Consider the following 287131-nt stretch of genomic DNA (forward strand, 5'->3'; position numbering starts at 1 on the left):
TTTAAGATGTCTCAGTGAATATTGTGTACCCAGGTGTATCATGGGATGTCAATAAAGACATCAGCGAGGCAGACATTAGGAGGATTTCTTCTTCTTATTATTATTATTATACTGTATCACAGGTTACAGAACAAGGAGCTGCTGGTAAGGCTGGATATCTGTGCACAGGTGCGTGCTTTGCCTTACAAAGGCAAAATTTGCCTTTGAAGCAACTTAATCCTATTGCCCCAAATTTTTCCTTTTCCTCAAGCACTATTTGCATTAAGCGTTGTTGGGCTTAGCTGACATCACACTTTGTCAAAAACGCAGAGTTATGAACACCAGAGCCTGTGCTTGAGGAGATTAGGCCGAGGTGCAGAGATTTAGCATTTCTACACAGTGGTGATGAGCAGACCAGCGTCCAGAGAGTTTACAATTACAATTTCCTCTCTGCTTTTCAGCTGTGGTGAAATGATAGTATTCTAACGCTCTTAACCTCGTGATTTGAGGGATTATGATAGCAAGGCGGCTACGGCATCCAGAGTAGTCAATGCATGGGAATACTTATGAATGGTCGCGTGCAGCAGGAGAAAACGACTGGTTTCCCTTCCGATTTAATTTCCTGCTATGTTTCCAAATAATCCCTCTCTTGACGCAGCTCTGCTTTAGTTTTCTGTCGACCATATGAAATGAGTTTTGATGTCATTGAGTATCTTTGGAACAATATTGCTCATCTTCAACACTTATTCCTGCAGGCGTTTTGCTGAAATCCTTGCATAGATTATTGTGTACTTTTCCCTCTCTTTTTGTGTTTGTTCATTGTGTGATGTGGGAACAAAATGCCTGAAATATTTAATGATATTGTGACCATGTCCCTGTCAGGGTACCACTGGTGATCAGGGACCCAGAGCATTGATTTAGCCCGAGGGAGAGAATCATCCGCTACTTCAGATCCTGAGAAGAAGGTCAGCATACTCTAACACAAAGTGTAATGCGGAAACCACCGAAAAATGGTTTGTAAGCAAGTAGTGGATACGGTACATAAATGCATTGATTACATGACATATACATACATTTACTTGATTTTAGGTATGATAACCAATGTTAAGCGTGCCATCACCGTTTGGAATTCATGTCAAGGAAGAAGGAGGAACATCACCGCTTTCACTCATAGTACTGAAAGTGTGAACGTGTGCTGATGTGATTGGTTGCGGCGGTGCTGAGATCCAACATGTCTGCACTGATTTCCTGTTCCTGTTGGAGCGTGGGTGGACACTGGGGAGCTCTTTAAAGCTTGACATTATTTCCACCTCTGTGTGTGTGACTCAACTAAGTGTCCTTGAGAGCTTCAGTGCAGCTTGACAGTTCTGCTGTATAACAGATAGCTTCTCTGGTACCCCTGTCCTCGCTGCCTATGCCTGTTTGCATCCATCTCTGTCTCTCCCTGCTCTTGCGCTCTCACTGGGGTTTGTTAAGTAGATGTCCTTCACTGCAACTGGTGCTAACAGGACAGAGGCTGCATCATTAGGGCCGCCTGATTATCTATTTATTCACTCTTCATGCTGCCTCTCTCAGGATGCAGATGTGCCGCAGCACAGATGAGTGGATGGTCGGATGGATGATGAACAGATGGCCCATCATCTGTTCATCACGGTTGCATGGATGGATGATGATTGATTCCAGTAGATGGATGGATGGTTGTGTGGATGGATAATCAGGTGGAGGGATGGATGGATTTGATGGATGGATTGCACCATTTCCGCAAAGAAAACAGTGTCTGGATGTGCATTATTTGATCTATACTGGTATTGCGTCACTTTTGAGTCACTTCAAAAAGGGCAGACAGAGAGCTTTGTGTTCAAGTAAACTAAAGTGATGGTGGCAAGTGTCTGTTCTTTGTGTTTAGGGCCGCGCCGAATACATTGTGCATAGCTTCCATGTCACAGACCACAGACAGAAAGCAAGACTTGCTTTAAGATTGAATCAGCAATCAGTAAAAGTTTAAAACGTGTTGCCCCCTTTGAAAGCTTAGAGAAAATAACACAGTGAGTCCATGTAGCAGCAGGAATGACGGGCTGTCAGCTTGCCCCTGAGGTTAAAGATGTGATAATGACTGGCCATTCAAAGAGCAGTTAAAATTGAACGGCGACAATGAAGCGACATGCGTCATAACAGGTTGTTGTGCAGTTCACATAATACGCATCCAAGCTGTAGAATTTATGGGGTCAGGCTTGTGTTGGTGCTGAATATATTTCAGTCCATCTTTGTTCTGGAAGTTTGAGGTCTTAGAAATGCATTCAGGCAGGTTGCAGTCCCCTTCACTTCACAGAACATGCAACACAGTAATCACTATTTGGCTCATGTTTTCTCATGTGTGCGTGTGTTCTCTTGTCATGGTGTCAGTATATGTTGTATGTATAACTGATCATTATGCATGATATTCTTTGATCATGTGTTTTCACGAGTGCATAAAGGGTGCATTCACGTAAATATGTGCAAATATGTGCAAATGCTTGCTTGTTTATACATGAGTGTGTTTGTGTGTGGGTGTGCATGTGCGCGTGCATGCGTGCGTGTGTGTGTGTTTGTTTATTTGTACGTTCTGCGTGTGAGTGCGTGACTGCGAGTCAGTTACATTTGCGGCATAAGAATCAGATACGACCCCCTTGGAATACAAGTGTATTCCACGTGAGGGTGTCCTGGTAGGGCTCCCAATTATTCTGTCAAGAAGAACAGTCCAAGAGTAAGACTGTTCTGGACTCTTCTTCCAAGAGGAAGAAGAGTCCAAATGCAAATCGTCCTCTCCTTTTCCTCGTTACTCTGGGTCTCTAATTGTCTCACTGGCTTAATGGAGATGGACTGCGTGGGAGTGGTCCTTTGTGTTTCGGCTTTCGGCTTTGATGTTTGCCATTTAAAAGCGCTGTCACCGCCTGTAAGGGGAATCGGGGGTTATTGCCGCCGAGGTTAGTCATCACCGGTAAACTACATGTGTCAACCTATGATTTATTCATTTGTATGATAATTCTCGCACACAAAACATAGTGATGGTTTTCCATGAGTAACAATCTGTGGGGGTGTTATGGGGAAATAAATATTGAGTTGTGAGCAGCTACATGGAGTAGTCATGGAGATGGGCGTCAGGATAGACAGAGGATCCATGGAGGTTTGGATGGCTGGCATGAAGAATCGACTGCTATACTTTTTCAATTATGTCTTGATAATAAATAGAAAACGCTATTTTCCATATTTATATTATGTCTGGTATAATATACATAATTATGTCCCCAGGTGGTACCCAGCAATAACCTATTTCGGTACTTGACACTTCACAAAAAAATATAAGTCTAAACTTCTACATTTCATCATTGTTATCAGGACATTTTATACACCACAAATCTTTTATTTATTTATTTTGACCAATCTGATTTGCTCATTCTTTTTTTTTTTTTTGGAGGGGGAATCTGATTTGCTGTGGTTTTTGAGCAATCAGATTGGCTTTTCTGCATTCCTAGCAGAAGCTATTCAATTGATTATTAATCTGCAGAATGGTGTATACATAAGATATAGGTACTACACCTGCATGCAGGAATGATTGCGTGAGGTTTACTTTTTATTTGATGATTTGGAGCTTATTACGATAAACCCTGTCAGTCTAATCCATATCTTCAACAATGTCTTCAAACTATTTTGTGATAATATATTTTGAAATGATCAAATCCATTTTCTTTGTCAAAAGCGATAACGAAAGAAAGCGTTTATATTTTTTTGCTAGAGCCTCTAGCAACATTTGTCATATGAAGGCCTATGACTAGTTAAAGCATAGCAATGTGTCTTAAGTGTAGCGACATAGCTATCTTAGGCGTAGCGATGTGACTATCTTGGACACAGAGACATGGCTATCTTGTGCAAAGTCACAGACTCATAGCAATATTGGGTGTCTCTCCTACCAATACATTGTCCTTCAAATTAAATCAAATAGCCCCTTTTCACAGAGACATCATCATCATCATCATAACACTAACTATGGGTCCGTCTGGTACTTTTATGTACCAGGGCACGGGTAGTATACTAAATAAGTTAAGATAGCACATTGACCATGGACCATGTGCCCTGTTACAAAAAAACAGCAGACCCATTATCAGTGTTATAAGCAACACCTGTGTGTTGCCACCACGGCTGGGTAGTTCTACATCTTGTAATGTCACGCCACGCCTTGACACATCTTAACCCTTTATTTGATCGAAGCAATACCTTTATCCACTATATAGTTAGGTAGCCTATATTTTATCTATATTTTTGTGTATATTTGTTGTATATTGTGCTGTGCTGTGGTTGCATAGTAGTTTATATTCATACTGCAAAATAGAATTAGTTTACACAGCCATTTCACACCACACACAACATTTTTTTTTAAATTATGTTTCTGTGCTCCAGAGAGAGTAATCAGCCCCGAAATCGGAAAGTCCCCTGATCCCTGCGCTCCAAAGCTGAATTATTCTCAAGGGTATTTGCAGACTATTGCAGTGGGCGTGGGGGAGGGACACAAATCGCAAGCAGCCGAACGCCTCGGGGATGTGTTCTCAGATACTCCACAGGGTGGGAGGACGTCGGTTAAAGATGTCTTTTAATCGGCTCCTCCAGCCCGCGTGGTATCTCACTTTAGCCTTGCGGCGTTGTGATTTATGTGTGAATGGCATACATTTATTCATAGGCGTGTAACTTCTTTGCGTGTGAGGTTCAGCCCTGTTGATGTATTTTATGCGTGTATTTTGTTTGTGTACTGTTTGCGATTCTTTCTAGAGGGTGTACTTCTTTGTGTGTGGGGTTTATTATGAACTTGTCAAGGTCTGAGAGACTATTTAAAAAAATGTTTTGACACGCAATAATGCACATTCACGCGTCATCTTGGACACTTGGTTTTAATTTAGCAACTTCCCCACTTCTAACGAGTGTCGAGCTTGGTGTTAATTGAGCACTTCCCCACTTCTATCGAGTGAGTGAGTGAGTGAGTGAGTGAGTGAGTGTGTGTGTGTGTGTGTGTGTGTGTGTGTGTGTGTGTGTGTGTGTGTGTGTGTGTGTGTGTGTGTGTGTGTGTGTGTGTGTGTCTGTGTGTGTCTGTGTGTGTGTGTGTGTGTGTATGTGCATGCGCGTGTGTCTGCCTGCCTGCGTGCATGCGTGCGTGCGTGCGTGCGTGCGTGCGTGTCAGTTGCAAGACAACATTTGCAGACATTGTGATGGATATGCGGTAACAAAAAAAATAGAATACTTCAAATTGATAAAAAAAAAATTTGAAAAGTCAGGCCAACAAAGCTAGTTATCCAGGAGGATTTGTTTTAGATTGCCTGCGAATAAACCAGACCCATGACCAACTTAAGTCTCCCTCACATTCTCCTTCCACGGCCGGCGACTGGAATGGCGTCAGGATTGGAATTTGACTTATTGCGGTGAACAAAGGATCGTATTTTGGGCTCCAATCAATCCCCTTGGCTTGCTCATGCACTTGAGAGCAGGTGGGTTGTTTTCATTTTCAGGAGGCTTGGGTGGAAAATTGTGAAACTCACACTCACAGCCACACCCCCCCCCCCACCCCCCCCCCCCCCCACCCCCCCAAATGGAATGTGAAATGTCGATTGGGTGAAAGGATTTGCTCTAAATCATATGCTGCAAAGATCTAACCCCTCTCAGAATCATTTGAGGGATATTATGGGCATGCCATCATCAACGGACACTTTGATCCCCGATGGATGGTGCAGAAAGAAGAGAATGTTAAGAATCTGTTTGATCCATTAGCCCTGCTGGTTGGTTTGGCTTCGAGTTTCCAACTGTGTGCTTTAATCAGTGCTTCCTGCAGAGGTCGGGATTGCAGAGGCACTCCTTCTCGAGTGTGTACCGATGGCAAACCAACATCCCTGAGAGTGTTGCCCAATGTCCTCTATGCAAATGGATATCATCACAATGGAAAGTGTTGGCAATTCATCAATGGAATGGAAATAAAGAAGACCACGCTATATTTATACTCAAAATGTATTTAAAGTTGACATACATAATGAGAATACTTAGAGGACCGAACTACTTGGGGACTCTTCTGCTCCCTTAGCCACCCTCTCTCTCTCTCTCTCTCTCTCTCTCTCTCTCTCTCTCTCTGTCTCTCTCTCTCTCTCTCTCTCTCTCTCTCTCTCTCTCTCTCTCTCTCTCTCTCTCTCTCTCTCTCTCTCTCTTTCTCTCTCGCTTTTGCATTTCACACTGTCTGTCCTTGGCACAAATTGATGTCCATATATGCCCACAGCCTTACAAGCTTGTGCTATAGTCTAATTGGAGAAATGTATTCTGTAAAGATGTCGGTCATTGTTTTTTGCATTCAGCAGACTGCAGTGCTGCTTGTTCGTCATGAACCATAACTCCCTCCCCAGAACACTGACCTTAAGCCACATACGCAGGTGAAATAAATATATATGGTTTCAGTCGATATTTCCTTACTCAGTGAAATGACCCGGAACTATCTAGTGTAAGTGGCAGCCATGATGAGAGCTGTTTCGGATTCTAATATCTATCTAAATGCTAAGGAAAGGTGCTTCAATGCTTCCTCTCTTATCTCCTTTAGCATAGGGTACACTGAACAATCCTTTCCGAAAGGAAAGGAGATAACGCAAGGTAACACTTTTTGGGAGGCCCACGTCAGACCCTTGCGTGGACGCAAGGACGTAATGGGTCCGTAAAATCCCCATGCTCTGCGTCAACGTGGAGCCATAACTGAGCCTTTAGTCCTTATGGATTCTCCTTAACATCTCTCCTTGACCTCATGAGGATTTACATCGAGGTCAAGGATTTCGTTTTTTTTTCGTACAAACTATAGTAAAGGCGCAACTATTCCACGACAGTGGTCCTTTACGGACTACTACTGCCGGTCGCGTTCCTTGACCCGCAGTCTTTCAAACGTTCCACACGGCACGGGGTCTCACACGACAACAGCCACCATTGTGTGTGCGGGCCCGCGGTGTCCACGTCACCGGCAGGCCGTGCGAATGTTTGCGGTACTGTACTTTGAAGGTGTCAAAAGGGAGGGTGTTAAACATATCACTCAGTCAGCGGTGTTATTTCATTATGTGGCTGTCATCCTTTTAGCGTTCGAGCAATGGTTTCTCCATCTACAAGAGCTCACGCCCCGCGTTCAGTCGGGAGATGGAAACATGTACATAGCTCCCCCCCTCCCATTTAAAAGCCACGACCTTTGCATTGTCGTCCGTCTACCGTCTCATTGGCGGCGTAACGGCGGTGAGATTTAATTCCCGGGGTTGATTCATGAGTTTGATATTTATCCGTATCTCTAGGAAGAGGGCGCTTATTGAGGGAGGCTCGTGTACGTGTAGCGTTATAGGGTCAGCCATGGTGCCTTCGAGACGTTGTCCGTTGTTCAGTGGAACAATGAATGCACATATTCTGTACGCACTTCATGTGTGTGGCACTTCATGTGTGTGGCACTTCATGTGTGTGGCACTTCATGTGTGTGGCACTTCATGTGTGTGGCACTTCATGTACGCACTCATTGTATGTTGTATCCTGGTGCTAAAAATAGTATGTGTAGCGTCTTATCCAAACTATCGGTATAGGTTAACCTAGCAATTGTAAGTGCTTGGCACTTGTTTCTATGAGCATCTTTACCGCACCAACACCTATATATTGTTGTTTCTCCTTCTCCTGACAATTGTACTTATTGCAAGTCACTTTGGATAAATGCGTCCTGAATGTAAATGTAAAGAAACAAAAATGTTCAAAGTCATTTTCTACAAATGTATTGCAGTGTTGAATTGTTTCTGTTTTCCGGGTATGAAAGGGCTATTATTTATTTGAAACGAATATAACCTTAAAGCCTGTGTTTCCTTCACCAGTTACATATGTATTTATGTTGCTTTTTTTTTTTAATTTCCTTGATATCACAGCTCCCACATGGTTGCACCTCGTGGGTAGTGTTGGAATTTGTTTTTAGCTAGCGAGAGTAAATCGTCACAATGGCCATTTGACAGTTAAAAAAAACCAAAGGCAATTATGATAGATCTTTAAGCGCAGGGATAGCAACATTTTTTACATTGTCGGTTTAAGACAATTAACAATTTTCTATGTTTATTGTTCATTAAAACAGCATTCCTCCTTTATTTGTGTATCCCCCTGTCTTCGAAACATAGTGATCAAATACAACAGATACTCTTTTTTAACTATATATATATATATATATTTGTATATATTATATTTGTATTTGATCAATAAGAATACTATATGTCATTAATATAATATTAATATCCACATTAGAATCCCACCACTGTGACCTGACGGCCCAGCCTCTTCATCAGTGTGCCTTGTGGGCTGATACTAATAAGTACAGGAAATCTCCCTCGCCACCCTCTCCCTTCTCCCCGCTAAGCCAACATGCTTGTAAAAATAGAACCACTTTAGCCCAGGAATAAATTTGAATTACTTGTCCTCAGAAGACTCCCCCTCGCCCCCCGCCCCCCCCCCCCCCCCAACGCTCTGAGTATGTCAGGCAGCTCGGTAACCTTGACCAAATAGCAGAGCGAGACGGCTCCGAGCTTCCCACAGATTGTATCAGCGGTAATGAATGTGGAGCGCCCCCCCCCCCCTCCTCTCTACTCCTCCAGCTCAGGACACACAGGGAGATGGCTCATCAACGAGGTGTGGCATTGGAAATGGTACCACCACGTGTTGATTGGGCAGGGTGAAGGATTCAGTGGGAAAAGTGTTGGAGATGCGGTTGCTGTGGTGGCGGCGGAAGACAGGAGGGCAAGCGCTTTGGTTGATGAGTGTTTGACTCTGCTACATTTCTGACAGCCAGTAGCAGTCAACAGCAGTCAATTGTTAAATGGGAAATATATCAGCAGCCGATGTCTGTCGATGTGCTTGTGCTCATTTAGCCCCCCCTGAGCTACGGTGGTCTATTCGTTATGTTCCTTTCAGGCCATATGTTGAAGGTTGACACTGACAGAAGTGCATTTGAATGACGTCAGAGGACATTCGAGGAAGAAGTCCACGAGTTTGGTGCGCCGCGTGCGGTAATGTGTTATTGTGCGTGCAAGAGAAGGTGATGGGTGTGTGTCTGCCTACCAGTGGCGGTGCCGGGGTGGTGCTTGCTGGTGCTATAGCACCATCAGAAATTACAATAGCACCACCATAGCACCACCAAGAAATTAACAAAAATTTGACATACAAATCGTCTGCCTTCCCAGTATAGTCTTCAACAACCCCCCCCCGCAACCCCGTGCCAACCCCCCCGACCCCCCCCCCCCCGTCAACAATCCTCTCAGCACCATCACTGGATAATTCCGACCCACCGTAGCACCAGCAAGAAAAAATCTCTGGTGCCACCACTGCTGCCTACTGATGTGTATTTATGTATTTGTGTGTGTGTGTGTGTGTGTGTGTGTTGTTATGAATGTGTGTGTGTGTGTATGGTTGTGTGTCCGTGTGTTTGACTGTGTGTGAGTGTGTGTGGTTATATATGTGTGTGTGTGTGTGTGTGTGTGTGGCAATACGTGTGCATGGTTGTGTAGGTGTGTGCGCGTGGTTATGTGTGCGTGGCAATGTGTGTGGGCTTGCAGCTGTTATTGATTTTCTATGTGGACCACAGGGCATGTTGCGGGGCTATCAAATGCGTCTCAGGAACTTCTTTTCCATCATGGCCCCTGAGTATATTTGTATCATGATTTTTGAGCAATTTCATCAACAATTCAAGCACTCTTTCTTTGTCCCCCAAACGTGTATTTAAGTCCATCTATTTAGTCGCCGTTGGGGTGAGAGAGTTCTTTGACGGTGCTCTCAATGGAGATTCCTAATGATTTATTAAGTGGATATGAATCGGCCCGGAAGGTTCTTTGTGTGTCTCTCTCTATTTTATAGGGTTGTGTTGCGGTGAATCAGAGGCGCCACTATATAAGACTTTTTTTTCTTTTGTACAGGAGGCAGCGCACTATTAAAGGCGAGGAGTCGAGGGAGTACACCGTGTCTTGCTTCAGCAAGCAGGGAAAATATCACCAGGACGTAACGGGGGCCATTGCAGGTTGTTGTTTCATCTGTGTGTGTCTGAAGGTCATGTCTCCTGCTGCATGACTGGACTTCAGCCACGGCGAAGACCGCGCAAGGCACAGAAAGGTCAGAGAATCTTAAGTCATTTCCTTTAGACACCAGTGGCACCGGGTGTCATCAGAGTCACTAAGTGCCGCGAAGAACACATGCCGTGCAGAGAAAAATCGATGTGTACGAATCAAGGGAACATTTCTTGACAGTTGAGATTCATATTTAATTAATGTGGGGGGAAAGGTCGGTCAATGTGTTTTTTTTTTTTCTTTTTGCCGCATCCATTATATTTATCAAGACGTTGGAAAGCTGTAATCTTCTCTGTCCAGTATGAAAATATAATAACATACTAAGTGAATTGGGAGTACATTAGAATCATATTATAATGTCATTGGCGGAAATCGAAAAACACATCTGATTAGATAATGACAATGTGTGCAGAAAAAAGGGCATTAGTGAATTAAAACCTCACAGATGTCAGAACTAAACTTTGAAGAGCAAATGCAATAAAAACGTACCCTATGAGGCTCAATTCACGTAAAAGCATCCCATAAATCTTTAAGGTTGCTTTCGATCAAAGAGTCTACCTTTTGCGGTGGGAGATTCAGGGGGAGTTTTAGTAGCGGGCAGCCGTGCAAGTCCTTCTCCCCCCGGCTAATGGACCAGTGGCGATGTGCAGTGACATGCCGCAGGTTCAAGCTGACTTCCTCTGTAACAGGTTCAGACAGCCCGAGTACACCTGGGTGTGCCTCTGGGTCGCCACACTCAGACCTACCAGATCCACGTCTCCACGTCTGCCCTGATCGGGAACGTTGTCGGGGGGAAAATCCTCCTAACGACCTGGACGAGACGAGCCATTTGAAGTTTCCCCCCCCGCTTTCTGCGGCTTGCGATTTTCCACGGCCTTCACAACTTTTAGCCCTGCAGGCGGGAAAAAGTAGCTGGTGTTCCACACGGCGGCATGATCAAAGGGCTCATCCTGAACACGGCCGACGCATAATGTGCTCTACTTCCTGTAAATGAGCGTGGTAATCCTGCTGGGAATGGCCAGCGTTTTATTAATAGGACAAAGATACATACGGGAGGTAACACGGGCAGGGCGATGAAAGGCTTTGGAAGGTGTGTGGTGTCCGCTCATACGCATGTGTACACCTGTAAGAAAAAGAACACATTAATGCTACCCCCCCCACACCCCTCCTCCTCCTCCTCCTCCTCCTCCTCATGTGTCTCCTTTGAAAGTGCAGCCCTTTCTATAGCAGAGCATACGATTAGCACTGTCAGGGTCAGGGGCTAAATCCACCCCGGGCACAACTATGCATAATGTGAGAAGCACTCACATTATTATGTGACACACTATGGATGTAAACGCCCACCCAATGTGCATTTTTTTTAAACTCTAATATTCTTTGAAACCAGACTCTGTAGTGGAATGAATCATACTTTGATCCATATCCATTGAATGCCTGTGAGAATACGACATTGGGGCAGTGATGAATACAGTGTCTTATGTGGTGTCAGTGACTTGAAGAGTGACTCATGCCAGCATTTTATTTAGCTATTTGGCACACAGGCAAGTCCATTTTCTCAAATCCATTAAAGTGCTTGGGTCATTGCCTAGATGGATTTGTGTGGATGACACACAATGCTGTGAAACTACTTAAAGATGGTTAAAAGTAGACAGATTAAATTGAAGCACTTGTCCCTTTATTCTAATGGGTTGGAATAGTATTGAATTGAGTATGTCAGGTCAAATTAGGTTATATTTAAAAATGATATCTATATGCATGAGTGGCTAAAAGTGGTTGTAAAATTAAAGATTTGTAGTCATTATTATCATGAACGAATTGTGTGAAGTGTTATAGCATGAAACATTAAAATAAAACATAGCATCACATAACCTTTCAATCTACATGTTATTCATGCGCTTGAGGAAATAACAACATTACCCTAATCTGAAACCTTCCTTTTTTAAATGGTATTTTTCACCACTGGGACCAAGTTTTAAGCCAGCACCATTTTAGCATCGTTAACCTCTCCACGCAGAGGTCAAGGTTCCCCAGAATGGCTGAAAGGCAGAGAACGTGAGGTAACCACACATGCTCACAGTTCTTTTTGCGTAGGAGAGCTTTTTTGGCAGTTTGGTATTTTCAATGCACATTTGGCAGCTCACACTTTCAAAAAACGAATATGTGTGAAAATACAGCCCAGTGAGTCAACATCTGACATGTTTCGGAGGCAAACGCAAGATGCTACGGATAAAACCAATACCATCGAGCAGAAAGATATACGGGGCTTTCTTTGAAGTGTATTTTGGTACGGTGGTGTTGAAGGGGGGGGCTTCATGGACTTCTCTTCTTATCGCAGTGATTTTGAACAGCATGCATTTACCTTTCCACAGAAAGAGTCTAATTACAGTAAGGTGCCTTCAGGAGAAATTAACTATGTATTTTTGATGTCCCTTTGACAGTTTAGAGATAACCTCCTCTGCATGTAACTGCATCTGCAACTCGCCCCTGGCCCGCAGCCTCAGGAAGTGGCACAGACTAATGGTATGTCATTGGCTAGAAGCTGTCCGGGGGAGGAAGGGCTATTTTTGGTTGTGACACATTAATTGGATTAATTTAAAATTGACATACTTTCTGAGGTATGTACTATGTATTTAGCTGATCTTTTTTTTTAGGAAACTAGGAAATGGGGCTTGATTGGTAATGCATTTGATTAAATATTTTTAAAATACATTGGCGCAGTAAGAGCTCATGGATGCATGTGGCATTATATTGACATAACTCGTTGATGTTCTGAGAGAAGACTGAGAGAAAACCAATCGAGCATGAGAAATGTGGACAAGACTTCCACAATTTAAATAACATTTATTTGTCATCATGACAACCCTGAGGCTATACATACATATATATATATATAAAAGGATAATATCGTAATCATTGCACAATCTTTGGTATTGCAGGATAGAGTAAGCACATTACAAATACCAAAATCTAAATACCATTTCTTGTTGTGTCCCATCCATTGCACAGTCTTCTGTACCTGGGAGAGAGGGGATCCAGCGGGCACATCACATCTGATCTGTTCATTACCGGGGGCGCTATCGGCAATAATAGATAAGCTACATAACCTACCATTTTTCTATCCCGCTCCCCAAATGATTATTTGACTCCTCTCTGGAGATCCACAGCGGCCTCCTAACTCTCCTGGAGAGTCTGCCAGCCCACTGTTTTACATTTCCCAACCACAACGTCGACCGCAGTTTTTTTTTTACCAATTCCGCTCAGTGGAATTTTAGTTCCTGCTCGCAATAAATGTTTTTTTTTTTTTTCGTTTTTTTTTGCCGGCCTAGTTTTTCCGCCGAAGTTAACATAAAATGGGTTATTAAAAATTTTTGGATAACCCTTCCAATATGCCACTCCAATCGCTGTCTTTTTTTCAGTTGCTCTTTCTGTAGATTGCGTGCCTTTTTCTCACTCAAAGTAAATGTTATTTGTTTTCATTTGTTTTTTTTGTTTTGGTGGCCTAAATCAATGGGAGTGGGTTATGAAACACACTTAGGTAACCTTTTCCTTATGTCACTTCTTAACAGCTACGGAATCAAATCCCTTCTTTGACATTTCAGATATTCATGTGCTTCTATTGGTGGCCGCGTGTGAGTCAGGCTCAACAGGGTCTTCTTTCCCGCTGATTCTACCAAGTCTGTTCCCTTGACTGTGGTTTCTAAATTTGCCTCAAGTGATGTCCTCGCATTTTATTCTTAATCACAGCCTTGTTTTCTTCGTGTTCCTCTCTGTACAGCTCTTTGGTGCCAACTTTGCTTTTTAAATCAATAAGTTTGAAACAGAATGTAAAGTGTTATCCATAATAATAATAATGATTCATATCAACAACCATAATTGCACAGTACAAGGATTCCTGCAGGGCCACCTCAGTCTGGTTGACATTCAGACAGCTGCCGCTACTTAAGTTTTGAATAAAAGATTTTGCCTTGGAGCAGGCAGGGACTAATACCTATTTTTTGGGTCACCCTGGTGAGGCAAGTTCGTCATTTTCCTTAGCAGTCTCACCAACGGGTTCACCACAGTTGAACCCCGTCACCAGTACTTTCACCACCAGTTTCACCAGACGTTAGCTGCAAAATGGAGAACTGGATGACAGAGGTGAAGTTAATTTAAAAAAACCCGCTGTCCTGCTTTTATCAAATCCATTCAGTGTGTCTTTTATTAATGTTGACAGCCCTAGCCATTCTCCCCCGTTTCAGCAGTATCTTCTGTGATACACTGTGTATTGTAAGAACGACGAGCGGAGGGTCACCTAAGGGGGTGCATTTACTAGGACAGTCCAACGGTAAATCAACTGAGACTCACTCCATTCAGGGAATTATATCTGAATGAGTAAACCCAGCGGATGAGCTACGAGGCAGATAGGCGGTGACACGAAGGACGGGCACATCTTAACCAAGTGTTGTTTTATTTATGACGTGATCCAGGTTGCTTCTGAAGGCCGGTGACAGATTAGTCATAAAATGCAATCACACATTAGATTAGACCTGCCACAATATAACCAACACAGTATTGCGTGCATGAAAACAACGTTATTTACAGGACATATCTCCAATATAAGCGTCCAAAAATTGAGGTAGAAAAAAAGCACATCTTACTCTTGATATTTACAGTTAAGGAGGACCGATGAAGGTCGCAGGACGGTTCCGAGCGGCGCGGTCATGTGACCGTATCCGTTACCTGAACTCGACCGAAGTGACAACCGCTGTTGAGTTGTATGTGTTTCAGTGGTTTCAGCTTTCTTTTGCCATCTTGAGCAAAACAGTGTCAGTGAACAGCTGGCACTGACACTAAACAAATCGCACAATAGCAGACACACAGATAAAAAAAACAAGGTTCTGGGTACAATGTATCTAATATTCCTCCTCATCTGATTCTTACAGTTGTGAATGATTGATGGGCTGAGAGACGGAGCGGAGCCCTGACGGTGCAAAACTATGTCAAACTTATTTTCCATATTTCATATCTCATGATTAATGCATACAACAGCATGTTAGAGAAATGTTTTCCGTGCAGAAATCACCAAAAGGCCCTCCTGAACATGACCAACGTTGACATTCTCCAAATGTACAACAAGGACTATGCATGAAATGGAGTACATTGTTGTTGCTCTTGATTGTATTATGGCCTATGATCTAATTATCAACTGATTGGAGTCAGGTTTTATAAGTGTTGTGTTCAGTGAGACGATCCAATGGATATAATAATTCGAATTTGTTGCTCAAAAATCTCCACCCAGCGTCTCCACCTTCCTTTTTGTGGTTGTTTGCAGTGGAACTACTTACGTTTAGTTGAATATGATTTAGCTTCATGGACAATTTACAACCTCTCCCTGTTTTGGGAGGGATAATATCCTTGACGACCGATCCCTCAATGATTTCTGAAGGATACCTTGAGCGGAGCTACAGAGGATGCTCTTCTCTCTTGCAAAGATGAACTGGTTGGCTCTTCTTTTTGTTAAGGCCATGACCAGAACTATGGCATATGCAGAAAACCAGTGTCACCTTGAATAGCCCATCAAATACGCTCAGTGGGTCTCCTCCTCCAAAGTAGACTGAGTCACACAGACTGCAATGATCTCACTCTCCTCCCTTCCGACTCAGAGTGGCCGGAGCTCCACTGACAGCAACTCCCATTCTGTCACTCTCTGTCCCATTCTGTCTCATCTACAACCAGTGCACAGATCATCAAGGTCCAATTATAAAAAAGCACATAGCCGCCATAACCAGTCCCCTCCCCCCTAGCATCAATCTGAAACGTTAGCATCCGGTGCTAAAAAACGAACAGCGTCCGCGGCTAGGACGATAGCCTCCACCGGCCGTACGCACACGCGCGCGCACGCACGCACAGAGCGCTCCTCAGGCCCTGAGCGCCTCGTGCACCCCCACCGCCGACAGCCGGCGGTTGATGTTGCGGTAGCGGCAGCGCAGCAGGTCGCGGTAGGTGGAGCGCAGGTCGCGGTTGAAGAAGGCGTAGATGAAGGGGTTCATCAGGGAGTTGGCGTAGCCCAGCCACAGCAGCGTGCGCTCCAGCCAAATGGGCACGCAGCTGCACTCCACGCCGCAGATGAACGGCCGGGCCGTGGACAGGATGAAGAAGGGCAGCCAGCACACGGCGAACACGCCCACGATCACCCCCAGCGTGGTCGCCGCCTTCTGCTCCCGCTTGAAGATGGAGATGTTGCGGCGCTCGCGGCTCAGCAGGCGGGACAGCGTGACGCACTCCTCGGCCACGCCCTGCGGCTTCAGGCCGTGCATGCGCAGCGCCTCGCTGGCCACCGTCTCCAGGCACTCGCGCCGCGCAAAGTCCGTGAAGCGGTGCTTGGCGCCGCTCTTGCGGGCCGCCTTGAAGATCTTGTAGTACATGACCAGCATGACCAGCATGGGGATGTAGAAGGCCACGGCCGTGGAGTAGATGGTGTAGCCAAAGTCCTGGCTGATGAGGCACACACCGGCCGTGTGCACGTTCTTGGCCCAGCCGCAGAAGGGCGGCAGGGTGATGGAGGCGGACACCAGCCACACGCCCGCGATCATCTTGGCCGTGAGCTGGCCGTTCTGCCGCGCCGGGTAGGTGAGTGGCCGCGTGATGCCCAGGTACCTGTCGGTAGAGAGAGAGAGAGAGAGAGAGAGAGAGGATTCAGACTTAGTAGAGAGCTGGTGCTTGGGATGCTAGGCATGAGTGGGTCAGCTATCTCCGAAACAGCGGAGAAGGGCCCCTACTTCTGACACACTTTTATATCCAGCGGATGTTCGACAGTTTTGGCCTCAGAGTCATTTTGAAGGGTTTTTCTTTTTTTGTCCAAAGTTTCTGAACACTGCATTGAATTGAACAAGGTAAGGTCACACCGCCCTTCAATCCAAGCACTGTTGCATAAGATGCCTATTCAACTATTACAAAGGGCTCAGCGGTTAAACCATGTGTTGTTTTAATTTCCCTGGTTCCCTGTTAGCCTCTGCATATTCACTGTAGTGAAAGTAATGACCCTAAACACTGTGAAACGTAAATTGGTTTATCATTAAAATGCGGTTGATCTTATCTAAGCTTGCAACAAGCCACAAAACACAAGAAAGCGTTTTTTAATTGCTTTTTGTAATCCCCCCCTTGTTAACCCATCTGGCAAAAAATATTGTGTTATTTGTGCAGTGTCTTTAGGAGCACTGGCTATTTACTGTAAAATATCATTGTTGTTGTTTCTCCTACTGAAACTTCATTAGTATTACCTTGTGCAATACTGTGTGTGGCTCATTCCCCTGTGCTGTCAAAATGTTGACTGTTGTGCTATTCTAAAGCTTGTTCTATATAATTATATAATTATATAATTATATATAATAATTGTGACATGATCAAATTCTAAAACCTGTGTTGATATAATAAAATATTTTTCTTTATGGTGTCTGTTTATATGAAAATCCTATCTTGTTAAAAACATATTTAATTATCCCTCATTTTTTTGTTCATTTGTATGCATTTAAATAACCAACATTGGCAAACCAGACCATTGTCAAGAGAGTTGTATAATATCAGAGTGGTTGAATGACCAATGGTGCATTAATGAGATGGTTATGAATGCTTTCAGCTTTGAACCAAATAAGGTCAGGATAAATTATAGGGTAAGGTTTTTTAGCAATTCAAAACACCAAGCACTGTGTCTTTTTTTATCCCTCTTTAAGAAACCCATTGGGTAAGCCCTGTTATTCTGCTGTGTTATATAAATTTTTGCATGTGTCCAATCCCCAAATACCTATCCTGTCTAGCTTAAGAATTTAGAAGGGCTCACTAAACATGTAATTTGGCTTCATGGATGGGTGGGTGGGCAGAATGCATCCTGAAAGGTAATGTCAGCTGGAGGCATGTGTGATCCCTGGATGGGTGTGTGGACTGCTGTGGAATGCACCTAAATACATGCATCATACATACACAGCAATGCAAAACTGTTCCTCAAATGCATTATTCAAAAGAAGAGGGGGTGGGTTGGAGAGCGAAAAGTTTAGGGGTACAGCTCTCGCCTGTGAGTCATTTTTGGCCTTTTATGAGAGAGTACAAAAGCACTTTTATGCAAAAATCACAAATTCACTTATCTTTGTTTTTGATACTACTGTCAGGTGACAGAGAGAATATGGGGAACCCTTCATCTGCCATTTTTAGGATAAATCATTCTTTAAAAAATGAGAGGGCTATTGATGAGGAAGAAATTATTCTAGACTTCCTTATTATGCAATGATCCCAATGTCCTAATCGTGCCCATAGCTGCATAGTTACAATGAAAAATGTTAGAATAACAATTCCTCTCATACTAACATAGCGCCAGCCCAAAACTGCACATGCAGTTTGTTCAAATGCAAGCGAACCAAAGAAAAGAGATAATCCAGGCCAATGGTAGACAGAGCAAAATGTGAGCAATCCGAACAAGTTCCAAGTATATCCTTATATCCCACAGTTCTATACCCAAGCAAGGGTATACCCACTCTCCCCTGAACTCTGATGACCTCCTGAAACCCCACACTTCACACATTAGTGTCTTTAAGTTCCTGATCACCTGACTTGTTTCACCCAAAACGCACCCTTTGTTTGATTACATACTAGAGCGAGAGTCTAAAGGCTTAGTTATGCTTCCACGTCGACGCAACGCAAGGGGGTGCCCTTGCGGACCCTCCTTGCGTCCACCACGAGGGCCTGACGCGTGCCAAAAAGTGTAACCTTGCGTCGAGGTTGCGACGCAGCAGCAAGGGCTGTGATTGGTCCGCTAACGTATACCTGACGCAGAACCTAAACAGCTTCTGAACTGCGTCGAAGCGTCTGCGTGGTCGTTGTGTTGCGTCGACGTGGAACCACAACGCAGCCTTTAGAAAGAGGCGGAGACAACACACTGAGAGGGAGACACGGACACTAGTGGTGGATTTCATGATTCGTTTGAATGAATCAGTTCGCGTCGGTCAGTTCGCCAAGAAGAGTTCGCATTTCCGGTAGCAGTGAATCATGATTCTCAGTCACTGAGTCGGTCAGACTCGGCTCCTCCCTCGTTCTCATTCAAACGAATTGCGAATGCACAGTTCTCAGCCGAGTCGGTCAGACTCAGCTCCTCCCTCGTTCTCATTCTCAAACTAATCACGATCGTGCAATGGTGCAAACGGTCATCAATCAACACAACACAAGTTCCTTCTAGCTGAGGAATTCTTCATGTTCGGAATCGGGATGTTGTTGCCCGGCTGACTCTCTTGACTTCTCAGTCCTCGAGTCTTCACCGCTAAACACAGTCAGCGAACGAACGGCGACTCGCGAGTCAGCATGACTCAGCGACTAGTGGGCAGAGCTGTGAGTCGAGTCTCGGCGAACGAACGATACGAACGAGACGAACTGAAACGGGGAATCAGGTCGGTGCGTTCATGTTAAAGAGTCGTTCGTACAAACTGATTCGTTCGCGAACGAGCCATCACTAACGGACACCCCGGGGTGCTCTCATGGAAGCGGGGGTGGGGGGGGGCTGGTCATACATGATGTCCAGATGGTTCCTGGTGGCCCTGAGAGGCACGGCGGAGCCACAAACTCTCCTGCTTAATGTGCTTTCCCCCCCCCCACACACACACACACACACACGCCTGCTTAACACGTCCCCCGCTCACACATCCCCGCTCACACGTCCCGGCTCACACGCTCGGACGACTCCGAGAGAGAAATCTGTTGTTTACCGCCCAGAGCGCGGCCCGCCACGGCTCGCCCCAGACGTGTCACTCCTGGCGGCGCGTCCAGCAGGACTGTTGCATGTGACCGCCGAGGGGAAGTGACATCACTCTGCATCCATTTGGAGCACGGTGGTTCGGCACAACTGTTCATAATATTGAAATATTCAAGAACTGGGGGGGGGGGATTTATTTATTTATTAAGTTGGTGTGTGTTCCTCACGTAAGAGACTCTGATTATGAATATTTCACAGAATCACGGGGAGGATGCAAACACAAAGACGCAAATCTAAGCCACTTATGGGATGCACGGTTCTGTGCGTGCGATAGAAGCAGAAAACATACAAATGCATAATATTTATGGTAACACTTCACACAAGGGTACATAAATTTACAATTTTTTAACATTATTAGTTCTCAATTCATCTTCTACTAGCATTCAGCCTTTCTAGGGTCGGCAGAATGGTTGCGTAACTCGGTGGTTAAATCACAGTTTTTGACAATGGTAGCACAACGACGATGACAATTTCACATCTCAGCGTGACTCATCTCATTCAGTAGCACAGTGCTGTTGTTCCCACCTCCAACCAAACGTCAGCAACACAATACCAACCAAACACACAGAACGGCCTGCCTGGGAGCCAGGGGGATTTGATTAATATACATGCACTGTGTATGTCTGTGTTTGGGTTTTTCTATGTAAACACATATTGCTATTTCTATATTCTCCAGAGGATTTTTGAAGCACATCCTCATCTGTACTTGCCCTCGAGGCCCGGGGGAGGGAGGGGTGCCCAGCCCTCAGACAAAACATTGTGAGCTAATGGAGTCTAAAGTCTAAAGACTATTACTTCCACCAGGCTACCAGCAAGGGCACAGGAAAGGGAGCTATTTTTGCAAATGCCAAGGCGGCCTGACGCTGGATTCTTCTCTAGGAACCCCACTCAGATCCTTTTATGTCTCACAGAGAAGATAGTCAGATATACTGTGAAATATTTACCACAATGCCTCGGGGGGAGATGGGGGGGGGGCAGGGGTGGGGGGGGGGGGGGGGCACAGATGGAGTGCTGGTTCCCCCTAAAAGGCCTGAGAAGATGGATGTGGACGGTCTCACGTGACGTAGCTGGTTGAATTTGTTGTAACTTTCTATCCTGCTGGAACCCTTGTGATGTTGGCGGTGAGGAGGGGGAGAGAAGGAAATTGCCTTCCTTTGGATACAGCTCAGTAGCCGTTGTACTCGTACTTCAGGGAGATGAAAGAATGTAAAGAAGAATATATGTAGATATAAAGTTTCAAAGCGTCTTAAATCCAATGGGATTATTGCCTATCATAGAGGGGTCAGCCTTGATCTAGCGTTGTGTGTATCTGCACGACGTGTGTGCCTTTGTCGGTCACGGGGGAGGGGGGGTTGTTTGTGTGTGTGTGTGTGTGTGTGTGTGTGTGTGTGTGTGTGTGTGTGTGTGTGTGTGTGTGTGTGTGTGTGTGTGTGTGTGTGTGTGTGTGTGCGTGCGTGTAAAACCCAGGTAATAGTGCTCTTACATATAACATCTCTCCAAAACTAGATAAAGAACAAATGAAACCCGTCTGTATGTGTCATCCCCCATGAATGACCCCCCCCCCCCATCTCAGCACGACTCCTGCTAAAGCCGCCCTCACCCCAGGAACCCCCCCATCTCCTTTGCCATTGTCGCTGGAAAGATCAAGCGGGAAACCAAGAGGGTGAACGTCGCCCAGAATAGACTCGTCTTCGACCACCATTAGCGAGAAATAGAGAAACATTTCAACTGACTCACCACTTTTCTGACTCACACTTCCAAAGCTGAGATTTGTCCTTTTCTTAACCTTTAACCCCCCCCCCACCCCCTAACCCAGTTCCCCCGTGTTCCTGGCTGAATGTAAAGTACATCGATCGATGTGGAACTCGACCACAGTTCTCTGCTGAGCGCCATATATGGTTTGACTGAAGTTATGACAAGGGATTCAAACGTGAGTCACTTTGTTTCGTTTTGTTTTGTTTGGCTGACAGGGATAGCCGCTTGTCTGTTCGGTTTTGTTTTCGTTTCTACAGTTATACACTCAAACAAGACCATTTCGTAATCTCCACACCATTGGTGGTGAATGTGCAGTCACAACTCCCTGCTGTAGTCGCAATTTAGTGCATACTCATAGAGAGCAATTCCAGAGGGTTTGCTGTTACACTTTATGGTAAAAACAATACAAGGATGCCTGGGGAACTGCCAACAGAAGTTGTCTCGTTGTCTCATGTCTCATGAATGTTTTCTTTTTCCTTATCCAGAATGAAAAGAAGGAAGAAATCCACCAATGAATGTCTACTGCTACGCTGACATTGACTCAGGCAGACGGTAGATTGCAAACCGGATATCATTATCATCATTTATAGCTTTATAGGGCAAACACATGGGACGAGAAGCTATTATCTTTGGATTTCAAAGCCACATGCAGTACTACATAATTACATAGGATAATAGATACAAAACTATTGTATTTTATATATTTGGTACCATTCCTGTTAACAATACAACATCGTCAGAGCAATATATCATCATGTGTGTTTCGTAATGCCATCCTACTATTACATCTGACTGTTTCTTTCGTCATCCGGTGCATCCAGAAGGTGCTGTCCATCTGCAGACTACCGCCTGATTCCATGGGAACGCAGCATAAATCCAGGGGCGGACCGTACTGTTAGGCAAACCAGGCACTTGCCTGGAGCCCCAGGCCCCATAGAAGGCCCCATAGAGGCCTTTTGGGGCCCCCAAAATGCCGTCTTTATATTTTTTCCCCATATCTATTATTGTTTTTATAAAAATCCTGTCATAATAGCAGCGCCAGGATGTCCAATTACTCACGCATTGACAGTCTCCCTGCTAAAGCGCGAAGCAATCATGCAACTTCGCTACGCCAGCCCCCCCCCCCTGTCAACAATCCTGTTCGCCTGCAATCGAACACTCTCCCACCCCCCCCGTCAACAATTCTGGTCACCTTTGCCTGGAGCCCCCAAAGGGCTAAGATCGCCACTGCATGAATCTAAACGCATCCAAATGATTTCACTGTATGATACTACTAGTATCAGTATGAGTCGTGTCAGTCGCTTTTGGGCATAAGCATCAGCTAAATAAATGTAATGTAATGTAATTGGTTGTGCGTATGTGTGTGTGTGTGCGTGCATGTTCGTTTGTGTTTGTGTATACGTGTATGTGTGTTTGTGTGCGTGTTCATTTGCGTTTGCATATGTGTGTGTGTGTGTGTGTGTGTGTGTGTGTGTGTGTGTGTGTGTGTGTGTGTGTGTGTGTGTGTGTGTGTGTGTGTGTGTGTGTGTGTGTGTGTGAAAGCTCACCTGAAGTATGCAGTGTATTGACAGGGACAGACCCCAAGGGGCCCCTGCTGGCCCTGCCCCTGACATAGGTCCTTAAGGGAACATATCTTTATGGAGTCGGCTTCACGGTTCCTTATCATTTTTGTAAAGCACTCTTCCCATACTGCGGTACGACCCAGGCATCACAGCTCAGCACATGTGCCGGGCTGTTTACACCACACTGGCTATCACAGTCAATCGCGATGGAAGCCATTATGGATTAGGGTATACAACAGCGATAGGCCCCCATACAACACAATATACCGCTGCAGCACAGGCTGCGGCACTAGGCAAGAGAGGGAAAATCTGTACATTTGATATATATTTTATAATATATTGATTATTTTTTCCTCTTAAATAGTGTCCCCTCTCTATTCACCAATGTCATTTTTTTATATTGGGAATGTTTGTATGTTTAAGGCAAGATTTTTTTTGTAAACTTTGTTATGCTTTATTATAGAGGGAGATCAAGTGGAAGGTATGGGAGGTATAGAGGGGAGGACATGCAGCAAACGACCACGGGCAGGATTCAAACCTGGGTCGCTGCTTTCAGGACTATGCCTACGCACTTTACCCTGTGAGCCACTGAGGCGACATTTTGCTTGAGTGAACATTGGCAGGTTGAGAAGCTGCCTGAGCTGTATGTCACTATATAGATTCACCCATGATTAGAGCGGCTGGACAGATAGAGACGGGGGACTCAGAGCTGACGTGTGGACAAGTGTGTGATCGATTACGAGCTACTAAGACGGTAAAGATTGATGTTGAGATCCACTCCTTTTCCTCAACATATTCTCTTCATGAATTCTCTTTTCTTATGACCAAAAAACTGTTTCATGGAGGTATATAACGGGTAGGATAGTCTATTAGCCCTACCTTCTCATCAATGACATTGAGTATCTAAAAATATCTACAATTGTAAGGAGCTTTAGATAATAGTGTCTAAGTGACTTAATTTCCAATAGCAGTCAATGTACACCAACAATGATCTGATTCTTTATTTGATCTAAAAACATAAGTCTACTCCTAAAGTTTAGGTGTACGTTAAAACCACAGAATAAGTGTCAGTTAAAGACTGCACCTATTTAACGATGGGACTGCCTTGTATAGATACAACTAAGTAGGGAGTTTATCTATCCATAGCAATTTCCTTGTCTTTGTGTCTGAATGTGTTACAGTGGCTAGCTTACCCAATGGGAAAACAAACATGCTTCTTATCATTATCTGGCTAATGCTAAATATATGCAAAATAAGCCATTCTAATCAACATCAAATAAGAGAGAATAATAAATTCCTAATGTCTTGTATAGAAGATTATTTCTATAAATAGCATGTCTTTGACCAGCGGGGCATTTTGGTCTGTCATGAGAGGGAATCTTCTTCAACTGCTAACAAATTATTCAAGAAACTCATGTTTTAAAATGTAGCTAAGGAACAAGAGATTTCTGACTCCATGCGGTGTTGATAGAAAAGTGGCAATGTCTGATTAAACCAGTTCCTCCCATCATGACTAATAATATTGATACTCTTTGAAACAAAGTTAAAAGATACAACTTCAATGCAGCGATATGCATTCTACACGCCTCCTGGGGTGGCTTTTACTGGGCTCCCCCAGACAAGGACACAGGTTGGGGGTGTTAAAAGCTGGTTCATTGTACGGGTTTGCAGACAATGATGAATGACGCCGGGGCTCCACGTTTTCATGCAGGAGATCTCCTCGAGTGTGTTGTGATAACCGTTAACCTGTGCACATTGATTTCTCTATGCACAACAAGGTGTGCAACCTCAGCCAGCCCCAGAGTCCAATCAGTTCCACTCGGGGACTGATTGGTGAAGCTCCTTAAACCAGCCATCATCCACACACAATGCAAAGTCAGACCATGTAAACTCACTGATGTCAACCACAAGGACAGGAATGCAATGCAATAGTAGTGTTTCAATAGTGTAGACAGAATAAAGAATGTTGTACGCACTTAAATCCAAAGCGACTTTCAGTAAATACAGATACATGTCACAAAGGAGCAAGTAGGGGGTTCTGCATCTTGCTCAAGGATGCCGACAGGTGGTCTGCAGACATCAGGGAATTGTCTGAACACCCTCGTCCTGACACAATCCTGGCCCTCTGATCAAAATGAATTGTAGAAACAAAGACCTAGAGCCCCAAACACGATATAAATCATCTACGACAACAGCCCGCGGCTTTGTTCTATTCCTCCGATGTTTGGGCTCCTCATACACATTTCACACCCGCTCAAGCAGCGATGTCTCCGGAGTCCCCCCCCCCACCCACCCCGCACCCCCCCCTCACCCACCCCCCCACGGATAGTGTCCACTGGGAAGGGCCTCAGTTTAATGGCCAACGCTAGCGGTAGCGTAGCTTATTCCTCTTTCACTATTACTATTCCTACTCATTTGGCAGGAGACTGTATCCATAGCGCCAGGAACAGGTCGTAAATACGCATCTCGCTCAAGGTAGGCCTCAGATATCGTGGCTGGAACCCAGAACATTTTGCGCTACTTGTTGAGTTGTGTGAATTTCATTTGTAGAGCACTTAATCACAGATGCAGTCTGACAGGGCTTATCAGTCCCTATATCGATTACACCCTCTATACCTCGCGCCATAAAGAGCGAGAACAAAAAGGAAGGATCCTTCAGAAGTAGTCATTTTAGTTGTTGCAGAGGACAGTCTAGAAAACTTTCAGGATTTAGTTTAGCTCTTCGGACCAGCAGGAACTCTCCATAGGAAGAGGTTTATTCCATCAATGTGACGGAACACGCCGTGAATTCCATTTCCTCTCTGTGCTGTTGATTGAGATGTAAGAAGAGATGTAGAATGATGATGATGTAGAAGGTATTACTGCAGTTAGCTGTACACAGCTTAAGATGTATTTGGAGTGCTAAGTGAGTGCACACACACTCACAAGCGCACACATACACACACAGACTCCTGTGAGTGTGATTGAGGGTGTGCGGGCATGTGTGTGTGGGCACATGATAGCCGAGGCGAGACAAATAAATATTTATTTTATAGGCCGCTCCCACAGGAACCGGGGGCATCATTGCAGTCTCTCATAGTATATGTTGTTTGAAGACACACACACACACACACACACACACACACACACACACACACACAGTAGTATGTACACAGACCAGACAAACTTATTCCCATGAATATAACCAATATATTTTTGGTATAATTAATATTACCATATGGAAGAACTGTGAATGAGCTGTGTATATCTAGTTAAAATATAAATATTAAATATTAATATTAATATTACATATTAAAAATGTTTTTTTACATGAATTGTTTACGCCTTATGATCATGAAACATGAAACTATGTTATGGTTAATTATGGAAAAGAGAGTAATCTTTACGCAAACAGAAATCTATATTAATTATTACATATTGACCACCACAGGGAAATATGAAATATGTATGCGCTGCATTTTTTTAGTGTGTGTGTGTGGTGAGGGTGCACAAGGTCATGTGCGTGCACATGTTTGAGTGTGTGTGTGTGTGTGTGTCAACGAATGTCTCCACGTTTGTGTGTATGCGTGTGTGCCTGTGTGCATGAATGTGTGCCTGGCTACACACAGGCGGGAGTGTGCAGGCATGAATATGTGTGCATGGGCGTGTGTGTGTGTATTTGTGTGTGTGTCTGCGTTTGTGCCTGTGTGTGTGTGCCTGTGCGGCGGGAGTGTGCAGGCATGAATATGTGTGTGGGCGATGTTTGTGTGGGCATGTGTATGTCTGTGTGCGTATGTGAGAGTGTGCACGGTCATGTGCGTGCCTGTGGCTTCGCGGGCTTATTTCATAGCCAATCTATTATGTGCCTCAGCGACCCGCCTGCATGCAGCTCATTAGAGGTGAATAATGATCTTGACCTGTCATTCCAGACAGACCATGCATTGGTGGCAGCACCTGCATTAAAAACTGAACACCGTGGGCACTTTTGTTCCCCGAGCTGCTCACAGTCCAGCAATGAGCGGGGATTGTCCACATGCTCGTCGCGTGCAGAAGGCAGAGATTACAATCCACCATAAAAAGAGTACTCAGTATTCCAGAAGGGACTCTCCACTACGCCTCTCGCAAACAGACAACCAACACTCAGGTTACTGTAAACCTCTTATGACCCTGCAGGGGTGTGTTAAAAGGTTCATTCGGAAACTTCTCATCAGAAGAATAAGACTACAGCTGTTAAAAGGTTCATTCGGAAACTTCTCATCAGAGGAATAAGACTGCAGCTGTTAGAAGGTTAATTCGGAAGCTTCTCATCAGAGGAATAAGACTGCAGCTATAAGCATAGAGACTTAAGAAGACAAAGAAATGGGGGGCGGCGGAGAAATTGTTGAACCAGGCTGTATTCCAGATAGGACTGTAGAGACAAAGCCTTGGTTTCGAGGCTGCTTTGGAGCCTGCTTTGGAGAATCCCTGTGGGGGAACATGAAGGTTGGTTTCAGGGGCCCTCAGAGTCGTGATTTAGGAGCTGGCATTTTGAAGTCCAATAATGAGCTGCAGTTTGAAACAAATGTTCAGCCACACAATACACAATATTATTCTTCACACGTTCGAGCGTCTTCTTCAAATGGCCGACGGCAACATCGTCAGTTTCTATTTTCAAGCGAAAAAAATAGAAACGTCTGTTATCTGTCCCCCAGGAAACACACCTCAACCGTCACAGGGAAGTGTGTGCGCAAGGCCTGCTTCCGTTGTATCAAAATCAATATATGCTCATGCCAAGCATACAGTTGTGTACTCTATAGGAATACACGTCACAAGATACACTATATGCGCTTTATTTACGAATAAAAAAACGTTTGAGATACACACAAACAGAGAGACATTGTCACTTGGATTCTCTTGACACGCGCTTCAGAATTTCTATTCAGGTCTATCGATGAACTCTGCATGCTGATAACTATTTTAATCCAGCCCTTGCGGCAAGAAGAGGTTTATCCGACGAACCGAATACCTCAAATATGTCAAAAGACCTCGCTCCACCCAAGGTCAAACTTGGACACCCTCGCCTACTTCTAATGACGCGGTTATGAAACAGCGCAGACTCTGGGGGGGGGGGGGGGGGGGTTCTGAGTCACGGTGTCATAAGGTGACAGCACCGCCTGCCAGGGACGGCTCTGCTCTGTGCGCCTCTTTGTAGGCGTCCAAACGAAGACATCTCAAATCTCGCTGGGAGGGATGGAATGACAACGTTCGTTCATTACAAACCTCTGGATGTTTGAACTGTGACCGGGAGCGTGTACAGTGTGGGCTGCGACCTCCCTGCGTCATAGGGGTGCTTCTTCTTCAGCACTGAGCACAGGGAGTACAGTAGAGGCTTTTTCAAAGAGGAAGACGCCTTTTGTTGAGCGTTATACAACCTCTCTCTCTCTCTCTCTCTCTCTCTCTCTCTCTCTCTCTCTCTCTCTTGCTCACTCTCTCTCACTCTCTCTCTCTCTCTCTCTCTCTCTCTCTCGCTCCCCGAAATATTTCACATTGGGATCTCCCGCTGCGACCATGACTGCTGTTTAACTCCACTGGATGAGCAGTAATGGATTTTTCACCGGGAAACACTGCGCTCCTCTTTGAGGATTATCAAGAGTGGCAGTGTATTGAATGAGAAGATACCCTGGCTTACGAGTGAACTATGAATATCCGCGCCCCTCCGGGGTTTGTGAAATCCCTCACAGATATTACACGCCGCGCAACACGTTAACAAAAGGACAAACCGTTGGTCTGTTCTGGCTGTGTGTGTACTTTATTTATTTTTTTGTCGTTCAGATCAGAGCAGAAAGCGTGCGGAGGAGGAGGAGGAGGGGGAGATGGCTGCTCCTCTCTGTGTGCTACAAGGAGGTGGAGAAGCCGGATCGGGGCTCTGAGGTGGAGAGAGAGGGATAGAGAGAGAGAGAGAGAGAGAGAGAGAGAGAGAGAGAGAGAGAAAGAGAGAGAGAGAGAGAGAGAGAGAGAGAGAGAAAGACAGAGGAAATAGATAGCAAAGACGTTTAGAGAACAAGACATCATGAATTGTAGAAAGAGAAAGACAGAGCGGCAGAGTGTGTGTGTGAGAGGGAAAGTGTGTGTAGATAGAGGGAAGAGTGAGTAACAGAGAGAAGAGCGCGGAAATGGAGAGCAAAAGCCTACAGAGATAAGAGAAACAAAAAATGGTAGAAAAGAGGAAGCGAAAGACAGGCAGTGTTTGAGAGGGAAGCTACAAAAGAGGGAGAGATTGGGAGATGTGTAGAAAGAGAGGCAGGGGGAGAATGATGGGAAGAAGTGAGGTAGAGAGAGGCCACGAGAGAGAGAGTGGTTGAGAGAGAGAGAATAGGAAAGAGAGAGACCACAAATGAGATATCCTGAGAGCCATAGAGAGAGAGTGGTGACGAGAGAGAGATCATGAGTGAAAGAGGTGGAGAGAGAGAGTAGTGAAGGGAGAGAGACCCCGAGTTAGAGAGGTGGAGAGAGAGAGAGTAGTGAAGAGAGAGAGACCACAATTGAGAAAGGCAGAGAGAGAGAGTAGTGAAGAGAGAGAGACATCGAGTGAGAGAGGTACAGCGAGAGCGTAGCGAGAGAGTACCCAAAGTGTCACATCGCATTACCTGAGGAAGCCTCAGCTAGGTCGTGTGTGCTGTCTCCAGGGATCCACACATCAGCCATGTTGCCGGCCGGGGTGGCTCCAGTGGCGCACACACACACACACACACACACACACACGCATGCTGCCGTCACCAGCAGGGGCCTCTCTAGCCACGACCCCATGTTGTGGCTGGACCCTCCCCTCCACAACCCCCCCCCACAACCCCCTCCCTCACCCAGTGTCCTTTGGCGATCTACTCTTTTTTTTGTTGCATTTTTTTATGCTTTATTATAGATTGCGATAGAGAGGAAGGTATGGGAGATAGAGGGGGCGGACATGCAGCAAAGGACCACGGACAGGATTCAAACCCGCGTCGCTGCGAATCGGGACTGAGCCTGTACCAGTGCGCGCTCTACCCGGTGAGCCACAAGGGTAGAGCGCCCCCAACGCGATGCACTCTTTGAAAGTGTGACATGAGCAGGATGTTTCCTGTGCGTTTGTCGGAGGTCGGTCGGTCTCTTTCAGGAAAGAGACAGAGAGCTAGCAAGAGCCGAACGTTAGCACTGCCGCTTGATCCTCGTGGCCTATTTCAATCCCAGATAGCGGCGGGAGTTTAGAAGAGCCCACCTTCCCCCCCCCCCCCAACTGTAGACAATCAATAATTTATGCATGGCTCTTGCAAAATTTAAGACGCACTGTACTTGGCCCCAGTCACAGCCTAGGATAGAGTTACTTTTAAGGATAGGGGTTAGAGGTCAGGCAAGCCAGAGAAACCCACTCCAGCCACAAGCCCCTTCCAGAACCTGGGGACACACTGAGGAATGCGCAATCGCCATCTGGTGCCCGATGGCGTCACAAAAGCACTTTAAATCCGCCCTTTTTTTATTCACCTTTTCCTCGTTTCTCTGTTTTCTTTGGGGCGAGCGCGTTAGTTTCATTTTGCAACTGAGTGTGGAAAAGGCAGCTGAGGCTGCTGAAGGTGACAATTGGTTAGCTGTCCGTAAGTGTGTGTCTGGCGCAGCAGCAGAAAGGCGTCTGCGGAGAGCGAATCACGTACAGCGCGAAGCGAGTCGCCCCGAGTGGGAAGTGATGAATTTGCCCTAGCTCAAATGGACAGCTGCTCTTCTCAAAAACATATTGTGAACTACATCTGGGGAAATGTCAGGCCCTTTCGAAACTGTTTGAAAGAATAGTACACATATTTGTTGTTTGATGAGAAAAATTTGCTTTACAAACTATGAAAAACAAAGGTGTTCAAAGCAGAAGGCCAAAGCCACCATTACAATCAAGGTTTTTCCAACATTCAGTCACTTACTATTTATTCAGAAAACGTTCAATATGGCAAGTACTGCCATACTGAACACATCATACAGTATAAACTATACTGTCATCATACAGTATAGCATATATGTGTTCAATATGGGAATATTTTAGTTTTTTTCCTAATAAATTAAAAAAAAATGTTCCTAATAAATAATAATAACAATTGATTGTAATTGTGGGTTTGACCTTCTGCTTTGAAAACCTTTGTTTGACCAGAAGAACATAAAAATTTAACTATGAAAGGAGGGATGTATTTTGCTGAAACGTCCAGACACTGTAAATAAGCTATCAGATAAACCAATCAAAGTCTACATGACAACATATGGGCCGCCGATTTATAAATAAGCGATTACACGTGATAGTACTGAGAGTGGTTTACAACTGATTAGACAGCACTCTAGAAAGGCTTGCTGCACTGCTCAATCACACCACACTATACGATCCCAACACCACTAAGTGTGTTCCCAGCCACTGTGAAGTCTCTGTTGTCACCCTCACCCCCACCCCCTGCCATCTCTCTCCCGCTCCCATTATGCCCCTCTCTATATCTCTCCCATTTTTATCTCCCACTCTCTTGCTTTTTCCTTCCCTCTCTCTAGCATTTCTCCCACCCTCTCTCTTTCACTCTCTCCCTCTGTCCCATTCATCTTTTCTCCCTCCCTCCCCCTCCATCCCACAGGTATACTTTAAAGAGTAGTAAGTTGGTACAGTCCATCATTATTATAGACTAAAAAATCCAAAAGTGATGCCACTAAAAGAAGAAATATGGGCACACAAACCCAAAAATACCAAAGATTATTTCAATGCATATTATATAAGACACGCTTAGGTAGCAGGATCGTAAAGGGGCAAGGATGTAAGGCTGCACGGCGAAAGATACTGGGTCCGATCCCCAGTGTCCAGTCTAGCTGCAGAGGAAGATGCCTAACAACTACCTGCTGCCCAATAAATAACATCTGCTGAATAGTTGGTAGTGCTCATAACAATAGTTCGCAGAATTTACACCCAATAAACTGTCGCCCCACAAAGTCAACTCTGCATCTTCTGAATGTAGCGAGATGAGTTATCATCTCCAGACACTTCTATTCAACTATAGTTCGACTGGGTTCATAAATCTGCTGTACCTTGTCCTCCAGAGTGACCCCCGCTTCTGTGCTGTTGCCCCCCCCCCCCCCCCCCCCGGTGAAACAATGCCCTAAACCCCATGCTTAGTGTCTGTACGTTAAACAAAGGCTCGGCTGCAGCTGCCCCCGCCACTGCCGCTGCCAGCCACATCACACCGGACGCACCGACCTAATGGGCCCGTAGCGCTTCCACAAATGTCACAAAAACAAGAAATATCTAGCCATAAAGTAGAGCACCTGTCATTTGGTGATTCCTGAACCAGTCCTGAAAGAACATTTGATCAATACGTGCCTGTAGGGTATGTCGCTAGCCACAGCAGTAACAAGCACTGGCATTCCCGCTTGTACCCTGTGCCCTTTTTGTGCTTGATTCAATACTTTGAAAATACCCGCTTGAAATCCTTTTGGGCATTATGTATTCAAAAAATGTCAAATTAAGTTTGTCTGTAGGAAAATATGGCACAATTTTTTTTTATCTTTGTACATAGTGACTGAATTCAAATTAGTTCCTTTTCAGTTTGGCTATTGGAGTTGTGTCTTATTTCCAACTCCCAACTCTCCTATCTGACGTTTGAAGTATTGTTTGGTCTGTGCGGTCTGAAGGAACAGTAAAACCTCATCATGTAGTTCAGTGTCAGTCGAACACAACCCAAGATTAGAATCGCTTGCTGATCATCCGTCTTCACCTAGAAACAATATACAGAGTCAGCGCTCGGTCTTACAGTGCTCATACAAGCTTTGTTCTGTCGTGCCCCACCTAAATGGGCAGCTAAGCTCTGGCTTATAGAAGGGTTTCCCGTTTGCAAACATGGTTGGCTGCGTTCACAGCCAGGGGGGCAATAAACCGTTTGTGGCCATAAACTACTGGCCACATTAGCGACTACAGCAGTGCTATCAATGTATGAACGACATCGTACTGCATGTGGTCTTATTAGGCATGATGATGTACATTGCTATACCAGAGGTGAATGTGTTTGTTTGTCTTTCTTTTGCATATTGTTTGTTCATAGCGTCATTCTAATATCATTGACTGGAAGAAATGTGACTGCATAAACAAATAGACACAGTATTGGCCCTCTTCAATTCTGAAATGTTAGAAGGCTTGCTTTAGCTTTTAACTTAGTTACAAAAAACTTGATTTACAAACTTGGTTTTTGTGTTTCAGTTGTTCAATAATGAACCTGCGTGTGACTTATTGTTAAATCTTTTTACCAATTTGAATAATCATTAAAATATTAGCTTAATCTTTAAATTAACGATAATAATCCGAAAGGGAAGGGATGGTATGGGGCAAAGGCAGAGGACGTCACATAAATTGGAAGCATCCATCTACAGCGATTACCGAAAAAACTAATCTCACTAACAGGGATATTATAGCCTACATGGATCTGATGGAAATGCCTGGTGAATCTACGAAAGAAAAGCTACGAGCATACAAATCATAACATTACGACTCAAATCCCACCTTTTAACGACCTATATGGCTTAGATCCATACCTGTCTTATTTCTATTAAAGGGAATGAACCACATGGTGTTTAAGCACTTTTAGAGTTCCTGGCTTTTGGGATTAGCGGCACAATAAATCCTTGCCATCTTGACGCTTGTCTATCTGTTGTCTATGCTTTCTGCCCCCTGGCACCTATCTGCTGTGACACTGCCAAGAAACCTGTCTATCCTAGACGTGACATGTGACGGCTTATCCTGTTAGACCTGATAGTCCCAAACTATGTGTGTGTGTGTGTGTGGGGGGGGGGGAAGAGTTATCCTTACCGCAGATACGATTGATCAATCAAAATGACATGAAACCCCCACTGAGCTGCCACCACACCCTCCGGGAGATGGATCCAATAAGACACCAATCTGAAGTCCATCTCCCGTCGACCCCATTTGTACATTAATGGACTATGGTTGAGTATGTTCCTGTCCCCGAAGTGAATGCTATCTTATCAGCGACCACTACCCCGGCTCCCGCACCACTGATCTGGGAAGCTGTCATTGGCTTGCCCGCAGACCTGCATTTTCCTATTATCTCCAAGGCTCTGGTGACTTATATCCTCCATAATAATGTGCACTGGCATTGATAGGGAGTTCACTGTAGGGCGATCAGTGTATCCACAAATCAACCCATTCCCATTCTTTGTCCTCGCTCTGACATCCAACCTAAAACCCTCAGAGCGCTAGCCCACGCACTTTGACCCCTCACCTCGCCCCTATTACAATTGCAAGTCCCTATTGGTCACAGCTCTACTCTAGGCTCAGATGTGCATGCATGTATGCATATACCGTGTGTACCTTGATTTGACGCCCATCTGTTGTACCAAAAATGCATTTAATGCCCAAAGCGTCAATATCCCAATGTCCCTGTTTCTCGTCATGGAGAAATAAGCTGCCCCTGGGTGGGATTGCGTTTGTTCCAACTGGTCATGGAATGAGTGCCCTAGGGGAAGTCGGACATAATCTGATCATCAATTCCTCACTGAGCTGCTATTTTCACACTGGAATAGAATGACGAGAAGCTGCAACTGGAGGCTAGATTTGGGAAAAATCCAAAGGTATAATCTGTCTCCCAGACAATGATCCTCCTATCGCCTCCTACCTCCTATCCTATCGCTACATTCAAATTTGTATCTTGTAATTATTTAGCTGATTTAGATTCTACTGCTTTCAGAGTGACTGTTGATGGAGGAGTCTTACTCAGTAGCCTCACCGATTACACCGGAAAGGCTAAATAATAGGCGTTAATAGGCTAAATAATTAGCGTTTTCTCTGGTAGCAATAATTCAACTGTTTAATTGTCTATATCAATACACCCTGTCAGATTTAGCTTCATAAAAATTGTTTTGGTTTGTCTATAGGCAAGAGTCTATACATCAGAATCAGATGGATGACTATGAGCTATAGGCTACATCACATCACAGATCAATGTAATGTAATCCCAAGGATTTATGGAATAGATGCATCATATTTTCATTTTAATTTAATTGGTTTTACACATTGTTGTTATTGTTTTCACACTACTCAGCCTTAACTAGTAGGATCATATAAGTATGACGTTATGAATAGTAATAAATAATGTGCTAACTGTAGGACCAGGCCCATGAGCTTTGCATATTAAGTAGCATGCTTTCAATTGAAATTAGATTGTATGGATGAAATCTGTATACATAATGTAATGTAGATAGTACATTGGATTGTAATTAAAATAATGTTAACATTGAAATACAAAGCGCAATTTATTGATAACTTAATCGCAGTCTTTGTTCCTGATAACTGCAGTTTAAGTAATGTAATTTAAGTAATGTAATTTAAGTTCACCGCTGCTTGTTGGTTTTAAACTCAGTTGACATTTGAATTAACCGCACTTAAATGTCCCAAGGGGGCCCCTCGCCTAAATGGCTGTTGGCTCCTGCAGCCCTTCATTCTTGTAGAGTCTCACCGTGCGTAAATTGATTATTTTTTGATTTTGGCTCACGACCCCACAATTGCATTCATTAGTTATAAAAAAAATCAGAACCACAAAAACACAGCAACGCTAAAAAGCTTACACGTTGATGTATTGTAAGTCATATTCGATGGTTGAACATTAAAAACATAGGGCGTAAAAACATGCGTAATTTTGGCGCACAGCGCGTTGACCATTCCGCCAAACGTTGCAACTTACCTGTCGACACTGATGACACAGAGGGTCATGATGGAGGCAGTGCAGCACATTACATCCATCCCAATAAATATATTGCAGAACACTTCTCCAAAAAGCCATTTGCCTCCTGTTAGGTCTGTCACTATTACGAACGGCATTACAACTATTGCCACGGATAGATCCGCGACTGCTAAGGACACTAGAAGGTAGTTTGAAGGTTGTCTTAGTTTCTTTACAACGCACACTGCTATTACCACCAACGTGTTTCCCATCACTGTGATCGCCGTGATGATCGCCAACATCACACCGATAACCATCTTCTCCGGCCGGCCGAAATCCAGCAACTGCTCGCCGCAAGACTCGTTCCACATGGCCGTGGGACTAATAGTGCCAGGGACGTTGTACCAACGCTGCACGGTGCCATTGATAACTTCGGAGATATCCTCTTTATTGTTAAAAGTGAGTTCGATGCCCGACGTATTGAACATCACGCCGATAGTATCCTGATGGTGATGCGCAGTACTCCTCGCCGGTTCATTCCCTTTACGCGCATCGTTTGATCACCGAGGGTCGGATTTGAGGTCCGTTGTGTTGGTCCTGATCCTGGCCGGCTTTTCCTTTGCATTGACGGTCTGTGTCGCTGCGTAAACTCTCACCATCACATCGTTCCGCTCGAGGACTTTAAAGAGATTTATTTTTAGCCCCTGAGATCGTCGACGTCCCACACGGCGGCTCGATCCACGGACCAGAAAGTGTGGTCACAACATTTTAAATCCAATGTCCGAAATCCAATGTTGAAAAGAAGCCTGTATTGTTGTCGATCATGCTGATTTCAATATTTCAAATTTGGTAATGCCACAGGTACGCGCAGTGCTCTGTAGTCCGATAAGCGCCTAACGCACTAACCTACCACGCACAACATAGGAACCAGGAACCGTCCGCGGAATAACTTTCAGATATGTGTGTGTGAGTGTGTGTGTGTGTGTGTGTGTGTGTGTGTGTGTGTGTGTGTGTGTGTGTGTGTGTGTGTGTGTGTGTGTGTGTGTGTGAGGGGGGGGGGGGGGGGGGGGAGTAACGGGGCGGTGGCCATGTGTTTATGGTATGGGAGAAAAGATATCTAATTAGAGATAAACTATTTCCAATTAAGTGTGATAAATTATTGGTTAAAACTTCAATTCGAGATGTAATTCTAATACATCCACTAAATCCAACCAGTTCATCTTACATCTGGCCAATGAGATGATCAGAAGACCAAATAACCAGGGGGCCTAGCAGTCTCTTTTCATTAACTGAAATGGGATTTGAGTTTTATGTTCATTGTGCTGACACAATCGAAATTTTATGTCAGCTGTTTATAAATAGATTCACTTTCAAAAGCTAAAAAGCCACTGAACTGATGACCCATTTACTCGCTGTTATTTGGCAAAGAGCTGCAGCGGTCTCACTCCCCGCCACACAATACTTCAGTATTTTGCTCGGATGCCACTCGATGAATATGGCGCACATCCATTGAGTGGCATCCTGGAGCAATTACATCTATTCAAAAGAGGAGGGTGGGATAAATACGTTCAGTTTAATTTAGAGCAAAGAGGAATAATGAGTGCAGTGCCTATAGGGTGCAGTGTACTTGGACATGGATGATTAGTTGTGTCGTCCTCCTCCTCCTCTTCCTCTTCATCATCTTCATCATCCTCATCGTTATCATCGTCACCACCACCACCACCATCATCATCATCATCATCATCATCATCATCACCACCGTCTTACTCATCAAGGCAGGAACAGCTGGAGCATACCTCCCCTCAAAGGCCATCTCTGTTCGTGAAGCCCTCCCTGGGCTTCACATCACTAAGCCGCCAGTCTCCTTGGCCTTTCCCCCGCCGCCACCGTTACCTGGGACGCCGTCTGTCGCCACTTCCACCCGACTGACAACTGGCTAATGATGACTGTCACATCAGATGTGGCCTGTGGCCGCAGGCTGCCAGCCAGCCTGACAGTGATATTGGTCCTCTCTCCCCCCCCCACCCCCCCCCCCCCCCCCCCCCCACACACACACACACACACACTGTGGAAGTACAGCAGATACATTAGAGAGACATGCAGTCAGGGTGGAGAGAGCTACGTTTCCCCACACCCATCCCCGGTTTCCTGGAGGTCTGATGCAACGGCTCGGGGCTCCTGCCAAACCAAGCAAGGGTCAGCCTGGGCTTTGGGATGCCGTTAACCTGGTGGGGGGGGGGACTACAGTACAACTCTGCTGAGAGAGAGAGAGACTCTTTGAACTGGTGGGGTTGAGATGAAGAAGTCCTGTTGATCTATGGGTGAAGCTCCGGAGACCTGGTTTGATTCCCCACTTGGTAATCCATGTCTTGCATATTTTCATTGTGTTTTTGTGGTATTCATACCGGTAACTATAACTATGGGTTTCTCCAAACCTCCATAAAGACCATCCACCTCCATAATAAACCATTTGAAGACTGTTGAATATACATGTCTCTAATACAGTAACATTGCCATTGAAACACTGATCCATGCGCGTCTCAAAGGAAATGGATAGATCCTATCTGTGTCATTCATGGCTGTGTATCTAGTTTTTTCCTTCTTCTTGGGAAGCCTGAGAGCCATCTGCAGTAAAGGAGACGGATGGTAGTTTACTTTAACATGCCCTGTGAGAGCACGCTAAATCAATTTGTTATCCCACAAGACTAGATGGTCAATAAGACTTTGGAGTCAATTGTAGTACTGATAAATCTGTGTTAGTTTTGTCTCCTTTCCATAACAAGAGTTGTCTGATTGTTCTTCAGCCAGAAGCCATTGTCATTTAGTAATTTATGTCAATTTTATAATTCTGCTTTCTCAAAGATGCAGTGATGTACACATTGTCTGTTGTAATTACCCAGGCGGTTAATGGAGTTTTTTGGAGGTTTTTTTTTGGAGATTGATTAACCAAGCTCGCATAGGAGTAAGGGTGGGTTTTCAATAATGAATAGGATCTACCTGTCACTTGAACATTCAACTTGAGATCCAAAAACACTCTTAATATGTTTTCTTTCAGGAATTTACTAATTTGTACCTTTTTGATAATTTAGTGAAATTATTACATGTATGGGCATCTTTTGCACTTCCCTATTAGTGCAAGCATAGTGAGTTTATATTACAATGAAAACGACCACACTAGTATAGAATCCTGTCATTTACCCAAAGACTTAACCCTTGACTCAAATTACGTATTTTTTCTCCAGGAGTGTCTTCACATTAAACCAGGCAGTAAACCATGGAAAAGCTCTTGTGATTCTCCTTAATACCCCTTAAATCTTGGCCTTGTAAGTCCTTGTCACATGATTTTAAACGTATTACAACGGCAACTAATTTTTTTTTGATATGATTGTGATTCAGCTACAAAGGACGCAGTTATGAGTCATATTTTAAAAACCATACACTGGAAGATCAAAATGCACCAATGTTTTTTTTAAAATAATAAATTACGATAGTATCATTGTTGGAAGCTCTTCAAACACATGAATCCTGGACGATAAGGTGTACCTATAATATATGTGGTCTCGCATATAAAATAAGTTTATAGACTTTTAAATTAAGATTATTTTTTAATAGAAGACATATCATTTGACTTTCTAGAGTAAACAGTAGTAGTTCATCATCTTTATTATGGGCACAGCTGTTTAAACAGTAGGCACCGTATCTAGAGTCCAGTACAAATACTGTGCATTAAACACAAACATTTTGCTGACCTAATGACCTATTCACTCAGGTCACGTCACTTACATTATACACTTCAGGGTGTGTTGGAGATCATAGGAAACACTAATACATGGGTTGGACTTGCCAATAAGTGGATAAAGAAAATACTGTTAACTCATAGACATATTTGTACTTTAAGAGTAGGCGAATCATGGTGGTATTGTTTTATTTAACAAACCATTTTATAGTCGTCATTTGTATTTAAGAGGAGAGACTTTCTTATTGGTACTTATTCTATGAAGAAATGATGAAAGAAAAAAAGCACAATGTGCCAAAATACATTTTGTAGTTAATTGATTGTTCATTGCAACCATGGTTACATCAGCACTGAATGGCAGGGTTTTAATTTGTTCCTCCTTGCTCATTAGTATTATTGATAACTATCAGTAAAACAGGACTGTAGGGTTTCATTTGAAACATAATTTGATGTCTCTAACCTTTTGTGAAAAAACGATTAAATCTTCCGCAATTTGTTGGCTAGGTAGGTACTTTGATTACATTACTGCTCCTTTGTTCTCGAGAAAATGTGCAGGCTGGGAAATGCAGCCAGCTATGATATGACTTGAAGATCATTACTAGAAAATGTGTCTGAAACAGAGAAAAGAGGTTGAGCAAGAGTGGACAAAACGGACACTGAGGAGAAGATAGAAAAAGGCTATTTTCTGGAACACTGACTCAATTACTCTTGTCACAACCAGGTGTAGGGTGAGAATCACCCACCTAATGCTTTTGGGAGTATGTCTGTGATTACTTCGAGGCCTGGAGCCGGTCTAAGGCTAATTGCTAATGTGTAACCAGTGACCTGAAAACCAAAGTTTAGCTTGCCCTTAGATAATAAAAGAACTCTGGAGAACTTTCATTGCTATTTTACACTCTGCATGCTTTATGAAATCGGTTTATAGTAAAGTGCAGTAATTGGCATAGCGTTATCTATAAATAGATACCGAGTGTTGTGGAGCTACGTTGATAAGTAGATAACTGAAATCATTTCAGATGCAGGGCTATTTAAAAAGCAAGGCATTGAAAGGTGAGAACGATGTGTTACGAAGAGTATAACTGTACCTCATCTGGGACTTTTTACCGGACCTCAAAGAGTTAGTGCTCTGTCAACCCCTCATTCGAGTGCGTTTCTATGTTGGAAAAACAATTGCTGCAAGGCAAATCGGTCTTGGATTGGTGTACTTGTTTATCCTGGACCTGGACCATAGTTGTGTTCCACAGCAGCCATGTGGGGCGGAACGAAGCAGTAAATCCGTCAGTGATTAAAGACCACTATAGCTGTCCACACTTTACTGAGGACGGTTGATGCTCTACAATTCAAGGCGCTGAATGGCCCCTGCAAGTATGAGTGTCCAAAAAACGTTATCTGTTGCTGTGTTATCCATTTAATCAGCTGTCCTCATGGATGTATACGATGCAGCCAGATGGTTTAATTTCAAAGTGTGATTCACCATTGTTATTTTCTACCCCCACGGCGGGTTTATACAGAGGCCATTTTTTTATGCTAAATTAAATGTACAATGCGTGAATTAAATGTAAAAGATGCTTGTGGGATGCAAAGCCGCGGCCAAAAAAAGATAATGTCAAAGAGCAGGAGACATTAAGCAAGTGTGAATAATTAAAAGCTTTGGCTTTGACGTGGCTGGCATGTGACATCAGTCATGCAAAATGTAGTTCCTGTCAAGTTCTAAAAGGCTGCACCATATGCTAAAACTATTACTCTATAGTTACTCTATACTGTAATTAAATAAGAGTGCCCTAATACATCTCAACATATTTATGCAGATCTAAACTGTCAATTAGTGACAAGACAAGATGCTTAAGCAACAGTCTTTGGTTGTGGGTCTACTAATCATATGCAGAGGGTATGAACCATGATACATTTTGACAAAAACACATTATTCAAAAGGAGCAACAGCACATCTGAACTCGCCATATAATTCCCTCGATCTCAAACATATACCGAACTATCAAGTATTGATAAACAAAAAAAGTTATAATAATCATGTACATTAAACATACACAGCATAACTCTCAAAGTGACTGGTTTGTGTGTCTGCTTATGCCAACCTTTACCCCCTTAGGTCCTTGCATCCGCTTGAGGTACTTACTTGATGCAATAAAGAGATGTATTGTGATGGATTGTTCCGTTGTGAGAGAGTGAAACACCTGGTGGAGATAAGCCCAGGTCGCGATAAGGCCTGGATTGCCCTGCGTGCCACTTCATTAGCAGTCAGGTGCATGAGGAATGACTGGACACTGGCAGAGTACAGGGATATCCTGCAACAACGGGGCCTCTATTAGTGTGTTCTCTTTTATTTTTCAACAGACAAAATGCTCTATGGGACAAAGGACACACTTCGGCCCTGTCCCATTTCTCCCCCCTTAAAACTTCCACTTGGTTTGGAGTGCCCTCAACAGTAAATCTTCCACTTCGTTTTAAGCCTGCATCGGACCTCACTACGTTTTGAGGGTTGATTATAAGGGCAAAATAGCACTCCCCCCTTTCTCCCTACAGTAATGGGACACCCTACCCCTACACGAGAATGCACAAAATATAGGGTTAGGGCAAAAATCTAGGGTTAGGGGAGGTACTGGGACGGGCCTAATTGTTATGTCAATTTTTTCTCTTCATTTTTGTATTACAATGGGAAGTGTAATGTGTCCCACCATATATGTCCATGGGTTACATGGCTGTGACGTCGTGAGAGGCAGGGTCATTGAGGCTTGCAACGTTCCCTCCTGCGATTCAAGATGGTTCCAATGAAGAAACTACAATCCCAGAAGCAGCCTGATAGGAAGGGTTTGATTAGGATCCAAAAGCCAAGGCTTTGCTTGGGTAGAAGAGAGATGGAAGGATAATGTTGGTTTGAAGGAAGTTATCTTATCAGACTTTTGATGATGGCAACTTTGGTGGTATGAAATAGACCCATAAACTTTGGTTTGGGTTTTTGCGTTTTCTGGTCAACCACATTATAGGACACTAAGATGAGCTACCAGCCTCTCATATCATCATTGTGTTTGACAAAGTGATGATGTGTGATTTGTCTATCTGTCAAGCTATCTATTACTCTATAGCCAGCTATCAATCAAACTATCTTTTAATATTCCTCTCTCTCTATTGATCTATCCAACTCTCTATCCATCTATCTACCTATCCCTCTAGCTATCTATCCACCTGTCTGTCTGTCATTTGTCTATACTGTATCTCTCAAATCACATTTATTTGCATGGTAAAGCAAAGCAAAGCAAGACGTGCTGCTGTCATTGTGCAATCTTGTATTTCTCTCAACCTCAACGGATATGTTATGGCAGATTGTTCATATCTGCTCATCTGCTGACGTTTTAAAGTAATTGCAGGAAATACTTGAGCCACTAGGGGGTGATGTTGTAGTAAAGGCGACTCTTCGCGACGCTTCGCTCATATTAGATTGACAGGTGATAAAACCAATAGGCCTACCTTCCTTCCTAATTTAAAAAAATACCCAATAGTTGAGAAGCAAGGTAACTGTGGCTGAGTGTTTCTTAACAGAACACTAGTGTCGCCACCATCGAGCAAGTGTAATATTTTAATACGATGTATAGTGTACAGCTATACTAATTTTCCTCCAAGCCGAAAGACACATAAGAAGGTGAGTTAAGTCACAAGTTGATAAAGTCGAGTGAGCCTGCTAAGGCTGGTGCATTGGGTCATCATGCCACGTGTTCCAATTCGTTGTTAAACCGGGAAGCTACAACCCAAACAAATAAATAACCTTTATCTTTATATGTTTAATTACTTTAGAGCCATGGAAAAACACGCTCAATATCTAGAGAAGCTCACCGAGTGATCCGCACTGGTCTAATTGACCTTCCGGAAACTGGCGTCGTTAGCGCTACCTTATCATGTCTGGTGTAAGCTTGTTAGCTTTTAGCTGGGTAAAACGTGTCGGTCATCAAATAAAATGCAAACATACAAGCCTTCTGTTTCGAACTAGTTTGTTTTCCTCCCACACAGACAGCGGACATAAACTCCACATCAAATTGACTAAAGAATGGACCCTACCAAGCCGCCTACGCCCGGCTACCCTGGGGAGAAGAGCATGCCCTGGCCGCCGCTGGGACGCGGGCTGAAGCCCGAAGAGCAGGCCGCAGGTCGGGGTAGAGGTCAAACGTTCTCCGCAGGGGGTATTGGTGTAGGAAGAGGTTTCATTACTCCTGGTGGTGCATCGCCTATGCAGTTTGGCCGAGGAACAGCGATGTTCCCCGCCAGTGTGCCCTTGGCTGGATTTGCTAGAGGACTGCCCACAGCTCAGGACCGAGTAGTGTTCAGCCTGGCGAGAGGCATACGGTTCCCTGTAGCTGAACCTAAGGTAGGAACCGCAGCAGAACCGCCCGGTTTGCCAGGCTTGCAGCAACAACCTGGGCACGGACAACCGTCTGAACCTGTGGTGCTTGCTAGAACGGAGAAGAAGCCTGAGAATGTGGCCCAAGCAGAAGTGACAGCCAGAACGGTCAGTACTGAAGTTGTTATTAAGGAAAAATGTACCGGGATGCATGCCTTTCACTGGTTAACATTCCATTCCTGTGTCTTCCCAGTTTGACCTGCCCAGTCATGGCTCCTCTCTGGTGTCCATGTTTCGGGGGATTGGCCTGGAACCCTCCAAAGCATTACGGGCAAGAGGACAACCACCAGTGGGTCGGTATTATAAACTGTAATGTTGTAGTCATTCCAAGTTTGGGCAATTTAGTATTGACTTACCCTATCTAAAATAAAAAAAGTACATTTGTCATTCTAAAGTTGGAGTTGTAAGTGGAGGCCAATACTTATTGGCTTTGGAAGCATGGGTTCAAAGTTTGCTGTCATGAGTAGACTCTTCAAAAAGTAGTATGATTTGCAAAAAGTAACTTAAGTATTCTATGAGACCTTTTTAAAAAATGTTTCTCTAATCTTGCTTGCGGGCGATCATGTCTTAAAACCGGCAACAAGTTACTCTGCAGCCGCATGACATGATCCTCCCCACCACAAAGCATGGTCATAAAACCCTCTCCCGCCATTCAACGTTCGTAGTAAGGCTCCTCGATTATGGAGAAAATCAAAATCATGATTATTTTGGTTATTATTGACATCACGATTATTCAAATGATTATTTTTAAGTTTGAAAACATGATACATTTATTCAGCATTTCTTTTAATGAATAAAATAAATATACTAGTATAATTAAAAAAAAAAAATTTGTTTCAACTCTATTATATTCGTAATTAAATCACAATCTAGATACAAATTTGATTAATTGCACAGCCCTAGTTCGTAGGTTATTATTGGAAACTTGTTGATTTCTCAAACGACTCTTGAAAGAAGGGAGGGGTCGGGTCAAGAGGAGGGATTAAGGAAAACACAGATTATATAATATATATTGTCCATGACACTGAGGTATTTACATTAGGGCTGGGCGGTATATTGATTTTTGAAATATATTGATATTTTTTTCAAATGAGATATGGAACGAGACGCTATCGTCAACATCGATATAGTTAATCTGCGAAGTTGCTGCTTACATTGATTACAAAACACCTAAAGATGACTCTTTTTTTTGTGTTAACATGGCGGGGAGAGGACGGTCATTTTCCAACATTGCTCAGATTGCCAGATTTATCCTCACCATCCCTGCTCAGTGCATCCAGCGCAGCAAGCGAGTGAGATTTCTCCGGTACGATATTCAGGAGCGAAGGAGTCAACTAAAACCGTCCACAGTGGATGATGTGGTTTTTTTGCACAGCAATCTAAAGCACCACGTCAAACACCAGATAGTGTAATTCCCTGGCGTTCCGTCTAATGTGTCTTATTTTCCTTCGGGTGCGTGTCGGCCGTCGGTATCAATTTATAGCGGGTCTTGTCGGGTGCGGAATGTAATTTGAGCTGCTGTTGGAACATGGGTCGGATGTGGTTTTAAGTGTTGCTGGTACGGGCGGGTGCGGGTTTGCAAAATATGACCCATGCAGGACTCTGCTCTGCTTATCTCTCTCCGTCCCACTTTGCCTCTGGCTCACACACACTCTGCCCCGGCCCTGCTCTTCCACTCGCGTCACTTTTTAAAATCCCCTTCAGCGCCAAAGATGTCCGTCAAACGCATTTGCCATACATATAGCTAAACATATATGTTTAGCTACCCTGGCCAAACCCAAATGTAGGATTCAGTTTGCACTCAGCAAGGCAGGTTAACGAGCATAGCGACGCAGGCAGGCTGGAAATGAAAGCACAGAGGTGCCCCCGATGTAGAATGACGTGTTGGAGCGCGGCAACAGCAACTATTGCGTCAACAAATATTGATGTTTATCTTATATCGACATTCTGCTTGAAAATATCGCCCAGCCCTAATTTACGTATATATAGAATTTTTGATCATGGGTCAAAATTACCATGATGTCTGGAATACCGTGAGTCTACGTTACATAAATACAACAAAGATTGAACCGAGAAATGTTGAAACTTAGACTGAGTGACAGACTATAGGCTTGAAGATAAACCATAATCTGTGTCATTATGAAACCATATTTCTCATAGGACGGATGGCGGCTGGAGACGCAACCGCCGAAATGAAGCTGCCATCAGGCAGGCCAGGGACAGATGAGAAACCACAGGACAACACGGGCCCTGTCAGCAGGTAGAACCCCCGGCTGGTGATGGTATAAATGTACACACAGGGCCCATACTTTATACCTGCCACCAGCCAAATTCGTTCTGATTTGACCTTTTGGCAGGCGAAAAGGTTGCATATTCAGCATATGTTGCGTATTTGAGCTGTTGGTTGGTTAGTTTATTTATTTTCATTTTGGTTGATACAAATATGTAGTATTGAAGTTTAATTTCGACAACACGCCCACACAGAAGAAAATAGTAACACAGCCTTGGAGGCATAGGAGTCCAGACCACACATTCTTCTGTTTGTGGTGATGGTGGTAGTGAAGTAATGGTATACAAGTTATTTAAAGGTTTTAATGCCATCCCCTGTGATGACTAATAAAATGAATATTTGGGTTGTAGAACATAAGAAGTTTTTAAACTTGTGTTTAATGGGATTTAATTAATTAACATTACTACATTTGAGCTTTGTTAGAAAAGGTTGGGATGTTAATACCAAGTTTACAGGGCCGATCATACTGCAAAGTGTGATAAGCACACAACGCAGGAACCTATTGCTCCTACTTATCGGCTGTGTAGTGCTTGAGCACACACTGAGCTCCCTATTTACACACCTCATGTTTTACTGCCGGCTTGTGTCAAGTGTCGCACAAAAGTTTCACGCATTTGTTTTATAGACTGAGAGTTCTTTTTGAAAATATGACCAAAGGTCTTTGGGGATAGGGGGGTGGAGGGAGAGCGGGTTGTCTGGCAAACGGAAGGGTGCAGGCTAGGTCCCTGGCTCCTCATAGTGTCGAGTTGTCCCTAAGCTAGACATGCAACCCTAACTGCTCCCGATAAGCTGGCTGTTCCCTTGCATGGTAGACAGCCCAATCAGTGCATGACTGGAGAAAAAAAAGGTTACATGGGGGGGAAAAAAAGGTTATATGGGAATATCCATGCAACTCGAATGTCATGACCTATTTCAGTTTCCTTGGCCGTGGCCTGCCAACCAATACGAGGATGATGGGCATTGGACGGGCTACGATGCCTCACCTGGGCATGGGGAGAGGATCCTCTGTTGCTCCCTCTCGTCCTCAGGGCCCCCTGAGTCCTGCTGCCTCCACCACATTTAGTCTGCCGACACCCCCTCCCAGCCCCACGGCAGGTAGGGAACAGAAATGATCGTTTCACCGTCACATGACGCAACCGAAGCCTTTGTAACTCAGAGTTGTTTGTCACACAGCCCTCTAAAAATTGGTGGAGGCGTTAGATGTTTTGATATTTTCCATTGTTATGCATACAATTTATGTAAATTATTCAATTCACATCGTTATACATCCTTTCATGCTGATAACACATGTAGGACCTTTTTATTATTCATTATTGTGTTTCTAAAATAAAATATGTTCATTTGGTTCTTTGTATACCTTTACATCCCTTAGTTGGTACATTTATGCATTCTTTAATGTGTGATATTGATCACAAAAACGGATATTGTATCATTTATGGTAATAAGGTTGGTTACCATTAGTTATCATTATGCATTTTATGTAGGTTTTTCAACCTGATACAAAATAGTTTCTTCTTTTAACCCATAGACATAGAAACTATACAGGCTCCATCTCCTCAACAATCTCCAGGTCACCCTATTGGCACTCCAACCAAAGTGCCTCTCACCATGGACACAACAAGGTACTAAGAACTTAACTTTCAAGGGTGTTATATGTGGATAGAAGTATAAACACTATATTGCCTTTTTAATTTGGTTTAGAAATGTGTTTCTGGTGGTACCAATCTCTTGGTACTAATGTTTGTTTTATCTGAATGTTCTTTGTGTTGGAATAGGTCTTATCTTGCCAGGTCTTATCTTTGATTTAGTGCTGTTACTCTTCTCCCCAGCAAAGAGGCGCTGAACAAGGCGGGTACCAAAGGACGCCCCCTAACTATAGCGTCAAACCATGTCTCCATTGGCCTCAAGAACGAGGCTGTGTACCAATACCATGTTACATTTGCGTGAGTATATGATATAGCTGATGGAAGTATAAGGAATACAATTCAGTGTTTCTTCAAAATAAAAAATTCCAGCAGCCGTGCCGAGGTGGGTTTGAGGTACACTGTTGATGTGGTTTTGCACGATGCAGATGTGCATGTACACAGTGCTAATGCGCGTGTGCATGGTTCTGATGTACTTGTGCACATTGTGGATGTGTGTGTGAGCAGAATGGTTGTAGTGTGATAACTGAAAAAAAGGGTTCGAAAAAAATGCTCTGGTGCTCCTGTTTCACACTGTCCTAGTGTGGTGGTGGAGGAGGTGGGCGGGGATGAACGACCTGATTTTGGCTCTGATTCATGACAAATGACTCTCCTCTGATTGGCTAACCGCACCGTCCATCAGAGAGAGAGAGAGCGCTCTTTTTGTGGGGTTCTGGTTGATTGAATACAGAAAGAAGAGCCGCCTCGGGGCACCACGGTGCCCCTCTTTCTCTTCTTTCTGGTGCACGTGGGAGTGCACCGCGGGGACCGGCCACCAGGGAACTGCACTCGGAGCTCAGCTCAGAGGCGGCGCTTCTTTCTGTATTCAATCGCCGTGCCTGGGCCGCGTAAATGTTGAAATAGTGGTAATGTCCGATCCAACCATTTCTTCCTCAACTCTTGTTTCTTGGCCAAGAGATGCGATGTTGAATTGTTATAGCCACAAATAGCACAGGAACAAACTCAATGCTGTCTTCCCATGGGCCGTCGCAAGCCAAGGCGGCGAGGCCATGAATACTAATTCACCTTTAAGTACTAAACAGTTTCTCGGGGAATGAGACCTTTAACAATATAACACAACATGAAATGGCATGCGTGTACCAGAGCTCTCGACTCACTTTTTTCACCATCCATCCAGAACGGTCCCCAAATACAATCTCAGCAGTCTTAAAGTCTAAATTCTGCTTTATAAAAAACTTACTTTGCAGGAAAAAGTTGGTGCCGTCTCCTTTTTCGTTATCTGCTAGTCTGTATTTCTGTCCTATTTCTCAGGCCAAACATTGAGTCAATGGCGATGCGGTTTGCCATGATGAAGGCTCACCGCCCTACCACCGGAGAAGTTGTGGCTTTTGATGGCTCGATCCTCTTCCTACCGATCAAGTTGAAGGATGTGAGTGACTACCAAGGAAAGAAGCCATAAATAGCAACAGTCCATCATGAGCTACCTTAAATGTTCTTGCTTTGATTGAAAAGGCAAAGAAAATAAAACATTTTGTGATCTAATCGTCCAAAACATCATTCATGGACCTAATAGGGAATGTTACTTGATGAATGATTCAAAGAGACTCGTTGACTAACAACATGAGTCACTGCCTGACGATGGACTTCTCTGGTCGGTACGTAGGTGGTCTTGCTGAAGAGCGAACGACGGACCGACAACCAGGAAATAGAGATCAAGGTCCAGCTGACCAAGATCCTGCCCCCCAACTCGGATCTCTGCATTGTCTTCTACAACGTGGTGCTGAGGAGGTACCTAAGCAGTGTGGCTCGGCTGATGCGAACAAATATAGGAGCAGTCAAATATAGCTGCAGGAGATTGAGATGCAATATGGTCCTTATCATGTCCCAAACCTTTGATTAGCATATCTGACTTGATTTAAAAGGAAGAAAGAAAATAAGAATTTGTCAGTTTTATCATAAATGTAAGTTCAGGCAGAAAGAGCACCAGTAGCTCAAGAGAGAGCAGGTCTTCTGGCAACCGTGTAGCGGTGAGCAAAAGTTTTTGGATTCAGGAAGTACCCGGTCATCTTTGAGGACAGGATGTTAAATGTGTGTATGCATGGTGATCAACGTGCGACTGAATGGGTTAATGTGTGAATGGTTGCCATGTGAAGGATTCAATACTTTTAAGTGGTCACAGAGGGGATATAAAAAGTAATATAAATGCTGTCCGTTTCTCATGGGTAAGGATGATTAAAAGCTTGGGTTATAGCCAAGATGTGCTGTCATGGTAGACTGCATATTGTTATAGTGGGCAGTTCCCAGACAAGATGACATTTTAAAATATTTTTGGAATCATGTTCGATATCTACTCATAATTCTTAAAAATAGAAAATTACTTGGCAGTTGCTCATTATCTGGGATGGAAGATGGGACCTAACCACAGCCAGTTCAGTTGTTAATTTGACATGTTTGGCTCTGTGTGAATGATTGAGTGTTCTGAGGTTTTAGAACGCTTGCATTGTCGTTCGCTTGTAGTGTATAAACTCATCAATTGATTCCCATCTCCAGGGATCACTCTTTTGTGTGAAATTCTAGGAGCCCGGAAGGTGCGCTAAAGGTCAAACGGGGATCAACTTGTTATAAACATTGTCTTAAACTGCCACAAAGTGCACTCCCTCTGTAGCATCATTTTAAACCAGCGTGGACAGGGCCTTTTAATAATAATTTTTCTCTAAATTAAATAAGCCAAGCACTTAAGGAGGAAATTATTGTCTGCATGTCATATGCCTCCCATCCTGACGAAGACATCCTGACGAACACAACATTCACGTCTTCTTTTCTGCCCACTTGTCTCCAACCGAAGGATCATGAAAATGGTGGGGCTGAAGCTCGTTGGCCGCAATCATTTCGACCCACAAAGTGCCATCATTCTGGGAAAACATCGGTAAGTTGCCAGATCTGGCATTGCTCTCTATTGGCCCAGGAGACAGCCCAGAGCCATTGTCTATAATGTGTGTGTGTGTGTGTGCCTGCAGACTGCAGGTGTGGCCTGGCTACACAACCAGCATCAAGAGAACGGACGGCGGTCTGTTTCTGTCAGTGGACGTGACCCACAAAGTGCTGAGGAACGACTCTGTGCTGCATGCCATGTGAGGTCACTCTACAAAACATCCTGTACACGGCACATGTAGTAACAATGGGTAACCAAACATGGAGTAACAATGGGTAACCAAACATGGAGTAACAATGGGTAACCAAACATGGAGTAACAATGGGTAACCAAACATGGAGTAACAATGGGTAACCAAACATGGAGTAACAATGGGTAACCAAACATGTAGTAACAATGGGTAACCAAACATGGAGTAACAATGGGTAACCAAACATGTAGTAACAATGAGTCACCGTACATAAATTTATTAACGCTAAATAACGGCGCATGTAGTAACTGAGTACCAGCACGTGTAGATGTCAGAATCCCAAGTCAATGCAACACTACCACACCCCAATGTCTAGAAATACAGATGTCGTGTTATCTTTCCTTGTGTTTAGTATGCAACAAATCTGGAATGTATTAGGGCTGACACCTTCTGGTCAGTTGGTCAATGTGCTCTTGCTCGACCAAATTCTCATTGGTCGGACAATCATTGTTGTTACTTTCATAAGGAGAAAAGCACTTCTTAATCCATTATTTTTGGTGGCTGGAGGGACAGATGCAGACCGATGTTTTTTATCTGTGAGAGATAGGCTATATTGTGTTATAACATTGATCCTCATCCGCTTATCCGGGGTCGGGTCGCGGGTGCAGCAGCTCAAGCAGGGGGCCCCAGACTTCCCTTTCCCGGGCCACATTGACCAGCTCTAACAGGGGGCATCCCGAGGCGTTCCCAGGCCAGTGTTGAGATATAATCTCTCCACCTAGTTCTGGGTCTTCCCCGGGGTCTCCTCCCCACTTGTCGTGCCTGGAACGCCTCCCTTGGGAGGCGTCCAGTGGGCATCCGTACCAGATGCCCGAACCACCTCAACTGACTCCTTTCTAAGCAGAGGAGCAGTGGCTCTAATCCGAGTTCCTCCCGTCTTTTCTCTGCATTTGTAGAGCAGGAGGTTCGACCGTGAGGGTCTTTCACACTTATTCACACTTGATGCCCGATATGCAGAGATCGTTGTCGCTCAGTCATCAGTAGAATCTCCGGCTGCTTAAGGGGGGCGGGCTTGCAAGGGGCGGCATATGACGTAGGGTCGAGGTTCGCAAGAGGCGGGATCAGTTTTGTTTTGGTTTGACCGCAGACAGCGCGCAGGCAAAACGGGCAGAACTCATCACGTTCATGTTAAATGTTGCTGCAGCGATGCATATATTCCGTTGCATCCACAACATCCGCATCGATCGATGAAAGATTGGAGCATGAGTTAGACAAATAGAAGAAACGATGAACAAGAAGACCGTCGCGAACGACTGCGTTACCGGAGGAAGAGAGCGTCTTTTTTGGCTTCATTTCAAATCTAACAAACACTGGGACAAATGTAGTTGATTTCTGTGTTTAACTGAGAAAACAGGGAGTGGAAGGGCGGGACCCTGTAATGTTCAGCTAACTGTTGTCAATAATAATTGTTACGAGAGTAGCGCATGTGTGTGCGCGAGAATGGCAGTGTGTGTGAGTGGACGAGCGAGGAGAGCGAGCGGTAGCGTGTGTCAGTTTAGTGAAGTAATGAACGAGTTCGGTTGTGTCTGCAAACGTGTACTGTAAAGTTAGAGAAACTAAGAATAAAGTACACAGCCTGTCAAGAATCGGTGGCCGCATCATTCCGACCATATTCAAACCTTTAAGCAGACCCACTGCCGTTACTCCCGAGAACATCGACCCTGGACGGAACGTCGCTCCTGTGCTCCTCGACTACGGTCTGGGAGCCGACAGCAGGAAAGGTGTAACATAATCAGGGATGCAAACAGCGCGCTTTTCGGCGGCTGCCACTTTTTTCACGGCTGTTTGGGTGACTTGTGTGAATCGTGTAGATCCAATGAGTTTTTTTTTTTTTTTTTGGGCGGGGGGGGGGGGGGGGGGGGGGGGGTCTGGGAGGGTTTGAGGGTCTGATTATAATTTCATCAACAGTAATTCTGTATTGCATCAACGGTAGATACAATACAGAATTACTGTTGATGAAATTATAATCAGACCCTCAGACGCGGCGCCAAACTCCAGGGTCAGATTAAGTGAAAATCCTTGCAGCGTGAGATACTGGTGCGCGCGCCCTGCCGAAACAACTGGCTTCGCGTGCGCAGCGTTCTGATTACTGTTTTCTCATAGACTGTATCTATGCATTTACTTATTTGGTAGATGATCTACCAATCACGGAGGGGGGGGGGGGGGTTTATTATCGATAATAGAAAATGCGGATCATTTTCTTTCTCGACGCAACTGCTTGCAACTCGCGACTCCTTGCGACGAGACGGGCTGAGACGTTCTAAAAACGGGGCAGTTCACACTGCTGCACCGGGCGGCGATTATTTTTATTTTGGTTGAGAGTAGGCTAGAGTTGCTGTGTTTCGCCATTCTCCACTACTTCTGCATTGTAGTAATTCGCTGGAGCTTAGTTTGTTTAGATCCCGCTAGTTGGATACATTGCATTCTTTCGTAGTGGCGACTTCTCTACTGCAAGGGAAGCTCGGCTTCACCTAAAATTTCGAAAATTAAATGGTCAGATATATACTGTTGTGTTAACATTTCATTGATTAAAAATGCGTTAGAACACGTCCATCTCGAAGACGAGTCCGTTCAGAATCAGCTGCTTATCGCAGGTCGACTGACTCGATTTCCTTCTCATATGCTTACGTGTTTAATTTGCGTGTGTTTAGACAGATGGGCGCGCACACACACGCGCACCAAGCATCACCCACATTCATTCATTCTATTAAATACTCACTCGCGGTAAAACTATGTTTTTTCCCACGATCAAATACTCATCAATCCTAAAAGTAATGTGCTTGTACACGATGTCTGGGTCAAGAACATATGTGTTTGCTGTACGGTGTTTGCAGATGCATTGATTTAAAAGTACAACTTACCGCTGTATCAGCTGTTCTTTCCCAAATAACTTGGAACCAATAATAACCAATAACAACCAATCATTTACCCTAAAACTAGATTTTGTTTTGGAAGCCTGGAATATACTTTGCTCGAATGTATTATTGTTATTATTATTATTTTAACGGATGGCATAGCCTACTATACTTCATTCATGTTCATTCATGCAGGGGAAAAAAAATTCCACAATCCACACGCTATTTCTATACAGTTTCACACGTATGAATAATCTTTGACATCATAATATTTAACATGCAAGTGTAGTGGTGCCTGGTTGCTGCGGGGGAAAATCAGCTTTGCGCCGGGTGCAAACTAGCAATGACACATGCGTCGGTGTAGAAAGTCAATTGCGCCGGGCGCAAGATAGGGCCCTTCTTCTGTTTGGCACACATGGCTAATTTGCATACGCGCACAGGACTGTCGAAATGGGAACATGTCGGACTGTCAGCATTACGGGGGCACGATTACGGGCTGGCGGAGTTACATTTAAAAATCGCGTTCAAGTAAAAATAAATAAGAAAAGCGGAATCAATTTGTGGCGCTCGTTGTTCAATATTGGCCTATGTGTGGGAAACACTGGAGTGGGCTTATCTTATCAACAGGCGGCACTGCTTTTTTTAAGGATACTAAAATCATTTAATACATTTTAATTGAGTCAAATAAATTGCTGAAGGTGGCGCAGGGCACATTGAGGAAAGGGGGCTGAGTGAACTACTTTGCTCTCCGTTATGATACAGAAAGTCTAGGGTGATCAGACGTCCCGGTTTCAGACGTCTGGTCGCGTTATGCTACAGTATGGCTAAAATATTCAACTCTTCATTTGCAGAATGAGAGAATTTGATGAGAGTGCGGCACTTACTGTGCAACAAGTGGATAAAGGATGTAAAACCAGTTGGAAGTGGCCTTGGCTAAAAGTTGAAACTGCAATTGAGGTCAAGGCAGTCAACGCAATTTCGAACTATCAGACTTTTTTTTAAAAATGGAAAAAAAACTGGATGTGCTAAATGCACTCTCTGCGTTAAAGAGATAAATTATGGTTCCAGAGGGCTGCATGCCCTGTTGGAACACTGCCAGAGCACAATACACACAGAGTGGCCTCCATCGTATCTACCCAAAGTGTGGCCCAGCTCCTCTGTAAGGACAATCCTTTACCAGCTACCAGCCAGAATCAGGCCTCAGCAGCCGAAAAGATCAGGGAAAGTGTAGTACTCCCGATTCCAATGTGCAATCGGATTGCCAATGGAGAGGTGTGTGTGTGTGTGTGTGTGTGTGTGTGTGTGTGTGTGTGTGTGTGTGTGTGTGTGTGTGTGTGTGTGTGTGTGTGTGTGTGTGTGTGTGTGTGTGTGTGTGTGTGTGTGTGTGTGTGTGTGTGTGTGTGTGTGTGTGTGTGTGTTGAAGACTAGTTAAACAAAATTAACGTTTTGTGGATTTTCATTTTAAGAATTTCAGTTTGCACTTTGTCTGTGTATAGGGTGGGCCGGGGATGGCAGAGGTTGGTGGAAATGTCATTATTTGATATTTGCTGCGGGGGCGCGGGCTTCGAAAATCTCTCTTTTGACCATAGGTCTGTTTGCATCCCTGCATAATAATAAAAATATTTTTTAAACCATTCAGCGAACAAAAGGCAATAGGCTGATTATCGATTAGGGTGCGGGTGCCACTCAATGACATGCAAACGTAGACCGAGGCGTCATCAACACGCCCACTGAACTGGTGTGAGATGCCGACATCTTACTGCTCATTCATATATAAGGTAATTAGCATTTCGGCCGGAGAGAATACTACCTCAGGGGTAGTATTTTTTCAGGAGGTCCAACGTCAGGAAATGTCATTCACATATACGGCACGTCGGTAGAATAGACGGAAAAAAGGACGGTTGTACGTCCATATGTGAAAGCAGCTATAGAGGGCGTGTTAGTCGGATTCAGGAGTTCCTCAAAGTGTTCCTTCCAACGTTCGACTACCTCCTCAGTTGAGATCAACAGTCCCACCCTTACTGTACACAGCTTGGATGTTTCCCCGTTTCCCCCTTCTGAGGTGTCGGATGGTCTTCCAGAAACACTTTGGTGCCGACCGAAACAATAACATTGATTATGAATGCAAATCATATTCAAATATATTTTACCTAATCGTATGGTTTAAAACGCCGGTCCCTAACCTTGGTCGAAACCTTGTCGCTAAGAGCAGAGTGCATTGTGGCTGATTTAGTTTATCTAGTTGACGTGCAAAAAAAGTCACCCATGGGCCAATTTATCAGCCAACCAAGATATGTGACATGTTCTTGCAAGTTTTTACACGGAGCATGTCAATACCAAGTTTTGTATTTCATGAATGAATCACAGATGAATCACAAGCACTAGAAATATAAATGTTTTAAATCCGCTTGTCCTATGAATTCTTTAGTAGAGATATGTAATATACATTACGAAACTTCTCTAAGTCATCCTGGGCTAGGCTTGCAATGGGCAGAGAGCCATCTGCCTTTACCTTTCAGATCACTCTGTGACCTTTTGAGTGCTTGAGGAGAACAGTGCCCGATAATTCACTGAATATTGGGATTTGCTGCTACATGAAGAAAATGGTGGTAGAAGATGGATGGATATGTAGCTCTTATTATCCCCATGGGGAAATGCTTTGTTGCAGCACCACAATAAAGGACAAGACAACAGAAGAGCTATAAGAAGTACAATAAGCGGTTGCATATAATGAAGGTTCAACTTTGGATTAACTGAGGTGCCCCGAGTCTAAATTCCCTGCCTAATTGAGTTAAAACTAAACGTGTCATGACCTCGGTTTGTCCTTCAGGAAAATGATCTATCAGCAGAGCACAGAGAACTTCCAGGATGAGTTTGCCAAGGAGCTGGTCGGTAGCATCGTTATTACGCGCTACAACAACCGCACGTACCGCATCGATGACATCGAGTGGAATAAGGCTCCTAAGGACACCTTCACACTCGCTGATGGCTCCAACACCACCTTCGTAGACTACTACAGGTACCGCCAACCGCCTTTTCATGTCTCATATTACGGCTGTGCAATTAATCAAATTTTCATTGTGATTTCAACTTTTGGGTCAAACAATCTCCAAACTAATATAATCGAGTTTAAACTATTTTATAGTTTAAAGTATATTTATTTTATTCATTAAATGTTTTATAGAAATAGCTGGACAAATGTTTGGATACATAATGGATACATATTTGTACATTATTTTCTATTTGAACAGTTTGTGTATTTTTTTAAGGGGGAGTCTCAGTTACAAAGTGTTTTTTTGGAAATGCTGAATAAATTGCATCATGTTTTCAAACTCCAAAATAATCGTTTGAATAATCGTGAATTCAATATTGACCAAAATAATCGTTACTATGATTCTTTTTCCATAATCGAGCAGCCCTAGCTCAAAGAAATCAAGTGTAATTTCATTGTCCATTTTATTATGAACTCAACTGATGGGCAAAAACATAAAATGTCACCCGAGCCATAAACAATACAAATAACTTAAATGTTACCAAATCAAAAATTACAAATGTAAACAATATAAATAACTTAAATAGGCCTTAAATAACCAAATGAAAAATTATGCGCTGAAAGCAGGCAGGTACCCAGCTATGCTGCTCTTGTTTACACTTGCGTACATGGCAGGGTTTAAAACATTACTGCCAAAGTCATATTAAGTAATTAACGCAGGTGCATTTGAAGCGAATAAGCGACGCAGTTTTAGATTTTTGTTTACTTGGTTTTGAACAAATAGTTTTGGATGCATGCATCGGCTTTGAGTTTGTTACTTTGAAAACACACACACACACACACACACACACACACACACACACACACACACACACACACACACACACACACACACACACACACACACACACACACACACACACACACACACACACACACACAACTAAGTTATCCCGCAGTGAGTTGACAAGTCCATCCCGAGGCGTCTATAGGCTTTATGTTTGAAAGCCGTGACACACTCTTTTACCAGTTGGCCTGAAATACTCCCATACTTTGGAAGCTTTTGGTCTAATTCTTGGACTTGATTCGGAGGACTCACCTGCCTCAGCCATTTTTCATATCAAAGCAGTTAAGGAGGGGGAAGAAAGAGGATAGCGGATTAACCAGCAGGGCGCGCACATATTTGTGTGGAGGTGAATTACAGTGCCGTTTGAGAGGGAGAATAGTAAAACGTCTCGTCGACTAAAGAAATTGCCATTGACTAATTTTCATGTTTGACTAAGTCGACTAATCTCGGCAGCACTACTCATATCTTGTTCAATTGCCTCTTGAACAAGAGGCTCAAGAGGCAATTGAGCCTCTTGTTTTGCTTCAATAGCAAGAAGAATACCTGGCCCTAAAAGTACAACCACAGCTGTTTTAATACTTGACTGCACATGTACTATGTGTGACTATGGCCGAGCAGCAAAAACTATGGGATCACCATCAAGGAGCTGGACCAACCGCTGCTGGTCCATCGACCCAAGGAGAGGTCCAACCCAGGAGGGAAGGTGAACTGAACCCATTACCGTCAACATTCACAAGAAAACACATCCTAGTCCTTCAACAGTGGAACATGGTTTTGTTTGTTTGTTTTGAGGCTCAATTCTTGCGACAGTGTGCCCTCTTGTGGCTAGAACCCACTGTTTTACATTTCTTTCTGTTTGAAGGATATGACAAATGCTGTCACTGATGACATAATGACAAGCCTCAAACTATTATATTATGAATGAGTTTTCAAATCAAACATAATATACCTAATTACAGTTTTTGAACTTGAACTCTGTGGGAAATGTTAAGGGCTATGTGTATAAAGAGTTCTGTCATTTTATATGAATTATGTTTTTGGATACATATTTCCACATTCGATTTCTTAAGCTTACTTTGTGAGCAGCAAGCAAGATGAACAGACGTACTCTGTGTCACGTGTGTGGTTGATGGCTGGTTTAAGCAGCCTTACCTGGCCGGAGTCAAGCTGATAAGACACTGGGGCTGGGTGAGGCTGCACACCTGTGGTGCATTGACAAATGGTAAATGGACTGCATTATACAGCGCTTTTCTGACCTATGGCCACTTAAAGCGCTTTACAATTTGTGCATCAAACCCGCTCATTCACACCTTGACACATGGGTCTACCATGCAAGGCAACAGCCAGCTCGTCAGGAGCAGCTGTGGTTAAGGTCCTGTTCAGGAAGACCTTAACACCTGGCTAAGACTAGCCGGGGTTTCAAACCAGCAATCTTCCAGTTGCCAGACTGCCCAATCTACCTCCTGAGCAACTGTAATCAAGGCACACAGGATAAACCAGCCATCAGCCACACACTCCCCACCCCCCCACCACACACTCCCCACCCCACACTCCCCACCCCAAGCACCACAGCACAATATTTATAATTCTCAGGCACCAAATGTCTGGGTATTTCTACTTAATATCTATCAGCACTGAAATCTTACTGTTTACGTTCTGCAGCAAATGATCACTGGGGAGATTCTCCTGGTACCCGAGCTCTCCTTCATGACGGGGATCCCTGACAAGATGAGGAAGGACTTCCGTGCCATGAAGGTAAAAACCACAGTGGCCTGCTGTGCACGGCTATTGTGGCTCCATAGGGTAGTGTTGACGGTTTTGACGATAATACTAATCCGTAAACCTCTGCATCCACTGTTGAATGTGCCTTATTGATTTTATGTATAGAATCAATGAATAAATGATTGTTGAAAATGGCAATAATTAATAAGTGGATACTGGACGTGTATACACAATGTGTAATGCATTTAATGTACATTTATGTTACAACTATCAAAGCATGCTTTGATAGCCTGGCATAACTTCAACTGTTGCGCTGCATGAGCAAGCTTCTCAACATCTGGAGGTAGAGAATAACTCATCTCTTCAGTTAAACATTGGGTTAGATGACTATCTAGTAGTAGGGGGCTGCTGTCTTGGGCTGGTTAAGAATGACTTGCTGTCTCTTGCAGGACTTGACGATGCACATCAACGTCAGCAGTGAGCAGCACACCAGCTCCATCAACCAGCTCCTATACAAAATAAAGAACACCCCCGAGACGATAAAAGAACTGAAAAATTGGGGACTGGAAGTCAACAGCGAGATTATCACTGTAAGCTCAGCTGCTCCGTCTTTCTAACGGCTGACGGGCATTGGACACAGGCGGCATACGTCACATAGCCGCTGGGTTTTTCACCTGCTACAGTCTCCGTCGCATAGCCGCAGCATGTGGGTGCCTGCTTTGCCCACAAAGATGGTTGTGTTCACTGTGTGCATATTGAGTTTTCCCGTGTGATAATGCAGTTCGTCATGCAGGGTTTGGAAGAGGAGGGTTTATTTACTGGTACTTAATTAATTAACTAGATCATTTTAAGTCCAGGATCATGCATACACATGGATTGGATTTGTTTCAATGTGTAAAAACCCACGTAGTTGGTCTTCTGCCTCGTGGTATTTTCATTATTGTTTTTAAAACTGATTGTACTTGTTCTTTTACACGGTTCTATTACACAGTTTGTACCTCTTGAGGGCTGCGTTGCCGTGCGTACAGAGAAGAAAATAGACAAAAATAAAAATGAGCTGTGCGGGTGAGTGCGGTTCCCATCGTTGGTGTATCCGCTTCAGTTGATTAATAATGGACTGACGGCAGGTGCTTCGTGCCCCGTTCACGTCCCAAGTATTTCGGCCATAGGTCAGTGTCTGAGCATTTACAATATAGTACTAGGTCTCTCAAGTCCTGAATAGTCACTTGGACACCTCAGTCAGACCCCTACTTTTGCTCACTGTCAACATTGGTCGTTTTGTGAAAATGAATGAATTAGTGTATGTTAATTGACTGCGTGACTGCATCTACTATTGATAGTTACTATTAAGTAATCTTGCAGACTTTTTCATTGAAATATATTGAGATCAGTTAGGAGCAGTTGGGGGTCAGGCATATTGACCAAGGATGCCTACAGGAAGACTGTGGAGATTTGGGTCCAAACACACACTCTAAGCACCTGACTATCCTGTTGCTTGTCTTCCTTTCCAGACTCAAGGCCGAATTCTTCCACCGGAGACGATCTGTCTGCAGTCGGCATCTGTTGTCCCTGGTGCTGATATGTCCTGGTCCAAGGAGGTCGTCAGAGACGCTTCCATCCGCTGCGTGAGTCGGGGAGGTGTATCTACCGCCGCTACACCTGAACATTGTGTCTGAACTCGATAAGGAAAGATTGAATAACGGGTCACTTGAAACTGAGGTTTATGCTGCTAGTTGGGTTTTATTGTCTCGTTCCCTATTTCCCCTGCCGGTTGCCGCTATTTGACCCTAGATTGTACATCTTCTCTACCAGCCTGGAGCTAAATAGATGAGCAGGACATTAAAAAAACTGCAGGCCTGAGCCTTAGAGTGGTTACTTTATTATTATTATTATTATTATTGAAGGGTTTTCCTTCTCCTTGCATGTTGCATGTCTTGGCCCGTCAGATCCCCCTACGTGTCTGGGCCATCTTCTACACCCGGCGCTGTGCGGAGCAAGCAGAGGAGCTGCTGTCCACCTTTCAGAAGGTGGCCGGCGCCATGGGAATGTGCCTTGATCGACCAATCAAGGTAGAGCTGCGTGACGACCGCACAGAGAACTACGTGAAGAGTATCCACTCTCAGCTCACCAGCGAGGTATGACGTTGTGACACCTGTCACCAAAAATCCAAGATGGGAAACGTTCAATAACAAACGCAGTTACAGATTCAGAGTAGGTTCTGGTAACGAATAACAAAGGGCTAGTAGATTGATGATCCATGGTAATGAATGAGATGCGGCCCATGTGGTGTCTTGACACCACATAGTGAATATGACAGGGAGTCTATCACACAATAATTCCTAAATAATAAATTGCCTTTAGGTTAAAAATGCTCTCTAACCTAATACAAATGCAGAAGTAAAAATATGTCACTAAGCTCTATATTTATAATATATTTTGGTAATATATTTTAAATTGTCACCCTTTCCCCGTCTTGGTGCAGCCCAACATGCAGATGGTTGTGTGCATCATCCCAGGCAACCGGGACGACCTCTACAGTGCCATCAAGAAGCTGTGCTGTGTCAAGAACCCCATCCCCTCGCAGGTGGGTGACAAGTGATGGTTCACGTCTGCTGACATTTTTCATAGTATGTGGTGAAGAGGAACTGACAGGAACCAGTGTTCCTGTCTGATCTAGTCTGCCAAATAGTCATTTGGCAGACTATTTCATCCAAAGTGACTTGACACTTCAACTCACTTTTTTTGTGATTTAGATGCATAATTTAGATGTTGTTCAAAGGTAGAAGGTAGGAGCTAGGCACCTTGCTCAAGGATGCCTATGGGTGGACTGCAGACATTAAACCTAGCCAGTAATCTTTGACTGGCCGTCCAACACTCAAGCCACTACAGCAGCCTTTCCCAAACTTATTGAAATGTGTCCATTTATTAGGTGATCAATTCTAGGACCATTTCCCAGCCTCTGAAGCTGAGAAGTATTGCACAAAAGATCCTCCTTCAGATAAACTGCAAAGTGGGAGGGGAGCTGTGGACAGTCAACGTCCCTCTGGTGAGCTGATAGTTTGTATAATTTACACAGGAATTCACACAACTGTTACAATTAGTTGGGAAAATTATAACATTCTTTTTGGCCAATCGCCTATGGTTTTGACGCACAAGCAATTTGACCCTTCAACAATAATTATCAATAATATTATGCCAATATCCTTGTGGAATCAATTAACTGAGCTTTTTAAGATGAAGAAGTGGCTGTTCTTCCTGGTTATAGATTATACATTATACACTACAAGGAGGCCTTAATCTTGGTTACTTCCTGCCATGTATAAGGATGTGGTTTGTTCACCAGAAACACCTAATGGTGATCGGAGTTGATGTCCACCATGACCCCAGCAAGCGGAACAGATCGGTCATGGGTTTTGTAGCAAGCATGAATAGGTACTCCAAACCCATTAGCAATGTTTGGTCTTATTTATTTTCTAGAATGCTGTATAATTGTGCGTAATAATGGTTTTGTTGGTAATAAATTGACACCATGGCATGTACCTTGATCAATGTCTATATAAAAAGACAAGCATCTATATTTTTACAAATGTTGACAATTGTTGACAACAATGCTCAATTAACATCTGTGGGTTTTCCCTCCAGCCTGCTAACACAGTGGTACTCCAGAGTAACCTTCCAGTCCCCCCATGAGGAGATCATCAACGGCTTCCAGGTGTGCTTATTGGCTGCTCTGCATAAGTACCACGAGGTAAACAACATAGTTTCGTCCACTCAACTACTGAACATGACAGGCCTGACATTTAACAGGTCTGTCTCTGTATGTGTTGCATTATTATTATTTTTCTTTCCCGCATTCTGCGAAGACGTGCCCTGACTCTACCTCTGATTGCGTCAGACCCTAATATTCGTCTTCACTGAACACGGGTGCACCTGTACTCCAGCTCGAGCAACATCACAACCGACACTAAGAACTATTGATGGTTTTTTCGTCAAGAAAAATGCTTGTGTCCGTTGGGAAAAGTGATTGGGAAAAGTGTCCGTTGGCTGGGGAAAGTGATTTTGCTGTCGGGAGCATCGACGTTTCGAATTGAAACGTTAAAAAAGCACAATGTATCCAACAAACACGTCCTGTTCTGTGACAGGTACACTTCAAATGTATTATTGCAGCGGTAAAAGGCGTGGGGAAAAAATATTGGGTGCAAAATGTAAGTGCCAGTACCAGTGCAAAATGTAAAAGGTTATTCTGGAGCCCTCCACTCTGATACATACGTCTGTTTCCTTAAGGTGAACCACAAACTGCCAGAGAAGATCGTGGTGTACCGGGACGGGGTGTCAGACAGCCAGCTAAATGTGGTGGCCGCCCACGAGGTCCCACAGATGCTCATGTCTTTCGGGACGTTCCCGAGCTATGAGCCAAAGCTGGTGTTCATAGTGGTGCAGAAGAGGATCAACACCACCCTCTACGCCATGGCTGGGGATCGCCTCGTGACCCCTCCACCTGGAACTATTCTGGACCACACCCTGACACAGAGAGAATGGTCGGTTCCCAGTTCATATCTTTGGTAGACTGGTCATAACAAACTTACAGAGCCAATGGCCACACTGAATAAGAATAAGAGCTTTATTGTCCACTAGGTGGAGATTGGCTTTTGGCTCCATAGAGTTTTAAATAAAAAAACATCACATCTGGCCTTTCATTATTCTGCCCTACAATGTTAACCATGATCACAAAAATGTATCACTTCAGGGTGGACTTTTTCCTGATGGCACATTCCATCCGCCAAGGATGTGGCTTCCCTACGCACTACGTCTCAGTCTACAACACTGCCAATCTCGCCCCAGACCACTTGCAACGGTAATGCTAACAAGTTGGTGCCAAGAAGACCTGGAGATTGTCATAATTTTGCTTACGGGCAAATCAAATCAACTTGTCCTAACATGGTAACTTATGTGATTCTAGGCTCACATTCAAGCTGTGCCACCTGTACTGGAACTGGCCCGGAACCATTCGAGTACCAGCACCATGCAAATACGCCCACAAACTGGCCTTTCTTGCGGGAATGTTTCTGCATGCTGAACCAGCATTCCAACTATCGGACCGCTTGTATTTTCTTTAAGTTCTGTGCCTTCACTGTAGGAGTTGTACCTTTTAGTTTGTTTTTACTTGTAGGGTTGCTTTTAGGTTTTCATTTAATTTCTTCACTAGTTTTTATGTAGTTTGTTCAAGTTTTTCATAATACTATAATAATAAAATGTCGGTTGACAAACAAAATTAAACCTATCATTTATGAAGTCTGGCTCATTTTTTTCCATAATCTTGAGTCTTGTGTATTTGACACCGTATACGTATGAACATGTATATTTGCTATTAGGCTTTCCTTAAAATAAACTGCCTTCAACGAGCAATAATATTTTGCATACAAGTATCCCTGGACCACTGCAGGTATCTATCTGTAACCTCATAGAAACAGCTGACGGGTCTTCGTAACCGGAAGCCCGACTACTTTCACAGGAAACGGGGAGGACTATTATTGTTGCCAGAGAGCTGCGATAATGGCGGTGTCTCGTCGCTCCTCGCAGCAGCAGCAAAGTACCATTCAGTCCCCGCCGCGGAACAGCTCTCTCGTAGCCGGCCCGCCGGGCTCTCCGCCGATGGCGCTGTTGACTTCGAGCGCCGTGCCCCCCGAAGGCGAACGGGAATGCAGCGGGGGAATGGAGATAAGTCTGGCCTCTCCGGATCTGCCAGCCGCGGTCCTGGCGAGCAGTGCGAGCTCCACCACAACAACATCGGGTGGCGGCAGCAGCGTCTCGAGTCCGAGCTCCGGCTGTACGAGTCCCACGGACGGCAGCAGTGGCATCGGCGGGGCGTTCAGGGAACTGTTCGAGGCCTGTCGCAATGGGGACGTCTCTCGGGTCAAGAGGCTCGTCGACTCGGTGAACGTGAACGCTAAGGACATGGCCGGGCGAAAATCCACCCCCCTTCATTTCGCTGCGGGTAAGCTGACGCCGTGTCGATTTATTTTTGTCGCTGATCGTGCGATATACGCGACCGCGCTTGCCATCGCCGTGTCACATCCCTTGTGTATTTGCACCCGCTTGCATCGCATGTCGATGCGGTGTCCCCCCCCACACACACCTTTTACCCGGGATGTACCGTGGGTTTTGACGGTATCGTGCGGACTGGGTCCGCGTAGGCCTTGGTTTTAACAACATGCCCCCACCCATCCCTAAACAAAAGCTCCATTGGCTAGAAAATGGCAACTGTATCGTGTTGCCATGTTTCCACGCTGTTCCCGTTGAATGAACCGCATTCGGCAGGAAAACACACATTTCGTCAGTGCTGTAATGCTGTACGAAGCAAAACAATTTCCTTCGCCGATTGCACCGTATTCCTGGTGGGCTGTTTCCAGGTGGTTGTGTCTGTACATAGCACTATAATTAATTGTAGCGGCGTTCGGGTTTATTTACTGTTCTTTAAGTACCGTGACACGCTTTAAAAACGTACCGTGAACCAAATGCCGATGACCATAATGTCAAATGTATACTGGTGCCTGATTGTAGACTCCACTGTACGATGTTATGTCGCTTTAATTTAGCAAACTTTGTCGTCGTCCCCCCCCCCCCCCCCCCCCCTTTTAGACTAATTCGGAGGGGTGGTCTGTGTTCAGCTTTAATTAGGACCCTCAACTCAAACAGGAGACGGCCCGCTGTCACAATGCACTGTCGTTCTGGCTGACATCACGTATTGTTGTCAATAAACGCTAAAGTAGTGAGAATAAACCAGAATAAAAATGATGACGCAATTAAAGGTCTTCTCAGCGTCTCTGTTGTTTTAACACACAGCGAAGCACGTGTGAATAAAATCGATATCCCCTCACGCCCCTAGGTTTTGGCAGAAAAGACGTGGTCGAGCATCTGTTACAGACCGGGGCCAATGTCCATGCCCGGGACGATGGAGGACTCATTCCCTTGCATAACGCCTGCTCGTTTGGCCACGCCGAGGTGGTCAGTCTCCTGTTATGCCAAGGTGCCGACCCCAACGCCCGGGATAACTGGAACTACACACCTTTACACGAGGCTGCAATCAAGGGCAAGATAGATGTGTGCATTGGTGAGTCCTAACGTTTAAGCATTGCCCCCCCCCAAAAAAAAAAAAAAAAAAAAAAAATCAACGAATGCAACTCCTTGTGTTTCTGTCTTTGTTCAAAATAACAATTTGTCTTGTAAAAAATACTGGCTGGTGAATTATGTGTTGTAGGATGGTGAAGCAAAAGGATGCTCTTGGTTAATGTCTGAAACCAGATTAATAATTAGGGTTTTTTATATTTCAATAATGATTATACCACTTAGCCTTTTATATTTGTTTTAGTGACTTAATGGCTCCCTTTTTAGAATGAAAACATCATGTTTCTTCTCACGTTTTGTTGTTGCTTAGTCTTACTGCAGCACGGAGCTGATCCTAATATCCGCAACACAGATGGTAAATCTGCCTTGGATTTGGCTGACCCCTCAGCCAAAGCTGTACTAACCGGTCAGTATCTCAACTCAAATCTTCTCTACTGTCACACTTCCAGATTTATTGTATTTTATGTAAGGTCCTATTTTGTCGTCAGCGCATTAGGTATCCATACAAATTAAGGGTTCAGGACTGGTGTTAATGTTTCTGTTTGGCTATTAGCAGCTAACTTATTAGCCCTGCTTGCTATTATAAATCGTTGTGTATGTTGGCATCAATGTTGTATGCAATATTTCTCTAGCGATACAAGTGTGAACTAGTTACATAATAACCAAACTGACAATAATTTGTGATTGCTGACTTTAATCTCATGGGCAAACATTCAACCTATCAATATGAACAAAATCACCATTCCTGTTAAATGTACACATGTCTTTATTCTGCTCTAGGTGAATACAAGAAGGATGAGCTCCTGGAGGCGGCCAGGTGGGAACATACGATTAGTTTTCTATCACATTGTATTGTTATTATTCACATGCTGAGCCCCACAGAACCATGCTGACCCATTGCTCTGGTTGTGCCCTCAGGAGTGGGAACGAGGAGAAGCTAATGGCTCTGCTTACTCCATTAAATGTCAACTGCCACGCCAGCGACGGTCGCAAGGTAAGACTTTGCCTGCCCCGACACCCACCAAGACACACCTGTATATGTGTATATTAACATGTATAGTGTATATATAACATGTAATATGTGTGTTTGATGGGGGAAAAAAGCACCCTTTGAGTGTGGATGGATCAACAACAGTACTGAAATATGTGAAGTTATGAAGATTTTTTTATCAGGGGATTCCTTACATATAGTAAACTTATGATGTACACGCTTCTAGTCCTGAACCATGTTTTGGTGTTTTATAAGCTATTGAGTCTCAACCAATTTTATACAGCCTGTGGTGTCCACAATAACACTTCTCTTAAACCATTTGCTCTGACGTAGAATTAGTTTTGTCTTTTATCTTACCTGCCTTATCATCGCCACAGCGTAGGCTCAGGTTGTCTCTTTGTGTTTTTCCCTTCTGTTCATAACCTCTTGAATATGGTGTTATGTGCTCAGATCTGTTGGGTTTTCATAACTTGAAGCCCAAAGGGGTCAGTGTCATATGGTCGGCCTAACTTTCCCTTTCGGGATAATGTTGCTTTTGTTAGCAAGGGTACAGCAAAGTACACTGCTTAGTTGATTTTTAAGTGCTGTTGCCACCGTTTTAAAAAGGGCCAGTGTGTTGTTCTTCATCCCTCTGCAGTGATTTTCTCTTCTGCATAAATTTTCACTTTTTCGAACTGATGACTGAGACTATCGTCGAGTGGGGAATAGGAAAAGTTGTTTGGTTTAGTTTTGGCTCTGTGAATTTCCCTTTCGGTGGCTCACGTGACTTGATGGAATAAATAAACCCAGACAAGTTGTTTTACATTTGGCGGATGTCGTGCGATTCCCAAAGTGCTGGCGATGTGCTGATTTGAATAATTTAGGACTAGCTTAAGGATTCATATTACTTCCTTCTATTCAACTAACTTTATTTATCCAGGCGTGTAGACATAATTAATTATTAAAACATGGTCTCATCAACACATATTGCTTGGCAGGAAGAACCCGAAGACGGGTGTTATTTATGTAAATATATAATTAATTGTATATATTTGTATCGTATATGTTAAAATATTCCATATTTGATGAACATGAAAGTTCTTTACTGAATCCCCTTTGTGGCCATTATAAATCCCACTAGCTACCGTACCCTTAATTTCTCTTCCACATTTAGAAAATATTTCTCCCTTTTTGTGTTTAGCTAGTTACATTAACTAAGTCAAACAGTTGGGCTCAGCCTCCCACCCCCCTCGCTGCAGCTCGGGTTCCAATGCAGGTCTGGGTGGAAGTGGACCCAGACCTCCATGAATGACCGACCGTGGGTGGAAGTGGACCCAGAGTGAATCTCTGGGAGCCATGAGCACCCCTGCTTTGTTTTTTTTTGTTTTTTTTAGAGTGCCCAATAATTATTTTTGTAACCCCAAAGCTGTTGTACTCTACTCTGCCCTGCTCTCAATGAAGCCCTAGGCCTATAGACCCAGGCCTATAGCCCTAGGCCTTTAGACCTAGGACTATATACCTAGACCTGTAGACCTAGGCTTGTGTTTCAGGGAGAACTGCTGTGACCAAGATGCTATCCTTTTGTAATTTTTTGTTTCGTTTTGTTTTCCGTGTGACTCTGGCAACATTTGTCGATCAGTCAACATCCCAAAAAATGCTGGTAAGTTGACCTTGATAACAGCCACTTGATTGATGCACTGTTGTGATTTTTATTTATTTTTATTTTTGAGTCTGTTAATCCATTATGATTTGACCAATGAGCTGGCTGTCACACGTTAATTGCACACCACGGACCTTGGTGTATGGGTCACCTTCATCTTTCCCGCCCTAATGCTCGTATGTGTGTGTCTGTGAGTGTGTGTGTCTGTGTGTGTGAGGAAAGAAAGAATGGGCTGTGTGGGAGAGGGGAAGAGTGTGCGTGGGTGGTAGTTGAGCGGACACCCTCCAACCGTGTTCGGCTTGGAGAGGAGCGCCACATTTCTCCATCGCTTGCTCTCTCGATGCTCTCTCTTCACTCTCCTGCACCCAAATGAAATCTCCTACTCACTCACACTCGGTCTTTAGCTACTTGCTCGCAAAAAGCCACGGTGTCTTTTCTTTTATAATCATTTAATTTTATTCATGTACTCTATGATCACTCATGCATGCTCAAAGGCCTGCACCCTGCATTGTGTCAATATGTTTAATACATGTTTATGTGGAATTGTGTGCACCCCCTCCCCCCCCCCCATATTGTAACTGTACTAGTATCTGTAGTGCATATTCTGTACCATTGCCTTTGGTGCTGTGCTGCCCTCAGTAATTTGACTCCCTTTGATCGTTCACATTATCCTAACACTGGATGACGCCACCTTGATTTGGTTGCCTGCTCTTGCCCGACAGACGCTGTCAGTGTGTTGCGGTTGTCTTTACAGTGGGCATTTTGGTTTTGATCTTCAGCCATGTGCATGGGAATTCAAGAGTTTAATGGCCCTCCTCCTCCCCGTTCTGCCCCATCATCCCAACTCTTTCATCGTGGAGTAGACCTGCACTTGATTTGGAGGATTAATTTGTTTGAGGATCTGCTTTGTGGCTTCGCTTTAACTAACATCTTTTTTTTTCTTTTTTTTTTGTCTGCTAGAAACTGCTCTAAAACAGCCTCACTTACCTTATCCTACCTCTTTGCATTCTTAAGCTTTTTTTCTGCTAAGTTTTTGTTTCTTTTTGAAATATCCAATACTGACTAGCCGGGTCACGTCACTTGGGTTTTTTTTTTGGTTTTTTTTTAAAGCCCCAGAGCCCAAAGAAAGTTTGTTTGGCTTCCATAAGGTTCTCCCTCGGTGGGTCAGTGGTAGTAGAGGTTGATGCCCCGCTGCCCGGAGTGGCACAGCGGTTGGGGGGGGGGGGGCAGGGCCTACCCGCAAGAAGCCTCCATCCACCACCACCACCATCGTCATCGTCGTTACCATCCATCCGCAACTTACAACGTGAAGGCTTTGCGCAGCACATTGCTTCCGGCCCTAATCAGCCTCCCCACCTCCCTTGCCCCCCCCCCCCCCCCCGCCCCTTCATGCCTCCGCATCCTTCACGCCCCGACCCCAGACCAAAGGCAGCACCTACCATACACGCCACCTGCCACTGGCGCCCTAACCAGACGAGGTGCATGTCTCCCTCTGTCTCCCACAGTCCACGCCGCTGCACCTGGCCGCCGGCTACAACAGAGTCCGCATCGTCCAGCTCCTCCTGCAGCACGGAGCGGACGTCCACGCCAAGGACAAAGGGTGAGGCGTCGCGTGGGCTCGTTTGCAGCCATGTTTAAAACGATGTATAGATGTTCAAGGTGTTCGGATAAAGCGTGGCTGTTTTCACTGTTTTTACTTGCATTAAGATAATATATTATCACCAATGGAAAACTTTTTCTGTTTATTATCCGACCCTCTGGAAAATATCACACTTGTCACAGTAACAAAACTCTTTTTTGGGGGGAATTCTTGTGGTGTGAAAGGGCTTTGACCTTTTTGACCTTATGCTAGGGCTAGGGAAGTTTTACAATCTGTGCTGACCTATCCCGTCTTCTTCATCCTCCCCCTACAGAGGTCTGGTTCCACTTCACAACGCCTGCTCCTACGGTCACTTTGAGGTCACAGAGCTCCTTCTTAAAGTAAGGCCCATGTGCACTCTTCGCTTCTAAACACTATTTCAGTCTCATGGGATAATGGGCATGTTCCCATCTGCCATGAATATACATAAATCACCAATTTTATAAACTGTCAAACGTATGCCATTTAGTGGCCATGGGTTCAAATATCCTTAGCTTCGGTTTGCCTCAGTGGAAAATGGAACCCCTTTACCCTAGCAGTGTTGATGCCATTCTTTACCAGTGGAGCAAATCAGGACCACTGACCATGAACATAACATGGCCCGACCTGGCTTCACACGCATGTCCTGTCGCCCTTCCCTCCTCCCGCAGCATGGGGCTTGTGTCAACGCCATGGACCTGTGGCAGTTCACGCCGCTGCACGAAGCCGCCTCCAAGAACCGCGTGGAGGTGTGCTCCCTCCTGCTGAGCCACGGTGCGGACCCCACCCTGCTCAACTGCCACAGCAAGAGCGCCGTGGACATGGCCCCCACCCCCGAACTCAAGGAGAGACTCACCTGTGAGCATGTGCAAACACACACACACACACGCACAAACACTTTAATGTCTATTCTGTTGTAGGGGTGTTCATCTTTCGGTATGTCATGATTTAGATTAGATTAAAAATGGATTATGGTTCAGTACATTGGATACTCATTTCAGGATCAAGTCCACTGTGTGCTTAGAAAGGAGGTGTGGTAAATGATGGCATGAACGCAGAGTGAAGTTAGCAAAGATCATTGATTTGAAAAAGTCCTTTCAATGAATCGCAAAAATCAGAACACACAAAGGATAAATTAAGACAAAAAGGGAAATAAATAAAGTAAAGAAAAACGGTACGTTTGAAGCCTATGTTTGAACGCTTACAGTTGTCATTTTTTCTTTGTCTTTTCCGTGACTTATAGATGAGTTCAAAGGTCACTCGCTGCTCCAGGCAGCGCGGGAGGCCGACATGGCCAAGGTGAAGAAGACCCTGGCTCTGGAGATCATCAGCTTCAAGCACCCCCAGACCAACGAGACGGCCCTGGTAGGAAGCAACCTTTGTCCCAACGTACTGTTGTAAATGGCAAGCACCCCCAGACCAATGGCCCTTGTAGGAAGCACACAATGTACTGTTGGTATTAGAAAGCACCCCCAGGCCAATGAGACAGCCTTGGTAGACAGCAGCCTCCATCCCAACATACTGTTGGAATTGGTTAACAAAGTGCCTCACAGCACGGCTACTGGATTTTTTGATATACTGTATTGATCTGTTTAGATTGAAACGTCATTGGTCACATTGTGCAGCCAATGCGCCGCATTGTTAAAAAGAAAAGTTCCCATAGGTGGTGGGGGGGGGGGGGGGTGAGGAGGGAATAGACCCCAGTACCTTTTTGACTGGGACTGGAGCATTGCACTATAAGCATTCCAAGGGTTTTAGTCTGCTGTGGGGCTGTAGCAGTCGGCCCCTGCATGGTGCCACATTAACGTGTTCGGAGGAGTAGATTATCACAAAGAGACTCCTAGCAAATCCTAATCCCGTCTGTTGACCCGAGTGTAACGTAGTGCTCCTGTGTTTCACAGCACTGTGCGGTGGCCTCCCCTCACCCCAAGCGCAAACAGGTGACAGAGCTGCTGCTGCGCAAGGGAGCCAACATCAACGAGAAGAACAAAGAGTAAGAACAGCCAATCATGAGACAGCTGCTATCTACCATGATAATAGTGTGCCGGTGGACCGGATTCTCCTCCAAGGGAAACCACTCCCCCAAGGACAGTTGGGTGGTGGTTGACTTGACTTGGGGAAACCACAATTCAAACCAGATAAAAGGCTCCTTTGATGCAAGATCAAACAGTTGCTGTAACTACGTTGCCAGCGAGCTTACAGACACTTTTGGCTAGATTGGACACAGTGGCAGTCAAGTCACCACTGTTGTTTTAGTGTACACGCCCTTTGTTGCAACAGTAAATTAAATTGGTTAAATTAACACACATTTAACTACATAAAATGTAAGCCGTAGCATTTCAGCAAAATAAAAAAAGTAATCAAACTGACAACTGATTTGATTGATGGTGAAATCAGGTCTGTAGTAAATTAAGCCGTAACTTTTTTTTTTTTCTCATCGCAAAGCCTTGATCCATGGGTTCTGATCACTCCCTTACTTGTGTTGCAGCTTCATGACGCCGCTTCACGTTGCCGCTGAGAGGGCTCACAACGACATCCTGGAGGTCCTGCAGAAGCACGGAGCCAAGGTAGCGGCACGTACCCTGCTCACCACTCGTTCACCCTGGCTAGCCTCTCGTTACACTGACATCGTTACGCAACGGATGGACGAGAACATCAACCATTGTAGCACTCAGGGCATTAAGTGTTGATGTGTGGCAATTTGAAATCAACCTCCATATTGTTCTGCACATACTCAAATATAAAATAGGACAACCTAGGCACACTGGAGCAACTTCTAATTGAGCCCAGCACGGTCTTCCCTACTCAGCGACATTATTAACCTGTTTGGTGAAGTACATCACCAACGATGGGCAATACAAACATAATTGTAACTCATTGCCTCGCTCTGTTATCCAAAATCTCATTCCTGAATCAATTCCGCGTCGCTAAATCTCTCTCGCTAAAGCGCCTCTCCATTGACTCTCTCTCTCTCTCTCTCTCTCTCTCTCTCTCTCTCTCTCTCTCTCTCTCTCTCTCTCTCTCTCTCTCTCTCTCTCTCTCTCTCTCTCTCTCTCTCTCTCTCTCTCTCTCTCTCTCTCTCTCTCTCTCTCTCTCTCTCTCTCTCTCTCTCTCTCTCTCTCTCTCTCTCCCCCTGCGCTACCAGGTCAACGCGGTGGACACGCTGGGGCAGACCTCCCTTCACCGGGCGGCGCTGGCAGGCCACATCCAGACCTGCAGGCTGCTGCTGAGCTACGGTGCCGACCCGTCCATCGTGTCCCTGCAGGGCTTCACCGCTGCACAGATGGGCAACGAGGCGGTACAGCAGATCCTCAACGGTAAGCACCTGGTCTGGGTGTGTTCCCCTCCCCAGCACAGAAAGGGTCCTGGGTTTGATTCCCCATATTGCTCCATAGCCTACCTGTAGCCAACCTACGCTTATCTGAAAGACCTGCAATTCACTTTGAATATGTGTGTTTGCTAGATGGAAAAAGTAGTAAATAGAAAAAAAAACTGGTGATCCCTAAAGGTGTGTTTATGCTGCTCAAGATGTTTGGTTGATGGACAGTAGCTGACGATTGCTGTGTCCATGTTCCTCTAGAGAACGTCCCCACTCGTAACTCGGACGTGGACTATCGGTTCCTGGAAGCGGCCAAAGCCGGGGACCTGGACACGGTGCAGGTATGTCCTCTGGCAGCATAGCCGGTCACTCCTCCTCTACTGGCCTTCTTCCACTGTAATATACACTGTAGTCTATTACACATCACCCTCCGTGGCTCTTTGATTGCCAGGAGGTTTAAGGATTTTGGTTGGATGATGTTGAGGTGGATGTATACAGAAACAGAAAAATATAACTTTTTTTTTTTCTAAATGGTTATTTCATTAGTAACTCTTCACTGGAGAGCGCTTCACTGAAGCGCTCCTAATGAAATATCAATCCATTTTTAGAAATATTTAAATGAGCTTGTCACACACCCCACTCCAGAATATCCTAATCAAAGGGTGTGTATTAATCATTGTGTGTGTGTGTCTCTGTGCACGGCAGCAACTGTGCACACCGCAGAACGTGAACTGCCGCGACCTGGAGGGGCGTCACTCCACGCCGCTCCACTTTGCCGCCGGCTACAACCGCGTGGCGGTGGTGGAGTACCTGCTGCACCACGGCGCAGACGTCCACGCCAAGGACAAGGGGTGAGCGTCGCAGTAGTGTTATTTTCTCGCTCGGGGACCCCTCGACCCTCAGCTAGGAGGGGGATTTAGCTCCGAGGCTGTCAAACTTCTGACAGCTTCTGACAGTCAATCAGTCATTTAATTAATTTCCGGGATGTTCCATGTACTCACACAACCGTTTGACAAATGTTGTCAAACCTTCATATCCTAACCCCTCCTTACTCCTACCCCCCCCCCCAGCGGTCTGGTGCCCCTCCACAACGCGTGCTCCTATGGCCACTACGAGGTGGCGGAGCTGCTGGTCCGGCACGGAGCCTCGGTCAACGTGGCCGACCTCTGGAAGTTCACCCCGCTGCACGAGGCCGCCGCCAAGGGGAAGTACGAGATCTGCAAGCTGCTGCTCAAGGTGAGGCCCGGTTCTCTGGTCCAGCACCAAGATCCGCAGGCTACCTCCTCTAGGTACCCCCCCCCCCCCCCCCCCCTCCTCCCTTACCGGAGCCTCAATGGCTCCTGAATGTACCCGGGTTCAAGTTGGGTACTGAGTTGCTTTTGATGAATGTGTCTGCTCCTAGCTTCTGGATTCATTGAGGTGCTGATAATCTTCCTGTCCGTACAATTCCTATAAAAAAAGAATGAGGCCCCCCCTAGCATGAAAATCCACTTCAATCAACTGATTCAGGACCGCAGGCTTGTGATAAGAACAACAACCTAGTCTTCACATTTGGAAATTAAACCCTTTGACCACACATTAAAAAACACTTCCCCACCCCCCCCACCCCCCCCCACCAGCACGGAGCGGATCCCACCAAGAAGAACCGCGACGGCAACATGCCCCTGGACATGGTGAAGGACGGCGACACGGACATCCAGGACCTGCTGCGGGGGGACGCCGCCCTGCTGGACGCCGCCAAGAAGGGCTGCCTGGCCCGCGTGCAGAAGCTCTGCTCCCCGGAGAACATCAACTGCAGGGACACGCAGGGCCGCAACTCCACCCCGCTGCACCTCGCAGGTACGTCAGGAGGCCCCGCAGCCGAGCCCGGCGAGCTAGTGTGTTTGACGTCATGGCTGAAATATTGTGGAATGTGTGGGTGAGGAAGGTGCATGTGTGTGTGGGTGAGAAAGGTGCATGTGTTGATGTGGATTTTTCGGTTGTTCAGGGTACAGCATGTTTTTTTTTTGCTTTCAAATAGTGTGACTGAATGTTTCCAACACATTCTGTGATGTAGATGCATTTAACGACTACAGGGCTCAAGGTTAATTGCTCAGCAGAAATGTCGAGAAATCAAACGTTTTATTTTTTTTGGTCGTTTTTTTTTGTAGTTGCTTGAAATCACAAACCTTGCATGTTTCACCTTTAACTTTAAAAGTGTATATTTTGCAAAATGCAGTTGCAGTAGCTCCAAGTTTAAGTGTGTGTGTGTGTTGTCGTCCAGCCGGCTACAACAACCTGGAGGTGGCAGAGTACCTGCTAGAGCACGGGGCTGACGTCAACGCCCAGGACAAGGGAGGCCTCATCCCCCTACACAACGCAGCCTCCTATGGGGTGAGCTCCCACTACACTTGAGTCTAGTCTTTGTACGCCACTAGACTAGACACTAGGCTACAATGAGACTTGTGCATAGCGAACTAGCGAACAATATTGATGTACACAAACCTGTTTTAAACGTGTTCTTGCCATCAGTTTAATAAACAATGGCTGCATAGCCCATTCGCACGAGCGAACATGATGACATTGCCAAGATCTAAAAAAAGAAAGATAGAAAGGGCTGCCAGAACAAATTAGGATTAAAGCATAATGACACTATACTAGCATAATGATAAGCATAATGATACTATAATAATAACAACACAATAGCAATTATACTGTAGACAAACCGCACCTGTCAAATCACTTGTCCCGTTGCGCCCCGCCGCCGCGTTCTCCTGACCTCCGTCTCGTCCCCCCGGCAGCACGTGGACATCGCGGCGCTGCTCATCAAGTACAACACGTGCGTGAACGCCACGGACAAGTGGGCCTTCACGCCACTCCACGAGGCGGCCCAGAAGGGGCGCACCCAGCTGTGTGCCTTGCTGCTGGCGCACGGCGCCGACCCCACCATGAAGAACCAGGAGGGGCAGACGGCTCTGGACCTGGCCACGGTAAGAGCCAGCACCCCACCGTCCACCACCGCCCACCGCCCACCACCTAGAGGGCGCCAGAGAGACCCCAACCCCATGTCCTCGCAGTGCTAGGGCCAAACATGCTGCTACCCTGTTGGTTCTACGGATCCTACAGAGCGAGAGGTTGCCTCTAAAACATGGGAGACATGCTTTATGAGTATTTATAGTGCAAAATAAGACGCATGATGATGATGACCACTACATTAACTAAGTACGTTTGTCAGAAGAAAGAGAAACCACAATATATCGCTGTCGGTACAGTAAAGATGTTCATAGAGACGAGTAGCAAGCACTTACAATTTCTAGGTTAACCCATTCCCCGTATAAAACAAAGATAGCTAGGATAAGACGCTACATAATGCTTAGTACAATTTTTTTGTGTGCCGGCTTTTGAAGAAAGTACTACGCCCTAAGTACTTGACGAAAACGGGTTACAACCCATGTTCCTGGAGTAGGACACAGTATTGTCTCGTCTGGCATTGTACTGCAAGCGGCACCGCTCCCCTTTCAGACTCCCGTAAGCCACGCTCCTGTCCTCCTGGATTCTGACTCGTCTGTCTGTCTGTCTGTCTGTCTGTCTGTCTGTCTGTCTGTCTGTCTGTCTGTCCTGTAGGCGGACGACATCCGGGCCCTGCTGACGGACGCCATGCCTCCGGACGCCCTGCCCAGCTGCTTCAAGCCCCAGGCCACGGTGGTGAGCGCCTCGGTCATCTCCCCGGCCTCCACGCCCTCCTGCCTGTCGGCGGCCAGCAGCATGGACAACCTGTCGGGCCCGCTGGGCGACCTGGCCGGGGCGGCGGGCGCCTCGGGGGGCAGCGGCGCCTCCGGGGTGGCGGACGGCGCCTCAGGCTCGGACCGGAAGGACGGAGAGAGTGAGTGGGGCTTTGGTTCAGGGGGCCCGTGGATGGAGGCACTTACTGTAGATTAGGCCGGGGCGATATGGCTGAAAGACGTATCACAATATAACTTACGATATAACTTATCAATATCGATAACTATTGATAATTTTAATGACCTAAAAAGACTAGGAATTACCATGTTGGGGTCTGTTTAACACTTAATATGACCTTCCACTGTTCTTCATTGATAAATACTCCAATGTCGATACAACAATGAAAAGCACTCAAATATTGTGAATAAGTACGGAACCGTGTTTGTGTAACAAACCCAGCTGATTCGGTGGTCCAGTCTCATATCGATATATAGTGAAGTATAGTGATGTTTTATATTGATATTGATCAAAAGTCTATCACGATACGATCATTTATTATTTTATTGCCCAGGCCTACTATAGATGGCCTGGTGATGTTTATGGTGGGAAGTGTGTAGGGGAATGGGAAAATACACAAGGCAGCACACGGCTTGATCTGAAGAGTTCTTGAGGAAAATATTATATTTTGGCTGTCACTCGATTCAGATATGTCGGCAAAAATGTTAAAAAGCATAAAGACAAACGATTTTTGCCTCAAAAGCAACAACACTGCACATAAGGTCAAACTTGACATACCAGTGTCGTGAAAAGGTCAGTATGCTCCAACCGGGCTTGCAGTGATCCTTGAAGACGTTTTATGGATTCAGTGGTCGTTTGGACGCTGTGATAATGTGGTGTTTGTTGGGTTGTGTTGCAGTGGCGATGCTGGACATGAACATCAGCCAGTTCCTGAAGACCCTGGGACTGGAGCACCTCCGGGACATCTTTGAGAGGGAACAGGTCAGTCCAGCTCACCCAGGCCCCACCGGTCTCCAATACATTCATTATCCTCTCTAGGCAAGGATGACGATGCCGTCCGTTTTTAATGGCTGTTTTATATAACCAGGATGCACATTCAAGCCATACTGACGTGTGTGTGTGTCTCTGTCTGTGTGTGTCTCTCTCTCTCTGTCTGTGTATGTGTCTCTGTCTGGTGTGTGTGTGTGTGTGTGTCTCTCTGTTTCTGTATCTCTACATCGCTCTCTCAGATCACGCTGGACGTGCTGGCAGACATGGGCCACGAGGAGCTGAAGGAGATCGGGATCAATGCCTACGGCCATCGCCACAAGCTCATCAAGGGCATTGAACGGCTGCTGGGCGGCCAGCAAGGTGAGGGGCAGTCTGTTTGTCTCTGTGTGCGCGTCCTGAATCAGGCTCCCCAGGCACAATCTCGCACACGTCCACGCGCCACACACCACAAAGGAGAGTATCGATGTGTCTGGAGGTCTTTCCTCCAGTGGTTGAATGGTTTCTTCAGGGTCACTGTGCAGATCAATACATCTTTTATAGTTATATCCGTTTTTTTATTTATTGCGTTATATGGTCGGGTCGCTTTCAGCCTATCGCGTGCTCCGTGGTGACTTTAACGGTGTGTCTTGTCCGGGTCTAGGTGCCAACCCCTACCTGACATTCCACTGTGCCAACCAGGGCACGGTCCTGATCGACCTGGCCTCTGACGACAAGGAGTGCCAGTCTGTGGAGGAGGAGGTGGGTAGGAGCGCTCACACGTTCAGTTAAAAAACACACGCTCTGGTACTTCTCTCATCCAGTTATTTGTAAATCGGATATGGTTTGGGATGGTGGCTGAGGCTGTAACCTGTGGTTTCTGTATAAATACTTTTATTACATGGGTAACTCTCTAAAAAAAAAAGGCTAAACTACACCCTCTAAAAAGTATTGTCATCTGATTTCTGTATGCCAGTGCCTGATAAAACTGACCATCTTACACTTGCGTCTAGTGCCCCATGGTGGTCAAAGTTTGTCAATGTACACTATCGTTTTGTTTTTTCTTCCTCCATGAGATCAAATCGATGGCTGGTGCTAAGTGTGTTTGTTTGTGTTTCAGATGCAAAGCACTATCCGAGAGCACCGAGACGGTGGAAACGCAGGGGGCGTTTTCAGCCGATACAACATCATCAAGGTCCTTACTTCAACAATTATCATTTAGTTTCACTTCCTGTTCCCCTTAGATTACATCTAGGCTCTTCTGATTGGGCCATGAGCTAGGACGCTGGCTCAATATGCATCCTGTTGTTTACGACTTGAGTGGGTCATAAAATATAGGCTGAGCCAGCTTTTTATTTTAAGACCGAAGCAAACGACAAATGTCAGCAAGGCCCACCCATCACACGGTGTTTGTCCTGACCAGTGTCTCTGGCCCCCCCCGCAGATCCAGAAGGTGGTGAACAAGAAGCTGCGGGAGCGCTACACGCACCGGCAGAAGGAGATCGCCGATGAGAACCACAACCACCACAATGAGCGCATGCTCTTCCACGGTAACCAAGGCTAGTTTCCTTCTGTCGGACACTCGCTTGCTTCCTCCCGTTGATTCCTAGGCTCCTTCTCATGCGCCCCCAAGTTCCTTCTCTTGAAACCCTAGGCCCACCCTCTCCTCAGGTCTGAATGAAAGCCACACCGCAGTTGCAGGCAAAATATATACCCGGCGGTGTCGCAATCTAACCGCGCTCCCACTCCCCGCCAGGCTCTCCCTTCATCAACGCCATCATCCACAAGGGCTTCGACGAGCGGCACGCCTACATCGGCGGCATGTTCGGGGCGGGCATCTACTTCGCCGAGAACTCGTCAAAGAGCAACCAGTACGTGTACGGCATCGGCGGAGGCACGGGCTGCCCCACGCACAAAGACCGCTCCTGCTATCTCTGCCACAGGTCAGTGCCCGTTGTCGACCGCCACAGCATCGCTGTTGTTGGTCGTGGTTGTTGGGTCGTTTAAGGTCGGAATCTGCTTAAAAGCGAATATGGGTTACTATTAGCCTAATGTACTAGGATATAGGATAATATACTAACCGATAGTTAATCTATGAAGTTAAACGGTGCCGTTTTTTTCCAGTTATTAAACACTAATGTCCTTAAAGCATACAGAGCAATAAGTGCCCTGCAATAAAGAGATCTAAAGCAGAAGGCGGACTCAGCGAGACCATGGGTCTAGCTCTCTGCTGAAACCTGACCGGGCATCGACCCTCTTTTTTCGCCCCCGCTTGAACACCGTCCTTTCAGTCTTCAGCTAGACAGACCGTTGGAATTGAACTGCGAACAGACCTATTCATTCCCCACGTCGCTTCATCACCCAGTGTTTAACCTCCATTCCTCACACACACACTCTTGACACCCCTCCTATGCGCGCTGTCCCCCCCCCCTCTGCCCCCCAACAGGCAGATGCTGTTCTGCCGGGTGACCCTGGGGAAGTCCTTCCTCCAGTTCAGCGCCATGAAGATGGCCCACGCCCCCCCCGGTCACCACTCTGTGATTGGCCGGCCCAGCGTCAACGGCCTGGCCTACGCCGAGTACGTCATCTACCGCGGAGAGCAGGTATGGTGACACACGGCGTCTTGTAACGGTTGAACAGCGGTCCCGCGCTAAGACCACACGCTCCGCCCCGACCCCAGCCACCTTGATAGTTGTACAGTATGTTGTGTAAATACTCTCATGTCTTTTTGACATTTCCTCCTTTTATTTTTGATGCGGTCCATGTCCAGATGTTAACCAGCAATGATTTTTGGTCAATTCCTCACGCGTTGTAGAAGCATTTAAATTATTTGGGCAGTTTTGCGATCAATCGACCGAGCCATTTTATTCCAATCTGTCTTTTGGAAGTCTTTTAGCTGCTCCCAAAACATTGTTTTGGCCAACCCAGGTAAGAGCATCCGAAATGCCATAACCCAGAGACTGAGGTGATGTTAAATGTCCTGCTCGTGAGCATGGTGGGGAATTTGGTTCAAACTGTCATTTTTCTTTTTTTTTTTTATGGCTTCGACCACCCTGGTTGCAATAGACTGGCTTAGTGGCGGGGGCTAACCCTAACCCTTATGTTCAGTTGACTCTCATTCATAAAACCGGGAATTGAGCCCTTTATATCGAATCAGAAGTGAAAGCTTAGGTTTGTGTTCCAATCAGTCAAAAGACATCCACCTCCTAGCTGGAGCGCTAACTGCCGCTCCAGCTCATCTACCAGCGAGAGCGGGGTGCATTGAACAACAAATCATGGCTGATTTCACATCTGGACATCGAACAAGATGTCCACAACAAGCGTACAGGGCGTCCTGTACCAGCTCCTCAAGGCTTCAAACAGTGCTAATTCTGGTGCGTTTCTTTCAGGCCTTCCCGGAGTACCTCATCACCTACCAGATCCTTAAGCCAGAGAGCACACCACAGTCTGCAGCAGCGGCCGAGCAGAAGTCCTAGTCACACACACACACACACACACACACACACACACACACACACACACACACACACACACACACACACACACACACACACACACACACACACACACACACACACACACACACACACACACACACACACACACAGCACACAGGCGCGCTACACACTGGCGCTACACAAACACACACGCTACACAAGGACGCTATACCCTGTCGGTTTGCGCAATCTTTTTTTCCACCCTTGTTTTTTATTTTATTGTAAAAATGCTGAACAAGCACCCTTCCTTCTATTTGCAACACATACTTCAATTCACAGTGTCCCACTACAGAATATGGTATACATTATGTGGTATATCCCAGTACACTTCAAGGTAAATAGTACAATGTATATCCCAGTACAGTACAGGGTATACATTACATGGTGTATCTCGGTAAAGTACAAGGTGTATATAGTAGATTGTATATCTCAGTACAGTACATGGTCCGTATTACATGATGATCCATGGGATGTTACTGTAATAATAATTTCCCACTCCTGGTGTAGACACGTCAGATTCCGAGCTGGCGTTTTGTTTTGTTAGCGTTGGCATGTGCTACAGATGCATGTATGGCCCAATAGCCTGTGTGGGTTCCTCTACTGCCCCTCCCACCACCCCTACCCGTCACTCTCCATCAATCACACCACCACATCAGCAAGGACATCGCTTGCCAAGACCATGAAGTGTTTGTGTTTTTTCTCTCCTTTTTTTTTTAATGACAATCCACTCAACAATTATCTCCTTGCATTGTTACTATGGACATACACACATATTCACATGCACACACACACACAAACACGCACTACTGCCCCTGGATCAGATGGACAGACGTCTTGGCTCCTCCTGTACAAAGCATCCTATTGTGACTGTTTTTAACGCTAACAAGTAACACAACGCAACAACACGCACCAGCACAGGCGACAACGACGCAGTTCTGCTGTACATACGGCTTCTCACACGACTCACACACATGTTATTATGCAGCCAGTCTGATGGTCATTGTTGTTTTTTCTTCAAGGTAATTCAGGGGTGTACATGTTGCGGTTGGAACATTAAAGGCTTATAGGTGTGCGAGCCCCATTTGTAATCAAGAGGAGGGAGTGTGTGTTCCTGTAGGAGACCGGAAGGCTGCGAAGGAGTGTGAACGTTTAGAGTGCATTGTGAGGGATCACCGTTGAATAAGCATATAAACCTGAACAAAAGGCAACTCAACAAACGCTTAGTATGCATCGTATTGTACGCCATGCATTGTAAATGTGTATTTATACCAATGTAACAAGCTATCGGCAGAGAAGGTGTAGGAACGGCGTGGAGTTTATATTATTGCGTGTGTATGTGAGGGTATCATATCATGTCGAGTATAGACTGCAGTGCACCCCTGCTTTGTTTTTTTTTAACAATGCCTTTTTGTTGTACCTACTATACATAAGCAAGCCCCCCGCTGGGTGCTGCTCACTATGGTCAGTAGGGCTCATCAGAGCTCCCACCCCCCCCCCGCCGCCGCCTTCATCTGCCTACTTGGGTCTCACTCCCACACGTATGGATTTGCACTTAGATAACCTATTTAAGTTATTTTGAAATTAATTCTCAAGATGTTACCTTAAATCTCAAGGGTGGGGCCTTGTTTAATTTTGTTTCTTTTCTTTTAATGTACAGGTTGTGTAAATGGATGTGTATAACTGTCGATGTTTAACAGAAAACTTGTTGCGAACTGTAAATTACATTTTCTTTCATGCCTTTATCTCCCCTTTTTTCTTTTTTGAATAAACGTCCCAGTAACAGCTTGTTAATTATTATTTTTTTCTCAACGTGAACGTAGATTGTGAAATAGTTGGAGTTGGTTTTAGTTTCATGACTTCATGAAGTTAGTCCTGCATTTGATCAGTAACCCACTAGTCATTAACATGACAAATACTTGAACGGGACGGAATGCAACCATAAGTATAATGCAAGTTACTTCATTTGTCCAAAATATCCAGAAATTTAAAAAGTGGATACTGGTAGCCACCAGATTTGAATGGAAACTGATCATGTATCTTACTCCTTGGCAATAAAAAAAATGAAGCATTTATTTACATGCGTCCAGTAGACACGCCCACTGTGCAACTCAACCAATGGGGTCGCGTATTTAAAACGTCATCCCTCGTAGCTACTTCGCTTTGGAAGATCGCTATGCTGTAGTTCTGTTAAAATAAAAATGACAGAATTTACAATACAAATAATTGCCTTTAGTGGCAAATAATCCGTGCCAGATTGATCCTTCACTATCTTAAATGCGTACTTGTCTGTTTTTGTCAGCCATCGCCAACATGCTCACTTATAAACAAGCAGTTAAGTGGACTTTTACTCTAGTTTTCCTGATAAACTTAAACCACACTTCAGGCTCTTCGTTTGCTATCACGGTGGATGTGGAGAAACCGCTTGGAGAATTTAAACACTTTTGGACCAGTACTGGTTTTTGGTAGGTAAATCCTTGTCGAGATCCAAAGTATTAAATCACATGACTAAATGGGAAAGAAAGCGACGCATATTACTTTATTAGCCATTCGGTCTTGGTTCATATGTTAAAGGTGGTTACAAATTATTCTACTAATACACCCTAAGCTTTACACTTCAATGGCTCTTCTGCAGCCCCCCTCTCCCCCACACCGAAGCCCACCGGTTTGTCCTCAGCAGAGACCAGGAACTGAACCTCGCCTATGTGGGCTCGGTTCCCCATGGAGGGATCCAGCAGGTCCGCATCCACTGGATGCTGGAGCTGGTCACGATACAGTAAGTTGCGGGCTATATTGGACTTTAATGAGTAGTGACATAACATGTAGTTATGGACATATTTCTGATTTCCTGTGTAGACATGCTGAAGGAGGACCACAGTACAACTTCACCAAGCTGGATCAGCTGATAGAACTCCTGTGGATCAACGGACTGAGACCAGGTATAGGTCGAGCCGTGTCCAGACATTAAAATACTATTATTCCCTGTGCTTGTCCTTGTCTTCAAACGTTTAACAGACCTCATTTTGTTGTCCTGCATGGCCTCCTCCTGTATCTGTTGTCACACTGCAAGGTTTTGAACTGATGGGCAGCGCCTCCAACTTCTTCAGTGACCTGGAGGACAAGCAGCAGGTGGAGGAGTGGAGGAAGATGGTGTACCTCGTTGCCAAGCGGTACATTGGTGAGTCATTGCCTGGGCGAGAGAGCGCTGGCCGGCCTGTTTAGACCCCAGGTTAACTGTTGAGGTCTATGTCCAGATGTAAATCAGCCATGAGTTTTGTTCTGTAATTGGGACGTTGGCCATTAATCTGAGTAATAAGTAGTAGTGATATGTATAATAGTGATATGACATATATCCTTAAACGTTTTGGCCAGTTTGTTGAGTTTAATTTGTTGACATTGTTCACTGACTCTCCCCATCTCTCTGTGTAGGAATGTTCCGAACTGGGCATTTGGCAAACCGTTGACATCCATTATATCCCAAATCAGTGTTCTGACCAAATATATGTTCTATCACTACTTTCACTACTTAAAGAGACACTGCAACCTAAATCCTGTGTTTAATCCATCTTGCAGACAAATATGGTTTAGGGGTCGTCTCCCAGTGGAACTTTGAAACATGGAATGAACCCAACAACCATGATTTTGACAACGTCACCATGTCCATCCAAGGTACGGTGCTGTTGGATAGAATTACTTTCTGTGTGCTTGAAGTGAACTGGATTTTGCTATGTGCCACCAAATGTCCAAAAACAAATGTGTGTGTGTGTATGCTAGGGGTGTAACGATACACGTCGAACGAACAAGTCACGATTCGCTACAGCAGTTTTTATTATTTTATTTTTATTAAACAATTGGATTTTGATTTGATTTATTAAATTGTATCAAACAAATGCCTTACACAAAAGACATCAAATACAATTGAGGATAAAAACACAATAAATTCCAGGACTTATTTCCATCGTGGTCCTCAACACAAAACATCAGGACAATACAAGGCACTCACTCAGGCACTGTGTGATAATCAATAAAAACTTTATTCCAAATTTATTTTATTTTATTTTATTTTTTTCTCTCAGTACGTACCGAAATGAAACGTGCATCGAATGAGTGTATCGTTAACACCCCTAGTGTATGCTGATTTCCCTATGGCAGTATGTCTCATTTAATGATTTGCACCACTCTGCTGCTGTAACACTGGAGTCACAACTGAGTCTGCCTTCTGGCGTTAATAACATGTGATCTGATCTCTCCACCCTGCACCGCCTCTAGGGCTCCTGAACCCTAACATGTGATCTGATCTCAACCCCGCTCCTCCTCTAGGGCTCTTGAACCCTAACATGTGATCTGATCTCAACCCCGCTCCTCCTCTAGGGCTCCTGAACCCTAACATGTGATCTGATCTCAACCCCCGCTCCTCCTCTAGGGTTCCTGAACCCTAACATGTGATCTGATCTCTCCACCCCGCTCCTCCTCTAGGGCTCCTGAACCCTAACATGTGATCTGATCTCCACCCCGCTCCTCCTCTAGGGTTCCTGAACTACTACGATGCCTGCTCAGAGGGCCTGCGGGCCGCCAGCCCGGCGCTGAAGTTCGGAGGCCCGGGGGACTCGTGCCACACCCCCCCGCACTCGCCCTTCTGCTGGGCCATGCTGCAGCACTGCTACAACGGAACCAACTTCTTCACCGGCCAGACCGGCGTCCGTCTCGACTACATTGCCCTGCACAAGAAGGTGAGGAGGAGGTGAGGGGGTGCTGACTTTGCAAGCCAGGTGAGGGCTGTGCAAACTAGTGCTGTTTCCAAAGCAAGTGCATATGACATGGGTTTGGGTTTGAGTTCTAGCTTGGGTGTTTTTGTGGAGTTGAGTCCCCTTAAGTGATCATTACAGTGAACGGTGTGCTTGTCGCTCTGCAAACTTGCGAAAGACAAGGGTCCCCACACAGGCAATGACAACAGATGGATGAATGGATGGATAAATTTAAGTTCCTATTGGAAAAAAAACAATGACAAGAGCATTATTTGACTTACGGTTAATGTCCGTGTTTCATTATCAAACGAGAACCTGGTCGTTCTGTACAGGGACATTTTTTTATCACGGTCATCTATCTGCGTAGTCCAAAAGCCCATTTAGTCGTGCTCATAAATAACCTCCTGTTTTCCCCCCCCTGCGGCTCCAGGGAGGGGGCCTCTCCCTGCCCATCCTGCAGCAGGAGGTGCAGACCATGCGGGAGATCCAGGATCGCTTCCCCCTGTTCCGGAGCCTCGCCGTCTACAACGACGAGGCGGACCCCCTGGTGGGCTGGTCCAGGCCTCTGCCGTGGAGGGCCGACGTCACCTACGCCGCCATGGTGGTCAAGGTAACACCACGGTGTCCGTCCAGTGTAGTTAGTTCAGACGGCTACGGTAATGTGTTCCTCAGTCTGGGTATGCAGGGTGGAGATGTAAAAGTCACGGCCTTCATGGACGCTCCCTCAGATAAATGTACGTGTAAAAAATTGTAATGTAAAAAAATCTACATTTTATTTTGTCCATTAACACACAAGGGATATATATATATATATATATATATGTTATGATATATATGATATAGGCCTTATATATACTGTGGGTGTGTATGTTTCTTTAAAAGTCATTTCCCACACTAGAATCGTGTTCTGACCAGTTGTTTCAAGTCATCCCACTGGAAGAACCAGACGCACTCCAAAATAGCAAAGAGGCAACTTTCGCCATCACTTTCTCCCCCCCCTCCCCCCCTTACCCCCCCTCCCCCTTTACCAGGTTATCGCTCAGCACCAGGACCTGGTGTCGCGCAGGGCGGCCGGCGGGACCATCAACTACACCCTGCTGAGCAACGACAACGCCTTCCTCAGCTACCACCCGTACCCCTTCACGCAGCGCACCCTGACCGCCCGCTTCCAGGTGAACGACACCCAGCCGCCGCACGTCCAGCTGATCCGGAAGCCCGTGCTGACCGTCATGGGCCTGCTGGCTCTGCTCGGTGAGGGGAGCGCTGGTCACCGTGGAGTTTTTCATACATTTTTCATTCAACAGTATATGGGATATGGGATAAAATCCCACGCTGGGATTTATATATCAGAGTATGGGAGATGAAGTATGTATATACTCTATCTATAGTTTTATCTCACCCCCATTGTTCTTGATGTAGTGCTGTACTAAATGTAATGTGAACCTGTTTTGCTGAAGCCAAACGGTGTCAATACTCACTGTCCCAATACTTTTTTTTACTACTAACTGTTAGTACTGTTATCTATCTATTTTAATCATTTTATTTATATTAATGTACAATATTTATATATATATATGTATTGACTATGTATGACTACACCAAATGCTGTCATGCTTTCCATGGGATCACTGGACAGACGTTATCGTCATCGTTATATACATATATATCATTGTTATATACACATATAACATAATGATGTAATAAGTATGTCAAATGTCTTTGTTTGTGTCATGATATTTATCCTGCGAGTGAGTCCTCGTCTCACGATAACGGTGTGTGTGCGCCTGGCTCCTCAGGAGACGTCGAGGTCCAAGCTCAGGTGTCGGACTCTGGGAGGGGGCTGAACGGCAGCATGGTGGGGGTCCTGGCCAGCTCCCAGAGGCCCCGGGTCCCAGGGTCCTCCGACAGCTGGCAGGCTGCTGTGCTGATCTACAACAGCAACGACAGCAGCTCCTCCACCAGCACTCAGCGCGCAACCCTGACTCTGAAGGGGCTGTCCGCACAAAAAGGTTCATTTGAAGAAAGCTATTTTAAAAAAAATTTTATCTGCTAGCTCTACTACAGTGCTGATGTGTATTTATATGCCATATTAACACGTATCCTTTTGTGCACCATGCAGTATTCTCCTTGGTTTACTATGTTCAAAATGTATTTTCATGCTTCAGCAATGAAAGCAACAAATTGATTTTGTTGAAATATGGCTACATTCCCTTGTTTTGTTTTCCCCAATTTGACTTGTCCTAGTAGCCTCTTCACCATGACCTCCTGGTCAATCAAGGAACACATACTATATATATCTCTGAATAATCCAGATATTATATACTGTAAATTCCCATTCCCAGACCTGGTCTACGTGACATATTCCCTGGACAACAACGTCACCAACCCCCAGCAGCTGTGGCAGGCCATGGGCAGCCCTGACTTCCCCACGGCCCAGCAGTTCCAGCAGCTCAGGGCCGTAGAGGTCAAGTTTACATCCATACTAATGAAAGACGCACACGTCCTAGTTATTATTTATATGCTTGTGTGTGTGTGCATGTGTCTGCAACTACTGTTAACTCACACACCAAATGTTTGTTTTGTGTGTGTGTGTGTGTGTGTGTCCCTTGGTGAACTTAGGACCCCCATGTTGAGGGCCCCTGGCCGGTGCCTCCAGGGGACACTCTGACCCTGGATCTGAGGCTGTCTCTGCCCTCTGTCCTGCTGGTCCACGTGTGCGCCAAGCCTCGAGCAGTGCCCGATCAGGTCAGCCCTCCCGACACACACCGTGCGTGGCCTTCAATTTGACCCCCGAGATTATCGATATGAAAATACCATGCTTGATGTGCGAAAGGTAGCGACTTACTGTATTTTGGGTTATGTACTGTATAAGCACCTTGTGTGTATTCTGGTTGTCACTGGCTAAACTGTTGAAAAAAGTAGATGTGGCAATATGTTCAAAGCAATTGCAAGTACATGTGTTGTGTCTCTGTTTGCTCGTTTTTCTTGTCAGGTCAATGGATTGCGTTTCATTAAGATCACCAAAGGCCAAGTCCTGATTGTCTGGTCCGACCACTGTGTGGACTCCAAGTAGGTTTCTCCTGACCCTGAAACACTTTATTACTTTCACCTTGGCATTCAAACTGATTCAGGCTTTTCGGTGGCTATCTTGAGTCAGAACAACACCGATTTCAGTGCAAATATGAAATGAGCTTTCATTGTTTGTTGTAGCACCAGAAACAGCAATGGATTTTAACATGAACCAATACACTTCCTTAAAACCTTTTAACTTCCTCCAGGGAGGAACTTCGTCCTCCCTGGAGGAGGCTCTAGCCAGACAGGGGAAGCCAAACGTTCTCTGCTGCTGATTGTATCGTCACAGGTGCCTCCTGACATTTGAGGTGGAATTCTCCAGAGACGGCGAGGACTTCCATCGCATCAACGACCGGCGCTCTATTTTTACATCCTACGTCTACTCACCAGGTAGGAACCCTCGGTATATCCTAGGTCTACTCTCCAGGTGAAAATCCTCAGTAAGCTGAATCACCTGCTGAGAAGGTGACATTTCAAGGAATTGACTATCATTGAGTCATTGGTCAACACTTTACTTTATGCAGGAATTGGCATTGCCCAACCATTAATGAACAATTCACTAAAAGGGTAGTAATCATTTACGCGTGGTGTTTACGTTCACCGAGGTAATGGGGTTCACGTTAACTAGGACACGGTGTGCCTTGTGTCTCCACAGTTGACCAGGAGGTGACGGGGGTCTACAGGGTCCGGGCCCTGGACTACTGGGGAAGACCCGGGTCCTACTCTCTGGCCGAACCGTACTCACAGGACCACTAGCCTGTGTGTGTGTGTGTGTGTGTGTGTGTGTGTGTGTGTGTGTGTGTGTGTGTGTGTGTGTGTGTGTGTGTGTGTGTGTGTGTGTGTGTGTGTGTGTGTGTGTGTGTGTGTGTGTGTGTGAGAGAGAGACATTTATCTTTTTTCCACAATGCTAGCACCTTTTTGTAATCTGTTTTTAGATTTTGGGAATTGGGATGTCCTTGTTGTAAATAACGTCTATATGCTCTTGCGCAATAAAAGAAAGGACATCCACAGAAGTCCAAAGACTTGTTTTTTCTGTAAAATTTATTGTCAGCAATACAAACTGATTAAACAATGACGATTCCTCAATAATGTAGCGATACTGTGAAGGGTTCTATCAGATTTGTAGTTATTGTATTTGGCATTACACTGATATACGTTGAGAATGCTTTTTACTGAGGGGACATTGAATTGTACTTATACTGCATAAGTGTATACATTCAGATATCATCACGGTCGGTGTTAAAGAAATACTGGTCACTCGTACAATCCACGTTTGGTCTTGAGTAGACCACAGTCCTCACCAGGTAGACCAGTCCAACACAATGCAGGATTTCACCAGAAAAGCTTTGGCTTGGATTAGTTTAGCAAGCTCCTGTTGAGAAGACACAAGAGATGAACGGTTTATATGAGTTCAATTCAATTTTCTTTTCTATTGATATCCACAATGTTCTCCCAATCCCAACTCACTTAAGGGTCAATTAAACATTGCTTGTAATGACTTGTGATCGACTTGAACTTGTCAAACATGCCCTTTTATGAAATCAACTCATTTCCGTTCTGCGTGCTGAAGTCCAGTGTGTGTCCTTCTAATGGGGGTGATGTAAACGTACCGGACTGCAGGACGGGCGAGAACTGTCCAATCATGCAGAGCTCCTCCTGCTTCTGCCTCACGATCCTCTGGATGGGCGGGGCCATGCCGCGGGGGTTACGGGAGAAGATCAGGGAGTAGCCGTCGTCGCAGCTGCCGTCCTCCTTCAGCGTGCGGCAGGCATAGGTGATGGCGTAGTTGTCGTAGTCCGTGTCGATCACCCAGTAGTTGTCACCTACAGAGGAATACCAATTAGCCTGTGTGTGTGTGTGTGTGTGTGTGTGTGAGAGATTGTGTTAACACAATGGTTAACTGGTGCCCCCTGTTTTTCGGTCTGGAAATTCTTGGAACTGTTCCTACTTTTAAAATTGTCGCCCATGTGATTCCCCATAGAGTTAACCTTACCCCCATGACCCTGTATCAGTATATATCCCAGTAAGTAGGAGCTTTGTAATGGCGGTGTGTGTGTGTGTGTATTTTTGGTGTCACACACACACACATCTACAGCTTATAAGTCAGCAACCCCATAGTCACCCCGAGTTTGGTCAGCATGTTGTGATTGGACTGTGGCTCACCTCCACTGGACAGGTAGCTGGCCAGGCCCTGGTAGTTCATGAACATCTTGCCGGGGGTGCTGGGGTCCGGTACGGAGTACTGGGCAGCCATGTCGGCACACACCACCCAGAACCTGCAGACAGTTCCAGGTAGAAGACTGTCAGTCTAACATATACTGTCTGACCCATGGTGTCAGAAACCCTGGGGGGGATATACTTTAAGACGAATTGCGCAAGGAGATAAACTGTTAAACCCATGCCCCTTTTTCACCATTCTCCTGTGTGTAAAAATAAGTCAAACAGACTAATCAAGTGATCTATAGCCAAACCTGCTTCTAAATGCCATTGTATTGCACTTTAACTTCATTCAATTATACGCAATGTACCATTTTAGAAACCTGGAGAACTCACCCAAACAGGGTGACTCTGCCCCTGGAGGAGGCGACCATGGATCCGTCGTCGCCGATGGTGTACTCAGCGGAGATGTTGTCCTGGAGGAACAGGCCTTCCGGATCCTTCTTCTGCAGAGCATACCACTTCCCTGCATACTGAAACACAGAAACGCCAGCGTTGACGAGACTGCATAGTGAGTACAATATATATTTCTCCTCGTACAGCAAGGGAGCTCAACTGTTATGGTTTAGTGCTTATTTTGGTCACTCAAGATAAAAGTTTACTTTGTTAATCTCAGACGGTACATTTAGTGGTCACAGCAAAATAACCATAATCAATTAAAAAGGTTAAGAAATGTTGAAAAAGTAAGAATGGTCAAAGAACTACTAAGACATTAAGGAAAACTGATCCATATATTATATGGGTACTATCAATAAGATGTGAACACGTTATGTAAATGTTTCAAAAGTCACTAATAATGCAGTATGGTACAGGTCCATCTGGGTTCTGTTGACTCACTCTCTTGGGGTCGAAGTCGTCTTTCACAGTGAAACTCTCCACCACACAGGAGGCGAGGCTCTGCTCCACGCAGGCCAGCACCACCATCAACAGAGCCAACATTTGGAAGTCCATTCTGGATGAAGGAAAGCACAAATATAACTATTAGAGATATATTTATTGAAAATCAACACAAACAATAACACACATTTAGTTAAAGGTCTGGTAAAGAAATGATTTGGTAATGTAGTCCCTAGTATTGTTTGCATTGCTTTAAATTGCTTTCCCATTTAAGATTTCATGTATAGGTTAGTCAAAGTACAGTACAAAAGTCATGGTAAAAACAGGCAAGCCACCAATCTCTAAAGTCCAAGCCAACTTACATGGAGCTGTAGAAAGGTAGATCTCCAACGTTGTTCGCTGTCAGAATGTCTCTGTAGAGAATGTCTCTGTAAACACCAAGAGTGACCCTTTATATACCCACAAGACAACAGACAAGCCCACCTGTTTGTTTTCACATCTTGCACCTAAATGCGTTTAAGTCTATCACTGATCCAATTAAAGCAAATCCTCACTGTAATCTGTGGAAGCCTTTGCATACAGCAGTGTATAGGCTTTATGTAATGACTGCAGGTCTGTACATAATAATAATAGCACATGTTCAGGTGAATGGGTTGACCTGTGCATGCACTCACCCTTGTTTACATGACGTGACTGCAGGTGTATTTAGGTGCGTGTTACATGGCTGCTTAAGGCTTTTCTAAGCCAGTTATATTTGGTTAAATACTTTCCAGACAGTATATTATATATAATATTCCTCTGACAATCTGACGTTATATGCTTTGTAGTTTCTTTCAACATATTTCACATATTCTTTCAACAGAACCATAAAAGTTATTTTAAGTTTCTTGCTATATACCATTTAGTATTTATTTGGAGTTACCTAACCCTCTCTCAAGTTCAAGTACAAGTTGTATAAGTCACATTCAAAGTCAGACATGTTTCAACTTGCAGTGAAATGCAAACCTTTCCTTCTCCTTTGACAGTTCTTCAATTGAAAAAAAAAAAAGATTAACAAGTGAAATAAGAGTTCTACTTTTAGACTGAGAGCTAGTGATAGACTGTCATGAGAGTCTGTTGTGGGCATGTGAGCATGCTGGGGCAGGGGAGTACTTTTGGCACGGCCCTCAGTCAGGAACCGTATGGCACTGTGTAGAAGCTCCCCCTGAGCCTCTCCGTATCGGCCCTACAAATACGGTATCCTCCCCCCCTGTTGTCCAGGTGAGAGAGGGCAGTCTACTGTGTCTGTTTATAATCCCAGACAATTGAAGCAAGTTACGGGAAAGGTAGTTAAACAGAGATTTAAACCCCGCAATCAGGTCTGGAGTTACAGGGGTTATACTTACTTACTAAATAATGTATGCATTACAATAGGACCTATGTGTAAGGATATATACATAGTGAGATCATGTGTATCAATTAAGACTTCTGTAATGTAGCATTTAAATTGGGTATACATTGCATTTGGACTGAAATTAATTATTAAAGGGGATTTAAGTATAGATGACATTTAGACTTAAATCTATTAAAAGTATTTTGTGGCTACATTATATTCAAACAAACTTTTTGTGAATCCAACTACATAATCATATGCAGTTCTGACACATAATAATTCAAAATTTTGCGAGAGCAAAGTGAGGAAAGCCGACTAAATATAGACCTAGCCTATTTTTGGGTTGCCTTTCAAGTTCTTGCCTTTCTCTCTCTCAGACATCTTAACCGGCCATGGTGTGGAGAACAGACTTCTTAAGTACAAGGTCATGTCAAGTATTACACTTAGGAAAGCTTTCTTAAAGAAAGCAGGTGACTTACTGGCTGCCCAAATAATTGGCTTGATAAATTAAAAGTCGCACCATGTAACATTTTAACCAGCTCATAGCTTAAAATAACCTGGACATATCTAGTCAATGCTGATCGATAGTGATTTTCATAATGTTGGAGCCGGTTAAAGTGGGACAGTGGTTATTGAGTTTTTGATTCTGAAAGTCTCCCGCCTACAAACTGGGAGGGGCTTAATTTTACCCCTGCGACTTTAAGTGTTCTGAATGTATAAATAATATAACAAGCCCATTATTCCCTATTTCAGTAACCATTTCCAAATAACACAGGAATGACACATTCAGTATCATTGACAATTTGCATGTATTGCATGTAATATTACATACTCCTATAAAAAATGTATGTAATATGTCAATGCTTTTGCTTGCTTGGCCAAGTTAATTAACATAAAACACCAGGTAAAATAAAGTCACATACATACAAGAGGGTAATATTCTGGTTTTGTGTTCAAAACCAAACTTTAATATCAATATTTCAATATATATGAATAACCCAAGTAAACAAATGCATTTATAATGTAACAGCGCATTTTATACAAGTATGGTATTTAGGAGGGTAGCCACAAAATCAGAAGAGGTACAGTGAGTGACTACAAACTGTGGAGTGGAGAAGGTTTGACCTGGTGTTCCAAAGCAAGCGAGCACGAGCGAGGGAAAGGGGGGATTGCACAAGGTTGTGAGGATCTGTACATATAGACTACATTCAGGTCCAGAGCTTTACTTCAGGATGGTGTCTTCAGAGGCTGAGAGAAAAAAGAAGAGACATTCATTACATTTAATAGTCACTTTTAAAGTTTCAAAGTTTTCAAACAAGAACGGCAGATTGAAATCAGAGAAGCTACAACAACCAAATATTGAAGAGCTAAATGACTATGTTTCTAAAATAAAAGATTTCTCTAAATAATTGTTAAGATTGGCATTAGACACACAGATATGCCTTATGCCATGTCCATTACACTGCAAAACATTCAGCGCAACACACTAGCTTTGCTTGAAACCATCACGTTAATATCAATTTTAACAATACAGCAGCTCATATATTCATAATAAACTCTAACGTGAATCCAATGTTACGGGTGTGGAGAGGAGGCAAGGGACTACCTTCGGCAATCGCCTTGGCGATGCGTTCCTTCTCCTCCCTGACTTTTTTCTCCTCCTCCTCAACCCTCCTCTCCTCCGCAGCAATGGGCTTCAGTTCGTCTGAGAAGGAGAAAGGACAAGATGTACAATGAGTGATACCCTTGGTTTTTATTGTCAATACTGACCTCTAGTACTTTACCGGACATATTCACATTACTGGTACAAAAACACGATCCTTGAACTGTTTCAGGCATAGCCAGAAATAAACTTTTATTTGATCTCTTGCATTGGATGTTTGAGAAAACAATTCCATTCATCCAATCAGATGGTTGGATTCTTATACGTTTTAATGCAATTGATTTGGGACATTTGTCACTTGCATCTGGAGTTACTCACCATATCTCCTTTTTCCATAGATGATCCCAGCAATTAATGCTGAATACCTGGCAGTCTATGGACACATATTACATGTTAATTGACCACATTCATGTTCACGATTGATTTATGTTTGAAGCTGCGTGAAATATCTGTATTCAACGCACGCATTACAATAGTTTATAACACAGTTCAATACTGTAAAATATATTTGTTGTATCTTTGTTTTTGTGCTGCATGTTTCATGCTCGTCCACAGTTAGCTTGCTGGTTCACATTAATAGCATAATAACATTAGCATTCTCTGGGTTGATAAGCTATCGCTTATCAAAGAGGATATCGGTGCAATTAGACAGCAGGTTAGAGTGTCATACAACCGATTCATGTTGACACTAGGTATGTTATAAAAGTCAAACCTTGATCAGTGGAGAAACAGCGACGGGAGGAGCCATGGCTTCAGCTTGCAAATACAGGTTTGTGCACAGCAGAGGTCACTTCACCGGCGCAAGGGATTGTGGGAGACAGTGACGTAAATATGTAATGGTAATATAAATATTATATATGCATTTAATTTATATTCCAAACTAAATTGTCTGCTTGGTAGGAAATCTATATTTCACGTATTTTTTTAATCAATGATTCCGTAATTTCGAGTCTGCATTACCTGTAGTCTTACAGAAGAGGGCAGTAGATCTCCAGTTACAAGATTATCAAATGTCTAGTCATATAATTTATTTATTTTTTATCGTATACGGTCGATATGTATTTAGAACAAAAAATGAATTATCATGCACGACTTTACTTCTTTATAGGCCTACTCAAACTAATCACAAAATACTTTATGATTATGACAGCGCAAAGTCAGTTTGTTGTGAATTACCTTTTTTTTTTTTTTTTTTACACCAAATCCTGCGTATTACATGTAAATGAATAAACAAATAGTTGTAATGAATTCAGAAAAAACTTGTAGTTAAGAAACAAAAATAATAATACGTAATAACTTGTATAACTTTTATTAACAATTTATTGTATACACATATAGCATCATGAGGTCAAGCCCAAACATGTCACATATTATGTTCCGATATAAATGATGGATGTGATACAAGAGAGGCCACATACAAAGTTTCTCTACTTCAGCTAAAAAGCAGCAGATATTTGTATTAAAACTAGCAAGCACAATATTTTGTAAAAATATACATGTTTTTTGTTCAGATTTATTCAGCTGAAAAATCAAGCCCGTAACATAGCAACGTAAAGGAAGACATTGGGCTACATAAATAACATATACCTATTGTGTGAAATTCATAACAAAATATATGAAATTATACAACAAAAATCAAGCATCAACCTCTGAAATGCTTGTTCCCTGACAACAAAGGTTTACTTTTCTCACTGTCCTTTTGGCGAACCTAACCTTTCCTCGGTTCTTCATGTTGGCTGTGTACTCGTTGGTCTTGAGCTTAGCGTAGTAGTCTGAGAACTTGTTGAAAAGGATAGATATGGGCAGGCCGTTGAGGATGATCCCAAAGGAGATGCAGACAAACGCAAAGAGACGCCCCAGGATGGTCTCTGGGTAGATATCTCCATAGCCCACCGTGGAGATACTGACCTGAGGAAGAGAGAGAGAGAGAGAGAGAGAGAGTGTCGTAATTAAATGTTGTTTTTGTCACTTGTTGCTATGAAGTCCATTAGAAGATGCTTGCATACAAAGTGAGTGACTTACAGCTATTTCAGATACAGGCCATTAAAGAGCAGGTTTGGGGTGAGGCATCTTGCTGAAGGATGACGACTAGGTAGACTGCCGACCTTGGGTTTTGAACCCAGAACCCTTCAGCTAGAGTCAACTTATTGTCCACAGACCATCCTGCCCATAACAGGACCAACCAGTACATCACCTTCCTTCCTCTCTATTCTTCTCGTTACCTAATGGATAGTCCTGGCTTACCCCATTCTGCACAAATTCACCTGTGTGCCCTGTGTTCCCTGTGTTCTCTTCGATTTGTTTTTTTAGGTGTCGTGTGATGTGAGCTGATGAACGGGGTTGGATTCAGGGGCATCGTTAATCATCACCAATGACATGAATCTAATTAATATATCTAAATCGACTCGTCAATTGCTTTCACACTGAGGGGACCACAGAGAAATGAATGAAGAGCATCTTTGTGCTGTGTCCTCACCGCCGCCCACCACCACGCTGCAGGGATGCTGGTGAAGTTGGTCTGGGGCATGTCGTGTTCCACGGTGTAAACCATGGCGGAGAAACTGAAGATGCCCATGGCGATGAAGAGGAAGAGGCAGCCCACCTGCTGGTAGCACTGGCGCAGGGTGAAGCCGAACGCCCGCAGCCCCGTGGAGTGGCGGGCCAACTTCAGGATGCGGAAGATGCGCATCAGCCTCATGATGCGCAGCACTTGACCCAGCTTGCCCACCTGCTTCACGGCCTGTATGTCGGCCTCGTGCTTGATGTAGTTGTCGTCGTTGTCGAAGAACTCCAGCACCAGCTGCAGGTACTGCGGCAGGATGGCGATCAGGTCCACCGTGTTGAGCACGCTCCTGCAGAAGGACTCCAGGTCTGGCGTGGACACCAGGCGCAGCAGGTACTCCATGGTGAAGAAGGCGATGCACATCGACTCCACGTGCTCGAGGTACGTCCTCCCGCTGAGCGCCCCCGTAGAGGTCCTGTACTGCATGTCCTCCACGGTGTTCAGGGTCATGGCCACCAGGGAGATCAGCACAAACATGCTGGAGGCCACGGCCATGAGCTTGGCCAGCACCGAGGAGAAGGGCTTCTCCATCAGGTTCCAGATGGACCGGCGAAAGTGGCCCAGGAACATGTCCTGGAAGAGCTCCTCGTTTTCCTCGATCTCCACCTCGGCCTCCAGCTCCCGTTGGATCTTAAGCTGATCGTTCAGGTCGTCCTGCCTCTCCTCGAAGGATATGCGGCAGCAGCGGTGGGTGTTCTTGATCCGCACCCCCCAGTAGTTGATCTCCTCTAGGAAGTTGCGGGGGCACAGCTCATCCTTGATCCACAGCACGCCCGTCCGGTAAAAGTTGAAGATGGTGAAGAACACGTCCGGGTCCCGGTCAAAGAAGTACTCGTCGTTGGTGACGGTGTAGTCGTCGCACAGGTCCAACTTCATGTTGTGGTCCGTGTAGGTGGCCAGTCTTCCTATCCGGGTCTTGGGATACTTGGCGGCCATCCTGTAGGCTATCTGGTACGGCTTGCCGCCCACATTGATGTTAATCATGTAGTTTTTCTTTGGCGCATGTCTCGAGGAGCTGAAAAACATGTTCTCGTCCCCGGTCACCTCGTCCTCCTCGTAGTCTGCGTACTCTGCGTAGATGTCGTAGATGTCCCGGCTCAGGTCCTGCATGGACCTCCATGACTTCTGACAGCTCTCCTTGACCAACGGCACAACGCTGTCCTGCGAGGCCCGGCGAGAGTCGTAATCCCCTGAGACTTTGTAGTTGGGGAAAAGGCTCTGTCTCCTGTTCCAAAGGTTGGCCATCTTGGCCGCGCTACCCATGTCTGAAGCCCGCCCGCTGTCCTCCCCCTTTCCAGGGTTACATAGCAGACAGTGCAGCACGGAACCCCATCGGCATTACCATTGGCTAATACCTTCCCTCCCTTATGCGTGGATGGAGGGCAGACACTGGATGCATCACGGCCCTATGTTGCTGACTGGGAGGATCGACCTGCTTACAGGATGTCTAAGTACCATTATCCTCCGCCCGGTTCCCTCGAGCATGTGACGCACTGCCCTGTGGCACAACTCAAGGTATACTTCACCACAACTTCAATAATGTCCCATTTTGAAGTTGTGTTTTATATGAACGGGTCGTCAATTGATTATTCAATAGTAGTAGTATTCAATTTAGTTTTTAGTAGAGCAGTAGTCGACAACTCTCAATGGTCCTCTAATGTGTCTCTGGCACTGTGCTGTTAGTCATTAATCTATTTTTTAATCCCTGTAGATTATTTAAAGGAAGTCATCTTGGAGTGGTATTATGGAGAAATACCACTGCATATCTTATAATGCCATGGCTTTTTAATTTAAGTAGAAACACAACATTATTGGACATCCCGCATATGGACATTTTACATCATATTTCAAAATGGTTTTTTTGCTTGGCAAACATGAACAACACGAAGGGAAAGCAATGAGTAGCCATATACAACAGAATGAAGGCATTATGTGTAAGCCTGTTTCCTATTGTGGAGGTGGCAGTCAAGAGCACTAACATTTAGGGGTAAAGTTACAGTCCCAATCTTGATTCTTGAAGACATTAATGTGACCTAAAACATATTCACACCCACACATTTGTTAATGCATTGCATAATGTTGCGTGAGGCTGGAATCCTCTTATAGGACAGATTATTGATATGCTGATTAAAGATAATCCAGTATCAGATCGGGGCGGGGACAGAGTGTGTGTGTGTGTGACTAACCTTCACTCACCCTCTCTTGTGCCAGACACAGCCCACAGACCATAGCCAACCCTACCTGTTTATGACTCACCGTCACTCAACAGATTAAAAATAACCTTATTTTAAAGAGAGCTGCAGTCTATCCAGTGAAATATGATGGAAATGGGAATTACGAATTATGTTTAATCTATCCCCAATCATTTTATAAATAAGAATATAGCATTTGGAGGGTACTCTGAGCATAGGTGGCCCCAGTGCGAATTTACCCGCTATTCATGACAGTGATAATGCCATTCCTCCAAAATCATATTACTGAGTTACGGTATATTCTAGTACTATCTACAAGTTCTATGTTTCCCAATCTACTTGGCATTTCTTGATTAAACTCCTCTTCCACCAAACTCTACTGTTCTGTCAGGAACAATTGTTTGCAAGATTTGCCAGGAAAATTCTCCAGAAAGCAGCTTAGTAGATCAAGAATGTAGGTTATAATCACCATGTGGAAACAGTGGGCGATAGAGGACATCTGGCTATAATCCTTCTTGATGCACATATATACATACTATATACAAACGGCAAAACCCAAACACAGATTTATACTGAAGCAAATCACTTCCAAGATGTTTTGAATTTTAGAAATAATTTAATTTGTATACCTTATGTAACATTTTAGATGTTATAAATTCAAAGTTGTCTACTTTCCATAAACTTATTTCAATGGCTTTTTAAACTAAAAAAATTAAGGCGGTGATTTGCCTACATTCAAGAGGCAATAATTGGAGTAAATGTGGTCGGTGAGAGGTGGATTTAGATATTCAGCAGATAATTAGAATATAATTCAATGTTTGGCTTGGACTGAGCAGCTGATAGATGTGCAATATATATTTGCCTCATGAGATAAAAACTGGACAATTTGGGTAGGTGGCCTATGGACAAGCAGTAAACACCAGACTTTAAAAAAACGAGATGACATTGAAGCCCTTAAGGATCATCTGTGGTGCATATAAAACAGCCCCAGTGACAGGTAAAGATGCGGGTAAAGATGAGGGGAAATGTCATTAGAAATGTCAAGGAAACAACTTGCATTTGGTTCATTCATTTAGAGGTGCATAATGTCCATTGAGGAGCCCTGGAGCCAAGTTGGGAGAAACGAATGACAGATTGTTTTGGATGGGTGTGGGAAAATTAGGCATTTGAAATGGGGGTGTCAGGGACTAATATAGCACAACCATTGTATATCCTGCTTAACCACCATGGCCTCTACCATTGTGTGGAGTAGTCCTAGAATTACTAGATGCCGCTAAAGATATGGAGGGGAAAATAGATAATGCCATGACTTGTATATCAAATCAAGATACTATGGATCCCTTAATGTGTTTGCATAGGGGTCAAAAGAGGAATAAAGTGGAAAGGTGTGTTGTACCAGAATTTTATTTCGAAATGAAAAAAGGAGATCACCAGTAATCTTATCAGTATAAAGATGGTGGCCATAAGCCTAGCATTACAGTGGGTAGAGGAAGTTAGACCACTTCATACTTTGATTTGTTCAGATTAATGCAGTATGGAAGAGTGTACTTTCTGAAGGGGATAGTAGTTAACATTATATTGGTTCCAGTGTTGGTGGTTGGTTAGTGGAAAAGTAAAAAGCCGATAAATGGGAAAAAGATTTAACCAAAGTAGACCAGACTTCAGTTAAGCAGAAACAAAATGTATTATAAAGAGAAAATATAAAAACAAATGGCAGAGCGAGTAGGATGAGAAAGTTAAGGGATGAGCAATTTAATATATCAAATAGTACATTTTTTATTTTAAAGAAGCATCCGAAGGGGATGAGGTGCACCATCGCCAGCTGAAAGAAATTGAACTTTTATTGTTTAAATTGTAAAAATATAAAGATCAGAGAGCAATAGTAAAATAACTGAGAAGTGAAGTACAAATTAGTAGTAAAATATTTACTAAACCACCATGAGTGCTTTAACTTACAACATGAGTTTCTAAAAATAACAACATTGATCTTCTATGGAATTGAAGATATCGTTCGTTTTGTTTATTTGTTTTGGTTTGTTGTTTATAAGAAGTAGGATCCCTAATTCTTCCTCCTGTCCAGACGGTGGCAGTAAGGCACCGAAATGTTGTTTTCACCGCTAAAAACACTAGAAGAAGAAGGAGAATGGCTTCCCCTCCTGGATGTGAACATTACGTCCGCAGCTGCTTGTTAAAAGTGAGAATATTTCAGAATTGTGTACAACATTTTCCGTGAAACAGCTTGCTACTTATCATACGGCTTAGTGCATGGCTACATTTAACCCCATGTGTGACCCAAAACATCGGCGTATAATCATAATCATACGCAGTCGTTTGGGTCGCAAGGTGTTTCCATTGAAAATCTTATAAACTTTATAAGTGACTTGTGTCTGAAACGTGTTTCTACCCACTTCCCTGTCTATCAGTGGGATTTTAACATATGCTACGGGTCCGCATGTATGTCCTTTCGTTGCCCGTGGTGGAAGCTGGTTGTTTCGAGGCGAAACAAATGATTAAATTCATCAAATGTCCCCGAGACCGTCAATGTTTTGGTAACTTGACTTGAACCATGGCTGTGTGGTCGCTCGCTTTAGTGATGCGTACAGGTGGGGCGTCTGCAGGAGGTGATACCACGAAACAACTGACTAGATGACCATGTTTGTACAGAGGCTTTTACCAAAACATTGACATTTCGTGGATTTGAAAGTTTAACCTTATATCACCTCGGATTAGACCGCCACCCCGCAGGTGTGGGGACTTAAAAGGACATCTATCCATTGACACGAATTAAAGAGCAACGGCGGGTTAGTTGCTCTTTCCACCGAAGATATCAAGGATTTTTTATTATTACTTTTAAATAAGAAGCATACTACTGTAGTTATATGGGCTGTATTGAGCCATAATATTATAAGGGATAACACCGACGTCGTCACCTTTACACAAAGCAGCTCGGGGTTGTCAATCAGCTGTCAAGGTTTCATTCTGCACAAAGCTGTCAATCAGCATGCTTCCAGCAACTCTGGCATGTCACGTGGGTTATTCCCCTAGTGATGCATATGTGTGAAATTGTATTTGTTCACGTTACTTAGTATTATTGGTCTAGCTGTAATTCTAAGCCGCACATCATGAAGATTGTTTGCACGTTGAATTCCTCCTTATTTTCCCACACTTAAATGAATTGAGGTCTCTATGCTCCCTCCGGCAATGTGTATGTGATGTTGGTGGTCCTTTGCTTTTCTTTCATGTCTTCTCCTAGGCGCCATGCTGTGGCAAACTGTATGTCTGCAGACTGTGCCACGATGCAGAGGAGAACCACCAGATGGATCGCTTTAAAGTCACAGAGGTGCAATGCTCCGACTGCCTGACAGTGCAACAGGTAGGGCTAGTGACCACCTCGGGATTCATGTTATGTTTAACAATACCAATTCTTAGCTGCCTGTCATTGCTGAAATTCTCAACCTTCATGTAAACCAAATGTGCAGACCAATGGTTGACCGTGTGTACATCTCTTTCTAGGCCCAACAGACCTGCCAACAGTGTAAGGCTGAGTTTGGGGAGTATTACTGTGATATATGCCATCTGTTTGACAAAGATAAAAAACAGTATCACTGTCAGCCATGCGGCATATGCCGGTAAGCAGCAGTATTAATACTTATCTGAAAGAAGTAAATGTAATGCAGTCATGTTTTTAGCATTTTCCTATTGAGACAAAATATATTTTATTGTTATACCAGGAAATAGGTCACCTTGCCAAATCAAGGCACTCATATGAATTCAGGGGAAGGTCAATTAAGATGAGGGAAAGTGGGTTGAAAGACATTACATGTAGAAATTTAAAATGAATTGAATGAAATGACATGTAGCATATGACCAGGTGGTCAGAATAGACCCCCGCTATAAGGGCCTAAATGAGCGCCTTATAAAAACTTATAAAAACAAGACATGGAGCTGCCTCATCCATGTCTTGTTTTGAACCCTGCAGGATAGGACCCAGAGAGAAATATTTCCATTGTGACAAGTGTAACCTCTGTCTCGTCAGTAGCATGAGAGGAAACCACAAGGTCAGTTTCAGTCTTCATCTTTATAATGCCAAGAATAATCGTCAGTTATCCTTAATTATTTTGTTTCATTAACTCTTACTGTTCTTTTATTGTTTATTTTAGTGTGTTGAAAATGTTTCTCGGCAGAACTGCCCAGTGTGCATGGAGGTAGGATATTTATATTCACATCTCAAAGAGGGGATTTGGTTTGAATGAATCCCTATGTTTGGTATTGTTAATGTGATTATTTAGATTTGTTTTATAATTATATATTTTTGTATTTAATTTCTAAGGATATCCACACTTCGAGAATCGGAGCTCAAGTTCTTCCATGTGGTCACCTTCTACACAAGTACACGCTGTTTGGTTGTCAATATTTCATTGTGATTATAACGTGTTGTTCAACTTAATTTAATGAGATATATAAAAGAAATGTAAACAATTTAAACATGATAGAAATGGGAAAGAAATCCTTTTAATGCGGTATATGTACGACTTTCCTTCCCATATGTATTTCTTGTATGGCATACATGCATTTAGTGTAATAACAGTTGGTTATTAAGGATTATTTTCAGATCAACTCTTATTAAATGTGTTTACGTTATATTCTTTTTAGGACATGCTTCGATGACATGATCAGGACTGGGTAAGTCTTTTGAAGGATCCATATTTAACTAGAAATAATATGCATTATTATTAGTATTAGTGAATTGATCAATATGACTAAATCAAAAAATGGCAGAAATGGGTATTTCATGTCAGTGTGAACCACTGGGATAATAATGATCTAATAAAAGCTGTCATATTTTTGGCCAGTGCGTACCGCTGTCCTCTGTGCATGCACTCTGCCTGGGACATGGACACCCACTGGGAGCACATCGACAAAGAGATCGCCCTGTCCCCCATGCCCACAGAGTACCAGGACGCCACCGTCAAGGTCAGTTCACATCTTAACGTGTCCGCTGAGACTTGGCTAGAAGTGGCTGTTATGCAGTCGACGAAGGCTCGACATGGTTTAAAAAAAAGTACTGGGATGCATTTAACTTGACGGCCTTGGGAAAAGGGACAATACAAGTGAACTATTTGACATTCATTCGTATGCACACTTAAGCAGCAAACAAATAAACGATGTGATGTGATGGTAAAGCATACCGTTTCAGCTTGAGATTGCTCTCATTGAAACCCCCAAGGTGTATTCGGCTCTCATGTTATCATGCCATGTCCTCCTGGTACATGAGCTCCCCTGAGACTGGACCTCCCGTTGACGTCACGTCCGCCCGTATGCTTGCAGATCATCTGCAACGACTGCCAGGCCCACTGCACGGTGGCCTTTCACGTGCTGGGGATGAAGTGCACTGGCTGTGGCTCCTACAACACAGCCCAGGACGGCGGCCTCATCCAGCCTCCACAGCCGCCAGCACCGCCTCAAGACCAACAGCAGGAGGAGGAGGGGGCGGAGGAGGCAGGTCCCGATGAGGCGGCGGCGGAGGGGGGGGAGCAGCAGCAGGAGGAGGAGGAGGTAGAAGGAGGTGAACCCCTTGAGTTTGAACCGGACAGTGACAGCGATGAGTGGATGGACGCCGAGGCCGAAGAGGAAGCCGAAGAGGAAGCCGAAGAGGAAGCCCAAGCCCAGTAACCTGCACCCCCAACACCATTAAACCCCTCTCCCCCCCCCCCTCCTCAGACACATGAACTCCTCCCAAATACACAAAACTCAAATCAACTTCAACTCTTCCAGATATAACTTCTCCCCTATTATGTATCCCCCTCTCCCTCAGTGTTGCGCTTTTATGCTACGTCTTAAAATAACACTTTTTCATTTTCTACATTAAAAAAAAACAACAACCTGGTACTGTTGCACTTTGTTTTCCGCATGATCAAGTGTTCAATGGGGGATTTCTCTGGCTGTAAATTGAAAGTTTCTGACCATTATGAGCAACGATCTGAGAAGTCATGGCTGAATAACACACACTTGCAGTTGCAGTGTCCTTTCAAATGGTGAAATCTTTGATCGCCTTAATCGGTTTGCACTTGTGTTGTGCTGAAGGCTTAACTATTTATTTATGTTTCTTACACTTTAAGCATGGAGACGTTACACTAAGTAAAATTCAGTTTACTTAGTTGACATGTTGTTTTGCCATTGTACACGGTCAGTGCCGCTGCAGTGGAAGTGTCTTATCGACTTCTATGCTTTAACGACCAGACCTTGATTTTTTCTTTTTTAATTGTTTGTCATTTCTTTCAGAGGATTTATGGTTTAATATGGAAAAAATAAACTCATGTGATTAATAAGAAAATCCAGGCAGTGTTTACTATGATTTGTTTAATATTTAAGCACATTCTAATTGAACTACAATATATTTTTTGTATTGCTCGTAAACATGCAATCACATATACAATTAAAATTAAAAAAACAGGAAGCAATAGCACCAAAAACCATAGGATCAAACTTCCTGTATCATTATTCAAGTCAGTTTTGATTATTTTTTGTAAAAGGTAAACTGGTGAATAGAATCAGTGTTTCTTCTCAAAAGGCTTCAGTTTCATAACAGGAAATCTAAAACAAGTTTCATCCAATAATATGTGTACACTAGCTAAATTTACCTTCCTAATTTCAATATAAAACTCAAAGCAGCGGACGATACAAAGTGAACGGGAGAAGCCAATAGTAAACATATGATTTTGATCTGTTTCCCACTATACGTTAGACATCACCTCTAAGTGGCCCTGCTTCTGCTACTTCTGTTTTGCATGCTGGAGAGTGGATAGTGAAACAGATGGGAATGCCTGCGGCTGCCATGGCACATAAGTCTGGCATATGCTGGGGGGAGATGTGGATGTGTGGCGAAGATGTTGACATGGTAATGTCTGGGAAGGGTGTAGCAGTGTCCGTGGGGAACATGGTAACATGTAGCGGATCTGCTCCGGCGCCAACGTCTCCAGTGACGGACCCTGTCTCTGTACAGGCGTGTCTATTTGAGGCTGCGACTTCGGGCACTGCATATGCAATGTCCGCATTGATGGGATCTGTATTTGGCATGCTCGGCGTGACAGCTTCCCCGAGAGGGGTAGGGGTAGGTGGGCTCACCGGGTCGGGGATCCCGGTAGAGGTCGGAAGGTTTGCGATGTCAGGCAGAGCCGAGGGAGTGGCTGGCAGGTGTGAGGTGAGAGTAGGGCCAGTCGCTAAGTCGGGCAGCGGGGATTCGCTGTAGAGGGGGTCAATATTTTCCTGGGCGTTGGGGGTCGTTGGCGCTTCCATCCCTGGCTGGGGCTGATCCGCCTGGGGCTGTTCTGCCTGGGGCTCCTCCGGCATGTGCGGCTCTGGCCGGGGCAGCTCTGGCTCTGCCTGTTCCGCATGGCACTGCCCCGGCTGGGGCTGCTCTAGCTTTGCCTGCTCTGGCTGGCGCTGCTCCAGCTGGGGCTGTTCTGGCTGGGGCAGCTCTGGCTGGAGCAGCTCTGGCTCTGCCAGCTCTGGCTGGGGCAGCTCTAGCACTACCGGCTCTGGCTGGGGCAGCTCTAGCACTACTGGCTCTGGCTGGGGCAGCTCTAGCACTACCGGCTCTGGCTGGGGCAGCTCTAGCACTGCCGGCTCTGGCAGCTCTAGCACTGCTGGCTCTGGCTGGGGCAGCTCTAGCACTGCCGGCTCTGGCTGGGGCAGCTCTGGCCCTTCAGGCTGTGGCGGAGGCTGCTCTGGCCCTACAGGCTCTGGCGGAGGCTGCTCTGGCCCTACAGGCTCTGGCAGAGGCTGCTCTGGCCCTACCGGCTCTGGCTGGGGCAACTCAAGCTGGGGCTGCTCTTGCTCGGTCTGCTCCACAGAGCTCTCTGCCTCCTCCTCGGAGATGGAATCACTGGACTCATCAGACCCTCCTTTCACCTAGGTTTGTAGTGAAAACAATGGTTTACAATAATGTACACAAGACATAGCTTTGACTGCTTCATACAATTGAGAAACATATCACATGAAATCCATACTTACAGGCTTGGAGACCGCTACACCAATGATGAAGAAAACACAAAACAAGGTCCTTTGAAACGACAACATGGTAGTCTCTTTGGTGTTGGCTGAAAGAATTAAAGAGTACATATGTTACAAAGCCAGATGAACCATCCTGCTTGAAAATATTCTCTATTCAACTTGCTGGTCTGGTCTGGTTCCCAAAGTGCTGTTCTTCTACTGCTAGTATCACTATAGGTTTCATGTTACCTTCAGAAACCATCAGACACGTGTCCTTTAGTTAACTGTATTAATGAATTATTACCTGCATAATATAAATCAAACAAAGGGTATGGGGAATACAACTAGTGATCCAATTAATTGCATATAACATTGCTGATAATCAGTTTATCAGTAAATGATGCCAATTACCCTTAACATGCTACCAGAGCCAAGAGTGATGTCATTTATCATAAAGTGAAGGGACATTAACCAAATTTAAGCACTTCTAAATCGAAATGCATCAAAAGTTGAATGAGCAATTCATAAATTAAAAAGATACCCTGTAAGTAAATATATATGTATTTATAAATCAACCATTTTCAGCACCAAGTAAAACACAATGGAAGTATTGATCTGTGTTGTCCCATGTAGCCTACTCACAAAAGCTAAATACGTTTTTTTTCATGACTTGATAACGAGCATTGAACTTACCTTTATTGCTTTTATCGTCTTATCCTGCTGGCATAAAGCCCCTCTAATAGCCAAAAAAGATTTAAGCTTAGCTTCCCCAGTTTGCTTTGCACCAACAGTCTTGCACTAACAATCTGAATGGCCCCTCTCCTTATATACTGCCACGCTGTGACAAGAACGTATCATTCATTGCTGGCTAATTGCTGTAAAAATATTTCCTTTCTAGACCTGCTGCTTCCTTATTTTATGATTCACTAAAATAAAACCAAGGCATGATCAAATTAGAGATAAGAGGATAACACAAGTATTGTTGGTTGGAGGAGACAAACATTTTGCGGTTTGTCAAATCATTCAACTTGATTGCATATCACGACGACACTCTTGCTGTTGACCCGTTGAACCCCCAGTGAAATCAAAAAGACTCGACACAGCAAAACAGACAATTGACTTTGTGGAACCATCTGTAGGGAACAATAAACACAATTGACTACAGTAATTAAAAAAGCACCGAAGTGTAACTCACACTCCCTCCAGAGGAGCCTGTCAGTGAGGCCGTGTCTCCGAGGAGCGGTGGGTGTGTGCGACATTGCAGCCACCCGTGAACGTGATGCTGGAAGTGCGGGATGTGGGACCAACATACCAGTGGGGAACTGTACTTCCCTTTGTCCTGTGCCCCAGCTGCTTGTCCCAGGAGATATAAAGATGGGCATGTACCGCAGTCTAGATGTGGAACTCCCAGTTTGATGAGGGGGTGTAGACTGAGCCAGCTGATAGAGGGGCTATTTGGCTCCATTGTTCCCTACACAACGCTATTGCACACTATTTAGAGAGTAAGTATAGGGGGAATGTAGACGCATTATGTCCTGGAAAGCCATCAGCGTGAAAGAAAGCTTGAAATAAATACTTAATTACCCTCATATAGATATAAAAGATATCTCCATGTGGGTTTCAAAGTGTTGGTGAACATTTATTGACCAAGATTTTTGCGGCAATTTCATCTAAAACCTTTAAGATGGTCTCGACTCATTGTTTTGAAGCGCCCAAGGTGATCTGCTGCTAAAAATTGGGCATTTCTCGTTAATACAATGATGTACTTAGAGATACAATGTAGGCAATAAAGTGGAAAAAAAGCTTGCATAGTACTTTGATTTTATTGAAGACTTGACTCAAACACATAGCGCCCCCTTGAGGCAGTCTATTGCTATCCAGAAACCCCATTCGTTAAAAAAAAAAAAAAAAAAAAAAGCTTTTCCGACTTTCTCGCTTTTTCAAAATTGAGGGTGTCTATGACTATCATTTCGCCATACTTACGTAACCGTTTTATAAAAGCAATAGATCACTTCAGTTAGTGAAGTGTTCTCATTATACCAGTTAAGCCCGGGATGGAAGAGCCGACGACCTCCAACGCCCAGGAAAATATTGACCCGCTCTAAAAAATGAGCGCATACCACAGCCTGTCGTAATCTATTGCTTAATTATAAAGGACTTCACTATTCTAAATCTGATCAGTTTGTCAATTTTGTGGTCTAATCATCTATTGTAAAAAAATTAAAAAAATCCCAATTAGGAGCACAATGAACAGTTAATTAAAAATGTTTATTTAACAGAAACACATTTTGTCAGTATTGAGTGTGTCAACATTGGTCCACAGGAGAGCCCACTTCCTGCGGAGAAGGAGGAGGGTTAACAAGGTCATTCCTATAACCAAACTGTTGAAGTAGAGGAGTTACTGAAGGGCAGTCTGCCCACCTCTGCCACAGTGGTGTCCGGTGGTGGGGGTTGAGTCCTAGGGACCCGCTCCGCGTCCTTCTCACAGACAGTCAGACCAGTTTCCTTCATCACATGACCAGTTTGGCTGGGGAGCACAATGAATCAAAAATAAAGTCATCAAGGCCCAAGACTTCTGTAGCACCGTCTTAGCATGAACTGGTAACCTAGTAGCAGCATGTATCCCAACATGAACAGGTAGCATTTCATCATGTTACAGCACTGATGTAAAATTGCTGAGTTGCACTATTTAAACAAGCAAATTCAGCTAGTCCAGTGTCAGGAACGTTTCTTGATGTGATCAAACCTTCTAGCTTTTCTCAACAGAACACAAATGGAGACCTTGCATTGTTGGACCTCCTGCTCCTCTTGACGACGATCCCGAGAACGGCCGTGAGCACCAGCAGGCCAACGACGAGACCGGCCACCCAATAGACAACGGGGCCCGAGAGGGTCTTCAGGACGTGGTCCTCACAGGCCGGCCCGCTGTAGCCCAGCGCACACGCACAGCCCACCGTATGGCCACCGAGGTCCACGCAGTCGCCGTTCCCGCTGCACACAGTCTCTCTGCAGGTCCTGGCCTCCAGGTTACTCAGCTGGTCGTCGTCAGCTGTGGCCAGGGTCGGGGCCTCTGGTCGCGGTGCGGGAGGGGAGGACTCTGGAGGCTTGGTGGCAGGGGAGGCCTCGTCTCTCCACCCGGCCTTCAGATGGACACCTGAGACGGGGGAGGTAGGGAGCTTGTCAAATCTTTGTCCAATCTGTGCTTTAGGAGACTAATCTTAAGCCAAAGGGTACTTTCAGTGGATTCATTGCCCTTTTTGATTATACAATTCATTAAAGGGATATGCAGAGCTTTCTGTAAATTGGCGTTTGCCTGTCATAACCAGATTCAGACAAGTGGTTAAATTCCATATTCATCATTGTGCATCCATAAGGGGAGTTTGCATTAGCCACTTCAATTGACTTCCAGCAGCCTAGCTCATGTTCATGCGAGGGGGAACACTTTATTACTTCCCCAAAGATTTCCAACATGTTCTGAACAGTCACTTATTTTTTCAACGATTTTTCCAGTATCACCACAACAAGATTGTAGTTCGTAAAAATCTGGCCCCATGATTATAAGGCTACCCCTGACAGGGCATCCCTCCACGTAGACTATCCAGCCAGACGCAGCTGACAATATAATTGCACCAGTGTCACAGACCGCTTGATAATCACAGCATCAAATTATCTCTGTTTGTAGACAATCCTTGACTGGCACTTGTTCAAAACGAGTGCCAGCAAAAGCTGCTCAAGGATGCCTACAAGACATTATGGTACTTCGAACCCACCTCAACTACCCTCTTCCCCTTAATCAAAGGCATCTCAAACCAAGCCACCCATGAGGCTACATCCCAGTAGGTCCGGCCCACTCACAGTTCTCGTCCGAGTGGTCGGGGCAGTCGGCGCGGCCGTTGCAGAACTTGTCACTGGGCCTGCAGAGCAGCCCGTCCAGACAGAGCTGGCTGCCGGCGGGACAGCCCTGGGCCGGGGCGCAGTGGGTGGTGTTGAGCGCCACGTGGTCGTGGGCACACCTGCACGTCCGGGACCACGGCACAGCCAGGCACAAGTGCTGGCAATTTCCGTTATTCACCGCGCATTGGTTGGTACCTGCCAGAGGAAGCCAACGGTTATATAAAAAGCTTATTTTGAGTTTTTGATATTGGGCAATTTGGTGCACGTATGTAGTGTCCGGAAACGCTACATAGGACATGGAAATCCTGTTATCCTTTATAATTTTGTGTGTGCGCGTGCGCCACATTTTTCACATACCAGTCTGGCCTGACTTGCTGTACGCCTTTAAGCCGACCACAGCGGTGCTGACTTCAAACCACATCTGCTTCTCTTGCTGCCCATCTCGGTACCATAGTTTGGTCTTGTCTAGACGAAAAGCAACACAACATGTTTTCCAAGCAAACAGTGCCACCATTGGGTTGAATAAATCTCAGTCGTGTGAGGTAAAGTTGAGATCCCAACTCTTGGGGAATAACATTTTTGTTAACACTTTGACAAAGTGCATTTTTTACACCGCTTGTATCATTAGATACAAGCTGTCAAGTTATAGTGTTTGTCATTTGTAGAAATAACAACTTTTTCATTATCTGATGTTGATCAGCAGTGAAGCAAGATATAAAACGATCCCATTACCATTATTATTAGTCATCCAGAGGAGCACGTCATCACTGAAAGTGATGGCAGTAAGCCCGCTGCCAACCTTAAACTCTTTGTAACTGGAACCGTCCACCCTGATGGAGCAGATGGAACTAGAACCTGGAATCCACCACGATTAATTAACAGCTTTACAAACGAGACCGACCATCCATACTTTACGCCCCCCTTTGTAATAAATGGACATTGAAGGCAAAACCAAATCTTACTCGTCTCAGCCCAGAAGATTTCCCCGCCATTGTTGGCGAAGACCAGCGACGTGGGCCGCACGCCGTCCTGCCACAGAGCCCCCCGCTTGCTGCCGTCCATGTTGGCACACTCGACCGCGCCCAGGGGCCCGGCGTTGCCCTGTCGGACCAGGTTGACGAAGCACACTTTGCCGCTGGGCGGATGCACGGCGAGGCTCTCCAGACTGCCGATGGCCTCCTGGACGAGCACTGCGGTGTGGGCGCCGTCAAACGAGGTGACCTGCAGGCGGGGCTGCATGGTGCTGCTCCAGTACACGTTGAGGGTCAGCCAGTCCAGCGCCATGGCGGTGATTGTGCCGCCCAGCAGCTTGAGGAGCTGCCCGCGGGGGGACAGGTTGCCGTCCTGCAGCTTGAAGAGCCCCAGGGAGGTGGTGCCCGTGTCCGTCAGGAACAGCGCTCCTTCCCGCAGGCTGTAGTCGAGCATGGTGGCCTCGTTGACGTTGTACAGGGGCAGGGCCAGGTGCTCGGGCCACTGCTTCAGCTCCACTGCCGCGTGTCGAGCCTGCAGGTAGATCTAACCATACACAGCACTTTACTAGGATACTCAACATGACAACCTTTTTAGTCACAATCTAAATTGGTTGTTGCTCTGGGTGCAGTCCTCCCAACTGTACTATCAACTATCAGACATTTTGATGCAGAAGCAATAAAATCTTTTTTTATATTTTCTGGCAAATTATTGATTTAGTTCGCAAGAAGCAGGTTAATGTTCAGTGAGCTAATTTGCGATCAAGACCCCTCCGTTTTGCGTCTGGGTCCTGTATCACCCCGTCAGGGGTTTTGTTTTGCAATAATGACCGGCTCTGTGTTCATTATCCCTTAAACCATTCATGTCAACGTGGGTTGGACCCATAACTCTTTGCACAAAATAAGTTTTACCGTAGGCACATGCATTAAAGGCAATAACTTGGACGTGGTTGAGGGGAATACAGCAAACATTCGACTAACTAGACGTGACCATCTAAAGCCAGCAGACAAAAAAGAACAAACAATTTCTGATACAAACCTGTGTGACTGTAGAGGGGGACAGCATCAGCAGGAAGGCTGAGTTCTTCAGCTTGGAGCAGGTGAAGCCATCTTCAGCCAACAGCAGCCCAGAAGGACACTTGCACATGGCCTTGAAGCCTGGGGCCAGCACACACAGGTGGGAGCAGTGAGACTTTTCACAGGGATTCTCCGCACCCATCTGGAGCAGCGAATGAATGATCTGCAACCCAGTTTCAAAATGGTATTTGGTGATCTTTGTAGATTAATCACAAATGTCAGTAACCAACAACAAAGCATGTGTAATAATGAGTCACTTAAGAATGTTGCCATTTGAGTGTCCTCTTTTCTGGCTTGTTGGGAGCCCATTTAGTTGGATTATGTTGAATTACTATGAAGATTTGCTTATAAAATTTATTTATGATTTCAGAAGGCTGAATTCCCCCATACCTTAACATCAAAAGGTTGTTTGGGTCGCTTAAGGAGAATCTGATAGTTTCTGCCGGTTCCCTTCTGTGCCACCTGCAACACACGCCGCTTTGCATCGGACCAGTAAAGCAGATCATTGAACACCGCCAGAGAGAAGGGGTTGGTGGTCTCCTTCATCTGTAAGATCTGTGCAGCACACAGATGCAAACACAAAAGTCCCAGAGCAAACCAGTCAGGGGAGGTTCAATAGATGTGGCTTGTTTATGCTTTGTAATCCTGAAACCAATCGCTTTCCACCTGGATGTCCTCTCCGTCCAGATTGGCTGATCCTATCGCCTTTAGCCTCTCATCTGTCCAATAGACTCTGTTGCACATCGTGTCCACAGCAATGCCCCCAGGCCAGCCCAGACTGGTGTTTACCAGCTCCCTCCGCTCAGAACCATCCATCCCAGCTCGCTCGATCTTCGCTACATTTCCGATCTCGGTCCAGAACATTAGCCTGGGACAGGAAAGAAAACAACTCAATATGTATGGAGGAGATTCAGGCATTGCATGACTAGACCAGTTCAGTATTGGGCCCCTTCTTGCACCATCTGCTAAAGTTTAGCAATTCTTAATGTTCTGCGATAAACACTGCGTTTTGGGTTACTTGAAAGCACTCCAGTTTTATAGATGCAAAATTTGCAGTGTCTAAAATGGTTTGCCTAAAATAAGACAAAACACATTTTTTAACATTCTGCATTAAAGATAAGGAGGGATAAAACCCAAACATACCATGGCTAAATACAGTCCATTGTTTGAGTGTCATCACCCATTAAAGAGGTCTGGACTGAGTTTTTTATATTATGCAGGTCTGAAGGGATTTAAGATTCAACTGGCAGGGAAGACTGCATTTCACAACAGTTCACTGTTGATGTTGCTGACAAACAAGACTGCACAAAACAAACCCCTTTTGTGGCATTAGTGTCAGAGATCGAGGTTGGTCCATGTCTTCATCCAGGATAACGCTGTAGTCCGGTGCCCTGGCAGTCGCAGTGTTCAATCTGACGGCAACAATCTCACTTTTGACCCCATCAATCCAGTACAGGTTCCTCCCGAGCCAGTCCACGGCAACAGAATCTGCCCGCACGCCTGTGGATGGGGCGGGACGGGTCAGATGTGACTGTTGCATGCACAGAATTATTCACCGTCAAGAGTTGTTATATTGTAATGTAAATTAAATATTGTGGGTAGATGCAGGTTGAATTGGCATCACTAAGCATAATACATCAACTGTATTGATTAAGGCTAATCGATGGAATTGTTTTAAGTTAGCAGAATGAGTTACGCATTGACACATGGTGTGCTCGCAGAGTAAATCTGTTTGTCCTCTAATCCAGGAGGTTTCTAGTTCAAAATCCTCGAGCTGTGTTGGTGTGTGTGACCTCTGAGTAGGGTGCCCTTCGTCTTTTGATCCAGCGAGGACCACCGGATGCTTTCAGAGTCCAGGCTGGCCCAAAACACCTTCTTCTCCCTCCAGTCGTAGTCCAGGGACAGGATGGCCTTCTTTGCTGTGGACGGCAGCACGTCTAGACTACCACTACGCAGGCCAAACAGGATCAGGTCCGTCTGGACTGATGACAGCATAAGTGGCTCTCCTGCAGGGGGTGAGGGCAACACAACTTTCTCAGCCATAATTCTGGTTGAGCCGGTTCTGGGCCGTTAGTGTGGAATACATAACCCGAGGACATGCACGTGCAAGAGTTTTCCTACGACACTGCCACATTTCTCACTGAATGTAATCTCTTCCAGTGTTTACCAGTGTTTAAATTTTTGTAGTAATTTAAACTCTTTTACTATTTCAATGATATGCCCCATGCAGCAATCCAGGCTGCGACCACATCCATCACCTGTGATCTTGCAGTGGCAGCCGTCCGCCTGCATGACATAGCCTGGGTGACACTGGCACTGGAAGGAGCCTGGCGTGTTGACGCAGAGGTGAGCGCACACGCGTAGGAGACTGTCTGCACACTCGTTAACGGCGGCACACTCGTCAACGTCAACACAGGTGTTGCCGTCCTCATCGAACTTGAAACCTGGGGTGCAGTGACATCTCTACACAAGAGTGGGGATTATTTGTTGTTTTTAAAGCAAAGAACTCTAAAGAACACGTAAACAGATGATAGGTCAGCGTTATGGTTTGAGCATTTCAGAAGTCCTTGCCTCTGATCAGTAAGAGGATCTAAGGACATAAAAATTAAATACAATTCTTTATCCTTTGAGTCATTAAGATGCGATATTCCAAATTCCCATTTTTAATAACGCTTTTTTTTTTGGTCTTTTGTCACATGCCCCATGTTAAACACTTCCATTACAAGACTGCCCTACTGACGCTGAAGCTTCACTCCTTACCGGTCCCTGTGGAGTGCTATGGCACATGTGTGAACAGCGGGCGAAGTCTTGGTCGGTACACCTGGTCAGACAGGCCCCGCCCTCGTCTGAGCCGTCCGCACAGTTGGTCATTTCATTGCACACCTGTTCCAGCGCCAAGCACTCCTGGCTGCCACACTGGAACTGGTTCGGAGGGCAGGAGGGCGCGTCACCTTGGCACAAAGCTACAGTCAGAAGGCCCCAGTTTCACCGGGCAACATCCTGGAGCAATCCAAAAACAGGCTCATTGATCACACGTTTTTAGGTATGCTGGGCTAGGGCAACTCTCAGCCCAAAGACTCAGTGTTTGAACCCACAGTCTACCTGTAAACATCCCATAGCAGGATGCCTGTATCCCCCCCATCTGTACATTTATGACAACTAAACCTGACTTGAGTCACTAACAAGTGGCTTTGGATGAAAAATTGCCATCAGCCCATTTTTGTGCAAGTCGTTCCACCCCTCACATGCCATCTCGTCACTGCCATCGTCGCAGTCCTTCCTGCCGTCGCAGTGCCAGGACTTGGGGATACACCTGGTCCTGGAGCTACAGGTCCACTGGAACTCTCCACATGTCAATGGAGCCACAGGACAATCCTGGAAAGACAAGTCCTCACATTACCCGGACACCGTACCGTTTCTTTGGATCAGCCAACTGGACTTCTGATAACTTCCATCCTTCAATTTATACGACTGCGATGAGTAATGATTTTAGAAATGTACATTTCAGTACAAGACATTCAAGTACAGCCGTCATTAGTACAGTGCAGTTTAGTTTCACTAAAATTCAAACTAAAATTAAAATGATTCCATTCCTGAGCCAGAATTGCCATTTTAGCGTAGGGCACTTGAAGTGAACTTGAACTTGAAGTGCACTTGTTAGTTTTAAGTTGTAAGTTAATTTTACACCCAGCCCCCGGCACCAGTATCAGCACTAAACTGAGACATTGTACAGGCCACCCCACCCATACCTTCTCATCCGTGCCATCCTTGCAGTCCTTGTCTCCATCGCAGACCCACTCGGGCACGAGGCACTCCTTGCTCAGGGGACAGAAGTGCTTGGTGGTGCAGACAGACGGCCTGGTGCAGCTCTTTTCATCCGAGTGATCCCAGCAGTCAGGGTGTCCGTCACACCTCAGGGTGTCCGCCACACACTGGCCACTGGCACACTTGAACTCACTGATGCTGCACTCCTGCTTATCCTCTTGGGGGAGGGAAGATACAAAGCGCTTTTAGAGTTTGTCCATTTCAAGAGGGCTACACTAGAAGTCTAGATAACGTGTGTGATTGCTGCAAGCAGTTTAAGCAACCAGGAGAATTCTAGTCAGGTGATACCCTGCCCTCTCCCTCCCTCCCTTATGCCATGATATTTTACCACAGTTTGCTTCGTCGCCACCATCCAGGCAGTCGCGTTCGCCGTCACACAGGAAGCTCTTGGGTAGACAGCGGCTCTGGTCGTCACACTGGTGAACACAGCCTTCAGAGCGCTTGGAGCACTCCAGCTCATCTGAGCGGTCCTGACACTGTGGCACACCGTCGCACACCTGCTCCTTCTCAATGCACTTTTTACCATGGGCACACTGGAACTGACCTTGAGCCATGAATATGTATGGTTATTAGTCACTTTGATTACCTTGGGAGAATTACATTGTATTTTGACATTGATGAACCATTACCGAAAATGGCAATATTCACACAGCTCATCCCTTCTCATGATCATCACTTGAGGCAATATATTTAGACTGCATACTACATTCCCCACCGCTATTAGCTGGTTTGAGTCAATTAAAAGTCACACATTATCTTTACAATATATTTGATACATTTTCTTACCCCACAGAAAACTGGACTGAAACTATGCAAAACAAGGCTGCTAGATGGCAGTGTCTGGCCAAATTCGACAAAAAAAATTAAAACATGGCACTTACTTTTTTGGCAAGTGGTAGAACATTCATCCTCGTCTGAACCGTCTTTGCAGTCCCGTTCTCCATCGCAGATGTGGCTGTAGAGGACACAGTCTGTGCCGTCACGGCATGGTTTGGCGCCCAACAAACACTTGATGGGGGCAGGCAGGCTAGGAGTATGTACCGGGTTTTCAGGGGCTGAAGGCAACGGGGGTAAGGGGGCTCCGTTTTTCTTCTGTTCCGCTTCCATGTCCACTGATGGATGACAAGGGCAGACATGAGAACACATGCATCAAAGAAACCCCAGCAAGACTACCGAAGACAAACATATTGAGGTTAAAGTATTGGGGCAATTAACACATAATCAATCGTTTTTGATTGGACATTTAAGTGCCAGAAAAACTGCACTATAAAATGCTAACTGCAACTCCTCACCATATGAAACAAAGATTTTGGACTTTGTTATATATAAATGGCACAGTCCTAATGAGGTGTGCATAGCGTAATCCTGCTGGGCCTGCCTAGGGACATTTGGTTCAGTGTTGCTTTGAGGAAAACAACAATTCAGTCAAATGCAGGCCCTACCACAGTTTTCTTCATCACTGCCGTCCGCACAGTCCCTTTCTCCGTCGCACAAGAAGGTCTTGGGCAGACACCGGCTCTTGTCTTTGCACTGGTGGGCACAGCCATTCCCTGCCGCTGAACACTGCTGTTCATCCGAGTGGTCCTGACACTGGGACTCGCCGTCACACACCTGCCCCAGGTCGATGCACTTCTTCCCGTGGGCGCACTGAAATTGGTCTGCTTGAACAGTCAACCGCAATTTCAAGTTATATTGCAAGTTTGTAGTAGTCATAATGTAGTTGATAAGCTGTGGGTGCAGAAATCTGACCTAACGTTCAAGCAACAATTGCCGAACGAATGACTATTAAATAAAAGGGTTATTTTACCATGCACCAGAATAATCAGAACGCTAAAGAAACTATTCGATGAAAAAAATACTGTAAACATTAGGTCATAAAAGTCCACCTTTTCCGCATCCGACATCACAGTCCTTCTCATCCGAGCTGTCCCCGCAGTCGGCCTCTCCGTCACACACGTGGCTGAAGCGAATACACTCGGAGCCGTCATCACACAGTTTAGAGCCAAGGCCGCACTTCAGGGGCGCTCTGCCAGGTAACGCCACTATTGGTCATGTAGAGGGAATAAAAGTAATTTATTACCACTGATTCGACTATTTAACTGGCAATGGGCCCTGCCTCGGTTTCTTAAACAAACGACTGTTTTATTTTTTATACTGAATAAACAGTTGGCTCACCTCTCAAGAGCAAAATAAATTGCCATAGCAGTATACAAAAACGCAGACATACTGCCATGGTCATGAACAGGACCGAACAAAAAAGTACTTGACGCTCTAAATCTTGATTGTCTGTTTTGACGCGTTTTATAATGATGTCAGGTGATCTCAATAAAAACTAATTGGGTAACGGGGACGATTGATGGGTGGTTGGAATGTATCGTCAATTCCAGGTAATTAAATAATATGTAATGCATTTTATTTTTGGGCATAAGTGTTGAATGGAAGATTATTTTTATTTTTATTTTTTATTTAAAACCATAAATGCTTGAAATCATTTTCCAATACCAAAACAAATCATGCTGTCAAATGAACAATGAAGTTGTCGTGAGCCAATCGGACCAATCTTTTGTACAGCCCCTTGTCACTGTTTCGAAATATGTCCAATCAGAGTTGGGAGAGGCGGGAGTAAAAACGCGTATGCAGCAAGCACGCGTGTTCGAGTATTTTGTTCCGGTCTATCTAACTGGCCTAACTAGCTCCAGTAGCATTGAGAAAAGCCAACAATCCCCTTGTTAAAATTAGTGGATGCTATATAAGGACTTAAGATAGTTTTATGCCACTCAAGTGGTGTATTAAGCGGTGTCCATCGCTTTCATTAAAAACTGGAGCGTGGTGAAGTCAATTTAAGGGTAACTATTGCGACGATTTGGGTTGTTTTATCGACTTTGATACGTGTTGTTTTGTGTGAAGGAGCGACCTAGCTCCACTAGCTAACTTCAGTTAGCAATAGTTCGCTGCAAGATGCTAACTCGTTTTCTAATCGCATCGGTGACGCGCGTTTGTTTCAGTAAAAGTTCCAAACAACATCTTTATATATCCCATTAAAATCCACCAGTTTGAAAAATATACACACGTTTCGCTTATTCGATTTGCATAAGTGTGTTGGGTAATATTAGTTCGCAAAGTAGCGGGGCTTGATTGTTTTCCACAGATCACAACAAAAGGATTTCTGATAACTAGCTCGGTGATGCTAATGTTAGCTGGCCTAGTTAGATAGGATTGCCTGTACACATCGGCTACACACACCTACATGCATGCATGCATGTTTTTAAAAGCTCGATTTGGCCCGGTGGATCTCAATTGAACACCGTGTGTGCGTTAGCAGCCTGGCCCACGCTAGAGAAGTGATTGTTGTGATGGGACTGAGGAGCAAGGCCCCCTCAGAGAGCAGCCGGCCTGGAGGCTGTGCAGGCAGGCTAGTGGGTGTTAGCTATGTGGACATTTTAGGATACTCGTGTTTTTATATTCAATCCATCAGAGTCGTTCTGGTTCTTTCGGTGTTTTAGCGTGAGTGGGCATGAATGACCCACCGTGGTGTGTGTCACTCTAGGATCTGCAGCGCGTTGTGTCACACCCTGTTTTGCTGACAAGTTTGCAGGTTTAGCTGGCTAGCGACATGTTGAACGTTATTTATGACAAGCTCGCCTCGTTTTTCAAATCTGCCCATGCACCTCAACAGATGTTTTATTTTCCCTTTCGAGGAGTATTTACACTTGATATATTCATATAATTTCCGTAAACTGCGTAAATGTTGCATAACGTTGAAATGCTTTGGAAATCAGTTTGAGGCTCTAATTAATGGGGCATTGGTATTGGTCAAATATTGTTTACTGTACACAGTGATTATTAATGTGTGTTGTTTATGCACCACTTTCTGTCTAGGTGTCTAGATCTTCTGCCCACATCCTGTTTGCTCTGGCCATAGCCCCGTCTCTCCTGGGTCAGTAGAGGGGCCACACCAGAGCAAGGGCCCAAACTGTGCCTCCAGGTCCCCTCTGCCTCTGCGTGTGACTGGTTGTAAGGCTGTCTGGAGACCCTCGGTTCGCCCCACCAGGATGTCCTCCATCCTGCCATTCACCCCTCCTGTGGTCAAGAGGCTGCTGGGCTGGAAGAAGTCCGCCAGTGGCCCTGGGGGAGCAGGCGGGGGTGAGCAGAATGGACAGGAGGAGAAGTGGTGTGAGAAGGCGGTGAAAAGCCTGGTGAAGAAGTTGAAGAAGACAGGCCAGCTGGACGAGCTGGAGAAAGCCATCACCACACAGAACTGCAACACCAAGTGTGTCACCATCCCCAGGTATGGCCTTTTGACATGTGACTTGTGATATTCCATTGTACCAGTTATCCACATGCATTATGTATCTGCAAGATCACTACACATCTAGAACTAGGGTGTATATATATTTTGAGTTCTAATAATTCCTTGCTTGAATCCCTGGTGTGCTGCACTGATGAGGAAAGTTTTGTTCAGGGTTGTGTTCCAATATTGAAAGTTGCAATTGGCTAATTTAAGTAACACCTGAAATCCAAGGAATGCTGCAGATTGAATGCTGTAGTCGGTTGTAGCATTCTGCGAGGGGAGACATGACAAGGGAGGAAAGGGGATGTTGTCTTTATCAGCCAGCCAGCCTTGGTGGCCCAGACTCCTGTTCCCTGGGAACGGCATGTCACCTGATGCACTTCCCTGATGCTCTGTCGAGTACTACGTCACAGGGTTGTCTCCAGATAGCTTGTCCTTATCGCCTGAGAACTACACTAAACTCCTGTGTTTGTGTTTTTAGATACACCGGCTAGCTTGCAGTGAGGGAAATCATGGCTGGGCTTCTCTTTTATTTAACTGTATGGCTTGGTTGTGAGTGTATATTGCACAGGCGAGAGGGATGACTGGATAGAGAGAGTCGTTGCCCTAAGCTGGATGTTGGCATGTTTTGGCCGTGGCTGATTTCTTCACCAGAACACCAGTTATTTCATTAATATACTCTATACATCCTATTGGGTAATGATGGTGTTTTGTTCTGTGCCAAATTGACTAGTGGGCATGCACATTGGTCCTAGTCCTTAAAAGTCACCCAGAACATGGGGACTACTCCGAAGCGTAGTTGACATCCCACTATGCCCCAATGCGAGATGCAGCACAACACAGTCCTGAAGCAACTACTTCAGAAGCAACTACTCTTTCTTCTCCATTCCATGTTTTATAATTTACTGAACATGTTCAATGTTTTTGAGAATGTCTGAAACTGGAAATGTCTTCCTCTCCGCCCTCCTCTCTGTCCCATTGTGTCTTCAGTGTTTGTTTGAATGTCACCAGAAAAGGTCCACTGTCTCAGATATAAACTGCTGTTGAGAGGAAAACCGTTTATTTTTGGTGTTCAGTACAATACCACAATTGTTTACGAGTGTTGTTTCTTTGTTTCACCAACAGTGTCATTGTGTTTGAGTGGATTCCATTGTTTTTTTTTTCTTTACTTGCATTTGTCAAAAGGCTTCTCTTATTGTTGTTTGTCTTTTTCTTTCATTACACGCTAATAAAAGAGGCCTTTTAGTTGTTTACATTTCCCATACTGATATTTCTGAAATATCCATGTCCCATGTTTATCATCTTTTGTTTTTGTTTTGTTGTTTTTTTCTCTGTGCACAGCAATTGCTCTGAAATATGGGGACTGAGTCCACCAAATACGATAGAACAGTGGGATACCACAGGCCTATACAGCTACCCTGACCAAACCAGGTGACTATCCTTACCTCTTGTATGGTTTTGCATACAGCTTTGATGTGGGGAAACTTGTCTTTATGGTATACAGGGGGGGGGTTGCGTGGCAGACATTGAGAACATCTCTGCTTCTCGTTCTCGTCACTACCTCCCCAACGCGATCCATCTCCATCCCTCCATTCCTCCCTCCCCCATCTGCCCATCATACCCATCCTCTCCACCTTTTTGTCCTGCCTCCCTACCCTTCCCTTTTCCCTCTTCTCCCTCCCGTGTGTCTTCCCGCTTTTCTCACCACCATTTCCTGGTTGCTGTCCAATCAGATCCCTGGATGGGCGCCTGCAGGTCTCTCACAGGAAGGGGCTTCCCCATGTAATCTACTGCCGACTGTGGCGCTGGCCTGACCTGCACAGCCACCATGAGCTGCGCGCCATTGAGGCTTGTGAGTACGCCTTCCACCTCAAGAAGGACGAGGTGTGCATCAACCCCTACCACTACCAACGGGTGGAGACCCCAGGTGAGTCTCAACTACACCTTACCTAGGAGCCATCCTTGCACATAAAGCCGCCTGGTTTAGCACTAACTTCAAGAGAGACTAGATGGCCATCGTAACATGGCATCCAAGCTTGAATTGTCTTCTCCAGGTGTTAAAAGTGATCAGACATCATGACAATATTTGAAACTGACAATGTCATTACATGTCTTTAATGCGATCCCTATGATAATTATCACGTGCATTGATTAGTTGATGATGATGCCCAATTATCATCAAAATAACATTATTGGTTAACCCTGCGCTGCTGGGCATTGCATTTTGACTAAGCTCTGCTGCGCTTTTCTCCAAACCCTCCAGTCTTGCCCCCGGTCCTCGTGCCCAGACACTCTGAGATCCTGACGGAGTTGCCACCGCTGGATGACTACACCCATTCCATACCTGAGAACACAAACTTCCCCGCAGGGATCGAACCCCCAAACAACTACATACCAGGTGAGACTGGGTCAGACCGCCGGCTGGACAGATGGACCTCATCACCCAGCCACTTCTAGCTCTCATATCCAGCCTAAGCCTCTCGAATGATGAAAACAATTAATCTTTTCACAATGGGATCCCATCTGCTTCAATGTTCTGTAACGCAAATAAGGGGATCGCTTTTGCTTTTTACACACATGCAAAGAAAGCTTTCATTTGTCTTTGCTGTTTGTCAGACAAATTGATACAATTGCTTTGCTGGAAGTTTGTCCTTGTTTATGACCTTTTTTAAAGACCACACAATGACTCTAAAGGAAGCACTAGATTATTTTAAACAATAATGTTAATCTGGTTCTCATCACATTTGCCTGCATCATTTAAAGTGGTTGTTTGGCCGTGCTGCCCAAAGAAATGTGATCAAAGCTTTAAACATCTGCAATGACTGTATTGTTTTTGGAGCGGAGTTGGGCATAACACTCCGTAGGAAATGATAGACGTCATTCTGGCCTTCCGGCTCTGATCATGCATCAGTCACATGATCGTTGCTTGACAAAGTCACACTTCCTGATTTTAAAAGTTGCAAAATGAAGATGCACCTCTCCACTGGCGATGACGTCCTATTTTCCTCCCACTCGTTTCCACAGAGACCCCTCCGCCTGGCTACATCAGTGAGGATGGAGAGGCCAGCGATCAGCAGATGAATCAAAGTATGGACACAGGTACCCTAGACTAGTGCCGCCTGCCTACCGCTCATCTGTCCCCCACGGGCCAACACCGCTGCCCCCCCGCTGTGTCCAACCTGTGCACCATGCTCACTTTGGATGACTGGTTAACATCCACACCTCTAAATCTTAGTATGGGAATAATTATACAAATAATGTTTTGCCATTCTGTTCCAGTTTGAAAATGTATTCATTTTTATTGTGGACTTTCGTTGAGGGCCGCTGTCGCATGCCAGTGTTTGACTCTGGTCTCATGTGTCCAGGTTCTCCTGCAGAGCTGTCCCCTAGCACCCTGTCTCCAGTCAACCACAGCATGGGTAAGTCTGTCCCCGGAAGCCCTCACACGTCAGCAAGAGAATCCAAACTACAAACTAAATGAATGAAAAGTATTAACTCTATTAACTCGAAGTATTAATCTTCATTAGGACTGAGCCCAGCTATTATGTTTTTTGGATATTCGTGTGTTGGGTAGGTATTCAAATTGCAATTCAGGATTTGCATGCAGTAAAAAAAAAAAAACATAGGTTTGGCTGGTGCATATTTGGAGATGCAGGTGGAAGGATTTGCTCATTTTGTCCAGATATCCCAGGGATAAAATACCAAAGCAAATGTAAAGGTGTGAGACATCCCTCAATCAGAAAAATTCAATGATTTGGTTATTTAATAATCGTGAATAGAGAATTACAAATGTTGAATGATTTGATGGCGGCCCGTCACCAACACTACGCCTGCTTTGTGATGATGAAAAGTAGGCGTCCTCTCATACAATTGTAGGAGTGTGTCTCATAAACTTTCTGGAAAACCTAGTTTAATATACATCTATTGATGCACTTAGACACATCATCAGTGATGGAACCCAGGAACTCTGGAAAACTTAACAATTAGTCAAAGCCTCAACATTATGAATTCAGGCCAGCCCTACTCCCCAGTAGAGCTGGCCGTTACTGGTTTGGTAGCCACCGGTGCCACCCAGGCTAAAGAATGCAGGCACTCATGGTATTGTGGTGCTGTGGATAAGGTCCACCAAATGGCATCTATTAAGATGGATGGGCGGATGGGTGGCTGCCGTCCGCTACCACAGCCTTCATAGCAAAAGAAGTGCATTTCATCTGGATCAGTTCCAAGGGGTTAGGGTTTGGGTTAGCCCTCATTACCTAACCCTTAATTACAGTCTTGGATGGGATGCATTAAGATGGTATTGTGGCCATGTTATTGCCATTTAATGATGGTGATGTAAAAACATTTGAGTGCAAATGTTACCATTTAACAATTTTAAACTTCAAATCCAACGTTCAGGGGTTACAGATGCATGTAATTCGGGAGCAAATTATGGGCATCTTGCTCAAGGATGGCAAAAAGTAGGCTGTAGAGACCAAGTATCAAAAAAGTACCTTTTGTCTGGGAGTGATCCCATTGCATTAAGTCGATTAGCATGAGTTTTTATCCTGATGGACTTACACTTACCAAAGCAAAACATGGTCAGTTACAAAGAAACTGCACAACTAAGTTTTTGTACACAACTAGACAGTGCATAGTTGCTATATAAATCAGAAAGTTAAGGTTGGTAAAAATTCTTATTTTATTCGTTCATAACAGTTGCATCTCAGTGATCTCAACAAATTACTTTCGAACTTCAAACGAAGAGTTAAAAAAAAATCCTACGTTCCATCATCAGTCCAGACGATGGAATGAGCCAGCTCTGATCCCATCTCCACCCCCCCTCCCCAGACCTGCAGCCGGTCACCTACAGTGAGCCGGCGTTCTGGTGCTCGATAGCCTACTACGAGCTGAACCAGCGCGTTGGCGAGACCTTCCACGCCTCCCAGCCCTCACTGACGGTGGACGGCTTCACGGACCCCTCAAACTCTGAGCGCTTCTGCCTGGGCCTGCTGTCCAACGTCAACAGGAACGCCACTGTGGAAATGACCCGCAGGCACATAGGTATGGATGCTGGGAACAGTGCATTCTGGGAACATTGTTTTTTACAGTTTTCACCAAATCAAATAGGATAACGTCACAAACGGCAAATCTAAATAATTTCTTCCGCTTGGTTTCCCACTCACAGGAAGAGGAGTAAGACTGTACTACATCGGCGGTGAGGTATTTGCGGAGTGTCTGAGCGACAGCGCCATCTTTGTCCAGAGTCCGAACTGCAATCAGCGGTACGGATGGCACCCGGCCACCGTGTGCAAAATACCTCCTGGTAGGTTCTGGTGGACCTAAAAGTCTTGAGATTTTAGTGTGAAAGATTAACACCCTAGCATTCAACAGCACCTCGCTGCTGCAGTGAGTGGCTTAAAGTTCCAGCGTGTAAAATGAAATAGCAACTAGCAGTGATTGCAACCAACTGAATTCATTCATTCATTCATTCATTCATAGGATATCTTGGCCTGAGGACAGAGCATGCTCCTCTTCACTGGCTGTATGAGGCTGGCTGTTGGGACACTTTTATTACAACGCCACGGTTTCCTATACAACATCGCTCATTATAACACTCTATATTATAACAAAAGTATCCCAAATCAGTTGTAGTTACGGAGATAACACTTCCCCCCCCCCCCCCCCCCCATCTGACTTATGAATATTAAAAACAATCTCTGCCAAATCCTTTCCGCTAGATGCCTTCAATGACTGCAATGTTTATTCATGACTCCTCGATAATGACCATTACACGTGCCAAATGTGGTTTTAAGTTCATGTTTCATGCGCACTTCCTTAGAAGAACTTCCTGTTGCCACATTGTGCCACCCGAGTGCTGTCGGAGCACTCGGGTGTGTGTTTTGCATAAACTCTTCACAAGGGCCCCAAATTGTGCAACAGGAATGTCACAACAAGACTACAATTATCTCGTGCGTGTCCTACCAGAGACTTCCTCAGTAGGCCCGTCTGACTCTCACCTCTCCGTCTCCACCTCCACCTCCCCATCGTGTTCAGGATGCAACCTGAAGATCTTCAACAACCAGGAGTTTGCGGCCCTGCTGGCCCAGTCGGTCAACCAGGGCTTCGAGGCGGTCTACCAGCTCACCAGGATGTGCACCATCCGCATGAGCTTTGTCAAAGGCTGGGGAGCAGAGTACAGGTGAGCCTAGTCACTTAGCTGATACTTTTGTCCAAAGCTACCTTTTTCATTTGTATATATTACTGGGGGGGGGGGGTTGAGCATCTTGCTCTAGGATGCTTAGGTAGACTGGATATTGGGGTACGCTTTAGTACCCTTAACTTTCCCTCTTTTAAGATTGTTTATACCCACCACCTGTAAAACAGTGGCACTATTAAGTTAATCTTTAAATGGGTTTCCATCATCAAATGTACAGTATATGTATCAGTAAGTAAGTTGTTGTCATTTTCGTTAAGTTAAAAGGTGCTTGACTCTTGCCTGTAAATCTTAAAAAAAAAATGCTAAAGCCATGTTTTGTACTGACAAAACTGCTTTTCAGAAACGGAAGGGTTTCAAAAAGATTAAACGGAGACTATGTGTGTTTCTTTTTGTATTTTTCTAGACGACAGACGGTTACAAGCACTCCTTGCTGGATCGAGCTGCACTTGAATGGACCCCTGCAGTGGTTAGACAAGGTTCTGACCCAGATGGGCTCACCCTCTGTGCGCTGCTCCAGTATGTCCTAAGCAGCTCCAGAACCACCCAAAACGTCAGCCCATAACAAAGATCATGAAATTCTAAACTTGCGATTCCTATCATGGGGGAAGAAACTAAACTTAAAAAAATCCCACAGAATGAATTTATGTTTAAATTGTCATAGTATTTGTGGCCCAGTTCCACCTCCCTTTTTAAACTTTACACACACACACAAACACTTAAACACACTTGCGCTCACACACATGAATCACACATACAGACTTCAGCATCGAATTTGGCACTTTGTTACCCATGGAAGTCATGCACCTTGTTAAATTGCTTTTCCCCAAATCCTTAATTTTAGATCTATTTGTGGTACAAATGAGATGTATATTGGTTTTAGTCCAGGAAGCGGGGGGGCAAATACCAAAAATATCTGTGAATAGTTTCTCAGTATTGGAGAACGCTTGTACGAGTAACACAAGCATGAAAACGTACATGAATTATGGTCCGGCCCGCCCCCAGCCATGGTTCTGGACCTAAGTTTACTTTTCTCTGGGAGTCGTGGCCCCATCTTAAGTTAAGGGATGGGAGAGGAAGGGGGGGGGGTTGGCTTGGCGAAGAAAAAACGATAACCTTTTAGGTGGTGGTTTTCCCCTGAGGGGGAAACGACCATACTGTGTTTATGAAATTAGATTGCTGATTTGACTTCACTCTCCTCATTATTCTTTTTAACTCGTGTTGTGTCGTTGTATGACACGCCTCTTTAATGGACGAATAGGAATGTTGGCCCACAAAGAAAATGAAAAACCCCCAAACAAACTCAGTCTGGCTGTAGTTTAAATATTTGTCATTATATGGCACCCTAACAAGTCCCTTACTTTATTGTAAAGGCACCCCCTCCCTCCCCTTCCCTTACAAAATCCCAATCTGACATGAAGCTATTGAGTTGCGGTCCAGGTTTTGCCGGGTGCACTGGGCAGGGACCAGAGAATATCAGCCGTCAGGCAAAGCTTTTTTTTAAAGTTTATTTCTTTCTTGTTTTGACATGACACTGGGAGTCCTGGGGCTCTGTTAGGTGAAGCATTAAATAAATTAAAGGTCTCTCACCGGGAGAAATTGAAGGTATCGGTTAATTTCATCCTGTATTGTTTTAGAATATATCCCCTTTCTTTTGCTACTTTTTTGTATTCTCATGTATTTTTATATATAAATATACTTAAGATTTTCTGTCATTCACTCTTTTTCTTAAAGTAATATTTTCAAGACCACAGCTGTTTTTAAAAGTCACATTAGAGAGCTTGGATCATTCCTCGTTGCCCCCCCCCACCCCCTCCCCCCCCCGGAGCTTTTCCGTTGGGATCCGTTTCCAACAGAAGTCTGTTGTCCTGGTGTGAGAACGACACACAATGATGTAGCCTGTCTATCCTCTTTTTTTTCTTTTTTCTTATTTTTACCTATTACTGTATCCAAAGAAGTCTGGTGCATTTAAAGTACATGAAGCAACCGAAAAGGCGTTCCTGCAACCGTTAAAAACGTTTTTTCCGGAGGCATGTTGTATAAAAAAAACAAAACAAAAAAAACTTCGTTCTAGCCGTTCATCTCCTTCACATTTGTCAAAAAACCTTTTTGAGACCTTTAAGTGCATATCTTGGCAGCTAAAGGTTAACCAGTTATAATTGAATTTCAAAATGTTTTATAAACATGGCAGTATTCCTTTTATTTTTCGTTCTTTTTTTTTAACATCAGAAAGGAAGATCGAATGAGCCTACACACTGGGATGTTCTGTGTTTAATGTGTGTATTGTATTCGTTCCTGTCTATAAAATATACTCTGTACAAAACCTAATGAGCTTGCAGTCTGCCATTCTTGACATTATGTGGCTGTTGCAAGCTTTTTTTAAACATTTTTCTCCCCACCCTCTCCTTTTTTTTCTTTTTTCTTTTTTTTAATGTAAATGTGTTTACTTTACGGCACTAGTGATTGTACTTTAAGTGCACCTAGTGAGTTTGGATTTGGGGAGCTGAACCATGTGTTAAAGGGTCCAGTGTTACATTGTTATTATCTTTGGCCTATAACATATGAATGTGAAAAAAATACATTACAATTCTGACGTGGACCAGAAGTACATATACATAACAGTAGTACAATATGTGTGTATTTAACAGTAATATTTTTCTTCCTTTTTTTTTTGCAAAGCACAGTACAGTAGATGTCGCAGTTGTTTTACCAGTAGAGGGCGATATTGATAGACCAGTTTCTTTTTCTGACCATAAGCTTCTCAGGCGTGTGGCATATTATGCAGGCTTCATCAAACACTAATAAAGATTTTTATTCTCATGATGTGTGCTTTTTCAAATAAAGGTTGTGTGATATTGGCTACTAAATTGTCACTTGTGTAATCTAACCCCCCCCCCCCCCCCCCTTGACTTGATATTGGCATCACCTCTATTATCGACCGTTTACAATATAAGATTTCGCGAGAAATTTTATTATTGAACAGTGGCTTTGCAACAACTTTTGAAAAAACATTTACGAGGACTAATGAGGGTGGTTTTAGTGCATTTGATATAAACGTAATGCTTATTTACTGTTCTGAGTGCCAATAATATGACCGGATCAACAATTAAAACAATATAACCTTACTCCTCCATTATGGCGGTTTCATGAATTTTAAATTGAAAGTCATCAATAAAACCATAATAATCTAAGGGTAACTATAATGGTTGTACTTTTTTATGTACCATTTCCGATCTCGTACCATATGTCCCTTACGGCCACCGTAGGCTACGTCAAACTTGTAAACGTAGGAGTCCAGGTCCAACTGCAGCCACAACATGGCCTTTACTTTATACTCTCTCATCCAAGCAGCGATCCTGTGTGTGAATGCGGTCGCCGTGTTACACGAAGAGAGGTTTCTAAGTAAAAGTAAGTGCTTTTGTGTCTTATTGTGAAGCGCTGCGGTGTGTTACGTGATTTTTAACCGGTCTTCGTTTAGCTCGCTAATCCATGGTTAGCTAAAATGCTCCAAGAGTTATGATCTCATCTGACAAACTAGTGCTTTCTCATATCAGTATATACAATTACAGACTCAACGAATTGCATGTTTTTCCTCTTGTAGTTGGCTGGGGGGTGGACCAAAGCGTCGGAGGGTTTGGGGATGAACCAGGTGTCAAGGTGCAGGTGATGACCCTCATTCGATCCGTAAGAACAGTGATGAGAGGTGGGTTTTAGTAACACACACACACACACACACACACACACACACCCCACCTATGACCCTGAGAACCACTGTACCTAACATGTCCTGGCCTTCCCCTGTCTCTCACAGTGCCGCTGATAGCAGTGAATTCGGTTTGCATTGTGCTACTGCTGCTGTTCGGGTGAAGGATGACGCCCTTCTCCTCCAGGATAACCTCTTGGTGGCATCAGGGACCCGTCTCCACATCACAAACAGACCCACTCGTCGTTGCCAGAACCCGCGATCAGCAGCACGTCCCGACAGCAAGCCACGACATGGAGCACCGCTCGACTCATGTCGTGGGTTCAATGCAGCGCAACGCTTATATTTGCCATTTTGGTGTTCAATTTCGCTTTTGTTGTTGATGTCAATGCGGCCATGGACTACTGTCAAACAATACAACATGACTTCAATTGGTAATACTTTTTGTAGCTTGTTTGTTTGATCAATGCAATGTTTTTACTATTAAACTTTTTGAAATTGACATGCGCATTCTGGGTGTCGCTTACCGCTCTCCGTACTTCCTGTAAAGTATTGTTGTGTTGTGATTACCTTACTGCGGTTTTGATTTCTGAAAGTTTACAAGCGTCCCCAGGTGTAGGCATATCGGGGTCATACGTCATGGAGATTGATAAATATAGTATAATGTCGTGGTATATACGGTAGACTATAGCCAATATGTGGATGCGATCGGACATTCCTTTTTAAACTCGATCACTTCAGCAGCATCACGATGGGAAATGCACAGAGTTTCGTGGTCGCCTCTTTCTCTTTGGGTGCAATTTATGTATTTTATGCTCATGTGTATTGCTCTCATAAAGCCCTGAAATCCACCGTTGTAAACTACGACGACCGGCTGCCAGGACTCGGATACCTTTTTGCACGATATTTGGTCAAAGCTCTTTCAGTGACTCGGGGGTCCATCATAAACGAGGAGCAAACCGACGTTTCATACACGCTTATCAACTGCAGGTAAGCCAATAATATCCACGAACTACAACTCACTGAATCTTGCTGAACCGAAATGCAGAATGTAAAAGCAGTGTTTCTTCCAAGGCTTGAAAACCAACTGTTGAGGAAGTTCTGTGCTGCAGCGGGTTATGGTTGGGACTACCCAGACAGCGAATACAGAGATGTCCCACTGTGTTTCCCAGAGGTCCTCTGTCTCAGGCTGCTGTTGATGGTGCTGACCTCATCCCACTTCGCCTTGAACCCAGCAGGTGCAGAAACCGGTCGGAATCGCATTCATGTGTTCTTGTTTAACTATAACTGCAAGTGGTTAGGGTACTTATTAACTTTTTATTGATCTATTTTAGACCACCTGGAAAACGTAGGCTTTCATATTTAATGGGATTCTGTAGAAAGGGGTAAAGATAAGGACACTCCACCCATTATTTGGGCTGGAACGATTGTCTAGTGATTGGATGGTTGCAGTCTACCTGTAGGCATCTCTGAGCAAGATTACTAACCCCTACCTTTTTATAAGTGACAAAATCACTAAGTTGGTATGGACGAAAGCCTCTACCAAATCACTGAATAATTTTCCCTTTGTTTCCTGAAACAGGTCTGGTGCGCGTGCGGCAGACCCTGAGAACTCTGCAGCCCATCGATGAGCTGAGGAAGGGCCGGTTCACACTGCACGCCCAGGTCCTGGAGTACCGGACCATCAGCAGCGGAGCAGAGGTGGACGTCTTGATGTCGGCCACGTCCTGCTGCGGTCAGCTGGTGTGGGAGAGCACCCTGACGCTGCTCTCCAGGGAAAGGTTTTGCAAGACACCCCGGAGTCAGCCCACGGATCGTAACAAAGGTACGGATGGGGCTACAACAGGAAAATGATCAATTCTCAGCTTCAATCGATAACAATGGTGATTAAGTATGAATTTAAGTATTGTTTTTTAGGGTACCCTGATCTTTCTGTTTTGCCTTTGGACGCACGCACACCCAGGGAAGTGTACGGGACGGGGGTTAACATCAACTTATCTTAAATCTTAGTAAAGCAGTTATACTTCCATGTTTTTGTTCCTTCTCGTTTGCCAGATTTGCCTGATGGACCCCCTTTGAAGAGAGTAGCAATGAGGGTCCCGTGGAGTACTGGGCTTTGCTTTGCTTGGTCCTTCTCCGACTACTCCCCTAGTCCACTCCTGTCCCTCCCAGCGAAGCTTCTTGGCTGCAGGGGCAGAAGCTCCCCCAGCCTGTGGATGCTGTCTGTCTGCCTGGCGGAGATAGAGAAGCACAGAGGTACAGTCATGTATGCCGTGTCACATTGGAATGATTCATGAAGAACATTCAATGCACTTACTGACTTACTGAAAGACTGGCATGATTAGGCTATGCATATCTTTTTTTCTTTAAATACCCTTCTTAAAATGGTATATACTATTGGTTATGACCTTCTTAATGCTGTACTGGTGAGGAACATATTTCATGATCTAATTCTCTTCCCTTTTTTTGACAGGGGTTGATGCTATCAGACCTCCAATCAACCTCACTGTTCGATTCCTGGAGCCTCTCTTGGGCCCAGGCCAGGTGATCATCACGTTCTGGGAAACAGCGAACGATGATGGGGGGAGAGGCCTCCGTTTTCAAATGGGACAACATGCCAACTCTGTGACTCATGTGGATGGATTAATCTGTAGGACTTGAATCAAATTGGTGGGTATTCATCTTGCTTCAATTTAAGCCCAGCCGAAAGTTTCATTTATGGCGTTAAAATCTTTTTGACTTTTGCGATTTCCTAACACATTTCTCTAACACTAAGTGGTTGTACATGACATAATATAAAATAGCTGTTACCTTTTCTAATGTTGACAATATCTTGACCAATAAAAATCACTGATCACCTGACTCATCAGCTGATAACCTGACTCAATTTTGACTGAGCTGCAGCCTGCAGTCTGCTTCTTTTATTTCTAGTCATTTCGAAGCACAGATTCAGCATTGCTTAAGTACACCTAAATGTACCATTCATTCGTGCCAACCTGTATTGAAGTGTGGACATTTTTCCTGTGTGAATAGGTAATAACAAAAAAAAAGCCACAATTGGTCGACTAATTTCACACCAGCTTCTGATTGAAATGTAGATGCCCTCTTTGATCACCACTTTAATGGTAAACCTGTTCTCTGTACGTTTTCCCATTAGCAATCTCTAGTGGCTTGAGTTGTAGCTAGTTATAGATGTTTTCTTTTCATAAGACCACCAGCTCCTTACCGGTTCTTTATGGTTGAATAAGATGTTTCATATTAGTGACTCATTAGTGTTTTTCAATCTGTCAATTCAAAACAATTAATATGCAGTCTAGCGACTTTATTAATATACTTTGTTTTCTAATCAATGGAGCAGTAGGCCAAATTTCTGTTAAATACAGAAATTATATATATATATATATATATATATATATATATATATATATATATATATGTTGAGTAATCAAGTGTATTTAATTACTCAACTTTCCAGCAGCTATCTGTAAATCCAATGTTCTGTGCAAAAAAAACGTATTCTACGAGTGCTTTATGAGTGGGCTTTTCAGCAACCCGCTGGCTAAAGAACATGCAATCAGGGAAATGAAAATCTTTACAAAGTGAAGTTCCTGATTACCTTTCTCTGCCCAACGCTGATCCCCTCTGTCTTTTCTTGTCGGTTTGTGGAATTTCCTCTAAATCTTGCCTACTGCTTCTTTAGTTTTTCCCTTCTTTTTTTTTGCGCCTGAAGGACCCCGAGCAGGAGGTCTGCTTTGGGTTTAGTTCTAAAAACAAAACAAGGAATTACATTTGTTTCAACAGGAAAGAAACTGTGAAGAAGTTCAAACGGCTCCCTCTCTATCACATTCATGCATTGGTAACCCGCAGGGCGTTCCTAATTTAATGAAGGTTTGCAATCGACATGGCTGAATTAATATGACCCCCCACCCCCCCATTAACATTAATAGAAAACATATTAAATGAACCAGGAAAGAAATAAAAATTAAAGATAATAATTAAGTAAAAATAACAAGGGAGGGGGGCATTCCGCACTCTTATTAGTGGTGGATTTCATGATTCGTTTGAATGAATCAGTTCGCGTCGGTCAGTTTGCCAAGAAGAGTCGTTCATTCGTGCGTTCGTTCGTTCGCATTTCCGGTAGCGGTGAATCATGATTCTCAGTCACTGAGTCAGTCAGACTCGGCTCCTCCCTCGTTCTCGTTCAAACAAATCGTGAATGCACGTTCTCAGCCGAGTCGGTCAGTGCTTCATGTTCGGAATCGGGATGTTGTTGCCCGGCTGACTCTCATGACGTCTCAGTCCTTGAGTCTTCACCGCTAAACACAGTCAGAGAACGAACGGCGACTCGCGAGTCAGCGCGACTCGGCGCGACTCAGCGACTAGTGGGTGGAGCTGGGAGTCGAGTCTCGACGAACGACGATGAACGAGAGCGGCGAATCAGGTCGGTTCGTTCGTTTTAAAGAGTCGTTTGTTCGAACTGATTTGTTCGCGAACGAGCCACCACTAACTCTTATGTATTTTAGTTACGCATAGTCAAAACAAAATATATCAGGGCTCTATTATCTTATGGGAGAGTGTTGAGCCTGTCAAAATACAAAATCAACGGGTTCCATATTTTGTGGAATTTTCTTATTGATCCTCTGGTGAAGTATTTAATTTTCTCTAATTTCAGGAAAAACATTAGATCCCTGAGCCAGACAGACACTTGGATCAGGAGATTTCCACTGTAAAACTATTCTTCTACGGGCTAGCAATGAGGCAAAAGCAAAAGCAAAACAATAAAACATTGAGATCATTCCACAAAGCACGCTGGGTAATAACCCATGGACTTGTCACTGGACTCGCTTCCTGAGTCATTGTTTATTTTAGCAGGTATAGCCAAAGCTGACATTTTTTTCTGTTTCTCAGACGAGTGTCAATTTGAGAGCTTTAACTACACGCTACCACCTTCCTCAAATGCATTGAAAAGGCTGTCGTTTGCACAATTTCACAAGTAATCACCGCTCACTGAAAGAATATGTGAAGAATACGTATATTTACGGGGGAGCAAAAAACGAACATGAAGGATAAACGTGGCGTGCTGAGGGGTAGGTGCCTGAAGTGCGACGAATGCGTGGACTATGACCTGCCACCGCAGGGCAATGCCTGCAGCTACTGTAAATGCTCACCAGTCAACCACCAGCAAGTCCCAGAGACAGAGTTGGGTCAGATATGGGAAAGGTATATTAAGGCAAGGTATATTAATTATGTTACTTACATTTGACATGCTTTGTGTTCCTAGCGTTTCTGCTGGGAGTAGTTCAGCATTCAACAAATGTTTACTTTGCTAGGCAACGTGGAACCAGTCAGCTTCAGATATGATCCATCTTGTGGAATCTCTGCGCATTCAGAAGAGACTGTTTTGGAACGTCGCAGGGGAAAAGTTGCAGCAGTGTGAACTCCTACGTTTAGACGTATCGACACCGCACTTATTTTACATGCCCTGCAAATGTATAATTCAGTGTTCGAATTACGCGGGAGCCAGAGGGAACCGAGCTCCCAAAAAAGGCAACAAAGTCAAAAAACTGAGGGGGTCTCTCATATCTGAAGGTGTCATTGTGGCATTGTAATTTCACCTTAAACAACGCTCATTATCCATCCCCGTGCGGTCTCTTACCATTAAAGACGTTAAATTTAAAATATAGGCTACTATACGGGACGTAGACAGACTCATCTCACGGATTCCAGGTTGCCTGAAGTTTCCATCGGTCGCATTCGTCAAGGGAAAGAGGCGGTGGTTGAAAAAAAGTATTTAGAAAAAAAAACAAACCTGCAGGCGGAGGTCAAAAAAAAAACTAGCTCACAGGTAAAAAAAAAAACCTGCGCGCGCACATCTTAGCTCTGCCGTAGTGATGTTACAGCTCCTGCAGTCTCCGCCACTGTACAGTAACCTCCTTAGAAATCCCTGTTGCGCGTTCCAAGTTTGCATCCATAGCCTACTGAGGCCAAATGAAACGGCATGTTTGAATTAAGGATATTGTCTCGGCTGTTCTTTATTCTGGGCTGTGGGTAGGCCTACAGCTGGCAAGGTCAGCTCAACTCGCTTCCAATAATTTAAAAAACTTGCAACTTCAAAAAAATATTTTATTCATTTTACAATTCAGAAATAAACAGAAATGAATGTCTTTTAAATTAAGGAAATGATACAGGGAAACAAATAAACCATTACAAGCAACGAGTGAACTTAATAAGCGATTAAGCTAAATACTTTTTTCAACCACTGCCTCTTTCCCTTGACATTTAGTTTTCACCTGATGAATGCGATTGATGTAATTATCACATCCTTAATTACATCTGTCGCAGCCGTTCAAATTAGGCTATTTTCTGATTTTCTGATTTTCTGTTTACAAAGGTGTCTGACTTATTATTTATGAAAATAGACATTTTGAAATGAAAGCTAAATTTTGAATAGTTTATTTAGCCTCGCCTGCTGTACCGTAGCCTATATATGTAGGCTACTGTACTGTATATAATATTGGTTAAACACAACACTGCCAATGTGGCAGTTCCATGCGCAACAGGGATTTCTAAAGGTTACTGTAGTGGCGGCGACTAGCGTCAGGAGCAATATCACTACGGTAGAGCTAAGAAGGTGCTACAAGCGCTTTAGACCAACCTTACCAACGAACGACGTAGGCTACGAAAGAGATTCGTAGCAAAGAACGTTTCGGGAAACACACGTGATGTTAAGGTAGAACTTAAAGTAGAGATTACGAATGACGTAGCATTAAGAAGGCTTTAAGAATGTTTCGGGAAACTGCCCTGGCTCGTTGTTGATAACATGCCTGTGATGGGGGAAGGGTCAGGTGTGGTTCCCCCCCTCAGACTAAAAATTGTTGGGTGACCCACCCCTCAATAAAGAATATTAAGACATAACCCCCCCTATTTTCCTCCGGTGGTCCATTCCATAAATTCCGAACGGTCCCTAAGCTGTAGGTAACTGGGACATCTAAAATCACATCTAAAACACATAACCTTATTTATTTACATGGATGGCAGGTGTACTATGGACAGCTAACCTGAATATCTAACATGAACGCCGTAAATGTAAGTCTAATATGGACACCTAACATGGACTTCTTATAAGGACACCTAACCTGAACATCTAACTTGGACATCCAAAATGGATGCATCATCAAATTCTTCGTCATCTGTTGCTTGACTCAAGCCCAATGTGGTGGAGTCACACTCTTGCATATGTTCTGGTCTTCCCCAAACCTTGAAACATATTGGACGTTGCGGAATACCGCAACAGCATACCGCTACTGGCCATTTTCGGGATGCAAGCGGAGCCCCTCCCTGGCAATTTCCAGTTGACACCTGAGCGTTTATTGGCTTACCAGTTCTTCCTCCTGACTGATTGCCTATATTTCTACACAATGTCATCGGCTTTCAGCCTTCCCCAGATCAGTGTACTCCTCCTTTACACCATATATATATATATATATATATATACACACACACACAAGTTGAAGCATGTTTTTAAATATGTTGTGTACTTATTTTTCTTTTCCAGTATTTCTAAGAAATACAGGAAGATGGTGATCTGTAAACCGGGCATTGTGTTTAAAAAGATTTTAAAGATTAAGTTTGACTGAATGGACTCTTGGTCTGTGGACCAGCAGGACATAGAAAGAGCCAGCCCTGGCCTGCTGTTGCTGGGTCCATCAAGGCACCGAGTTCTCTTCCTGCAGTGCCACAGGCTGTCGTCACTGTAGGACTCCTGCAGCCTCCACTGGGTTCCCTGCTCATCAAATCCTACGTAGTAATCATTTTGTCATTTCCTTCAAGGGAACTGCAGCTCCATAACACTGGAGGTAGCTTCTTTCTCACATTGACTGTTCAATTCACTTCTCTTGATATTATAATGTGCATGCGTTTTTAGCAGCCAGAACACACGGCCAACCCTTCATTCAAAAATGTTTATTACAGAATCAGTACAGTGATAGAAGTGGTTGAACCTGGCAAGTCCGTACCTTAAGATGCTAGCAAAAATAATTACAAAATTGTCTCGAAATCTACAAATCCATTAGTCCCATTAGAAAAAAAAAATCCATAAAATTAGAACCAGAATATTTATATATATATGTATATACACATCTCTATACATTTCTTTATGCGAAAAAAGGTATAAATCCAGTTTGTACACGTAATCTCTTTAGTAAGTTGTACAGCGTCTTGGAGAATACTTAAGCAAGATCTCTCAAATGATCAGCAGCAAGTTTACCTACCACAACTTAAATACGTCCTTTATAAAAACCAACCACCCTGTTTTTCATGAAAACATTGGTAAGAATAAAATGCATTCAAAGTATATACATAAACTGTTAACTTTAGGGGCAAAATCTGCTTTGATCTAAAGGCTCCTACGAACAGTGAATATCAAGTAAAAACTTTGTTGATTGTAGAAAACAAACTAAATCAACAATAAGGCTCAATCGTAAAATCTAACTGTTGGTCATTATATTACACATCAAGGTGAAAAACCAATCCACCAATGAAACTTTGTTTCCATGACACTATATTTTTCAACCAATGAAACATAAGTTACTTTGGTCATCTTGTAGGTAAACAAAATTCCTTTATAAGCCCGCCTTCAGCTCTTCCTCTGACCTACCAATCAACCTGATAACTAATGCATATCGGGGTTTCTCTGCTGGGCGAGGACTCACCTGCATTCCTCACATAGCAGACACTATTAAACCCTATTAGAAGATTCCTCATTTGTCTTTAGACATAACCGCTCAAGTGTCTGAACATGATTGAGAGATGAAACACAAGCCAAATAAAAGTTATGTTTGGCTCAGGGCTGTAGGCAGGAGGGCGGTTCATGGTATTGTCAAGGTAGCAGTCAGGGTGTATAGTAAGATCGTAATCAGGTTCTAGTCAGGATGCAGACAGGATTATGGGAAGGTCGCAGGAATGTGGCTGTATGATTGTAGTGAGATTGTTGGAATGATTCCGTAAGGTTTTAGCAAAGTCATAATAAGGTTGTGGTAAAGTTGTAGACAGGTGGCTATAATGATGCTGTAAGGTTGTAGTAACGTTGCTGAAAGGTTGTAGTAAGGTTGCAGTAGGCGTGCTCTGAGAATGCACTAAGGTTTCTGTAACTTTGAAGTTGGGTTCCTGTGAGATTGTAGCACGGTTGTAGTAGCGTTGTAGATAGGTGGCTGTAATGGGGCTGTAAGGTTGTAGTCATGGGGTGGTCCGTTTGGGAGGCTGGCTATGGCTACATCAGCTTATCCAGTTTTTTTCTCAGTCTTCCTCATTGTTCACCGACAAGACAGAAGTCCACCGTTGTTCACCAACAAAACAGAGCTCCACTCTGATCGTCATCGTCTGTTAGGCGCTGTCGTCACCAGTCATCGTGGAGCTCTGGGGCGAGGCTGCCGGGGCCACAGTCTGATCTGCGCCCAGGGCCACGGTGTTATCCGCGCCCGGGGCCACGGCCTGACCCGAGCCTGGGGCCAAGGTTTGACCTGTGCCCGGAGCTGGGGCACCGTCCTTGGGCCCCTGATCTCGACACAGACTCTGGTGTAGCTCTTCCAGTTCAGCAGGCAGGGGGATTCCCAGCTCCTGGTGGAGGGCCATGGCCTTGAAGAAGTCCTCCAGCTTCTGGAACGGGGGTCTGAGGGTGAAAAGAGAGAGAAAAGAGAGAGAGAAAGAGAGGGAGAGAGCCAGAGGGAGAGAGAGAGGTTAAAAGAACAGAAAAAGTCTACAACACGGGGAAACAATCATGTCATAGGAATCTGAAGGGTGAAACTGAGATGCTATCTCCTCTTGGTTCCAGGGGCAGCACAGAGCAGAGAGCTGCCAGGTCACACAGGGTGAACCCTGGGCGGCGATACACTCTGTTCCCTTCTACAACGTCTGTCCCCCCAGTCAAAGCTGCCCAGAACACTAACATATTCTAGGTACATACAAACCACTAACTGTCAAGAAAGCTCAAAGAACATATCATTTGGGTTAATTTGGTGTTGTTATGGTAAATTTTCAGTAGAAACCCTTGCCATTATTGATTTAAAAAGCTTAGTTTTAAAACATTTAAAAAACATTCTACCAACAACCCAATTAATGAATGTAAAAATAAATAAGTATATATATATATATATCCTAAAACATGCATTTTCTATTCGGCTTTATTCTAATAAAGTCATGTATACACTTTTTTGGTTAAAATCTACCACTCAAATGTATCACTGTGAATATCATTATTTTATTATTCTTTTAAACATTCGTGCAATACTGCAAGCGCTATTTAAATAAGGTTTGACTGAGGGATTGCGAGGGGGTCACCTACCGGTTGTCTGGTAGCAGGTTACAACAGGCCACCGCCAGAGGGAAAAAACCAGGCGGGCAGTCCTCAGGAAGGAATTTCTCCCAGAACTTCTCCACATTCAGACCAAAGTCATTAGTCCTGGGCAGGCATTCTGGGTCGGCGTAGACCTGTCCAATGATCTGGAGAAGAAGAAAGAGCAGGAACGAACAAGACAAAAAAATCAATCCACATGGACCGTAGTTTGGGCGTCTTGAGACATCTTTCTAGAATGGAACGTTAACCAGTGTTAACATTGTACAACCAGCCGTTACCTCGCAAAGCACAATCCCGAAGGAGAAGATGTCCACCTTCTCGTCGTAGCGTTTCCCTAGAGATTTAGTCAAAGGAAAGGGACAACATGAAACAATTGTCATCATATTTACATTAGGGCATTTGGCACACGCTTGTATCCAAAGCGACTTACAATAAAAAGCCAAAGCGATCCAAAGCAACTTACAATGTTGGTACAGTAAAGATGTTCATAGAAATAAGTCCCAAGCACTAACAATTGCTAGTTTAACCCATTCCCCTTATACAACAAAGATAGCTAGGATAAGACGCCACAATGCTAAGTTCTATTTTTAAGTGCCAGGACGTACGAACATACAATAGTCATCACATTATTGAAATCAACGGAACCAAGCATGGCGCCTCAGGGTTTTGCAGAGTTTGCTCTCAAGCTCACCGTTCAGCATCTCTGGGGCCATCCAGTAGGGGTTCCCCACCACAGTGTAGCGTTTCTTGCGGTCGATGCGCCTGAACACCCTCTTTTTGGAGGTGGGCTTTTCGACGGGCTTGACCTTCTCCTCCACAATGAGCCGGGACAGCCCAAAGTCGGCCACCACCACAGTGTTGTCCTGTTGTGAACAGGGAGTGGGAAGCACACATGAATAAACGACGATTCAACATGCTCAACCGGGGAAACGCCACGACAACAAGGGAATAAGTGTCTTTTTAACAAAAATTGTTTCAAGATTCAAGAAGTTTAAATTGTTGCTTCTGCAGCACTAAGACATACCAAAAGATTAAAAAATACAACAAATAGACATGCACATGTATTGATAGGAGTGTTGGTCAGAAGTCATTTGTGCCCTACCAGTTTAACCAGGCAGTTGTGGGAGTTCAGGTCTCGGTGGATGATGCTCATGGAATGAAGGTAGGCCTGAGCACAACAACAAACACAAACATTATACACGGAAGTTAATTACCTTTGGTATGTCTGTCATCAAGTGATTGAATACTTGCTTCATGGGCAGGGTGTGATGTGACATGTGACATGAAACAACAGCAACAACACACGTTGAGGGGAAATGGCCAATCAACATAACCGTCTCTCCTGTCTTCCTTGAAAACATCCGTTACCAATATTATCTGTCATAACCTCTTTGATGTTCTGATTTGGAGAGAATTTTTGTGAATGTGCCTGCTACAAATGTAAACATTGGGAATATAGTACTTTCTTTTTTGTGTTAAGACATTTGTAAAGTACTCGTATGCCGATTCGCTGTTATTTCATCCACAACCTCCTTCCTGACAGAGTACATTGCTTCCAAAAGACCAAAGTGCTATCTTGCCTTTGTTTACATTCATGGCAGGCGCGCGCACGCTAAACGCTTCTCTCCGGCAGAAACGGTACAGTAAATGAGATTGGTAACGGATGTTTCAGTAGAACCATGAGAGATGTTTACGGTGGTTTGATCACACAGATTGGTGTAGTCCTATAAGCAACCTCAAACATTTTTGAAGGGAGTCTAATTGGACAGGAAACCAACTCACCATGCCAGACGCGATGCTCTTGGCAAAGCTGACCCTCTGTTCCCATGGAAACAGGTCCTGTCATTTTAATGAGAGAGACAGAGCGAGAGAAAGAGGGGGGGGGGGGGGGCATAAAACAAAAGGCATAAGTACACACAAACTGGGGGTCTGCCTTGCATCTCAAAAGTCACATTTGAAGGCGAATTAAAAGAGTTTTGCTTCAAAACACGACACAAGGTCCAAAGCCCTTTTGCTACTCAGGGACCATATGATTGGCTGGCCCGCTGCCTGGCTGTGAGGGGGAAGGGAGGGAAGGAGGAGGACGGGGGGGGGGGGGGGGGGGGGAGGGGATCTTCCACCTGGGAACACTTTCTACGTGTACTCTGGTTTCCTGGCCAAGCCCCCTCACATGCCGGCCAAACTATACAGGCTTTCATCAGCGGCCTACAAGGTTCAACTCAGGTCACCTCTCCTCACTCACTCACACACACAGAGCTCATTCTGGGGCAGCCTACATTTGTTCCAGAGCCAGAGAGAGAGAGCCAGAGAGAGCGAGAGAGACCTCTCGGGAAAGTCAATGCCAATCTGTTGGTCAAGTTTCTCACACACACGCACACGCACACACACACACACACACACACACACACACACACACACACACACACAGGGCATCGTACCATGTCTCTGATGTAGTCTTTGAGCGTCCCTCCCCTGATGTACTCTGTGATCAGGTTGAGCCTCTTCTCCTTGTAGAGGACACCGATGAACTTCAACACGTGGGGGTGCTCCAGGCTCCGCATGACCTTCACCTTCAGAGGTCAACACAGGTCATAGGTCAAACTTTAACAATTCAGCTGCTGGACATTGCAGTCTTCCAGGTGTGAACTCATTAAAGTGTCCACAGTCATCGATCATTTTAGTGTTCCGGGTAGACTGGTGTGAGACATGAGGCGCCACAGCGCCTCATTGGTGGTACAATGCAGGTCTAAATATAAGAGGCTTCATTAGAGGAGGCGTGTGAAAGCTGCTCTGGTAACTGGGTCATGAGGTCCAAGCCTCAACATACAGAATACTGGACCAGGACCCAACAGTGTAGAAGGAAATCCTGTTCTATACTATATGTAAATACATTGTGTAGGATTTAGAATTCAAATCCTTTGTTAAAGAATCAAAATGATTACTTTGGGAGATAGTTTAATTTGTTGGAAGATATGACAACGGTGATCCTTGTTAGGGTCGATGATGTGATGCCGCTGACCAGAGCATTTAAAAGCAATTTAAGAAATGACTGACCTCCTTCAGGAACGTCTTCTGTGTCTCTTCGTCACAGCGCAGTAACTCCTTCATCACCATCACCTCCCCCGTGGCCTTGTGGGTAACCTGCCAGATTCAGTGGACAAAATTAGCTTTTACGTTTTTTTATGTGAATTGTGTTAAATGCCCAGTTAGGTTAATGCAGTACAAACACTTAACTGCCATTGTGTATTGTTGCATAACTTTGAAATATAAAATCTAAAACAAAATCCACCTGACCAAACTTCAGACCACAATGACACTACAGAATTGTTGTTTCTGTAATGACATTACAGAAACAACAATTTTCTTCGAGTTACCTATATATATATATATATAACATGTTATGGTGACAGTCTTCACTGCCTGTTAACAAACGCCGTTCCTAAAATAGCGGCCGTGGCCAAGAGGAACCTCACCTTAATGGCCTGGCCGAAAAAGCCCTTCCCCAGCACCTCGCCGTGGATCAGGTCACACGGGCGGAAGATGCGATGGGAGCAGCTGCTGGAGGAACGCAGGGACTCGGAGCGCCCGATGTCCCGCGACAGGAAGGGGTGGTCCTTGGGGGAGACGGGCCCCGGGGACTTACAGATGCTGTTGCTGCGCCTGGACGAGAGATGTGCCGCCGTCAGCAACAACGAAAACAACCTCAACACCACATCCCCAGCCCGGCTCTGTGTAACCACGCGTCCAATGGAAAACTCCTGCTCTTTACTGGTTGGCTGATACAGAGTCTCTTGCTCTTATCAATCAGACTTAGACCGATAATGGGTCGGAGATATTTTAGAGCTGCAAATATGTCACTTTTTGTCAAAAGGTTCAGGAATGCACGTCATTAAAAAATCAATCTATAGTTGCTAACTCACATCGAGCGTTAAAACCGTGGTATCACACCTTTCCATCCCTATTGTATTTCCTCCTGCTTTCCTAGCCCACATCCTTTCTGTCTGCTAACGTTGGCACCTCTTCCGCTCTTAACCAACCACCCTGGAAGAACACATCTCCCTTCTGTGGATTCCCTCCCCTTGGACTGGCTGCACTCTGTTGCCCTTTAGAGGGCTTAGAGTGAGAAGGCCTCATAAAACGTTGGCCCCTTGGCGAGAATGCAACTGATTTAGCAACGAGAGCCGGCTTGACAACCCCCAGAGGAAAGCTGGCTCGCTGGCTGGCTTGCCGGCCTGCTCCGCACGCACCTCAGCGAGCGCCTCTTCAGGGTGCTGTTGTCCACCACGTCCGGCCGCTCCAGCACGGCGTTGGAGGGCGAGGAGAGACGCATGCGGCCGGTGGCGGGGACCCCCAGCTGGTCCAGGGGGGAGCCCAGCCGCAGTCGGTCCAGACGCTGCCTGACCGGGTCGTACTCTATGAGCAGCTGCAGGGTCTGGCTGGTGCGGTGGACGAGGGCGTCGACCTGACGGCGCCAATCAGAGAGAGAGAGAGCATTTTTTTTTTTTTAAATAAAGCAAACATGCATACGTACGTTTATTTTTAAGAAATGCTACTGTAGACGGACTGGACAGCAAAGCAATACATTTGTTGGAATAAAAGAGAGGTGCAATAACAGAGGTGTATGGGTTTATGGTAAATTCTGCATCTAAATTGGAGAGTTTATTTCCCTGTGTGCTTAAGAGGGGTTCGTTTTAGGGGTGTGGGCATGTGCGGCTCAGGCTGTTACTGAAACAAACTCTACTCGAACACTGCAAAGAAGCGTCCTGTCAACGGGTGCCGACTGTTGTAGTGCTGAACGAAGGATTACGGTGAATGACTTTCTATGAATTCCACCTTCACTCGGCCTGAATGCTGAAGTAAGGAACCTACTGGAATACAGTATGTTTAATCATCCTACTGGCATTCTCATCCGTCTCGAATCCAAAAATAGAACGGTATGCCACAACGAATCAAAGAGAGTTATATACCATGTCCTCAATGCATCTGAGGAATGTAAGTTCATTTAAATTCACCTACGCGGAGTAATGATAGTAATGTGCCAGGGGTGAACAACAAATGAATGCGTGGGAACAGCTACATAAGGTTCAGAACACAGAACTGGAATGCGTCTAATGGTGAATCAGTGCCAATTAACTGGGGCAGTTCCAGGTGACCGCCCTCTCCCATTGGACAAAAGCACAGGTGAGGGAACGCTTGGCATAACAAAGGAATGTGTTGGTCAACCCATTGAGCTGTTGTGGCAAAGAGGAAGTGAACATTGAACAATCAAAACCACAGGGACCACTGAAGGATGATCTCACTCACACTCTTGCACACACACACACACACACACACACACACACACACACACACACACACACACACACACACACACACACACACACACACACACACACACACACACACAATCCTTGCAGTAGGTAGGTAGGTCATAAGCAATAGCTAGCATATAAGACCTTGCTAGCATATAACCTACCTCCTCTTCCATCAGTGTGGCCACTGGCAGACCATTTATCTCCAGAATCCGGTCTCCCACATGGATGGCGTTCCTGAGCTCCGGGCTGATGAGCATTCCTCGAACCCTGGAGGTCGAGCAGAGGTGTAAGCAATCGATCTAAACCAGGGTGACCCGACTGATTTATCAGATTCTAAAGAGCGTCTAATAAAAGAATTCCAATCATACGATGTGGTTATCGTACGATAAAATAACTACTGTACTAACTCTACTCTTGGCAAACAAAGAATACAAACAACACCCTGAAACTTGTTGTGTAATTCGCAGGCGTGCACACACACACACACACTTATTTGACAGACGTGCAATTATGCTGAGGACAGGGGGAGCTCTGTTCACATGGAGAGGGAATAGGAGAGCAGAACTTTAGCCTCTCAGCCTTTTTTCAGTTTCGGTTCTTTTATGCCATGTATGTTTTATTTTTTGGACCTTTAACCCTAACGTTGGCCTGACTGGTTCAGTTCTTCGGTCATTTACAGTTATTTTATTGTATCCGTCTGTCTTGTTCCGTTGAATTATGATTGATCTGTCTTTGACGGTTGGGTTATATTGCCGTGTAATCTGCCTTCACCCGTCCTGTTAAGCATTAGCGTGAGTGAGTGAGTGAGTGAGTGAGTGAGTGAGTGAGTGAGTACATGTACACAATAGAACACAATAGAACTGGACTGTAATCACTACTCACTCTTTGACCTGAACGCTGGCCACTCCGCTGCTGGCATCCCTCTGCACAGACGCAGAGAAGCCCCGCTTGCCGTTGGCGGCGGACGGCATGGAGATGAGGGTGACTGTGTGGGGCAGGGAGTCCAGCACAGAGTCCTGGGACGAGTGCTTCTCCAGCACGGGCTCCAGGACCACCTGCTTGTAGCAGTCCCCGCTGCACAACCAGAGTGGAGAGGAGAGGTCGTCATGGAAACGCAGCACACAGTAAATGGGACGAAATGGGACACAGGATAGTTTAGTGTCTTGACAGGTGAGATTGGAGCGAGTTGCCTCCTTTGTCTGAATGACACGCATCTAAATAAACTTACTGAACATAATTTAGGATAACAGTGTTTGATCAATACACTGTTATACTAATAGTAGTATACAAGGATAGAATAGTTAACAGTGAAACAATATACTGCCAAAAATTGAGGATGGTGGAAACACAAAAGAATTATAATAAAAAATAAAAATATTAGGTTTTTGTATAGTTGTTTTAACAAAAAAATGCAGTGAATGCCGATGACATAAGCGGCACTACTCTAACCAGCGCCCTGCTGGGTCCGGTCCGCTGTAAAACCAAGCCAGGCCGATATAGTCCCTCGTGTCCCTCAGCACAACAAGGTCTCCTGGTCCCACGGTACACTGGTCCCACTGTACCCCAAGGGGCTCCTCACCAGTATAGTTTGGAGCGCTCCACCAGCGCGTACGTGTCCCGGTCCTCGATCACCACCTTACAGCAGAGGCACACGAAGCACTCTGGGTGGTACTTGAACTCCCCGGCCACCTGCAGACACAGACACAACCACGTCTTCATTGTGCTACACTCCGGGGGGACCTGAAGCTACAGGGCTGGATCGTCTGCGGTGCGATCTTCTTCTTCAGTGGATGCGTGTCACGGCCCGTCCTCCCAGGAGGAGGCTGCTGGGTGAGGGGGGCGGGGGCGGGGGCGGGGCAGGGCGGGGCTGTGACCGCATCAGGTAACACCTGCTTTCACCTCTCTCTGTCTGTACTGACTGAGACTGTTTGTCTGAAACCCGCCATGATGTCAGCGGAACTCTCTCTCTCTGCCCCCCCCCCCCCCCCCCCCATCCCCTTGGTCGCTTGTATCACGCATGTCCCCCCCCCCACTAGACAACTATTCCTCAGGCAAATTAAGTAACACTGTCACTTTCTCTTCTCCCTTGCTCATGCGACATGACCGCATGTCTAGCACGATTTTGCGGTTTGGTTTTTAGTTGTTAGGGTTTGGCTTTAGGGTTAGGGTTTTCTTTTCAGTGACACACACACACACACACACACACACAAAAACAAAAATGGTGTGTTCTCACGGACAATATGGCCGGTTTGGGATGAGAACAAAGCGCCACATTGGGTTTCTCTGGCCGCAGTGTGTGCAGGGCGCTCAGTAGAAATATTCAAACTTCACCCACGTCACCACCAATACTGCGCTGCCTGCATTTGGTCCACAATGCCACATGAATGACTGGATCAGCATCTGGCATCCATAAATATTTGGTATCTGTACAATTTGCGGCCAGTGCAAATTTATTTCAAGACGAACCAGTTTGAAGCAAGACTTGCTGAGATGGTGAGGGTTTATGCGCATTCGTATGACTTGCTTAAGCAGGGCGTACAAGGACACAAAGAAAGAAGGTAGGAAACTCTGGGTTTCATTAGACAAACAACCCTACAACATTACAGCGTCCACGTCAGAAATTACCATATTCAACGGTAGTTGGACAGCTTATGCAGACAAACAAGTATATAGAGCGTTAAGGGTCATCAAATCCTGAGATGCCGAGACTTAGCCCCATCCCAAACCCTGAGCCCTAAAGACAGAAAGTGGTAGGCTATAGGACGTGTCCCCTCATACACACATGAGTATAAGTCATGGAGTGTAAATTACTTGTGGCTCCTCCCCCTTTTAGTCACAACCGTTGAACCCGTGTTCTGAGTCAGAATGATGGGAATGAATGTCTGTCATCACAGTGGGAAAGGGCTGATGTGAACCTTAGTGCGTGTGTCTCCCCATCTGTAAGGCAACGACGAGTCGACACTGATCTCCGTCACAACAGCCACAGGCTCGGCCAGCTGCTGACAGCTAGTGACTAACGTGAACTAGCGTCGCATAGGGAGAAGGGTCACCGAGCGGGAAAGCTCACCCGGGCTTGGTTCCATGTGTGTACCACAATTGCAACAAAATAACACATTTTACACACATATTTCCATACAAGCTGTATGGAACTATGTTGACTGAATGGTTGCTGTGAAAGGTCTAGTTAATCAAATAAATATAAAATAACGAACAACAATGTAATGACTAGCGCCACAGATACAAATCTGATCAACGTCGTTCGTTGCTCATTGCTCCGAACCAGACGATGTAGCGTCCGAAACATTTCCGATTGTTTCTATTGGTGCATGCGCCCACATGACCCTGAGGGGTAGCCATGATTCTGTTTCTGGTTACGAGGTTACCAAGACAACCAACCGCCAAAAAGACTTGGCCAAGATGGCAGCAGAATATCTGAAGGCTCCAGAATGTTCTTTGCTTTGTGGGTCAAAAAAACGTTCAAAAGTCTCTGCAGAACAATAAAAACTGAAGAATAAAATAATGCCGGTTGCAATGAAAGCTGTGAAATAGTTTGGATGTTTGCGATGTCCTTTTAATTTAGGAGATTGTCCATTAAATTAATGTTTGTAAAAGGAGAGCGGAACACATTCTCTGGTCCCCTTTACTCTCATACCAAAACCATGAGTTTGTGTTTTATGAGTCTGGTAAAGCCTTGACAGGCGGGACAACTCAAAAGGCCAGGGTTTTTTCCCCTCTGGTGTTACAGGTGGTCAATTCTAGCATTTATTGTACTTGAATCCGCACCCTCACTCAAAGTTTCCCCTTTGTCATTTAACATGTTCAAATGTCAATCTACCGGTAATCTGTGTCAATAACTTATTTTGAAAAGCCCCTTCTCTTCTGTTGGCCCTTTACTGCTTGTTCTAACTGTCTGACTGCAATGATACCATGCCAATGATGGTACTGCAATGATGCAATGATGTCAATCCCTTTTGTTGCCCTTGGCGTTCTGAAACTCAATCAAAGAGATGCAAATGATTGATAATCCCATAAATCACAGTTTGGAACGTTTGGAAGTTTAGATAGAATCTAGAGAAAATAAAGGGTGTGGCCTATCAACTTGTCACTTGTCTTTGATAGCATCATGAAGCTTCCCTGACCTGAATCAAATAAATACATTTTGACATGGGTGTTGGATGTTGATGCCGGTTTGTGTGGTTTGTGTTTGTTTGGCACACAAGCGCTCCCGCTCTCTTTCATCTCAAGTATCAGAGGGATTTGTGTTATATTATGTTTGGCGGTCGTCATGGAACTGATGTTGAATACATAAAGTTGTCATTGTACGACCACAGGGCTCACTATGATTTAGGTAGCAGCAGCATAGCGCTGGGGAGAGTGTCATTATTCCCTCGGATGGTGACGCCACACACGGCATTGTTCAGCGCCAGCGAGCATCTACAACACTCACTACGCTTCTCACCACATCAAGGCTTCAACGCTGTGATGGACAGACTCCAAACCTAAACCACCTTCCACTCTGCCATCTACCCAGTGGACCGCTCTGTGTGTTGCAGGGGTGGGGGTGGGGGGGGGGGGGGGGGTGGCGGTGGTGGTGGTGGTGTACTCTGTGGTGTTTCTCTGAACAGGGGAGATGTGAATGGGGGCCACGAGGGGGTAACCCATTACACAACAGGGTCGTTTTCAGTCGGGCCCCTCTCTAGCACTGCGTTTCCACCTCAGCTCACACAGTGTAAAAATGCATTCTCTCTGTTCGATGCATTCTCCCCGTTAACAGCAGCTGGGCTCGTATTTTTGCTGCCAGTAATCTCAAACACCTGGGAGCAAGTGGAATGAAGTGATTCATGCCAGCACTTCATTTACAACTCTTGGTTTCATTTGTTGATTTATTAATACATTTTGCTGCACAAGCTGCAGTGAATGAAAGTCAGCCGTACTGATGACAAAGGAGATGTTATCTTTTTGTCAGTTGAAAATCAAAACTACCCTGGATTTGGGAGAAGGAAGTCCATGGAAAAGACACAAATAAAAAATAGTCTTTGACAAGACTGGGTATCAAAAAGTAGAATTTTCTTTGATTTGTTCATATACATACATAAATATATATATATATATAAAATAATAATGAACCAAACTTAAAAGGGCTGATGAAATCTGAGCCATTCGTTCGCCTATGGCAAACCCCACAAACGCCAACAGAGAACAGTTTAGTTTACCCCCTAACACCACTTAGAGGGGGAAAAACCTCAACCTTCCCCCCCCACGATGGAAGAGCCTCAGAATCCAAACAAGACAACCCACAGCTCTGGTGTGGGTCCAGACAAACCCATGGCTGCCTCTTGACAGTTACTATATCACCGAATCGTCTCATAAAACACAGATAAATACCATATGTATTCTAGTTTTATTAGAGCGTCTACAAGTCGTTGTCGTTCGCACAACGCATCGCCCGCTCATTCTACAGTGGGAAACATATCACCAGATGGCACAGGATTCATGACTATTTTTACAGAGGGAGATGGTTAGGAAGGTATAGGAGATAGAGGGGAAGGCGTACAGCCAAGGACCATGGGCAGGAATCAAAACCCGGGTCGTTGCGATCAGGACTGAGCCTAAATGGTACGCGCTCTACCCGGTGCGTCCCCAAAACGAGTGACCTTTGACAGACTAAACTGACAGACGCATAAAGGCAGGAACCGGCATAGCGACCCAGAGCGTGCGTACGGCTATGCTGAAACGCCGCGCCCCCTTCCACTCACCATGGCAGGACCAGTCATCAGCAGGGAGCAGCCGTGGCACTGGCCCCCAAACGTCTCCCAGTAGTGCTTGGCACAGTACAGCTTCCCGCCCTTCTCATAGTACCAGTTGGTCAGGTGGTCCGAGCAAACCGAACACCTGCAGAGAGGGAGGGGGTGGCGGGAGGGAGAGGGATTTCCAGTTTATTGTCATGTGCACATTAAAAGAACAAGCAGGCTACAGGCAAAGACATGCTTGAATCTCAGCCCATCTCAGCAATAGAATATATAAGAATCCCAAAATGTTTATTTTAAAAATTCTGTATAAATGTGGATAGGATAGTGACAAGTTGGCAAATGCCTGGATCTTAAAAAAATATATATCAAAAAGAAAAGAAAGAAAGAAAGAAAGAAAGAAAGAAAGAAAGAAAGAGCACATGGAAAGTTTTATTGAAGGACAACCCCTCAAGCGTGAACTCGAGGGGTCCTTGAAAACACAAATACATGAGGTATATAAAACAAACGACACTGAAGGAAAAAAAAAAATTGACATTTGATGAATTGAAAGATTTCTGACTCAAAATCCAGAGTACATTCCTGACTGCCAAACTAAAAACCAGAACAAACTGTGACTTTGTCAGTATGCCTTCCAGCCTTAACTTCACCTTCCAATCAAAAAGGTCAAAAATAGTTGAAAACAAGTCCTGCAAAACAAAACCAAACACAGCAGGAACACCAAAAAGGGCAGGGAAATCTTTTACGATTTAACAATAAAAAAAAAGATTATTTGATGAACAGGTTGACATTTCGGTAAGGGTTCCCATGGGCTGTGGATGGGTGGAGTGACAGAGAGGGGGCCCAGAAGCCATAAACCACAGACCACAGACTGACAGCGGCTGGAGGTGGAGATCCTTCCAGGTGACGGGCTGTACTTTTTCCTTCCCTGCCGATCAAGTGGGCGTTTAAACAACTTGGGCGGAAAGAGCTCATCCCATGAATCGTGTGGAGTCTTGTGTTACGAATCTCGGAAAACGCAGGACAATAAATAGTGGTAGCGAGCAGACTGAGCCAGGAAACACACACAGGTTGGTCCTGACTTGCTCTTAACAATACATCCTAAAAGGTAGCCCCACCTTAGTTGCATTCCTGCACCTTAATTCGAACCAGTTGTATGAAAGGGCAAAAAAAAAAAAATAAGCACACGGTAGACCGCAATCTATGAGCATTTAAAAATAGGATTACAGAAGAAGGGTGGGAAGAATGCCGGAAAAGGCTTTGGGTTGACAACTGTGGCAGCAAATCCCTCCTGGATAAGTCAAGGAACATCTCTGCGCATTCCCGCAGCTCTCGTACCACAGATTGGTTTCTCATGTGGGTCAAAATAACTCCTGACTCAACCCTTTGTGCTAATTCAGTGCCTTTTATCTCACTGAACACTGGGCTTACTGACCCACCACTAATCTGAAGATCTCTGAGAGATGACGGGGCTGCAGCATGACTTTGAAGAAATATTTCATTCCAGTTTTAAAATACAAAGTCACGTTCACTATTTCGTATTACAATGACTGAGAAGACCAGCAGATGAATGGGAGAGGGTTGATGGACGGTAGGTAGGAGTGACAGTGAAGCCAGAAGACGGAATGTTCACATAGTTTAGACTGGAACGCTGAAGGTGAGTGCAGCCTTGACACCTGGAGCCAACGGGCATTACTCAACCGCCGTGCGTTGTGCAGAAGCACGGAAACAGGTTCAGCCACCGGTACACAGCGCAAATCAAAGGATGAGAAAACCTCTTTGCAGACTTATTGATTTTGCCGTCCACAACAAGGGGCCTCTGTGGACTTCAGCCTTTCGACCAGCAGCAGAATTTGTGTTCAGTTAGTAAGACAAAAGTCAATTGAGGTCAACAAAAGAATATTGCGTCACACCTAATAATCCAGATGGATAAAGTTACCAGAAAAAGAACACATGTTATTCCTCTCCTTGCCTCATCATTCCGAGATGACTTAATATAAGCTACAAAACCGCCAAGCTGCAGGTTTTTCCAATCGAAAACCGAGACTGCAGAAGGCACCGATGTTTCATGCTTATAACATGATTTGCAGCAGACAGGATGAGTGCCTATCAAAATATACTTTACAATTTCTTTGGTCAAGTTAACTCAATTCAATATTATAGTATTGACTTTGCTACTATAATAATACGACAACCTTTTTAAGTGTAAATAGGCTGGGTGGGATGATGCAGTGTAAAGGTATGGAGACAGCGGGGAGAGGATGCCAAACACAAAGGCCATCGTTGTCTGTGGGCTAACTCTAGTTTAATCAGACGCAGCGTGACCAGCTTCAACACATTAAACGTCCTACAAATGTCCTACAACGTTCACCAAATGTAGAACTGGCAAAGAGGAAGGTGACTGCCTAGCATTTAAGACTTCTGATAACCATTTTAATGTGCCACACAAATGTTGGCACATTAAAAAAAAGTCATTGTCGAGTTGTATTTACTTATCTACTATTTTCTAACAGCTTCATCTAACTTGACCTTAGTTTCTATGGAGGGAGGGATCCCTCCCTTCTGTTTCAATTCTCAGGGTTCCTTCCCTTGGGATTGGGAGTTTCCATTGCCCTTTAGAGAGCTTAGGTGCTGTTGTAAAATGTAGTCCTTTGAGACTTTAATCAAGGCAAATTGACTCCAAGGCAATTGACTTGACTTAATAGTACAGGAACACTGTTTTTTTAAGACGAGCAGGCCAGGCATGGATAAAGGAAAATGCTTCCTTGATGCTCCACAGTGCAGCATAATACCAGGGGAAGTGGAGCGGGAAGTCTTCCACCGATAAAGATCACATTAGGGAGCTAAGCTGTCCTAGGAGCCGGCTGGACCGGAGCCATGTATCCTATTAGAAACATGTCTGATGGGGTGTTGGGAGACATCACACAGCCACCGGGACGGAAAGACCCAGACCAAAACAGACGGTGTCACAAACTTGACTTTTGCCCCCCTGTTGACTTATTACTTATTACTGTTGGGTTATTTTAGCTCTTGTCTTGAGTTCAGAACGCATTTGACAGCTATCTCTGTGAAATTAAGCAGGCACTTGACCGCCAATTCATTACTCACTGCCCTTAACTAAATAATTATACTAACCTTAGGTTTGATTCCTATAGCTACTCTGCTACTCATGTGTTGGTAATGCATGCAACGGGGCCTGAATCTGAGCTTGGCTATTTAGCATTAGGAAACAATATTTAACCTAACTTTAACACAGCTGAAACATGATTATCCTCATATGGGAATTAAGTAAAAAGTGTGAGTTGATACGATTTAGAAGAATACAGTGACTTTTGAGATTAAATGAATATATCCGGAATCAGGATTCTGCCAGGTGTATTTGTCATTTCCGGGTATGCCAGATTCTCAGGTTAACAAACTCATCAATACTGCGCTTCATTGACCCTTTGTGACATCTGCTAAGGCAGGTCGATGACACTTTCGAAGACACTCAACTCATCAATAGCTTTCATGCAGAACCTGATAACAATAACACTGCAAAGGACTGTCATCTCGTCTCAAGCGTCACATAAATATGCACAACGTGACAGAAGGCAGACCAAAAACATCCTCCTCCAGTCCACTCAGTTCCCTCTGGTTCCTTTCACATGCGTGTGCGTCTGTCAAGGAGAAGGGGGCCAGGATAGTCTAGTGGGGAGGGCGTTCAATCCCCATGTCTGCAGTGAGTCTACCTTTGGTCTCTTGGGCAAGACGCCTAACCCCTACCTGCTCATTAAGGTCTTAGGATAGGGACGAACTGTGACAAAAAAGTAAATAGATTAATGAGTTAATATATTCTGATCATTGTTAAGTGATTGGGGAAACATGCAGCATCACTGTGGCGTGCATGTCTAGCTCTCCCTAGTGAAACACACCGCAATTGTTAAGACAGTAGTCAGCAGTCCCTCCACATCAAAAACAAACTCAAACGCCTCAGAGATATCACAGACCAGATAGGAAGGATTCTCTGGGACAAAAAAACAAAACAAACACACTTCAGGGTATGCTTTAGGATGGGGCCCATGCAGGTGGCCAGGCTAGAGACAATACAATGGACTCGCCAACATAAACACTGAAAAAAGTAAACATTCATCATTTCCTCTAATTCCGAGAGCAGAGAAATCTGAATTTTGTAGACTGTGAAGGAGGCGCGTAGTATGAGCCTGGATGGCAAGTGGACTTATTTATTAATAACTTGGGGTGACTGACAGACTGTTTTCCCGTGTATATTGTACGAGAACCCCTTGAAGACAAGGTGAAAGAGAAGGAGAACTCTTGCAACCGAAGCCATACATAAACCACATGTTTAGAATTATTCTGTCAGCCAAGGCTTGAGTCATTTGAGTTAAGTTCTTTATCCTAATGGTCTACAATTTCCTTCTTTTAATGGAAACAAGCATTTAAACACATTATTTAATAGTACTCATAATAGTACTATGAGATGGGACCAACTTAAGAATAGACTATGTGTGTGTGTATCAGTTCCTACACGTGTATAACACACTTTTGTCAAATGAATCAACGTAACACTACCTAACACAGGAAACTAGCGAGCTCGTTATCATGCACCAGAAAGGCAACATAGGTACATTATAGTACCTGAAGCACCGTGCCAAGCGTTATTTGCAGCGAGCCGGAACAATCAAGGTGTCTAGGGAGCGAGAAAAAGGGCCAACTTCGCCGCAAGCGTCTCGGACGACTAAGCCTGGTCTCTGAGTCGTCGTCTAGGAATGCCGCGGCTGGGAACGTGGCAGGAGCCTTTACTACTGTTGTTACCTCCAGGCCCCCCTGAACCCCTTCAGGGTTACTGGAACTGGGCTGATGTCATCGTTTTGGCCGTGTTTACACAGGAGGGCACCTTTACATGGCTGCCACTGAGCGCACAACAATGGACAATAGCCGCGACGCAGCGGGTGACATTCACAAAGAATGTTCCTTTGGTTAGCTTTGTGCTAATGGAGGGAGAGGGAGGGTAAGGAGGCGAACGTTTTGAGTTTCTTGTAGGGAAATAAAGTACTTTGACCCCCACCCCCTGGCCTCTGGCAAAAAAACAAGCGAACACTATTTTAAGTGCCAAGTGATCAGTGACGGATGCTTGGATGCTTGAAATTCACTTAAGTTTGAATAGGGTTTGTACTTCAGCACCAGTAGTACAGGTAAGACTTCAACATGCTCGGATCATCCAAACACCTACTAACTGAGATATTTGAAAAAGACAACAATGTTAAGAGAATTATAAACCTCATATAAACAAGGAGATGCCTACAGAATAGGTGCACATATTGCAGTTGGGAAGAATAGAGAATGTACCAGCCTGGTGTAAGTTCTTCAACTAACAAAATGATATACAAAATTGGGTACAATAAATAGCTTGCGTCTGTATTAAAGAAGGTGTCTGCTTGAGCAAACCACATTCACACTTCTTCTAAAGCCTTCTTATATACTGCAGCTTCTGGAAGGAAGAAGCAGTACTTGAGTGAATGGAATTGAGTTGAGATTAGAGTCATCAGAGGTGCTGTACGATGGGGTATGACTATAGAATATTGTTATTAACAAATATATGACTACATTTCACACTGTCACTATAAATGTCCAACTATGACAAGGGGAAGGCCCACAAATAGTTATTTACAAGAAACAAGGAAAAGGTCTGAAACCGGAACGTAGGGTAACTTCCCTCACATACCAAACCTGAATACCAATCTGCAGATAAAGCAATTGAGTGCATTTGAATACAATTCGTTTCCTGAGTCAATCAAAACAAAAACATTCACGGAATGCCTACGAGATGCATCTCTGTCGGGCCCCTATAGGACATGTTGTAGAACGCAAAATGGAAAAGCTTTTGTTTTGCAAACGGTTTAGAAACTTACTGGAAGCAGGCGTTATGCCATGTGTCCTGGAGAATCTTCATGTGATGAGAGTCTTCAATCGGTCCTCCACAACATGCGCAGTGGTGTCCACGATCTGTGTCTGCCAGACATAAACAATGTAATGATGTAAAAAAACATTGCATTTTTGTGATTGCGTGATGGTACGTGGGGTGGATATTTCCACAATACGGTCGGGCGACAATTGCAACAGTCTTTAGGAAATATGCATGGTTTTTCCTTAAATGTTCAGAAAATAGCTAATTTCAACAAGTAAATACATCGCGATTTCAACATCGTGCAGGCTGCCTCTTCAAACTAGCCAGGAACATCGCTCGCTTAAATCGAAGCAATATCGAGCGTAGCCTACTAACAACATGAGAAATGCATTAGCTTACCTTCCAGTTTCTCCATCTAATCTCGTTGGCTGCTCTTTAAAGGTTCAAGCAATATCTCATTCTGAAGCAGCGGGGCTATGGATGAGTTGAGTGTTTCATCTTTCGGCCACACGTACACCAAGAAATCGCCAGGTCCAGTTATGATATATATATATAAATATATATATTAAAAACAACGCGTCCCCAGATAGTAGTAATCACCGTGGACGGACGAAACTTTCTCACTGCTGGCAGGATAACTGACGTAATGCAGTCTGCATTCCTGTACGGAGAGCGGAAAGGACCTAACTGGATCACCTGGAAAACAAAGCGCACAGAACAAAAACACACGCACGCACGCACGCACGCGCACACACACACACACACACACACACACACACACACACACACACACACACACACACACACACACACACACACACACACACACACACACACACACACACACACACGTAAGAGCGCCCACTTTTGTCGTTTTACAACAATAGCGCCATCTATTGTCGAAATGCGCATTAGGCAACGTATGTCCCCAAAACAGATGTAGGCAACGTCTGATATAAGTGATTTCACTCATTAACACATTCAATGAAGTATATTGGGGGTCGTTTCTAAACTTTTGTTGCTTAAAAACGTGCTTCACTTGTTCCAGATTTAGTTCCAGATTAATTTTTCAAAAATGTAAAAATAAATATATCAAAATAGAATTAGGCTATATGTAAAGTCTACATCCTAAATCGAAATCGACATTTTATATCTAAATCGAAATCTTATATATAAATCGAAATAGTATAACTGAAGCTAAATCCTACATCGAAATGCTAAATCGTACAACTAAATCTAAAACCTGAATTTAAAATCTAAATCTAAATCCCAAATACATACAGCATACAATACATACATACAACAGCTATGCTAATTTCACAGAGACAACGCTTCTCTCTCTCTCTCTCTCTCTCTCTCTCTCTCTCTCTCTCTCTCTCTCTCTCTCTCTCTCTCTCTCTCTCTCTCTTTCTCTCTCTGCTGCTTGACCCTAGCTCTGACCCTGGATTAGCATAGATCTGTGAGAAGCATGTAACAAAAATAGTTATGTGCTTGTATATAACTGTGCACATGCACAGCAAAAACGATCTACACCAATAGTACTATAATAGATCAAATGAAAGCTGACACCCAACTGAATCCAACGGTCCAAAACATAATAATGTGACTGTGTTCTGGGACTAAAACTCCACAGGCAAAAAACAATCAAGAACAAACTTCACTTTTCTTTTTTTTTTTAACCCTAACCAAAAATGATCTTGCCTTTGTTGTTTTTGTCATTAAAGTTATGTTTGGTCACATAAAACCACCAAAAACTTACAATCAAGTTTGCAATTAAACATAGCGTTGACAATCAATGTATAGCAGCTAAGGAAGGGTTTCAGAGGAAATAGGTAATTTGCGGAATTTCAGGGGGATATTAAATCTTCCAATCGCTCTAACCAAGTAAGTATCCAAATTGATTATACAACTTGTTCAACAATCTCACAGGTGTTATCTATCTTTAAGTACCAAGATTACATATGATAGCCCTTGCCGTTGTGGACAACAAAAACTCAGAAATAGGCCTAGTAATGAAGTGGTTATAATAAGTAATAGTCATGGACAGATATAGCGGTACTAAAGTTAGAATGTATTCAACGATTTCTAATGGATATTAACATTAAGTGGAGTGCGTTTACAGGTGTTGAACATGACACACCGTGCGAGATCTGCACCAGGTCCCAGGTGACTGAGCTTCTGTTAATAGGTTATGGAGTGTGTGTGGATGCTGTTAAAACCCCACACTTTAACACTTTAACAAGAGGTCAAAAAAGTACACGGTTTGAAAGATAAAGACTTTATTATCACTTGCATAGAAGTAATAACAAAACCTGAGTTGGTTTGCAAAGTACTCCAAGCACTTTTGGCATTGTTCCTTCAAAGGTGCCAGATAATGGCTCCTTTAACTTTGTGGTAACTACCTTAATACAGCGTTTAAGCTAACGTTAATGTTTAGCTTTAATTGTTCAATAAAAACGCAAAGGACTGTGAAAAGAAATAGGTGAAAAGAGCTTCAAAGACAGGAAAAGAAGAAGAACCTTGAATTGTGACAATACCTGGTTAACCTTAACATTTAAGTGAACTGAGAAATAGACTAAATTGACTATCAGGAGGTGTAATAAAATAACAATGGTATTCGCTTGGATCAGGGCCTTATGCCTCGTTGCCACCCAGCGGAGTGGTTCGGTGTGGCTCAGTCCGCTTATAGGAGTGTTTCCATTGCCAAAAGTTGGGCAGGGTCCCAAAATAAGCACGCTGCGCGGCGCCACTCTGAGTCACTCCTGTTTTCTCCTCCGTTGGGGTACCGAGCCATCTGAAATGGTGCCGAAAAGGGGGGATAAAAACAAACAAACACACAGTACCCACGAGGTACGGTAACGGTGAAAGCTTCGTTAGTTGGAGAAAATGTGCCAAGAAGAAAGATCAGAAACTGCTGGACATCCTCCATTGTTGCTCTTTGTTTAATGTATCGCGTTCTTCTTTTTCATTTAATTTATTAGCAGGCTCGCTACACTGTGTCGCGCTGCTATGATGTCACGATGCTCACGTAAACCCCGCCGTACCATAAGGGTACTGTCGGCGGTGGAAATTCCAGCCAGATTTAGCGTAACCGAGCTGTCCCGACCCGAGCCGCTCCACTCGGTGGAAACGAGGCATAAGTGCCCTGAAAATGGTTAAACCTATAGTTCCGTAATACATGAAGAGAGAACGGCTCAATACGGCTCAGGCCCACTTTTGGCGGTGGTGTTACGTCCCCCTGGTAACTCTTACCATGGCGGTCAGGGAAGATGTCCTTCCCCTGTGTGGTGGGGGAGGCGCTGCTTCCCTACTTGGGCCATTTGGCGCTTCCCTTTCTGCAGCAGGTGCACCTGAGCGACCTGATTGGCCTATAAAAGGAGGAAGACATCCAGCCTGTCGGTCTCTCGCTGCCTGCGTGACAGCAGCTGCTCCTGCCAACCCTTTTCTTCTTTATTTTGGTTTTGTTGTACATTCTCACTTCACCAGTCCATAACACACTACACATAGTTAAGCTGCCATCTACACTGATACTTAATTTCCTTGTTAGGGCCTATATTGTTAATAAATATACAAAAACTTGTTCACTGCGTGTCTCCCAATTTGTTATGTCATGCTTGAGCCATGCGGTCATAGTGGAAACGCGACCCGTGCCGCACCATTGCAGACTGAACCGACCCGCTCGCAAATCTCTTTTTCGTAGGATGGTAGGGGCAAGTACCGCCTTCTTCGCCTCTGATTGGTTGGAAGGGCTCTCCTCTGATTGGTTATTGCACAGGGAAAGCTGTCGGCTAGCCTACCACCAACCACCAGTAAACTGTGGTGTATTTTCTACCATTTGACTGACTGCAGCTGTAAAAACCTCCAAACATGTGTTTTTGTCATAGAAAACTAAAACGGGGGCACTGCCCCATCACCATCGTACAATGGTGCAAACGGTCATCAATCAACACAACATTCACTAAGTTCCTTTTAGCTGAGTAGTGCTTCATGTTCGGAATCGGGATGTTGTTGCCCGGCTGACTCTCGTGACTTCTCAGTCCTCGAGTCTTCACCTCTAAACACAGTCAGTGGCCGTTTCTGAAATGGCATACTACATACTGCTCGTATACTGATCGTGACGTAAAAGTAGTAAGTAGTATGCAGTACGTGAAAAATGTTTTTTTGCAGTATGCGACAGTTACCCGGATGATGTACTAATCGGTCAAAAAATTCTAGTATACATCCAGAGCTCACTACGTCGGATACTGTATCCCATAATGCAACGCGGCACCGCTGAACATTTAAAATAATGGCGGACAATGCGAGCGGCGAATACAAATACATAAATGTATAAATGTATAATTAGTTGTAATTAGTTGTTTATTTTGATGTGATAAGCTTTCGTATGTTTTTGTAATTGTGTGTTTTTCATTGTTAACAGAACAAATGGCTCAACCGTTTATATTTGCATACTATACTGCATACTAGGGCGGGGAGTAGTATGTAGTGCACAGTATATAGTATGTAGTATGTAGTATAGCATTTCAGAAACAGCCAGTGAACGAACGGCGACTCGCGAGTCAGCGCGACTCAGCGACTAGTGGGTGGAGCTGGGAGTCGAGTCTCGGAGAACGAACGACGACGAATGAGAGCGGCGAATCGGGTGGGTTCGTTCGTTTTAAAGAGTCGTTCGTTCGAACTGACTCGTTCGTGAACGAGCCACCACTAGTCACCCTAGGCTTCATTCATCTGTGGTAGCCTACTAAAAATGACCATGCCTTTACTTTGGTAATAATTTGGACATAATAGTTTCATTAAATAGTTTGTTAAGCAGGCAGGATGCAAGTTACGACCAACACATCTCTCGTCACCTCAGGGAGCCTTAATGGACTCTGTGTTGACTGTTAATTGCACTGCTGTGCACTGCTCTTGGAGCCTGCGGTGGAAACCTGCATTGGAATAACTGGAAATGCGCCATTAGAAGCAGCCAGGCCAGTTTTTCTACAACAGTTAGCTGAAAATTATAGGGTCCCGTCCTTCCACTCCGTTTTCACAGTTAAACACATAAATCAACTACATTTGTCCCAGTGTTTGTTAGATGTGAAATGAAGCCAAAAAAGACGCTCTCTTCCTCCGGTAACGCAGTCGTTCGCGACGCCTTTCTTGTTCGTCGTTTCTTCTATTCGCCAGGGACACTTTTTAGTCCGTAAGTTACGAGCTGTAACTAGGAGTCCATCGATCTAGCACTTTCACGGGTAGATGGTTGTGAAAACACGGGTTACGTGTTGCCTGGAACGCACCATTAGTTGCCGGTGGGAAGGTAGACAAGACACATGAGGGGAATGAGTTGATTGCAGGCTGCAGATGGAGCTGAAGGAAAAAGTCTATGGTCTGGACATCTGGTGGACAAGTGGAGAACGAACAAAATAAGGGAAAATACATGACACACAATAGTTTGATAACGAAAAATTGTCACGCATAACCGGTGCTTGAAGATAGCATCACTTTAAATTTCCTGCCCAATGCAAGTGATGCCGCCCCCGAAATGTGACTGGTTAGGAGTCTGTACGTAGGTACATCTGTACGTATTTGGCATTTCGATTTAGGATTTAGATATAAAATTGAGATATAGATATAAAATGTAGATTTAACATATCATTTTTATTGAATATATGTGAAATTGTAGTAGCCTACAATTTGGAGGGGTGCTTATTTGCTAAATCTGGAAACATTTTAGCAAAACTCGAGGTAAATCTAGTAAATCTTGTATAGCACGTTTTGAGCATGTCTTCATTGCCTCCAGCGTTGGGTGCATCCAGCGAGAAACCACTTATTATCGTCAAAATAAAGATCAGGTGGCGCATACTTCATATGTCAACCCCTTATTTATTATCGAGTCTTAGCTTATGCCTTATTACAGGTTGACAGGTAAAGGTTTCACACCTTGTTGAAACAGTGCGTGTTAAGTGTTGAAACCTGATCGTCGTATGACTGATGCCACAACTTGATCCACACACGTGTAGATTACATCGGCTCTTTTCTCCATATCACATGCACTATTTTATTTTGGGTTTCAGATCGGGATTTTATTTATTATTATGAATTGTATGGACGATTAGGAAATGTAAATTATTTGGGAGATAATGATTTTTATTTATTTATAGTAAATCAAAAGGATGTAACCAAACTTGACGGACACTGAGACAGAGAGAGAAACACAGAGAGAGAGAGAGAGAGAGAGAGAGAGAGAGAGAGAGAGAGAGAGAGAGAGAGAGAGAGAGAGAGAGAGAGAATTATTCAAATGAAATATTATTTATTATTATATATATATCGTAGGCCTCCTTTCGTGTGATGGTATACAAATATTTTTTATGCTTATAAATTGGGACATCTGTTCATTGGCATATACCCAAGTGGGCAGTGGCTGGACTTGTCATTTTTGTTCCTTTTAGCTTTCCGTACTGTCCAATTTAAAAGGGAACGCAAGCTACACGAGAGACATTATGTAGTGCTTATTACGGGGCGGGTACATGTGGGAGTTATGGAAACAGTTGTCAGCGCGGAGCCACTGGAGACACAATAGCAGTAGGGTTATGTAACATCTCGTGTTTTAATCACTAGAAAGGTCTTGCTGGATGTGGGTAGTTGACATTCACCTGTCTATGGTCGTCACCGTATCGTGTGCATCTTCTGAGGTTGTCCAAGATTTGAATGGATGAGGTGCAGCCCGGTCTTATATCATAGGCTAGTCGATTGAATCGACCGGCAGTATTCAATTGAATGCTCCATCAGCTTCTGATATCTCCCCTTTCACCTCGACCCCGCCTCTGCGGATGGTGTGTAGTACGAGTTTAGCGTAGGCTATATATAACAACACAAATGGGACTCGGAGCTGAAAACACAATATCCAGAGGCAAGGTATCAGCTGCTTCTTCTGTCGAAGTGTATCTAGATCAGACAGACGCGCTCCCGAGCACCGACCCCCGGCGGCTGGACAACACCATGCCCGAGAAGGCTGAAGAAGAACGACCCACTTGGGGTCGGAACCTGGAGTTCATCCTAGCGTCGGTGGGCTACGCGGTGGGACTCGGCAACGTGTGGCGGTTCCCCTACCTTTGTTACCGGAGCGGTGGAGGTAAGGTCGCGGTGGCCTGAACAGGTTTAACAATAAATCGAGATTTTCGAGATGAGAGGTTTCTAGAATGAAGTCCGGGGACATTTGCAAGTTTGGCCGTCCAGAGCTTATATATCGTATATCATCCTTTTTTTTTTTTTTTTTTTTTTTCATGGCAGCCTGAATGTAGTGAAGAATTGGGTAGTACATGCTCAATGAATAACTTTTAAGCTTTGGTAAACTAGCCAAAAACAGAAGGTTTGGCCCTGTTCAAAATCTTCATATTTACAAAAATCATCTATTTTTCAATCTTGGGGACTATCAATAAGCTATTTCGTATGGTTTAGTTAAAAAAATACATATATGTTTATTATCCCCAACCGTCGATGTATGTCTGTCTGTCTGTCTGTCTGGTTGACAGACAGACAGACAGACAGACATCTGGTTGAACCTGAAAAATGTGCGTTCATGAAAGGGTTATATTGCACCCTGAAAATATGACCAATCAGGTAATTCCCAAGCCGTCAGTGCTTTTCCCATAAGTCCATTAATTGTCGCCTCATCTAAAGTGTAAATTGTGTTTTCTGTGGCTCAAGATAGGGTGCTGGTCTCCCAGCCAAAATATTACCGGTTTGCACCAGGTCCTTTAGACAAGGTGTCACGATGTCTTTCTACCTTAAGTCCAACCATAACTGTGAGTCTGTTTGAATCAAAGCATCAGGTTAATTACTAGTTTTGTTACATTTCCAGTTGCTTGATTCACAGTAGGAAGTCATTGCCTCAGGAACCATCCATCTTCTCCATTCATTGATGCGTGTTAAACTTTCATCTTTATTGCCCCAGGAAATGCCTACCCTGTGGAAACTGCTGTGCCACTTGCAGCCATCTCTGCCTGTCATGGTCGTGACGCTGGAACAATCGTAGTCTTAGAAATGTGAAGTGATAATGGCTTGAATATTCCATGTGACTAAGTCATAGATTTAATCAAGATGCAATGTCATAGTACTCATGAGTCACCCCTTTCTCTTAGCTGTGACAAACATTGTGGGTGTGCCTTCATCCCAAACACATGCACAGTAACAGGTTTTCATTCGTTCATTTAGTAGTTAGCTGTTCAATTAGAATAAAACAGATTATTACAATAACTGATAATTTTTGATGGGAGTCTTTAAATCACTGTCATATATTAGACTTAAATCTTGTTAAACCTTTTTAACATATCATATATTTTTTATTTTTAAATGCATTGATAAGCTCGGTCTCAAATACATTTGCTTTTCTGAATCTAAGTCTATCCAATTCATATAACGAATAAAAAGCGCAATTCTAAACACAATACTAAAGAAGCAAATGCGATGCAGGAGAGGGCCGTTTTAACAAGCACACATGAACACTTGAACACACATGTAACATTCGTTCCGTAGCCTCAGGTTTCAACACATAAATTGCGTTTCGTGTTTGCGGCTGGAGGAATTTTTACCTAAAACAAGGAAGCTTGCAAAGACTTGCAAAACAAACCAAAAAAGAGAAGAACAACATTAGTGTATAAACATTCAATGCAACTCTGTCCTAGATGTCTTAAAGAGGCAATATCCTCTTACTCATCATGATTCAGCAAAAAGTCATGGGAAGACGTCACTTCCATGTCCCCTTTCTATTTTACAATGTTTTTTTAAAATGATATGTGTTTAATGCTCATGTTTTAATGGAAGATTTGGTGTTGGACTTTGATGGGTTTTTTTTAGTTAGTAGTCACCCTGACAACATCAGGCTGGCTGCAGTAACTCAGGAGAGGGAGCAAGTTGTATTGCTACTGGAAAGTTGCTGGTTCAGTCCTTGTAGATTTGAAATGTGGTGTGGGTGTTGGAATTGCTTGAAAGGCATGAAGGTATGAAGCTTGAAAAGGCATAAAGCTTGAAAAGCACAAAATACAATATTCAGCAAACACTTTTGTCAAAAGCAACACAGTGAGTTAAAATATCTCTCATTGTAGTCGGCATCTTGCTCATAGAGGCTGCGGACCTTAAAGTGGTTCGCGAGGTATCTCAGTCAGACAAATTGTTTAATTGTAAAGTCTTAATTGTACATCCAGAAGGGGAGTTCACTGGGCGAGTGTTCTCTTTCAAAGCTGCTTCCATTGACTTGCAGAAATACAGTTGCCTAGCTTCTGTTTGTTTACTTTCCAAAGATGTCCAATTCGATCCAATTAGTCACTTATTTTAAACAAGGGCCATCACACATTTATCTGTGATAAACGACCCAGCCAGGAGCAGCTGTTAATATAATTGCGCCTGCCATTTACAATATGTAGCCTAAAAATCATCATACGGTAACTGTTCAAGTCAATGGAAGCGGCTAACGTAAAGCGAACGCTAACTGAGCAAACTCCCCTTCTGGACGCACAATTGACCTCATCTTTAACCATGAACTTGTTGCATGCCTTAATACAATGCTTTTGCAATTGCTATTCAACTGTTTCAGGTGCCTTTCTCATTCCCTACTTTACCATGCTGCTCTTGTGCGGCATCCCTCTTCTGTTCATGGAGTTTGCTATTGGACAGTACACACGCCTGGGCCCTGTGCACGCTCTTGCTAAAATATGCCCCCTGTTGAAAGGTGAGTCACTTCAAATACAACGCTTCCTTACATGTTACAAGGGACTGTGTACAATTAGTTTCTTAGTCAGGTCACTTGATGTTCAAAACAATTAAAGAACCAATTTGTGTTTGGATATTGATTCCAAAAGTGCCGGGGCTGTTTGTGGTATTCTATCTGTTCAAATATAGGGTTATCACCAGTCACTCCCTTCTAGCCAAACTGATTAGAAACAATGCAGAAACAATAGGTACAGGTGTTTTCACCTTTAACATGGTACCTTTAACAATACAGTCATTTGCTTTGGTAAATATTTAACCATACATGTAACCAGTGTCCAAAACTGTATAGTGTTGTATTTTGTACCTGACAGAGAAGAATATCTATCAGGGTTTAACATTGGACCATACATAAAACATTAGTTATTATATATTGTATCTAAATGCAGTATTGGCAGAAACATAAAACAGAACAACAGCCCCTATGTGATATCTAAGAATTCCATTTGTGATTGTCTGCCCCACCATTTCTATGCAGAATATAACAGCAATAGCACTCTTCTGACAGTAAATCACATACAAACATACCATAAGCTCATGATCTCCAGGCAGAGATTGTTTGTTATCTTTGTTATAAGATGAGCATCAACATTATATAAACAAAAATGAAACGTGTTAATGGTAATTACATTAAAGACCGGGTAAACCAAATTCAGTATTTTTCTTCTTATCATATTAATTAGGCCTTAAATGTGTCCCTCAAAACATGTAAAAAATATTTTTCCCATTCATCATTTCCTTGAGGAGCTAGGCCTCAGAGAATGTTCTGTGTGCAGGTTTAAAATGGGCGGGTCTACATCGATGACCGCTTTACGTAAAGCGGTCATACTCACATAAACCCGCCCCCTGCTGCCCTCTAGGTATAAATACATTAACCGCGCACTAGCATTCTGTGGTTTCACCCGTCTATGGTTTTACCGCTCACGAGTCTGGTTTGAATTGTCAGTTTGCAGCTAGCTTGCCCGTTATGCCTCTTCAACCTCGTTGGTGCATCTTCCCTGGATGCCACAGTGGGAAACGTAACGTTAACGGTTCGTTTACTTTATTTAAGTTTCCGACCGAAGACGGTCTCTCTCCGGTGATGGGCGTGGTTTCCTGGCCTGCAGCGCACACGCCCCCACCGTCCTGAGCCAGGGATTACTGCTCATTTTTCATCAACTTTGAAGCATAATTTTATATACTTCGCGATTTTTTTAGCCCTTCAAATTTGGCAGGGTGGTTAATAATATATTTTCCTGTGGTATTATAAACTCAAAACCCATAATTATTCTTGGTTTACCCGGTCTTTAAATGGAGACTCTTTATGCTCTATCTGTCATACATCTTGGTGGACACTCGCTATAGGGCAGATTTCGAAGTAGCTTTTAATGTTATCATGAAATCATCCTAATCAACGTGGTTCAATATGTATTAGTTATATAGAAAGATATTGATATCAGTCATCATTGTTCTGTCTGAACTTGGGGTATTGCCAAAAGCTACTTGACTAAAAGGAAGGGAAAAGACAAGTCCTTCCGATCAGAAAGACTATTACGACCAAGCACACATTGTCCTACCAGGACTTTGATATCTTCTTTCTTTTTCTTAAAGTTCGGAATAAATGAATGTTTTATGAACAATGTTTGGAAACTTATGTTTGGTTTCCAGCAACTGAAAAATGCATCACTTTCAAAAGATCAGTTGATGGCTGAGAACCTGTTGGAAAGTTGTCGGTAGAATCATTACCTATTTCGCCTAGGCATGTCTAGATACATTTAGATCAGAAATTGAGCGTTGTGAACTCACAACGCTCTGTTATCATTGTTAATCCAAAAGTCCCCATACAATGATACTCTTTTACCAGCAACGCCATCACTGTAGGGCGTAAGTCATGCACACACCCCATGCACATAGAACCAAATTAGCACTCACAGTCATATGGTCAGATATGATGTACTTTCCCAACCTAACAAGAACACAGCCATCAACATGTACCTCCTTATCCCCATTCTAAATTGATGTGGCTTTCTATCTCTTGCTAACAAACCATTTTTCTCCATAGTTGTTTCTCCTTTGAGACAGAGATATTCTACCCGGTCAAAACGTATTGGTTCCGACCCTTGATTAATCCAATCATTTGTGCCTGGTTAATTCTCTGTGCTAGCAAATGGACAAAAGCAGGTAGTTATTTCTGCATATATTTTTTTTAATGTATTGTATCCATGCATTATACATGTTGAAGGCTTATATTTGATTCACATGATTATTACTTGTAACAAAATGCATTGTTGGTTTGTAATTCATGAAAAGTGTTTCAATTTGGAAGGATTTGAAGGTTTGTGGTCATATGGCAGATCCAAAAATCGTCTGTTCTCAGTGAAGCCTGTTTTTACAAATTGGAAAAGATGACAATGCAATTCAAATATATTAATATATCAAGAATTGTATGGGTAATATTATGTAGGTCCTAATACTCAATACCTAATACTCTTCATAGACTGATTACGGTGGATGACACTTTGGTTCTTTGGTGACGGTTATGTTTATGTGTAAAATCACCTAAGGAATAGTTATTCTAAGGCTGCTAATTACTAGACTGGAACGAAGGTGTCTAATCCTCTAATGGTATCCCATATATCCCATGGTATGTTGTTATAGCAGCCATGATCAAAACATCAACCTCCAAACTTTATTTGTACTTTGTCTCACAGTAGCCCAATGTGTAGTAATTCACATGCCATATAAATTAGTACAGAATTGTACCTAAATTACCTTGTAGCTCTGTCTACGTTGTTTGAAAAAATATGTTTCAATGCAAGCTTATTTACCCTTCAGACACTAAGGCCAATTAGAATGCTTGACTACAGACAGGAATCCACTGCTTTAGTTGCTAAGCTGCTACCCCTGTCTTAACTAAACTAACTGGCTTGTTACGTGGGTCCAAAAGAACAAACTGTTGGACAGAAAAAAAACAAAAAACATTACCCCACCTACAGTGTCTGGCGGCTCCGCATATTGGATCGCCTCAATGTGAACAACACAGTGATCACAAAGGGCAGGGAGCCTGCCGTGGCCTGTGGAGAGTTGGTTCTGGCTAATCTTGGAGCTCAGGGATGGGTTTAGTTAGGGGCGCGATCATTATGCTATCGTAGAGCTTGTTTTCCACTTACCCCTTCCTCTCTAAATCCAGCAACGTAGGGGCCAATGGAGCGGGGCATTCCTGCCTTTCATTATTCAACGAGGAAAATATTTTGATAGCAGGGCCACATTTTCGGGATACTTTAAATTCGGTGTGCTGTGTGTTTTCATCTAGGAATTGGGTCAAAAGCTGACCTAAGGTCATGCCTAATGGATAAACAACGTTTGAACTTATTCCAAAATCACAATGGTTGTTTATTTGGAATGTTAACAAATTAAAAAGATTTTACTTTTGATTTATTGATGGCCGTTGGGATGTCAATTGAATTTCGTATGACCAAAGAATGCTTCCAAAATAAAATGTCTACCCTAGCTTTAAGGGCACGCAGGAAAACTGTTGAACTTGAACTTGAAAGCGGCTATATGACATAATGTAATTACCCGAGAGGGAAACCATTTTATCATTCTCACACATGTAATATAATCTTTAACAGACTGAAATAACTTCTTTAATTGCTTATCATTCATACTCAATTACTTAAGATAATTTATTGATGACTTGATTGATGATCACATTCATCATAAATGACTCAGAATTTACTCTAAACGTCCACCCTAAATAACCCTTTTCCACAGCCAGGTAAAACAGGATGTGTCCATGAACAGTGAATTTGTGTCAAATGCCCACATATTGTGGAATAGCCAATCACGTGCATGGAATCTTACCAGGCTTTCCCCCCGCCCTCCTCCTCATGTCGATGCACAGGTGTGGGTGTGGCCACCACCGTCATATCCTTCTTGATGTGTACATACTACAACGTCATCATTACCTGGGCATTGTATTACTTCCTCAACTCCTTTTGGACGACCCTGCCCTGGCAGACCTGCAACAATAGCTGGAATGCTGTTGAGAACTGCTCAAGTGGTCTCCATGGCAACGCCTCCAACCTGCAGTCGGCCAGCCAGCAGTTCTTTGAGTGAGAAATGGGTCTTGTCTATGTTTATCCAACGTTTTGTTTAGTCACTGAACTGATAATGGGTGTGGGAGAAAGATTCCTCCACCCTAAGATGGGCTTGTGGCTAGGGTGTTTAACAAAAAGCCAAAAAGTTCAGAGTTCAAACCCCAATGACCACAGCCTACATGCATCTATGAGTAAGATACCTAATTGCTATCTGCTCATTCATGGGTAAAAAAAACCCCCACAGATTAAATAGGTTGGTTTGGATGTCTGCTAAATAGCTTAATTACAATTCCACGATACAAGTTAAGAAGGATCAAACGCATGTTATTTTCCCGGTCGTTTATAAAACAGCTGTGAACAATTTCCGTATTTTCATACATGTTATCTCTCTCAAGTCGCAAGCTTTTGGAGAAGACGGACGGCATTGAGGAGGCTGGTGGTGTCCGCTGGGAGCTGTTTGGCCTGCTTCTCATGGCCTGGGCCATCGTCTATCTGTGCATCTTCAAGGGCGTCAAGTCTACCGGCAAGGTCAGAGCCACGTCTCCATCAGTCTATGACCTGATACACATTGTTTCTTACATACAATTTCATGCTAATAACAAGATGTTCGTATTGTCATTATTATCATCACAATTATTATCAATATTATTAATAACAATGACACAATTATTATTGTATAAACCTTTGCTGATATTATTATGGTAATATTTCTTAAGATAATTGACACTTATTTGGACATTGTTTTGCATATTTTCTTCACACATTGCTCTTCAGAAGAAAGACGTTGGGCTATCACTAACAGAGAACAATGCACACACGTGACAGCTGCTTCCCCTTTGTTGGTGTCGAGCAGGTGGTGTACTTCACAGCCCTGTTCCCGTACTTTGTGCTGTTCGCTTTGTTAATAAACAACGTGCAACTCCCTGGAGCAGTCAATGGCATTCTCTACTTCCTGACCCCTGTCTGGGGAAAGCTGTTGGAAGTCCAGGTGAGGTGTTTGATCTGTTTAACTCTGTTTTGAGCCTCTTTGGTACCCTCTTTCTTTGAGTAGTTGAAGTTGGTGCCCTAGCATGTGACGCTGTAGTCCACAGCAATGACTTCCTTGGGCACCATGACCGCATCATAAAACGGCTCGACCTTCCGTGTCCCCTGTGGCAGGTGTGGGTGAACGCCGCGGCCCAGGTGTTTAACTCCATCGGTATTGGTTTTGGCACCATGATCTCCTTGGCTAGTTACAACAAGTTCAACAACAATATACTCCGGTACGTTGATTTCAGGCCGATAGTAAACAAACCAGTTATTTTCACAAACTGAATTTGTTTGTGTGTGTTTGTGATGTAGTGAAGAAAATATGTATCACAAAGATACAAAAATACTCAATATTACATGTAAATAATATCCAACTGTGTTGTTTTTTTTCTTAATTCCTTCCTTTAGGGACACTCTGATCGTTGCACTCACTAATTCGGCAACGAGTATACTAGCTGGATTTGTGATATTTTCCGCCATCGGCTACATGGCTCACGTCCATAACCTGCCGGTGGATGACATTGCTACAGACGGTGAGTGTGAAGAGAGAGAAACCGAGTTGTTGGGAAATGTGTTTGCTCTTGATGGGCCTCTTTCTCAAAAGCAGGTATTCTATTGTCTCTGTCTTCTCACATTGGGATGGTTTTCAGCAGCTGCTGTTGTCTATAGCTAAAACTGTAGCTACAACTCAAGCTACTAGATTTTGCTAATGGGAAACTGACAGATTTGAGTAATGGTTTTCATTAAAGATTAAGTACAACTACACTGGAGACGGAACAAGAGCTAGTAAAGCATCCACTCCAACTGAAAGAAAAATGAACGTAACCAGATATTGCTTTGAAAATAGAAACCTGCGTGAGGCTGCAAACAGACATTAGAACCCCCCCCCCCAAAAAAAATGAACAAATGGTTTTGTTCCGAGTAGAGAAAGAATACTTTATATTGCTCCAAAAGGGTTCATTTTCACCAGTAAAAACACCTGTGTTTATCTTTTTCGAATGGCATCAAGGCGCCAAGTGTTTAAACTTTTGATCAAAGCAAATGCTATTTAGCTCTGTGAAGATGTGTGAGCAGGACGCACATGAAAGCACAAGAATGGATTATCAAGGTCTGGGTGTCAACTGCATGCTTCTTTTGTTCTGCTCAAGGCCTTATGTTTAAACCCACTAATTATTGATCAGCTGACGATCTTATTTTCCGCACCCGTCTCAGTGTAACATTTCCGGCGTTCTTTGTGTACGTCATTTTGGTTGTACGGTTTTGTATTTCTTTATTCTGCGGGTTCAACACCTCCGCTCTGGTAACCGTTCTCTGGTGTGATGTCTCCTTCAGAGCCAGGGGTTGGGTTTAACTATGTCTAAAGGGAGTTCTCAGTGTGTCTGTGCTCCCTTTTAGCTGTGACTGAAACGGCATCTGCATCTGGGTCTTTCTTTAACTCTGTCTGTAACAGTATATTTACCCGTGTCTGTGCGGTGTATCTTAAACTGTGTCTGTTGCTTGGTCTTTAACTTGGTTTGTGCGGTGTCTAAAGATGTGTCTGAAACTATTTCTGTGCCTGTGTCTTCTGCGCTGCAGTGTTTAGAGCCTGGGGTTTGTGACCGTGTCTGTGCTGTGTTTCTAGGCCCTGGCCTGGTGTTTGTGGTGTATCCTGAGGTCTTCTCCACCATGCCGGTCCCCCAGTTGTGGGCTGCACTCTTCTTCCTGATGCTGCTTTGTCTCGGACTTGATAGCCAGGTTTGTGTGTGTGTGTGTGTGTGTGTGTGTGTGTGTGTGTGTGTGTGTGTGTGTGTGTGTGTGTGTGTGTGTGTGTGTGTGTGTGTGTGTGTGTGTGTGTGTGTGTGTGTGTGTGTGTGTGTGTGTGTGTAGCTCAGTGGATCCCAACCTTTTGGGGCCACATTAGTGGTTAAAGTTGTTTGCACATGCCAATCATCAAAGCGTCATCCTGTATCAGCCCAAAATCCAACACTATTTCAAAACGAAAAAAACGGTTTGGGCTAAGGGTTCTGTCAACTTTGGGATACTTTTTTTAGGTAGCCTACCGTCGTTGTGTGTGAGTGTCATAATGAGCGATGTTGTCTATGAAATGCGCCACACACCGTGGCGTTATACTACAGTGTCCGAGACAAGGAAGCATAACCGTCTCTGAGACGTGTTACGCCCCATTCTAGGGGCCTAGGATGGAACATGAAAAACCCCCTTCTTCCCCAACTCCCAAGTAGCCACGAGCACACGTGTTGTTCTGTTTTAACTGAATACAGGATTTATTCACACAAACACTATCAAAGTAACTAAGGTAGGCTTCAGGGTGGACCCAGGCCAAAATAACAAACAAAACTTTCCTATCTGAAACAAAAGAGACTCTAACCTAAGAAAACAAATGACAATCAAATCAGCTCCCTTTCTCATGAAAACAGGAGGAAACAATACAAACTGAAATGGCAGTCCACCCCTACTATTAAAACAGAAACTTCTAAACTAAAATACAGGACATAAGAACACGTGTGGCTTGTGGGGAGAGGAGGAGGATGGAAGTGCTGGCTTGTCCACGGTGGCCATCTTGACTCCTTTTATTCCTGCCTCGGCCAATCACCGTCCCCAGCCGAAATGAGTGGACCAATCCCCACCCGGGAATGGCACATTCCTATTTACATAAGAGATTGACAGGAAACACAAAGCCACACACACAAACACAACAGAATACAAAAACTACGACCACAGTCGGAACATCAAAAATCGACCGCTGTCCAGAACAAGCTCCACACATTTGCACATCCACACCCTCCTTGGCGTTGTACTACAGCTGTCTGAGATGCTTAACCCTCTCCAGGAGGCAACCATCAACAACCAGCTGCCCAGATGGAGCTCCACACATCCGCACACACCTCATCGTCGTCTGTGTCCCATGGTTGTGACGTCGAAGAGTATACTAACAGGCACTTTGACATCACGAAAGGAACCCCCACTGAGTAGTGTGGAACGTTCACAAACTGCTCTACCTCCTGAGACACATTGCCACGTGTAAAACAAAAACAAAACCATGTCTGGTTCACTTGCCCTTTTAAGACTGTGTATATATAGAGCATATATATAGTGCTTTTACACAACCTTTAAACCTTGGTAAAGCTTAAAAATATAATGGAAGTCAGCAACCTACAACACCATTTGCACATTAGGTGACACCAAGGTTGGTAAAACAGTGGTCCAGCAAGTGATGCAAGAATTGTAAAGAGAATTTCACAACCACTTAAAAAGCATATTTTTTATATTGATACAAAAAGACGAAGAAGCAGTCCATCCATGTTCTTTACAACACTGTAACAACCCTGCCCTACAGTTCTCCATGGCGGAGGTGGCCGTCACCTACATCATGGATGAGTTTGGGGCCAAGGTGCTGCACATCTTCAAAAGGAGGGAGCTGCTGGTGCTGGCCGTCTGCTCGGTGTGCTTTCTCTTCGGCATCCCACACATTAATAGGGTGAGCTGAAGGTCAAAACCCCTCGTCTCCTCCTCATCCACTTAATCGGTGGAGGTTAGGGTAAGGGTTAGGGTTAGGATTGAGCATTACAATCTGGGTTTGGCCCTTTGAGCACAGAACTTGTGCTCCAGGGTCAGGGTTAGGATTAGGGTTGGGATTGGGTTGAGCATTACAATCTGGTTTGGCCCTTTGAGCACAGAACTTGTGCTCCACCGATATGAATGAGTCGTTTTTACATTAATTTTATCTATAGCTATATTCTATTTTAAATTAAATGAAATAAATACTATATTATTTACCCGCTGATCCCAAACCATTGAAATAGAAAGACAAATAGAAATTGGTTGAGATTTGATACCGTTATAATGCTTTTTTTATCCACAAAAGATGCAGCTCCCCCTTAACTTGTAGGTAAAAGAGCCAAAGGCCAATGCGCCATTATCAATATGTATTTATTAAACTAGACCCGTAATCAGTGTTATGAGCGCACCTTTGTTTGTCTTGCCATGACGCACGTGTGAAAAGGAGCTTTGGATGGATTGTGTATCATGCGCATTGACGTGTTTTGTTCCACTTAGGATGGAATTTTGGGTACTTCCGTTGTTGTTGGTTATGTTGTTGTGTATTGCCAACTGTTGTATGGATTTACAAATGCCCCTTGAAACAAATAAAGAGCTGTGCTATTCTCTCTCCATCTCACTGTGTCTCTCTCAGGGTGGCATCTATGTGTTCCAGCTCATGGATCACTACACTGCTGTGGTCTCCCTGATGTTCCTGGCCTTCTTTGAAGTGTTGGCAGTGTGTTGGATCTTTGGTACCTTCACATTCGTTCATTCTCATCATTTTTCTCACTCTCTCTCGCTCACTGGCTCTCTCTCTCTCGCTCTCTCTTAAAGGTGAACCCATTGTTTTTATTTTGGTTAGGTTCACTTTTAATAAAAAGTTGGAGTTAATGACATGAAGTCCCACACCAGAGCTAAAATCGGTTCAGAAAACCAAAGCTTTTGAAAGGCATTTCAACTCCACCAACTATTGCGATACCCGTGGATAACGTGATCAACCAAGGAAAAGCAGATCTATATAAAGGTCTTAATATATGTCTATATATTCTGCTGAAGTGCACACACAGCTTGTGTGATGATGATGATGATGATCATTTGTCAGAAGGATTTACACTGCTAAAGAGACTAATAACTGTGAGACTAATATCTGAGTTAGTCAGTGGCAAAACAAACGCATTCAGTGGACAGACATTGACAGGCCTCTATTGCTCCATAGGCAATGGCTGAAGCTCTCTAGCTCAATGCTGCACCAAGTTTGGAGTTGCCCTTTGAAGACTAGCTTTTAGAACTGTTACTATAATTACAAAACATCTCAACTCACTGATTTTGCAGAATAGAGCAGTGAGAAACATTGAATATATTCAATATTCACATTCATTGTTTCTTGAACTAATAACTAGTAAATAAAATAACTTAAACTAGTAAACTAAATAATTAGTTTGTTTGTCTAGCTTTTTATGGGTGGGTCCCAGTGGTTCCCAACCTTAGATTTTTGGCGTACCACTAAATTGCCATCAAGACCTTCAATGGACCACCTCATATGCAAACGGTAACATATTTATGCAGTACACAGTGCCAGGCTGAGCAAATAGTGCCCTCTCTATACACAATTATTACTGCAAGAAAGGCCATGGCCAGGTGGAAACAGTTGAAGGAAATCCCAGCAACGCTGCTTATGCCCTGAGTGGGTTTATTTAGCAAAGACAAATGAAGACAAAACATTTATGGAAAACATTACAATGGAAAACATATGATGGGATGCACAAAGCGACAATAATTTTTTTATAATAGCAAGCCATAATACTATATTGACTTGATATACTTGATATACTATATATATATATATATATATATATATATATATATAATTTGATCTATTACTGTAAATTTGTCTATTTCAAGAATAAAATCCAAGCGTAAGTAAGCATAATACAGGTTGAAAAACTCTGGTATAGCCATTCAGGTTCTCTCTCGCTCTCTCTCTTCTCTTACTTTTTTATATTCTTGTTCATTTATTTATTTATATATTCATTTATATACATGTGATTTGACTTCAAAGTAACCATTCCAACACCATGTATTTATTTGTTTCAGGGGTGAGTCGAATCTCCACCATCATAAGGAGGATGCTTGGCAAAGACCCAAACCTCTTTTTCCGTCTAAACTGGATGGTGGCCACCCCCCTTCTGGTGCTGGTGAGTCATTTATTAGCTCATTTACCATTTCCATCACTTCAGGTTACATAGATTAACACGAGACTAGATCATATCATCAATATTGATAGTGCACTAATGAGAAGAAGATAGGATAGCCTAGTCAGGTTTGGTTGTTTGACTCCTAGCCAAAAGGCTCAAACCCCGTAATCCACAGTATACCATGTCAGCGTCCCTGAGCACGAAGCCTCACCCCTACCTCCTCAATAATGTCTCCAGTTCAGTAGCTTATTGTCCCTGAATGGGAAAATGTTCCGTAGCCAGGGACACAATACAGAAACAAAGCACACACTGTGGGGCTGTGGATAAGCGCGACGTCACGCCTCAATAGTAAAAACAACGCAATCGCAGGTCATCCTGATGTCCAGCATCGCGCAGTACAGCCCGGCGCGCTACGGCAAGTACATGTACCCTGCCTGGGCGAACGTGGTGGGCTGGGGGATCTCCCTGCTCTCCATCGTGTGCATCCCCCTGGGAGCCCTGCAGGAGATCTGGAGGAACGAGGGCTCCTTGCTTCAGGTAACCACCGCAGCCACGCCCACGCTCTTCACTCTCTCTCTCTGCACCCATCTGCTTCTACTTCCACTTACATCAGCACGTCTGTAAGGAGCCACATGGTGCCACCCAGAGGTGTGTGACTGGCCTGGCCCCATTTTGCTTTTCCATTGCGTGACTTGAAATAAATTTATTTTCCTGAGTTTCTCGTCTGTTCTAATTCCTATAATCCCCTTAATGTTGGTGTCTCTGCATGGACCTGCGTTGTGTGCCAATTGAATGGGAACCAGCTTAACCATGACTTTGAACCTGTAATATTGGTTATCATATATGTCAGCAGTCTACCCTTTGTGTGTGTGTGTGTGTGTGTGTGTGTGTGTGTGTGTGTGTGTGTGTGTGTGTGTGTGTGTGTGTGTGTGTGTGTGTGTGTGTGTGTGTGTGTGTGTGTGTGTGTGTGTGTGTGTGTGTGTGTGTGTGTGTGTTACTGTATGTGTATGTTATGTATGTATGTATAATTGGTCTGAAACCTCCATTTAACACTCTGCAGAGAATAAAACATGCACTGAAGCCAACAATAGACCTGGATGCTGAAGATGACCATCCAGAGGAGAAGAAATTAAAGTTCCCATTGATAGCCATTAATAGCCATGACTAGACCAGTGGTGAGCCAAGCTGTGCTCACCACTGAGGGTTGGTATGCATCAAACATAGTTTTAATATGTTCTTCAACTGGCATCTATATGCAGAGGGCTCAATTTACATTACTTTTTTCATAAGTTTTTAGGTTATGGGTCATTTGGTTTTAGGTTTCTATGGAAGTAATGTAAACTTTTTGGTAGGATTCTTATTTTCATTTGAAAAATATATTGAATGCCATTTGTCTATATATACAGTATATATATATATATATATATATATATATATATATATATATATATATATATATATATATATATATATATATATATATATATATATATAAGCTAATTGAAACAATTTTAATTTTTTCCATGCCGTTTTGACTACCGAGTTGTCCTTTAACAGATACATTAGGTCAAGGCTTAGCCTTCTGAGTCGTCTTTTATATTTCTTTTGTACTGGGCGTTTCACCACAAGGTTGAGTTTGAGCCAATTAGGGAGCCTTTAATCTTGTGCCATGACGTTGAATTGGCCTAACAGGCAGGTAATCCAGGAGATTGCCCCCTCTGCTTTTTTTTCATTTGTTTTGCACCTTCACATGATCCATGACCTGGTTCTGGTCTGTGTCTTCCAGGGTTCCTTGAAGAAATTAGCACTGAATATTGTTTTGAATACTCCCATCTGTGTGTGCAAAGGTCAAACAATGTCTCTAAAATGTGTTATACCAAAGAAATTATGTTAAAAAAAAAAAAGTATGGTTCTGAATTTTAGAATTTATAGAATAACATTGGGATCACTGTACTACTGCCGATAGATTACGTTTTGGATAAACCGTGAAATGGTAAGCCTTATGGCCATTTACTCTGTGTTACTATGGCACAACATGATAAATAAGTATCTCTTTAGAGCATATTATAATTATATTTAAAATATTATAAACTAAAGCTGAGTGCAATTTTGATGCAAGCCTTTTCTTTTCAGTACACATTTTTGAAAAACCTACGTTCGCTGCTTAGGAGTTTATATTCACTAAGTGCCTTAATTCTAGAATATTGATCTTTTCATACATACCTGAATGTCAATATTTAGTAAATATTTAATCAAATATGATGGAATATTGAATGTGTTTTACGTGTTTGATTTAGTTTTTTGTAATCAAAATGGATTTTGGAGTTTTGACTGGGTATAAATGAACATGTTTACTAATTTACTTTTCAAAAGATGTTTGTTTTTTATTATTTTACTATGTATAAAGTAAGCTGTTTTTAATTTCATTTTCTTATTATATGAGCATAATGTATATGAGCCAAAAATGGAATTCACATGTTAAGATTCTGCAAGCTGCTGTAACTATAATAAGAGCAATTAAAGTTGAGAGCAGCATTTTACGGTGCCAAGCATAAGCCGACCAATAAACCATCAAGACCCTGACAGGCCATTAAAACCCTGACGCAGACCATGGCTGATAGACCATTAAAACCCTGACGTAGACCATGAAGACCCTGACAGACCTGACAGACTAACCCTAACCCTAACCCTTGACAATTAAGACCCTGACGCAGACCATGAAGACCCTGACAGACTAACCCTAACCCTGACAGACTAACCCTAACCTAACCCTAACCATAACCCTAACCATTAAGACCGTGAATCAGTCCATAAAGAGTTGACAATTAAGGCGGTGAGTCATAGGTTCTTGAGGCATATTTGTTCAGCATGTATGCATGTGTGAACAAAGTTTCATGTCTGTAAGTTAAAATGTTTATGTAAAATTTGATGACGATTGGGTTAAGTTAACCCTGCCTTTTGGTGTTAAGTTAAATTTTGACGATTTTTGATGATTTTTAGCCTATGGTGGCCATGTTGTTTTGCCAATCGACTTAATTTTACTTGAGCAGTTGGAACTTTGGTCCCCAACAGCCACTAAGTCGGTCCCGCTCAAATCAAACATTGCATCTATGAACTGTGGCGATTTTAGTGACAGGCCACGCCCATTTCAATGCCACGCCCTATTTGAAAATATGTTGGCTTTACCTTGTTCAGAATTTGATTCTGAACAACTTTTGTATTGGAGTCAAGATCATAGGAGTCAATTTTGATGTTTATGAGCATTTAAGTCTTTTCATGGTTTAAACCACACCCCTTTTAGAAGTCAATGGCTCATGGGTGCTTTAAAATGTAATGTACAGACTAATCTTAAAGTCAGATTGAAGATAATGGTCCATAGATGATATGGGCTAAAGGATTTTTGTCAAAGTCAAAAAACCTGGGATCCAGGGAATTTAATATTTTAAACTAAATTCAAGATGGCGGCAAATCTGTTCGCCTGAAGTCATAGGTTCTTGAGGCCTATTTGTTCAGCATGAGGATATGCATGTGTGGGTTAGCCCTAACCCTAACCCTAACCCAGGTCAAACCGGTTAAGAGATACGCACTTTTTTTCAAAACCAGCCCAAACTGTATGTACCGCCGCCCAATGCTAACTGTTCCAGCCTAAAGTGATGAAAAGTAGGGGAAGGGAACAGCCCAATCTTGCACTACAAAAAACACTAACACTGTGTTTTTGGGGAAAACTGATCCAAAATTTGATCAGGATGATCAGCGTATTCTGGAGTTTCTAACCATATAGATTTGCATAGCTGTTTCGATTAGCGATAGTTGTAATACATTGGGTTGGAGAGTTCAAAGTTTAAAATATCCTACCAGGTAGAGAACAAGCAAAAACATATAATTGTGGGCTAAATTGGCAATGGCTGGGGCAGAATGGTTCTCTGCTTACTAAGAGCAACCAACCTGTCCATCAGGAATCCTGAAGTAACAAGTTTGGCTAATGAAATCATTGGTGGAATGTAAAGGTACTTTTTGGAAGCTACCATCAACCGTCCCTTGGAACCATTTCCTTGCCACACCTTAAAAATAACATAACTGACAGTTATGGAATAGCCTCAGCTTAGATCTGGTGATAGGCTTCCATGACTAAGTCAAATGGCTGAGGAGTTATGAGTCTTTAAAGTTTTCAATTAATTGCTGTAGCACCCCCTATGGTCCTATATGGATGAACCATATGGATTCAGCCAGGTTAACCTTGACCTATGCTTCTTTAAGTACACCAAGTTTGTGTGATGATTGACTCAAGTTAACCCCGCCTTTAGTCACCTAACATTGAGCGTAGGATTTTCAGTTAATTGTTATAGCGCTCCCTATAGCCCGATATAGATACAATGATGATGATGATTTCTTTAAGTTAACCTTTCTTTTTGGCATTAAGTTAATTTTGGTGATGATTTTGAGCCTCTGGCGGCCATGTTGTTTTGTCAATCAACTTCATTTTACTTGAGCAGTTGGAACTTTGGTCCCCAACAGCCACTAAGTTGGTCCCACTCAAATCAAACATTCTGTCTATGAACTGTGGTCATTTTAGTCAGTGGCCACGCCAATCTTGAGATACAATTTGGAGAATTTTATCTTGACCCATGTGCATTTGACTATCCCAAGTTTGATGATAATTGGGTTAAGTTAACCCTGCCTTTTGACGTTAAGTTAAATTTTGACGATTTTTAGCCTCTGGCGGCCATGTTGTTTTGTCAATATATTTAATTTTACTTGAGCAATTGAAACTTTGGTCCCCAACAGCAACTAAGTTGGTCCCGCTCAAATCAAACATTGCCTCAATGAACTGTGGCGATTTTAGTGACAGGCCACTCCCATTTCGATGCCACGCCCTATTTGAAAATATGTTGACTTTAAGTTGTTCAGAATTTGATTCTGAACAACTTTTGTATTGGAGTCAAGATCATAGGAGTCAATTTTGATGTTGATATGAGCATTTAAGTCTTTTTGCGGTTTAAACCACATCCCTTTTAGAAGTCAATGGCTTATGGGTGCTTTAAAATGTATTGTACAGACTAATCTTTAAGTCAGATTGAAGATAATGGTCCATAGATGATATGGTGTGTCTAAGTTTCCCTTTCTTTACTCTCTTAGTGGTTACAGCAGGAATGCAAAAGTTGTCATGTTTTGACGTGGGCAACCTTGGGTTCAGCAGATTATGCAAAGCTTCCTTTATACTGTGTCTACGGCTGAACCCTTTTTTGTCTCAGTAATACTCAGGACTACTATCAGGACAGGGGGCAGGCTGGGGCGCCCTCCGCTTGGGTGTTATCAGCGTGTGATGGCCATGGTGTGGCCATGACGTGGCGATGGTATCATTGACACCGATGCAATGTTTCATGCCGACATTTCTCAGTTTCTTAAATTAATCTGGAAATTCATAAAGGGAGGAGACAGTGGATCTGGAGTTGTTGTTGTGGCTATGGGAGAGATGAGGCTGGAGGTCATCGTCGATGGGGGAGTGCAGAGGAGGGGGGTGGCCGTTCCTCGCCAAGCCAGCATCTGCGATGGGGGAAGGCATGGTGTTGGTGGTGTTGGGCGGGCTGTTGTCTCTCTTCAAGGTCTGTGGTCTGTCTGCCACCTGTATGTCAGATGGCAGATAGTGGCGGAGTAGATGTGTGGGGGAGGCTGTAGTCTCGCTTCTTCTCAACCTGTGCTCTGACTGTGGCCTGTGTGTCAGACCATGTCCCTTAACAGTTTTGAGCCTAACCTGTTTGGGTGTAGGCCATCTGCTAAGGGAAAGGCCCAGGGGCCATGGGGAGGTCCAGTCAACATCACAGAAAATTCCAGGTTAGAAGGTAAGGGTTAACACACTCAACTGCAGTGGGACGTTCCTTTCGTTAACCTTGCTTAGTGGGTGGGATAGAGTCCTTTAAAGAGTCCTCGATCTCTCTGGGAAGACAGAGCATTCACTTTTATGTATGTTTTTTTTTTTTTTCCGGGATGAAAATCTGCTCATCTGGAAATCAATGCTCATTAAAAATAATCCCAAACAATCTATGTTCAGTTGCTCCCGTTATGTGAGGACGAGCACCACGTGGAGAGAGTCAGATAACGACTTTGTTTCCAAAAAGCAAAGGACATGATTCCTACTTATACAATGGGAAAATAAGGATTCAGAAAGCTAATGAGAACATCAGAACCACTTGCTCAGCAGGACAAAGTCAGTCAGGCAAAAAGTAAATTTGAAACCACTCTTGTCAGACCTGCTGTCAAGTCGCATCATTCAGCAGTGTTTGAGCCCCACTCTGCACTGCGTCAAAGGTGGGGCTCTGAAAAGTACATGCGTGCAAACCACAGGGCTGCCAACTTTTGGGTTTTCGCTGGCGTGAGATTCTGTTGAATCTTGTAATGCATACCTTATAGCAGGGTCCGCGGGTGTAAATGATACGATCGGGAATGTTGACGGGGGGGGGGGGGGGACGCGTGTTTTTTGTTTTTTTTGCCGTGAGAAAGTGGATGTGTGGCGTGTGCGCAAAAACGCAAAAACGTGTGTCAAGAGAGTTGGCAGCTCTGAAACCAGCTATTCAGCCGAAGATCATCCAGGCGAGATGATTGGGCATTTAAATTGTATTTGAAAACGTGTGGAAGCTCTAGCCGATGAGCGGCAGTTCCGCATCACAATTAGTGGTCTAACAAGCAGGTAATCCAGGAGGTGTTCCCGCTGATGTTTATCATTTGTTCCCCCCTTCCCGTGATCCATGAGCTGGATCTGGTTAATCTGTGTCGTGACGTCCAGGGTTATTGCAGATATCATGCACTGAATGTTTTGAATACACACATCTGGGTTTGAAGGGGCCAAATAACATCGGTTATACTTGTAGCCACAAAATTGCAATTTAAAATATTTGTCTATTGGAATTTTTAGGATTTAATAATAAGCCAACTCTTATCTTGGATTTACATAGCCGTTTTCAAGGGAGCTAACAACGCCTCGTTTAGGCATAGGAGACAACTTTACATGAATACAGAAGAGAAGCGTTTTCGAGCAGAAACCGAATAATTCTTAACAACACTAATGGCCAAATGGCCCTGCCCCTAAAATGATGAAATTTACATTTTACACACACTGATCGCCTGTGTGTACAGTCCCATTCAGGTGGTTGCAAGCGGCAACTTCACTACTAGATGCTACTCAAAAAAAAAAAATTAAAAACTGGACCATTACTCATAAGTTCCTTAAATCGAGAATAATGATCTTGTCATGCATACCTGAATCAAAATATTTAAAGATTGAATTTTTAAAGAGTGAGAGAATTTGTCTAACGGTTCTTTTTTTTTTAATGAGCGTTATGAGCACAATAAGACACTACAATTCACATGCTTTATTAGACACTGCAAGGTGCAGCACCACTATGACCACCAGATGGCAGTAACGACTTATAAAAGTTATTAAGTTTTACTTTTCATTAGGTTCTCAATTGTAGAAATGTATGTATAGAGGGTAGGCTACTGAATATATGTCTATAAAAATATTTTTATGCATAAGTCCTACCATAAGGCCACGAATTTGGTCATTTTAGGGGCAAGGCCACTTGCTTATTGGTGTTAATAATTATTTTAGGGCTCAAAGGCACAGGGGTACAAACTGGAAAGGACCCAAAAAGGTGTCAACAATTTGATTTGCCTGCAAAACTAAGATAATATTTATAAGGTAATATTTAGCTTTGCTAAATATGCTCTACCCAAGTTGCACACAAAAGGCCTGTCCGGGATTCTCAGACCCATTTACATCAAGCAGTTATTATTAGGATCTCAAAAATATGTTTTTGTTAGCAATGTATTTCTTCATATTTGCCTAGCTGACTCTAATGTCTCTAATTGGAGCAGCATTGAGCCTCAAAACCACTCATTTTGAATATAACTAAACGAAATAACGTAATCGTCCAAATATCAATAAAATATGTTACTGGCTATTATTTCTGAAGAAGTCATTCACAGTTTTGTACATGCTATTTAACCATGGTAACTGTAATGCAGGATTGGGCCACTAGTATACCTGGTTAGGTAGTGGGCTCCTCCGCCGTTGTCACCAAACGTAGCATTCATTTTATAATTGATCTATGTTGGCCTAATATTTAATATTTCCCTTTGTATCCCACATTTCCATTCATAATTTAAAATATTATAGGAATTATGACTTATTCTCATATTGGGAAGAATACTAGTGTTATGGCATCAAATCAAAAGCTTTATGACGCAACCCTGCCTCTTAACGTAGGAACACTGCATCTTGCTGGGCTTGAGGATCAATGCTAACTAATAATAGCACATGCAATCATTTTCACTCATCCAGTGTACAGTTCACACACTCACCCTCAGTGGGGCCTTCCGTTCTTTAAGCTTTCCAGACCCTATACCTGTCTTGCCCCGAGGCTAAGATCATCTCATGGTGCAGAGAGTGGGTTACAAGAGTCTTCGTCTGGTCTGTGGGGAGATGGCGCCACCACTTTAAGGTTTGTTTGTTGTTCCCGGGGATGGCTGGAAGTCCTCTTCTCTAAAGAGCACGCCGGGTGTGTTGGCCTCTCCGCTAACGAAGGGGTTAACACTCTCCTGCTGGTTCCTCTGGTCATCTGGAAGCCCGATTGACATGCTTTCTCTTTCTTCAACCTGGCTTTGCCTCGACTTCATCCAGTTGTGTTGCTGCTGCATTCTGCAACTGCAGCCTCTCACAGAAACCAGGCTGAGGTCAGTGTTTTATTCTGCCTCGTGTGTAAATCTGTACGTTGAAATTGTCATGACAAGGCAAGGATCACTGGTGTACTTCAAATGCACTGTAGTGATACTGAATACAAAGGCGAAAGTAGCAAAGGTAAGTCTAGGTATGAAATAAAGATTTAAAAAAAATCATATAGGCACTTTTTCTCAAAATGTTACATGAGGTATATTGTGGCGTCAACAAAGTATTTGATATTGGGCACATTTCCACTAGTGTTTCTGTGCTTGCAACCAACAGCTGCTCATTGCATAAGCTTGTCAACATATTAGACAAGCTTCAGTTAAAAAACAATTGATGATTAAAAGATTACCTTTTCCATTTAGTGCCATACTGTGTCTGTGTATGCACATGTACAGGTGAATAAGTAATCATTTGCGTAGTGTATTATTTATTGTGCCTTAACAAAATGGCACCCTGTAATTAAGTAGCCATAAATCAGCCTTAGTGAGTATTCGTTCCACAGACTCCAACACAAACACACCTGCTCAGCACATGTACAGTTAGCGTAATCAGAACAAAATGGAAACCCATAGTCGAAAGTGGGTCAGTGATTCCTTCCTCTAGAAATAGCAAATGGGCTGCAATGGCTAAATGGGAACACATTCAGCCCACACACACAATCGTTCAGTGTTTTTTGTACTACATGAACAGAAGTGTTAAGGAGGGGGAAAAGGCAAAACAAATAAGCTTGGTTAAACGTTCTCACACCCGCTGGTGAAATAAGGGGCACTTTAATTATTAAGTTAGATGTCATGAGGATATTATCCAGAAAGAATGAGCCCATTGAGACAAGCAGATATCAAAATGGGATGATGGCTTGAATGCTAGATCTAATTAATGGCTTTCAAAAGCACTTCCAGAGATTGGTTTTGTAACAATGAAATCATGGTGTAGCCTGTGAATTTGTCATTTATATGCTGGGGCATGATATCATGACTATAACCATAAGCATAGCTATAATGCTTATAAACATTCAAATACTAAATAATAGTCAGTGCTATATCCGGACATGAAATTATTGGAATAGAAATCATTCAATGCTAAAAGCTTTACGTATTAACAATGTATTTAATCGTTTAGTAACAACTTTGCTTTGATTGTCAAACAATAATCCAATAAAAACTATTGCTTTGATTACTACGATAGGCTGATGAATTTGATTCATTGAAGGATGGATACGGGAGATAACTTAGGGGTAGATGTGCACACAGGGAGATGAGTAAATAGAAGTGTTCCCATAATTAAGTGAGGAACAGCTGGGTTGTCCACATAATATACTGTTTGAGTGGGCGAGTCCCAACCACAACCATTGCACTCAACTAATTCTCCTCCTCCTCTCTTTCTCTCTCTCTCTCTCTTCTCTCTTTCTCTAGCAAGCATGCACACACGCACACACACACAGACACACAGTTCCGCCAACTGACTTTTGTGACATAAATAAACCACACCGCATTCAGTGGCTTCTAATTAGGGTGAAGAGGCAGGGCACAGCCATAACAACATAGTGGGCAAGCTATACGGCGAAGCTCCTTGCTCAAGATGAATTGTAACACACACTGAACACTAAACTAATCAAGGCGGGGGTTTCATCTGGACAGAAGTGGGTTATTTCAGTACCACACAGGAACCGATGTACTCCCAGGATGTGAGATGTGAAATCCATTCTACGGTAAAGTTTGACTGCATTCACGTAAATCATGAAACAAAATTTGGTGTGGTGTTTTCCATGTTACGGGCTACCTTGATTCGTTAGCAAGGAGAACCTGGGCATTGAACCAGGGACCTTCCAGCTACCAGCTGAACGCCCAAACTGCTGTTTTGCCCAGCATGAGCGTCCTGTGTGTGGGTGTGGGTGTAAGTATGGTTGTGGGTGTGGGTGTAAGTATGGGTGTGGGTTTGGGTGTGGTGGACTGTAGACATGGGGGGGGGTGGTCGACCCCAGAACCTTTGGAGTGGGTATGAAACACCATAACCACTGTACTCTCCTGTCCATTGTTCACTGAGGTTAGCGTTTATACCAAAGCCATGGGATATCCATGCTGGGATGAGTGCCGCCTACAACGTCACACACTGTTAGACAATTCAGACAACAACAAGCACAGAGGTGAAGAACCGAAGGGATCACGTGAAACTCATTTGGAGAGTCATCCTTTTTTAATACTGACGGAAGGATGTAGGTGTCCCGTAACAGGAAACCCAATCTCCCTGGAAACTCAATTAGGCCTAATTTGTCTGACTCTTTACTGTGACAACCTGGGGGGAAAAAAAAAAGTTGTGTAAAAGATTATGTAACACTCATTCCTCCTGAAGCGATAGTGCACAGGTTCTGCATTTGTTGCTTAGAATAATCTCCTTATTTATTCATATTTGTACTAATTCTATTAAGTGTGTTGCTTTAATAATGAGTGATCTATTTTTGTAGATCTCAAAGAGATCTGCATTGCATTATTAATGCGCCGTCCCTTCTGCGGGCGCGTTCAGATTGAAGGGATAAAGTCCGCTATTTCACTTTAATCTTCAGGCTCTTTGTCCAAGGCCTCAGCTAGCGGCCATTCACGCTAATAAGACACCCATGTGCCTGTTTTCGTAATGAACGTCAATCTACTATGTGTGACGGTCTTTAATAAGGGCGCGATTGTCACGGCTGTTCACTGTACTACAGCCCAATTTGTCTTACTCGTGTCGTGTCACGCGGCGGGTTCAGAGATGACACCCCATGCTCCTTCTGTGGGCTGCGTGCCCTCTCAAAGGGCTCCTTCACATGACAGCTGTACAAAGATAGCGCGGCTGGCTGCTAGCCATGCGGCAGAAGTGCCGTTTTCTGTAAGCCCTTTTATTTGTTCATGGAAATGTATTTTTGTGTTATAGTAATCAATCAACACAACATGCTTGTTTTTTGTCTTCAGCTATAAAGATGAGCTTTGTGTTTCAACTGAGAACGGGCAAACGGGGTCCGTCCATTTGCACTCACGCACACACGCACATACATACACACGCCACACAGTTCAGACATGTTTTGGTTATTATACCTGATGACCTTTGTTGAAAATGTCACCAGTACCCCTATACTTAACTAGACGTTAAGAATTCCCCTGTAATGTTTGTGTAATAACAAGGAGCTGCTTGTTAGTTAAAAAGTAAGAGGCCATCTAACTCGCTTCCTCTAAACAAGGAGATTTTTTAAATTACATAATCAGGCTGGTTGGAGGTCGCAGGAGTCTGTGGTTTCTGAATGCAGATGACCAGGTTCATGACCAAGCTCCACAAAGCCCGCTGATTGGCTCACAGGGAGGATGGCAAGCGGGAGTGTGAGGAATCAAATCAATGTGGCAGATCGATAAACACACCAAATCATTATCAGCCGATCAACTGAACAGCCGGGCTCATCAGCAGTTTCGGTGAAAAAGATGTAGGCGAACTCTGACCTGTCTTTTGGTTCACGTGTTTACTGTTAAGGGCTGTATTTTGTCATCGCTGAGTCAGAATAATCTAGACTGGTACTTCTTCTCATTTTTGTGAATTATTTGTGAGTACACTGTAAGTCAATAAAGTAAAACAATATACAACAAGCAGCTTTTGTCAATTGTCTGGGACAATCAATAACCTTTATTTTCCCTCGAGAGACACTGAGGTTTCCCTCATTTACAGTGACGACGAGCAATCAATGTGTGCTTGTATGTGCTTACGTATGTTTCACAGCTTGTGGGCTTTTGCGTGTGTGTGTGTGTGTGTGTGTGTGTGTGTGTGTGTGTGTGTGTGTGTGTGTAATATATGTGGTATTCTATCCTAGATGTTTGTCTATGAGAGTCACACACACACACACACACACACACACACACTGTTGGACTCCAAACTGTTTGAATGACCGTGTCTGCTAATTGTAACAAAAAAAGAGGAAAATGCTAAAACAAAAGAAATGCACAAGAGGTCTAGAGCTAGAGAAAGACAGGACAGAACTGCAGAAGCATCCACATGAGGCATGGGAATGCAAAGTACCACTAGAGGTACTTGGTTCTGCTGACGCTGAACTTGTACACTTTGTACTGCTGACATGAACACAGACAAGAAGCAGGGAGACGGGTCATATATTCAGAAGAATGGGGAAGCAAGTGATGTTCCAGCTCAAGAAGAGGAAAATTAAATAAAATGAGTAATGAGTTAATGCTTTTATACCTTTTTAATGTATCTTATACATACATTTACATACATTATTATGTCTGTTTTATTCAAGGAACTATATGTTACTCATTGACTCTACTAAATCTGATCTGTCATCAGAGATGAAGCAAAATACTGACTTCTCCCCCAACGATGCTACAGCCAGTATGTTCCCCTTTGAAATATCGGTTCTGGGTCGGAAAGATTTTCTTTCTTTTGGACTGTTTGCCATGATACACTATTCTCCGGGTTACCAGATATGAAACAAATTGTGACACAAACACACTGCTCTGTAGCCATGTTGCTAAGTGAACAAACTGGATCAACTGAGATTGTAATAGATTCGACCCGACCTGAAAAGCCTTGTACTCTTTCGAAAAAGCTCCATGACCAGTTGTGTGCCAAAACAGGGGTTTAACCTTGGAGTTAGGGTTAGGGTTATGGTTAGGGTTAGGTTGAAAGATGGAGACAGTTGAGCAACTAAGGATATAAGGATATCAAGACGGGTGCTACGTGAGCTGGTTTACAATTTGCAAACGATAAATGAACTGCAAATGTGTACATTAACTGATCAACTTTCAGTGTAGGCCTCATCATCGCTTGGCATTGTCAAAATAGAATTATGGTGCCCGGAAAATATGTATTTTTACAGGACATACAGTTTAATAAGAAGAGCCCGGATGCAGAAGACATGTTTGTATAAAGCCCTTTATCAGTGAGGTTCTTGTATACAAGAGGAGAAGTGAGAAGTAGAAACGGAAACAAGTAATAGACGAAGACAAGTAGGACTAGGAGACTTTGGAAAGACTCAGATTGGCTGTTATCCAACAGATTGTGAGTAACTCAACTCTGCTCCGACTGATTTATCAGTATTACATTTTGGATAAACACTAACAATTCCTTTTGCATAAGGAATTGAATTTGCATAAGCTCTAACTTTTGATACTGCTTTGGTTTCCTATTATCATTCTGTGTCTCGGGCTAGAGTAAAGTAGTTTAGTACCTGCCTGAAAATTGGTTATTGAATTTACCCTTGTTGATACTGCTTTGGTTTCCTATTATTATTCTGTGTCTCTGGCTAGAGTAAAGTAGTTTAGTAGTAAGTTGGTTATTGAATTTACCCTTGTCGACTGGAGCAGCCTAAAACCAAAAGTTGCAAAAATAGTAAAATGGTGATAAAATTAAAAACTTTGTAGCGAGGGTCAAACCTGTTCACGACTGTGTTGTAGGGGTCAACCCTACTGTGGAAGACTGTCGGCTACACCTGAGAGAAGTAGCCGCCACACACACACACACACACACACACACACACACACACACACACACACACACACACACACACACACACACACACACACACACACAGCTCCTCTACGGCTGACATGTGATTTTGATATTCCACCCACTGAAGTTACCGGGCTCTGGCAGTGTAAACACTGCAGGTTCCCATCGGGAAGGGAACAGGTCAGATCTCTCATGATAATTAATACAGGCTTAAAACCTCAGAGGCAGACACAATGGGGGCATGGGACTGCACCGGACAAAGCTAGATTGTCAGAGGGGTGTGGGATCACTGCTGTTCTGTGAGGAGGCCCTTGTGATGAAGATGATCTTATCTACGGTGATATCCGCCTAGTCACAAGCTACTTATTTTTATAATAGCATACACTTTGTTCTCATGCCATGCTCATTCATCACGTTGTTCAGGAAAGAAACTTGAACCGCTCACAGACACACAGCAAAGACAGAGGAACATTCAAAACGACTTCCGTCAATGACAGATGAGGAGTGTGTTGGTTCTTTGTTCAGCCAGAGAGACAGACAGACAGACAGACAGACAGAGACAGACAGACCGACATACATAATTAAATTCATACCAGCATATACACAAACACGCATTCAAACAGACATCCATTTTTAATAACAAACATACACACACATCTGCAGGGCAAAGCCCACAGAGGGCTGTGACCTCTGTCTGGTCGTCTGACAGGTTCATCCCCCGTACTGACATCATTATCCTCCACCAGCCGCCCCAGCCACCTGTGTCCAGGACGCTTGCTGTGGTGACCCACGGTGAAACGTGTTTGTGTATGAATGTGCGTGTGTGCGTGTGTGCGTGCGTGCGTGCGTACGTGTGTGTCTAGATGTGCTATGTGCGTAGCATGCGTTGGCTTTTGCAATAAAAAAAAAGGTAAAGAGAGATTAAAAACAAAAGTAAAGTACATCAAAGGATTAATATGCATCGCTGTCTGTATATTTCTGCATTAAAAAAATAAATATATCCTTTGAATTATCGTAGGCTACGATGACATTTACACTTTATCCAAAGAGACTTACAAGTGAGGCTGATCATATATGTATATCACGTTTATGTATACAACATCGACTCACTGTATAATTAGCGTTAAAATGCAGCTGTTACATATGTATATACAAAAGCCCGTCTGGTACAGCTGAGCACGAGTTGGGGTTGTGTTGCCGCGGTAGGAGCCCGTGCTGACTAGGGTCACGGCCGGGCTTCTAATCCAACGTCTCTCTCTCCAGACACTGCAAGAGAATCCCTTCTACCGAGAGATCTCCGCCTCACCACCACCGCCACCACCACCACCGCCGCCGCCGCCGCCGCCAACGCCTCCCCATTCCCCCCCAAACACACACACACACACACACACACACACACACACACACACACACACACACACACACACACACACACACACACACACACACACACACACACACACACACACACCTCACCGAGGCTGCTGCTGCTGCTGCTGAAATATGCAGCGTCATCTGGGCTGTGCCAATACACAACTCCTCCAGGACAGACAGTGGATAAGCCCGTAATAAATGTGATGGGAAGGATAAAATCCATTGGGCCACAGGGGTTGACTTGGAGAGTAAGAATAAATATCACGTTGTACAGATAATGTTATCTAGTCCCACGGGTGCAATTTGTGTCACAGCGATTACGTGACGGAACTGCCCCAGCGTAAAACTTACTCAGAACGGCGCTATGAATAACAATATGTAGCCTACCATCTAGTTACCGTGGACGGTTACTGTATGCGTCAGCGTATCATAGCTCCATTCGTTTGCACTGTGTTCGTCCCTAACCCTAACCCTAACCACGACGCAGTAAATTATCAAATTAAAGAAGGCCTCTATTCTGGTCTCTAGGGCATAAATGCGCCAAGTATGTCATTAAATGTGGGTCTTAAATCAGCCATGTTATGTGAGAACATATGCTGATTTACAATAACAACCTTGTCAAGAGGCCAAACACAGCAAAGAAATACAAAAATAACAATAATAAAACTATAAAATAAAAGAAACCGGTTTTGAAAATACAATACAGACGTTATGAATGTATAATGTTGATGTCATCCATTGGTTTTAAATGACAGGCAGTATCTAAATAAATTGTAGTTGATAATTAATCAAATTATGGTTATATCTGTAATTGAAAATATAATTGGCACACAGTCTTTCGTGTGCCGTCTTTTTAAGCTAAAACTTTACAGCATTACCACAATAAGAAGGCAAAATCCTCACATTTTTGTTGGTGCGCACTCCTTTCCCTTTAAGTCCAGCAGGGGGTGCTGTTCCCCTCCACTGAGCGCTCTCGACACCCCGGCGTGCGCTCAGTGGTGCTGTGCGGCGTCGCGTATCTGCAGGGTTTTATTGGACACGGTGTTTGCAGAAAACACACACACAGGGAGAATAGAATAGGCTGGCCGGTCGACTAGCCGCAACGTACCGCCCGCATGGACTTGGCGGTGTTTGGCTTTGACCTATATGAAGACACGGTGTGGAGGGGTTTGGTCAGTTTCACTGGGATAGTAGGGGGGACGATTGTTTGCCTAGGCTTGTAAAAAGGGGATTTTCCAGCGTCTGTCGTTTTTTGTACATTAAAGGCTCACAATGTAGTCGTATTGGTGACAAGCGCGGTGCATAGGACCTACCGAGACTGAGATTCTGTGTTGTACAATGATGTAGGTCGACTAGCGGGACAGCAGGTATGGCTCATGCAGACCGTAGGCCTGTCAGATTGGCGGATTTTTTTTCTTTCAGTTGTTGAAATTGAAAATTCATGAGCACCGCTCCTCAGATGAAGGTCCTTTCGCGAGTTGAATCTCCGTGTGGATGTGGAAGCGTCACAGAACCGTCTGGTGAAACGGAGCGGACCCCAGCGCTGCCCGTCCTACACGCACCCCAGGTAATTCATGCGGTGCATGATTCATACAGCCACGAAACACCACGTTTTATACGACTCCAGTGTCTGCAGTGAGGCGTTCAATGTTTCGTGTGTTATTATGGAATGTACATGACGTGTTTCAGTCGTCTGATGCTGTGGGCAATTTACATTGGGAAAATTTACTCAAATTTCGAAGCTCATAATAAGCACTTATATGTTGTTTTTGCCTGATTGATCATTTTTTATTTGAAATAACAATTGAGGCCATATATTTAATTTATCTTAAATAATCCCTTCCTTAGATTTGAGTTTACAGGGTAAATACAAACGGTTTGTCAAGTCGTGCAATTACAACATAATCTTTACTTGGCACTCATTATTCACGCTTATAAGCCACATTTAATGCTTTATTAGATTACATTTGACTTAAGTAGACTAGCACTTAAGCCCCCTATAAGTAGTGTTTGGTCACGTGTGTGTGGGCAGACCGGTCTCTTATTTAAATGTTAATACAGCACAAAGGCCTATAGGACAATGTTATGGTTATGGCAAGCACGGTCTTAAGGCTTTCCAGGTGGAGCCGAAGCTGGCCTTGATCGCATAGCTCCCCTTTTCTCTGGAGTGTGCGGGAGCCTAACTTAATTAGGACCCCTGTGCTAATTTTCCACTTGTGCTGCAAGTCAAGCTTGGACAACAGACCCACTTAACCACCGACCCCTCCTCCAACAACTGTTCCTAAATCCCTCCATTAGCCTATATTCACCCATCGTGTCTATTGGCAGTGTTGCTGTGAGCACTGTGGAATGATGCACTGTGTTCCCTTACACACAATATGCTTAAAAGAAAGTCAGCAGCACAGACCTCCTGAATCATGGTCTCTCTTGGGAATATACAGCACTATATAAAACAGAGCATAATTCACCTTCCGAGGCGACCATGGAATAACCTACAAAAAAATATATCGACAACGGGGATTTAAAACTGAATTAATTGATTCTCGCCGCTGCTGGTTCAGCGTGTTGCAGCATGGAATTGGATTGAGTCCACCCACCCTACCAGCCAGTGCCGACCTCCCCGCCCGTCCCCAGCAGTGGGACTCCTGCACCGCTCAGTGGCTCAGTATCCTAGTCGGGTAGAATGGATCTCCTACTCGACTCGATTAAAACAGGAAGAGCAGGGCGTCCCCCCCATCTCCATCTCCATTATGTCTCAGTCACGCTCTGGGGCGTCTCACCATCCCCACCAGTAGCTTGTGGCGTTCAACTTTATTGAACGCCGTGTGGATGCTTTTTCTGCAAAACCCGACGCACAAACATTTGTGGTTAGTCGTTGAGTAGGCGCTTTTATCTGAAGCGACTAAGGAAGAGAGGCTGAGAACCATAGAAACATCACTGGCACGAATACAACTCCTAAAACACAAAGCAAGCGAATAAATACTTCAAAATAGTTTTTCTAAATGCAATGTTATATGACTCAGGAAGTCACCCGATCAGCCGCCTTACGAAGGGCCTCGGATGTGGTGGAGTAAGAAGTCGTGATTGCATGAAGCCATCGATATCCACACAAGAAGATCGGCGTTGAGTGTCTTCCAGGGCTTATACGGCCCACACTTATCTCCTCGTCCTCTTAGTGACCTCGTGGATCCGTTCTGGACCGTAGTGGCATGGGGCAAACCGCGAGCTACACTGGATGATTTGCGGCTACACTCACATGAAGCATTATAATTAAGGATGGAAACTGTCATTAGTGCCCCCAAACCACTTTATTATTTTCTTAGAGAGCAGCCACACAAAGACGCCACCTCACTGTTATTTCACTCTGGTCCTCAGGGAGTGGCATTGATTCATCACCAGTGTGTTGATGTAAATATACGATAAGCTTTCCCTACCTTCTTTTTTGTTCGGCTCAAGATGATTCCTTGAATACCGGGGGATGAGTTTAGAAAGAGGTTAATCTCTGTGGATTTAAAAGATGCAAGCAAGCAAGCAGTCAGTTTATTGCATACACAGAGAGTAATCTGATGACTGCGTCTGGGATCATTATGTGGATTGTCTTACGGTATCGGATATGGAATGATTGATGATATTATCGGACGAGATAATCACCCTGGAGACAGAGCCCTTCCATAATGCCTTCAAATGAAAAAATAAAACTAGACAAAAGGATCATGGACTTAAAAAATGACAAGCTTTGGAAAAGATGCACAGCAGAATAAACAATTCTTATGTAATATATATATATATATATATATACACACACATATTTAAATTGAAACTTTTATTTCATTTACTGCATTGGTTGATGTGCTTCTTCATGTGGTAAACCAAATGCTATCAATTATTCCAAAATGTAAAGGCTACAGTCATTTTATAAAACCAAGGTTTTTGACGTGGTCTCCAACGACGAGGCTAACAAATAGCAATCTGAGCAATGTTAGAAATAAACCCAAAGTAGTATAGAATTTGAGGTCAAAGCAATAGTTCTACACTACTTTTGGTTTAAAACAAAGAGATAGCAATGACTGATAGCTAGCAGGCTAATGTTGGGTTAGCCAAAACAGAAGCCCGCGGGGCACTGACTAACATAAACAGGGATATCAGCGCTTGAAACAATGACACAGAAGAGGTGAATACTCCACAGCAGGATATTGGGGCCCCATTGACTTGATGTCATAACTGCAAGGAATTTAAATGGACGTGGAATGTTTAGGTTTAATATCAAACAAGTTTTTCTCCCAATTTGCACTCCGCTATTTTAAACTGTAAAATACATCTTTGAACACACCCAGGCATATTTTGTGGCACTGATTATGTCAAATAATTGAATTGTGAAGAATGCATAGCACAATAAGCAGCATAGGGCAGGCTAGTCTACCGCCGTGTCCCAATTCAGGGGTTGCATCCTTCGAAGGATGCATTTGAAGACCGCTTACGTCACAGCGGCGCGTCAAGTGCAGTCCAATTTCGAAGGGTCCTTCAAATGCGGCCGAGATATGCAGCCTTCGTTTCCCGAATTTGAAGGACCCACCGGGTGGATCCTTCACGGCCCAACGTATCCCAAGATTCATTGCTCGTTGGATTTTTTTTCAGAAATGGCGCGGAGAGAGCGGAAGCAGCAGCTGCAGCGAATACATATTTAATGACAAAACTATGTAAAAACATTTTTTTAAATATAAAAGTAAGGTTGGGACCATTTTAAATATGTAACTTTATTGTCAAAGTTCAATGACATTAACGCTAGACATATAACGTTAAACTAATTAACGTCAAGCCAACGTCCTCTTTTCCTCTTCACCCGGCGGTGAATCTTCTCCCACTCCTCCAATAAAAGATAAAACATAACAAATAAAATTATGATTTCTGGCTCCATATTTCTCCTCCGCTGTCTGGTTTGAACCGCAGCTGTCAGGGTTGCTAGGAAACAGGAGCGGCGAGTGGTCACGCAAGGTAAATTACGTTAACGGCTGGTTACGCGATCCGGAAATGCTCCGTAGGCTAGACCGTCCCATTTCACAACGCTCGCTCGGTCTTCGGTGTGGCCTTCGCAGTCTACGAAGGCCACACCTTCGAAGGACGCGTCCTTCGAAGGATGCAGTCCCTGAATTGGGACACTTTTGACCTAGAGGAAATTACGCTAATGCCCAAATGAATAACCTTCTGTTATAAAACACAAGCGTAGCAGTTGACTTTGGCACACGCCACCTAACTGGCTTGGCTGGGCACCTCCACCAGCCAAGACACAGGGAAATGTCGTAAAAAGCATTTTATCTGAGTGTTAGCAAAACTTTGTACTGCCATTACAAAGCAGTGTAGCGATAGCAGGTTCAACCTGTGCACCCTGATTAGTCAATGCAACACGGGGGTGTGCAGCCTCTCTAAAGGCACGTTCACGGTCCTGGTTATAACGAGACCCCTCGTCAGTGATGACGCTCGCGCTTACGCGTCTTCCCGACAGCGACCGTTCATGTGCGCTGCGTTCGGAATCTAAAAGTTCTCATAAAAAACAGTCGGAACTAAACAGAACTTAGTAGGATCAGTTTCAAGTTTGCATGCCTTTATTTCCTTGTAGTCTATCACCTACTGTTGCTTTTATTTATGAGAAGCACATTTTATTGCCACTGTATGGAAGGCTACACTTGCCCCTATCTAGAGCTGGTTTATCAGTAGTCAACATTTAAAACTGAGTCGATGCCAACAGACGGTTACAACGTCAATCAATAGTAAAATATGTGATATGATGGTTGATCCTTTTATATTGAGTAAAACTTTCATGTTCCGCCATGTTCATGCGTGTCACTAGTAAATCATAGGTCACCAACTGAGCAACTCTGTTATCAAAATCTGGCCCCAGTTGCCAAACGGAAGTAGAATCTTCAGAGCGTCATGAGGTGTCGTTCACGAGAACTTTCCGACGTCGCGAAAATGTTTTCCCCATAATTCCCAGTGATGTGAATGCACCATATGCCCCACTGTCCAATCAGCCTGGCCTGGGCCAGTTGAGGGTGTTTTAAATAGTATTGCAGACAACAATGTTTTAAATTTGCCCAGTATTGAGCGAGAACGCTGTAGCAAACAAAAGACATTGAGCAATGTAATCCTTTTTGGCAATTCTGCCCCGACCATATACATCCTGCTAAAGTGCTTGTTTTTAGACAATATATTCTAACATTATGAAAAAGTTCCCATTTAGGGAAAATAAACATTTTTCTTGATATGGTCTGTTTGTTGTTGTGTCTCGATCAATCAAAGATGTCCTGCTAGGAAATGTTGTTGTGTTGTTGCAGGAAATGTTCCTATTGTCATTCACTCTTACACACACAACCCTCTCCTCTCTTCAGCTGTCACTCACATTTCCGCTGCTCTCTTCCTGCCACAGCTAAACTCCAGTGAGACTTCACTTTTAGAGGACGTAGGCTACATCATCGGGTGTCATTGCCACAAAGGATAACATTGAAGCCCGTTTTTTGCAGAAAACGGCTTCAGTGTTCTTGCTCAATACTGGAACAATCGAAAATTGCTGTCTGCGTTGGTTTCTTACACCCAAAGTGTTCAGAGAAAAAAAATGCCTTTAACCAGCTATTCACTACACACACTCCATGGCCATGTCCCAAATCCAATGTAAAGGTATGGTGGTTGAATCAAATATCTTCTCAACTAGGGTTTACTTAGGATCCATTTATATCCATTTTGCAGCACTGCAACACATTATTCCTAAAATAATCTGAAAGGACATATATCCATCTTAACCATCTGGAAATAGATTGATTGGGTGGCTTACCTGTCTAGGGTCTACCTACCTAAGGCAGTCTGGGCACTGTCTGATGTGCACTCATTGTGTATGACTCTAGACTTCCTGAAGGCTGCCAAACCTATTGCTTAAACTAGAGAGCTCACACGTCACGTGTTCTGGCTGGTTTCTCGCTGGTTTCTCCAAACTGCCTACCCTAGCTTAAAAACAGAGTGACTTTATAAAATTGGAATTGAAGTAGGCCTCTATCACGTTCCCCTCAGCCTAGGAGAGAGTTACTATCCATTGAAGGAAAATATTTAGAATTTTGGAGGCACTTGATGGCTGGTATCTCACAGAGAGGAACTCATAGCAGACAGCACTTAACTTTCCATGGTAGACCTTGAGGTGTGTCCTGGCGCCAAGATTGGGACCGCACTGCTGTAATACCTCACCTTGAATAACAGACCTCCTTGTTGCGCCGAGAGGAAGTCACAGCTGCACAGAAACAGCCTTTGTTCACGTTAAACCGTGGAGGCCATGTTTTGCCAGTCTGGGTTTAGGGTGAATGCTCCGTTTTGGCCGCTGCTCTGCTCTCTACATAGCAACACACTCTATTCCCTATTTCTATTCATCTTTACCGACAGGACAGTGAAGGCAGGCAGACATGACCGACAGACTGTAGCATAGGAACAACGGATTGAAAACTCCCCTACAAGGCTACATGGTAAGCATGTTATGTGGCCAAGACTCCAGAGGCATCTCTATCTCGACCCGTATCTATGTTCATAATCGGACAACCCGGACATAAATTAAACCTTAAAGTGACCGGTTGAAAATGATTCAATTTGAAAGAAAACAGAATCATGCTGTAAGTAGGGTTTAATTTAGTCTTATTTTTTCCCCTTCTCGGATAGTGATGATAAAGAATTATCTGCCACTTTCATAAAGTTAATCGCAGTGAGGCAGTTCCATTATATAAGGAACATAATAAGCTCATGGTTTGGCAGGTGCTAGATGTGAGGCCTATTTATTGCTTGGTGAAAGAAGCCTGAAAAATCTAATCTTTTTTTTTTTTTTTTTTTACTTCCAACTGTAAAGTAATCCTTAATAGGCAGCCTTGGCATTGTGTGTCACTTAGCTCTACTGCGGATTAAGTTTAAGTGCTTTTGGAGCTTCTATTAAATCCCTTTTGTGGACCAGACAATTGATGGTGGATCTCTAGGACCCTGCGGAGGATGCTCTGTGGCGGGTGATCTCCAGGCAAACGAAATGTTCTGGGTGCTGGATTAAACGGTTAAACAGATAATATAGTCCCAGGTCTGCTTGAAGCACACTGCAGTACACAGACTGCTTTATAAAAGCTGCTGAATACATAACTTTGCCAGCAGGTTGTGTGATGAGAGGCAAAGTGGACTCAGATCTCCGAAGTTCATGCCTGGACGAAGTTTGGACGACCTGGGGGGGAGGGGGGGGGGGGTTGGGGCGGCTGTGGGTCCGAGGCCCGCCAATGGGCTGGGACTCTGTCCCCCCCATATCTGGGTTAGGGATAGGCTTATCTCGTTCTTCTGTCACTTTTCAGATCCGCACTGATGTTCCCTCACAATCACACGCCGTGGGCTCCGTGCTGCGCCCACTCATCGTCCCCAGCATGACTCGGCATATCTCTCTTTTCAGTTGAGCACTTCGCTGAGTCGTGGTCGAATGCCTAACCCCCCCCTCCCCCCTTCTCCCCCTCTCCTCCTCCTCATCCTCCTCCTCCTCCTCCTTCGCTTCCGCCACCACTTTTATCCAGCTTCAGCAATCTATGCGAGGGTCGAAACACTGGCAGCGTTATTAGTTGTATTTATCATTTGTTAGCCTGTGTCTCCACAGTTTAATGGCCCTGTTGAAGGGCCCCCCTGTCGCTACAGAAGCAACAGGGAGCGCATTAAAGGTTAACTAGGACACATTTCTTTCTAAAACTGGAATGAGGCTTCGAGCACAACATGGTGGATTATGTGTTCATAAAGATCTCTGTTGCCCTGGCCACGGAACTTTTTTGAGGGGAAATCGCTAAGCAGCGGTATAAAAGACTTGGTTCGCGCACGCACGCACGCACACACGCACACACGCACGCACGCACGCATGCACGCACGCACGCACACACACTCCTCTGCCTCCCAAGCCGAAGCCTCTCTGTTCTATCTAAAAAGCTGTGGGCCCGTCATGTTTAATTCATCTAAGAAACGCCGCAGCAACAAGCGGTGTACAGCGAGTCCATAGCAGCACTTTCACCGCTGTCCGGCTGGTATCCTCGCATGGCTCCCTCCTGCATTTACACATGCACACCAACATTGTCACTCACGCACGCACACACACACACACACACACACACACACACACAACCACACATACTGTATGTACAGCTAAATGTGACACTATACAGTGTATGCGTGCACACATTCATTATTGCAAACCAAGCCTTTTGAACTCCATTTAAAAATTCACATGACTTGTAGCTTTTTCATTTTATTAATGACCAGAAGATCTTGCGAGAATACAAGGTTTGGATCAAGGTTTGGTCATTTTCAATTTGAAAGTGTCCGTAAAGAGTCATCCTTGACAAGCCTCCTGCTAGATTCATCAAAATGCACCAATAATAGCAACGAGGCCGTCCCACCTAAATGCAGCAGACAGCCATAGGCCAAAACCACTGGCACTGAAATATAACCAGCGAGTAAGAGCCCTGTAATGATGTGGGCTTGTTAGTCGAGTAGGACGTTGAGACGCCGGTGATGCGTGCCTCTCAGAGTTCTCCCTGACAACGAGCTTATGGTTCAGTGGCCATTTGACATGCTATGCTCACAGTCCACTACCACATGCTCATCCAATCAGGGAATCGGCTCTTGCTTAGTGTCCCCATCAGACCACACGTAACGATTTGCTCATCAGAAACAACTATGACCAGTTTAATTTAAATTTACACATGTCAAAAAGTGGAGTAGGCGAGATTTAAAATCAACAATCAAGATATATGAAAAATGGGATTTGATTTGTCATGACTTGATTGAATTGTGCACATGTGACCATATCTGAATAGACAGCTGTGTGTTGGCCTTGTGAGGGATTTACCTGAAGGGTACAAATAACATATGTTCCATTATTGGTTTAAAGGTTGGATAAGCTGTCATTGTGCAGCTCTGGAGGAAGATACATTGATTCATGTCTTTTCTGGCACAAAGACCTTCCTGGTTGAATAGCTAACAAATGTATGCATTTTCTGGCACATACTTTGTTGAATATTTGACAAATTATTGTATTTTCTGGCACCTACCTTGTTGATTAGGGGAACAATTTGATGGCTGCAAATCAAAAGCTAACAAGTTCAATTCTAGCACGTAGTTGTTTCATTTCATGGTGCCTTTTAGTGTTTCTGTTGCTCTGAATGCACAGACGATTCATGGGATCCAAGCATATGGTGCAATTGGACGGATCATCCAAGTTCCTTCCCAGACATCACGCCTGCTGCGTCACGGCTAAATCCCATTTCATCACAAAAATAGAGGCTTCTGGTATTTTCCACCTGGGGACCAGAGTAATTCATGGCTGACGGTCAAGGTCTCAGACACCATGAGCATGGGAGTCAAACAGTAAGGTCATTCTCTTGGGTTGGAGGTCATTCCCTTACTTAAAGCAGCATATCTGTCCCACGCCTCTCCGTTGTGCTTTTACTGTTTGACAGTGTTATGATCATCCGTTGATTCATACCCCATTTTTCTTAAAAAATGCACGTTGCGGTTCTCGTTCGTATAATTGATTTAGATTTGTTGTTAGCAGCAGCCTAGGGGCTGGGCTTGAGTGAAATGGTTGCGACGGACAGACTTGAGGTTTGGGCCTTAGGGCTATGATAGTCTATGAAGCCATCAATCATGTGTTAATGTCAATGTTAGTGTCTGAAGTGACTTTATTGGCATTATATAGACAAACAATTATTCTGGCGCAATCCTTTAGATAAACATTTTCCTTGCTTTAATGTGTTAGGACATTTATGTTGAAGGAAGATGGACAAGTGCACTTAGTTTCGGACCACATTCCGATTGCATTGTTGTTCACAAAAGGGTATTCTCCTACTCTGAGCAGCAAGAAGGAACAAGAAAGAGCCTACAGTAAAGAGACTTTAGGAGAGAGACTCTTTTGATGGGAGCGTACTCCATCAGACCCTCCATGTCGAGGGAAAGAAAGAGGGAAGAATGTTCTGATACTGGGTGGGCCTTGAATGAAGAGCTTTGTTTGAGCTGGCAAGGACATCATTTGATCTCTCGTGAACACTGCCTTCCCCATTCGGCATCAAATAGCGGATGTTATTCATATGTTTTTCATTTCAATATTTCCCAACAGCCATTCGGAGTGGTGTGGGTGTTGAGTGGGTTTGAAAAATAGAATATGTGACAATTTTACCTCCCGGTTCAGTTGTTTGATGCTTACGCCATTGCTCAATGGAGAACTGACAGAACTTTCTCAAAGTGAATGTGTGCATTACTGATGTTGTCTTTATAGATTCGGTAGGGGGACAGGGAATTGCTGTCTTCTATTGTATTTTTGCTTATGTGATTATCCCGCTCTGACTTACTTCAAAGCATACTTTACAGCCATATCGTAGATAACAGGGCTTGTACATCGCAACGTTTTGGAAGCACGGCAGCATTGGCATGTCTTAATTGTGTTGGTGGTAATCATTGCTTAACAGCCACAGCGTTACACATGTGGGACATCATAAACAATGTTTACAGCAAGTTTCTTTAGTATAGTATAGTATATATTTAAGTATCGTCAATAAAAAAAATCCCATGATGCATTTGGATGCACAAGCCCGAGGTTTCGTTTTTTTTTTTGTGAGATGTTGTGTGTTTCTTGTGAGATGTTGTTATGATGTTATCATTAAAAACAATCTATTTATGGTCCATTTAAATTACACAGTGCTCTTGTAAAACATTACACAGCTGACAGTTGATCCGTTAATCTTTATTAACTAGATTCCACAGCCTAGTACTAACCGGTCTTCACTTGAGGTTGTTTGAGCAAGACACATGGGACATTGGCACTTCACAAAATAGGTCAATAATACGCAATTGTGTAACAACCTTTGTTGGAGCTATTACTGCCGTTTTGATTTGATTAGCTTTTATACTTCTGTTCACTCGTTAGAATAACTAGAGAATCACGTTAGTTCAAAAATCCTGCTCACTGAATGGCTCAGTGAGTATTATGGGGATTACAGTATGTAAATTCCCAGCCACCCCGGTGTTTAATTTTTAAGCTTTACATGATGCACTCAGAGAAACATCTTCTGAATTGTCTAAGCTAAAATGTCAGTGCAAACTGCAGGGCTATTTATTACCTCTAGGCATTGGAGTGTAGCCAGTAGGGCAAATCACCCAATCTTTTCTGAGCCAGTTAGTTAGTTAGTTAGCCAGTGTATTCAAGTCGAGATGGAATTTGAGGCCGAAGATTTCCTCAGTTGATATCCAGCAGAAACAATGGACATTAAAATAAAAAACAATACTCTTCTCCTTCTGCAATAATTAGTCTGGTTGACATTTTAAATTGGAGAAAGAGCAATGGTATGTTGCTTAAGGTGACTGGAGCGAAACGCATACATACAGCACGTCATGACATTTCACCAATTCACCATTTATAGGATTGCCTCTTCCATTGTAACGTTGAGCAAGTGAGGAGCAAAGGTTTACACCTTTGTATGTCATTACTAAAGCATAGACAGCACCAAAATATAACAAGGTCAAACTATAGGAAGGTTAAACTGCATTTCTTAATTTTATCTGTTATCTGCAAGATATACCCTTGGAGAAAAAAACAAAACGTATTAGTCATGACAACGATCCAGATTGCCGGTCACTTCACAGCAGGAGAGGCGCTATGCTTTTTCATGCCATCTTTCCCAGTTTTTCACAAATCTTTCCACTGAAACGCTTCCAAAGTTCTCTAACCAGCCTGCAGTAATTAAGTGTATCGGGCACAGAGCCAGGCTTTGAGGCATACACAACCCTAGTATCAAACACAGGACCAATTAAACAGTTTGGCTTGAGGATGACAGGAAAGCAACCGGCTTTGGCACACATGCCACCACTGCTTTTTGTCAGACACAAAGTAAATAGTTTGTGCTCTGGCACTCCAGAGCACAAACTATTATTCACTGGTTATGGAAGTGACCAACAGGCACGCGGACCGGGTTTCAAGGGTCATGTAGGGGTGGTCATCTGCACGGAAAAAGAGGAGCCACAGTTTTGGCCCCAACTTTGGCCCCGTATAAGAGTCAACACAGTTGTAGTCATTTCTATTATCTGAGCAGCAAGCACAGTTTTACAGTGGTAGACAATTATCTAAAGCCCCCCCCCCCCCCCCCCCCCTCGCCTGCTTGTGTACTAAAAGGTTAACCTAACCTTCCCGCTAACCTTCTGAAGCTGTTCTGTAAGTCGAGTAAATCCAAGTCATTTGGTTTCATTTATTTAGCCGTAATTCACAGTTACAGTCTCCAATGGGCTTCACAGGACTGCACTACACCCCTCGGTACCCTTCAACCTAACCTCTCTAAAGGGCAAGGAAATCCACAAATCCACGGGACGATAAGGAATCCAGTAGAGGGGATCTGTCCTTCATGGCAAGGTAACCGTTCTGTAGCTGTTCTGTCAGGCTGCCCCCTGCCTTGAGCAGCTTTGAGCAGGAGAATGCATCCGTGTTGATGTCACTGTAAACACAGCCTGGTTTATCAGTGTGAGAGCGACGCTATCTTCAGTTTGATTTGATCAGACATTCCTAATGCAGGAAGGCAGACCTAAACACGGGGGAGAGTGCAATGACAGCCCCGGGGAGGAGGAGGGGGAGGCAAGGTCAGGGTCACTTCACCAGATGCTCTGACTTTAACCCTTCCAGCACCTTGTTCTCTATCAGAATAACGTGTGACAGCGGTTTTAGTGAAGGTTGATGGCTGCTGTGGTCTGCAAATCTCTTATAGATTTGCAGACCACATAGACAGAAAAACAGGGGGAGGTGGGGGGCGGGGGGGGTACAAGAAGCAGGGTAGGGGAAGAGTTCAGACATAGGAGATGGAGGGAAATCGACACAGAGCCGAATCAGACACGTGGCGAGGAGAGAAAGGGGTCAAAATGGCGACAAAAAAAGAAGACAGGGAAGCAATAGAGTGAAAAAGAAAGGGATTTGAGACAGGGTGGGGGGAGAGGGAGAAAGTTTTGAGAGCCAGTGAGAGGAATAACACGAGATGGAGAGGGGGGGAGGGAGAGGGGGGAGAGAGAGGGGGAAACAATTTCCCGGTGAGTGCTGGCGCCAGTGAACTGCACCTGATCCCCACGGTTTCTACTCCTGCTGATAACTCCTTCCATATCTCTGCAGTGCGGTGTGTTGTCCGTTCCCCTCTCCCTCCTTCACTTTTAATGAAACCCATAACTCAACGCCAAATGACCTGCTCAGACAATCGCCCCTTCTTTAGGGCCTCACACTGCTAATTCACCCCAAATAATTATCTTTTTATTGTGTGTTTGTTTTTTAAACCATTATCATGTACCACGGCATTGTGCAAGCAGAGACATGCGAGGGTGTATTAGAACTGAACAGGGAGTAGAATAGAAGATTAGGTGTTGCTACGGCAACTAATGTGAATCAGATGGGGCGCATCGTGCTGGGAGAACACGCTAATGGTTTCAAAACCGCGCCCTGGTTCCTGTCTCCTTTAGGTAAATACGGCCTCCTTTTGGCCAACGATGAAGCGACAGACGTTCAATTCATGTGTTGATCAAAGCCAAGCTACGCATTTCATTCTGCCAACCAGTGGGAGATTATCAAACTCTGTCACCGATGCTGTCAGCATTCATAAAAAGTGAATGTCTACAAGAGAAGAGAATTGGAGAAACAGGTTACCGGGTCCCAGTTGAACTTTTTTTTCTTTTTAGGGAATTTAGCAGATGCTTTCATCCAAACTGACTTACAACCATTCAGGTCCCAGTTTTACATCACGGCCACATTTTCAGAAGAAAAGTTCACTGGTGATGTACACAAGTGAACTGCAATAGACTCCTATTAGTTAACCATGGCTCCCATGAGAATCATAAACATTTTGAGTGTTTCTGGCCTACAACCAGCATCTTTGCCACAACACACAAGCCACAACTCCCCTGATTAAAGGGGAAGTTCAGGATTTTGGACATCGGGTCTCATTTCCAAGTGAGCCAGTGTGTTATTTATCATTGGAGACCGTTTTCAACACTTTTCATTCAGTCCTTCTAGTTGCAGAAATCGCTGGTGCTAGGCTAGCGCAAGTCGAGGGGAACTGCTAGCCTGCCAATAAAAACAGTTTTACCCACTCCTGAGGCAAACATGATAATATAATGCCAGACTATCAATGTAAATGTCTGTGTTGATAGAATAGTGTTAGAAATAAACTTACCCTTGCATCGCATTGCATTTAGTTTATAATCCCTGTAGTTGGAAGCAAGCTACGGCAGCGGCGGACTGATATTACCTGGAGTGCGCTTCTCTGTTTACCTTCTGCTGTAGTGAATTGGTTGCTACACTGGTGCAAAGTGAAATCCCGCTGCTGCTGAGAAAGTAGTCCCCCAAAATATAATGTGATCATTGCGATACAAGGATAGTTTTATTTCTAATATTATTCTATCAACACAGACATTTACATCGATAGTCGGGCATTATAATTGGTTTGCATCGGGTGTACTTTGGAGTGGGTAAAACTGTTTTTATTGGCAGGCTAGCAGTTCCCCTCGACTTGCGCTAACCTAGCACCAGCGATTTCTGCAACTAGAAGGAATGAATGAAAAGGGTTGAAAACGGTCTCCAATGATAAATAACGCACTGGCTCACTTGAAAATGAAACCCGATGTCCAAAATCCTGAACTACCCCATTAAGTATTTGCAGGGTTGTCCGGACATATTCTTCAAATATGACAAGGCGAGGTTAGGTATCTCACTCAAGGATGCTTGGTTTAGGCTTGGAGTTGCGAGGCCAATCCAATAGAATCTTGGCTGGGAGTCAAACAGCTTGGACAGTAGACTCTCCTGCACCCGTAATCTCCCTCTATTTGAATGCACAGCTTCTTTCTCACCTTAAATAAGTTCATAGTGGCTTCAATGAGTATGAGTAAGCAGATCAGTTATTGAACACACAGTTCCGCAGAGGGAATAGCAGTAACTGTGACATTCTGTTTACACCTTCCCCATAATGGGAGTCATAGCTATAATTACATTATAACACTTAACATAAGCCCACACAACAGTCTTAAGAGTGCACTTTCATTTAGGTAATTGGCACTAGTAATACATTATTTACAATAATAATTTGCCTGTGTGTGGGTGTATGTTTGTGTGCATGTGAAGCTGTGTATGTGTGTGTGTGTGTGTGTGTGTGTGTGTGTGTGTGTGTGTGTGTGTGTGTGTGTGCTTGTGTGTGTGTATGTGTGTGCAGGCTTCGGTTGTTTAATCATGTTTGCGTTCCTGTGTGCGCCCCATGTATAATTGATCCATATTGCTGAGGAGGATGAATAGGTTTGAATAGGCCTACGGTCCTTAGGATGTCTTTTTTGGTTGAGTGGTTATTTCATGGGTGCTAGTACCCCAGTCTAGGGACTGAAACCGCGTTCATGAGTGTCAATATCGCAGCTTTTCAGGATAGATGGAGGCCTGACATTGTAGAAGTTGTCTAGAATGTTGGCCAATAACTGTGGTTTCTTTATGTCTACGGTTAAGTAGGTCCAGCTTGAAAAGACTTCATTTTTCTAACCGTTGTGTGTTGCGTTGTGTCAAGGCTGCCTTTTCAACTATTTTAGAGAAGTGGACATTCCCCTCACTCTCCCTGAAATGATTATCTTGACTTTGATCAAAACGTTGGTATGTTGGCGCATGAGTGGAGTATTTAGTCACAGTTCAGCTGCTGTTATGAACGGACTCTTTCCATTCATAACAGTTTATTCAGCTGTGGAGGAATGGACGGGGTATTTTATGCAGCGCTGAAATCAATCTTGTGGAAGGGAAGCAGTTGGGTGGGGGTTATATAAAATTCAACATTATACTCCCGACGACAACATAAACCACACGTTCAAAATAGCCTTGACTGATACGTTTCCGCATTGCATTTTGGGTTGCGAATCAGTTATTCCTGAAATCTTTCGTTATGCCAACACAGGGGTTTGGATTCATCCCTTCATCCCTCGAGAGGTGATATGAATTAGTAAAAAAAGGGTGAAGCCATGGTTGCAAGAGTGTGGCGGTGTAAGAACTAACCCTAACCCTAATAGACAAAGAAAGAGTGTGGGTGGTTGAGCTCAGACCGGAGCTCCCAGCCCCTGATTAGAAGACAGGGGAGTGAGCGGTGAGCAGGTGTTGTCAAACTACACCTGTCGCCTCCTTAAAACACGGCAAAACTAAAGACTTTTCCTCTTCTTCTTTTTTTCAGTTTTTTCTGTTATGCACTTCTGTTCTCCGCATCATAAGATCTGCACGTCGTGCCCTCTGGGACACTACGTCTGTCACCCCTCCTTCTAGAAGCAGATCTTTTCCTGGTCGTCGTTTCCCCGCGTTTTGGTCACAAGGTCAGCCAAGATGGAACGTATTATGATCCGGGGATACCTGCGCCGCAAAGGAAGTGGACGAGTGAATGTGATCTGTTTCCCCTTGGGTTCCGCCTCCCGAGGTAGACCCAGACCGGCTGGCAGCTCACAGGGGGGCTGTGTGTGTGTGTGTGTGCGTGTGTGTGTGTGTGTGTGTGTGTGTGTGTGGGGGGGGGGGGGGTTCAGGTGACAACATGTTTTGACTTGTCCTTGGGCGAACAGAGAGTGGGGCAAGCGCGCTGGAAATTTTCCGTGACCCCCCACGGAGAGGGTAATATTACGCCTTTCCCCCCGATCCCCCGATCCCCCGGCCCTCTCAGGGCGATCCCGCAGAACAGAGGCCCCTTTGACAGACGTCCCTACCAAGTGGAAGAGTTTGTACTTTTGATTGTTTGTCGCTAAGCAAATAATAATTCAGTGATAATCCATGAGGTTATGGGTTAGTGTTAGAACGATGCCTTTTTTTTATTTAGAACTCATCCCGCAGTCATCGAAGATGTTAATGGTGATATCATCTCCTCGGTTATATCCCTCGCTTGTTTGCTTGTGAGGAACATCCGTGACGACGCCCCCAGGCTACTCGCTCGTCTTTAATTGCTTCTTTCCCTCACATGTAGCCGGTTTCACCCAATTTACCGATGATAATGACGCCGCGAAGATCTGCTTGTGTGGCGGCGCAGACCGAGTGCCTAGTGTGGCCCTTAGGTTTAACCACGGTAACTCATCAGGTTAAGTTACTGTTGGTTCCTTTGTTTTGCCGTGGAGATGTTCTTATCTTTCCTAGTTTACTGCACTACTACTCATTTACAAAAAATCCCTCTGCTGATTCCTATAGCTACTCTGCAGTTTTTTTTTCAGTTTTTGTTTACCTGGATAAAAGTGTGTGATGACCGAACCGTATGTTCATCTACTTCCAGCCTTCTATTTTCCAACCTCCATCAGATAATGCTTTAAACATGCACAGTATATTGTTGTTTCTCTGCTTTGGTTCTACCCTCCTATTGCTGTATTGTGTTCCTTTTATTTTGACAAGAAACAAAGAGCCCACACAATTGCTGCATTATCCCTGTCTTGTCTCTCTTGCAGATTGCCGACTTCCTTGAGACCCCCTGGCTGTGTGACCGCTCCCACAATGGCGATTAGATCTGAGCTCTGACAGTGAAAACAATCCACCTGCAGCGCCCAAGATAGCCCCCCGGGCCCGCCCCCTTCCCCCTTTGGTTGGGGCCCTCCCCAAGAACAAGACCCTCATTGGGGGAGAGTCGGTTCACGGGGGCCCCAGATGCCGCCCGGCCGGTCTTGAGACATGAGAACACACCGATTGTGTTTCTAGTTGTACTTTTTTTTTTTAAATAATTGCTCATTTGTGTGTGAGGGGCAGAAGAGAGGCCGGTCGTCCCAGCGTCGGTCTGCTTTATGAGTTGTCATCGCCGGGCGTGGGAGAGCGAGAGGCAGTGGAAGCCAGCATGGCCAGACCTCTGCTGAAGATCCAGCGGTACTTCCGTCGGAAACCCGTGCGCTTCTTCTCCCTCATCCTCCTCTACCTGACCGCCGGCAGCCTGGTGTTCCTGCACTCGGGCTTCGTCGGGGGGCACTTCTCCGGGAGCGGCGGCGGCGGCGGCGGCGGCCGGGGGCGAGACCCCCTGGTCGCCGCGGAGATGGGCGCCGGCAAGGCGGCGTCCACCGCCAGGCAGGAAGTGGCCGGCGCCATGAGCCGTGTGTTCCGGGAACCCCGCCGCCACGGCCGGCGCTACGGCCCGGCGTGGATGAAAAGGGCGCGGCAGGATGGGCAGAAGGTGGGGGGGCGGGGGGGCGACGCCGGCTGGAACCGCGCTCTCAAAGGACGCAACGGGAAGGACACGGACGATGGACGAGGTGGGTCGTCACAGAGTCTCCCCAGTCCAAACCACAAACGGGCTTTTAATCACATTTACATTGAGTACAGTTACATTGGGGAGGCATTTAGCAGACGCTTTCATCCAAAACCACTTACAATAAGTACATTTGTCAGAAGAAAGAGAAACAACACTATTTTGCTTCCGTCACAGTAAAGATATTCATTGAAACTGTAATTGTAAGTGCCAAGCACTTACAATTGCTTGGTTAACCCATTCCCTAACAAAGATAGCTAGGATAAGACGCTACACAACGACGCTATGTACTATTTTGAGGTGCCAGGACGTACAACATACAAACATACTTGTATCGTTATGTATGGAGAGAGATTTGTCTCATAATTATTAATACTTACATGAGTCAACGTGTGTGTGTTGTACGAGGTAACTTGTGTCTTGTGTCTTGAGGTTTGACTGAATGTGCAATGCTTTGTACACATGCATACATATTTATGAATCACATTTTTACATTTTCACACATTCCTAAAGAGCTGCTCCATTTTTTACACTGTCGATACTCATTAGTTGGACTAGGCAGTGAGTTGAGTTGTTCCAGTCCACCACCGAAGACCAGACCTCAGTCGACCAGCGTCGATCGTTATCAGTGAATATCACGTCCGAAAACACCATTAAATCTGTCCAACAATTCAAAAGAGAAAATGTGATCGTCTCATTTTAGAGTTGAGTCTTAATGCAACTAATGCGAGTATACATCGATTTTTTTAAATTATATGACTTATTTCATATTTATTATTTATTTCATTAAGTTATGCATTATTAATTACTTCATCTGGACATTACAATGTTCTCCTTCACCTTGTCGTCTGAGAGGAGTTGAGAGCCCCAGCTGGGTCTTGGCAGTTGCAGCGTTGGAGATGGGGTCACTGTGATAGCGCTCTGATAACTCTTCCTCCCAGCACTGCAGTGCTGAGACGCTGCTATTGATTCCCTCTTGGCCGTCAACCAGAGTTACTATCCTATGACAGAGGCTACTCCGCATCCCGTGGTTCAAACACAAAATGTCCAAAATACTAGACGGAGGTGATAAATAACCTCATCTTTTTTCGGTATTTGAGAACAGCAGAGAATTTTTAATATATCGAGCACAGATGTTGAAGCTTGACTTCTGTGCCCCACAGATACACACACACACACACACATACACACACTTCACCTAGGGATCTCTTTGGATCCACTGGGAAGTACAGTTATATCCAATTACTCACGAATAATTTACCACATGTGGCACAGCTCGGGCAGCAAAATAATCAAAACAAACATCAGAATTTCATTATGTCACACTTTTTAAAATCTTGTGATAAAACTCGCCCATCTGCAAAAGTCACAGGAAATAGTCTGCTGGGATGAGCCAATTTTCGTCATTGAGCCAGAATGATAGCTGAGTACATCTGCTTAATAAGTGCTCTAGAAATCTATTCTCATGCTTGAATGGCTGCAATAAACACAAAACGGCTGTTGCCATTGCCGGGTAATGTTTCGTGGCTTGTGAACATGCTCTTGTTCTCATATGTGATGAATTCACAGTCGTTGGCCTTTTGGAAGCAGCGAGAGCACACTGGCACGACTCTGTAGTGACAGATTCCCTCGCAGTAGACCCCACAGGGGTCCTGCACCTCATGCTAACAGTGATAACATTTAACGTGTTTCCATATTGTCCAGCTCTAGCACCGTATCCCATGCTGATTCTTTGCAAACCTTGCGAAGCCACCTTGTTTTTTGAGCTGCCCAAAAAATTTGCAAACAGCCCCAACACAAAAAGGATTATGGTAATTCAGCCCTGTGTATTAGTTTAGTTTATCTTTTAAAGGAGAAAGCCTCTTCAAACATTAATATACAGTGCTGGAGCCGCATATGCTTTACCCAATGGGATGCAGCGCATTGTTTTCTTTGCTGTTGTTGGATTAAGCGTAGGCCTATAGCTCTTTACACGGGGGAATTGGAAAACGTACATGGTTGAAATGTATATTGAGATAGGAGGTGATCCAGGCACACGGAGGAGGTCCCCACTCCGTTTGAGGCTCTGAGTCTGCTCTTCCTCCCTCCATCCTTTCTGAATCCTTTCCTAGAGCTAGGAAAGGATAGTTGAGTTGTTACGTTGTAGCTCATCGGCCGGTCTCTCAGGACGGTGATGATGACCCGGTGTGTTCCATGACCCAGAGTGTTTAAAAAAAACAAAAAACAAAAAACAACCTTTTCCGCCTGTTTAGCTCAGTAACCTCCCCTCTGCCATCTCCACCATCCTCCCCCCCCCTCCCCCGCCCCCTTCTGTTGCCATAAAGCAGCTTAGCGATCCTGCAACAATGGCTGGAAAGATTAGCGATGGGCGATGAAGTCGTGCAGCCTCGACCCCGGGGCTTTTTATTCACTCCACAATTACAATAATGCAGCGGCTCAGGTTCTGCGGGGGATTTATCCATTTAGCTGTTAGACCCAGGTTCAAAGGCCCCCATGTGGAAGAGCACAGATGGTTAGCTTTTGTACAGAGAGCCGAGCCATCAGGGGAACTTTTTTAATGACAATGAGAGACGCCGGTCGGCTGGTCGGCTGGTCGTTGAACTGCTAGAGAGATATATTAGGCCGACTGTGTTTGCGCTGGTAAGCTCCTAATACACACATGGCCTGAGAACGGCTCAGAGGGGGACTGTTGTTACAGAGAGGGGCCACTAGAAGGGGTAATGTGTCTTCATAAATAACTTAGGTTTCCGCTCTCTGACTCGGATCGCTGTGTTGAGCTGTTATTCCGAGGCTGTGTTACTCGAGTTGTTCAGATGGTCAATAGAGCCCCTCTCACTGACCTATGCATGTACTTCACACACACACACACACACACACACACACACACACACACACGGACACACATACACACACAGCTCTATAAGGGTAGATGGTGGGCTCTGAAGGCAAAGACGGACACGAGCCGACAGAATGTGCTATTTTGATGGTCGTGTCCCATGGTTCTCATGCATATATTAATTCAGTTTGGGAGCTTTTATGACTCCTTTCTCCCTTTGTTTGTTTACACTCTCGATTCCAACCCGTCTGCTCTCTTATCTTTCCCCGCAGCTAAGTACGTTGGCTGCTACGTCGACGACATACAGAAGAGAGCACTGAGAGGGGTTTCCTTCTTTGACTACAAGAAAATGACTGTTTTCCGTTGCCAGGACAACTGCGCTGAAAGGTATGATGTTATTAAGCTTTTTTTTTTTTTTCTTTTTTTTTTTGGACGATATGGAAATAATTTGCGAAGGTGACCTCCAAATGGGGGGGGTCACACACTCTGTTCTCTGGTTCTCCTTCTCTCGGTTTTCCTACTCTATCACTCTCACCCTTAATACTATCTCTCTCCCACTCTCTGTCTTTCTATTCCTGCTCTCTCTCTTGCTCTCTCTCTCTCTCTCTCTCTCTCTCTCGCTCTCTCTCCCTGCAGTAGATATCGTGCTGCATCTCTACTGCACGCCCTTCACCACTTGTCTTCTCACATCAGTTTCCTCCCACTACCACCTTGCATCTCCCCCTGTCTCTTTCCCTCTCTCTGGCTCTCTATCACATGATCCATATCATGCTCTGTTTCTCGGCCCTTATCTCTCTCGCTCATTGATCCCATCTAACCATCTCTTTATATAACCATTTTCCAACCAAAATAAGCATAAGTGGGTTTATACGTGGGTTTTTGAAACGTGGGATAACCTGCCCAAATTTGGAGAGTGTCTCCTTTCCAATTGACGAATGGGAAAGGAGTCATCTTCTTGCCAGTAGATGAGTATGCTGTTCTGTTTAATTCCGGTGTGGCACGGTTGCAGTGTGCCTGGTGAGTAAACAGTACAAGGCAGCATAGAGGAAAGGACAAATGTGACGGTGGTTGCTTTTTCTATATCTGTTACTTTTTCAGTATCTCTTTCAAACTTGGTTGAAGAACCAAATCCCTGTTGCATGTTATTTCTGTCTATTGACGCGCCAACCTCCGGATCTTCAAGGTGTGTCATAGCATCGCTCCGGAAGAGGCCAATCAGAGCTGGAGCCGATAAATACCCACGCCTGCCACAGAGTAATTTTTCCAGGGAATAGAGGCCGATTGTATCCTTTCCCACTAAAGACAAAAGCCAGATGTCAGCGGGTTTTTTGTCCAGTGGGATCCCTCTCTCTCTAGCGCTTTCTTGCTCTCTCTCTCTCTCTCACTATATCTCTCTCTCGCTCTGTAGCTATCGCTCTCTCTCGCTCTCTAGCTATCTCTCTTTCTAGCTATCTCTCTCACTCTCTGTCTTTCTATCTCTGTGTCCATGTGGGAAATCAAATATGGCTGAATTCAGTGTGTTCTCATAAAGCCATCACAGATCATAAGCGAAGAGGAGGACGTGAGAGAGAGAACTGGAGAGAGAAAGAGAGGAGTGCAGCTTGTTTTAATTTTTTCTCTCCTCCTCTGCTTGTCCGCCTACTCATATCCCAGAGGAGAAGACGCATAATGAGAGAAAAAACAAAGGAGATGAAGGAGAAGTAGAAGAAGAAGAGGAAGAAGAAGAAGAAGTGGAAGAAGAAGAAGGAAGATGAAAAAATTTAGTTAAAAAGAATATTTAAGAACGGCATGGTGCATAGCTTTAATTGGCAGGGGGGGGGGTTATTATTAGGAGAGTTTTATCAGAAGTTTTCATGTTAAAAAAAATCATTGAAAAGCAGAATTTCAGATGGGGTGTTCTAATTGTGTTCCCCCTAGCTGTCAGAAGACCGGTAGGGGGACATGACGTGTTCATCTACCTATAATGAAGAAGTTTTTCCTTTCACTGTCATTTAAATGTCCCTTTTTTTCTCCCCCTGTCTTATCCCTCAGAGGCTACCTGTACGCGGGTCTAGAGTTCGGGGCCGAGTGCTACTGCGGCCACAAGGTCCAGGGGGCCAACGTCACGGAGAGCGAGTGCAACATGGAGTGTAAAGGCGAGAGGAGCAGCGCATGCGGCGGGGCCAACCGCCTCTCCATCTACAGACTGGAGCTGAGCCACGAGTCTGCCCGGCGCTGTGAGTCTATACGGCTGGGATATTTACTGTCTAAAGCCACTTACATACTGCCGGACTATTGCTATCTAAAGCCACTTACCTACGTACTGCCGGACTATTACGATCTAAAGCCACTTACCTACGTACTGCCGGACTATTGCTATCTAAAGCCACCTACCTACGTACTGCCGGACTATTGCTATCTAAAGCCACTTACCTACGTACTGCCGGACTATTGCTATCTAAAGCCACTTACCTACGTACTGCCGGACTATTGCTATCTAAAGCCACTTACCTACGTACTGCCGGACTATTGCTATCTAAAGCCACTTACCTAAGTACTGCCGGACTATTGCTATCTAAAGCCACTTACCTACGTACTGCCGGACTATTGCTATCTAAAGCCACTTACATACTGACAGACTATTGCTATCTAAAGCCACTGACATACTGCCAGACTATTACTATCTAAAGCCACTTACATACTGACGGACTATTACTATCTAAAGCCACTTACATACTGCCAGACTATTGCTGTCTAAAACCACTTGTATACTGCCAGACTATTACTATCTAAAGCCAATGACATACTGCCAGTCTATTCACTATTTAAAGCCACTGACACACTGCCAGACTATAGAGCGTGTTTATCCAAAGAGGATTACAGGGGAGGATCCCCCTGGACCCCCTGCAGAGGTCCGGGCAGAGCCCCCAATGTCCTCACATCCTGGCGACACGCTGAGGGGTACTAACCTTCCGCATGCACACGACTACATAAGGGAGGGGATCTGACCTTCAGCATGCACATGACTACATGAGGAAGTCCTATTTCTTCATGTCGTCATGTTTGTTATTAGATTTAGTCTTTAAATCCACATCGATTTGAATGTATTGAGGAACATGGGACAAGGGACCTCCATGAAACCGGTCGTGTATTGAACATAATGTACACATAATGGTGTGACATCTAAAAGTATGATGAGGTACTACAAAGGAAAAGCTAAACATTTAAGTTTGGTTTCGGGTTCGTTCCTTAAAACATGCACAGGAGTGAATTTGCAGGCCAAAAAACAAGAGGAGATATTTAAGAAGAGTGAGAAGAGTACAGCTGATGGGGCTCATGTAGAAGGAGAGCAGAAGCAGCTGGCTTCTTGTAAAGAAAGAAACAAACCCAAAGCCAGAGAGTCATGTGAAGTTCACAGCAGAAGATGGTAGGCACGACAGAAAACAAGTTGAGAACACACAGTAATGGAGGAGATTCTAAACAGCATGAGGATAAAAGGCAGATGGAAGACACTAAAAAACGAACAACACAATACTATATTGATGGGGATGCTCCATATTTCGTTATTTTGTTCTCCCTCTGTTGGTTTTAAAATGTCAATCCATACAGTACTAAGGGATAATGTTAACTAACTAATGATACTAACACTACACTATAAACCTATCCTTTTTTGGGATATGTTTTTTTGAACTGTGTCATATCACATTCAAGCCTTAATGATTGATATATTCATAGTTATATAAATAAATTGAGCCATGGTCATTTGGAAAAGGGGAATGTGAATCCTCAATTATCATTGTGAAATTTCATATGAATGTGTGGCTGTTGAAACAGGATTTAGTGTAGGATTCAGACCTTAAATTCCAATGGGATAAACAGCTGATTCTATCCAAAGTTTGCGTGTCAATTTTGGATCTGTTGGCTAATTTAACTTGTTTACATTGGAGTGGACAAAGAAGTGTTTCTGCTTTTTATTTTATTTTTCGGGCTGCAGAGCCGTTATTTCAGTTTTGACCTCCTACCCCCATGTTGACTGTCTGACTCATGCTGACAACATCACAAATAAAACCAGACTGCACAACAAGACATAAAGGGGAAGAGCAATTAGTTCTCCACTACACATTTTCAACATGGTTGCATGTCCACATACATGAACATCAAATCATTCTAAAGTATACACAGTACTCTAACCCCTAACCGAATCAGGGTTAAAGGGTCATACTGCATCCCTCTAATGTTTTGGCCTGCCTCAATATCCTATTCCCTGGGGTTTCAGTAATGACATAAACAAGAGAGGGGCTCTGAAAGCTCTTTTAGATGGTCCTTAATCAACCTTATGCTATTGACCATCGGCAAACGGCTGTTCACCTCTGGGGATGGCCAATATGGTTGGGGTTCTGGTGTAACCTGATAATCGATAACGGATCTCAAGGCCAAGACTATTCTTTTGAGTGCTTGTAATTGTTTACCGTTTGATCAGGAACCTGAGACGCATGAATGGAGGAGACTGTATACCTGCATTCAACCAAAGGCCGCTCAAACCTGATTGGTCAATACTACTCATACTACAAACAGGCTACAGATGGAGACCAGAGCGCTTGCTATCCACTGTTGTTCAGTTGCCTACAGGTTCTGCATTCATATGCAGGTATCTGGTTGAGGGATGTCGTCTAGACCAGGGGTCTGCAACCTTCACTGTCCAAAGAGCCATTTTTGATCCCCCACCAAATAAAATGTATCTGGAGCCACAAAACCTATTTGACCCCTAAAATGAAGATAACATGTAACACGTATAAAGAGTCAGTTATACTGTATATGAAATAACTAACAGCTTATAGTTTGTTGTATTTATGAAATTCTCATCCTACAAAAAGTTATAGGATGTGACGTTTATTTTGGGTGACAAAATATTATAACAATTTTCTTTGTTATTTTAGTTATTTTTATCCTTGATCTCCAAAATAAAAAAAAGAAAATAAATAAATAGCAATTATTTATTTCTAAGCTTTTTTTTTTCCAAGCCTCAGGGAGCCACTGCAGGGGGTGGAAGAGTGGCATGCGGCTCCAGGGTTCGCTGACCCCTGACCTAGACTCTAGGGATCATAAGGGAACAACAACAAGAACATCAGCGGCAGATAGCACTTAGATCCCGTCTTACCTTGATGGATGGCAATGCAACAGTTTCAGACAGTTCAGCTTAGCTTGCGCTCCTAGATTCTGGAGTAGATCTCTTGTGTACCCATGGAAGACAATATGAAACATATACATGTGTTTGTTGTGTGTCTATGTGCGTGTGGTTCATATAAGTAAGGTCCTGCTTCTCTGTTGCAGACGGAAGTGCCATATTCAAGGGCTGCTTCCTCAAGCCCGACAACGTCTCTCTGGCCCTTCCAGTTACAGCGGTCATACAAAACATGTCTGTTGACAAGTGTGTTGACATGTGCACAGAGAAGGTATGAAATACTTTCTGGGTATGAGACTTGAGTGCCTGGGTTTCATGTGTAGTAAATGTCAGTGTGTATAGATTTGCGTGTGTGTGTGTGTGTGTGTGTGTGTTTGTGGTTGTAGATGTATACATACATACCTACCTACATACATAAATACAAACATGCATAAAGGCACATGTATGTGCCTGTGTATGTGTTTATATGTGTATTAATATGTGTCTGTCTGTGTGTGTCTGTGCGCATGCCCAATATGTGTTTATGTATACACGTGCACACATCTACATGTGTTTATGTCATTTTCGTGTTCCTGTGTGTGTCTGTGTAGTGGTAGCATTGAGTTAAAGCAGTCGTCCCCTGTGTGAGTCCTATGCGTGTGTAACGTGTGTGTGTGTGTGTGTCCTTGGCACCCCCAGGAGCAGTCTCTGGCGGTGCTGGCTGGGGAACGCTGCCACTGCGGCTTCCCAACGTCCCACTTCTCCCTACACGAGCCGGAGGAGGAGAACATGTGCCTTCACCGCTGCCATGTTGAGGAGCTGGAGAGCTGTGGGAACGACCAGTACTTTGTCGTCTATCAAACACAGGTTCAAGGTACAGACACAGCTAGAGAGAGAGAGAGATTGATAGATACATAACGACATAGATAAATACATCGATTATGTATATCTCGAAGGTAAACCGGCAAGCATCTATCTAGATAGACAGATAGATGCTAGCTAGCTTCTGTTCTGAGCGTTTAGCAGGCCTAGCCTCTTCATTGACATTGTAAATAATAAAATACACATTTACAATGTATTCATTTAGTAGATCATTCCATCCAAAGTAACCAGACAGTGAATTCAGAGACATTATTATTCTCCTACGGGGGATTAATAAATTAATAAAGTTGTATCGTATTAAGGAGCAGGTAGATTTAAGACATCTTGCTGAAGGATGACAGGTAGTGTGGACATGGGTTTCAAACCCAGATCCTTTGTGCTGGGAGTCCAACACTCTAGGCACTACACTCCCCTACCCTCCAAATTAAAGCAATAATGCCACAAAATCTGCAGGTTAAATTCTCGGCACGTAACCTGTCTGCATGGAGATAGCTTGCGCTCTCCATGTGCCCCAGGATCTGTCCTGGATACCCAGGTCTTCTACAAAGTCATCCTGGTTGGACCGGGTGTACCCTGTAGTATCCTGGAATAGACATCAGCAGTTCTGTACCACAACCATGACCAGGATGTAGCGCCTGAAGAAAACAAATGTATCTCCATAACTTTGCGTTTTACTTGAGTCTTACCTTTTTTTAGCATTGGCTCTGTTTTGTACTCGTTGCCGGTGAGCCATTTCACTTCTCCTCTTTGGGAGTTCTCTAGACGTCATTGAAACCACCAGCGACCCTCAGACAGAGGGCCATGCGGAGTCAGCACTCTGGTTCCTTTAAAGTCACGCTGTCACCCAACAAGGAGATTTCAAAACATCACTCTGTTTATCTTCGTCAAGACTTTATGGTTGCTGTGCTTTTAAGTCAAATACATGAAAATATATTTTATAAGTTTACATTTACTCTATATATTCATATATATATATATATATATATATATATAAATCATATATATCACTGAGTGTAGTGCAGTTCTACAAACGGTCCAACTATTGAAGCTCAGAAGTGGACAAAAGTTAAAATGACTACACAATTGATCTATGATCTAAGAGGATCTGACTGTCTAGCACGCGTTGTGTTGGTCTGCCCCTAGACAACCGCTGCATGGACCGCCGCTTCCTGCCCTCGCGCTCCAAGCTGCTGCAGGCCCTGGCCAGCTTCCCCGGCGCCGGCAACACCTGGGCCCGGCATCTCATCGAGCTCGCCACAGGCTTCTACTCGGGCAGCTACTACTTCGACGGCTCGCTCTATAACAAAGGTGGGTGTGATCGTGATGCAGGCCAGACAGTAGAGCCGGATCCCTCTGTTCCATCACCCGTCCGTGTCATGTGGGACGCAAACCAACGCGTCAAGATGATTCGGTTTTGAGTTTTGTTAATTCGCCCCATGCTAATGCCACACTTAAACATTTTGAATATATTCACGTTTAATGCAAATAGGTCACAATGGGATTACCAAACAACTGTGTGTGAGGTGGATGGGAACACACACAAAACACAGTAACACAAACTACGCAGCGTGTCATTTGTCGCTTATGTGTTCATTCACGTTCATTCCCATTCCCTGTCATGGTAACAAACTCTTTCAACGATGGCTACCAAAGTCGACAAAAGTCACATTTTGTGTAAGACAGGCTTACTTCTCCATTTTAAAAACATGAAACTACATAGCACACCCAAAACAACTCAACTCCTATATTAGGCCAGCCAGTTTGAAGGGCCAGAATGGAGACAGGCCTATTCTTTCTATTCGTGAAAAGGCGCTTCGAGGCGAGGTCATGGATTCACAGGAGATCTAAGTTTGGTAACGCCAGGTGTGACCGGGTGTCCGACTATTTCAAAGACTCAAAGTTTCTAATGCCGCTTTTCCACCGCCAGTACCAGCTCGACTCGACTCGACTCGCCACGCCTTTTTTGCGATTCCATTGGCAAAACAAGTACCCGGTACTTAGTACCGGGTACTTTTTTTTAGTACTACCTCCGTCGAGGTTCCAAGCGAGCGGAGTAGGTACTTTTGTGTGACGTAAACAGGCTGCTGGTAACTGATTGGCCAGCGGCTGTAAATGGGAATAATCAGTCAAAGTTAAGTTGTGTCCGGCGTGGCTGGAGTCCACAAACCCGCTCCCGAGGGGGACACGGATCAGCGTTTCGCTGTTTCGTTTTAGTGTCGTTCCTTTCCCAGGGCTCGAGTTTCGCCTCCATCAACGTTACCGTATGACAACAATAGACGCGCAGTCATTGCACTTTTTATTTTATTTTATTTCCCATCATAACCTTTCCCGGGAATCAGGAAATAGTCTTGATCAGATTCAGATTTCCCGGGAATCGCGTCTCCGTGATTAAAACCTAATGACGACCCGCCCATGGTGGAGATGTTCTTTTCTACGACCCGCCCACATTGAAGAGGTACTTTTTTAGATGGAAACGCGCCTGGAACCGAGTCGAGTCGAGGCGAGTTGAGTCGAGTCGAGCTGATACTGTCGGTGGAAAAGCGGCATAAGTGTCTGAACTGTGCACATATGTTGTGGCATTACATTGTTCCCATAGGATTCAAGGGGGAGCGAGACCACTGGCGAAGTGGTAGGACCATCTGCATCAAGACCCATGAGAGCGGGAAGAAAGAGATCGAAGCCTTCGACTCCGGGATCCTCATGATCAGGAACCCCTACAAGGCCCTCATGGCGGAGTTCAACCGCAAATACGGCGGCCATATTGGGTTTGCGTCCCAGGCCCACTGGAAGGGGAAGGGTGAGTAGGCTGACAGAGCCCATGATTATTGGTCAGAGGAAGTGACTTATTTCAGTTAATGTGTCACTGCTGAGTGACACATACTGTTGACGTGGTGAGAATGTCACATCTTTAGACTCCAGCATTGGTTCTGTGGGAGTGAGCCTGTGAACCAGTATTTCTTATGTGTCCTCTTGAAATTGTGTTTATGTTTTTGCAAAAAAAACTTGGCAGTTGGCTCCATCGAACCAAAAGAAAATGATTTATAGAGAGAAATTCCCTGGATGGATTGTGTCATGAATGGGCATGTTTTATTCTGCAGAAATATTTTGGCTCACATCTTTTCTAATGAAGTAGATAGCTGCAGCAGACAAGTTACGTAGTGCTGGTTTAACTCTTATTGCAGTAAAATGAATCACCCCCTTCCCACACTTACCACCACGATTGCATTCAGAATTCACAATTATCAGACCGCGTATAAGGCTGGGTTCCTTTTTCCTTGGAAGTTGGAGCTGGGAATGACATCATACCTGAGTTAACCGCATTCCAGTAGAAGTCGGAAATCGTTGATGCTATTTATTATTGCCAGCAATACCAGATGATAATGCATTACGCAGAGCCTAATATGTTTTTGCATACAAACACTGTGACATGTCCACAGATAGAAGTTGGACAGTTATGCATGTATGCATGTCAGATTTAATGAGACATAAATAAGACAGCATTGCTAATAAACTGTATATAACCACAGCTTTCACTACTATTGATTGCTGATTTGGCTGATTTACATCTCAACATAGACAATGTAAACAATTAACCTGGGGTCATAACAAACCAGCCAAATCCTTTAAGAAAACAAGAACTGAAACATGGATGTCAACAGAAGCACATTATTTGTTAGGTAACAATTGTTGTTATTCAATAGAACCCCCCAATTTCTCAACTTCCCTCCTTTCCCTTTCCTTTTCCCTGTCTTAGCAGGAAGTAAATAATAGATATCCTATTATACAATACAAAAAATGTTTTTGATTTGACTTGGCTTGAGAAAGAAAAGGTACTGTCCAGAAATACATCAAGGCTCTCAACCCGAGTCATATATTACATTTTGAAAGTAACTTCCCCCTTCACTGGTCAGTTGTGAGTCAGATTGTGGTTTTGCTGAACAAAAACATTAATGCACTCACCACATCCCTGAGGCCAGATTACGTCACCAGCTATATACCTTGTACGGTAGATGAAAGATGAGTATTTGGAAGAAGTATCATTCTGTTTCTGCACTAGATGCATTTGACACCAGCTACATCTCAGCTGCAGTGTTTGGTTAAACCAGTGTTAGTAATATTTGCGGGAAGTCTGGCTGCAGCTTTTTTTTCCCAGTTAGGTCTGGTGGTTCTGCTCACTCTGGCAGTTAGTTTCTGAAATGCCAGATCAGCAGGCCTCTTACTTTGATTAATAATTAATAAATTATACACTCTCCTAATTAGTTTATGCACTTGCTACTAGAGTTATGTCTGCTTAGGCTGGCATAACTCTAGAAGCAATTATTAAATGAGTCATGCAAAGCCTGGCTTTTAAATTCTGTCAGACTGCTCCATTGTGCTTCTTGACATGAGGAAAATCTAGCTTATCAATATGTCACTTCCACATTTGTGTTCCTCCCCCTCAGGCTGCAAAGGGGGAGGCCAAAGTTACTTCTCAAAAAAATGCTAGCTTTCCGGAGATGGAATTTTTTTAGCAATTGGAGTTTTGTGAGCACTCTAACGCCATCTGTTAAGTTCTTGTCATTCTGGCTCGCTGGTGGTTGTATAGATGTTAGCATTCTGGTGATATAAAGGGTGAGAGAGTTGTTTGCACATCCACCGTGTGTTATCCCTGTATTTTGCATATTATACCTTTAACGCATTACTTTTGAATGGAATTAATAAGTAATAATAATAATTGTAATAATTGATTGTATTTAAGGGCATCTCAAGGTCACCTTAAGTCTTACATCATATAAGATCAGTAATAAAACATACAATAAACAACAAAGCACCAGAATTACAATATCAGAACGATCCACAGTCAACCGCGTGTCATCCCTGTAATGCCTTTAACTGTTGATTTCCCTCGTCTCTCTCGGTGTTCCCCAGAGTGGCCAGAGTTTGTGAAGAACTACGCTCCATGGTGGGCGTCCCACACCCTGGACTGGCTGCGCTATGGCAGGCACGTCCACGTGGTTCACTTCGAGGACCTGAAACGGGACCTCTTCTCCCAGCTCAAGGCCATGGTGCTGTTCCTGGGTCCCGTGGTGTCCGAGGACCGCCTGCTCTGCGTGGAGGGCCAGAAGGACGGTAACTTCAAGCGCTCGGGCCTGCGGAAGCTCGAGTACGACCCCTACACGCCGGAGATGTGTGCGGACATCAACAAACTGATCCGAACGGTGGATGTCGCGCTGAGGGCAAAGAACATGTCAGGCGTGCCCATGGAGTACATGCCGAGATGATGAACAAGATGGCTCCCCCTTTTCGCTGTCGTCGTTGGACTTGTTTTTTCCCCTTTTTTTTGTTTAACATTTAATTTAATTTGTTCTGTTATATTTCTGTTAGTCGTTTTTCCCCTTAGTTCAAACTTTCATTTGTGATGTTTGCTGTTCAAATATATAGCAGCAGTTCAATGTTTATTTATTATTTGGGTTTTGGAAATGCATACTTGTTGAATGAGTTCCGTCGATGAGGAGTATTTGTTGCAACGATGCCTTAGTAAGAAGGTAGATTTGCTCTCATGGTATGGAGGCAAATCGCTGTTTTACCACAGAATCATAATCATAGTGGAAAGGAAAAATGCAATACAAAAGGTTTGTTGAAACACTGTATGGAATATAATATGGACTTTATTTTTGTGAAAAAAAGAATTGAAAAGACGTCTGCTGCTACCACAGCTATGAACAATGCTATTTTATACACCACAGATCTATCCTGTATTTAAAGGAAGCCCAATGCTGGTTGGAAAAAAACACTTGCATCTTACCCGTGATGATGGTTGTATTTGTACTCTTTTCTTTGAAACTCTTGCCTCTCCATAACTCTATATTCACAAGGATAGTGATACCCGAAGCAGTAAAATCAAGGGAACTTAATAACTGATGATAATACGGCAATTTTGTTTTCGGATTAGCAGATGTTGCGTGGCTAAGTTATGTTTTCTACACTGGACTATCGCCAACAGCATTTACTGTGCATGACCACGTCCCCCGAAACCACTGAGGAATTTGGCATTATGTTTTACGATATGTTATTATTATTATTATTATTATTATGATTTAATGTATATCTCAGAACTCCTATAGATTTAAGAACACTTCTGGTAGTACCCCCCAAGTTAATCGTAGAACATAAGGTAAAAAAAATAAGTTGAAAAAAATTAAAACATCCAATTTGTTGATTACAGTTGTATTTTTTTAAAGGAAGGTTTCTTTTCTTCTCGACTGCTAATGTAGCTTAAGCAAATCCAAACTACTCGAAAAGCATAATGCATTCCGTTAAGGGTTTTTAAAATGGCACTTTTAACACTAACCTGTAACCTGCTACTATGTATGCTTCAATAAAAACACAAGCTTCTAAAGGACTTCCATATACTGTATACTATACATGTATATATTTTTAAACATTTAAAAAATAAGGATACCGGTAACAGCAGAACCTTTGTAAGGCGATATATTCTTTTCTATTTTTACACCTGCATTAAGCTTTAGTCAAACTTGCTTTCATGGAAGGACTGGCAGTCTGTATAAGGGTGTCACATGAGAATGTATTTTCTATATGGGATGAATGTAATGTGTTAAAGGCCCAATAAATACTCTAATTAGGTCAATTCAACCGTGTTCTGTGATGTGAGGTCATTAAATCATTGTGTAGGAAAGACGATCAATAACTACAATTAATTTATTATATATATATATATATATATATATATTAATAATAGGCCTACCATTTATAAGGAGGAACATTACCTTGTTTGTTTGTTGTCATAGGAGAAGACTGTATATGAAGTGATACAAATACAGCTCCTGTGTATCAACATTAATTCATGTTTTAAGGCCTTTCCCAAAAAAGGATCCTGTCTACCCTAAGTGTCATAAAAAGTATAGCTATGGGCTGCACGCTAGAATGCTAAACTTCTAGAAACTGGAATTATTTTAAAGACAAAAACATGCCAACTATACACATATCTATGTAAAAATAAAATGTGTATTCATGGATGACATTGCAAATGAACAAAATGACAAAGGAATAGTAAATGTGCTTTGTTTCTTATAATCTTTGCCTCCCTACAAATGATCTAATCACATTAGCTTATTACTAAGTTATTACTTACTTGAAATTGAAAATAATGAAAATAGAAATAACGATTTCACAAAATTCCTACATCCACATTCCTTTTAATATGGTTATAAAGTGACAAGACACTCACATTTAAAGTATAGATTTCCACATACTGCTGTGAACAATCATATTAGGTAAACAACTCAATACAACTCTAACCGCTAGGATCAGGACTAAGATAAGGCTACCTGAGATATATATTTGATCTATTATTTACAAATTTTACATTTAACACACATTAATGATCATTAATGATGAAGATTTACAGTGAATACTAATTCAGATCATTAAGGAGCAGAAAGGGGTTTAGGCATCTTTGTCAAAGATGCTTACAGGTAGGCTGTGTACACCCAGCCCCTTACGGCTGAAGTCAAACACGCAAGACACTGCGCTATATCCGTCCCCGTCTACATTCTTTGTATAGCAAATCAATAATTGCATTAAATGTATTATTATAGGTAGAAAATCATTGCAATCTGGACAGAGACTACAGAATTCAGAATGATCTTTGTTATGTTCATGAGCTTAAGCCTTCTAGATGTGTGTAGAGGCCCTGCCGTCATAAGAGCTGGACCTGGACAGGTACCGGCTGAGGGTGCGACCGTCTTCGCCCATAGCATTCTCCATTTTGTTGAGCAGGGAACTCTTGAACTTCTGCTTGAAGTCGTTGCCCATGAAAACATAGAGGAATGGGTTCAGGAAGCTGTTGGCCATTGCAATAGTGGTGCCCACCTTCAGTCCCATGGTGAGGATCTCCGCATCGAAATGGTGGGGGTTCAGCTCCAGCAGAATGAAGATGTGGTACGGAAGCCAGCAGATGAAGAAAGTGGCGATGAGGGCCGACATGACCTTGAAGGGTTTGGTCGATTTGGTCATCTTGTTCTTTGTGAGTTTGAGGATGATGACAGAGTAGCAGAAGATGATGATCAAGAAGGGCACCACAAACCCTCCAAGGAACCGGCTCCACGCCACGTACTTGTGGCTGTGTCGATACGTGTTGTAATTGTTGACGCAAGTGACCTTCCCTAGGTGGTCGGACACGTTACGGAACACCATACTGGGCATGCTGAGAGCGATGGACATCACCCAGGCCAGGACAACCACGGCTGAGGCCTTCCTGACGGTGCGTTGGTTCTGCGCCCACACGGGAAACGCCACAGATACGCAACGGTCTGTGCTGATGACCACCAGCAGGAAGATGCTGCTGAACATGTTGAGGAACATGACAAAGGAGGTGAGCTTGCACATGACCAGGCCGAATATCCACTCTCCCATCGCCAAGTATGTGATGCTCAAGGGCAAGCAGGCACAGAAGATGAAGTCAGAGATGGCCAGGCTTAGGTACCAGGTGGTGTTCACCGACTTGTTCATCTTGAAGCCGGCGATCCAAATCACGACAGCATTGCCGCAGAAGCCCAGAATGAAGATGACGACGTTGATGATGATGAGTGCAACGCAGGCGATCGAATTGAAACACCCTGAGACGGGTGGGGAAAAGGACTCCTGCATTGTGGTCTTGTTATCGTCATCAATGTAAGTGTAATTGTCGTACTCGCCGGGATCATAATCCCCTATATCCATTATGGCAATGGTTGAATAAAGGACAGCACAAGGTCCTGAGGAAAAAAACACAGCAAACTATTTTAGTTAGGACCACCCTGTACATTTCATGGTCAACGTATGGCTACATATTATAGTTAATTACTTTTGGACATATATTAGCTCATGCATGAAATTAAGTCATTGGCTTTTTATTGTCGTGAAATAACTTAACTGACACAATTGTAAATGTTGTACTAAATTGTAGTAATTCAAGAGAGCTGAACCAAACCAAAATATATCATATATATGCTATATAATGAACTGTGTCCACCTAAAGAAATCATATGTATATATATTTAGATTTTAAAAAGCAAATGGCTGAGCATGCTTTGTTCAGATACTCAGGAATGGATCAAAGTCTTTTTAAAACTGTTTTTTTTGTCTAATTACACACCTTCATTAAGGGTTAAAAAGACTCAACTGGTTATTTGACTCAAGTTTACAAATGTTGCCTTATTATGAGTTTGTTATTTTTACATCAGCTCAAAATGATTGTCAATGTGAATAAAAGAGAGCCTACCGTCGCCACGTTGATGCACTGCAGTGACTTAAATGCCTCTGTGTCTTTCACTGCTTTCTTCCTCTTCTTCTTCTTCTTCTTCTTTTAAAACCATTTTCTGACAGCCTTTATTTGTTTAGGAATCAGCTGATTTAGCCCTTGGCTAACATTTCCCCCCCACTTGCTTTCACTACTGCATTTTCAACATTGCTCTTTTCCATGTGCTACTGTTATTCTTTGCCATTTTCACAATATGTTCCTTATCAAATGTCATTGTTCCTAGCAGCCTTATCATTTAATGTACTGCACAATATTTTGACTTGTTATTCAACTTAACTAAATAGACATTAGAAGAAAGAAAAAGAATTCCATTTTATTAGGATCATTCTTTTTGGAACTATAAGTGCCTAATCGTTTCCAAAATATGTATACAACAAAAACATTTGAGCAAGAAATTTCAATTAATGTACTATTTTAAACAGAGTATCCTACCTATCAACGTAGGACTTTCTCAAGATGAAGTCAAGATAGCGTTGACCTGTAACCTGCTACTATGTATGCTTCAACACAAACACAAGCTTCTAAAATGACTTCCATATACTGTATAATACATGTAGATATTTTTTTAATAACATTTAAAAAGAGGATAACAGCAGAACCTTTGTAAGGTGAGAAATTATTTTCTATTTTTACACGTGCATTAAGCTCTAGTGAAACTTGCTTTTCATGGAAGGACTGGCAGTCTGTATAAGGGTGTCACATGAGAATGTATTTTCTATATGGGAAGAATGTAGTCATGTCATGTGACGTCATTAAATCATTACGTGTTAGTTGTGACGATCAATAACTACAATTAATTAATTAAAAATATACATTAATAATAGGCCTACCGTTTATTAAAAGAAGGAACATTACCTTGTTTGTTTGTTGTCAAAGGAGAATACTTTATATTTATAGTAATAGTAATTCAATGTTTTTAAGGCCTAATGTCATACCTCGCATACCTCGCCATTGATTATTTCACTCCCTGTCCTGTCCATGATTCTCGCATCTCTGTCCTCACTCACCTTAATTGTTTTCACCTGTGCCTCATTAACATTCCCCTCCTAGTGTATTGCGTCCTCGTGTTTCCCTTCCTCTGTGCCAGCTTGTCTTTGTTTCAAGCGTCTGTATACTATACAGGGACGTGCACAGGGGGGGTGCTCAAGTTGCCCGGGCAACTGCCCATATGTCCTCCTCGACTCACGTTGCCCTTTGAGGGAAAAAAAATAATTAAATCGTGCAATGGATGCAGAATTTAATGTAGGCCTAGATAAAAAAAAAAACGCCACTCAAAACATTTCATAAAGTAAAGGTATAACAAACGAACAATCATCATCAAGTTTTATGAAATTAATTAAAATCTTCACAAATCCAGGCTCAGTTTGCCACGTAACGTTTAGCCTAAATCATCAAGACAGCTAGCTACCTTGCAGACAAGCAGCCCGTTATCACATAGGCTACAAATTTTTTGGTTGGCAAACTAAGCTACATGTCTGCTGATAGTTTCTAACATTTCGTTTTAGCAAGAAGAATGAATGATGGAAGTAATGCATCACATGGATTCTTTCATTCAAAATGGTTAAATGCCTAACTCTTATCACTATTTTGGGTATTGTTTGTTATTGTTAAGCGAAGCCAAAATGCCCACTGAAAAGAGGCGGATTCAGGAGAGAGAGAGAGAGAGAGAGAGAGAGAGAGAGAGAGAGAGAGAGAGAGAACTCAAGGAGGCAGCAAAGGGGAGCACATCACTGCAGGGTTGGCTACGAAAAAGCCAACCAGCAGGTGAGACAGAGACTGCATTGTGATAAAGATGACAATGTGTAGGCTAATTGATTAATTAATCACTCATATTTTAGCCTACTAATGGAAATTTTTACATTTTTATTACATTACATTTAAGATGAGGAGCAGCCACAAGCCTGCAGACATGAGGAAAATGTGGACCAGGAGGCACATAGAGCAGGTAGGCCTAAGTGCTGATCACCAAATATGAGATGAGAGGACCATGCTAAAAAGTACAGGTTTAGGATGCCGCATGCTAAATAATTGTAATGTAAAAAAAAAACATAGGCTATTTTAGAGATCCTTTCAAAGAATTTGCCTGAGCAGAACATAATTACCACTGCTTCTAGTGGGCATTAAAATAATAATGATAATGGTAATAATAATGGTAATGGTATGATAATGGTAATCATGTTATGTTCTTCTGCGGTCATGTTTTTCTCTTAGTAGTAGTTAGGGTGGGGGGTGGGGGGGGGGGGTGCCCTTTTTTCAGGTCAGAGCAACTGCCCCTCAAAATTCCTGTGCACGTCCCTGATACTATACATGACAACTAAAGCAACGTGACAGAGGTCAACAGCCCCAAAATAATAAATAGTTGAATATTACAATCATTCTTAGTACAACCACGTTCTAGGTATTGATTGTAATTGTTTAATGATCATTTTAAATAAGAAATGATGGCAGGAGTTGTTGTTTTTTTTACTTGATAATGAAGTCAGACATACACAACCTTTTGATACTAGGATTGAAAGAACATTTGATGGAATATTTGAAGATAATAGATTTAATAGGCTAAAAAGTAATTGCATTGTGTAATTGACTGTTGTTAAAGCCAAAGTGGAATGAGAAATAAAGCATACCTATTTTAACCTAATAGTTCATTTGAAATGCATATTACACTAAAAAACATTAGACATTATGCCTAGATGTAGATGCCTAGATTAAACAGCTAGGATGACAATGTCTTTATCTATTTCTATACTTCTCATATTCATGTAGAACATGTACTTACTAGACTACTAATTGTTGACTACTTCCTTACTTCACAAACAAACAAACATTCACATTTAAACTAAACATTTCCAATACTGCTGTAAACAATCATATTAAGTAAGTAAACAACTGAATACAACTCTAACCGCTAGAACAAGGACTAAGATTAGGCTACCTGAGACAAATTTGATCTATTATTTACAAATTTTACATTCAACACAGATTAATGATGAAGATTTACAGTGGATACTGATTCAGGTCATTAAGGAGCAGAAAGGGATTGGGCATCTTGGTAAAAGATGCTTACAGGTAGGCTGTGTACATTAGGGATCCAACTCAGCTCCTTACGGCTGAAGTCAAACACAGGTCCCCATCTACATTCTTTGTATAACAAATCAATAATTGCATTTGATGTATCGGTACTATAGAAAAACATTGCAATCTGGTCACAGACTACAGAATTCAGAATGATCTTTGTTATGTTCATGAGCTTAAGCCTTCTAGATGTGTGTAGAGGCCCTGCCGTCATAAGAGCTGGACCTGGACAGGTACCGGCTGAGGGTGCGACCGTCTTCGCCCATAGCATTCTCCATTTTGTTGAGCAGGGAACTCTTGAACTTCTGCTTGAAGTCGTTGCCCATGAAAACATAGAGGAATGGGTTCAGGCAGCTGTTGGCCATTGCAATAGTGGTGCCCACCTTCAGTCCCATGGTGAGGATATCCACATCGAAATGGTGGGGGTTCAGCTCCAGCAGAATGAAGATGTGGTACGGAAGCCAGCAGATGAAGAATGTGGCGATGAGGGCCGACATGACCTTGAAGGGTTTGGTCGATTTGGTCATCTTGTTCTTTGTGAGTTTGAGGATGATGACAGAGTAGCAGAAGATGATGATCAAGAAGGGCACCACAAACCCTCCAAGGAACCGGCTCCATGCCACGTACTTGTGGCTGTGTCGATACGTGGTGTAATTGTTGACGCAAGTGACCTTCCCTAGGTGGTCGGACACGTTACGGAACACCATACTGGGCATGCTGAGCGCGATGGACATCACCCAGGCCAGGACAACCACGGCTGAGGCCTTCCTGACGGTGCGTTGGTTCTGCGCCCACACGGGAAACGCCACAGACACGCAACGGTCTGTGCTGATGACCACCAGCAGGAAGATGCTGCTGAACATGTTGAGGAACATGACGAAGGAGGTGAGCTTGCACATGACCAGGCCGAATATCCACTCTCCCATCGCCAAGTATGTGATGCTAAAGGGCAAGCAGGCACAGAAGATGAAGTCAGAGATGGCCAGGCTTAGGTACCAGGTGGTGTTCACCGACTTGTTCATCTTGAAGCCGGCGATCCAAATCACGACAGCATTGCCGCAGAAGCCCAGAATGAAGATGACGACGTTGATGATTATGAGTGCAACGCAGGCAATCGAATTGAAACACCCTGAGACGGGTGGGGAAAAGGACTCTTCCACTGTGGTCTGGTTATCGTCTTCAAATTGGTAATTGTAGGAGTAATTGTCGAACTCGCTGGAATCGTAAATCCCAGGATCCATTATGGCAATGGTTGAATAAAGAACAGCACAAAGTCCTGAGGAAAAAAAATATAAACACAGCAAACTATTGGAGTTAGGACCACAGTGTACATTTCATGGTCAACATATGGCTACATATTACAGTAAATTACTTTTGGACACATATTAGCTCAAACATAAAATTAAGTCATTGTTTTTTATTCTGTCAATTAACTGACACAATTGTATATTTAATTGTAAACTGTATTGTAGTTATTCAAGAGAGCTGAAGTGAATTTAAGAATCCACCTAAAAATATATAATCATATGGACATTTGAATTAAAAACAGCGAATTGCTGAGCTTTGTTCAGAGATGTAGTCATGAATGGTTGAAACTCTTTTTAAAAGGACAATTTGTCTAATTATACAACAGGTAATTTGACTTATGTTTACAAATGTAACCTTATTATTGTGGGTTTGTTCTTTTGTATTGGTTGAAAAAGATTGTAAATGTGAATAAAAGAGAGCCTACCGTTGCCACAATGTGTCTTGCTGCTGTCACTGTGTCACTGCTTTCTTTTCTGCCTTTTCTTCTTCTTTTAAAACATCTTCTGACAGCCTTTTTTTGTTTCGTAATCAGCTGATTTAGCCCTTGCCCAACATTTTCCCTCCACTTTCTTTCACTACTGCATTTTCGACATGCATTAATCGACTTAGTTCCCCTGATAGTTTCCAAAATATGTATGTATGTATATAAAATAATGTGAGCAAAGAATTTCAATTAATGTACTATTTTAAACAAAGTATTACCTTTTGACTTTACCAAGATGAAGTCTAGATACACTCTTGAAACAAAAGATAACTCTTTCTAGATAATTACAATTGGGCATTCCCCTGTTTTATAAATACATGTCAGAGTCAGCTTTCTGTATTCCAGCACCTCATGTAGGCTTAGTTGTAGTAAAAACTAAGAAATTACCTTGAATGTCTCTTCAGAACCAACATAAAGAATGTTTTGCCACCTCCTGCATGAACAACCAAACGCTGAGTGAATGAACCCTTTGATGAGCACATAGGCCTACAACAGCTTTAATTATACTGTACTTTTAGATTTACATGTTAAAGATAAAATTGTATTTTTTCGGTCGGGGGAAGGGTGTTTCAATCAAAACAATAAAAAAAGTATCAGTTTGGTGGCGTTGTTTCCGGTTAAAATCGTTCTGACGCGACTCAGCAGTGATCGTGTTCACGGAATAGGTAATGTATAACGGTATGTTGAATCCTGAAAAAAATATTTGTTTTCAACTAAAAATGTTGCTTTGCCATGAATGTATTTACATTAAATGAAACAAATATATAGAGTTCAGTTGACTTTGTAGTTTACGCTCGGCTCTCGTCTCTTGTAGTGTAGAGCTGGCCCCTGTGAGGTAAAGGACATCGCACACTTGCATTGCATTCATTGCAGACATTACATTACATGTAATATGTGAATTGTATTGCAGTGGAATCCAAGTGATATTATCACATAAGGGCTTCAGAAGGTCTTCTGCTTCAAGCCCATTACATGTATTAAAGTATGCCTCAAAGACCCATTAGATTGTCTAACTGCACTCTTGCGCCATAATTCATCTCAAAACAAGAGACAAAATAACTATAAGAGGGAGGGAAGTGGAAAAATTGGTGGATGGACAAAGCAATAGCAATAGCAAACATTTTGTTGAGACAACGCTGAAAACAACTGTGGTTTATGGGCCTTTATAAAACGGGTGGCTTAAATCAAGCGATCTGATTGGTTCCCAACTGTCAATATATATTGAGCGTATACACTCCGCGCCTAACTTGAACTATTGTTTATTTATATATAAAAGCAATAGCATAGTTCACTGAAGCCTAAAAATATGTTGCTTGCTGGAGAGGGTGGAAATGTTGTAAAAAAAAATAGGCACACGGTGAGTGAACTCGATAGAAGGCTAAATTGCCGGCGAAGCTACCGTCTCTAGCCTAGCCTTCTCTCTGAAGGACGCTACAGTGTGTTGCATAGCAACCGCCGTACACTTTGCAGGCAGCCAGGAGGGACTACTTTTTTGTATTCGTTAAAAAAATGCTTTTCCGACTTTCTCGCTTTTTCAAAATTGAGGGTGTCTATGACTTTAATTTCGCCATACTTACGAAACCGTTTTATAAAAGCAATAGATCACTTCAGTCAGTGGTATGTTCTCATTATACCACAGTGAAGGGGGTCGCCGTCCCTCCGCTGTGTGTCGGGACGGACAACGCCCCTTAACTGTGGTAGGCCTATAATGAGAACATACCACAGCCTGTCGTGATCTATTGCTTAAATAGACTTTGCTTCTTTTTTTGTGGTTGTTGTCATGCTCTATGTTACAGGTATATAGTTCTGTATTTTTTTTGTCACTTTCTGGTAGTTCAACATAAATACAAGACCGTGACGGTATTTTCCTTAGCACAATATAGATATCTGCCATAAAACAATATAGGGTATGTTTGATGTGTTCACTCATGCAAGTTCCTGTCAGCAGAATGGATGGGCTGACCGTACACAAGGGTATTAGTCTCCCACGGAGGGCTTACTGACAACACATATGGGTAAAATAATCTCTGACAGTGTCATAACCTCTGTCTTTAAGCATGCTTAATCTTCCAACAATTGCAGGTATAGTTGAAAGTCAATTGTGCAGGCCTACATAATAATAATAATAATAATAATAATATGTTTATTTTATATAGCGCCTTTCTCACACTCAAGGTCGCTTTACAGATTCATGAGCACACACAGAACAAGACAGCACAACACAAAGTTCAACATCACAAATAAAAAAAAAAATACATTTATGATGGCTGCCTTAGATCCCATTCAGTATCGGGGGCCCATGGTCAATCTGTCCACAATTATTTCAAGAACTCGATTCCAGCCGTGCCTGATCGAGTGGCCCATTGACTAATGACGACCTCCACATGGCTGCAGGTTATTTCGCTGATCAATCGCCAGATCCCTGTTCCCTTTTTGACCTCCCATGCTATTGATATTTTTCCAAATGTGGAATTTTTCCAAATTTCAAATGTGACATGAGCCATGTGTACATCATCTTTTACGAGACAGCCACATGCTTGCAGAACACAACATGCGTCATTGTGTTGACCACAGTGTTTTCGATACACACACACAGTGCACTTAAAGTGCAGCGTGTTAAATACAGTGATTTGGTGCAGTAAGTGTTTGAGTTAGCCACCATTGTTGCCTAGGGTTGACAAAAGAGCAAGGGCCAAGTAGCAAAAAGGTTTGGCATACATGTAAAGTTGAGATCCGACTTTGTAAGAAGTAGTGGACGACTGTGTTGACCCAGTCTGATAAAAAGTGCTGAAATGACTAACAGGGGACTAGGTGGATATTCACACTTTCAGGTTTATATATACACAAGTATCATCTAAGTGCATCTAAATGAATGCATATATGCCCTTGTTAATTCATCTGTAGTATGGCTATTGTCATGCTACTGCCTCCTTCCTCCATGCACGTTCTCTCTCTCTCTCTCTCACACACACACACACACACACACACACACACACACACACACACACACACACACACACACACACACACACACACACACACCACTATACACAGTACCGGGATTAAAGTGAGTCATAGGCACAGATGGACTGGCATGGCTTCGTGTTAAATCTTCATTCATAACAGACATCATCCTTTCAGGGAGAGAGTTCAGTATATCAAATCTGGAGTCATTAGGTCCTAGGGATAAACCCCCCATCTTGGTTCATATTGAGTCCAGATGTTCCTTGACATTGTCTTAATTTGATTGTTTAAATGCAAACTTTACTGTCCATCACCTTCATCAAGATAACTATATATATATTTATATCTTGATGAAGATCTCTATATATATAGAGAGAGATATTCATCAAGATATATGTTCTTAAAGGATATTTTTGCTTTTTAAGCTATCACACTTCCCTAAGTGTTTTCATTGAAGCAAAGGGTCTTCCAGAAAATGAATATTCAGAACCCCCAAAAAAATCTCTGTATATCATTTTTTGGGTTTGTGAATGTGTTGAATAACAACAACAATTTCAACACTTTCTCTCTAACCCGCTGACCATTTCTTGCGTTGAATTTAGAATAATCCACTATTATGCACAACCCCTAATTTAAAACAATAACCATCATCTCTGTCAAGTGGTTCATTAGAAACTTTGTTTAGGTCATGAAGGACTTTTTGTATAGATATTGGCATTGACACGATTTGATTGTTCTCAGCAATGTGCGACATTGTTCAAAGTAAATGTTAACATCCAAAACGAACTGACGTGAAGCAGTGCTATAGAGGAGAAGAGACGATCCTGGGAAACAGCTGGCTGCAGGCCTCTGTCCTGAGCAGCAACCCAAGCCCACAGGGGACGATGACGGTGGTTTGGGGCCCCCAGATGCAGCTTCATTTAGCATGCGGCCTATTCCAGACATGAAGCCAGGGAAGAGGAGGACGGGAGATGCCCCTGGCTATTTACTTTGTTTGACATCACACACTGCCATAAACACGAGGGGAGGGATTTCCGCATGAATGCCTTGTGTATTTGCGCCATATGGGCCTCGTTGCCATGACTCATCCAACCTCAGTGGCAGACGCTTTAAGATTGTGGTCCACAGCTACCACCTGCCATTTACCCAACACAGATCATATGAATCATAAAGAAAACGTATGTTAAGTAGGCCTGCAGTGGATACACAATGTGATCATTGTAGTAGAACAACTGTTATGTCAAATGAGATCTGGATTTCCTAGAACTCTGATGATTGATAACAAAGATTATTTTCAATTAATTTAAACAACAAGTTTATCCTTTGTCTCTTCTCTTGTGGGACTTCACTGTTCTAGATACAGAGGACTCTTCACGTTGTAAACACGATAAAGTAAGGTTCTGGGAATGGGAGAGACCAAAGCACAGCCTTGTCTGCTATGGATAATAATGCCTTATTGTCTTCATTCATCTTCAAATGCATTCTTGATTATGTCTATTACAGGGCCCCTATTGTATCACCAGGCTGGATGCTGGTTCACCACTACAAACTGCAGACGTAGATCAACATTACCATCCATTATATAACTAGCTTATACCTAGTGACCTACACAAAATAATGGTAGGCTGATCCATCATTCATACAGCCGGTGGACATTTCCATGTGTGATGTCACTAATGTATATGTTTAAATGGTTTATAATGGCTAGTCACGCACATACACACACACACACACACACACAGACACACGCGCACACACACACACACACACACACACACACACACACACACACACACACACACATACACACACAAACACACACACACACACACACACACACACACACACACACACACACAGAAAATGGCCTTTGTTCATGTCACTCATAAAGGTTGTGTGAGCATGTTCAGAGTCTACCCTGAGGGGGGGTTGTAAATGAGAAGGCCAGATAGTGGGCACCAAGTGAATTAATAAGGTCCAGACAGTGCAGACCATAGAAACCAAGTAATCTGGAAAATATGCCACAATCACACACACACACACACACACACGCACGCACGCACGCACGCACGCACGCACGCACACACACACACACACACACACACACACACACACACACACACACACACACACACACACACACACACACACACACACACATTCAACTAATTATCTTGCGTTCCATCAATCTTCAACTAACTCCCTGTAACCCTCATGTTTTATAAACAACATGTCCTCCATGTAAAGTGATCCTCCAGTGTTTTGTACACTACATCACCATGCCAGTAGATGCAGATCGCATGGTCAAGATGAACAAGATTATGAAAACAATAACAACGATGAAGATGAAGATAATCATGAAGATGATATGATAGAATCAAACAAATAGAGAGAAGTATCCACATCAATTAAGGGTCTCTACCAGATGTCAGTGTTCCACTTAGCTATTCATTCACTCTATTCACAAAGGTAACAACCCAAACAACTGGAACAGAGAAAAGAGAGAGAGAGAGAGAGAGAGAGAGAGAGAGAGAGAGAGAGAGAGAGAGAGAGAGGAGTAAGCTACAGAAAGAGAGAGAGAAATAGAGAAAGGAGTAAGATACAGATGGCGAGAGAGAGAGAGAAAGTAACCAATCCCTCCACACTCAGACTTCCTAACAAGATCCCTGTATCTCTCTTTCCCAGCTCTGTCACCCAGAACAAAGCCTGTACTCAGACAGACTGGCAGGCAGGCCTACAATGGCTGCTCCCAAGATGTTCCACTGAGAGAGAGACACAGAAGGAGAGGGACAGAGTGCATGCTGAGACAGAGAGGGAGAAAGACCCAGAGCACCAAAGACACAGAGAGAGCGTGTGAAAGGGAGAGAAAATGCATTCGATAGACAAAAGAAAATAAAAGAGGGCGAGAGAAGGAGTGGCAGAGGGAGAGAAGGAGTGATGCCAGAGGGATATCTTTGCGAACCTGACGGGTCTATTTTCGCTCCAATGGATTTTATTCTATATTCTATTCTATAACACTGTAGGGTGCAGCCCGAGAGCCGCTGGTGTGCCTGTGTGCCTGTGTGCATGCTTATGTGTGTGTATGGGGCAGGGTGGATGGGAAGAAGTAAGTCAAAACCCCATGAAGCACGTTGGAACAACCGCGTGATTTCCCCTCAATCAAAAAAACATCAGGGTCCACCGTCTCAACCCCCTTCATGAACCCTGGAAACAAGGAACATTTCTGGTGCGATGGTCAAGAACAACAGGAACAGTCCTGGTACGATGGTCAAGAACAACAGGAACCGTCCTGGTACGATGGTCTCTAGAAGAATCAGAAACCCAGGTCACGGCGCTGATGAATCTTGGGGCATAACATAATAGTGTCTCAGTTCCTCCACATGTTCCCTAATGACTGCAATGTATAGTGTTCAAAAAAGGGAATAGAGGCTGAGAGCATTCCTGGTAAGATGGTTAAGGGAACCAGGAAAACAGACCTTGCACGATGGTTACGAAAACCCTGAACAGCAAGGGGAACCTCATCCATACCTCATCACAAACTGCTCACATTACGCATGCAGGTTTAGGCTGGGCGCTGAGCTGTGCCACACCCAGCACACCACAGGCCCCGAGATGAAGAGTTCAGGGAAGAAGATTAATGGAAGGAGAAGCTTTGAACTGGCATTTTGAAATGGCTCCTCTCGTCCCCCCCCATCGGTCAGCAGCAGATCTTCTCCTATGCATTATGGATCGCAGCCTCCTTCTTCACCAATCAGAGAGGAGTTCTGGGGATGCACATTAAAGTCACGCACTGCACTGCTGAGGAGCGACTGACCCACAAAGGAAAATCCAGATAAACTGCACACACACGCGCACGCACACACACGCGCGCACACACACACACACACACACACGCACACGCACACGCACACACGCACACACGCACACACACACACACACACACACACACACACACACACACACACTCATATCAAGTTAATCATTAGCAACACTTTGATTAAATTTCTCTCTGGGGGGGGGGATCTTTAAGTCTTGTGCTTTTATGTTTATACTCCCTCCTCCAGCACACAGTATGACTAGTATAACTCCATCCACTCCACCGAACTCTCCCATATCATAAATCACACTCTCCTTGGACCCACAGAGGACACAGCGGGGGAGAGAGAGAGAGAGAGAGAGAGAGAGAGAGAGAGAGAGAGAGAGAGAGAGAGAGAGAGAGAGAGAGAGAGAGAGAGAAGGCGTAGCATTAGTGGATAAATAATGTCATAATATCTACTCGAGATGTTTCACCAGCCCATTATGCTTTGGCAGAAGAACGCACTTTTTACAGTCTTTGCTGCAGAACTGTCCTGTGAAACCGTGATTAAAACGCCCATGTATTTCCCACATAGATCTTGTTTATGAGTGCTTTCACATGAATTAGTATTGCTTAACTTCACAGTTCAACGACTCACCAGAATACCGAACACACGGGGTAACGGGATACAACTTCGTATGCAAGGGCCAGTTATTAAATAGCCTACGCCCTGGGTGTTCGGCTTGGAATGCAACAATAAATAAATAAATACAACTTAATACGACTCAGCCGAACTCAATCTCAGTCACAAATAGCCTACATGTGTTAGGCTAAATAACCAATAAGTCCTAAAAGACAAGCAATTGCAGTGATGTAGGGATAAAGCTGCTTACTTTCATGGATTCATAAAAGACTATCATAAATGCCAAAACAGAAGGAGTTTCATATGGGTTATATTTCATGATGCCTCGTAATTTATTCTAAATACAATACAATACCGAGCCACGATAAGGCCTACAAATTAACAACATCATACACAGCTTCATCAATAATAGCCTATATAATATATTTATATATTCAGACAATTACGTTCTCATTAGTTATCTTATGAAATACAATTACAAAAACATTCTTACACCAACCTCCAAGCCAGATTGTTTTGATAAATGTACGAAAGAGTAATACTGCCCTCCTTTGTTTTAAGGCTGAATTTCAATTCCGGGCAGTCCCCACAAACTGCGTCCTGATGTCAGCATGAAACAGGCTGCAGGCTTCAGCAGTGAGTCTTTATTAGTGAACTAAATTAATGTAATTTATTTAGTAAATGTATTCATTTATTTACAACCATATATTGAATTATGTTGACGTCCTTCGTTTGCTGATATATTAATAATTTTATTCGGCTAAGATTTATATTATTATTATCATGTATTTATATTTATTTTTTGTATTTCTCGTTCGATGAATAAAGCAGGTGACGTTCTTTTTTCCAAGTGACTCGTCAAAGAGCATCCAATCAAATACGGCTACGATGTCATTTTTGTGTCGCTGCTGCTCGATGTTCAGCCAATAAGCAGCGATTCTAAAAAACGCTCTGGCCAAAGACGATGGACTATCTCCACTAGTCCCGCCTTTGATTGCGGAAGTGGATGTAGCGTTTTACAAGGGATCTGATAAGCTGCGAGTGTCGTATCTTTGGGCTTAAGTATTACAGAACAGGTTCTGACATGTGGTAGTTCTATTACCGCTGACTTATTGTGATTTGTTCATTTATCTTTACGAAGCTCCTTGATAACGCCTAAGCCCCTCGGGCGAAGATTTTAACTCTTGACAGGAACAGCTGTCAATGTAGAACTTTTACGCCTTCCTCCGGTTTTTAGTGGGATAGATGGGGCGTCCATCATCTGAGTATGGAGCAAGGGAACGTCGACAATGACTGCAACAACGGTGTGGCGAGACACCGGGGGTCGGGTTCTAGGAGGATGGGGCCCACTTCTGTGCGTTCTCGTCGGGGCTCTGATGGCACTGGTGCTGCCCCGGGTTGGAGTCGAGGACGAGTGCTGTGCCAAATTAAAGGGCATCGCTCAGCTACGCTGTCAGGTGTGGGGAAGGTCTCAACGGCACAGCGTGCAGTCGACCAGTCTCACCGTCCCGTTCACAGCCCTCGACCTCCTTCCCTATAGGTCCAAGGCGAGCAAAGGTAAAAGAACATGCACACGTTTAAAATATTTCAAATGATAACACTTGCCTTATTCCTTACTTTAAAAGTAGGCTACTGGCTGATCTCCAGCACTGAGCCATACGTTTATTCTTGGTTGGAGGTCATATTAAAAATAAAGTACATCTTATCTTCGAACAAACATGCTTATCTCAAAATAGGAAGGTTAAACCTTTCCTAAACTGTTGAACACTTAAACAATTGATTTCACTAACGTGTACTTGTTATAATGCAACATCATTGCGTGTAAGGTGTCAAGGTGTGTTAAGGTTTGCTCTAAAACGCCGTGTTGTTTGCAGAGACGGAGCAGGAAGCACGGGCGGCTTTGCAGCAGGCTGTGGAGATGAAGAAACTGGGCAAGAGGGACAAGGCCCACAGACTACTGGTGCACGCGCTAAACATGAACCCAGACTTTGTGGACGCACTGACGGAGCTGGGGACCATCCTGGAGGAGGAGAAGGATGTGGTCCAGGCAGACCACCTCTACACCAAGGCCCTGGCCATCTCACCCTGCAACCAAAGGGCTCTGGTCAGCCGGGACCGCACGCTCCCCCTGGTGGAGGAGATCGACCGGCGCCACTTCAGCGTCATCGACAGCAAGGTGCGCCGGCTCATGTCCATCCCCAAAGGGAACTCGGCGCTGCGGCGTGTGATGGAGGAGACCTACTACCACCACATCTACCACACGGTGGCCATCGAGGGCAACACGCTCACGCTGTCGGAGATCCGCCACATCATCGAAACGCGCTACGCCGTCCCCGGCAAGAGCCTGCTGGAGCAGAGCGAGGCCATCGGCGTGGACGCCGCCATGAAGTACATCAACACCACGCTGCTGTCGCAGGCCGGCGCCATCGCCGTCGCAGACATCCTGGAGATCCACCGGCGCGTGCTGGGCTACGCCGACCCGGTGGAGGGCGGCCGGCTGCGCACCAGCCAGGTGTTTGTGGGTCACCACATCCCGCCGCACCCGCAGGACCTGCAGCGCCACATGGAGGAGCTGGTGCAGTGGCTCAACTCGGAGGAGGCGCTGCAGCTCCACCCCGTGGAGTACGCGGCGCTGGCCCACTACAAGCTGGTCTACGTGCATCCGTTCGTGGACGGGAACGGGCGCACGTCGCGCCTGCTGATGAACGTGGTGCTCATGCAGGCACGCTACCCGCCCATCACCATACGCAAGGAGCAGCGGGTGGAGTACTACAACGCCCTGGACACGGCCAACGAGGGCGACGTGAGGCCCTTCATCCGCTTCATCGCCAAGTGCACGGAGATCACCCTGGACACGCTGCTGATCGCCACGTCGGAGCACCCCGTGGGGCTGCCTGGGACCGGCCACGACCAAGCATGTCCCGACTTCCAACAGACCATCCCCGTCCACAACTAGGAGGCCAGAGATACTCCCCATCCACAACTAGGAGGCCAGAGATACTCCCCATCAACTAGGGAAGGAGAGAACTGTGTTTGTGTGTAAGCTGGACATGCAATGCCCCAATTAACCCACAGAAAAGCAATGAGGACATACTTGTTAAAGTATGTTTTATTTTTTTGCCTCTCTAAACAATCTCGTCTTTGGATGTTTGGCAGTGGTGAGCAGATTTTCAAAATGTTTGGGGATTTTATATTGACGTTTATTGCTTACCTCCTGAAGCAGAAACTGCTGGCTCATTGCAGTCAAATGTGTTCATGTATTTATTAATTTATTTGTCAAATATTTGAGTAACCTGTGAGTGTAAATGAGGAGATGGTGACGCAGTGATCTACAATTGAAGAGGGCTAACCTTTAGGAATGATTTTATGAGAAAGCTGATATAGTTCTTTATTAAAACAACTTCAGAACATTAGGTCCAAAGAATATTTTACTTTTTTGGAAGCACATAAAAACATGGTTACGTTACTGAACACTAAAAGGACCAACATAGTTGGCCAAAATCTATTGGTTGTTGTAACACCAATCCGTATGCTTTTAGATATAAAACAATGACTAATACTGTATGTCCTCCATCAGGCCACTTAGGTGATAGAATCCACACGTTTTAAGCCATCTTCTTCCAAAATCGAATTACTATTACTAAAATCCAAACCAATCAAAATCCTGTATTTCCACACACACAACATAGACCTGCATGAAAATAATTTATTTGATACGCGACTTTCATCAAAAACCTGCATAGATTATTTTTAAAAATGCAGGGGATCTGCAGTGAAGTAAAAGTAATCTTAACGCAAAGAAACTAGGCTACAAAAATGGTTAGCAAAGATTTAGCATTACCTTTACACAATAGTAAGGAGAACAAACTAACATTCCTCTTTAACTAGTTTCTTAAGAGTAATAGTCAACCAAAGGTCAAGATTCACATTTTGTTTATATATAAAAGTTTCACAATATGAAAATTAAACTTTTGGATCGGAAAGGGAAGATCAGGTGATTTAGGTTACCTCTATTTATTCTCCGTCAGTTGCACAACTCATGGTCTCCAAACCCCTTTGTTGTTGCCATGTACTGGAAAGGGAACAATATATCTAACACAACTTAGTCTTAACAAAACATCAAATGTAGCAAAAGTTGTGCTTTTAGACTCATGTCCCGGACATGAGAAGAAAGCAATGTATTTTAGGAAATAGTGATTCCTTAACTTTGATGGGTTCATTACAGCTTTGAGAGTGTATTTATGAACACATACACCATATGTACACACTAATTACAATACATACAAATTTGAATTCAAACTTTTGCATATACCCTGTTAACTCAAAACATTGACAAGAATATTTAAGAAAATACTGTTTTGTCAAATCCGCTTCCACAATATCACAACAAAAATACACAATATATTAACATACACAGTAAATTATTATGAGTATTGCAAAACCACCTTTTGAGAAAAAAGCATAAAATACAATTTATTATCCAATAGTGAAGAAGTTCCAAGATAGACCAATAGCTATGGCAGCCGAGACATTTTCACAGCAACCTAAAAAAAACCCAGCAGAATTGAGAGAGAAAAAAAAACCCAGGGCGGGTTTAGGGTCTCACTTTTTAAAAAGCATCTTAGCAAAGTCTGAGTTTGACAAAGGCTTTGCCGGTTTCTTGAACTCTTGGTCCTGGTCTGCTGGAGCGTTCCCGTTCTCCGCTTTGCCCACAGCCCCGCTTGGTCGCTGGAGGGAGCGCGGCAGCAGCGACACCTGAGTGCGTCCTCTCCCTCTCCTACACACAGAAAAAAAAAAAAAATGAACAGATATTTGTCTTCAATTCTACTGGTCTGCAGGTCTCACACGAGTATAATTGATTTCTCAGGGGAACCGTCATGCTTAGCTATTCTCTAATGTAATACTGCTTTATCCATACAGTCTGATATCACTGATACAAGGTAATAAGCTAATGTATAAGTTTGCAATTTATTTATTGTTTACAAATTATAAATCATGTTGGTTTAACTTGTTTAAGCACGGCTATGGCCACAGGCTTTTTAAAAAAAGACAAGGTTTTTAGGTCAGGTAGAATCTATGACAATCTTAGGAGAGCCAGTTAAATTTCTTCTTTGTTGATGTGCCCTTTGGTTTCATATCTGACAATCAGGGGGTACTAGGAGAATAGGGAATCATAGCACACACACTGCATTGTCTACCCAGTCAGTAGCAGCTGATGATATAATTGAGCCAGCAGCCCATCAGAGGTAGCCTAATAATCACAGTGCCAAAAATAGAGCCGAATTATCTAAACGACCATCTTGTAGTCTTGTGACTCGCCCTCGTTTTGGATAAGCCACTATTCGGAACACATTGGACATCTTTGGAGGGAAGAGCACCACAGGACTTACGATCCATAGACCTGGCGAGGCATCGAGGTCGACATGGAGCCACCGAAACCGCCCTGGTCTTTCAGGTTTTTGCGCGGCGGGTTACTGATGGAGACCGATATCTGGTTGTCATCCACCACCGTGCCGTCCATCTTCAGCACCGCATGGGAAGCCTGCGCCTCATCCGCAAACTCCACGTACGCCAAACCCTTCAGATCCCAACAAACAATTTTCAACAGTTAAGGGAACATTTCTGTATCACTTGAATTCTCACAGCAACACGTCGGCATTGCTAGTTTATCTCACTGGAACGGTGTAACCAGAAAACGTGGTTTTGACATTTGGTCTGTTCAGCCATGGGTTTCCTCACCTTCGGCTTTCCAGAGCGATAGGTGACCAAGCGTACATCTTTCACGGTGCCATGGCTTTTACACAGCTCCTCCAGCTGTTGTTTGGTGCAGGAGAAGGGCAGCCCCGAGATGAACACCTTGTGCTTCTCTATGGCTGAGTTGTACTTGAACACCTGATGGGGAGACATCAAAACAAACACAAATAGCTCACTAGGGCTGAGAATTGATGGAAGGAAAAGCAACAGTAATTAAAACTGCGCGCAGTGATGAACGGGACCTCGCGCCGGCTTGCGGCCGCATCACGTGCCGTCCTAACATGTGTGCTGGCAAGATGTGCACATGTTAGGACCGCACGTGACGCAGCCGCAAGCCGGTACGAGGTCCCGTTCATCACTGCGCGCAGTTTTAAAAAAAATTTGCGCCGGCTTGCGGCCGCGTCACGTGCCGTCGTAACATGTGTGCTGGCAACATGTGCACATGTTAGGACCGCACGTGACGCAGCCGCAAGCCGGCACGAGGTCCCGTTCATCACTGCGCGCAGTTTTAAAAAGGCGCAGTTTTAAAAAAAATTCGCAAATTTATGTAATCTGTAGAAGCAGAGGTGCCCTGTGGTGTCCTACTGATTGTTTTGACATTAACATGTAAGACCACATTTAACTGAATTACATGTTCATTAACCCTACATCAATGATCCGATGAATTCCCTAGTTGGAGTTAGTTGAAATACAAGGCGAAAAAGTGAAAGAATTCCATTCAAAATGGCCAACTTTGACAGCACGCCACGGCCATGCCCTTCAATGTACAGTCACAAATAACACGGCGTTGGTTGAGCACCATGTTTTGACTGTACTGACTAATTGTGAAGCAGATCCGATAAATACCCTAGGAGGAGTTCGTTCAAATACAAGGGGAAAAAAGCGAAAATAAGACCACGGAATTCAAAACGGCCAAATTTGACGGCACGCCACGGCCACGCCCTTCAACGTACAATCACAAATAGCACGATTTTGGTTCAGCACCACTTCATGACTGTACTGACCAATTGTGAAGCATATCCGATAAATTCCCTAGGAGGAGTTCGTTCAAATACAATGCGAAAAAGTGAAATTCCATTCAAAATGGCCAACTTTGACATCACGCCACGGACACGCCCTTCAACGTACAGTCCCAAATAGCACGATTTTGGTTCAGCACCACTTCATGACTGTACTGACCAAATTTGAAGCAGATCCGATAAATTCCCTAGGAGGAGTTAGTTCAAATACAAGGCGACGGAATTAAAAAATGGCCAACTTTGACGGCATGCCACGGACACGCCCTTCAACGTACAGTCACAAATAGCACGATTTTGGTTTAGCACCACTTCATGACTGTACTGACCAATTTTGAAGCAGATCCGATAAATTCCCTAGGAGGAGTTCATTCAAATACAAAAAAAGTGAAAAAAAAGGCAAGGCAAGGCAAAAAGGCAAAAAAAAGGCAAAAAAAGTGAAAAAAATTCAAAATGGCCGCCAAGAGTGAAAAATTAAAATGCAAATAGCCGACTTCCTGTGGGGTTTGGGGCATGGGTCCAAGAGGCTTTTCTGTAGGTATTGCCACATTGTACGTGCATACCGAGTTTCATACATATTGGTGAAACGTGGCGCAGGGGCTGCATTTTAAAGTTCCTGTAGGGGGCGCTACAAACATGAGGACCAGGATTTTTGGTATGTGAGCTACAGGCAGCAGTCTACACGTGTCCTGTGAATTTCATATTCATAACTATTACGGTCTCCGCACAGTGATCGACCCTCCTCTGGCGGCCATGTTGTTTTTTAAATCGACTTAATTTTTGGTGAGCAGTTAGAACTTTGGTACCTAACGGCCATTGAGTTGGTCCCGCTCAAATCAAACATTGCGTCTATGAACTGTGGCTATTTTAGTAACGGGCCACGCCCACTTCGATGCCACGCCCCATTTGAAAAATTGTTGACTTATTCTTGTTCAGAATTTGATTATGAACAACTTTAGTAGAGAGGTCCAACACCATAGGAGTCCAATTAATGTAGATATGTGCAATTTACTATTTTTGGGGTGAAAAACACACCCCTTTTTGAACTCAATGGCTCATGGGTACTTTGAAATTTATCCTACAGACTAATCCTTATGTCAGATTGAAGATAATGGGCCATAGATGATATGTGCCAAAGGATTTTTGTCAAAGTCGAAAAACCTGGGATCCTTGGGGAATTTACTGTTTTTAACTAAATTCAAAATGGCGGGAAATCTGGCTACCGGAAGTGCTAAGTTAGTATCTGCAAAGTTCTTCATTATGAGGATTTGCATATGTGTGCAAAGTTTCATGAGTTTAGGTCCAACCGGTGACGAGTTATGCTTGTGCAAACGTTGAAATTTTGGCATAGTTGGTATAGCGCCACCTAGGGGCGAATGTGAATTTGAGGGCTAGAATATCAAATTTTTCACCAGTCCCACAAAATGTGCCAAATAAAAATGAGTTTTCGAATATGTGCAGGGGGGGAAAAATGCAGTCGAAGATGAGGTAAAATAAGAAGAAGAATTAAAACTGCGCGCAGTGATGAACGGGACCTCGCGCCGGCTTGCAGCCGCCACTACGAGGTCCCGTTCATCACTGCGCGCAGTTTTAAAAAAAAATCGCGCCGGCTTGCGGCCGCGTCACGTGCCGTCGTAACATGTGTGCTGGCAAGATGTGCACATGTTAGGACCGCACGTGACGCAGCCGCAAGCCGGCACGAGGTCCCGTTCATCACTGCGCTCAGTTTTAAAAAAGCGCAGTTTTAAAAAAAATTCGCAAATTTATGTAATCTGTAGAAGCAGAGGTGCCCTGTGGTGTCCTACTGATTGTTTTGACATTAACATGTAAGACCACATTTAACTGAATTACATGTTGTAACAACTTTAACTAACATTATTAACCCTACATCAATGATCCGATAAATTCCCTAGGAGGAGTTAGTTGAAATACAAGGCGAAAAAGTGAAAGAATTCCATTCAAAATGGCCAACTTTGACGGCACGCCACGGACACGCCCTTCAACGTACAGTCACAAATAGCAGGATTTTTGTTCAGCACCACTTCATGACTGTACTGACCAATTTTGAAGCAGATCCGATAAATTCCCTAGGAGGAGTTCATTCAAATACAAGGCAAAAAAGTGAAAAAAATTCAAAATGGCCGCCAAAAGTGAAAAATAGAAATGCAAATAGCCGACTTCCTGTGGGGTTTGGGGCATGGGTCCAAGAGGCTTTTCTGTAGGTATGGGCACATTGTACGTGAATACTGAGTTTCATACATATTGGTGAAACGTGGCGCAGGGGCTGCTTTTTAAAGTTCCTGTAGGGGGCGCTACAAAAAATAGAAACACGAATTTTGGTATGTGAGCTATCGGCACCAGTTTACACGTGTCCTGTGAATTTCATATTCATAACTATTACGGTCTCCGCACAGTGATTTTGAGCCTCTGGCGGCCATGTTGTATTTTAAATCGACTTAATTTTTGGTGAGCAGTTAGAACTTTGGTACCTAATGGCCATTGAGTTGGTCCCGCTCAAATCAAACATTGCGTCTATGAACTGTGGCGATTTTAGTGTCAGGCCACGCCCATTTCGATGCCACGCCCCATTTGAAAATATGTTGACTTTATCTTGTTCAGAATTTGATTCTGAACAACTTTTGTATTGGGGCCAACATCATAGGCGTCCAACTTGACGTTGATATGAGCAATTAACTATTTTCGAGGTTTCAACCACACCACTTTTAGAACTCATTGGTGCTCTAAACTTTATTGTACAGACTAATCCTTAAGTCAGATTGAAGATAATGGGCCATAGATGATATGTGCCAAAGGAATTTTGTCAAAGTCGAAAAACCTGGGATCCTTGGGGAATTTACTGTTTTTAACTAAATTCAAAATGGCGGAAAATATGGCTACCGGAAGTGTTCAGTTCAAGAGACTTTTTTGTTCATCATGAGGATATGCATGTGTGTGCAAAGTTTCATGAGTGTAGGTCAAACCGGTGGCGAGATATGCTTGTGCAAAGTTTGCACTTTTGAACAGTTGCTATAGCGCCACCTAGGGGCGAATGTTAATTTGAGGGCTAGAATATCAAATTTTTCACCAGTCCCCACAATTGCACCAAAAAAAAACGAGTTTTCAAATATGTTCAGGGGGGGAAAAATGCAGTCGAAGTGTTTAAAAATAATAATAATAATAATCACGAGGGTTTCAATAGGGTCCTTGCCAAGTTTGGCTCGGTCCCTAATAAACATGAGGGTTTCAATAGGGTCCTTGCCAAGTTTGGCTCGGTCCCTAATAATCACGAGGGTTTCAATAGGGACCTTGCCATGTTTGGCTCGGTCCCTAATGATTTTGATTCCAATATCAATCACCTCATTTTAACATAGCAACACAGTCTGCAATAAACAAAATAAATAGAGGCGGCATACGGCATTGCTGCTGACCGACAGTGTCAGTTTAAGCAACACTTTTTTTCAATGCCACTAATACACTTCAGGAAAAGCAAATTGCACCATTTACCTTGAAGTCGGGGTTGGTGTTTTTGTCAACACACGGCGACACGAACATGGGCCTGCCTTCCACCTCCTGCCGGTCCAGCTTCAGGGCCCCGGGAACGGAGGCCTTGGACTCAAACTGGATGTAGCCGTAGCCCTTGAAGACGCCCGCCTTGCTGAAGACGGGCCGCACCTGGTCAACCGGCCCGCAGCACTCAAACAGCGCCTTGAGCTTCTGCTCGGGCTCAGCCAGCGTGTACGCCAGGTTGCTGACGAACACGCTGTTGTTGTCGTTGCGGAGCTCTGGCTTTTCGTCCGGTCTGGCCTTCGTGGACGAGGCGGAGGCGGTGGCCTGCTGCTGGGGTTTCTTAGCGCCCGGGGGTGGGCCCTTGGTGCGGGCGGCAGGGGTCCTCCGGCCAAACAGACCCATCTCCATCTCCATGTCCTCCTCTGCACCGTCATCCCCGGCTCCTTTGTGTCTCTTTGGAGCGCGTTCTGGCGGAAGCAGGAAGAAAATGGTGAACGTCACAATTTATCTTTTCGGATGGCTGAAAATCAAGGCGTGTCGTTCAGAGCCCAGATAATAAAATTGTTCAACCTTTTCTTCTTATCCCTGCTACATAACATCACAGGGCTTGGGTGCTTTTTGAAAATATATTGTGAGCCGTTATAAATCTACAGAACATTTTTGCTATCACACATTTAGGATGATCCAAAAAAGATACACCGACACACACACACAGAGACAGAGACAGAGACAGAGAGAGAGAGAGAGAGAGAGACCCCCTTACCTGCGTCCTCATCCCAGGCCTCCTGGTGGTCTGCGGGAGCCGCTTTCCTCTTGTCTCCCGCCCGCCCTCCCGGCGGGCCCTTCTTCTGGGACTTCTTGTCCGCTTTAGCCTTCCTCTGCTGCTCCACCTTCCCCTCCTTCTGCACCGCCTGGTTGGCCTCCTTTTCTGCCACCTGTATGAGAGGGCAGTGGAGAGAAATATTGACTCTAGACCTCAAGAACAGGACCGCTGGAACAAAGACCCTGGATACCGAAATAGCACTTTCTGACTCACTAAGACAAGTGTCGGGTGACACAGGGCGTACACAACTAAATATAACGTTGACATCCCCGTAGCCCTGACCCTGTTTGGTGCCGAGGGAGAATGAGCGGAGCACCCACCTTGGCCTGCTGCTCCTTCAGCCTGCCGAGGCGCGTGTCCGTCTTCTGCACCGCCGCATCCCAGTCCTCCAGGGAACCTGCGGTCGGACACAACACCACAGCACAAAGTAAGCTCAGAGCACTCCTTGAAATACACGGCGACGGCGACCCAGACAAACCCGCCGGGCAGTCATGTCGTTGTGTTCTCCGTGTGTCACTTACCCTCCACTCTCTCAAACGTGAGCAGGACTTCACACACGTGCTCCGGATAGTCTGAGCTGCACTGGACCGCTCTGTGGAGGGCCTTCCTGCAGTGAAGCGCGTCTCCATATGACCTGGACATCAACAGAGCAACATCAGCCATGCAACATACCGTATAGGTTGCAGTGTCTATGTAAACAGCTGTATATTTACATTATTTACGGTTACATTTACATGTAGAGCATTTAGCAGAAGCTTTTATCCACAGCACCTTACAATAAGTACATTTGTCAAAAGAAAGAAAAACAACAATATATAAGCTGCCGGTACTGTAAGGATGTTCATAGAAACAAGTGCCAAGCACTTACAATTGCTAGGTTAACCCATTCCCCGTATACAACAAAGATATGTAGGATAAGACGCTACACATGCTACGCATGCTAAATACTATTTTTAAGTGCCATTATGGTCTCACAGATGATGCTTTCTTTCCACAAAATGTCAGAAGGTAGATACAGGAAAGGGGTTCAAGGTGTGCTCAAGCACGCCAACATTGGAGGCTGGGAGGGGAGTGGTACCAGGACTTATTAAATGGGAGTCAAACCCACCGAGGAACAATGTTTTCACGGCTCTGTTCATGCAAAAAAACCTGTATATCGACTAGGGAACTAACTCAACTGACCTTTCAAGGTTATAATACTCTAGCCACATATTGGCAAACTTGGCGTTCCCTTTCGTCATGATGCTGTCCCACAGTTCCCGGGCCTTCTGTATGTTCTTGCAGTGGTGTGCCTGGTACAGAGAGAAGAACACATGATAAACACAGGGATATGCACGCTCACATAACCACACCTGGATGAAAATTATACAACCCAATATTACATTTATATTAGCTATTTATTATTAGCTAGTTATTGTGCGTGCAGTCTTATTTTCTTTATGGGTGATATGATTATTAGTATTAATTGTTTTTCATGCGACATCAGTACCTCTATCTTGGCCCAGATCTGCATTATAGTACAGGAAGGATCTCCACTTTCACTGAACCCTAGAAAAGCAGAAATAAGCACCGATAAGCACCGATACGATAAGCTAATAAAACACTGAAAGCCACATGTGTCATACACCTACTTTCTTCCACATCCTGTTTCAGGTAGTCCAATGCTCGAGAGAAGGCTGCCCGCAGCTCTTCCAACTCTTTGCTGGATTCTGAGGAAGACTTAAAGGTCAGACTAGCAAAAGAACAGTGCAAATCAAAACAAGATTATTATTTTTTATATATATATATATATATATATATATATATAATATAGTATACACATATTATACCAGCATTACTCACCTTTGCTGAAGTCGACGCGCCTCCTCAGGTAGTCAAGGTAGACTTGCCAGATTTCCACATAATCCGTGGCTTGTATAAAGCCTGCCTCCAATGCCTTTTCGAAAACATCTACACAGTTTGGAGAACACAAGGACATAGTTCATACATATAACACTGAATTAATCAACTCAATACATTGAGTTGTAATGTGTCACTTGAAGACTGGGGGCCATTAGCATCATGATGTCAGATTGATGAATAATGCAGGAACACAGAGGTTTAAATCGAGCTAGCGAGCTAAAAGCTATCCCTTACCTGACTCAGTGTGATGCTATGCACCATGTCCCTCTAGGGCTAGCTAGCATCTAGCGCTGACCTGTGATGATGTGATCCTCAGCTCAATGTCTCTCTAGGTCCAGCTATCATCTAGCGCTGACCTGTGATGATGCTCTGCTCTAATCCATGTCTCTCTAGGTCCAGCTAGCATCTAGCGCTGACCTGTGATCCTCAGCTCAATGTCTCTCTAGGTTCAGCTAACATGTAGCGCTAACCTGTGATGATGAGACACTCTGCGCCATGTCTCTCTAGGGCTAGCATGTAGATCTAACCTTTGATAATGTCGTGCTCGGCTCCATGTCTCTCTAAGGCTAGTAGGTAGCACTTCCACAGTCCCATGGTCCACGGGCAGTTCCTGACGGCACGCTCGTGAGACGGTAGAACCAAGTCTTTGATCTTCAGCTGGCGGTCCTGTGGAACCCAGAGGAATTCATCTCGTTATAAATCAGTCAGTTCATCCCTGCCTTAACTCATTTTAAATCAATAACAATTGATTATATTTATCCGCGTATACCGGGGTGATTGGTTTTAGGGGATCAGACATTAATGCCGCTTTTCCACCGCCAGTACCAGCTCGACTCGACTCGCCACGCCTTTTTTGCGTTTCCATTGGCAAAAAAAGTACCTGGTACCTAGTACCGGGTACTTTTTTTTAGTACTACCTCCGTCGAGGTTCCAAGCGAGTTGAGTAGGTACTTTTGTGTGACGTAAACAGGCTGCTGGTAACTGATGTAGCGGCTGTAAACGGGAATAATCACTCAAAGTTAAGTTGTGTCCGGCGTGGTTGGAGTCCACGAACCTGCTCCCGAGGGGGACACTGATCAGCGTTTCACCGTGTGTGTCGCTCCTTTCCCGGGGCTAGAGTTAGGCTGTGCGTGGTTGTGTGTGTCCGGCGTGGCTGGAGTCCACGGACCGGCGGATCAGCGTTTCGCTGTTTCGTTTTAGTGTCGTTCCTTTCCCAGGGCTCGAGTTTTGCCTCCATCAACGTTACCGTATGACAACAATAGACGCGCAGTCATTGCGCTTTTTATTTTATTTTATTTCCCATCATAACCTTTCCCGGGAATCAGGAAATAGTCTTGAATCACGGGAATCGCGTCTCCCGTGATTAAAACCTAATGACGACCCGCCCATGGTGGAGAGGTTCTTTTCTACGACCCGCCCACATTGAAGAGGTACTTTTTTAGATGGAAACGCGCCTGGAACCGAGTCGAGTCGAGGCGAGTTGAGTCGAGTCGAGCTGATACTGTCGGTGGAAAAGCGGCATAAGAGAAGAGGTTGAATCCATAAATGCCTAGCATCAACTATTCAATGAGAGCACACCCCGCTGTCAGCTGACTGATCCGGGGGGAGCGGGGGAGACGGGCAGGACACTCACCAGGTAGTTGTTATATTTTGCCCACATGTCTGGCACCAGGCAGTTCTCTGCCAGTGCCCGCTCAAAGATGATCTGGATGCGCGCTGGATCCCCTCCCTTCAGCTCATACTCTATGTAGGCCTGGTACTCTGCCATCTTGGGAGGCTCTGCTACGAGCTACACACACACACACACACACACACACACACACACACACACACACACACACACACACACACACACACACACACACACACACACACACACACACACACACACACACACACACACACACACAGTAGTTCCAAAGTATAAATATAATAAATGATGTCAAGAGAATCGCCATGTGTTGTTGGCAAAATAAGGATAATGAAAAAGTGAAAGGGCTTACCAGAGTCTCCTCGAATGGCCTGCTCTTGGCCAGCTGCTGAAGGGCCTTTTTGTACTGATTAGTCAGCGTTTCAGGAACAGCGCGATCCGACCACTCCTCATACTCGCCGTACGTAGCCTCCAGGTCTGTCCAAACGCATGGAGACGATGCAGCCATCAACCAACATCATTTAAGACCAACAGAATCATTTAAGAATGTCACAAAATATTTGAAGGGGTTCTTGGGACCAGGGAAAACCGAACCATGCCTTGTATTCTACGTCTATAGACAAACAAGGCCAAGACATTGGTCAGGCCTTATCCAGGGTCTTACCAACACTTTCCATAACCCCTTGTTCTTCTGCCATATTGACATTTTTGATGCCTTGGTTTGTTATTCTACTTTGGTTTCTCTACATGATCCATGCATTGTTTTGGCCCGTGAAGCAGACAATATTACAAAAAGTGGAAGTTGGCTCTTACCCATAAAAGGGATGGCCAGCTGGCGACGGAAGAGTGTGTGTATTCGCTCTAGTTGGGTGTTGTACTTCCCCTGTGCCTCTGGTGAGGGAACGCTGCCTGCAGGAGGCTGGAGGTGGGAGAATAGTAGAGAAGGTTGTGGATAGAGCTGAAAAGAAGAGCCACCCACTTTCTATCCGGCCTCCTAGTTTCAGATTCATTTCATTTATACATTTCACATTGAAGTTGGTGTGAAAGGCATGTTTACATAACGATCCAAACTATTTATCGTGTCCGGTGGATGCTCAGTGAGATGAAGACAGACTTACTTGTACAGTGGACAGCAACACATTCTCAAACTCCCGGTAGGCATCCCACACAGTCGACCCCTTGGTCATATGGAGACCCACTGCCATCAGGGCACGCTCAAAAATGGATCGGACCTTCTCCAGGCCAGCAGGTGAACCCATGCCACCAATAGAGTATTGGGCATATTCAACCCAGATATCTGGACCTATGTGTGAAAAAACAACAACTTAAAAAGTTAAGTGTGTGTCACTGTGGATTTTTTTTGGGATGTCGGTATATGCTCTAACTGGTGAAATGATGGCAACACGGTTAAAGAGTGTTAAAAAGGGTTAAAAAAGGTCTTTGTTTGTGTCTTGAAATTGTCATAATATATGGCATGTTAAGCCTTTTGTACTTTTGCTCTTCTACTGAACTGTGATTAATGGCTATACAAATACAATTTAATATAAAATTCACCCAGTGATCTTGTATGTTGTATCAATGTTTAGCAGCTGTGATAAAGGCTAGATTGTTACACATCAGTCCAACAGAATTTGATCTTCATTCCTAAAGTTATGTAACAATTGTAATTTACCATATCACAGAATAAACATTCTCAAAATAGGAACAACACCCAATGTCATGCACCAACACATCAAATTAAAGGCAGCAATGTCATCTTAATGTACTCACAGATGTAGTCTTTCACCGCCTTCTCGAAGAGTTCATAGATTTTCTCTCGGTTGCTCTCCTCCTCTGTCAGGCGAATCTCATCTTTAAGCCACTCAAGCCAGATCTCTGCAGCATTGGGAGATTTTGTTATTGTTTTAAAACTGAATAAGTCAACTTAGTCATTTGTATGGAGTTACAACCCACCAAATATTTTGCATCTTAAAATAAGAGTCAAACAACATTACCTTCTGTGAGTGGGAAAAGTTCACTCATCTTCTGTCTAGCTCTGCGAAGACGGCTCAGCTCTCCCTCTTGCCTCAACAGTTTGATGAGGTCCAAATGGCAGTTGTAGTCAAACACATTAATCGATAGCTGAGGAAAAAGAACACAAAGTATGAGGAAGTAACTATGAACCAAGTCTTTGTTTAATTGAAAGTGTTGCAGAAGAAGAAATACCAAAACATACACTTTATGTTGGCAAAGATCCATTCCTACCTAGACAGAAACAGCATCTCAAACATACCGTTTTATTTAAGTTGTCTTGTGATAATGAATGTGGCATTTCATTTTATTAGATTAAACCTACTTTTAAAATAAAATGTGATTCTAATTTGTGCTTCAATACAGTTATATTCCTGTTCTTGCTGGGTATCCCTTGAGGAACCCTTTTCATTGAAGTGTACGGAAATGTGACGTGATTCCAATGTTGGCTGTTATTTCAAACGAATTCCTTGTTGTATTGCTTCTGATGTGCACTAAAAACGGGCCTGACAAAAGATTGATTTGATAGTGTATATATTCTGCCCCTGCTATTGTTACCTTCCAATTGTTTAGTTTAGCATAGAACTTTAGGAATAATTATAATATAACAAAGTTGTATCGCATTTATATAGGGCGTCTCAAGATACCCAGCGCTATACAATGCGCGCGGTGTGTGTGTGTGTGTGTGTGTGTGTGTGTGTGTGTGTGTGTGTTTATGAAACCTCAGCCACTACTAAAACCATTAACATTAGCAATAATAGTAGCTAGAAAGCTAACTATTAACGTGCCCTAAAGTGTGTACAGCAACTTAATGCCGGACAAGGCAGTACAATGAAAGAAACACAACAAGTGTAAAATCAACGAAATGTCCTCCCTATGGATCAACGTTGGGTTTTTGTTGATCACTCATTCATTCTGTTTAGCTAATAAAGCTGCGTCTTCACACCAACACATTGGTTTATATTACCTGCTCCTCCAAACGCTGAATTTCGGCCTCGTTTTCTTTATCATCTTCCGATAAATCGTCGTCCTCGTCGTCTGAACTTTCGACCTTCATACCTTCCTCCTCATCTGATTCCATCTCTTCTTTAATTCCTGCATCTTCTTCCATATCTTCCAACTGCGTTCCCTTTGCGTTGCTTGACGCTGCCATGTTGGAAACAACCGTCTGCCTAGTAACAAATTTGTCACCGGGTAAGATCGCGAGAGTGGGTGCCTGGACACAAATTAAAATTACGTTAGTATCGCGAGAGGCAGTTCAATGGCGACACGGTGGTCCCGCGAGACGTAGATGCTTAAAGTACTTTTATTTTTATTTTTATTTTTGGACTCTTATTAGGATAACATTTTACAAATTCCAACAAATTAAACAGTATATGTTAGCTATGCAGAGATAATTTGATGGCTCGTGCGCTCGTGCGTGAGGCAGGGTTCTTTCCCGCGTGTTTCCCGTCCTTATTTAAAGTTGTTTTAAACACACCCAGTAGAGGGCGTAGCCGCACTGCTTTACCTGCACGCCATGGATTAAGAACCACGGATGTACGAATATAAAATTCTTATCTCATATTTGCCCGCAAGCATTCTTATTTTCGCAGCATGGACTAGAAAAATAAACACCTTCTAAACACACAATTTATACTTGCATTTGGTTCTTGGAACTGACGTTAAGGAGAAAACATGCAATGAACCAAGATTGGAATCCACAGCACATTGGTGGTCCGACATGACTAGATATGGCCCATCCCATTCCAGAGTCAAGTTAACAGGCGACGCAGGGAAATGGAATATGGACTGACACCAGTTGCGAGAAATGAAATGAGGCATTATTGATCATTGGTCATAGGACAGAAGGCACACACCATCGAAATAAGGTGAGTTCGGACAAAAATAATGAAAAATTATTTAAAATATATATATGAATAGGCCTTATATTTTTACTATTAGGCGAGTGTTGTTCTACTGTTGTAATTAGGCTGTATTCGTTCATTCTGTATTTTCCTCTGAAAACTGGTACCACACTACTTTAACAGTGTTGCACCTAGAGACTCAATTCCACTTTTAAAATGTTCATATTTGCGGCGAATCGCGTGCTACCATCCATCATTCAATCCGTTTTTTAAATATTGTTTCCATTTTTAAATATTCTACTTTTAAAACCTAACATTGTTTAATTTAAGTCAATCGTTTGTGTGTGGCGACTGCGTTGATATTACAATGGGTTCCTATGGATACCGTGCATTTTCTATTATCGATCATACCCCCCCCCCCCCCCCCACACCCCAAGTCCAACAGTATGAGCCTTATCATTCTGAGCTTATGTGAACGTCAATAAGTGATGGCACACATGCACACACAAACTCTAATAGTATTATTCTCCTTCCTCTACGTACTTGACTGTTTCACACTTATTTCATTTTTTAATTTACACTTTTTTTTTGAACAGCTCAATCGTTCTATATTTTAATCTAAAATGTATTCAAACGTGCCAATTTTAGCTATTTGTTTAACTCTTACACTTGATTTGTTTCTAATTATAAGACATTTTTTAAATTGTGTTACATGCCTTTAAGACTTTAAACTTTTGAACTCTTCAAATCTTTTCACTTAACTTAAGCCACTCGACATTTATGAAGGTCAACCTCACTTTTTGCACTGCAGCACTCAATGCATTTTCTGCAGGAAATGCGTTTTCTAGTTAGGCCTATTATTATACATTTAGCAGTAGGATTTAGCAGTAGTCTAGAATTGGTAGGGCTAGCTATTTTATTGGTTTTAAAATATCAGTTGAGTTTAAATTGCTTGTTTAAAAACATTTGAGACAGATCATTGTTGTTGTCCCACTGCTGTGGGAGATATCCCGGATATATACCGGTTGTTGGCAGCAATCTATTGTTACACAGGCATCGTAGGACAAACATGGAGTGGGGTCTGGTTGCAGACTCATGGGGGAGTGGAGCTCCACTGTAGAACGGAAATACGTCACCTCCACTATCTACAATTACGTAGATTAACAGAACATTACAATACCCTGATGTTTCTGCATTAGTTACGTCTTGTTATTGTTTAACACTGTTTATACAACCTGCTTCCTTATTGAAGTGAAGGTGACGTATTTCCGTTCTAGTGGTGTAAAATATTGTCCCAAACCTGTTGTTCCTGATTATTCCCTGTTCATCAGGTGTGCCTTTAATGTACCAGGGCACCATTGTAGGCTTCACTATTTGAATGTAAAATATTACATTCAAATAGTGAAGCCTACAATGGTGCCCTGGTACATTAAAGAAATACATCACTTTCACTGGCACACCTGATGAACAGGGAATAATCAGGAACAACAGCTTTGGGACAAATGCATCGATTGATATCTGAGGAATAAATATGAGGAAGTAGGGCCTATCTATGAATCAAGTCTTTGTTTAATTGCTGTTTAAATGCTGAAGAGGAACTTGGTAGCCCAAATATACCAGCATGCCCCACCCTAAATTGAAACGTGTCGCGGGGCGAATTTTGTCGCGTAGTGTTTTGCCCATCAACGGTCCTTCATGCCAAGTCATTCTCATCAATGATGGCCGAGATAACCACCATCGCGTGTGACTATACCTGTTGTGGAAGAGGGAGAGACGTCAGAATGCCCCGCGACACGTTTCAATGTGTGGTGTGAACACACAGTTAAGAAGGAATGCTGGACCCAGCATCTTGTAGTGATGGGGTGATTCACAAAAGATTGACTCCCATGAACAAATCTTTGGTGTGATCTGGTGTGTACGATTCGTATCTGCGAGGAGATTGTTCATTTTGTTGATTCATTCTTGGATTTGCACATGCGCATTACTTCTATGATCCGGTACGTACGTTCCGTATCTGCGAGTGGATCGTTCATTTCATTCCTTCGTTCTTGGATTTCCAAATGCGCAAATGACCGATACGACTCAAAGATTTGTTAATTTCAATGAACGAGATCCGAGTCTGAAAAAAGATCAGAACTTCACATCACGAGCATCTTGGTGAAGGGTCTAGCTGGACACCTCCAGCCTCAGTACAAGCCTCACTATACTCTCTAAGGTCTGGATTTATCTGAGAGAAAGTTTATATATTTTCTGTAACAAAAATATTTGTGCGTAATCAGACATTAGCATTAACCCTTCTTAATTCAGTGGCAGCTGCACCTTTACGAAGTGTGTACAAAGGCCTATGTCTAAAGCCAACACCTATTTATCAGTATTAAGTGCAGTTAATTTTTTTTATGAACTGGTGAATCAGTTGGTCAATTAATCGAACAACGTATGCGTAATTGTATTTCAGTGTCATCAATGAAAATATGTGATTTCCACCATGGATTCCAGCAATGGAGACAGGTCCCTGTGATGGATCTTTTTGTCTCTGGTAGTTTGGGGTGGGCGATACTTAAACGAGATCCGAGTCTGAAAAAAGATCAGAACTTCACATCACGAGCATCTTGGTGAAGGGTCTAGCTGGACACCTCCAGCCTCAGTACAAGCCTCACTATACTCTCTAAGGTCTGGATTTATCTGAGAGAAAGTCTATATATTTTCTGTAACAAAGATATTTGTGCGTAATTAGACATTAGCATTAACCCTTCTTAATTCAGTGGCAGCTATGCCTTTACGAAGTGTGTACATAGGCCTATGTCTAAAGCCAACACGCGCCCGGGGATACACTTCTGGCACGACACCGGCTTCCTCCATATTCTTCGCCACCTTTTTAAATAAATCGCCGTTTCTCGTTTTCTGACGGCGACAACAACACGACTATCGTCTCCTTCGACTTCCGGCTCACAGGCCCGGGAAAAAATCTCGAGCATGCACAGAGCGCAAAATCCGATTTCACCTATGTATGCACGATTAATGCGACTATCAATCGAATAATGCAGGGGTCTTAATCCCACTATGAGAAACCCGATTCAGATTTTTTTGCTCATTGATCCATATATTGCCGCTTTTCCACCGCCAGTATCAGCTCGACTCGACTCAACTCGCCTCGACTCGACTCGGTTCCAGGCGCGTTTCCATCTAAAAAAGTACCTCTTCAATGTGGGCGGGTCGTAGAAAATAACCTCTCCACCATGGGCGGGTCGTCATTAGGTTTTAATCACGGGAGACGCGATTCCCGGGAAATCTGAATCTGATCAAGACTATTTCCTGATTCCCGGGAAAGGTTATGATGGGAAATAAAATAAAATAAAAAGCGCAATGACTGCGCGTCTATTGTTGTCATACGGTATCGTTGATGGAGGCGAAACTCGAGCCCTAGGAAAGGAACGACACTAAAATGAAACAGCGAAACGCTGATCCTCCGGAGCCGGTCCGTGGCTACAGCCACGCCGGACACACACAGCCACGCCGGACACACACAACCACGCGCAGCCTAACTCCAGCCCCGGGAAAGGAGCGACACACACGGCGAAACGCCGATCAGTGTAGGCTGCGCGTGGTTGTGTGTGTCCGGCGTGGCTGGAGTCCACGGACCGGCTCCGGAGGATCAGCGTTTCTGTTTCGTTCCTTTCCTAGGGCTCGAGTTTCGCCTCCATCAACGTTACCGTATGACAACAATAGACGCGCAGTCATTGCGCTTTTTATTTTATTTCCCATCATAACCTTTCCCGGGAATCACGAAATAGTCTTGATCAGATTCAGATTTCCCGGGAATCGCGTCTCCCGTGATTAAAACCTAATGACGACCCGCCCATGGTGGAGAGGTTATTTTCTACGACCCGCCCACATTGAAGAGGTACTTTTTTAGATGGAAACGCGCCTGGAACCAAGTCGAGTCGAGGCGAGTTGAGTCGAGTCGAGCTGATACTGTCGTTGGAAAAGTGGCATAAGTGTGTTTTGCCGAAGATTCGACTATGAGATTGGCAGTCGAATCAGGCTCCTTAGATCGAATCACCGAATAGTCGAATATTCGGGGTCACCCCTACCTAGGTGCAGTGTGGCCTTTCGACAGGCCGCTTTGCTAGCGAAACCAATGTTGGAAAAGAGCTGGAGCACCGAGCACGGATCCATGTTTTGCGTTGTTGATGACTGGTGTATCCCATGCGCATTGATAAACGCGACCTTTAACCACAACACACTCCACAATACCATTATCATGTGCTTATCTTATGTTCAACAGATAGAAAGGGAGAAAGGGATATCGTTATTAGATTCCCTGGTCTTCGTTGCCTGGACATTTCTACAAACATCCTGGATAGTACATGAATTCTTGTGGAAATGGCACTGTTTACCAGCCTATGGCATGGCCGCCTCCTCATTCTCAGAGTCAGTGCTATAGTGGCACTGCTGTGGACTGTAGTCTTTGTGATCAGTCCTACAGAGATTGAATGGGACCCCATCTTAAGCTGGAACAACAGATGGCTGGGTTACAAAGAGTATGAAGAGAATATAGAGGATGCATGCAACTGCTCGTCCCTCTTGCAGGGCAATATTGATTGCATAGAGAATGCCAAGATATTGAGCATCACCAATGATTTCCGAAAGAAGGCCCTTAGAAGAGAGGATTATTACATTAATGCCACCATGGATTGCAGGTGGGCTTTATTCAAGTATCCCTGAATATTACACATTTTTAAGAAACTGTATAGACAAGAAGTATTTTGTGGCTCATATTGATTTTTCATTTACAGAAATTTCAAGACAAGTAAGAAGTACATAATGTTTCCTCTAAGCAAGGAAGAGGAGGATTTCCCCTTGGCATATTCTATTATTGTCCATCATAAGGTAACATATGGTGGTCTATTCATTATAAACTTCAAGCCTAAATCAATGCATACAATTACATACATACATTTTGCTGGCTATTTGTACAGATCCAGAACTTTGAACACCTGCTGCGCGCAATATACACACCTCAAAACTTTTACTGTGTCCACGTGGACAATAAGGCTGAGCCGGCGTTCCTGGAAGCTGTCATGAGCATCGCTTTCTGTTTCCCAAACGTCTTCATGGTCAGCCGATCCGTGGACGTGGTCTACGCCGCCTGGCCAAGAGTGCAAGCCGATATCAACTGCATGGCTGACCTCTTCAATGTCAGCACCACATGGAAGTATTTCATAAATCTGTGTGGTCAGGACTTCCCCTTGAAAACCAACCTTGAGATGGTGAGGATCCTGAAAACCCTGAAGGGTGCCAACAGCATGGAGACGGAGCAAATTGGCGGGAAGAGGTGGAGGGTAGAGTCTTCTCACCACATCGTGAACGGACAAATTCAGGTTATTGTTATGAGATAACCATTTGTGACTTGTGGATGCTTGCTTTGGAACTGAGCAGTATGTTGGTGTTACCTTACTAGGTAACATACTAGCCTGATATCAAGCACCCTAAATGTAAATACCTGTACCTCACCCCTACATTATTATTGTGTTTGTGTCCCCCTCATTGTGTGTATAGCTGTATCTTTTCGTGGTCATGCTTTCATAAAACACTCAGAGACTCAATGCTGTCTATAGACATCATTGAGTATGTGTTTTGCCTTTTCTGGGGCAAGGCATGCTCTTTCCTGGAGTTTAACATATTCGATCTGCTGGAGTGGAGGATGCCTGGGCACATCTATAAATACTGGCCAGGTCAAACAAGAAGACCTCTGTAGTCTTCAAGTGCCTTCTCTGATCGGTCAAGGAGTTGCGCTGCCTGGATGTTTTAAGGGCCAGGTTCTCCTCAGTGAACAGCTCCCCAAGTGCAGAGGCAGACATGCCTAGTCAAAGCAGTCTATGAAAGTTTCAACGTAACAACAAAGAAAAATCAATATCCCTTGAAATATCAGTCATGATAATAGTGTGTTCAAAATACCCTTCTATACTATACTAGTATATAGTATCAATTGAACTGTAATGCCTTTTTAAGTATAGTTCACACTGGTGATATAATGCAATTGTACTGCAAGTGTGTTTCGATTGCTGGAAATCATACATTTCACTACACTAAAAGGGGTAGTTCGGAATTTTGGACATCGGACCTCATTTCCAAGTGAGCCAGTGTGTTATTTATCATTGGAGACCGTTTTCAACACGTTTCATTCAGTCCTTCTAGCTGCAGAAATCACTGGTGCTAGGCTAGCGCAAGTCGAGGGGAACTGCTAGCCTGCCAATAAAAACAGTTTTACCCACTCCACGGTACACCTGAGGCAAACCAATTATAACGCCAGACTATCTATGTAAATGTCTGTGTTGATAGAATAATGTTCGAAATATAATTACCCTTGCATCGCATTGCATATAGTTTATAATCCCTGTAGTTGGAAGCAGGCTACGGCAGCAGTGGACTGATATTACCTGGAGTGCGCTTCTCTGTTTACGTTCTGCTTTATTGAATTGGCTGCTACACCGGAGCAAAGTGAATTTCCGCCACTGCTGAGAAAGTAGTCCCTCAATATGTAATGCGATCGTTGCGATACAAGGATAGTTTTATTTCTAATATTATTCTATCAACACAAACATTTACATCAATAGTCAAGCGTTATAATTGGTTTGCCTTGGGTGTACCGTGGAGTGGGTAAAACTGTTTTTATTGGCAGGCTAGCAGTTCCCCTTGACTTGCGCTAGCCTAGCACCAGCGATTTGTGCAACTAGAAGGACTGAATGAAACATGTTGAAAACGGTCTCCAATGATTAATAACATACCCCGGGGGGGGGGGGTTGTACGTCCGCTGATTGTTGGCGGTGGGGGGGGGGGGACTGCGCTGATGAAGGGTGCTCCGCCTCCGATGCGAAATAACAGCGGTGGACCTGTTTGTAATTCATTGATATATTTTGAAAATTGTAATGTAATAATTATCAACCTTAATTTTGGGGGGCCCCCCCAGGTACTTGGTGCCCCCCCAGGCACTTGGTGCCCTACACGCAGTGCGTGTTCTGCGTGTGCAGAGCGCCGGCACTACTTATTACACCTAAAGGACAATTCCGAAATTCAGCACATTGAGCCCCCTTTCTGGGTTGTCTAGGATGAAATTTTGACTATTGGTCCTGTCTCGGGTATTTGGCTCATTTTGAATCGCCCCTGCCTGCTTCAGAATGTCTGGCTACAGGCATTCACAAACCTGTCCTTAAAACAACCCTAAACGTTTGTTTTCAGAAATGTGCAACTCACCGAGTGGTTAGTGGGGTGGCATTTTGTTAGAACCGAGCGAAAAGACTACAACCAAACGTAAACAACCCCCCTTTCCGTTTCTGGTTCTGGTCCAGTTTCTGTTTCAACGGGATTTACAAAATACCAAATAAAACACGACAGAAACTGTATTTCGCTACGATACTTGATTTGGAAAATCAACGAACACCACTAACCATTCGGTGAGTTGCACATTTCTGAAAACGAATGTTTAGGGTTGTTTTAAGGACAGGTTTGTGAATGCCCATAGCCAGACATTGTCAATCAGGCAGGGGCGATTCTAAATGAGCCAAATACCAGAGACAGGACCAATAGTCAAAATTTCGGTGTCAACCACTCTATTTCATCCTTCACAATCCAGAAAGGGGGCTCAATGTGCTAAATACCGGAATTGTCCTTTAAGGTATACTCAAGTAAGGACTACTTGATTACACCAAGGGATGGGTACAAAATGAATGGTAATGAATGGTACATATTATAGCGAGCTTTCCAAAAGAATAGCAAAAGATTTAACCAAACACGGTTAGCTACAGATTAGCTACCATAAGTAACCAATGCACTAAGCATGTTTAGCTGGGCAACTAGAGCAAGGCTGCTAATAAGGTACAGTTAAGATTGTGAAACCTAGCACACAAAAAAACGGCCTACTAGAGCCTACCCAACGCGATTTTGTGTTTTAACACACTAGCCTTGTAACCGTTTATCTTACCTGAAGTAATGGACGCGTCCTCTTGAGGAGACTCTGGCCCATCTTGGCCTTGCGAACACAGTGCAGAGTCCTGCCCTTTGGGTTCCTCCATGCTTAATGAGGTGCTTGATTAATGTAACTCTTTTTATTTGCGATTATAAGTGGAAGCATTATAATCCTCCTGAGAAGTTTCGATGCTACTTGATACTGGGTTGTTTTGGTCGATACCTTAGTACCAGCTCTACAGAACCTGTACTATAATGTTAAAGAGTTGTTCTGAAGCTGACATACATAGTGTGAGTGATATCCTTCTGTCAAGAAAGTCTTGCATTAATGTGCATTAATACATACATGATCGTAACAGTCCTATACACGTCCCAGTGGGGCAAATAAAGTACACTTATTATACGTATACTAAAACACTACTACTAAGTATTTGAGATTAAGTCCATGCATTTGAATTGAACTAAAGAACAACTTAAAACTTAGAATAAAGTACTCTTCAAGTGTACTACAATACACTTTTAGCTAAATTAAGAAGTAGGCCTACACTAACTTACCACTATTTGTTTTCTATATTTATATAATTAGATTCTATTTATAATACACTAAAATATATTACTTTGTCACCTGGGTTTCAGACTGGTCTTTTACACCAACATATTACTTACTTTTGTTTAGTGGAGTGTGTTTGTGTGTGTGTCTGTCTGTCTGTTTGTCTCCTTTTTATAATGGCACCAAGTGAAAACATTTATGTTATCCATTCACCACAGGCCACGGGAGTAAAAAAAGAGCCAGCACCCTTCAACCTTCCCATAAAGTCGGGTAACGCTTACATGCTGGCTAGCCGCGGCTACATCCAGAGTGTGCTGCAGGACCAGCGCGTGCAGCAGCTGATCGAGTGGGCCAAGGACACGTACAGCCCTGATGAGTTCCTCTGGGCCACCATCCAACGCATGCCCAGTGTTCCCGGTTCCACGCCGCCTGACACCAAGTACGACTTAACCGACATGAACGCCAGAGCACGAATGGTCAAGTGGCAGTGGCACGAGGGCCCGGTCTATCCCGTGTGTAACGGGCAACACGTTCGTGGCATCTGCGTGTACGGTTTCGGGGACCTGCCGTGGCTTCTGGAACAGCATCACCTTTTCGCAAATAAGTTTGACCTGGCATTTGACCCGATAGCCATCAACTGTCTGGAGTGGCACCTGAGGCACAAGGCACTGACAGACATAGGTCTGTCGTAGTATTTGTAGTAATAGTAGTAGTGGTAGTGATGAGTGGTGAAGTTAAGTGCATGTTGTGTGGTAGTAAAATACGGTTGATAATACAGGGATAATGCTACAGGCTTATGTCAGAGTCAATCAGACACATATATTGCTTTATTTTTTCATTTATTGGGACATTTTTAACTTTTTTATTGCTATGATTACATCTAGAGACCCATCATTCTATGTATTGTACTGATATATTATAATAAAGATATGTATAATTTTAACTGGAAATTAAAAAGGGAATTTTGTAATTGTGATGCCCACCAGCAGTGTTTCCGCTAGATTTTTTTGTAGCAGTGGTGCTGTGAGTTGGTAACCTAGCAACGCTAGGGGGGTCCAGGGGCATGCCCCCCCGCAAGAATATTTTGAAAAATAACCCTTTAAATGGTTACTTCTGGTGAGATTTTTTTGGGAAAAATGTACAGATTGAGCTTCCAAATATGACATAACAACCAACAGAGTCAAGGTATCTGCTGAGACCAGATCATTGTGCAAATGTGCCTTGAACTTGGCAGAAACTAAGTTCATCTTTTATGTTCATTTTCAGCTATTTCTTTGATATTTATCATAAGCCTTAGAAAAAATTTTATGACTTTTTTTTTTTTTTGCAGTGGCGCTGACAATCCAGCAGCGGCGGGGAAACACTGCCACCAGATTGGCTACCTATTCCTTCAGATTGAATAGACTCGGTAGTTGTTGGGGTTTCCTGCTAGGTCACTGGGTACTTACCGTGGGTAGGGTGTTTTGATAGTCTTTGTGTTCCTCTGGATTAGATGCATGCTGAGGTGTTTCGATTTTTCCACAAAGCTTAACAATATGGCTCACGCAGGCAGTGGGGTTTTGGGGTTGGGGATAGCCAAGACAAAGGGGATGTGTTGGATGTTCAAACTGTTAAAGAGGACTGAAAGGGACAGACTGCCCTGAAGACACGGAATGGACAAGGAGCGCAGAGAATTCACAAAGTTGGAGTGGCTCATCGTGAAAAAGGTGCCCCACAGATATGACTACAACGATGTAGCCCCTAAGGACATCCACCTTCGAACGTCTTGTACAATGGAATATAACTGGAGTTTACTGGAATGTTTTGTTATTTATACAAACATTCCAGTAGTGTCATTTATTTGCAGGCAGGGGAAGAACGACAAAATACTTCTGTTTGCTTTTGATGTTTGCTGTTCTTTATTACCAGGATGAGGAACGGAATAAAAATGGACGGATGTTTCCCAACCAGAAGCTGACGAGACCTTGGCAGTGATTCATGCATGAGAGTGGAGTCCAAATATATAGCTGTCCTCATCATATCAAACAGGGAAATGGCCATAAAACATGAACTAAATGAATAGACAACATAATCAAGACAGCACAGCCCACAATAATGAGTACAATGGGCAGGGCTCAATGAACAGCTCTATTTTGACGTGGTATAGGTAGCCCTAGTCTATTCCATTTCATTAAAAAATACATCTCTGGATAGTTGGTTATTGGTCTTGACACCACATTGGTAAAATAACCAATGCCAATCATAATCCAGGGGAAGATACTAAAATAACATTTAGACACATTCATCACACAAATGTTTTTGCAAATACAGTGTGAAACCACATAGGCTGTATTTCAATGTCTTCTTTTTCTTTCTGTTCTGAATGATGCCAGAATGCACCCATTGAAACGAAAGCACAGTGTTTGGAGTATGATTATGCATCACATTCTCTGCGCAATCATTAACCTGCTATACAGCGGAGACGTTCAACCATATGCACTCCATAGCCATGAACTATAAAGGGCGTGGCATGCAACATACTCAATAGAGTAGCATTGGCCTTGCATCAAGAGGAATCCACAGGACACATCAGTCACACCGCAGAGTTACCCCTCTTCTTGTCTCTAGAAAGAAGAGACAGATGGAGATACAGGGGGCATCAAATGGAATTTGAAGTTTAGGTATGAGAGGAAGTATTTACACACAGGCATGCACACATCCTGCTTACTTGTCTGCTGACCGCTGTAGTTCTTTATCCAGTCTGGTTGACAGGTAGTGTGTGTGTGTGTGTGTGTGTGTGGGGGGGGGGGGGGGTACAGGGTTGAAAGAGTTAGTAAGTGTGAGATCAATATGTCAAGGGGGCAAAATGCACAGCACAACACATGCAGCAATCTGGCTCAGCATCTCTACACTAGTGTTAGTATAGAGACAAAAATAGTAAAGTAAAGTATGTCATGGCATTTAGTATGAGTATAGTATTTAGTATATAAAGTAAAGTATATTTAGTATAAAGAGTAAAGTATAGTATTAGGATAGAGAGTAAAGTATAATATTTAGTATAAAGGGTAAAGTATAGTTTAGTCAGTGTGCCTTCGTTTCAATCAGTTTTCTTTTCAAATCCAGATGAACAAAAAGCAACTGGAACGTTTTCTTATTCAACAGTAGACCCCAACCAGTAGAACAGAGGAGCAAATCAGCTGCAATTGCCTTTTCTTTTATGCCTTTCAAATTTGATGCATAAACAAAATGGCAAGGGAGAGCATGGGCCTTCATTCTGATGCCATTTTCCTATAACCAATGGAGGTAGTCTAATGAAAATAGGTTACAAGCGATAGATTATATATCTGATAGGTGGGGAGGTCGGCAAAGCGTGGAAGTAGGGATGTGAGTGTTACAGCAGCTGAGACACAGGGTATTGCATTGGTTCTCGATATGTGGCGGAAAATGGTGATGCACTGAAAAGTTTGCCTATAAAAGGAGGAATGCTTGGGCCTTCATTCTGATGCCATTTTCCAGTAACAAATTCATCTATACAATTCGGTAGTCTAATGAAAATAGGTTACAAGTCATAGATTCTATTTCTGATAGGCCTATCATTTTTGCGATTATTTTGAAAACGAATGTACAAGTTTAACAACACCAGGCTTTTATCTTGAAAGTACTCATAGTAGTCAGAAGGCGAAAAGGCAAACAAAGCTGATTCGCTTTTTGATGGTTGAATAAATTAAACGATCAAACTGCTTTGTGTTCACCTGGTTTTAAAATTCTACCGATATTCACGGTCATCTGCAAAAAAGAGCCACAACATAACTCATTGCATTCATTTTCCCTAGCCAGCAAGCAATTATTGTGTATCTTATTGAGGGAATGGGGAAAATATTAAAAGGCAGGCTTTAGGGTAACTAACTAAAAGTTAGTCAAATCAGATGTGGAGCACAAACTAAAAGCACGGACAAGAGCAACCGGGACACACGTTCAATGATTTACCTCATGCATGCAAATGTGTGTATACCCCTCTCCTCTTCGTACCTTGGAGGAGAGTCGGAAAGCATCAGCATGTCATACCTCCAATATAAATAATTAATGTTTTAATTGGATATTGGTCGTCCATCTTTCATTTCCTCTTTTTCCAGTTGAGCCATGACATGTTGACATGTGACTTTAACCCTATTAAAGAGCAACTTGAAGGTTGACATCCCCGTGTTGTGTTATTGTGTTTTGAGTTTAACTGTGTGTGATTGTGACTGATGCGCCTATTACCCATGTACCAAAGAAAACACCACACTGAGTGAAAACTAATAGAAAGGAGCAGAAGAGCTCAAAGATTAGCTCCCTAGCTCAAAGATTGAGTTACCCCACCCAGTGCCTTCAGCTGTAAAAATACCTTGTTGATCGAAGAAAATGACCAAATGAGGGGTAAAACCAGGATTAATATTGGCCAAATTTGAGAGGCGGAGAGTAATGAATAAATTTCTCAGCTTAGTATTGACATGACTCTAGGGGTTAAGCTTCATCTACTGGTGGTTATTGAGTTGTAGTTTTTTATCCTGCGGATTAAATGCTAGCAACCGATACACCGCAAATCTTACACATTGTCACTTCAATTAACAGGCGGTGCAAACCTGCAAGTTGCTTTTTGACCTTAACTTTTGGAAAAAAATATTTCTACCATGTAGGTCTATACAACCTATGACAGTACACTTAAACATACCAGCAACTTACTTGTTTTAGAAATAACTTGACCAATGCCGTGATGAGAATAAAATAATATGAGACTTGGACTGACCTGACAATACTCGCAGGAATCTGTACATACTCCATGGGAACCATGGTCCACAGCTCTGCCAGGCTGTGCACATATTTGATCTTACTGCTGAATTTGTAGCTGAAGCAATAAAACAACAGTTAGAAAATAAAACATTGGTCTGTTATAAATGATGCATCATGATGCTATCCTTTGTTTTGCTAACTTTTGATGGTTATTCACATACAGATTCTTTATTCAATGAGGTCAGCATTTTGTGCTTGGACACCAAATGTATTTTCCGCTATACATGGATGTGAGACCATATTTCGTGATACGGCATTGCGGATACATCATAACTCACTCAAATTCCAACTAATAGACAAAAGGTCCCACGGAATAAATAATATGTAATAATCTATAATCCAATAATCTGCATCAAATGCTGGTGGTTGGAGGTGTGGAGAGCCCTTCCTACTAGACGATCTACCTAATCGAAATATCTCAGTTTGTACAATGTAGGGAACTAGTTGAGACCTTATGAAGGGTCGGGTCAGACCCAGTACAGTCCGTATGAACCAGGAAGGATGCACGATTATGAACTGCTTCAGATTCTTCTTCAGCCTATGGGAACAAAAGCAAAAACATAATTTAAGTATTGGTGTGTTTTAGATGCTCACACTCTGTGTTATGGCAGGGTTTCCCAGCAGGAAAGAAAAAAACAGAAGGAGCGCTCATTTGAAAACAATGCCCAATGGCTCGAGTGGAGCTGAGTTGTTCAGGGTCATAGTGGTGGTGGTGGTGCTGGCGTGGGCGTTACCTCCTGTCTATCATCTGGTAGCACTTCTTCATCCAGCTGAAGCCAGGCATTCTCCGGCGCGGTGTGGCTCCATTTAGATAAACAACCATATAGTCCTCCGCCACCATCAGCTCCAAAGTACCAATGACATACCTGTACACACACACACACACACACACACACACACACACACACACACACACACACACAACGATTTACCAATGAAGCTAAGTCAATAGCCTTTATCTTCAAAAAATACAGTGTTTAACATTTTTGGGTCTTCTGACAAATACAACAGACGCTGGCAAGGTTGTATTGTTGTATTTTTTAGTAGTATTTTTTTGGTTTTGAGAATTTTCTTACAGGAAAAGATTTTCCATGACATAGTTGTAGTTTTCACAGTTGCTATCTGGTAGGAAGCACGCTGCAAAGACAATGATAGCATTCTGGTCCCCATAGTAACCTGCAAAACAAAAAACATGTTTTTGAACAAACGTGTTCAAAAAAAAAAATCTGTCTCAGTCTGTGTGTCTGTGTGCGTGCGTGCGTGTGTGTGGTGGTGGTGTGTGTGTGTGTGTGTGTGTGTGTGTGTGTGTGTGTGTGTGTGTGTGTGTGTGTGTGTGTGTGTGTGTGTGTGTGTGTGTGTGTGTGTGTGTGTTAGTTCAACTCCCAGGGCATGTGATGTAGTGTCTTATCCAACCTCAAGCGGATTGGAGTGCGTGTGCGTGCGTGTGCGCGTGTGCGCGTGTGTGCGTGTGTGTACCTCCATGGGAGACGACCCTCCTGTACGGCTCGATGCACTTCATGTCCACGCGGTGCTCCTGTTCTCCGATCGCCACGCTCCTCCACAGCGCACTGTCCCGGCGCTCCTCCGCCGCGGTGTATTCTGGGATGGCTTCCGGCGCGCCCGCCTCTGTCCCGCCTGCACAGGTGTGGGCGTGAAGAGGAACACTTGTTATTTCCAATCCTCCCAAAAAAACGTACAAATAAATATATAAACTGTGTTACATAGCGTGAGTCTCGTAGCATAATTGCCTCGGTTCATCTTCTATTTATATTATAGTGATTATGGAATGATTGGCTTATGATATAGCCAATGAGACACAGTAGATCAGCAGCATTAGGAGAGTAGAGTTAGATTAGATATCACAATTTGGCCAAAATATGTTTTGGCCAAATAATATATAATATATATAACTATGCTATGAGGCTAACAATATGCAAAAAAAATGTGTAGCAAAATGAAGTCATATTTTGGAAGTGTGCCCATACAGACACCCATTGCGCTGGAAGGAGGGATGAGTCTCTCTTTCTGCCGTCCTTCTCAAGGTTTCCTTTCTCGATAATTAAGGGAGTGTTTGATGCATCACATGTATCATCATATATGGCAGGGCCCTCATCACAAAGTCTACATCACAGAGCCTGTATCAGCTTTACTTATACGTACTGTATATATATATAAATATATATCAGATGTTCAGGGCGAGTCACATTGTGAAGCAGAGCAAACCAACGGAAGAGGCTGAGACTACTGTGCACGTCACCGTTGTTGAGCTTGGGAACACTGTCGCTGTCCACGCCGTCGTCTGTGCTCGTGGCATCGTCCGAAGTGAGAGACCCCTCGCTGTGGTCCAATGACCCGTCGATGGGCGGAGCTTCCAGGTGCCTTCTGTGATAAGACCCTGGGGACAGTTCAAGAATGGAGGGCAAGTCCTTATATGACGGATTGTGAGGGTTTAAATAGTATTTATAATATATACAGGTATATATATATGATCATAAATCATGATGTTATCATGATGTTAGAATGCTCATGGAAAAGTGCACGTACAACAAACCCATATGCACATTTTTAATGATTATTAAGTAAGGTAGATCGCTGTAAAGGAAACATTGTTTATATCCAATAACCTCCAAAAGACGACCTCCATGTTTTCCTACATGATTCAGTATAAAATTAACCAACTCCAGCTGATTTACAAATGTGATGTTATTTATGTTGGATTGCCACACAGTTCTCCAGGCAGTGTTTGAGAGGAACGGTCAGGTTTTTCAAATTGTACAGTGCCCGTGTTATTACATATTTACCATCTCGGCCGTCGCCATCATCATCTTGATCGAAGCGTTCCTGCCCCGTTTTCTGAATGGACGCGGCATAGTCTCCATGTTCAGAGGATCTGTGAGGAGGGGCAGCGATGCATAACTGAGCCACCGAACAGAACAACACGGCCAACACCACCACGGCAACAGCAGCCAGGAGAAAAAATATCGGCACAAGCAATCCATAGATAAGCATCTGTGATTCAACGAGGATCAATCTGAAACCTAAACCTCGGGTGCATCGAAATCTCATTTTGCTCAGTGGCACGGAATTGTGAATTTATGAATATGTGTAAAGATGGAAAGAGATTGAGAATGACAGTGAGAGACGTAATTCTTTTCTGCTAGGGATGTGAGTGTGGGCTACAGAGACAATGCGGAGCAGTGTTAGTGCCCATACTGCCGTGGACTGTTCGTTGTTGTCCACTTTTCAACTCCTTTTGAACCTTTGAGCTCAAGGCTGAAATGACAGTATATTAAGACCAAACAGCAAAGCAACCAGCACTTGTTTTATCAGATTTAAGTTAACTAGTATATATTTCTGTCACTAATTATGACAGTATAATCTTAAATGTAGATTTTAACAAGAACATTTTTTTGTGATTTTTTTAATCTAAGTGATACCAAAACTAAACTTCACTTTACCAAGGAAAGCAAAGACAATTAAATAGATTTCTAGATGATTCAACGGAATTTAAATTCACATAAATCATAAGTTATAAGCTATTTTCATTCATGTATTCAAACCTGCTCAATGAATGGTAGATGCCTTCGACAATATAATGTCTAGTGTTCCAAACAGTGTGCTTCCACTTGAGCTTAGAAATAGTTGCACTTGAGAAAGCATCTCCAAGGTTAAACAACTCTGTTAAAAAGCTTAAAAGAAGGTGTCGTTTGAGTAGTGGAGAAAAAGGCAGTGGAGAATGTGGTTAACTGTTGTATTTAGAAGTAATAGATTACAAAAAGAGACAGTACACCAGTAAGGAAAACAGATGTATCTAAGGTGATTCATGAAAATACTGCCTGTTTTACTGACTTCCTCTCAAAAACCTCTGTTTCAGAATGTGAGGAGATTGCTTAATTTTTTAACATAAAAATCCCAACCATTAGGAGTGGCATTTTTGACATTGCTGACCCTTAATTAAAATGCGTAATAAGAATGTGACAATGGATAAATTCATGAACACTTCTACAGCAGCAGAACTTTGAAAGACTGTAGCCGAGAGAAGCTGGTTCACCTCTCATTGACCCTGTCCCCACTGCATTCCTTTAGTGAGTGTTGTGCTCTGTCTTAAGTTTGTAACATGATTATTGTCCAACGGCTCGATCAGTGGGCCACACTGAACGAGAAGACAAAGCCGGTCCAGGAGATGCCTGAGGAGAAGGGCACCCTGAACGGGGAGATCCACGAGCTCAAGGACATGCTCGAGGTTAAGGAGTGGAAGCTCGATGACCTACAGAAGAGGATGGAGAACCTGCAGGAACAGCTTCTGGACAAGGAGAAGCAGATGGGCAGCCTGACAGAGAGGGTCAACTCTCTGCAGGCGCACACCTCCAGCACGGACACTGCCCTCACCACGTTGGAATCCCTCGCTGAGAAGGAGCGTATCATCCAGCGGCTGAAGGCGGTATGAGAGGGAGCTCGCGGACACCAGGATCTCCCTGGACGAGATGGCCAAGGAGCGGTCGTGGCTAGAGATCGAGTTAGGGAAGGTGAACCACGATCAGTTGATACTGAGCTACACCAAGAGGGGTGCTGAGGCAACAGCTTCCTGGGCTAGAGTGAAGGAGCTGGAAGCTCTGATGATTTCAAAGCAGGCTGCATTGGCCCGACAGATCCTGGACAAAGACAGCAACGCCAGCGAGCAGACCACAGCCCTGGAAACTCTGCACTCCAGAGAGGTCAAGGGGAACCAGGAGCTTCAGACCCTGAGGAAGCAGCTTGAGGAGGCCCAGAGCCAGGCCAGCTCTCAGGCTGAAACGGTCGACAAGGTGAAGTCCGTGCTGGTGAGTAGCTGGTGACTAGTCACCTTACAACAGGGCAAGGAGACCCAGGAGGAGGAGCTGGTAGCCACCAGGACTATGCTGGAGATGTTGAAGGCGGAACACAAGATTGCCCTGGAGGAGGCCGCCGCCAGACACGAGGCCTACAGCACAGACTGGTTCAAGGAGAGGCAGGTCGCCCAGCAGCTGAGCTTCAACGTCGGTCCCCAGACCCAGCCAAAGGAGACTCGTCAGGACAGACAGGGAACAGGGCCACCTCGACGGGCAGCCCAACCGAGGCGACACGTCCGAGAGGTGGGGAGGCGGGATCGCATCCGTCCGTTCCAAGAGAGGGAGGAACGGGAGCACCTGATCCGCAAGAGGAACTGGCTGGAGGTGGAGAAGCGGCGTCTGGACGCCGACCGCATGGAGCAGCAGTTCCTGGAGCGGGAGCGGCAGTGCATAAGGTTTGAGCGCTGGCGTGAGCAGTACGGGATCCAGCAGGAGCGGGTCGAGCTGCGCCGGGAGCAGGAGCAGCTACGCTTCGGGCAGGACTACCGCTCCGGCAAGAGGCCCTACAGGTTCCAAGGGGGACACCGGCCGGGGCGGGCCAATGCCAACACACTATCCAGCCGGGACGCGTGTTGCTGGTCAGTCAGAAGTGCCCAGAGGCTTCATCAAAGGGTGGTGGAGTGTGGCACACCGTCTCCAGCACAGCGCCCCTGGAGGTCCAGGGGGCAGGTTGTGGAGGCTGTGTACCAGAGATTCCCAACAGATGACGCCAGTAAGAGCATTGGTGGCAGCCAGTCATTGAAATGCGGAGCACCTGAGGAGCAGGTGGGGAAGCATGCTTTAAAAAGCATGCTTTAAATAGCATGCTTCCACACTCATTCAGGGCTCTCCCAGTTCGTGTATCCTCCAAAGATGTTTTTTGTTCTGTTTAGTAGTAAGATACTTTCTGTTTGGTTGCCGTGTTGGCTTGAAGTGCCGTGTTGGCTTGAACTAAAACTCGATTCAGGGGCTGTTTGGGACGAGGCGGTTCACTCTAGCCGAGCCGGGTTGCCACAACCACACCTACAACCCACCTTCCGGAAAATAAAAAAAACCTGAATGTGAAATTATGTGAGTTCTGCAAATTTGTGGAATGAAGAATGGTGGGAACATTACGTTAAATCAGTTCACTTTGCTGTTCACTTTGTGTTGTGTTTCTTGTCACATACACACAAACAGCACACAAGAGACACAATGCACAACATCAACACCAACATCTGTACATTGTTTTTTTTTTTTTTACCAATCAGTTCATGTATCTTCTCGTCACCTTGTCAGGAGGAAGTGAGTGCCTCCCTCGGGGGACCCATGCTGGCCGTGGCCATCCCCTTGGGGGTCAGGAACAGGTGGATGAGGCGGCGGGCTGGGTTCACGTCCCCACTCCACCAGGCTGTCTGAGGTATCCTGCTGCCAGTCGACACCTCCGTCAGGGTCGCCATGCCCGTGGCCCTGGCTATCAACTCTCTGGTCGGTGTGGTGGTAGTTGTAGCCGTATCGGGCTTGACACTCATTGGAGCTTGCGTCTCTCGTCCACTGGTACAGAATGTTCCCGCAGAGCGGAAGGGCGAAGGCCTGCGATGTCACATCCATGTGTCTTGGTTTTGGGGGTGCGGGATGGGGAAGGAAGGGGGGTGGGGGGGGGGGGGGGTCGCGGGGGGTCGCAGGGTATAGAAGGGAAGCAAGACACAGAGACCCAGTCGTTAATATAGGTCATGAACTTTGTCACTTCACACAATTGACTGCCATCTGTGTCAATGGTCATAAGGTTCAGACTTTGGGATGGTTAGGAGTTGTGTATAATTCCAATTTTCCATTGATTCAGCTACAACGTTCATTCCGAACGGTCTGAAAGAATGAATTATGCAGGCTAATCGATTTCAATATAATATCAGAATACAATATAATAACTACAAAGAGAAAACCTTTACACAAACTGTGCTTTTATGTTCTTCAGTCTGGCAGACTCACTACAGTGCCAAAATGGAGCCTCTTGAAGACTAAACCAAAGATACACACACACACACACACACACACACACACACACACACACACACACACACCCTAAATCATTGTTATGCATATGCACACACGGCCACACATGCCCACGCACGCATGCATGCACGCACACGCAAGCACACACATACACAAACACACAGACACACACACACACACACACACACACACACAAACACCTTGTGCGAGAACTACGGGAGCTATATTCATTAACCGTGCTGGGATTTCCAGTAACGAAGCAGGTAATGCATATTTAATGAGGCATGAACAGATTTCAGAAGGCACACAGGGCCTCAGCACAAAACACCCCACCACACACACACACACGCGCACGCACACACACGCTCATCAACGTTTACATTTTGTCAATCAGAAACCCAAAATTTGGTGGTAGAGTTTACTTTGAATGTAATTTGTTCTCCTCTGTTATCATGTACGTATTCTCCTTCTCCCTCGTCTCTCACACACTCCTCCAACACCCGATTGGCCCCTCAGGAGGGCCTGGTAGTTGAGGGGGACTGGGATGACGGCCAGAGCCTACTTGCAACTTGGGGCTTGTCAGTTTGTTAATTCCTGCCCTGAAATCACTAGATCCTGAAATGACTTGTTTAAGTCACTATTGATAATAATAATTCTAAATGTGTTTTTTGAAGCAAGGCAAATGCATTTAATGTTTCAGTGTGTTCCTTATCGTACAATATATGAATGTCATAACTGTATGGTAGAACGTGAAAAACATATAATAACATGAAATTAAAGTTTACACCTTTGACTCACCTTTGACTTTGTGAGTAACTTGAACTGTCTCCAATTTCCTGATCTGCGGATCCGTCAAAACCATGGAGCGTTGTCGGCTGTTCGGGTGAGGAATCCTCTCTGCTTTGAGAAGTCACCCCCCTTGTAGACTCCATTGTCTGCACAGCAAGAAGCTGAGCAGTACACTCTCCCCCCATAAGGTCCTTTGTGAGCTCTGTGCATGGCATATGAATGTAACCTCCCCCTTCTCTCTCCTTCACCTGTCCTTCGGTCTGGAAGGAAGAGACAGGGGGCCCTGGACGGAAATCCTCCCCATCCTCTTCATCACACACCTCCTCCATGAGATCCCCGGCGAAAGGGGACCCAGCCCAGGCTCTCTCTGCTAGGTGACCAGATTCACTCACCGGGGTGCTGATATAGGAGCTGTTGTGGGAAAACGAGCTGTGTGTGAGCTCAGGGGATGGCTGCTCCGAGTGGGTTGAGGGCATGTCTTTTTCTGCTGATGATTCCTTCCAACCGAGTTCCACTCCCAGCAGAGGAGGGCAAAACAGAGTAGCCGAGGGAGACTGAATCCCGTCGTCAGAATCCTCCATGGATATCTGGGAATGGACATAAACTTCCTCTCTGGTTTTGAGGAAGTGATCGGACGGATGTCTCAAAGAGGATGACATGCTCCGTACCACGTAGTTTGCCTGGCAATCTGAAGTTTCGTCTGCAGCCTGCAATAGGCTGCAACAGGATGCCATTAAGTCCTGCTCTAGGACAACTTCTGGGGGTGTTTTTGCAATGTTTGGACCGGTAATTTCTGGAATAATGAAATCTTCAATGGTGTTATCAATTATTGTTGGACAATGCTCAGTGCTTGTAAAATGTTGAGTTGAGCTACTAATATCTGTAGTCAATTCAACAACGCATTCAAGGAAACTATTTCCTTCTTTTGAAGAGGACTGGTATGTGGAGTGTTCATCATGTGAACTTTTATCCAAGGGCACCACATCAGAGTGATCCGAGTGGGTAGGTCTAGCTGCTAGAGTTTGCAACAGGAAAGCTTGATTCTCACATGCACTTGAACCGTTTTCGTTTTCGGTTATCGTTTGTTTTTGCCTGATCTGTTTCCTGCTTTCTTGGGCTTTCAGCAGTGTAGCAGCACATGACAGCATACTGAATGTCTCAATGGACCTCTCTGCATCTCCCACTGGCTTGGCATTACCACTCTGCCAAGCCCTGCCTAAACCATTACTCTGCCCCCCCTTGCTCTCTGTTACTGATCCAGAGAGCACAATGGACTCCATCTCCAGGCCTGAAGAAGAATCTCCATCTGAGTTTGACCTGAGTTCATCTATGCTACTGAGGAGAAGGCTGTCATGACTACATCTCAGTACGTCCCTCTCTCCCCCAGAGCTGGGGCTTAGGGACATTGTTTCCACAACTGCACCCTCTGCATTTTCTCTTGCTTCAACGTGAGGTTCGCCATTTATTTCAGTGACTGAT

At 43.9% G+C, this 287131-nt stretch overlaps 21 protein-coding genes and 2 pseudogenes across 25 annotated transcripts in view; 12 read left to right on the forward strand and 11 right to left on the reverse strand.

Moving 5' to 3' along the window:
- Positions 1–15988: 15988 nt before the first annotated feature.
- On the reverse strand, positions 15989–36339 carry htr7c (5-hydroxytryptamine (serotonin) receptor 7c; the record flags this gene model as incomplete). The annotated part of the gene is made up of 2 exons (XM_084468053.1): positions 15989–16727; positions 35873–36339. The coding sequence occupies 2 exons, from the start codon at positions 36337–36339 to the stop codon at positions 15989–15991; spliced, it is 1206 nt and encodes a 401-aa protein (XP_084324179.1).
- A 7305-nt stretch (positions 36340–43644) lies between these two features.
- piwil2 (piwi-like RNA-mediated gene silencing 2) lies at positions 43645–64643 on the forward strand (the record flags this gene model as incomplete). Its single annotated transcript, XM_084467747.1, has 23 exons — positions 43645–44103; positions 44189–44288; positions 46156–46255; positions 47202–47380; positions 47820–47907; positions 48115–48228; positions 49240–49357; positions 49592–49716; positions 50774–50854; positions 50946–51059; positions 56796–56984; positions 58423–58507; positions 59467–59559; positions 59976–60116; positions 61038–61151; positions 61473–61661; positions 62009–62110; positions 62456–62572; positions 62870–62958; positions 63169–63274; positions 63811–64064; positions 64274–64381; positions 64487–64643. 23 exons carry the CDS (start codon positions 43645–43647, stop codon positions 64641–64643), a joined length of 3222 nt encoding a protein of 1073 aa, XP_084323873.1.
- Positions 64644–65077: 434 nt separating this feature from the next.
- On the forward strand, positions 65078–84166 carry tnksb (tankyrase, TRF1-interacting ankyrin-related ADP-ribose polymerase b). Of its 2 annotated transcripts, XM_084468399.1 has the most exons (28): positions 65078–65521; positions 66413–66637; positions 66962–67057; positions 67432–67468; positions 67570–67645; positions 69261–69281; positions 70787–70881; positions 71195–71261; positions 71571–71757; positions 72143–72264; positions 72801–72892; positions 73388–73466; positions 74045–74216; positions 74480–74559; positions 74924–75069; positions 75289–75454; positions 75838–76057; positions 76482–76591; positions 76999–77187; positions 77822–78080; positions 78837–78919; positions 79168–79288; positions 79569–79666; positions 80025–80099; positions 80349–80454; positions 80661–80847; positions 81351–81507; positions 82294–84166. In XM_084468399.1, the coding sequence occupies exons 1-28, from the start codon at positions 65080–65082 to the stop codon at positions 82378–82380; spliced, it is 3795 nt and encodes a 1264-aa protein (XP_084324525.1). In that variant the 5' UTR covers positions 65078–65079; the 3' UTR covers positions 82381–84166. The 2 variants fall into 2 exon arrangements, with proteins under 2 accessions (XP_084324525.1, XP_084324526.1); XM_084468400.1 differs by lacking the exon at positions 69261–69281.
- A 399-nt stretch (positions 84167–84565) lies between these two features.
- idua (alpha-L-iduronidase) lies at positions 84566–91251 on the forward strand. The gene is made up of 14 exons (XM_084467950.1): positions 84566–84863; positions 85034–85174; positions 85255–85337; positions 85469–85576; positions 85972–86067; positions 86926–87128; positions 87574–87753; positions 88175–88394; positions 88940–89152; positions 89486–89607; positions 89763–89888; positions 90136–90212; positions 90505–90605; positions 90871–91251. Exons 1-14 carry the CDS (start codon positions 84676–84678, stop codon positions 90969–90971), a joined length of 1959 nt encoding a protein of 652 aa, XP_084324076.1. The 5' UTR covers positions 84566–84675; the 3' UTR covers positions 90972–91251.
- A 325-nt stretch (positions 91252–91576) lies between these two features.
- Positions 91577–93383, reverse strand: LOC311343266 (purpurin-like; the record flags this gene model as incomplete). The annotated part of the gene is made up of 5 exons (XM_084468144.1): positions 91577–91587; positions 91826–92038; positions 92379–92491; positions 92769–92905; positions 93270–93383. 5 exons carry the CDS (start codon positions 93381–93383, stop codon positions 91577–91579), a joined length of 588 nt encoding a protein of 195 aa, XP_084324270.1.
- A 2192-nt stretch (positions 93384–95575) lies between these two features.
- atp5meb (ATP synthase membrane subunit eb) lies at positions 95576–97114 on the reverse strand. The gene is made up of 4 exons (XM_084467850.1): positions 97017–97114; positions 96623–96677; positions 96248–96346; positions 95576–95889 (listed from the first exon to the last, which is right to left on the reverse strand). Exons 1-4 carry the CDS (start codon positions 97050–97052, stop codon positions 95864–95866), a joined length of 216 nt encoding a protein of 71 aa, XP_084323976.1. The 5' UTR covers positions 97053–97114; the 3' UTR covers positions 95576–95863.
- A 617-nt stretch (positions 97115–97731) lies between these two features.
- Positions 97732–100130, reverse strand: kcnv2b (potassium channel, subfamily V, member 2b; the record flags this gene model as incomplete). The annotated part of the gene is made up of 3 exons (XM_084468145.1): positions 97732–97740; positions 97997–98212; positions 98781–100130. The coding sequence occupies 3 exons, from the start codon at positions 100128–100130 to the stop codon at positions 97732–97734; spliced, it is 1575 nt and encodes a 524-aa protein (XP_084324271.1).
- Positions 100131–103161: 3031 nt separating this feature from the next.
- On the forward strand, positions 103162–107374 carry rchy1 (ring finger and CHY zinc finger domain containing 1; the record flags this gene model as incomplete). Its single annotated transcript, XM_084467965.1, is given in 10 exon segments — positions 103162–103183; positions 103186–103253; positions 104313–104432; positions 104573–104688; positions 105039–105117; positions 105220–105264; positions 105390–105448; positions 105713–105742; positions 105913–106033; positions 106388–107374. Coding segments are annotated over 10 exon segments (1005 nt in total). The 3' UTR covers positions 106733–107374.
- Positions 107375–107800: 426 nt separating this feature from the next.
- Positions 107801–110310, reverse strand: LOC311343268 (uncharacterized protein; the record flags this gene model as incomplete). The annotated part of the gene is made up of 3 exons (XM_084468146.1): positions 107801–108970; positions 109073–109158; positions 110247–110310. 3 exons carry the CDS (start codon positions 110308–110310, stop codon positions 107801–107803), a joined length of 1320 nt encoding a protein of 439 aa, XP_084324272.1.
- Positions 110311–111357: 1047 nt separating this feature from the next.
- On the reverse strand, positions 111358–121048 carry lrp13a (low-density lipoprotein receptor related-protein 13 a; the record flags this gene model as incomplete). The annotated part of the gene is made up of 21 exons (XM_084468147.1): positions 111358–111387; positions 111473–111578; positions 111833–112205; positions 112907–113140; positions 113303–113410; positions 113678–113800; positions 113908–114460; positions 114953–115153; positions 115381–115545; positions 115657–115858; positions 116307–116490; positions 116784–116996; positions 117249–117453; positions 117751–117941; positions 118236–118365; positions 118740–118972; positions 119144–119359; positions 119697–119927; positions 120258–120473; positions 120702–120857; positions 120991–121048. The coding sequence occupies 21 exons, from the start codon at positions 121046–121048 to the stop codon at positions 111358–111360; spliced, it is 4128 nt and encodes a 1375-aa protein (XP_084324273.1).
- Positions 121049–121522: 474 nt separating this feature from the next.
- smad2 (SMAD family member 2) lies at positions 121523–132116 on the forward strand. 2 transcript variants are annotated; one of them, XM_084468758.1, is made up of 11 exons: positions 121523–121661; positions 122695–123103; positions 124448–124537; positions 124840–125033; positions 125370–125504; positions 126131–126205; positions 126472–126525; positions 127937–128149; positions 128274–128411; positions 129143–129287; positions 129709–132116. In XM_084468758.1, the coding sequence occupies exons 2-11, from the start codon at positions 122868–122870 to the stop codon at positions 129830–129832; spliced, it is 1404 nt and encodes a 467-aa protein (XP_084324884.1). In that variant the 5' UTR covers positions 121523–121661; positions 122695–122867; the 3' UTR covers positions 129833–132116. The 2 variants fall into 2 exon arrangements, with proteins under 2 accessions (XP_084324884.1, XP_084324885.1); XM_084468759.1 differs by having other exon boundaries at positions 126131–126193.
- A 466-nt stretch (positions 132117–132582) lies between these two features.
- Positions 132583–133507, forward strand: ier3ip1 (immediate early response 3 interacting protein 1). Its single transcript, XM_084467811.1, has 3 exons — positions 132583–132710; positions 132904–133005; positions 133114–133507. Exons 1-3 carry the CDS (start codon positions 132620–132622, stop codon positions 133167–133169), a joined length of 249 nt encoding a protein of 82 aa, XP_084323937.1. The 5' UTR covers positions 132583–132619; the 3' UTR covers positions 133170–133507.
- Positions 133508–133546: 39 nt separating this feature from the next.
- On the forward strand, positions 133547–135863 carry LOC311342961 (uncharacterized protein). The gene is made up of 5 exons (XM_084467810.1): positions 133547–133995; positions 134080–134243; positions 134588–134830; positions 135061–135261; positions 135479–135863. The coding sequence occupies exons 1-5, from the start codon at positions 133757–133759 to the stop codon at positions 135664–135666; spliced, it is 1035 nt and encodes a 344-aa protein (XP_084323936.1). The 5' UTR covers positions 133547–133756; the 3' UTR covers positions 135667–135863.
- A 5095-nt stretch (positions 135864–140958) lies between these two features.
- On the reverse strand, positions 140959–160940 carry limk2 (LIM domain kinase 2). The gene is made up of 16 exons (XM_084467678.1): positions 160726–160940; positions 160331–160430; positions 154428–154563; positions 150251–150360; positions 149554–149745; positions 148833–148938; positions 147604–147818; positions 146830–147016; positions 146411–146497; positions 145795–145926; positions 145139–145195; positions 144459–144524; positions 144048–144219; positions 143635–143690; positions 143345–143502; positions 140959–142672 (listed from the first exon to the last, which is right to left on the reverse strand). Exons 1-16 carry the CDS (start codon positions 160739–160741, stop codon positions 142387–142389), a joined length of 2076 nt encoding a protein of 691 aa, XP_084323804.1. The 5' UTR covers positions 160742–160940; the 3' UTR covers positions 140959–142386.
- Positions 160941–166859: 5919 nt separating this feature from the next.
- Positions 166860–182081, forward strand: LOC311343150 (sodium- and chloride-dependent GABA transporter ine; the record flags this gene model as incomplete). Its single annotated transcript, XM_084468010.1, has 13 exons — positions 166860–167440; positions 169901–170035; positions 173957–174167; positions 174548–174680; positions 175006–175140; positions 175311–175414; positions 175590–175714; positions 176803–176915; positions 178516–178656; positions 179371–179470; positions 180813–180913; positions 181283–181450; positions 181974–182081. The coding sequence occupies exons 1-13, from the start codon at positions 167185–167187 to the stop codon at positions 182079–182081; spliced, it is 1830 nt and encodes a 609-aa protein (XP_084324136.1). The 5' UTR covers positions 166860–167184.
- A 15476-nt stretch (positions 182082–197557) lies between these two features.
- On the forward strand, positions 197558–231107 carry wscd2 (WSC domain containing 2). The gene is made up of 9 exons (XM_084467856.1): positions 197558–198057; positions 214980–215768; positions 218873–218987; positions 220632–220816; positions 223911–224032; positions 224440–224614; positions 225766–225930; positions 227219–227419; positions 229531–231107. The coding sequence occupies exons 2-9, from the start codon at positions 215360–215362 to the stop codon at positions 229881–229883; spliced, it is 1725 nt and encodes a 574-aa protein (XP_084323982.1). The 5' UTR covers positions 197558–198057; positions 214980–215359; the 3' UTR covers positions 229884–231107.
- A 697-nt stretch (positions 231108–231804) lies between these two features.
- On the reverse strand, positions 231805–233968 carry LOC311342897 (chemerin-like receptor 1 pseudogene; annotated as a pseudogene). Its single transcript, XR_014684130.1, has 2 exons — positions 233885–233968; positions 231805–233378 (listed from the first exon to the last, which is right to left on the reverse strand). The product of XR_014684130.1 is annotated as a chemerin-like receptor 1 pseudogene (transcript).
- Positions 233969–235888: 1920 nt separating this feature from the next.
- LOC311343488 (chemerin-like receptor 1 pseudogene) lies at positions 235889–238821 on the reverse strand (annotated as a pseudogene). Its single transcript, XR_014684131.1, has 2 exons — positions 238728–238821; positions 235889–238271 (listed from the first exon to the last, which is right to left on the reverse strand). The product of XR_014684131.1 is annotated as a chemerin-like receptor 1 pseudogene (transcript).
- Positions 238822–247221: 8400 nt separating this feature from the next.
- On the forward strand, positions 247222–249146 carry ficd (FIC domain protein adenylyltransferase; the record flags this gene model as incomplete). Its single annotated transcript, XM_084468532.1, has 2 exons — positions 247222–247747; positions 248065–249146. The coding sequence occupies exons 1-2, from the start codon at positions 247480–247482 to the stop codon at positions 249144–249146; spliced, it is 1350 nt and encodes a 449-aa protein (XP_084324658.1). The 5' UTR covers positions 247222–247479.
- Positions 249147–250789: 1643 nt separating this feature from the next.
- Positions 250790–264023, reverse strand: sart3 (spliceosome associated factor 3, U4/U6 recycling protein). Its single transcript, XM_084468531.1, has 19 exons — positions 263821–264023; positions 262838–262964; positions 262614–262718; positions 261962–262146; positions 261657–261762; positions 261196–261320; positions 260826–260981; positions 259720–259858; positions 259133–259240; positions 258922–258999; positions 258780–258838; positions 258473–258582; positions 257812–257924; positions 257611–257687; positions 257231–257402; positions 256465–256934; positions 251930–252082; positions 251581–251768; positions 250790–250967 (listed from the first exon to the last, which is right to left on the reverse strand). Exons 1-19 carry the CDS (start codon positions 264004–264006, stop codon positions 250793–250795), a joined length of 2832 nt encoding a protein of 943 aa, XP_084324657.1. The 5' UTR covers positions 264007–264023; the 3' UTR covers positions 250790–250792.
- Positions 264024–264644: 621 nt separating this feature from the next.
- On the forward strand, positions 264645–274700 carry LOC311343622 (beta-1,3-galactosyl-O-glycosyl-glycoprotein beta-1,6-N-acetylglucosaminyltransferase-like). The gene is made up of 5 exons (XM_084468533.1): positions 264645–264724; positions 268986–269400; positions 269497–269590; positions 269680–270081; positions 273434–274700. Exons 2-5 carry the CDS (start codon positions 269084–269086, stop codon positions 273905–273907), a joined length of 1287 nt encoding a protein of 428 aa, XP_084324659.1. The 5' UTR covers positions 264645–264724; positions 268986–269083; the 3' UTR covers positions 273908–274700.
- Positions 274701–276021: 1321 nt separating this feature from the next.
- The window catches only part of LOC311343271 (uncharacterized protein), a 41169-nt gene continuing 30059 nt past the window's right edge, over positions 276022–287131 (reverse strand). Inside the window, exons 10-19 of the mRNA XM_084468148.1 lie at positions 285901–287093; positions 284142–284443; positions 280826–280914; positions 280282–280419; positions 279501–279659; positions 279101–279200; positions 278759–278890; positions 278476–278562; positions 277981–278079; positions 276022–277223 (exon numbers count right to left, since the gene is read on the reverse strand). Coding sequence (XP_084324274.1) covers positions 277178–277223; positions 277981–278079; positions 278476–278562; positions 278759–278890; positions 279101–279200; positions 279501–279659; positions 280282–280419; positions 280826–280914; positions 284142–284443; positions 285901–287093 — 2345 coding nt within the window. The 3' untranslated portion in view covers positions 276022–277177. The remainder of the gene's footprint in view (positions 277224–277980; positions 278080–278475; positions 278563–278758; positions 278891–279100; positions 279201–279500; positions 279660–280281; positions 280420–280825; positions 280915–284141; positions 284444–285900; positions 287094–287131) is intronic.
- On the forward strand, positions 282142–283690 carry LOC311343896 (uncharacterized protein; the record flags this gene model as incomplete). Its single annotated transcript, XM_084468867.1, has 2 exons — positions 282142–282465; positions 282878–283690. 2 exons carry the CDS (start codon positions 282142–282144, stop codon positions 283688–283690), a joined length of 1137 nt encoding a protein of 378 aa, XP_084324993.1.

Source organism: Micromesistius poutassou (assembly GCF_964030765.1).
Source record: "Micromesistius poutassou genome assembly, chromosome: 5".
Classification (NCBI taxonomy): Eukaryota; Metazoa; Chordata; class Actinopteri; order Gadiformes; family Gadidae; genus Micromesistius; species Micromesistius poutassou.

Bases quoted from the DNA above. Each gene is read 5' to 3' on its own strand.
- tnksb (XM_084468399.1), top strand. From the start codon at position 65,080: ATGGCGGTGTCTCGTCGCTCCTCGCAGCAGCAGCAAAGTACCATTCAG. The intron at 66,638-66,961 runs GTGAGTCCTAAC...GTTGTTGCTTAG, and splicing joins CAAGATAGATGTGTGCATTG to TCTTACTGCAGCACGGAGCT. The intron at 69,282-70,786 runs GTAAGTTGACCT...TGTCTCCCACAG, and splicing joins CAACATCCCAAAAAATGCTG to TCCACGCCGCTGCACCTGGC.
- idua (XM_084467950.1), top strand. From the start codon at position 84,676: ATGCGTACTTGTCTGTTTTTGTCAGCCATCGCCAACATGCTCACTTAT. The intron at 89,153-89,485 runs GTTCATTTGAAG...TCCCATTCCCAG, and splicing joins GGGGCTGTCCGCACAAAAAG to ACCTGGTCTACGTGACATAT. The intron at 89,608-89,762 runs GTCAAGTTTACA...TGGTGAACTTAG, and splicing joins AGCAGCTCAGGGCCGTAGAG to GACCCCCATGTTGAGGGCCC.
- atp5meb (XM_084467850.1), bottom strand. From the start codon at position 97,052: ATGGCTCCTCCCGTCGCTGTTTCTCCACTGATCAAG. The intron at 96,678-97,016 runs GTTTGACTTTTA...ATGTGTCCATAG, and splicing joins CTGTTTCTCCACTGATCAAG to ACTGCCAGGTATTCAGCATT. The intron at 96,347-96,622 runs GTGAGTAACTCC...TCTCCTTCTCAG, and splicing joins CTATGGAAAAAGGAGATATG to ACGAACTGAAGCCCATTGCT.
- smad2 (XM_084468758.1), top strand. From the start codon at position 122,868: ATGTCCTCCATCCTGCCATTCACCCCTCCTGTGGTCAAGAGGCTGCTG. The intron at 126,526-127,936 runs GTAAGTCTGTCC...CCCCCTCCCCAG, and splicing joins TCCAGTCAACCACAGCATGG to ACCTGCAGCCGGTCACCTAC. The intron at 128,150-128,273 runs GTATGGATGCTG...TCCCACTCACAG, and splicing joins AATGACCCGCAGGCACATAG to GAAGAGGAGTAAGACTGTAC.
- ier3ip1 (XM_084467811.1), top strand. From the start codon at position 132,620: ATGGCCTTTACTTTATACTCTCTCATCCAAGCAGCGATCCTGTGTGTG. The intron at 132,711-132,903 runs GTAAGTGCTTTT...TTCCTCTTGTAG, and splicing joins AGAGAGGTTTCTAAGTAAAA to TTGGCTGGGGGGTGGACCAA. The intron at 133,006-133,113 runs GTGGGTTTTAGT...TGTCTCTCACAG, and splicing joins CGTAAGAACAGTGATGAGAG to TGCCGCTGATAGCAGTGAAT.
- LOC311342961 (XM_084467810.1), top strand. From the start codon at position 133,757: ATGGGAAATGCACAGAGTTTCGTGGTCGCCTCTTTCTCTTTGGGTGCA. The intron at 134,244-134,587 runs GTGCAGAAACCG...TTCCTGAAACAG, and splicing joins CTTCGCCTTGAACCCAGCAG to GTCTGGTGCGCGTGCGGCAG. The intron at 135,262-135,478 runs GTACAGTCATGT...TTTTTTTGACAG, and splicing joins GGAGATAGAGAAGCACAGAG to GGGTTGATGCTATCAGACCT.
- limk2 (XM_084467678.1), bottom strand. The intron at 154,564-160,330 runs GTAAGTTTCTAA...CCCTCTCTGCAG, and splicing joins TGGCATAACGCCTGCTTCCA to GTGTTCGGTTTGCTCGGACC. The intron at 147,819-148,832 runs GTAGGTTATATG...TGGCGCCGTCAG, and splicing joins CCACACTGATGGAAGAGGAG to GTCGACGCCCTCGTCCACCG.
- wscd2 (XM_084467856.1), top strand. From the start codon at position 215,360: ATGGCCAGACCTCTGCTGAAGATCCAGCGGTACTTCCGTCGGAAACCC. The intron at 218,988-220,631 runs GTATGATGTTAT...CTTATCCCTCAG, and splicing joins CAGGACAACTGCGCTGAAAG to AGGCTACCTGTACGCGGGTC. The intron at 227,420-229,530 runs GTGAGTAGGCTG...GGTGTTCCCCAG, and splicing joins GGCCCACTGGAAGGGGAAGG to AGTGGCCAGAGTTTGTGAAG.
- sart3 (XM_084468531.1), bottom strand. From the start codon at position 264,006: ATGGCAGCGTCAAGCAACGCAAAGGGAACGCAGTTGGAAGATATGGAA. The intron at 259,859-260,825 runs GTGAGTGTCCTG...TGGGTTCCACAG, and splicing joins CAAAATATAACAACTACCTG to GACCGCCAGCTGAAGATCAA. The intron at 257,925-258,472 runs GTCAGTTGAGTT...GTTGATGTCCAG, and splicing joins GAGTATTATAACCTTGAAAG to GTCATATGGAGACGCGCTTC.
- LOC311343622 (XM_084468533.1), top strand. From the start codon at position 269,084: ATGGCACTGTTTACCAGCCTATGGCATGGCCGCCTCCTCATTCTCAGA. The intron at 269,591-269,679 runs GTAACATATGGT...CTATTTGTACAG, and splicing joins CTATTATTGTCCATCATAAG to ATCCAGAACTTTGAACACCT. The intron at 270,082-273,433 runs GTTATTGTTATG...CATTCACCACAG, and splicing joins TCGTGAACGGACAAATTCAG to GCCACGGGAGTAAAAAAAGA.